The 244,961-nt window shown below is 35.2% G+C and overlaps 20 protein-coding genes across 28 annotated transcripts; 8 read left to right on the top strand and 12 right to left on the bottom strand.

The window, feature by feature from the left end:
- Positions 1-975: 975 nt before the first annotated feature.
- LOC135138218 (larval cuticle protein F1-like) lies at positions 976-1,498 on the bottom strand. The gene is made up of 2 exons (XM_064068177.1): positions 1,438-1,498; positions 976-1,384 (listed from the first exon to the last, which is right to left on the bottom strand). Exons 1-2 carry the CDS (start codon positions 1,447-1,449, stop codon positions 1,025-1,027), a joined length of 372 nt encoding a protein of 123 aa, XP_063924247.1. The 5' UTR covers positions 1,450-1,498; the 3' UTR covers positions 976-1,024.
- A 1,097-nt stretch (positions 1,499-2,595) lies between these two features.
- LOC135138141 (larval cuticle protein F1-like) lies at positions 2,596-3,210 on the top strand. Its single transcript, XM_064068062.1, has 2 exons — positions 2,596-2,667; positions 2,724-3,210. Exons 1-2 carry the CDS (start codon positions 2,656-2,658, stop codon positions 3,138-3,140), a joined length of 429 nt encoding a protein of 142 aa, XP_063924132.1. The 5' UTR covers positions 2,596-2,655; the 3' UTR covers positions 3,141-3,210.
- Positions 3,211-8,884: 5,674 nt separating this feature from the next.
- On the bottom strand, positions 8,885-9,503 carry LOC135138063 (larval cuticle protein F1-like). Its single transcript, XM_064067947.1, has 2 exons — positions 9,427-9,503; positions 8,885-9,374 (listed from the first exon to the last, which is right to left on the bottom strand). The coding sequence occupies exons 1-2, from the start codon at positions 9,433-9,435 to the stop codon at positions 8,934-8,936; spliced, it is 450 nt and encodes a 149-aa protein (XP_063924017.1). The 5' UTR covers positions 9,436-9,503; the 3' UTR covers positions 8,885-8,933.
- Positions 9,504-12,364: 2,861 nt separating this feature from the next.
- Positions 12,365-12,779, top strand: LOC135141550 (WAS/WASL-interacting protein family member 3-like). The gene has a single exon (XM_064073182.1). The coding sequence runs from the start codon at positions 12,507-12,509 to the stop codon at positions 12,777-12,779; it is 273 nt and encodes a 90-aa protein (XP_063929252.1). The 5' UTR covers positions 12,365-12,506.
- Positions 12,780-17,605: 4,826 nt separating this feature from the next.
- LOC135140825 (uncharacterized) lies at positions 17,606-18,690 on the bottom strand. The gene is made up of 2 exons (XM_064071927.1): positions 18,435-18,690; positions 17,606-17,815 (listed from the first exon to the last, which is right to left on the bottom strand). Exons 1-2 carry the CDS (start codon positions 18,558-18,560, stop codon positions 17,606-17,608), a joined length of 336 nt encoding a protein of 111 aa, XP_063927997.1. The 5' UTR covers positions 18,561-18,690.
- A 10,549-nt stretch (positions 18,691-29,239) lies between these two features.
- Positions 29,240-30,987, bottom strand: LOC135125505 (probable cytochrome P450 6a23). The gene is made up of 3 exons (XM_064051169.1): positions 29,759-30,987; positions 29,458-29,709; positions 29,240-29,410 (listed from the first exon to the last, which is right to left on the bottom strand). Exons 1-3 carry the CDS (start codon positions 30,864-30,866, stop codon positions 29,247-29,249), a joined length of 1,524 nt encoding a protein of 507 aa, XP_063907239.1. The 5' UTR covers positions 30,867-30,987; the 3' UTR covers positions 29,240-29,246.
- A 296-nt stretch (positions 30,988-31,283) lies between these two features.
- On the top strand, positions 31,284-33,972 carry LOC135125466 (WD repeat-containing protein 48 homolog). The gene is made up of 9 exons (XM_064051114.1): positions 31,284-31,481; positions 31,539-31,743; positions 31,798-32,010; positions 32,058-32,401; positions 32,460-32,564; positions 32,640-32,840; positions 32,896-33,221; positions 33,272-33,479; positions 33,526-33,972. Exons 1-9 carry the CDS (start codon positions 31,434-31,436, stop codon positions 33,796-33,798), a joined length of 1,923 nt encoding a protein of 640 aa, XP_063907184.1. The 5' UTR covers positions 31,284-31,433; the 3' UTR covers positions 33,799-33,972.
- Positions 33,973-34,000: 28 nt separating this feature from the next.
- On the top strand, positions 34,001-49,715 carry LOC135125446 (cytoplasmic dynein 2 heavy chain 1). 2 transcript variants are annotated; one of them, XM_064051090.1, is made up of 35 exons: positions 34,001-34,288; positions 34,343-34,847; positions 34,899-35,224; positions 35,283-35,400; positions 35,450-35,576; positions 35,623-35,756; positions 35,804-36,036; positions 36,082-36,181; positions 36,230-36,957; positions 37,003-37,230; positions 37,287-37,861; positions 37,909-38,155; positions 38,201-38,833; positions 38,883-39,050; positions 39,098-39,256; positions 39,306-39,445; positions 39,493-39,709; positions 39,757-41,662; positions 41,707-42,442; positions 42,486-42,729; positions 43,336-43,472; positions 43,519-43,651; positions 43,699-44,304; positions 44,352-44,465; positions 44,517-44,625; positions 44,675-44,840; positions 44,887-45,720; positions 45,767-46,229; positions 46,285-46,830; positions 46,881-47,120; positions 47,178-48,431; positions 48,483-48,914; positions 49,033-49,229; positions 49,277-49,469; positions 49,518-49,715. In XM_064051090.1, the coding sequence occupies exons 2-35, from the start codon at positions 34,808-34,810 to the stop codon at positions 49,668-49,670; spliced, it is 12,636 nt and encodes a 4,211-aa protein (XP_063907160.1). In that variant the 5' UTR covers positions 34,001-34,288; positions 34,343-34,807; the 3' UTR covers positions 49,671-49,715. The 2 variants fall into 2 exon arrangements, with proteins under 2 accessions (XP_063907160.1, XP_063907152.1); XM_064051082.1 differs by having other exon boundaries at positions 34,001-34,350; positions 34,421-34,847.
- On the bottom strand, positions 42,626-43,350 carry LOC135125564 (transforming acidic coiled-coil-containing protein 2-like). The gene is made up of 2 exons (XM_064051219.1): positions 43,264-43,350; positions 42,626-43,214 (listed from the first exon to the last, which is right to left on the bottom strand). The coding sequence occupies exons 1-2, from the start codon at positions 43,328-43,330 to the stop codon at positions 42,736-42,738; spliced, it is 546 nt and encodes a 181-aa protein (XP_063907289.1). The 5' UTR covers positions 43,331-43,350; the 3' UTR covers positions 42,626-42,735.
- Positions 49,380-51,676, bottom strand: LOC135125489 (DNA repair protein XRCC1-like). Of its 2 annotated transcripts, XM_064051160.1 has the most exons (6): positions 51,550-51,676; positions 50,482-51,494; positions 50,199-50,429; positions 49,918-50,148; positions 49,706-49,870; positions 49,380-49,456 (listed from the first exon to the last, which is right to left on the bottom strand). In XM_064051160.1, exons 1-6 carry the CDS (start codon positions 51,598-51,600, stop codon positions 49,453-49,455), a joined length of 1,695 nt encoding a protein of 564 aa, XP_063907230.1. In that variant the 5' UTR covers positions 51,601-51,676; the 3' UTR covers positions 49,380-49,452. The 2 variants fall into 2 exon arrangements, with proteins under 2 accessions (XP_063907230.1, XP_063907222.1); XM_064051152.1 differs by lacking the exon at positions 49,380-49,456 and having other exon boundaries at positions 49,667-49,870.
- Positions 51,677-51,804: 128 nt separating this feature from the next.
- On the top strand, positions 51,805-54,067 carry LOC135125516 (parathyroid hormone/parathyroid hormone-related peptide receptor-like). 2 transcript variants are annotated; one of them, XM_064051186.1, is made up of 5 exons: positions 51,805-52,262; positions 52,306-52,469; positions 52,592-52,757; positions 52,994-53,278; positions 53,326-54,067. In XM_064051186.1, exons 1-5 carry the CDS (start codon positions 52,071-52,073, stop codon positions 53,773-53,775), a joined length of 1,257 nt encoding a protein of 418 aa, XP_063907256.1. In that variant the 5' UTR covers positions 51,805-52,070; the 3' UTR covers positions 53,776-54,067. The 2 variants fall into 2 exon arrangements, with proteins under 2 accessions (XP_063907256.1, XP_063907250.1); XM_064051180.1 differs by having other exon boundaries at positions 52,306-52,544.
- Positions 53,767-57,320, bottom strand: LOC135125473 (calnexin-like). Of its 3 annotated transcripts, none has more exons than XM_064051127.1 (6): positions 57,129-57,320; positions 55,592-56,845; positions 54,907-55,047; positions 54,517-54,657; positions 54,281-54,466; positions 53,767-54,236 (listed from the first exon to the last, which is right to left on the bottom strand). In XM_064051127.1, exons 2-6 carry the CDS (start codon positions 56,813-56,815, stop codon positions 54,174-54,176), a joined length of 1,755 nt encoding a protein of 584 aa, XP_063907197.1. In that variant the 5' UTR covers positions 56,816-56,845; positions 57,129-57,320; the 3' UTR covers positions 53,767-54,173. The 3 variants fall into 3 exon arrangements, with proteins under 3 accessions (XP_063907197.1, XP_063907214.1, XP_063907207.1); XM_064051144.1 differs by having other exon boundaries at positions 53,767-54,233; XM_064051137.1 differs by having other exon boundaries at positions 57,134-57,320.
- An 87-nt stretch (positions 57,321-57,407) lies between these two features.
- On the bottom strand, positions 57,408-59,163 carry LOC135125550 (putative neutral sphingomyelinase). The gene is made up of 4 exons (XM_064051216.1): positions 59,006-59,163; positions 58,781-58,954; positions 58,549-58,732; positions 57,408-58,500 (listed from the first exon to the last, which is right to left on the bottom strand). The coding sequence occupies exons 1-4, from the start codon at positions 59,035-59,037 to the stop codon at positions 57,715-57,717; spliced, it is 1,176 nt and encodes a 391-aa protein (XP_063907286.1). The 5' UTR covers positions 59,038-59,163; the 3' UTR covers positions 57,408-57,714.
- Positions 59,164-59,277: 114 nt separating this feature from the next.
- On the top strand, positions 59,278-63,756 carry Rig (rigor mortis). The gene is made up of 13 exons (XM_064051104.1): positions 59,278-59,625; positions 59,674-59,806; positions 59,911-60,142; positions 60,190-61,033; positions 61,080-61,322; positions 61,370-61,541; positions 61,609-61,780; positions 61,834-62,243; positions 62,292-62,457; positions 62,503-62,793; positions 62,851-62,998; positions 63,044-63,307; positions 63,356-63,756. The coding sequence occupies exons 1-13, from the start codon at positions 59,453-59,455 to the stop codon at positions 63,621-63,623; spliced, it is 3,516 nt and encodes a 1,171-aa protein (XP_063907174.1). The 5' UTR covers positions 59,278-59,452; the 3' UTR covers positions 63,624-63,756.
- Positions 63,753-69,793, bottom strand: LOC135125532 (mannose-6-phosphate isomerase-like). Of its 2 annotated transcripts, none has more exons than XM_064051197.1 (6): positions 69,408-69,792; positions 69,219-69,360; positions 69,013-69,171; positions 68,735-68,902; positions 68,485-68,687; positions 63,753-63,994 (listed from the first exon to the last, which is right to left on the bottom strand). In XM_064051197.1, exons 1-6 carry the CDS (start codon positions 69,726-69,728, stop codon positions 63,797-63,799), a joined length of 1,191 nt encoding a protein of 396 aa, XP_063907267.1. In that variant the 5' UTR covers positions 69,729-69,792; the 3' UTR covers positions 63,753-63,796. The 2 variants fall into 2 exon arrangements, with proteins under 2 accessions (XP_063907267.1, XP_063907275.1); XM_064051205.1 differs by lacking the exon at positions 63,753-63,994 and adding an exon at positions 68,306-68,387 and having other exon boundaries at positions 68,463-68,687; positions 69,408-69,793.
- A 122-nt stretch (positions 69,794-69,915) lies between these two features.
- LOC135125430 (uncharacterized) lies at positions 69,916-86,994 on the bottom strand. Of its 3 annotated transcripts, none has more exons than XM_064051054.1 (6): positions 86,683-86,994; positions 77,463-77,599; positions 71,507-71,905; positions 70,494-70,721; positions 70,280-70,447; positions 69,916-70,232 (listed from the first exon to the last, which is right to left on the bottom strand). In XM_064051054.1, the coding sequence occupies exons 1-6, from the start codon at positions 86,977-86,979 to the stop codon at positions 69,959-69,961; spliced, it is 1,503 nt and encodes a 500-aa protein (XP_063907124.1). In that variant the 5' UTR covers positions 86,980-86,994; the 3' UTR covers positions 69,916-69,958. The 3 variants fall into 3 exon arrangements, with proteins under 3 accessions (XP_063907124.1, XP_063907132.1, XP_063907141.1); XM_064051062.1 differs by lacking the exon at positions 86,683-86,994 and adding an exon at positions 78,660-78,763; XM_064051071.1 differs by lacking the exon at positions 86,683-86,994 and adding an exon at positions 77,654-77,745.
- On the top strand, positions 78,778-181,209 carry LOC135125424 (nose resistant to fluoxetine protein 6-like). The gene is made up of 11 exons (XM_064051043.1): positions 78,778-78,918; positions 178,865-178,983; positions 179,034-179,460; positions 179,510-179,580; positions 179,627-179,823; positions 179,868-180,025; positions 180,074-180,239; positions 180,285-180,469; positions 180,515-180,816; positions 180,863-181,005; positions 181,050-181,209. The coding sequence occupies exons 2-11, from the start codon at positions 178,968-178,970 to the stop codon at positions 181,176-181,178; spliced, it is 1,794 nt and encodes a 597-aa protein (XP_063907113.1). The 5' UTR covers positions 78,778-78,918; positions 178,865-178,967; the 3' UTR covers positions 181,179-181,209.
- LOC135137981 (7-methylguanosine phosphate-specific 5'-nucleotidase) lies at positions 92,748-93,951 on the bottom strand. Its single transcript, XM_064067824.1, has 5 exons — positions 93,725-93,951; positions 93,513-93,672; positions 93,266-93,458; positions 92,976-93,209; positions 92,748-92,923 (listed from the first exon to the last, which is right to left on the bottom strand). Exons 1-5 carry the CDS (start codon positions 93,915-93,917, stop codon positions 92,816-92,818), a joined length of 888 nt encoding a protein of 295 aa, XP_063923894.1. The 5' UTR covers positions 93,918-93,951; the 3' UTR covers positions 92,748-92,815.
- Positions 157,369-160,588, bottom strand: LOC135139981 (cytoplasmic dynein 2 heavy chain 1-like). Its single transcript, XM_064070738.1, is given in 9 exon segments — positions 157,369-157,376; positions 157,452-157,769; positions 157,841-158,460; positions 158,462-158,531; positions 158,534-159,716; positions 159,765-159,981; positions 160,029-160,171; positions 160,221-160,379; positions 160,424-160,588. Coding segments are annotated over 9 exon segments (2,883 nt in total).
- Positions 181,210-181,411: 202 nt separating the features above from the next.
- LOC135139127 (nose resistant to fluoxetine protein 6-like) lies at positions 181,412-183,841 on the top strand. Its single transcript, XM_064069615.1, has 11 exons — positions 181,412-181,607; positions 181,651-181,844; positions 181,890-182,122; positions 182,170-182,240; positions 182,286-182,476; positions 182,525-182,682; positions 182,732-182,897; positions 182,947-183,131; positions 183,181-183,479; positions 183,525-183,667; positions 183,716-183,841. The coding sequence occupies exons 1-11, from the start codon at positions 181,412-181,414 to the stop codon at positions 183,839-183,841; spliced, it is 1,962 nt and encodes a 653-aa protein (XP_063925685.1).
- The last annotated feature ends 61,120 nt before the right edge of the window (positions 183,842-244,961 follow it).

The following is a 244,961-nucleotide window of genomic DNA, read 5'->3' as shown; positions in this document are numbered from 1 at the left end:
ATCGCCCAGATTTTTTTTAAAATGGTATTAAATGAGCGTGTGAAGGATGTTGCGAGCGATGAAGACTGTCAGTGCAGGAAAATTATGACTCATAAATTTACACTTAAGGCTGTTAGTCCTGTTAGAGTCAAAAGTGATGTTTACTAGAACTTCGTTTTATGCAGAATAGGCGATTATGCATTTAATAATGCTCCAGATGTAATCGATTCCATAACTTTGCATTAATTAACATAACATTAAAGTTAAATTGTCGGATTTGTGTACTTCCAGATTGATGAGGCGTGTTGAAATGAGTCGAGGCTATAAAATCGCTCGAGGTTTCATAATCTGTACAAAATCGGATTTTTAAACATTTTTAGCCATATCAGTCAAAACTAGTACGATTGCGATTAATTAAAAAAGTTTACAGTTCTAATTTTCAGGGGTTTAATGTGGCGAAAAATGGACTGATTGGAATGACAAAACAAACAATAGATTATGATTTTGTCGTGAAAGTGTTCAAAGCGTGGTACCAGAATTAATATCTTTGAATCAATTTCTGTCAAGGTAATTTAAAGTTTAAACGATTTCCGTTTCATTTAAAGCCGTCTTACAATAATTGGCCAAGTTGTCAAGTTCTGTATTGCAATATTTTAATTGTTTTCATACATAAAATGACTCAGTCATTTTTACTTTTGACTTAAGTATTTTTATTACCTCTCTGTATTATGTAACGTTTTTGTACTTTCTTTCAGCTGATTTTATTCATAGATGGTGTTTATTGTGGAAAAAGTTGTTGGTTTCGCAAGGTTAACTTATTTTAGATTCGTTTTCTAGATTTGGCAGCTTTAGACTTTGTCCACTCGCGACAGTTCAAGAACGCCGAGTGAATAATGTCGGGCAATTTTTTTATAATTATGCAAAGAAAAACCTCCATTTTCGTATTCTTCTAGCTGATCGAGTCAAAAAATTACTAGAAACTGAAACTACGTCTGATTACTTCAATAAATAATGATTTATTTCCTTAGAAGAAATTTCCAGCCCTTTACCAGGCGGTAGCCAAGGGGGCGGCAGAAAGGGTAGAAATGGCAGGAGCGCCAATAATCGAGCGAGCGCCGATCAAGCCGGTGGCCAAAGGAGCGGCAATAGCGGGGGCGGCGATGGCGGGAGCGGCGATTACGCTAGTGGCCAAAGGAGCAGCCAATGGGGCGTGGATAGCGGGAGCGGCGATAGTGCGAGCAGAGATGATGCTAGTGGCCAGAGGCGCGGCTAAGGGGGCAGCCAGAGGAGCGGCTAAGGGGGCGGCCAGAGGGGCAGCTAAGGGGGCGGCCAAAGGAGCGGCGGCTAAGGGGGCCCCAATGAGTCCGGCGTTGGCGGCGGCGACGGCGGCGGCGACGAAAACAATCTGTGCAAATTATGTACAGTAAAAATTAGGAGACATGAGAGGGTTTGGGTTACCAAAGTGTTCATGGTGAATTGGTCTGTGGACGTTTGGCGTTGTGATGCACTAAAAAGTGCAAGGTGGGTTTATATAGAACAATGTGTCCTCTATTAAGGTGGTTCCATTAAAAAACTTGTTTGTATGACTTTAATGTAATTTATTTGACTGTTGGGTGATAATGGGGATTAAGAAATTGGAGTGAATAAGAGCAGTCTAAGGATATCCTGTGACGCTTCACAAGACATTGATTTTTGTATTGTTTCCAAAATAATTTTTGTGTTCAAATTTTGTTAAGTTTTTGTTTCACCAAAATAGATTATTAAAAAATTAACGATGTCTTCTCAAAAAATGTATTCGTTGTTATAGGTACATTAAATGCTTGTTATGAACCAATTATGAAACGATCAATTTTATCAATAATCGCATTAAGTTGTCGTTTTAATGATGACTTAATCATTAATGTAAAACAAAATTTGTTAGAATTTCTTTTTATTACAAAAATTATGGGCTTGTAATAATTAGATTAAAGCTTATATAATTTTTTTCATGGATAGATAGAAGGAAATTTGCATATTGTACAGCAGTACTTACTCTTAATTATACAGGAAATAAAAGAGATTAATTTATTATTAATATATGTATAGACAGCATGTTTAACCAATAAATTAGGAAGCGAAAAATCAACTTAAATGCCTTATGCATAAAATATTAATTAGGAAAAAGACAATAGCAAGGTCGGAGAACTTGCTGAATAATAATCAATTTCTCCGATGAACGAAGCTCCTTATTGTACCTAAACCCAAGATTCAAACATCTGTAAAACCGTTTTAGCACCGCATTACTAAATCATCTTCATCTGTCCAAATTTCGATAACCTCATCATAAAAATCTTTTTTAATGATGCAAACTAGGAACATTTTACACACAAATCTGACTCACACGTTTCTAGATCAACCTAAATAAATCCACAACTGTGTCAATACCTCTACAACTCCGTAAAATGCAATTTTTTTCACTGTTTCATAAGCCTCATCACCGCTTCAATCGACCATACAAATCTGACATTTCGTAGTGGGCCTTAATCCTACAATGAAACAGGTTTTTTCCTAAATGGAACCACCTTAAAATTTTGGTGGAGGACAAATCTCCACTATAAAAACCCTGTCTGACTTTTTGTCAAGCATCACACTCTCAAAGCACGTTGTAACAGCAGCTTACAAAACAAACACATCACCATGAACTCCTTCGTAAGAAATATTATTTTATAGTTGGTCTTGAATAATTACAATTTTTTGTTTTTCAGGTTGTATTCGTCGCCCTCGCCGTCGCTGGCGCCAACGCCGGACTCATCGGCGCCCCTCTTGCCGCCCCCTTGGCTACCAGCGTGGTCTCCACCCGCACCATCGCCGCCCCCTTGGCCACCACTGGTTTGATCGGCGCTCCTGGTTTGATCGGCGCCCCTGGTTTGATCGGCGCCCGCTCTGTGATCGGAGCCCCCGCCATCTCCACCGTCGCCGCCGCTCCCTTGGCCACCGGTTTGATCGGCGCTCGCTCTGTGATTGGAGCCCCCGCCATCTCCACCCTCGCCGCCGCTCCTTTGACCACCGGTGTGATCGGCGGCCACGGTTTGATCGGCGCCCCCGGTTTGATCGGCGCTCGCTCTGTCATTGGTGCCCCCGCCATCTCCACCCTCTCTGCCGCTCCCTTGGCCGCTTGGTAAAAACCGTGGTGCTTAGTTTGTTGATTATGTCCCCAAAGACATCGCTAAATAAACTTATTTATTGAAGTTATTTTAGATTTTTATTTACTTTTATTCTTGTAATAAGTCCTAGGGGTGAGTTGGGAAAGGTGTGAATGTGGTGGATCTTTGAAAGATAAACAAAAGCAAGTAAAATTGTGGAAAATGAAAGAAAAACGCATTGGAACAAAGATTTCAAAAGCTAAAAAAAATAAGCACCTAATTTTCTGTTCCCAAGGAAAACTCTGTACTAAACAGTGAAGATCATGAAGAAAAATAGGTAATGTAAGTATCTTCATGTAATTATTACATCACTGTGCCTGTATATTTTTTCTGCAATTTCTATAAAATATTTACTATTAATTAATAATTTTCTGTGATGACATCATCAACTGTTTGGAGGGGATGAAAATTAGTAAAAAAATTTGGAAAAAATCTACTTTCTGGAAATTTTGTATGTTAAAAATATTATGTAGATGGTAAAACGCTAACTAAAATTTGTCTGCTAATCCCCACCATAAATGGAATGACGTCATCTATAAATTTTACCATAGTGAATATTATTTCAATTTTATAAAATAAGGTACTCCTGAGTTTGGGGTTTCTGAATCCGGGTTGAGTTTTTATTTTAGACTTCCAGATTTTTGGAAAAAAAAACAAAATTGTATAAAAAAGTTTTACAATAATTTAATTTTGAAATTGCAGAATCGAATGCTTGAAACGTTTTAAGGTTATCGGAAGCGTGGTAAACCGTTAAATAAAATTTGTCCGTTGAAGTCTCCCCGTGAATAGTCCGAAATTGATTGTTTATGAATCCGTGTTGAATTTTTATCCTAGATATCAAGAAAAAAAAAGTCAAAATTGTAGATATAGCAAATTTTAGATTTCTCAATTTTTCGACTTTTCGATTGTTCAGTTTTTCAGTTTTCAACTATCGATTTATCAGTATCTGGATATTTCAGTTCTGAGATTTTTCAGATTTTTCAATCTCTCGATTTTTTAATTTTTCAGTTTCTTGGTTTTCAATTTTTCGATTCTTCAATTTTTCAAGACTAAATTTCAGATTCCTCAATTTTTTTATTTTTCGATTTCTCAATTTTCTGATATTTCAGTGTTACGATTTTCAATTTTTTGATCCTTCAATCTTTCGATTAGATTTTTCTGGTTTTCAAATTTTCAATTTTTGTCGTTTGTAAGATTTAGATTTGTCGATTTTTCGAATTCGCGATTTCCAGGTTTTTCGACTTTTCGATTTCAAAATTTTTCGATTACGATTTTTCGAATTTTTAATTTTCCCATTTCTCGATTTTTCTAATTTTTCAATTTTTTTATTTTTCGATTTCTCAATTTTCCGTATTTATTATTTTCAGTATTACGATTTTTCAATTTTTTAATTTTTCCATTTTTCGATTTTTACATTTTTCCAGTTTTCAAATTTTCAGTTTTTGGCATTTAAGTTTTCGATTTATCGATTTTTTGGATTCGCGATTTCCAGCTTTTGTGCGACTAGGATTTTTCGACTAATCAAAAGATTTTTCCATTTCTCGATTTCTCGACTTCTGATTGTTTCGAGATCGTTTGATTTTTGATTTTATAAATTTTGGATTTTTTGACTTTTCCATTTTTCGACTTTTCGATTTCCCAATTTTTCAATTTTTCGATCTCTTTTATGTTTCTATTTCTCGATTTTCACATTTTTAACTTTTGAGTTTCTCAATATTTTAATCTTTAGCCTTTTCAATTTAAAATTTCTCAATATCTCAATGGTTGAGTTTTCGGTTTTCCCGTTTTTTAATTTTTCAATTTTTGGTGTTTAAATTTCTCGATTTTTCAATTTCTTCGTTTTCAATTTTTCGATTATTGAACTTTTCAATATTTCAGTTTAGGGATTTTTCAATTCCCTACTTTCTCGATTTTTCAAATTTTAGATTTCTCAATTTTTCTATTTTCAATATTTCAATTTTCGGATATTTCACTATTCCGATTTTTTTATTTTTTGATTCTTCAATTTCCCGATTTTTGAATTTTTCCATGTTTCAAATTTTCAATTTTTCGCGTTTATAAGTTTTCGACTATAATTTTTCAAATTTTTTGATTTTCTATTTCTCGATTTCTCGACTTTTCATTTTTCCGATATTTTAGTTTTTTTATTTTGTAAATTTTCGATTTTTCCATTTTTCGACCTTTCGATTTTTTGCCTATTCGACTTTTGCATTTATCGATTTTTCGATTTTTTTGATGATTCTATTTCTTCATTTTCAATTTTTTGACTCTTCAATTTCTTGATATCTCAATTTTTAGCTTTTTAAAATTAAAATTTTTCAATATCCCAATGGTTTAGTCTCGGTTTTCCCGTTTTTTCGATTTTTCAATTTTCCGATAATTCAGTATTACGATTTTTCAATTTTTTGATTCTTCAATTTTTGCCGTTTGTAAGTTTTCGATTTATCGATTTTTCGAATTGGCAATTTTTAGATTTTTCGAATTTTCGATTTCAAAATTTTTCGACTACGGTTTTCCAAGTTTTTTATTTTTCCATTTCTCGATATTTCAAATTTCAGATTTCTATTTTTTTCGATTTCTCAATTTTCGGATATTTCAGTATTCCGATTTTTCAATTTTTTGATTCTTCAATTTTTCGATTTTTTCATTTTTGAATTTTTCCAATTTTCAAATTTTCAATTTTTGGCGTTTGTAAGTTTTCGATTTGTCGATTTTTCGAATTCTCGACTTCCAGATTTTTCGAATTTTGAACTTTTCGATTTCAAAATTTTTCGATTACAATTTTTCGATTTTTGGATTTTCCCATTTCTCGATTTCTTGGCGAATGTTTCGAAATCTTTTTTTTTCGATTTTTCAGTTTTTCAATTCTTCAGTTTTTCAATTTTTCAATTTTTCGATATTTTAGGTTGTTGATATTTCAATTTTTCGATTTTTTTAATGTTTCTATTTCTCGATTTTCAATTTTTTGATTCTTCAGTTTCTCGATATTTTAATTTTTAGGTTTTTAAATTTAATTTTTTTAATATTTTCGATGGTTCAGTTTTTCGGTTTTTCTATTTTTTAATTTTCAATTTTTTAATGTTAAGTTTTTCGATTTTTCAATTTTTTGATTCTTCAATTTTTCGATTTTTCAATTTTTCCAGTTTTGAATTTTTCAATTTTTCAAATTTTCAATTTTTGGCGTTTGTAAGTTTTCGATTTGTCGATTTTTCGAATTCTCGATTTCCAGATTTTTAGATTTTTCGACTTTTTTGATTTTTCTATTTCTCGACTTTTGAATGTTCCGAGATCTAGAATTTTCGATTTTCACTTTTATGTCATCGATATTTCAATTTTTCAGTTTTTCAATATTTTGGGCTTTTGATTTTTCAATTTTTTGATTTTTTACATTTTCGATTTTTCGACATTTCGATTTTTTCACTTTTCGACTTTTAAATTTCTTGATTATTCAATTTTCAGGTTTTTTATGATTCTATTTCTCAATTTTCAATTTTTTGACTCTTCAATTTCTTGATATTTTAATTTTTAGCTTTTAAAATTTAAAATTTTTCAATTCTTTAATGTTTAAATTTTTCGATTTTTCAATTTTTTGATTTTTCAAATTTTCGATTTTTGAATTTTCAATTTTTGACGTTTGTAAGTTTTCGATTTGTCGATTTTTCGAATTCTCGATTTCCAGATTTTTAGATTTTTCGACTTTTCGATATCGAAATTTTTCCGACTACGATTTTCCGCTTTTTCGATTTTCCTATTTCTCGACCTTTGAATGTTCCGAGATCTAGAAGTTTCGATTTTCAGTTTTTATGTCATCGATATTTCAATTTTTCAGTTTTTCAATATTTTGGGTTTTTGATTTTTTGATTTTTTACATTTTTGATTTTTCGACATTTCGATTTTTAGACTTTTCGACTTTTCGACTTTTAGATTTCTTGATTTTTCAATTTTTAGGTTTTTTTATTATTCTATTTCTCAATTTTCAATTTTTTGACTCTTCTATTTCTTGATATTTTAATTTTTAGCTTTTGAAATTTAAAATTTTTCAATTTTTGGATAGTTGAGATTTTCGGTTTTCCCGTTTTTGATTTTTCAATTTTTTGATTTTTTGCATTTTCGATTTTTCGACATTTCGATTTTTAGACTTTTCGACTTTTCGATTTCTTGATTTTTCAATTTTCAGGTTTTTTATGGTTCTATTTCTCGATTTTCAATTTTTTGACTCTTCAAGTTTTTGATATTTTAATTTTTAGCTTTTAAAATTTAAAATTTTTCAATTCTTTAATGTCTAAATTTTTCGATTTTTCAATTTTTTGATTCTTCAAATTTTCGATTTTTGAATTTTCAATTTTTGACGTTTGTAAGTTCTCGATTTGTCGATTTTTCGAATTCTCGATTTCCAGATTTTTAGATTTTTCGACTTTTCGATTTCGAAATTTTTCCGACTACGATTTTCCGCTTTTTTGTTTTTCCTATTTCTCGACTTTTGAATGTTCCGAGAGAATTTTCGATTTTCAGTTTTTATGTCATCGATATTTCAATTTTTCAGTTTTTCAATATTTTGGGTTTTTGATTTTTTGATTTTTTACATTTTTGATTTTTCGACATTTCGATTTTTAGACTTTTCGACTTTTCGACTTTTAGATTTCTTGATTTTTCAATTTTTAGGTTTTTTTATTATTCTATTTCTCAATTTTCAATTTTTTGACTCTTCTATTTCTTGATATTTTAATTTTTAGCTTTTGAAATTTAAAATTTTTCAATTTTTGGATAGTTGAGTTTTTCGGTTTTCCCGTTTTTGATTTTTCAAATTTTTGATTTTTTACATTTTCGATTTTTCGACATTTCGATTTTTAGACTTTTCGACTTTTCGATTTCTTGATTTTTCAATTTTCAGGTTTTTTATGATTCTATTTCTCAATTTTTAATTTTTTGACTCTTCAATTTTTTGATATTTTAATTTTTAGCTTTTAAAATTTAAAATTTTTCAATTCTTTAATGTTTAAATTTTTCGATTTTTCAATTTTTTGATTCTTCAAATTTTCGATTTTTGAATTTTCAATTTTTGACGTTTGTAAGTTTTTGATTTGTCGATTTTTCGAATTCTCGATTTCCAGATTTTTAGATTTTTCGACTTTTCGATATCGAAATTTTTCCGACTACGATTTTCCGCTTTTTCGATTTTCCTATTTCTCGACTTTTGAATGTTCCGAGAGCTAGAATTTTCGATTTTCAGTTTTTATGTCATCGATATTTCAATTTTTCAGTTTTTCAATATTTTGGGTTTTTGATTTTTTACATTTTTGATTTTTCGACATTTCGATTTTTAGACTTTTTGACTTTTCGACTTTTCGATTTCTTGATTTTTCAATTTTTAGGTTTTTTTATTATTCTGTTTCTCAATTTTCAATTTTTTGGCTCTTCTATTTCTTGATATTTTAATTTTTAGCTTTTAAAATTTAAAATTTTTCAATTTTTGGATAGTTGAGTCTTTCGGTTTCCCGTTTTTTAATTTTTCAATTTTTTGATGGTTAAATTTGTCGATTTTTCAATTTTTCGTTTTATCAGTTTTTCGATTTTTGTATTTTTCAATTTTTGGAATGTTTTTAATTTAATTTACATTTTGATGTTTAAGCAATTTTTTTTGTTCGGTTTTAAGTTATATACTTGTTACTTTCACACTTTGTGCCTATTCATTTTTTAGTAAAATTAGGAAAATCAACACCAGATTTTAATCGAATAAATTAAATTTTATTCCCAACAGATTATACAAAGTATTTAGAGAATATGAGCTCCTCCAATGAGTCCATGTCCTCCGATGAGTCCGGATCCCAAACCGTATCCGTAAGCACCTCCGTAACCGTAGGCTCCTCCGTAGGCGCCTCCGTAGACGGTGCGGGCGATGGCTGGGCCGGCTACGACGGGACCGGCGTGAGCGACGGCGAGAGGAGCGGCATGGGCTACAGCGACTGGGGCGGCATGGGCCACAGCGACTGGAGCGGCGTGGGCGACGGCGACGGGGGCGGCGTGAGCCACAGCGACTGGGGCGCCGTGGATGGTGCGGGTGGAGACGACGCTAGTGGCCAGGGGGGCGGCGTGGGCCACGGCCACGGGAGCGTGGGCTACGGCCAAGGGGGCGGCGTAGGAGGTGGCCAAGGGGGCTCCGATGAGGCCTGCGTTGGCTGTGGCAACGGCGAAGGCGACGAAGACGGCGACGAACTGCAACAAATGGTTTGAATGTGCACATTGACACAGCGGTGTTGGTACTTACGGAGTTCATTTTTGATGTTGGGTTTTTGAGTTGCGTTTGTTAGAAACGTCGAGTGGTAATGATGTCTGTGGACACGAATTTTGGGTTTTTATAGTTCGACAATGGCCTCAACCTCAACGAGATATTGGTGGCCACCCTAAATAAAACTGGTTTGACACGCAATGGTACAAGTGTTAAAGCCCAACTATAATGTCAAATATGTAGGTATTAGTATCACCCATTATATTGATGGTACAGATTTAGTGTGTTGCGAAATTGTTTAGTTTATGGTGACCATTGGTTCGTTTTATTAATTAAGGCGACCTTCGATTTTATTGCATCTTTTGGCTGAATAAGTGCATTTCGTGCCTAATAATCATCCATCTTGTGCGCCCTAATTGACAATTTATCTAACGTTTCACAACTGTTTTTACTGTAGGCGGTGACAATGGAAACAATAACTTATTATTTTGTCGAAGAAATGTTTCAGAAGCTGTTGGCATAAAATTTGCATATTTATAGCACTGGATTTATTTTTTAGAGACTATGATTAATCCGCACGTGGGTTTTTATTAATATATTGTGTTGTAGTGTATCAAAAAATCGCTATATTTTATTTTTTCGCAACATAAATGTTGCAAGTGACAAATCAATCAGGAAACTTTTCTATCTATGGCGAAAAATGTTACATGGGAGCAGAACTCGTTTCGGTTTTCATCAACTCGGAAAACTAGACCAAAAACTGGGTCTCCTACAATAGTAAAAAGTTGCGTGTGATAGGATTTAAATTAGACTGATATGGAGGACTCATTTTTTTTTATAATAATAAACTGTTGTTAATGTGTCAGTAAATTTATCTTAATTGTTTAAATTTATCGTCGATAATAAATTTAAGTTTCGATGAATATTGCTGCAGGGGTTTGTGAACTATTGATTTTAAATATCAATTAAAAGAATTGTTTCGAAAGGAACTTGTTTTATGTTTTTTGTTGACTTAGACACCATTTTTTTAACGTAGATATTTATGTGCATTAGCGTTATAAACTCTTTCCTACCGTATTAAACGAATTATTATTTTTTCGATTTTTTTCCAAATCTTAATAGCTGAAAAAATTGCTCATCATAGTTGAAACAAATTTAACGAGTTTTGCTAAAAATTACTATTAAAGCTTAAATTTGACGAAATTTTATTTTAACAGGTACTAGCCCCGCCCACCCATCCTGTCTTTTCTTAAAGGATATGTCATTTGCCAAAATCAGTCTTATCTTAGCAGGTACTAGCCCCGCCCACCCACCCTCTGTTTTCTAGAGGGTATGTCATTTGCCAAATTCAGTGTTATCTTAGCAAGTATTATGTTTTGCCTTTTTTTTCTTCTTAATATACAGTCTTCTCTTCCCAACAAGACACTCACATTTCTCTACAAATTTACTAGAAAAGATAACTACAGTAACTACGTGCATATATTAAGAAAAAAACGCAAAAAACAAACCCCGCCCACCCACACTCATCTCTATTGTGACGACTTGTTTTATTCGTCGTTAGCTGAGGGGCGGAGCTTATTTGTAAAATTCTTATTTCTCTACAAGAATCTACCATGTGAAACATGTTTTTATGTTTTTAAAAGAAAACTATATATGTCAAGAAAAAATAAGCCCCACCCGCCCGCCCCAACCTCAAATGTAATAAATTTTTCATTCGTTGTCGGGCCAAGGGGCGGAGCTTAAGTGTAAAATCCATGTTTCCAGACAAAGATTTACCATTTTAAACGTTTTAAATATCTTGACGGGAAAAGAAGATTACGTATATTCGCAAAAAACGGCAAAATTTAAGGCCCGCCCACCACATTTTTTTTTATTCGTTGTAAACCCGAGGGCGGAGTTTAATTGCAAAATTCTGATTTCTCAACAAGAACTTACCACCTGAAACATGTTTTTAAGTATGCTGTTGTTGTTGTAAGAAATCTGTATATATTAAGAAAAAAAAAAAGCAAGGATAAAGCACTTTATACAGTATGTTTTTTAAATAGCAATATTAGCATGCACTTCAATTATTTTCAACTATACAATTTTTTGAGAATTTTTAGACGATTTTTTCAAAATTGAAATTTTCCATTATGTACTTATGCAAATTTTGACCCACTTTCGACGATGTTCGAAATTTATTTAAATACATTTTCTTATAAATTTCAATTAATTCCGAATTTTTTTAACATTTTTTGTTAATATACGTAGTCTTCTTTTCACAAACAAAAAACTTAAAACATGTTCAAAATAGTAAATTTTTGTAGGGAAATATGGATTTTGCAATTAGGCTCCGCCTCTTGGTCTGACAACCAATGAAAAATTCATCACAATTAAGATCAGGGCGGGTGGGTGGGGTTTAATTTTTGCTTTAATTTTTACTTAATACATAATATATAGTTTTCTTTGAACAACACGATTACTTAATAAATATTTTGCAATAAAGCTTTGCCCCCCCCCGCATGGATTTTTTTTGTACATAATTTTTTATTTATTATTAAATATTTTTTGTTTATTCATGAAAAATAACAGCTTATTTGATAAAATGACTTTTTTTCAAAATCTACATAATAAAGAATTTTTTTATTATTTTTTTGGCACTCCCGAAATCCCAGTACATAACGTAATGAAGAGTTAATCCGCCGTTTTCCAGACACCCGGTATATTACTAGATACGAAAGTCACAGGTTCCAATGTAAGGAACCAGTTTGTGTTCATTAATCGTCAAAATTATAAATTTTGTGCACAAAAACACTTTTTTAGTTTTAATGTCAATATTAATGGCCTCATTATACCGTGGTAACAACTGCTGACATTTTACGAAACACTGGTTGGCAAAAAATTGGAAAACTTCAAAAATTGGATCATTTAACGAAATCAAACACAACATAAACTAAGTATCGAATTTATTTGTTTTTTAGGAACAATCGAATGCCCATTTTACATATCTAAAACATACTTAGGTGCTTTGGTAACCATAAATACTGACCACGTTACAATAAATAAAATTTCAACAATCTGTTTAGGTACAATTTAAAAATAACGTCTAGGAAATTTTCTATCCAACACGAGACATCATCATGGTTTTCGCTTTCATGGCACCCATTCCTCCCATTCCCCCCATTCCTCCCATGCCCATCATGCCTGCGCCCATGCCTCCCATGCCGATCATGCCTCCTCCCATTCCGCCTCCCATGCCTCCCATGCCCATCAAGGGCATCATCATGGCCCCGCCGCCCATCATGCGCCCGGCGCCGATCATGCCCGCTCCCATTCCAGCGCCTCCCATCATGGGCATCATCATCTGGGCGCCGATTATGACAGCGTTGATGGCAAGGACGACGACAGTCTGAAAATAATTATCACAATTAATAATCAAAAATGGTAATAAGTGTACGTACCAGAGTGTTCATTGTGTGATAATTTCTTGGAGAGTTGTTCTTCGACTATGCTAATTACAGTCAGCTGATTATCTTATATAATCAAAGTGTTGTCCTCCAACTAAAAATTGATTCGGCGTAGATAATTTGATTGATAAGAGTACGTAGAGTTCTTTGACTTAGAGGAGATTCAAACCATGCGTAAGTGTGTCAATCGGATTTTACGAATTACGTGTGAATTAAATCAATTTATAAACAATAATAAATTAGTTAACAGGTATAATTTAAATTTCGACATTCCTAATTGGATCTACTTTAGGTGTGGAGCGTGTAACCACATTGGAGACATGTTTACGATGCCTAAGTTATGCCACTGGGTGGTGTTTAATTAGTAACGTCAAACCTATAATTATTATGATTTTTGAATGGGTGTAATCATCACTGGCATTTAAACAGTTAAACACATGTTTTTCAAAAACTATTGGTTCAGATTAAGAAATCTGTTCAGCTGGAACCTAGCCATCCTCACATATTTATAGGACTGGTTTTTGACAACTTTGTTACAAATTCTTTTTTTGTCTTACGTAATTTTGGCAACAATTGCTTCACACTTTTTGTGAACTTTGCGAAGTTCAGGTCAATAAATTTCCACAACAATGAATCACCTACTAAATACTTTTACGCTAAGATGAGTAAAGGAGCCGATTTTTCCATCAATTCGTCCAATTTGTTTACGATTTCACGCACGCGTAGTCAAAATTTTTCTGTTGAAATAGTACAAAAGATTACACGAAAACCAGTTCGGTGCGAAAAAAAGCCCATTGTCAAGGTTAGTGTGTCCTATATAAAGCTTGCGAATGTTAGTCCCGACATAGTTTCAAACAACTAAAACCATCACCATGAAGTACATTGTAAGTGGTCAAAATTTTCGCTGGGTGAGTTTTTTTGAAATTTTTGTTCCAGGTTTTCGCTGTTGTCTTAGTTTTGGCCGTTGCTGCAGCCTACGGCCAGATTATCACCACTGGAACTACCTCCTTGACCAATGGGGTGGTTGCTCCCGTCGTTGCTACTCCCTGGGCTGGAGGTCTGATTGCTTCTCCATGGGCTGGTGGTGCCGTTGTTGGTACAGTCTGGTGAAAAGCTACTACGCTGTGTTTATAAAATGAGGCTAGTTATGATTAATAAACCTATATTTTTGTACATGTTATTTTTATTTGAACAATAAGATTAAAGACTTGCTCTGAAAATGAGTTTTAAAACCCTATTAAATTTTCATAATGTGTTGAAGAACGTCTAAACAGTGCCCTGTATTTGGCGCAATCAAGTGTTGTGGAACAAGACTTGTTAGTTTAGACATGATATTTATTCTAGTCACTTGTGATACAATAATTAATTAAAAAACAGGTGTTTACTTATATTTTTCTAAGATTGTTATCTCTGTAAACCGGAATACCAATTTATATAAGCAAAATCAGAAAATATCCTTACATAACTAAAATTTCCAGTAAAATTTAAAACTGTTAGCAGAGTTTATTCATATACAGCATTTCGATATTCTGTGAAACTGAATAGGGAACACATTAATCAACTACAAGGCAGTAATTTACAACAGACAAGTAGTTAAGATAATTCTGGCAACTATAACAATCAATTATCGCTTGTGAACTCACTTTTGAGCATTGGTTTAGAAGTAGAGCTCCATAAAATTTTATTGCACCATAAGATATTTGCATCGATAATGGCTGCTTAACAACCACAGAAAAAACCGGGTTTACTATATTACTCAGCCACTAAATGTCTTTATTAACGAATCGATTGTTTTACTTGATTCAAATCTCATTCTTATTTTTTTATTGGATTTTAGTGGATTTATTCAATTTGTTTCAGTGCTAAGTAACGTAAGAAATTTTCAATGCTATTAAACCGGACTTCCCTCGACTTTCAAGTTAATGAAAAATGTATATCGGGAAGTATTTTTCATTACAAAAACTGAGCACGAACTGAAAAAAAAAACAGTGAAACGTTAAAAATAGACTTTAATATCAAAATTTTATAATGTCTTAGTACCCTAATTCAATAATAAATTTACTGTGACACCCAGCGAATTGAGTCTCATTTCATTGAGAACAACTATTTGCCAATAACTTTCTGTCGCTTGTCATAAATCAATATGTTAATTAAAAACACTAATCTACATTTTTGCAAAATAAATGAAACTGTGACCCGATAACAAACATCTGTTGTTTAAATATTACCAACTAAAGCACCGTTGCATACATTAATTCCTACTTTGTTTAATTTTTGTATTGTTTACAAATTTTACATACTCAAATTGGTAATTTAATAATACGACATGATCGCCTTGGAGATGAATCTATTATTGGATCCAATTTAATTTTCAAATTTAGCGCGACAAATTATCAGTATTTTCGCCATTTATAATACAGCGTAAAAAAAGCTATAAAAATCCAGTTATTGTGTTTGTTTTACAAATTTATGCCAATCGTATAAAGTTTGACGTCCGCCTAGGTACAACATTCTGGTGAAATATTTTTAAAACTTACGGGAGACTTATCTGCATAAGCAAAAACTTACCACCAAGGACTTAGTGTCCTATATAAGCTTTGCACATCCTTATCCCGACATACTCAGTTTCAACAACTATTCAACAATCACCTACAAGACTTCAATAATCTACCATCATGAAATACATGGTAAATTTTATTTATTTATTTTTTCTTTGTTATAGACTTTTTCATATTTTTGTTCATAGATCGTTGCTGTTTTCTTCGTTCTGGCCATCGCCGCCTCCTACGCCCAAATTCTTACGTCTGATCTGAACGGCGGCTTGATTTCCCCATTGGGGGTGGGTGTAGCTCCTTTGGGTGGAGGACTGGTCGCTTCTCCATGGGCCGCTGGACCTCTTGTTGGTGGCATATTGTAGAAGATTATCAACCTACAGTGTGACATCACTGCCTGGGTTCCATTTATAATAATTAAAATTATTGTAAAAAAATAGGAACCAATTGTATTATGTGTATATAATAAAGAGGCTATTTTTCTATATTTTCGTATTTTTATTAAGGAAATACCACCGGGTGACTAAACTATAATAAGAAGAAAAAGCAAAATATAAGCCCCGCCCGCCCCATCTTAATTGTGATGATACTTTTTTATTCGTTGTGAGCCGGGAGGCGGAGTTTAATTGCAAAATCTTAATCTTAATGTCAATATTAATAGTTTCATTATACCGTGGTAAAAACTGCTGACATTTTACGAAACCTTGCTAAAAAAATGTACAACTCTCTCAAAAAGTAGACGATTTAACGAAATCCAACACCAGACATTATCATGGTTTTCGCTGCCACGGCACCCAGTCCTCCCATGCCCATCATCCCCATCGAGGACATCATCATACTACATGATTGCCGCCCATCATGGGGCCCGGCGGCAAGCATGCCTGGTCACATTCCATACTCTTTAATCATGGATAACATCATCATTGAAACAACTACCGGGTGACTATAATATAACAAGAAGAAAAAAGCACAATATATGCCCCGTCCACCCGCTCCATCTCAATTGTAATGAATTTTTCAGTCGTCAGACCATGGGGCGGACCCTAACTGCAAAATTCGTATTTGTCTACAAAAATTAATTTTAAACATGTTTCCAGTTTCTTGTTGGAATAAGAGATTACGCATATTAAGAAAAAGAAATCCCAAAATGTAAGCCCCACCCACCCGCCCCCATCTCAATTGTGATAATTTTTTTTATATGCCGCGAACCAGGGGACGGGCTTATATGCAAAATCTTTATTTTTCTACAAGAAATTACCATTTGAAACATGTTCTTCAGTAATCGTATTCAACGAAAACTATACCTATGTATTGAGTGAGAAAGAATGCCAAAGATTAAACCCCACCTATACCTGTCCCGATCTAAATTATGATAAATCTTTCATTAGCTGTTAGACCGAGGGGCGGAGCTTAATGACAAAATCCATATTTCTCTGCAAGAAATTACCATTTTAACCATGTTTTCAGTTGCTTTTGGTAATGTATAACAAGAAGAAAAAAACAAAATATTATATGATCTAAGCAAAATATATAATATATGTGAATATTACTGATTGAAGCACATTTTTCTTTGGCAATTCTGAATCGTTGGCAACAATGCTTGAATGTCAGTTCATAGTTGTCATTTTGACATGAGTAGATGCCAGCTGGCAGTAACAGTGCTTAGTGTTATAAATTTCAAATTGACAAGACGGTGTGCCCTTTGATCATATAATAATTATATTATTATATGATCTAAGGGTGTGCCATCATAAAATTTTAAATATGTTACCAACCTGCGAAAAAAATAATTAATTAATAAATTAATAAACACGCTCGCTTGGGAGACGAACGTAAATTATTAGATCCAAATGAATCTTCATATTTAGTGCGGCAAATTTATCAATATTTTCGCCAGCACAAAAAAAGCCATGAAAATCCAGTTACTGTGTTTGTTTTACAAATTTATGCTAATCGCATCAAGTTTGATGTCCGCCTGGTAAAACTTTCTGGTGAAATATTTCACAAACTTACGGGAGACTTATTTCCATAAACAAAAACTTACCACCAAGGACTTAGTGTTCTATATAAGCTTTACACATCCTTATCCCGACATACACAATTTCAACAACTAGTCAACAACCACCTGCAACACTTTAATAATAACAATTAAACATCATGAAATACTTGGTAAATTTTATATATTTATTTTTTTTTGTTACAGATTTTTCATATTTTTGTTTATAGATCGTTGCTGTTTTCTTCGTTTTGGCCATCGCCGCCTCCTACGCCCAAATCCTGACGTCTGATTTGAACGGCGGCTTGATTTCCCCATTGGGGGTGGGTGTAGCTCCTTTGGGTGGAGGACTGGTCGCTTCTCCATGGGCTGCTGGACCTCTTGTTGGTGGCATATTGTAGAAGATTACTTAGCCTACAATACGACATCATTGCCTGCGTTCCAGTCATAAGTTTTTAAATTATTGTAAAAAAACAGGAAAGCAGTTGTACTGTATGTAATATAATAAAGAGGCAATTTTTGTATATTTTCGTATTTTTATTAAGGTAATACACAAACTTCAAATCAACACAAAATGTCAAAACACGAAATTAAACTTTTCGCTGTTATAAGAACAAATTGAAATAGTTTAAGAAAAAGATGTGCTTGAATTTGTCGTTTTTGACAAAAATATTAAAAATGCATGTTTCATATTACTCGTAAAAAATCCCTGAATACACCTAATTTTTTTTTATAAGTTTAGCAACAATACTGAAATTTGACGAATGATTGGATTTAATTGTCAAAAATTTCGATTTCTTGCAAAATAGGTCGAAAATTCACAGGTTCCTAATAAACTAGTTTGTGTTCATTAATATTTAAAAACATAAAATTCACTCGCTAATAGTCGAAATTATTAAATTTTGTGCACAAAAACACTTAAAAAAATATAATTTTCGCAAAAAGTAGACGATTTAACGGAATCAAACATACAACATAAAATAACTACCGAATTTATTAGGATTTAACTGATTATAATTTGAAAATAACCTTTACGAATTTGTTCTACGCAACACCAGATATTAGCATGGATTTTGCTTCCACGGCACCCATTCGTCCCATTCCTCCCATGCCCATCATGCCTGCTCCCATGCCTCTCATCCCCATCGAGGATATCATCATAGTTCCGCCAACCATCATGGTACCCGGTCGCGATCATGCCCGGTCCCATTCCAGCATCTTCAATCATAGATATCATCATTGAGAACAACTACCGGGTGACTATTAATGTCTGAAGCACATTTTTGTATTGATAATTCTGAATCGATACTTGTATAGTGACCCAAGACCTATAAGGTTATATGGCCATCATAAAAGTAGTTGACCGCAAATAAATACCCCCTTTGTGTGGTTCGCACTAAGCTTACCGGTTGGCAATAAATCATCTTCTAAGCATTTCTTGCTCATATTTAACAGGGCCGGCTTTCAAAGCGAGTGGTTATTTCGGAACCCTCAGCGGCTGCAGGTAGTAAAGAAATAGTGGAGTGGTGGATTTTCATATTTAGTGAAAGCCGCCCCTGAACGAAACCACAAGAGCCGGTCGAGCTGCAGTGGACACGTTATTTACGACCCTAAAACCTTTTCTATTGTAAACAACTTAACTTCGACACAATGGGATGATTTTATGATGGCCATATAACCTTATAACTCTTGGTTCACTATATGTCAGTTCATAGTTGTCATTTTGACATAGAAGTGGACAACTGGCAGTAACAGTACTTACTGTCATAAATTTCGAACTGACAAGGTATGCCACCATAAAATTTTAGATATGTTACCAACCTGCTAAAAATATCATTCGATACTTACCAATAACTTTGTCGCTCGTTATAAATCAGTGTATTAATTAAAAATATTAATTTACATTTCTGTTTAAGAAAAGAATTTGTGACCTTATATTATAACAAACATCTGTTGTTTAAGTATTATAGGCACTACTAAAACACCGTTACACTCATTAATCGTCAAAATTATTAAATTTTGTGCGCAAAAGCGCTTTATTTAGGTTTAATGTCAATATTAATTGTTTCATTATACCTCGGTAATAACTGTGGACATTCTACGAAACCCAACTAAAAAAATTTAAACTCTCAAAAAATAGACGATTTAATGAAATCCAACACGAGACATTATCATGGAATTCGATTCCGTGGCATCCATTCCTCTCATTCCGCCCATGTCCATCATCCCCATCAAGGGCATCATCATAGCTCCGCCGCCCAGGGTCATGGGGCCCGGCGGCGATCATGCCTGGTCCCATTCCAGCGTCTGTAACCATAGATAACATCATCATTGAAACAACTACCGGGCGACTATATTACAATAAGAAGAAAAAAGCAAAATATAAGCCCCGCCCACCCGCCCCATCTTAATTGTAATGATTCTTTTTTATTTGTCGTCAGCCGGGGGACGGAGCGTAATTGCAAAATCTTCATTTCTCTACAAGAAATTATCGTGTTGTTTAAAGAAAACTATTTATAAATATTTAGAAAAAAAGTCAAAAATTGTGTCCTATCCATCCGCCCCAATCTCAAATTGTGATCAATTTTTCAGTCGTTGTCAGACCGTGGGGCAGACCCTAACTGCAAAATTCATTTTTCTCTAAAAAAATTTATTTTAAACATGTTTCCAGTTTCTTGTTGGGAAAAGAGACTACGCATATTAAGAAAAAGAAATGCCAAAATCTAAGCCCCACCCACCCGCCCCCGTCTCAATTGTGATGATTTTTTTATATGCCGCGAACCAGGGGGCGGACTTAATTGCAAAATCTTTATTTTTTTACAAGAAATTACCATCTGAAACATGTTCTTAAGTAATCGTTTTCAAAGAAAAATGTATGTATTGAGTGAAAAAGCAAGCCAAAGATTAAACCCCACCTATACCTGTCCCGATCTAAATTATGATAAATTTTTCATTAGCTGTTAGACCGAGGGGCGGAGCTTAATTACAAATCCATATTTCTCTACGAGAAATTACCATTTTAAACATGTTTTTAGTTGCTTTTCGTAAGGTACAACAAGAAGAAAAAAACAAAATATAATATACAATATATGTGAATATTACTGATTTAACATCTTTGTTTTGGCAATTCTGAATCGTTGGCAACAGTGCTTGTATGTCAGTTCGTAGTTGTCATTTTGACATGAGCACGCTTAACAAAGGTCATGAATAGGTGGCAGTTAGCAGTAGCAGAGCTTAGTGTTATAAATTTCAAATTGACAAGACGGTGTGCCAGTGATAAAATTTTACATATGTTACCAACCTGCGAAAAAAATAACTCGCTATCTGCCAATAACTTTGTCGCTTGTCGTAAATCATTGTATATATTTCTCTACTAAGGCACTATTACATACATTAATTCCTTCTTTGTTATTTTTTTTTATAAACACGTTCGCTTGGGAGATAAATGTATATTATTAGATCCAAATGAATCTTCAACTTTAATGTTGCAAATTTATCAATATTTTCGCCAGCGCAAAAAAGCCATGAAAATCCAGTTATTTTGTTTGTCTTACAAATTTATGCTAATCGCATCAAGTTTGATGTCCGCCTAGGTAAAACTTTCTGGTGAAATGTTTCACAAACTTACGGGAGACTTATCAGCATAAACAAAAACTTACCACCAAGGACTTAGCGTCCTATATAAGCTTTACACATCCTTATCCCGACATACAAAGTTTCAACAGCTAGTCAACAACCACTTGCAATAATTCAATAATAATTTAACATCATGAAATATTTGGTAAATTTTATTTATTTTTTTTGTTATAGACTTTTTCATTTTTTGTTTATAGATCGTTGCTGTTTTCTTCGTTTTGGCCATCGCCACCTCCTACGCTCAAATCCTTACGTCTGATCTGAACGGAGGCTTGATTTCCCCATTGGGGGTGGGTGTCGCTCCTTTGGGTGGAGGACTGGTCGCTTCTCCATGGGCTGCTGGACCTCTTGTTGGTGGCATATTGTAGAAGATTATTAACCTACAGTGTGACATCACTGTCTGCGTTCCAGTTACAACAATTAAAATTATTGTAAAAAAATAGGAACCAGTTGTATTATGTGTATATAATAAAGAGACTATTTTTCTATATTTTCGTATTTTTATTAAGGCAATATATAAATTTCAAATTAAAACAAAATGTCAAAACACAAAATTACACTATTCGCTGTTATAAGAACGGATTAAAATTGGTTAAAAAAAGATGTGCTTGAATTTGTCTTTTTTGACATAAAAATTAAATATACTATTAAAAATGCATGTTTCATATTACTCGTAAAAAACTTCTAAATACATCTAATTTTTTGATAACTTTAGGTCATTCTTACCAATACTAAAATTTGACGAATGATTGGATTTAATTCTCAAAAATTTCGATTTCTTGCAAGATAGGTCGAAAATTTACAGATTCATGCCCATTTTCCACTTCTAAAACATATTTAGGTGCTTTGGTAACATAAAAAGTGACCACGCTACAATTAATAAATGAAATTTTAGCAAACCGATTATAATTTGAAAATAACCTTTACGAATTTGTTCTACCCAACACCAGATATTAGCACGGATTTTGCTTACACGGCACCCATTCGTCCCATTCCTCCCATGCCCATCATGCCTGCTCCCATGCCTGTCATCACCATCGAGGATATCATCATAGTTCCGCCGCCCATCATGGTACCCGGTGGCGATCATGCTCGGTCCCATTCCGGCGTTTTCAATCGTAGATATCATCATTGAGAACAACTATCGGGTGACTATTAATGTCTGAAGCACAATTTTGTGTTGGTAATTCTGAATCGATACTTGTATGTCAGTTCATAGTTGTCATTTTGACATAGAAGTTGACAACAGTACTTAATGTCATAAATTTCGAACTGACAAGGTGTGCCACCATAAAATTTTAGATATGTTACCAACCTGCTAAAAATATCATTCGATATTTGCCAATAATTTTGTCGCTTGTCATAACTCAGTGTATTAATTAAAAATATTAATTTACATTTCTGTTTAATAAAAGAATTTGTGACCTTATATTATAACAAACATCTGTTGTTTAAGTATTATAGGTACTACTAAAACACCGTTACATACATTAATTCCCACTTAGTTCAATTTTTGTATTATTTACATAATATTCCAATTAATAAGTTAATAAACAAAAATCCAAATCTTCAACTTAAGCGTGGTAAATTTATTAATATTTTCTCCATTTATAATTCACCACAAAAAAATGATAAAAATCCAGTTATTTTGTTTGTTTTACAAATTTATGCTAATCGCATCAAGTTTGATGTCCGCCTAGGTAAAACTTTCTGGTGAAATATTTCACAAACTTACGGGAGACTTATCTGCATAAACAAAAACTTAGCACCAAGGACTTAGTGTCCTATATAAGCTTTACACATCCTTATCCCGACATACACAGTTTCAACAACTAGTCAACAACCTCCTGCAAGACTTTAATAATAATAATCAAGCATCATGAAATATTTGGTAAATTTTATTTATTTTTTTTTTGTTACAGATTTTTTCATATTTTTGCTTATAGATCGTTGCTGTTTTCTTCGTTTTGGCCATCGCTGCCTCCCACGCCCAAATCCTGACGTCTGATTTGAACGGCGGCTTGATTTCCCCATTGGGGGTGGGTGTAGCTCCTTTGGGTGGAGGAGTGGTCGCTTCTCCATGGGCTGCTGGACCTCTTGTTGGTGGCATATTGTAAAACATTATCAACCCATCATTGCCTGGGTTCCAGTTACAACAATTAAAATTATTGTAAAAAAAATAGGAACCAGTTGCATTATGTGTATATAATAAAGAGACTATTTTTCTATATTTTCGTATTTTTATTAAGCCAATATATAAATTTCAAATTAAAACAAAATCTCAAAACACAAAATTAAACTATTCGCTGTTATAAGAACGGATTAGATTTGTTTAAAAAAAGGTGTGCTTGAATTTGTCTTTTTTTGACAAAAAATTAAATACCTATACTATTAAAAAGACATTATTCATACTACTCGTAAAAAATCTCTGAATACACCTTTTTTTTATAAATTTAGGGCATTCTTAACAAAACTGAAATTTGATGAATGATTTGATTTAATTTCCGAAAATTTAAATCTCTTGGAAGATAGGTGAAAAATTCACAGGTTCCTATTTAATGAACCAGTTTCTGTTCATTAATATTTAAAAACATAAAGTTCACTCACTAATCGTCAAAAATTTAAATTTTGTGCACAAAACACTTTCTTTTAGCTTTAATGTAAATATTAATGGTCTCATTATAGTGCTGAAATTTTATGAAACGCAAATAAAAAAAATTGAAAACGCTCCCAAAAGTTGAATTATTCAACGAAATCAAACACGCAACATAAAATATGTAAGTTAGGTACTGCATTTAATTACTTTTTGATAACAATAGAATGCCCATTTTCCACATCTAGAACATATTTAGACTTTTTGTAATCATAAACACTGCCCACGTTACAATAAATAAAGTTTCAACAAACTACCTATTTATAATTAAAAAACAACCTCTGGGAATTCGTTCTATTCCACACGGGGTATTATAACGGATTTTGATTTTATGGTACTCATTTCTTCTATTCCTCCCATGCCCATCATGCCTCCTCCTATGCCTCCCATCGCCATCGACGGGATCAACATTGCTCCGCCGCCCATCATGGGCCAGGCGGCGATCGTATAAGATCGCATTTCATTGCCTCCAATCATAGGCATCATCATTATTATCTATTGACCCTTTTCCTGTAAGCAAAGTGAGTAGACATTATATAAATTCCAATGATACAGAGTGAGACAACATCGCGCAGGCGAAGTCAGATTTTTGGAGCGCCAAGTTAAAATTAACCAATGAGCGATAGATTACGCATGTGTAGCTGGTTGCATTCTGTCAAAGCGGTTTGTTGTCACCAGAGATTTCTTAGTAACCTAGATACGGTGATCCTATGCAAAAGCGAACATACGTTCTTGGCCAACATGTACACTATGCGTTTTGCTTTCCATCTTCTTTTACAGCATGGGAACGCAGGGGTATGATTTTGTAGGTCTTTGTTTAAACCTAGCAATTTACGATTTTGCGCAGTAAACCCTTAAATTCTGCTAGCGCAAGTCGGTTCTTAATTCATACAATCGCCGGTGTTTGTGTTTGTTAGTTTGTTCTAAGAGATTTCTTAGGTTATAAGATTTATATCACGGTTATAAGTTTAAATTGCCTAGAATTTCTAAAAATGGGTTACAGAGTGTATGTTGTATGCAAAGAAAGATCTAATAATTCTTTTGTTTCGCAAAAATATTACAAAGATTTTTAATAATCCCGACATGAACAATCAGTGCATTTCTCAGGGATTACTAGATAATCGCAAAATACAATTGATGAAGGCAATAGCGCAAATTTAAAATTATTAATTTAAAAGTCCGCTTGCAACACGAAGCAAAACTGGTAAATTTTGCTTCAAAACAGGCGAAAATAAGAAGTAAATTAGTAAAATACATTTTATTTAATAATGAGTAACTAAGATTACATTAAATCACCAATATTTACTAATAATGTTAATAAATTTATACCACAGCTGTACGTCTTTTTTCTTTTTCATTTTAAGCTCTCAACATTGTGCATGCAAATAAATACAATACGATTCTCTATTTATGTTAGAAACGTTCGTGGCAACAAAAACTTTTGACTATAAGAAAATTGTATTATGTCATTTTTCAAGAGTTTCGCCGGTGTGAATGATAAAGAAAAAGTACGAAAAAAGGGAAGTCGACAGTCAAATTTATTCCAACGATCTTGTCCGTGTAATATTTTAATCTTAACATTACAAATCATTTTGGAGATTGCTTAGAAACTTTTCGTTTGCCACTTGTTAAAAAACTCGAGTTATGATTCTCTTTTATACCATTTTAAATCAGTGCACCAAATTATCAACCAATGTTAACAGTCGCTAGAATTAGACGAAGATAACACTAGTATGTGGTGCACATTACAACGAGTAGGAGAAAGAACTGAAAGTATGTCGACACTATTTTCATACATGTTGTTCCACACTCTGCTGCCCATAGCCGTATCTAGGTACTAAGAAATCTCTGGTTGTCACAGGCCTTTGCTCTGCTGCCGGAGTGCCGGATACGTGGTTTTGAACATGCGTGCGCACGGTAAGTCACTATGGAAGTTTTACGGTCTTACAGGAAAAGGGTCAATTGAAAACAGCTACTACTATTTTATTATTAACGTTTGAACCAAATTTTTGTGTTGGCAATTCTGAATTATTGGCAACAATGCTGACATGTTAACTTGGTGTTATAAATTTCAAATTGACAGTCAGGTGTGCCATCATAAAATTTTAGATGTCACCAACCTCACAAAAAATTAAAATTTTCTGTCACTTGTTATAGATCAATATATTAATTAATTGTAACCGTGCATCAATTGCTATTTTGTTTTATTTCTGGGGCGTTTACATATTCAAATTAATAATGTAGTAATTTCAGACAACTTGAGAACACACTCTTCTGGGAAATGATTGACTTAAAATGAAAAAAATTAATCACATAATTATCTTTCCACTTTAACAGGACCAATTTTTATCAGTAATATCCCCAATTATAATACAGCGCATAAAAGCTATAAAAATCCAGTTATTATATTTGTTTTACAAATTTATTTATGTTAATTATATTAAGTTTGATGTCCGCCTAGATACAACTTTCTGGTGAAATATTTTGCAAACTTACGGGAGACATATCTGCATAAACAAAAACTTACCACCAAGGACCTAGTGTCCTATATAAGCTTTACACATCCTTATCCTGACATACACAATTTCAACAACTATTCAACAATCACCTACAAGACTTCAATAATCTACCATCATGAAATACATGGTAAATTTATTTATTTATTTTTTCTTTTGTTATAGATTTTTCATTTTTTGTTTATAGATCGTTGCTGTTTTCTTCGTTTTGGCCATCGCTGCCTCCTACGCCCAAATCCTTACGTCTGATTTGAATGGCGGCTTGGTTTCCCCATTGGGGGTGGGAGTAGCTCCTTTGGGTGGAGGACTGGTCGCTTCTCCATGGGCTGCTGGACCTCTTGTTGGGGGCATTTTATAGAAGATTACTCAGCCTACAATACGACATCATTGCCTGCGTTCCAGTTATAATTTTTTAAATTATTGTAAAAAAGGGGGGAACGAGTTGTACAATATGTATATAATAAAGAGGCTATTTTTCTAAATTTTCGTATTTTTATTAAGACTACACTATTCAAACCAAAACAAAATATCGCAATACAAAATTAAATTACCCGCTTTTATAAAGACGGACGAAAATTTTTAATGATTTCATTTTGAACTTTGACAAGTTTTTTTTTTCGTATTTCTAATAAACCATATTACAAGCAAAAAAAATTAAAAAATTAACTTCTATAATAACTAAAAATAAAATAATAAGGGCATTTTGTAGTCAGGTCCAAGTTAGTGCTAAACAGAAATCGAATATATTGATAATAAAATTCAATAAACAATAATAATATGATGATTTAAATCCACTCAAAATATTTCTCCAGCACACTCTAGTCGGAAAATTTTTTCTACAAAAATCCAAAACATCAATTTTAATAAAAAATATAAATTACCGTTTTCGTATAAGGATATTTACACTAAACCCATGTATTACACACACGTCACGAGTTGGATATGTAGGTATTGTTTTTCCAAACGTGGCACAAAGACATCAGCTGATAAATTAATCAGGAAACGAAAATTACTTATTTTATTATTATTAATGAGAAGCATTGACATTCTACATTAAATGTTTATTTATACCTGATCAAAACAATCTGGTGTAATCATTCGTAAAGTTGCAAGATTTTTACAGTAGTAGGTCACACTGAGAACTTCAGCAAACTAGCTTACCACAAAAAAAAATATATTGCTGCGTGCGGTATTTTATGTGCTTCGGAAACGACGAAAATACTTTGTAAATAATGTTACAATTTTTTTCTCCGCGTCATCTTAATGTATACTGGATGTATACTAACGTGTAAAAAAAATGCATTATTCTTTGGTATGGTTTATTTACAAAAACACATATATCGAAGAGAGAGAGAGCGAGAGAGAGAGAGAGAGAGAGAAAGAGACTATATATTTTTGAGTATACTTAATACTGATTTATGTAAAAGTAGGTAGCTTTTTTTCTCGATTCTGGTCTCAATATATTTTTTTTTAACAATTTAGTTAATTTTAGCCCACATTGCTATTTTTTAATATTATGGAAGCTATGGTACGTACTTCCGCATATTCAAATGTCTTATGTTAATTACATTGTTTGTTTTATTAAATTTAACTGCCAATTTATGCAATTGTAACAAGTTGATGTCCACTTGACGCAACACTGTTGAAACAATTCAAAAAATTGCGCTAGAAACTTCACCCAAAAATGCCAAAAACACCCATTTTCAAGGATACTGTGTCCTATATAAACTACAACTGATGTCCATACCATCAGAGAAAAACACAAGCAGCCTTACCAATCGTACCAAGAAGTGTCTACCTAAATACTTCAAAATGAAAACTATCGTAAGTACTTTTACTAACAAAATATCCTCGTACCATCTTTGACTGTTCTTAGATCCTCGCTTTCTTCTTCGCCATGGTGGTCGCTATGGCCTACGGAGGAGTCATCGCCACCCCATGGGCCGCGCCCTTGAGCGCCGGATGGGCTGGCGCTCCCATCGCTACTTCCTGGAGTGGCGGCGTCGTCGCCTCCCCATGGAGTGCCGCCGTCTGGTAAAAACCCCCAAAACCACAACTATGTACAAAACCCAATAAACTATATTTTTGTAAAAAAACGACTTTCGCTACTCATCACACCTTTATTTACTAATGATGACAGAAATATACACAGTGAACTCCAGATTTATAATAGATGAACTAACCTAAAAAGTTGACCGTATCACCACAACTCAACCCTGGTAACCGCCGCCGTGTCCACCGTAGTTTCCGAAACCTGATCCTCCACCTCCAGCCGAAAATCCGGCGTAGTTTCCATAATTACCATAACCGCCGCCAAATCCACCCCCGCTGCCTCCGCTACCACCGCTGCCCCCTCGGCTACCTCCACTGCCCCCAGAGTTCGAACCCCCGGCACCGGAGTAACTGGTAACGGGGTAAACCCCGTTACCCTGAGCTACAGGTACGGTGTGGTAGGTCCTGGCTGAGTAAATGGTGGAAGCTGCTACGGTACCACTGGGAGAACCACCTGAGGCGTGGAGAAAACCACCATCGACGGAGTTTATGGTAACGAAGACGAACAAGAACACACACTGGAATTTAATTAATTTAGTTAACAATGTTTAAATTAGTTGTAAGAACTTACCACTGCTAAGGCCTTCATGGTTAATATTATTGTGACGACTTGTACTTCAAGTGATGGTGTTTGGGTCGCGATTTTCATTTATATACTAGTTTGTGGAAATGTGATATTCTTCAAGTACTTGTTTCAATGCAATACCGTGGCATGGATCAGTTACGAGTTTTACCAACATTGTGCACAATTTAGGGGTCATGTAAAAGTGACCTATTTGTGATGGTACCATTTCAGAACAAATAATAATTTAAATTCTTTAGTATTCAGTGTATGAAATGTGAGTCGATGTTACGTCACTTTATTTATCAAAGTCCAAAATTTGGTTTTAGACAAGGTTATAACACGCACGAGGAAAAAAACTCGTAGTACTTAAACTCAAATTTTATTGACATAACATTTAAAACACAAAATATGGTTAAAATAATACCCACAACCACTCTCTAAGATTACACTTTTTCAAAATCCAGCCAAACTCCTCCTTCAACGTAAGAAAAAAATTTTTTGACATCCAGCTGAATGGGAACTTTGGTCTTCGTGTTTAATGTAATTTTGTAATTTTCCAAAAGAACGCACAGAGCCAGTTTACCCAAAACCATGGCAAATCGAAGTCCTACATCATGTCTTTATTAAAAAACTCAAAAATAAAACTAAACGTACCTAAACACATCCTTTGTCCTTTCCCAAACCCTAGCCACGCAATATCCGGTCTTCCTTCTTTATTTTTGTTGGAAAAACGTTCAGGATCAAATTTTTCCGGGTTTGGGTAGTACTCAGGGTCATAGTGCACACCCACGATGGAAATTTTAACAGAAACCCCTTTCTTTAAACGAATAGAAGTATTAGGAATAGTATAGTCACTATTGCACTTTCTTTGCAATATTCTTCCAACTGGATGCTTTCTTACAGTTTCTGGAACACAAATTTAGTGTAAATTTTGGGCTACTCCAACCTATTTTACCTTGTAGTACTTTATCCAAGTACTTCATTTCAGCAATAGTTTTATAAGTGAGCTGTCCTCCATGTTTGGACAACACTGAGTTTATTTCCTCTTTGACTTTTTCTTGTATCTTGAAATTGTTTGCCAGTTCATACAAAGCAAAAGTTATCATTGAAGAAGGTGCTTCAAAGACAGCAAGAAAGAAAGCAAAAACTTGCGCCGTAACTTGATTCAAGTTTAATGGTTTTTCGTGCACGGAACTGTTATTCTTCATTTGAAGAAGCAACTGAAGAAAATCTTCTCTGCGTGTGTTGTTTTTCTCTCTATAGTTTATTACACGATCGATTAGTTTTATGAAGAACTGCTCCAAATCGGTTCCAGCTAATTTAAACTTTATAGCGCATAGTAAAGATTTAGGTAGTATTTCCGCTAGCATGATCTTCATCATACGAAAACCATTACTGTCAAAAAAGTTCTTGCAATAATTGTTGATATCTGATTGTGGATTTTTCAAAACCTCCCACTGTAACCCTAGTGCTGTTTCTCCAAAAACATCAACACAAAATCGTCCTAGCACTTCTTTAACATCCACTGGTACTCGTTTAATAGCTGCTTCATCCACAACGGTTTTTAGGTCTTCAGCGCAGTCAAGCAAAGACGGAAACATAAGATTCAACTTATTTGGAGAAAAATTTCGTGTTAATTTCGTTCTAAGATTCTTCCACTTATCATCGTGCATACGAAACATGTTTTCAGATAGAGGATCGCCTTCTTCATTTAAGTAAGTAGTACGGTTAGTAAAATGTTCAAAATCATTTTTTAGTATATGTTTGATTATTTTTAAGTCAGTTGGGACGTACACTGGGTGTAGAAACATATACACTCCACCGTGTTTAAATCCATTTGACTTGAATTTCTTGTAACATTCGTAGTAAAAGTCACCTTCGGAGCAGCGCCCCAGTAGGATGTCTTTCATGTTACCAAAAAAGAACGTGGGGTGCAGCATTGGGAGACCTACTCTAACCCAGTAGAGAAATTTCCATTTCGTATATAAAACTATTATTGCGATGCAGATGGTTATAGAAGTAGCTACAAAGATAAAAGCGACAGATGAAGTGGACAAAGCCATGCTGGATTTAGCTTGCACAACTGAGTAAAACAAGACTTCTTTGTTCTGTACTGACACGCACAAGCGTTTTATTAGTTTCTACCGTATAATTTTCGTGCGATAAGTCGTAAAATAATGCTTTAAAATTCGGAGCACACGCTTGTTTTATCTTTATCAAAGTAAAAATTATTTCTTTGTTTGGTCGTAGCTAAATGTAGGCTTTTATGACATCTTATCAAACTAAAAATGTTATCATTATCATGTGCCAGTTGTTGAATACCTAATTAGAAGTAGTTTCCACCTGAATATTACGCTATCCATCATTTACGCTTATTTTTTATCCTTAATCAGTCGTCAGTCGTTTTTTATCGACTTTTTTCACTTTTATGTAAATTTTTTGCCCCTTTTGGGCGCGGCTTCGTGCCGCCACTGGCATCGAACCCACTAGTCTCAAATGTCAAAAACGTCCGCTCCTCCTAACCTCAAATTCGCTTTGAAATTCGTCAAAACCCATTTCTTCGCGGCGACTCCCATTCCAAAGGCCCCATGTAGTTGCAGAGGGAATGTGTAGCCACTAGACCCATCAAAATGGCGAACTTGAAGCCCGGCGGTCAAAATCCGCGAAAAAAAGTGCAGGCAAGTTGTTTACATCCCATTATTTACATAACACCCATTTCCGACCAACATGTGCAGGTTTCGATGGTAATATGCGAAGCGGAAGAGAAGAGACACAGATCTGGAGTGAACGCTTTACAGATAGATCCAGCATTGGACCGGTTGTACTCTGCTGGAAGGGATTCAATCATACGGGTGTATGAGCATGAACGTTACCTCCATGGTATGGAGCACCATACCGACTGGGTTAACGACATAGTATTATGCTGCGGAGGCCGTCATTGTAATAATACTACAAAATTTGAGAACTAGTTTTACTTGATTTGGTTTGTTTTAGTAATCTCAGCTAGTTCAGACACCACAGTTAAAGTGTGGAACGCCCACAAGGGTTTTTGTATGTCAACTCTGCGAACACATAAAGACTATGTGAAAGCTTTAGCTTACGCGAAAGATAGAGAGCAGGTGGCTTCAGCAGGTTTAGACAAGTCTATTTATTTGTGGGATATCAACACACTGACAGCTTTAACTGCTAGCAATAATACAGTCACAAGTAGATAATTTTGTAGTGGTTTTGTGTGATCTAATTTGGGGTTTTAGCTTCTAGTTTAATGGGGAGCAAAGAATCCATTTATAGTTTAGCAATGAATCCTCCTGGAACTGTTATAGTTAGTGGATCCACAGAAAAAGCGTTACGGTTGTGGGATCCCAGAAATTGTGTTAAGTTGTTTAAGTTGAAGGGACATGCAGATAACGTGAAAGCGTTAGTTGTGTCAAAGGATGGTAGTCACTGTATCTCTGGAAGCAGTGATGGGTCCATCAAAGTTTGGAGTTTGGGAGGACAGAGGTGTATCCAGACAATTAGAGTCCATGGAGACTCTGTCTGGGCACTACTCGCCACTGACTCTTTTAGCCATGTTATTTCTGGCGGGCGGGACAAGAAGGTATTTTTTTCAATGACACTAGAATGGTGTAGAATTTATTGCTTAATTATTGCTTCAGGTGATAATGACTGACCTCAAAAACCCTCAAAATAGTGTAGTAGTGTGTGTGGAGGAGGCCCCAGTGTTGAAAATGTGCTTCACAGCTGACCAACAAGCAGTTTGGGTGAGTTTCCACCTCATACAAAAAAATACTATCTTTAGGGATTTTCTTGTTGCAACTAAAACAATACCATTTCAGGTCTCCACCTCAAACTCAAGTATTCGCTGTTGGAAATTGCCAACTGAAAAACATTTCAAAGAAGAGGCGAAGATGCCGACGTCACCGATCTCATTGATACCAGGTGGCGCTGCAATCCGTCAAGCGGTGGTCCTCAATGACAAAAGACACATTCTAACCAAAGATGCCAACGAAAATGTCGCACTCTATGACGTTTTAAGGGTTTGTACTATAAAAAAACGTACGTCTTAGTAACGTAAATCGTACTATTACGCAGGCGCGCAAAGTCGAAGACTTAGGGCAAGTCAATTTCCAAGAAGAAATAAAAAACCGGTTCAAAGTGGTTCACGTCCCGAATTGGTTTAACGTAGATCTCAAAACGGGGATGCTGACGATACACTTGGGTCAAGACGAGGTTGACTGTTTTTCTGCGTGGGTCTCGGCTCGGGACGCCGGAATTCGGGATTGTCCGGAGCCCGACCAGAAGGTAAACTACGGGAAATTGTTACTGCAGGCGCTGTTTGAGCACTGGAGAGGCGTGGAGAAGGATCCTGAAAATAAGTTGTATTTTACGGTCCCGAAACATATTCCTTTGATACTGAGGTAAGCGTTTTTTTTTTTAATGAGTGACTATACTAAATTTGAAATTTTAGTGAGGTTGGTGGGCGTACGCTGTATAGAGTGTTAGTCGGGGACACGGTAGGTGATACTGAGAATGCTCTCCTAAACGAAACTGTACCCAACTGGGTTATTTCAAATATCGAGGAAAATTGCACAGGGAAGTTCATAAAAGTGCAGTTTTATCTTCAACCGCACGCGTCGGTTCCTTCCCACTTGCTGAAACAAGATAGACTGAAGAAGGTGAGTCTTTGGAGTGACTAGCGTGTTGGTGATTTTTGTGTTTCAGCCGGATCGGTTGGTAGCTAATGATTTTATCCAGTGTCGGAAAGTAGCGGAACACATTTTGGAGAAGCTGCTAGGTGATGGTAACGCAAGTTCTCCGGGGGGTGACGCAGACTCCACCACGCCTACTAACAACGGTTACAACGTTGACCAAATCGAACTCACTTGTAACGACCAGATCCTCGACCCCGCTATGGATTTACGAACTGTTAAACACTTTATTTGGAAGTCTTCGGCCGATTTGACACTACATTACAGGATTGTTAACGCTAAATAAATTTCATTCCATTTTTAAAGTTTTCATCGTTTGGTGGAAATGCGTTGTGACGCTACTGGAGCTCCATCAGAACGACAGTTTTTACGAGTAGATATTTTTATTAGTCTCCACTGGTCTATATTATATATTTGTTATTTACAACAGTGTAAGTTTTATATTAAAAATGAAAATTTCCTTGTTTTTTCATTTCGCTTAGACACGCCCGACGAGCGCACTTCAAAATTCCTGTCAAGCATGAGTTTCCGGAAAAAAGTCAGGTCATTAGTCAATTCCATCAGAAAAATATTCTCGTTTACAGCAGTCACTAACACAGATCAACTTTGGCAAGAATTTCAATCACAAAACGTGGTGATGCTGTGGATAGTAGGTCCACTATTTTCCGGCAAGAAATCACTGGCCTCTTATTTGACAGAGAACAGTACTCTTCGACTTCTCCGCACAGAATCCACACAAACAACGAATCATGAGCCAAGAAAACACATCATCAAAAGTACGATCTATCAGCTAAAGCAAGAAATAAAAAATAACTTCAAATTTTGTTCAGGATTCATTGTAAGTGACTTTCCTGTAAAGATGAGCGAAATACTAGAATTCGAGAATAGCATTTGTAAGCCCTCTGTAGTTATTTGTATAGAGTCTACTCTTGACGCGACTCTGGGACGAGCTTTGGTTTACGATCCTGCTGCGGATTTAAACGAAATTAGGGTGCAGTACGTGGTGGAGAACAAGTTTATGGAAAAAATATTGCGTAAATACTCAAAAGAAAACAAAGCCCGCAGAATTTTTTCGCGCTATCCGATACACGAAATGCACGCGAAGGTCGTAGAAATTTTAGAAACGGAGTTTTCTTGCAAGTTCAAATAGATTTTTGAAATAAGTGTCAAATAAAAATTCAAACTCGAGCACTGTGTGTGTTGTCATTCACGGTCTCCAAGACGACTCGTTGTCATGGAGGAGGTCACCCTTAACCAAGTAAACAAGTAAACAATCACCAGGTGAGAGCCACGCAATGACGGATTTTAACAAAAAATTTATAATAAAAGCCGCAGGTAAATCTAATTGTTGCTAGAAAATCGAACTTATTTTTGGTTTTGTGTTAGAGTGTCATTTGGGGGCTTCGTTGTCGGAGGAAACATGGGATAAAGACATACGCGGCCTAGATGACGTGGACGGGTTCCTCGGGGACCCTAACAAGCTGATTTTATATGCTTTCATTGAAGAACTAAACGACAGAAAGAAAATTAAATTTGTCGATCAGATTGAACATGCCCGTGATAACAAGATCGTGGTTTTTAGCAAAAATAAACCCTCTGTTTTGACCGATGATAACATATTTGGGTCGCTGCAAATTACGTCTGTGTCTGGGCCACCAACTCTGGCGTTGTATCACACCTTAAATAATGTTTTCACGCCACTTTTGATGCAGGTATGCAGGTTTTGTTACCTCAGCTACGCTTCCAATTTGTGATATATATTCGATTTAGACAAGCTCACCGGAAATTCAACGACACGTGGCTAATTTACAAGCGGACTTAAGATCAACATTGCTATCTTCTACAAATGAAGACGACATCAACTACTCAAATCTTATTTCTACGAATGGTAACGTCCCAAACATATTTTAAGCACTGAAATTACCAAAAATCTACAGTTGTAGAGTCACTAGAAAACGAAGTTGAATACTGGGACAACATCTCCCGTTCTTCGAAAAATAGGCTCAGTCGCAGCAACGCCGCCTCATTTAGTGACATACTGAGACCTATATCAAAAGACTTCAGGTAATTTGAACCCATTTAACAGCAAATTTTCTAAAAAAAGTATTAGTATTATTGAAGCTTTGCCGCTAAATGAAGTCGAAGAGCTTCTAGAAAACGCTCACGGAAAATTAGATGATCTATGGCGCCACGAACCGCAACCCTACCCAGCCGAACGTATGACACACCTAATGGACTTGATAGGTTTTAGCCCATCACAGTGTTGGAAATTATTACGTTTAAATTTTTAGCCAAGGACGTGAAGCGTTCCATTTCCAAACAATTATCCGACTGTGACATTTGGACTGATAATTACACCACAGTAGCGGAAATTTTGACGCAATGTATCGCAATTGGTGAACGCTGGTTGAAGAGTTGTAAGCAACTAACTCAGATATTTTGGCCTAACTATTCTTCCAATATGTGGAAAGAAGAAATGTACGAACCTCCAGACTTAGTCAAACTTGTGGACAGACTTCGAGAAGTAAGTTTTTACCTTTTGAGGATGGTAACTCACTTGGGTTCGTAGATACTCAACATCCAAACACTTCTGAGACAGTTAACGCGGTTGTTGACTCCACAAGAACAAGAAGAGTTGAAAACGAACGACATGTTTAAAGATTTCAAAAGTAATACTTGTAGTTTTATTTTCTTACATCTATATAAGTTTTTTGTAGATCTTAACATTTTTGAGTTTGGTCAGTACTCGACTAACCTGTGGTTGAAAGTTTGCAAACAATTCGAATATTTACTCCAACCAGCCGAAGAAAAAGTCGCTATTAAACTAAAAAAACAACTATCAAGCATCGACGCCAACACTCGACAGCTTCTTCACGAATTCACCCGATATTCTGCTCTTATTAGTAGACCTATTCTAAAGCAAACCCTTCTAGCGGAGCGTCAACACTTGCTAAATTCTCTGTACGACTACGTACGACATCTCCAATCTCAAAGCACTTCTGAAAACACACTGTACACCAGATATGACACACCTCAAGTTGTCGCCGATGTGATTATCGCAAAACAGTTAGAAGCTAAAGCCAACGAGGTGTTACAAACGTCACAAAAACTATTAGAAGATCTCAAAGGTTTTGAAAGTTTGCAACAAATGGTGACTGAATTGTTGAAAGATCTGAAACAACAACACGCCGAGCTTTTTGACTCATGGACCAGCGAAATTTCGTCTTTGATTAAACAAGGGGTTTTGACTTTGAAAGAATCTGATCCGGTTGTGCAGTTTTCTAAAGATAATAAATTAATGAGGGTCAATTATTCCGACCGTTTGGTGACTTTGATTTCAGAAGTTCGTCAGTTTAAGGCTTTGGGTTATCACATTCCGAGTCACATTGACCAAACTAGTGAGCACGCGAAGGAGTTTATGAAATTGGCAAGGGTTCTAGAACAGGTATTTGAAACATATTTCTAGAAAGTTTCTATGTTTGGGTTGCAGATCGCCAATTTTCATAACACTATCGGTAGTAGGATGATCAAGAGTCAGAGACCGATGATGCTGGCTAGTGCGCTTGAACTTTCACGTCTGGTTCAAGAGGAAAAAGTTGTCTCTTGGGAAGACACAAAGTCGGTTGAAAAGTACGTGGATACGTTGAAAAGTGCAGTTGAAAAGTTGTCAAAAGAGAATAATTTATTGGCTTCGTACTACTACCAAATTATGGACAAAGTATTAAGATCTTTAAATTTCATTGTTTTGCTAACTTAATTTCACACTAATTGTAGATCAAGTCTCTTGAAGATGTTGACTTAATCAAAGACTACAGTAAATGGAAAGACGCTACTAAATACATGAGAAACATCATGTCCCAAGTCGAAGAAAAGGGTTTCAAAAACATGCAAACGTGGAAAGTCGATGTTGACACAAATCTGTGCACAGTACTAGAGAAACAATACATTAGAAGCTTAGACACTCTTCATTTATATCTGCCGGAAATCTACACCGATATAATCTATCGAAAGTCTGAGTTACAGTTTTCTCCAGACCAAACTGTCCTAATGGAAAAATATCAACACCAACTAAAAAAGTTCTTAGACATTCCGAAATCGTTTCGCGGGGTTTCGGAAAATTCTGACCACAATATGTTCGCTGATATTGTCGGTAGGAGCCAGAAAGATCTAGAAAAAGTGAATAAGCACACGGAGGATCTGTTTGAACAACTGGGAAACGTTTTAAAACACTGGCAGTCGTGGCTTCAGTTAGATTCCCTTGATGTTAGTAAACTGACAAGTTGGCAGCACTGGGATCTACATTTCAGAGCTTCTAAAACCTTTGGACAAGAAATAGCTAAATTGCCAAGGTATGCGATTTATTTGACACTATAGCAATTTTGATACACAATTTTAGCACGGAAGAAAGAGTAGGATGCTTCTTAATCGGTCTATCTAGACTGCGTTCAGACCTAGAATCCCACAACAGAAGCTACTGGGATCAACTAGTCCTTTCCCTTAAGGACTCCATCGCACAAGACGTCGTCAAACTCCAGAATTACGTCGATCCTTCAACAGCCATTCTCACAAAACAACCAGTAACTCTAGAAGAAGTCGGAGAATCTGGTGCTGCGCATGCCAACATTTTAAAGCAAAGATCAGAGGTAGAAATTCTAGAATGTTGACAACTTCTACTTCTGGTGTTTCAGATGGAAGAATGCTACAACCAGATGATTCAGAAATCCCAGACTTTGTCCAGCTGGACACGAGAACAGGTTGATTCCGTCAACCGTTTGAAAGGGGCGTGGGAAAGACTTCAAAGTCTTCTAGAAAACCATCAACACATCATTGCCAAACAAATGGCGACTATTAAGACAACCCTAAACATTGAAAGCGAAAATCTGGACAAAGAAATAGAACGGTTTAGTGCAAAGTGGGAGCAAATTAAACCCAAACCACACACTGGTCAAATCGCCGATCAAAATATCGACGAGTTGCATAAACAGTTGACTGGTATTAAAGAGAAGAAGGAGCAGTGGCACGAACTGATGCTAAAGAAAGAGAAGCTTTTCGCTGACTATGATAAATTCGATATTGAGAAACCTGAGATTATGTTGGTCGAAGAGCTAGAAGCCGACTTGAACAGAGAAGAAAAGTCGTGGACGCTTTTCGAGGAGTTTTATAACGAATTGGAAGCTTTGACCAACGAGGACTGGATAGTCTTCAGGAAGAAGATCTACCGGTTTGACGACTTTCTGTCAACCTGGCAAACAAAACTGAAGAATGCGTCTCAAGGGAGTGACTTAGAAATGAGGATCTTGCAAGAAATACACAAATTTGAAGTAAACCATTTTAACAAAAGACGACAATACACTTTTTTACGTGTTTAAGGGTATGGTTGGTTGTTTGAAATATGTAAAAGGTGAAGATTTTACCGACAAACATTGGATGGACGTGTTCAGTCTCCTTCAAATGCCACTGAAGCCTTTAGATGACTTGAAATTCAAAAACTTTTTAGACGTTTCAGACAAATTAACTTCTTCGGTCAAAGAACTACAAGTAAGTACGGTTTGTCGGGTTCACGTAACTCGAGTGGACTATTCTAGGCAATCTGTAAAAAAGCTGCAAGCGAAATTGTGGTTCGACAAGCTCTAGCAGAACTCGATCAGTGGGACGTTCAAGCCAGATTTATTCTAACAGTCCACACAGACTCTAGAAGCAAAAACGTCAAGCTGGTGAAAGACTTCAAGGAGATTTTAAGCAAAGTAAGTACTAAGAACATTTCCCCAAATTTACACAACAAAATCAATTTAGATCGGAGACAACCAAAGTCTGCTCCAATCTGTCAAAAATTCCGCCGATTATGAAAGCTTCTCAGAACGTGCAAGCTTATGGGAGAACAAACTCGCAGTCCTTGACCAAAATTTGTCTCTATTGGCTCAAATCCAGCGCAAGTAATCATCTACTAACACTTTAGACCACAATTTACCTTGTTTCGTAGATGGGTTTACTTGGAACCCATTTTCGGAAGCGGGACTTTAATCCAAGAAAAGTCCAGGTTCGATAAAATCGACAAAGACTTCCACCACGTGCTCATCTTCATTGAAAAAGATCCTCGAGTTTCTTCTTTATGTAGATACCCAAACCTGAGCGCAATTTTGAAGAACCTTCAAGACCAGCTGAACCGTTGCCAAAAGAGCTTGGATAATTTTCTTATGGTTGTCAATCGAGAATCACTGAGAACCAACTCATTTTTTTCTTTTAGGAAAAACGTAACAAGTTTCCGCGGTTTCTCTTTCTAGGCGATGACGATCTTCTAGAAGTCGTTGGCCAGTCGTCTAAAGAACAAGTCATTCAAGCGCACCTCAAAAAATTGTTTGCTGGAATTAACACGATCCAGTTGAATGATGACGGTAGCAAGATCATCGCGATGTGTTCGCTACAAGATGAAGTCGTACCTTTAGCCAACCCGATCAATATAAATAGACCCGTGGAAGACTGGCTCAACTCTTTAGTAAAAGAAATGCAATCCACACTGAAGGAGCTTTTGGTTGAGTGTCTCAGCGAAGGCCAAAACGCGGATCCTCTTAAATACCCTTCCCAAATTTTGTGTCTTGCTGATAACATTACGTTCACACTTAAAGTCGAACAGGCGATAGCTAACATGACTCTACCGCCGCTCCTGGCGTACTACAAAGCCCAACTAACTCACTACAGCTCTTTGGAATTAAGTGCCGGCGAAGAAACGTCTTTTGCTTCAATGAACCTGAGCAAGAATGACGACAACAATACTTTAGAACTTAAACTGAAAGCTCTTCTTCTGGATACCATACACCACATTGACGTTCTTGGTGAACTCCTCGACGTCAACGTAACCAAAGTTACTGACTGGGTTTGGCAAAAACAACTACGGTTCTATTCCAACTCAACTGGTGAAGTCACCGTCAAAATGGCGAACGCCCGAATGGACTACGCGTACGAGTACCTTGGTAACTCGCCAAAACTAGTTCGCACTCCTCTTACCGACCGCTGCTTTTTGACTTTAACCCAAGGAATGCACTTGGGTATGGGTGGTAACCCGTATGGTCCAGCGGGTACTGGCAAAACCGAATCAGTGAAAGCTCTGGGTGGTCTTCTAGGAAGACAAGTTCTAGTGTTTAATTGCGACGAAGGCATAGATGCTGCTTCTATGGGTAGAATTTTATCCGGATTGGTCCGAAGTGGCGCTTGGGGCTGCTTCGACGAGTTTAATCGACTAGACGAAGCCACTTTATCTGCTGTATCCATGCAAATACAACCCATACAAATCGCTTTGAGAACGAACCAAGCGAAACTAATTCTTCTAGACCAAGAAATTGTCGTCAACAAGCACTGTGGCATTTTTGTCACTTTGAACCCTGCTGGTGGAAGTTACGGCGGTCGAAACAAGCTGCCTGATAATCTAAAACAGTTGTTTAGGCCAGTGGTGATGACCCATCCGGACCATGAACAAATTGCACGAACTTTGCTACACTGTGATGGTTACGCGAACGCCGACATCATTGGGAAAAAACTGATCGAAATTTTTGATTCGTCGAGTAAGTTGTTAAGTAAGCAACAACACTATGACTGGGGTCTTAGGGCTATAAGAACCATTCTGACTGGCTGCGGCAGGGCTTTAAAGTTACACAGAAAGAAAACTGAAGAAGCGGAAGGTAACCAGTTGTTTGTTGAACTTACTTTGGTTGTTAAAGTGCTAAGAATGGACACTTTATCAAAACTGACGTTCTCTGATAGCGTCAAGTTTGACGGATTAATCAAAGACGTGTTCAAAGATGTGGTTGTTGAAGACATGGGAAACGAAATCCTTGTCAAAGCTTTGGAAGAAAGCTGTCAAGATTTGGCACTTGCGGTTAACCAAAGACAAATTGACAAGTGTTTAGAATTGTACGAACAACTGAAACAACGAATGGGAGTGGCTATTGTCGGACCACCCAGTTCTGGCAAAACTTCAGTACGAAATTTGCTCTTCCAGGCTTTACACAAAATGGGGAAAACGCTCAAGCAACACGTCTTTAACCCGAAAAGTATGCAAAAAACTGAGCTTCTGGGTCAAATCGACTTAGATACCAGACAATGGTGCGACGGAGTTTTAACTCTTTACAGTCTTCAAGTAACCTCGGAACCTTCAGGTAAATGTTTGTTTACATGTAACCAACATTGACAGTTGTTATAGATACGTGGTCATGGATTGTCTGCGATGGTAACATCGACCCGGAATGGGTGGAAGCTCTAAATTCGGTCCTTGACGACAACCGCCTCCTATCTCTACCGTCCGGTTGGAGAGTCCAATTTGGTCCCAATGTCAACTTCATATTTGAAACACATGACTTAAGTAACGCTTCACCTGCCACGATCTCAAGAATGGGTATAGTTCTACTTAGTGAAGAAGATCTAGATTTGGACTCGTACATCAACAACTATGTTAAAACACAGCCTGAAGAGTTTGAAACTTTGTTAGGATCATACATTAACGACTATTTTCTCAAGAGTGTCCAGTGGGTTTGTAATGAGGGTGAAATTGGTATTCCGTGCTCGAAAATCGCCGTTGCTAAAACAGGACTTTCGCAGTTGTTTGAAGTTGGAAGCAAAAGTCAATTCGCTGTTGCTCTTATCAATGGTTTAGGGCAACAACTTCAGTGCGACTTTAGAGAACTCTTTGCCCAACAGATTTACGACTGGATGGGGGAAGTCCCACCACCTATGCTACTAAAGTCGCGCTATAACAACGACCGAGATATGATAGACACCTATTATACCAATCCCAACATGAGTATAGACGTTGCCACCCGAAAAATCCCGTTAGTTTTAACAGGAGACATATCAAAGGCGTTAGACGCCCTTCGAACGTGGCTGCTACCAGAAAACGAACAAAATTTCTTACTAGTCGGACCACACGGATCAGCAAAATCGTAAGTATATTTACATTTACTTCAACTACTAAACTTGTTCTAGTTTGATTCTCGAGTATCTGGTTAAGGAAAGATCCGACATGGAACTAGCTACTGTTCACTGCAGCGCCAACTTGCTTCCTTCCTACGTCATCAACAAAATCTCGCAACTGTGCATCGTCGTCAACACAAACAAAGGAAAAGTTTATAAACCGAAAAAAGGAAACCTTCTACTATATTTCAAAAATCTGCACTTGCTCAAGCCGGACAAGTGGGGCACGAATATTTTGATAGAGTTCCTGCATCAGGTGAGATCAGAAGGACGTAAGCAAACGTTTCCGTTTCCCCTTGCAGTCGTCACAGCCTTTTTTGTGGTTGACGCAGTTCAGCGAGTCATCAGACAGCGATTTGTACGTCGCGAACTTCACCCTCAAACTTTCTAAAATCTCCTCATAGTCGGTAACTTGTTTCTTCAGAAGGGTTTCGTTCTGCTGGAACCCTTGGACGACGACTTTCGCCTTTTCGTACTTCTGTAACAACTCGTTGAACGCCGACTCGAGGTTCGCTAGATGTACTATCGTTTGCTCGTGGTCACACACCACGTTCTTTTCCATAATAACTTTCTTTAGAAAGTTGTCATAGTTGCAAAGAACTTTCTGCAAAGCTGCCTCTTTATTGCGGTTGTAGTCAACTTGTCTTTGCAGTTCTTTGTTTTGTTCTTCGAGTTGACTGATTTTGTTTTCCATCGCTGTGATTTTGTTGTCCATGTCGTCCGCTCCTGGTCTTTCAATTTCTAAAAGAGAGTCAAAATGGGTGGAGGGAGTGCCAATGGACTTACTCACCGTCGCGAGATTTGCTGAACAAAAATCGATACAACTGACTTAACATTTGTATCACAATCTGACACATTTCAGATGATCAACTATAGAGCCTTCTTCGATCAAAATCTCGAACTTGTGGGTTACGAAAATATCACGATTGTGGGGTCTTTGTCGGTGGTTGCCACCTTGTCGACCCGCTTTACATCAATTGTGCACAATTACAACGTCAGGTAAATTAAAGACTTTTTGTAGCACGAAAATGAACTAAATTCGTAGCTTACCTGATCAAGAGGACTTGTCGGTGATTCTAGTGGCGTATCTAACCGTTCTTGTTAAAGAGTCTCTAGGTGGTTGGCCCAAAGCGAAGATCGTCAAACTAGCAGCTACGATAATCTCGATTTACGACAAGGTTTAACTAATAGTTAATTTAGCTTGAACTAATACATAGTGTTGTAGATAAGAGGGGTATTCCTCGCTACTAACTACAAACACTACGATTTTAGCCCTCACGACCTCACCAACTGGTGTTCTAGTATCCTCCGTTACAAAGATACCCTTCAAAGTGAATCCGAACACCCTCTTTTGGAAATAATGTGTTATGAAGCAACCATACAATTCGGGGATAAACTAGTCGGTGAAGAAGATCGCCACAAGCTAACCAACATCATAAATGAGGTCTTCAAAGTTCAGTGGGGGGTGATCACCATCACCAAAGACGTTCAAACCCAGTTTTACGTACCTTCGCCTCAGTACTCATCCCATAGTGATACCATCCCTCTTCAAAAACTAAACGAAGAGGAGTGGAGCGCCACTGTTAGAAAAGGCATGGTTCAGTATGGCCGCGAAGGACAGGATTTGGATATCTTGGTCAACCAAGAGCTTCTACATTTGAGTGCCAGTGTTTCAAAAATTTTGAGCGCTCCTGAAGGAAACGTGGTGATGATTGGGAGAGCGGGAATTGGAAGAAAGTCTGCAGTCAAGATTGTGTCAGCTTTGCAGTCTGCCAGACTTATAGTCCCTATAAGTGGTTTGCAACCACAGTTCAACGCCGACTTGAAATCTGTAAGTCTGTAGCGAAAATCACAAACAGCGATAAATTAGTTTTGTAGGCTATCCAAATGGCGGGACTGGAAGGGGAGCAAGTTTATCTTCTTTTGGAAGACCACATTTTCAACCGGAAGAATATTTTGAGCATGATCAACATACTAATATCAGCAGGAGAGGTACTGTTTTTGAGGGAAAACCTAAAATGTGGCTAATAACGTTATTATTAGGTACCCAGTTTGTACAACGCGGCCGAACTTGACTCTCTAATCGCGGGTTTGAAAGACGAAGCCAACCGAGAAAACTTCGAAGGGAACTTGATGGAGTTCTTCAACGAACGTACGTACTCACAACGGTGTTTCAAACTCAATTTAAAATAACATTCCAGGGATAAAAAGACGGCTGCACGTAGTGGCCTGCATCGACGTGGACAACGACAACATCTGGACGATTTTCGAAAACTGTCCCGCTTTCCTCTACAAAAGCACCATAATCTGGAAAACCGAGTGGAGCATCGAGACCATTCGATCAATTCCTGTTCTACTAATCAACAGGTATTTGAAAACATAGCTGTGACGAAAACTTTCTCATACTTTTTAGAGCTAACGAAAGCGACAACAACGAAATCCAGCACTGTAGCAACTTCCCCAAAATTTTTGCCGTGATTAGCGACAAAATGGCCGCTCCGTCTCGCTTCATCGCCATGATCAAACTCTACGTAGAAATCTACGTCGACAAAAGAAACACTATAACCTCCAAACAAAACAAACTGAAAGCTGGAGTTGCTAGACTTAACGAAGCCGCGAACTTAGTGGCTCGACTTAAGCAAAAAGCGGCAGAACAACAAAACAAACTCGCCGAGAAGCAAGCAAAAGCTAATACCGCTCTAGACATGATTAGTAACACGATGAGGAACGCCAATACCCACAAAGAAGAAATGGAGGTCTTGAAACAGCAAACCGAAGACGAGAATCGACAGCTCATAGTCCGAAAACAAGAAATCGAGCTAGAGCTGGCGGAAGTCGAACCCTTGATACAGGAAGCTCGGGCCGCTGTTGGAAACATCAAGTCTGAGTCTTTATCAGAAATCCGGTCTTTGCGGGCACCACCAGACGTGATTAGGGACATTCTAGAGGGTGTTTTGAGGTTAATGGGGATCCAGGATACTTCGTGGAACAGCATGAAGACTTTTTTAGCCAAACGAGGGGTGAAAGAAGAAATACGGTCGTTCGACGCTAGTAGAATCACGAGCGAGAATCGCCAGGCTGTCGAACGACTGATGGCTACTAAAGGCGATTCGTTTGACCCGAAGGCGGCGAAAAGGGCGTCGGTGGCGGCGGCGCCGTTGGCGGCTTGGGTGGGCGCGAACGTCAAGTATTCGCACGTTGCCGACAAGATTAAACCTTTGGAACGGGAACAAAACAAGCTGAAGGAGTAAGAACGTTGTTTGACGGTTCCTAGATCTGTTAGTTTTTTTTAGGAATTTGGCCAGTGCTGAAGCTCAGTTGGGTGAACTGAGTGCTGGACTGTCAGACGTGGACGCTGCAGTTGCCAAACTCAAAGTACAGTTGTCCGCTTACACGAAAGAGGCAGCCGAAATCGAAATTGACTTAAATAAGGCACAAGAAACTCTATCTGCTGCGGAAGGTTTGGTGTCCAAGTTGGATGATGAGTATCAGAGGTGGCAAGAGCAACTCAGAGACCTGTCGCAACAGATTGAAAAGTTGCCCGAGAATTGCTCCCTAGCGGCTGCTTTCATCACGTATTTGTCTGACGAGTCTGAAGAAGGAAGGAAGTTGTTTTTGGACAAATGGATCAAGGAACTTGGAGTTGAGTTTAACTTTGAAGAGTTCTTGTCGACGGAACGGGAGCACTTGCAGTGGCAGAGCGAAGGTCTCTCTTACGACAAGCTCTCTTTACAAAACGCCGTCATAATTTTGAAGGTTAGTTACTTTTCGGAAGTCAGTAGGTACCACAAAGCGTCTGCGTTTGTTTTAGGCCAAAATTACTCCACTCCTTATTGATCCCACTTCCAACGCAATCAAGTGGTTTAGAAACCACTTCAAACACAAACAGATAGAAACTGTAACACAAGACACCCCAAAGTTCCACACCAACTTAGAACTGTCAGTCCGATTTGGGAAAGTTTTAGTCATAGAGGAAATCGACAAGGTTTCTTCCGTTCTTTTCCCAATTCTGAGACGCGAATTCGTCTACCAAGGGGAACGAAAACTCATAAATCTCAACGGAAAATTAATTGACTACCACAACGAGTTCACGATGATTCTAAGTAGCAGAAATGAGCAGCTGAAAGTGGCTGCAGACGTCAATGCAATCGTATCTACCATGAACTTCACGGTAACTCATGCAGGTCTGACCGAACAACTACTATCGTGCACAATTCGGCAAGAAAATCCGGAACTAGAAGATAGAAGGAAGCAGCTTCTGAGGCAACGAGAGGAGTTGCAAGAGAAGCAGTATCAGTTACAAAATCAGCTCCTGGAAGATCTTGCTAACTCGTCTGGAGACATTTTGCAGAATGCCGTAAGACCGTTTCGACTAATCTAGAAAAAGCGCTATAGTTTGTATTGTAGAATTTGTTGGCTTCGTTAAACGAAACTAAAGCCAGCTCTACCGCAATCACCAAAGCTTTAGAAGAGTCATCCCAAGTCCAGAAGAAACTCCAGTCGGAATACGAGGTGTATCAAGAGATTTCGCTCTTCGGGAGCTATTTATACTTCGCGTGTAACGAATTTTCCAAGTTCAATGTGTTGTACGCGCTATCAGTACCAGCTTTCATCAAACTATTCCTGACTTCGCTCCAAACCTTCCAGGTACACCTAATTTGTTGTCACCTTTTTCTCAATACTGTTGTTGTTTTTTTTGGTTAGGGAATGGAAAGCACCACCGAATCCCAGAAGAAACACCTCTTCTACACCGTCTACACGTACGTTACTAGAGGGATTATGAAAATGGATCGCCTTACCTTCGCTATGCACCTAATCCAGAAGCTCTTTTCTATACAGTTGAGTGAATGGAGTCACTTTTTGGGTAACTCGGTTACCACTAGAAACGATCCAGAAAACATCCCACCGTGGATTCCCAAACACTGCGTTCACAACATACAAAACCTCCAAATCGCATTCCCCGAACTCTATAGACTATTGCAACTAGAAGAACAAACCTTGTGGACTAAATTCATGAGTTCTGATCACTGCGAAAGGGAGTTTCCGCAGCACTGTAAGGTCACTGAGTTTCAAAAACTCCTCACCATTCAAGCCCTCCGTCCTGATCGTACATACTCCGCTATGTCTCAGTGTGTCGTTCACATGACAAGCCTGCGCAGTATCGACCCACCAGTACTAGATCTAGCCCACATTTACAAAGAATCGTCGTCGTCCGAACCCATCCTCATTCTAACAGTGTCAGGTACCGACCCTTCGTCCGAAATCCGGGATTTGGCCCCTAGTGAGTTCGTAGAAGTGGCAATGGGGGAGGGCCAAGAAAGCAAAGCGCTAACAGCTTTGGAGAAAACATCAAAAGAGGGTCACTGGTTGATCTTGAAAAATCTCCACTTGGTTACAGGATGGTTGTCAATTTTGTGTCAAAACCTACAAACCTTGCGACCGCACGACAACTTCCGACTGTGGCTAATAACCGAACCTAACCCCTCATTCAACTTCGTTCTAGCCCAAAATAGCCTCAAAGTGGTGTACGAGGCACCACAAGGCATACGGAACAACCTCCAGAGAACCTATAATACCTGGGGGAGCAAATACATAGAGAAATTGCATCCCACCGCTGCACGAATATTTTTTATTCTGTCGTGCATTCACGCCATTTTGCAGGAAAGAAGGACCTATATTCCGCAAGGGTGGTCCAAATGGTACGAATTCAGCGACACGGATTTGGCCACTTGTGTCAGACTCGTGGAGGATTTGTGGCAGATGCATTCGCCTCAAGTGCAGTGGAAATTTATTTCTGGGTTGTGCTGCGATGCGGTTTATGGGGGCAGGATTGAGAATATCGACGATATGGATATTTTGAAGACGTATCTGAGGCAGTACTTAGTGGATGAGGTTTTGAGCCACAGGTGGAGTCCGTTCGGGAGTAAAGTCAGTTTGCCGAGTTCGTCCAAGTTCAACGTGTGTGCTCCAAAAATAGAGTCGTTTAGGAATTATCTTTGTATTTTTCAGGATTATGTCAATACTTTGAAACTACTGCCTGAACGAGACCTACCGGCGTACTTCGGACTGCCCGAGAACATCGGTCGGGCTTGGGAAAAACAAACCTCGAGTGAGATCCTCACCAAATTGAAAACTATCCTGTTGACGAAAGAAGTTTCTTTGAAGTTCGACCGGGAGTACTGGCAGAAGAGTTTGCCGCCTTTTATGATTGTGTGGAAGAAATTGAATCAAGGCCACGATTTTGTTCGGATGAATTTACCTGGTGCTGCGAGTAACTCGAATTCGTCGGTCGAAAATTTTGTTAGTGAGGAGTTTCAAAACGGCGTTCGGTTGATACAAAAAATACACAAGTGTTTTGCTACTTTGAACAAAATTTGTAAGGGAAATGCGATTCCGGACGATCAAGATTTAATCGTTGGGGTTTCTTTGATAAAGTATGAGGTGAGTAATGTTTTTGTACAAAATAATCGTTTTCAAGCTATTTTGTTGGTTAAGTCGTGGGAACAAAACCTAGAAATGTCATACCATACTGAACCCACTGTATCTTTCGTTTCTTTAGGTACCCAAGTCATGGGAGACGTTATGGCAAGGACCCAAAGAACCAAACAAATATCTAAGGAGTGTGGTCACCAAAACCGCAAATATTTCAAAATGGGCAGATGCAAAATCTGCCACGATTTTACAAAATCCGCTTAATTTGTCGCACTTTTTACATCCTGGTGCATTTTTAGCGTCGTACAAACAAGAATATTCGAGGTATTTACATCAATAAAGTTTCTAGTTGTTGTAATTTAATTTTGTAGGTTAAGCAACATATCTATGGATCAGCTGCAACTAGAATCAAGCTGGAAAGCTCCTACTCACAAAAACTACATAGTTTTGACTGATTTATTAGTAGAGGGTGGTTTATTTGAAGGAAACATGCTAAAACCGTGCTTGTCCTACTCGGAAAATATTAACCTTCCGCCCAACTGCTACATCACCTGGAAGGAAAAAGTGAAACTTACCTTGACATAATGACACTTAATAATGATCTATTTTTAGAAAATGTTGGTAAAAGATGATAAATATCTTGACGTTCCTTTATACTACAGCTCCAACAGAGAGAAGCAGCTAACTTCGCTACAAGTACTGTGTGATGTGCGAGAGAAGGATAGATGGATACAGGCCGGTCTCGCCTTTTACTTAGAATATTAGAAAAAAATCCGTTTATTTAAAAAATAAGTACTTACAATACATACTCGGCAGTAGAAACTAATTTTTGTGAATTGTGACAATCCCATAACCAGTCAGGTCTCAAACACACCGCATTTGAGTTATAATTTTTCAAGTTGGCAGCGTTGTCTTCTGACGTAATAAAAAAATCGACATCAGTGGAGGGATTTTCAGCAACAACTCTGAAACACAAAGCTCAAATTAAATTCCAAAACACGTAACAATATACCCTTTATACGCTATGACGTATCTTTCCAACATTTTCGTAATATCTTCATCAAAAACTTCGTCAATGAAGAAAGTTTTGAAGTCTAAGAAATCTGGTAATTTTTTGGAAATTTCGTCATCGTCGCTTATTGCGATTGTTTCTTCATCTGTGTCCTGAGAAAATGTATCAAGTTTTTTCGTTTTTTCTTTGTCTTTTTGTTTGGCTTGAATTTCTTCAATTCTTTTTTGCATTCTGAAAAACGACAACAGTTAAAGTGTCAATGTCACCAAACTAGTGTCTACTTAGTGTCATCATAGCCCTCTTCATCAGTACTATCATCTTTCTTTTCTTCAGCTATTTCCTCCCAAATTTCATCTTCACTCTCCGCTTTTTTAGAATCACTTTTATCTAAACAAAACCTTCTCCAGGGTAGACGCTTCCGTTGCGAGTGACACTCTTCAATCCAGCTTTTTTTAACAATCTTACCCTTACCCTTGACCTGGTTAAATTTAGGGGTGTTAGTAAAAGCGCAACTGTGAAAATAAAATAGTTACAAACGGTCACGACATTACTATTTTTTGTTACATTAAGTGTGTACAAGTGTTGTCCCAGTCTGATTTATACTTAGCTCCCATTTCAAGAGCCAGAGTCCTTAAATTCGCGCGATCGGGATTCTGGATACCGCTGATAACAAGTGTGACGCCTCTCAACAACTCAGTGAACGGTTTTCTCTTCTCTTTTGGTTTTTCCACCACTTTGATTTTTTTCTTAGGGCTGCTGCTCTCACCACCGTCGTTTTTCCTCTTACTAGACTCTCCCGTTTTCTTTTGAGCTTTCACTTCCTTATTTTTCTTTTCTTTCACTTCATTCTGTTTTTTCTCTATAATTTTATCAATTTTCTCATTTGGCTCTTCCTCATCTTTGCTATACAGGAGCTCATTTCTGTTTCTTGGTTGAGGTTTTTTAGTTTCACTGTCACTATCACTGTTGTGCGAGTTATTGTTAATTTTTAATTTTGGTTTAGCTACCGGTGATGCCGAAGTAGACGCTTCACGGATTGCAGCGGCCGCCGACAACGGTTCTTTTTTTAATTCAGCTCTCCTAGCAAACAAGCTCCCGGCTGATAAGCTATCTGGAGACTCAGGCCGCACTGCAAACTTGCCTATAGTAGTTTGAACGGGGGCTCCGTTGGGTTTATCGCCCGAAGTGTGCAACGTAATGAACGATAAACCATACTGTACGTGTCTATTAAATGGCTGAGTGCACACAATTTTCACCCTGTCCCATTTCTGCTCACACTCCGGTTTTGATAGTTGATCTTGCACAAACATGCGAACTTTGTTGATATTCGTGCTTTGTCGAGCCTCCAGAGGGGTCATAAACGACGACATCACTAACAAGACTTTAAAATCATCAGAGGTGCCGGACCGCGTCACTAATACTTCAATGTAGGCCGAATTTTCATTGCCGATGTCGATTCCCGAAATGACCGACGCTTTCTCGAGTTGGAGAACAACCGTGGCCGATCTTTCGCCGGCTTCTTTGCATTTCCATTTTTTAGCGGGATCGCTGCTCAAAACGTTGTTGGCGACATGCACCTGAAAATCCGCGTTTTTCAAGACAAAAGTGTCGTTTTTGGGACGACGCACTTACTGGGTCCTCGCTGCTGAAGCTGACGATGTGATCAACTTTTATTTTGGGCATTTTTGGAATTTCGGGGCACGAATTTAAAAAACGTCAACATAACCTCAAAAACGTGACAAGTGTTCGTCGTTTGACTTTTGGTATGTCAATCCAGCGCGCGGGATTTAAACCCGGGACGGAGATCAAACGCAATCAATCAGATTGAAAGCGGGAATAAATATTTACCTAAACTATCTACGATTAGTTTGAAAAAAGTTGCTTGCGTTAATGATGAAGTAATTAATTAAGTTTATAAATGGTTGATGATCGCGCTCGGTAACAAATTGTTTTCATTTAGCGGGAATTATGTAAGAATTATCTTCAAAATTTCGATTATTATAAATAGAAATGGCGAACTTCACTGATTTAATAAAATAAAAATAGTCGATTCATCTATGTCAAGTGGAGTCGTTTCGTAAACAAGTAGAAATATTGCCATTCCGCCCAATATCACCTTACACGACGCAAGAAAACTGTGACTGGAAGACGCAATGATTGACCCGTCCGAACTCGACGATATTTTGGAAAGGGCTAACTTTAGCTGCGGGTCCAGTGGGAGTAAGTTGTCCAATGGGAAATTTTGTCAATTGGTGTTTGATGGGATTATGTGCTGGCGGGAGACTCCCGCCGGGGTTTTGGCCAAACAATCATGTTCCAACGAGTTTATCAAATCCATCAAAAAAGTAAGTTTTTTTTTACTTTTTCCGGAATAATTTTAGATTATAGGGTTTGGCCACGAAACAATGCGACGAAAATGGGGATTGGCTGACAATTAACTCGTCACCTTGGACAAATTACAGCCAATGCGGCGGATTTTACATTGAAAAAATCATAGGGAACGAGACTTCAACTAATCACACTATATATGACACTTGGATACCTATAATCGAGTATGTTACCCAAGTGGGGTACGTTTTATCCACTGTGTCCCTTCTCATCGCTTTATTTATTTTCATACGTATCAAGTAAGTCTCACACGAATTAAATAAAATAATCAAAGATGGGGTTCCAGGAGGCTTCATTGTGCCAGAAATAAGCTCCACATGCACTTTTTCGGCTCCTTTGTAATGCGGGCTTTCATGTCTTTAATCAAAATTGGACTATTCGTTAAAGGAACGGCGCTACCGCATGAGACGATTTATGTGGATGGAGAACCGGTCTTTAATAAAACAAATTACGTAAGTGATGATACAATAAATTGCTGGTCAAAACTGAAAAAAATAACTTCGCTATGGTAACGATAATTTTTTTTAATGGAGCCACTCAATAAATATTTTATCGTTTAGTATGTAAATACGCACATTTATTATTTTTACGACCCACTGTTCATACTTCACGTAGTAATTTCTTTATTTTCGCTCATAATTCAACTTAAACAAAAACACTTGTTTTAACTAAAGTAGTGATTTTGCAGTCATGGGTGTGCAAAGCCATCGTGAGCCTCTGGCACTACTTCATCATATCCAACTACACCTTCCTCCTGATGGAGGGTGCCTACTTGCACAACTTATTGTTTTTGAAGCTTCTATCAGAAAACGGGGTGGCGATTTACTACTGCGTCGGTTGGGGCTTTCCCTTGTTTTTTATCCTCCCTTGGATAATCCTGAAGGCCTTGAACGAAAACAAGTACTGCTGGACAACCCAATCCAGTAAATACATCGCGCTCCTGATTGACGTTCCCATAGGACTCACCGTCCTCGTAAGACACCCAATACATCACCGCAATCACCTAACGATTTTTTCCAGATCAACTTCATTCTGTTTGTACTCATCATCCGGATTTTGTTTGTTAAGCTGACGTCTATGTACATGCAGAGGTGGACTCAGTATCAGAAGCTCGTCCGCGCTATTTTAATCCTGGTCCCGCTATTCGGGATCCCTTACGCAGTTTCCTTTGTGCTGTCGTTTTATGTGACGCAAAACCGAACGTTCGAGATTTTGTGGATATTTTTCGACCAGAGTTTTACCGCGTTTCAAGGGCTTTTTGCCAGCTTGGTGTACTGTCTGATGAACAGCGACGTCCAAGTGGAGGTGGTGCGGAAATACCGGTTGTTTAAAGATAGAAACAATAGGGAGTTCAAGCGGAGGAGTCGCACCATTTCGCACACCACCCAGATCGCTCTCGCCGAAGAACTGCAAGAGCTGCCGCAGGGGTTCGGAGACGAGGTCATTAACAAGACGAGCGACTATTTTTAAGTTTATTTATTGTAGCTTAGGTCCACACAGTAAACTTAAGTATTTATTTTCCTCTGAACTATTACATAATCACAGGACATTATATAAATATATAGAAAATCGCTGATGGAAAATCATATCATGCAATTTATCCCAAGTAACAATACTAGTACGGGCTATTCCTTGGTCTGGTATTGTATTTATAAATCCAACTAGCTCGCTCAGTAAAATGAATTATGGTCAAAAATTTTATTCAAAAACGTAACAACTACAACTAGACTTTCATAAAAAGTACAAATTTCCTAATCAAAAATGGAACGATCATTTACAGCAAAAAAATAAAACGATCATAAATAAATACAACTGCAGACTTGCAAGATGAAAACAGTGCTGGTGCTAGCTATATTAAAAAAAAACTATCACTCCTTACGTACTTTCCTTTTTCTTGCGCCCTCACCGCCGCCTTTCGGCGAATTTTCCTGCTGATTTTCGATTAGTCACCGGGCGAATCAAACCTCAAACTCACCTCTACTTTCTCGTCAGACTCGTCTTCGTCTTCAGTATCAGGTCCCGAATTCTTCTCCCTATCGTCATCCTCTTCAGGATTTTCAACCTCCGCTTCCTCCACCTCTTTCGCTTCTTCTTCCACTACGTCTTCAGTCGGTTCATCAGTCTTTTTCTTCTGTGCTGCTTGTCGCAGTTCCTCTTTCTCCTAACGCAAATTATTAGTTACACGGTCGATCAGTCCGCGAGACTAAATACCTGACTTTGACTAGCAGAGGATCCAGGCTTGCAGCACAAATATAATACAAAAACGACAGGTATTCCTAGTACAATAATGTACACGCCCCAAAGCCAAGGATATTCGTTGGTCAGGGTGGCTAATTTCTGAACTACGCTTTCCTAGATAGAAAAATGTGGATATGTAGCAACTACCAAAAATACTCAGTTAGCTTAGTACGAAATACCTCCTGGACGCAAAAGTAGAGGTACCAAATGTAAATGGCGACCGGAATGGCGCAATAAATGAAATATAGTAACCACGGAATTGGTTTGTAATTGAGTTTTCTCATGATGCGCCCCCATAATGAATTCTATGCGTCATAAGTGACTTTAGTTTGAGCATCGTGACAGATTATGGCACACACTTACCGAATCTTTAGCGATCTTTTGTCTCTTCTTGTCATAGGTAGCAGCCGCCCAGTGATTGGCCACTTCAATGTCGTCGGTAATAATAATGTTATCGAAGAAAATATCCTTGGACATTGACCACAGTTCAAAACCAACGGCGGACTGAAACGAAAGTGTTGTCAAGTCACCGTGCATGAATTTGCAGTTTCCTTTTATGAAAAAACATCACGACCGAGGCATCACCCGAAAACTTTTGATCACAAAAGTTAAATATAAATTTATTGAATTACCCAAGAATTATAAGTGACGTGTTTATAATACAAATATTCGCATATTTAACTTTTCATGGACATCAGTGATAAAACAACGCATTAAATTCACGAATTTTTTATGACTCGAGATTAAAAAAGTAGGTAACAGGACGAATTAAAAGCTTCACTTTTTACTAGCCTGACTATTCAAACGCATTGTTGTACGTAAAAATAAAAAAATAAATTTTCATTTTACTTAAAAGAAACACCTGTTAACTGTCCAAGTAAGAACTAAGTATCACAATTGATTTTTACGCAATGGTGTACAAGGTTGAATGAATCATGGCCTTTTATGGTGACAGGTTCATACAATTTCCAATCAATTGACGTTTAAAATAAATATACAAGTTTTATTAAACCGCAACAAATGATCACCTGTTCACCCACCCACTTACCACTGGCTGCATTTTGAAGGGCTGCTTATCCTCAAAGAACTCGGGATTGGGGATCCTCCTCGGCCTCCACTTCCCCTTGTAATTCGGGTTATCAATCAAAGGCGCCCTCCACTTCCCCTTGAAATCTGGGTTGTTGATCAATGGTGGCTCCCACGGTCCGCACCCAACCGCGTCCTTACAGCCCGGGTTATCAATAAGGGGAGGCTCCCACTCCCCGTCCATGTCGCTATCCCAGTCGTCCGGTTTCTTAGCGTCCGGATCGGGAACATGCGTTGGTTCGTTCTCTAGCCACCCCTCCGGCATCACCGCCGACTCGTCCACGATCTGAGCAGGGGCATCTTCGTCCCAATCGTCGGGTTTAACGGCATTGGGGTCGGGAATCTTCTCCCTCTCGTCCCAATCCTCCGGTTTCTTGTCGTCGGGGTCGTCGATTTCCTTTGGAGGGTTGACCGCGGGGGTGAAATCATCCAGTAAACTCCCCGAATTCACGACTTTCTTGTCCACCGAGATCTCGAAGGTGTTGTCGGGGTGGAGCACAAGAGTAAACAAGTGTGGGAGTTTATCGGAAAAGACCTCTTCAATGCGGTCTTTGGGCTTCTTGCAGTGTTTTTCTTCCAACGTCCCGTTGCGGGGGTTGCGGTGCTTGAAAATGAAGTGCAGCTTGTGGTCGTTGCCGCACTTGTCGGGCCCGAACATGATCGAGTAGGGAGTTTTATCGTGGAAGTTGTTGAGGTTTTTGGTCTCAGGACCTTGGGTTAGTAGTTTGAGGTAGGCGCCTCCGCATTCTTGCCCGTCTTGGAACATCACTTCGTATTGGACTACTAGGGGCTTGGCGTCGAAAACGAAAGCTCGCGATAGGGATGACGCGATAGCGGCGTGTTTGGCTTTGGACTTTAGGACTAAACCCTTGTCGCCGGTAAGACCGTCTTTGAGCGCGCTTTCCACCTGCCACTGTCCGTCGTATTTGGCGATGTCTTCAGAGATTCCTTCTTTTTTGGCCTGAGATTTCACCCAGTGTTTGGAGAATAGGTCTAAATCGTCGAAGTGTTCCGCCAAATACGTGCTTTTCGAGTCGAGGGATTTGGGGCTTTCGTACGGGACGTCTATCGCATCTTCGGGGATCGTTTCTACCGTCGCTTCTTCCGAGTCATCCACATCGTCGCATTTGGCGTGTGAAAAAATTAGTGCTAAGCTAATTACGGCGGCGATAATTTTTAGGTGCATTCTGTGTTCAATATAACCTCATATATTGTCCTGAAAATTACGGGGAATGAAAGTTACGGATTTTACAAGCGTGGCTTTAGGAAGTGACAATGTTGACTAATGACTAATCGCGTACTAATTTAATTTGAAAAAATTACGGCGAGGTTACTGAACCACACTTCCTAATCGATTTAGGGACAGTAATTGCTCCAAACGGTGAAAAACTATCAGAAACACTAAATTATTGTTGATTAAGCGTTGTGGGTCACGGGAAAATCGCTATTTCGATCGAAAACGAGAAAGTTTCACTAGCCGACAAAATTAAGTGTCATACCTAACCTCAAAATCCGGAAGAAAATAAAATGCACAGCACACTATTTCTTAATTTAGAACACAAAGCAGCGGCTTAAATCGCTTCGGAATTAAAAAAATACTGCTTCACTTCGGCTACAGATTAACTACAATGTGATTTTTAAACACCACGTATAACATGGCATTTGTATGGAGGAGAATAAACACAAAACTGTCAACCAATCAGCGTGAAACAGATGGCAAAATAGGAAATGGTTCAAAAAGTGGCGCCACAACCACTCACTGGAATGAAAGCCGTAAAGCGTGTATAAATATTTTATTTATGAACTATTACAATAAAGAAAATTATTATTTTTATCACAGATGTTATGATATGAACAATAAAGCAAGTCGGCAAATAAATTTGTATAAAGCTGTCTTCAGCGAAGCATCAATAAAGCGTCAGTATAAAAATAGTTACAATGGAAATAAAATCATGAGCAAATATTGATTGGTCTTGTGTCGTTAATAATAAATAAGTACAAATATAGTTAACATTGAGCATAAATTTAGATATTGTTTTTTGGCCCTTACACTATTAATACTTTTAAATGGAATGAATAGCCCGTTTACGAATCTTTGGTTTTCAGTTTCCTTAAAGCAGTGCTCATTGCTAACTTTCCAGCAATCACAGCGTGTTTTTCGATTTTGTTCCAAATAGTTGCCATTATCAGTGTATAGAACATAAAAACGGTAATTACAACTTTCAAAATGTGGTATACAAAGTTCAACCCAAACGGCGAGTTGGTAGCCAACGTGGTGACCAATAAAACCAACAAAACAAAAGTAAAAAACCAATACAAATATTTGTTGTGGCCCAAACTCTTGAGTGCTTCATCACAAATCTGGATGCTCTCCTCCAACACAGTTTTCTTCATCTGGAGATCTTCCTTAGCCGCCAAAACGTCGTTTTTGCTTATAACTAACGTGGCAGCGACTGCTTCATGGTCTGAGTAGCTATAATCACACCCTGGAACTCTATCTGGTAAAGGCAAACTGTAACTCTTCAAATCAATTTGTAAATTTGAGCCTGGATGATACATAATGTAGTCAATCCTCTTCCCCGGAATATTTTTTTTTACTAAAGAAGGCGGCGTATAAGAATTAGTCAAACTTTCATTGGTGGCTACAATATCAAGCGCTGTTTCACCAGCTTCATTAAACGCATCCACCAACCCAGGCACTGATAGCATAAGCCGGTATGCTAAATCCCCAGGCTCTGTGTTCAAATCCCCTGCTAAAACAACCAAATCCGCCCCTCCCGACGTCATTTGAATAAATTGAGCAGTGTCAAATGATTGAAGCACTCGATGAGCTTGATATTCATCACATTTGCGGTCATACTCTGCATGCAACTACAACAACAAATTAGCGATTTTTTTGTGAATGAAACTACCACTCACGTGCGCTGAGTAGACGTTTACGCAATAATTGTTGACTTTCAACCGGCACAACCCCACACCTTTTCCGCCAAACCAGTCGCCGTGGTGGATTTTATGAATGTACCCATTGACTGGCCACTGGTGAAAGAACACTTCTTCCATTGGATAGCGCGATAGTATGCAGACGCCGGAACCCGTGACTCCGCTGAAGAGCAACGGTTTCATTTAGGGTTTCGTGAAATGCACAGTTTACCTGTAGAAGTAGTGGGAATAAGGCAAGACTCCTGAGACTTTGTGCTTGATTAGTTCGTAGTCAGAATTGAGCCAAATTTCTTGCAGACACACCACGTCATAGTGGCTAGTTGCTAACATCTCTGCGATTGCTTGCATGCGCTGGCTGCGGTTGCGGGAGACAACGGCGAGCCCCCTAGAGAAAAACATTACACAAACACAAGGTTTGGGTGCACGTTCAACGTACCAGCAGTTTAGAGTCAGAATTTTAAATTCCATGTTCACCGTCACGTTCACCCACTCCGACTGCCGCTTTGTTGGATTTTAAATCAAATTTCATACATATTTTAGAAAACACTCGTGACGTGTGACATTTTGGTGACACCTGTCAACAACGCGGCGCGGTGTTATCGGTTTGAATTTTCGCGCCTTCCCGTGTCATTTTAACACATAACTCAACTTCTAGGTGTGAAACACACGACTTCGACCTACAATTGATAAAAAGTTGTTCTAGTTTTTAATTGCTTTTTTATATTATGTTTACAATGTGATTATTAATAAGTTTGTTTTGTACAGTGCTCGCTTTTACCGACCCCCCACCCCATTTTCAAATTTGTTTCATGATGGCCGCATGTGCCCCCTTTTGAATAACTTGGTTAGTTGAAAATTTGTTATTTGTTATCACTTATTGAAAATGAACGAGTTGGTGGTGCCCCCGGCGCCCCATTGGTATAAAAGTTCGATTGTGGCTTGTGCCCCCGATAACACTTTGGTGTACGGATCAAAAAACGATCTTGTAGTGGTTACAGAAAAAGTGGACAAAAAACCTGCTGATGTTCGCATAATTCACGGCGCACATTCCAAACAGTGAGTTTATGTGTTTTTTCATCACGGTGCTCATTGTAATCGTTTCAGTGTTACCTCAGTTGATTTGAACCGAAAGTGGAAGGATCCACACTCATACGCGGTTTCCCTGGGTGAGGATAGTGTCATCAGGGTGTGGAATTTGGACACGTTTGAGAAGAAGACGTCGAATAAAGACCATGTGGTAAGTTATGGATGAATTTTGTTTCTATAAAGTATGACAATACAAAAAGACAAGATACTCATTTTGGGAAATATTTCCTGTTTTTGTTTTAATGGGGCGTGCAGGGACACAAAGAGGCAGTGATTGGGGCTGTCTTTGCGGGCGACGACCGAGTCGTCTCAGCGACCTCTAGCGGTGTCGTTTCCGTATGGAACATCAACACCAACGAGTCCAAATTCTTGAAAGACTTATTCAAAAACAAAGTCACTTTAACGTGTCTGTCGTCCTGTCCGCATGCTGGTTGGCTGTTGGCTTTTGGCTTAAGTAATGGAGGGGTTGTGGTTGCCGACTTGCGCAGTAAGTGACAAAATAAGTAAATTTTTATATTGTTTTGAGCGATTTAGGGAATGGACAAGTTTTATATAAATTACGAGGGCATTATCAATCTGTAGTGTCGCTATCGTGGTGTCCCGCACCCGTTAATGTGTTCCCACAAAGTACTAACAATACAGTTAAAAATAAATCGACGGAAGATGTACCAGAAACAACTAGCGTTGAAAATAACACGAAAGAGAAAAAAATTAATCCGTGGGTTAATTTGGTTCATGCTGATGACGACGCGCCCGTTGTCGAGGGTCAAAAAGAGGTTCCAGATTTTTTGAAAGAGTGTGACAACTTGAGGAACAAAATTCTGGGTGTGGAAACTCAAAAAAACGATGACGAAAAAGTGACGGTGGCGCAAGACGACAGGAGCGACAAAGCAGCCACACGTGCAGAAAAACCCCGACAACGACAAGAAGTCGTTCAGAATAGACCCCTGCCGGTAATCTTCGACGGGGATTTCTTAGACGACTCCGGTCTTGATTCTGTCGCTCTCCCTGAAGAGAAACAAAAAATCGAGCAAGAAAAGAGCGACCTTCAAGAGAAAACCGAAGAACCGGAAATTGAAACCAGCGGCGAAGACAGCGGGATAATGCGCGACGCGTATTTAAAACCCGAGGAACCCATTGAAGAGGAGCCACGTACCGAGTACCTATTGGCCTCCGCCGGGAGAGACAAAAGCGTTTATATCTGGCGTGCCGGCACTGACGGTCGCATGCAGACTTTCTTCTTCGCTTCCAGGAAGTCCAATCGCCGCGAAAAGCACTCAATGACGTGGATTGCGCTATGCTGGGTGACCCCGGACACGATTTTGACGTCGTCGGCCACCGGCGAGATTCTCGCTTGGTCCATGCCCAAACCCAAAGAGTAAGTAAGTTTTGGTGGTCGTCGAAAACTAAAAGTCGAATTGTAGTGCGAAAAAACACTTTACTGTGGTGCATTACGAGCACTCTTGTCTCGTTTTTAATATTGTGACGCCGCCGAACTACCGCACGGCGTACAACTGGCGCGATAAAGTCGCTATGAATGCGTGGACGTGGGGTCAAGAAGGCAAATTGGTCAACTATGACTTGAGTAAGGAGAAAATTCGATGTTCGTTTACGACGGTGACTGCTTTAGTCACGTGTTTTTCGTCGTCAGTACTGGACCCAAACCGGTTGGTTGTTTATTTTTGTAATTTTTTTTATTGGTGGGTTTTCGTAGTTTGGCGATTGGTTTGAGAGATGGGGGTATCCGGGTTTGGGACTTGAGTATACCGCACTCGAATGTCGTCAACATGCAACGGTACCACCCCAAGTACACCCAAAGAGTGTCCGCCATCGCCTGGCATCCAGTCAGAGAGACTATCGTGGCTTTCGGGACGGAAGAAGGACGAGTAATTATTTTGTTATATGTGGGGTGTATTTTTACAAACTATTTTTTTTTCGTTCGGTGCTACGTAGGTCGGCTTCATCGACCTCACATCGAAAAAGCACACCCTTTTCCCCCACTATTTCCGCAACCAAGTGTATAAAGTGGAGTGGGGTCCGGTACGAGGCGACGTGGACAATTTAGGCCTCTACGTAGTCGCCGAAGGCAAAATGGCAATTTATAACATCGACAAACCCACTGAAAGTAAGCCCTCCTGGATTATTTTTCCTTTTCTGATTTCCTTTATTTTTGTTAAGATCCGACTCACATGGAGCTTCCGGAAAACCTTAACGTTTATAGATTCGCGTGGAAGCCCGACCACACCCTACTACTATTAAACGGAAAAGACGGTTCTTTGGTGGTGCTAAAAACCGACTTAACCGCAATCACTACGATTTACCCCAACGACAAGGGGCTGAATGGTATAGTGTGGCACCCCGACGCGTTTACCAATAAGACCGAAATTTCGCCGCGTTGCAACTGGTTTGCGGCCGCCACCACCAAAGGAGTGATCGTTTTTGACTGCCACGCGCTCGACAAGAACGATAATTTCGCCGATAAACTCGTGGTGTCGTTCGAGGGGCATCTGAAGCCCCCTCTAGCCCTGGCATGGTGTCCGTTCGAAGGGAATAAAATCATCTCGACGGCAGGCGACGGTCTATCTCATGTAATTACCCCAAGAAGTACTATTATTTGTGATTTAGTTTGTATTTAGGTGTGGGACGTAACCACCAAAACTATCATCGCGACTTTCGTGGATTCGTATCTGTCGCATAATTACGCAGCGGCGTGGAGTCCGGTTGATCCAGATTTAGTGATAATAGGGGATAAAACTTTGAGGATCTGGAGCATTTCTGGGAATCCACCGAGAAGCGACGAAGGTAACTAGTTTTTCGTGAGTTGTTAAAAACTAATCAATTTTGTAGAGTTCATAGCCGAACGAAAACGCATGTTGGCCAAGTCGGCTAAAAACGACCCCGAGAAAACCGAAAAGAACAAAATCAAAGTCGAAATTCCAGTAAAAGTGAAAAGTGCTCCCAAAAACTACATCGTTCCGTCGATTTACGTGTCAAACGACGACAATATCAGTCAACAAGTTGACAGGATGAGGAAATTGATGGACGGAGGTGGCGACATTTCAAGCGAGAAAACGAAACTGGATCCTTTTGATTTATTTGGAAATAAAGAGCAAGTGTCGACTTTATTGGACGCCAATTGTAACAAATTCGTTATAGTTAGTAAAAAAAAATAATAAGAATATTGTTATTTATTAGACCAACAACACCAAAAGGAGGGTAAGTTTAAATCGTGCGAGTTGATCTCGTTGTGGAAAGGAAACGTGGCTGAACACATCCAAAACGCTATTAATGAAAATCGCGTCACTCCGTCGGTGATAGCTCTAGCCCCCATGGTTTCAATAAAGTGAGTTGACAATTTTTGAAATTTTCCCTAAGTTGTTTTTAACAGGTTGTGGCAGGACGCGTGTGTGATTTACGCCAAAAAACTGTCAGAAGAAGCGAATTCAGACCCTTTAGAAACCGCAATGTATTTCTTAGCTTGTCATAAAGTAGAAGACGCCATTCACTCGCTTTGTTTGAACCTAATGTTCAGGGAAGCTCTCGCTTTGGCTAAACACCGACTGTCCGAAAATAGCGACATCACGACGAACGTGGTGGAAAAATGGGCACAACATTGCACCGACACTGGAAATTTTGAAAACGCAGCTTATTGGTAATCGTCGCATTTATTAAAATTTGTACCTAAACAAGTCGATTTTAGCTATATTTCTATCAACGATTATGAAAAAGCGGCCAAAGTTTTGGCGCGTCGTACTCACAAAGAGTTTTTGGAGTTCGCGCTAGAGCTGGCTGAGAAAGCGGGAAATAAAGGACTTTGCGATTCCATAAAGTATAAGTGTTCTGAAGCTCAAAGTGCTCAAATTGCAGAACCCAGTGTTCCTTCCAGAGGTGACGCTATATTAAAAAATATGGCAGAAAATGAGTCTCAAATTGAAGAAGACACAACAAAGATTGAGAAAGAAGAATAATTTGTAAGACTGACAAATTTAGTTAAGTTTGACCGAATTCCGTTGTTTTTCTTTCAAAGTAGTGGTTTTTATGTTGTTATTTTTCCAGTCGAGAAGTTTCGTTTCGTTTCGTTAATAAAAAACGGAAACAACAGTTTTGCCACTTTATATTTGTTACCCAAAAAATAAAAAAATCAGATATTTGCGAGACCTTGGTACATGAGTAGGTCTTCTGCTATTTCAGTTATGATGAATTCGTCATTAGCTGGTACGAAAAGGGCGGTTCCGGCTACAAGGGGCATGTCTCTGGATTTAGCCTCTCCGGAAATCACAAGCAAAGTGCTGCCTGTAGTTCTTTTCTTGGTGGAATACGTTTTCAACGACTTGGGAACCTGAAACGAGACGTGTGTAGTTAATTGTAGTTGTCGTGACGGTGGCAACCTTGTTGCAAGTTGGCGCTGGATAAGTAAGCTGTTTCTCAGCTACTGTCACCTTAAAGGTCGATTTATAAACTTGTCGCGACGCAGCGAAGGTATGCGTCGTTTATATCATCCGTTGAAAGTTGACACTTAAAACATGTTTAAAATGGTAAATTTGTATAGGGAAATATCGATTTTGCAATTAAGCTTCGCCCCTCGGTCTGACAACGAATGAAAAATTCATCACGATTGAGATAGAGGCGAATGGGTGGGGCTTCTCTTTTGGTTTTCTTTTTTAATTAATACATTTTATGGTAATGATGATGGGAAGAATTTTCGAAAAAAAATAAAGACCCAAATAACTTCTGGAGGTTGAAATCTACGAAAAAAGTTCCTAAATAATTTTCAAAAGCAGTCGAAAAATGGTCAAAACATAAGGGGAAAGTATTGAAGTATTGAACTTTTTGGAAAATTTGCCCAAAAATATTAGAAACAATTCTGGGTATAGATCTCCACGTGCCGTTTCGAAAAATATAGCATGAATTGTGAAGATTTGAAAATTTCACGTATCAATATTTTGAATATTTTTTTGATAAACTAAATGGACGAATTTAAAGAAATTCCAAAAAGGCGGATTTTCTGCGTGATTACTGAACGTAGATCAAAAATAAACACATATTCGTAACCCTAAGAAAATTTCCAATAATATAGACTCGCCTGACCAATATAGAATCTAGAAGACTAAAGAATGATATGGGTGGATATATACAGATATGAATAGATATAGACGTATATGCAAAGATATAGAAAATATATAGACGGATATTAGATACAGAAGGACATAGACAGATTTTGAAATTGAAATGATAAAATTGAAATTTTGAAACTTGAAATTTGAAGGTTTCGCGTATAAATTTTTTTCAACATTTTTTATGAACTGTTCAAAACCACAAATATAAGAATATGTTATTTTATAAAATTTAAACGGTGTTTACACAAATCTAAAATTTGACAATTGACGATTTTTTTGTATTTTATAATGCATATTTTCGAACTTATTTCTCTTTATATAGCTTTTTTTTTAATTTATGAAAATCGGTTTTTTGGGAATTATTCTTTGGATGAACTCCCAACAAATCCAGTATCAAAAACAAACTCATTCTGAGACGATTTCGAAAATGTTAAAATATACCGGGTGTCTGGAAAATGGCGGATTAACTCTCCGCTACGCTCTTAATTAATACATTTAAGTCAACCGATGAGTGTGGGAAGAATGGTAAAAAAAATCTTTCTCACATTTTGGTGGAGTTATAATCATTTTATATGTCATTTGACAAAGTAAGTCTTATCTTAGCAGGTAGTAGCCCCGCCCACCCACCCTCTCTTTTCTTAGAGGATATCTCATTTGCCAAAATAAGTCTTATCTTAGCAGGTAGTAGCCCCGCCCACCCACCCTCTCTTTTCTTGAAAGGTATGTCATTTGCCAAAATCAGTCTTATCTTATCAAGTACATATTTTCTTTGTATAACATGATTACTTAAAGAACATATATCACATGGTAATTTCTCCTAGCAAAATAAAGATTTTACAATTAAGCTCCGCCTCTCGACTTACGACGAATACAAAAAATCATTCGAATCGAGATAGGGTGGGTGGGCGGGGCTTATATTTTGCCTTTTTTTTTCTTAATATACCGCCATCTATTGACAACGAAAAACGTTGAATATGGTTAAAATGGTACATATATGGATTTTACAATTATGGGGCGGAGCCTAATTGAAAAATCGATATTTCCTTATATAAATTTTCCATTTTAAACATGTTTTAAGTTTCATGTTGTGAAAAGAAGTCTACACATATTAAAACAAAAAGACAAAATGTAAGCCCGCCCACCCGCCCTATCTTCATTGTGATGATTTTTTTTTATTCGCCATGAACCATGGGAACGGAGCTTAACTGCAAAATACTTATTTCTTGAAACACGTTTAAAATGGTAAATTTTTGTAAGGAAATAAGGATTTTGCAATTCAATTCCGCTCCTTTGGATCTCGACGATTAAAAAAAATCATCACAATTGAGATCGGGTGGGTGGGTGGGGCTTATATTTTGACTTTTTTTTTCTTAATATACATAGCCATCTTTTCAGAACAAGAAACTTAAAACGTGTTTAAAATGGTAAATTCTTGTAGACAAATCTTGCAATTAAGTCCCGCCCCTCGATCTGACAATGAATGAAAAATTCATCACAATTAAGAATTGAGATCGGGGCGGGTATGGGTGGGGCCTAGTTTTTGGCTTTATTTTTTTCTTAATATACATGGTATTTTTTGAACAACACGATACTCAAAAACATGTTTTTAATTTCTCGTAGAGAAATAAGGATTTTGCAGTTAAGCTCCGCCTTATTGGCTCACAACGAATAAAAAAAATCATCACAATTGAGATAGAGGCGAATGGGTGGGGCTTCTCTTTTGGTTTTCTTTTTTAATTAATACATTTTATGGTAATGATGATGGTAAGAATTTTCGAAAAAAATAAAGGCGAAAATAACTTCTGGAGGTCGAAATCTACGAAAAAAGTTCCTAAATAATTTTCAAAAGCAGTCGAAAAATGGTCAAAACATAAGGGGAGAGTATTGAAGTATTGAACTTTTTGGAAAAATTGCCCAAAAATATTAGAAACAATTCTGGGTATAGATCTCCACGTGCCGTTTCGAAAAATATAGCGTGAATTTTGAAAATTTTACGTATCAATGTTTTGCAATATTTTTTTGACAAACTAAATGGACGAATTTAAAAAAATTCAAAAAAGACGGATTTTCTGCGTGATTACTGAACGTAGAAAATTTCCAATAATATAGACTCGCTTGGCCAATATAGAATATAGGAGACTAAAAATGATATGGGTGGATATAGACAGATATGAATAGAATAGAATAGAATATAAACTGACACGGAAGGATATAGAATGATATAGAGAAATATAGACGTATATGCAAAGATATAGAAAATATATAGACGGATATTACATATAGAAGGACATAGACAGATTTTGAAATTGAAATGGTCAAATTGAAATTTTGAAACTTGAGATTTGAAGGTTGGGCGTATAAATTTTTTTCAACATTTTTTAGGAACTGTTTAAAACCACAAATAAGGAATATGTTATTTTATAAAATTTAAACGGTGTTTACGCAAATCTAAAATTTGACAATCGACGATTTTTTTATATTTTATAATGCATATTTTCGAACTTATCTCTCTTTATATGTATAGCATTTTTTTTTTAATTTATCAAAATAGGTTTTTTGAGCAGTATTCTTTGGATGAACTCCAACAAATTCAGTATCAAAACAAACTCATTCTGAGACGTTTTCGAAAATGTTAAAATATACCGGGTGTCTGGAAAATGGCGGATTAACTCTCCGCTACGCTCTTAACAGTCAACCGATGAGTCTAGGAAAAATAGTAAAAAAAATCTTTCTCACATTTTGGTGGAGTTATAATCATTTTATATGTCATTTGCCAAAATCCGTCTTGATAGGTACTAGCTCCACCCATCCGCCCTCTCTTTTCTTAGAGGGTGTCTCATTTGCCAAAACCACTTTTATCTTAGCAGGTAGTAGCCCCGCCCACCCACCCTCTCTTTTCTTGGAAGGTATGCCATTTGCCAAAATCACTTTTATCTTAGCAGGTAGTAGCCCCGCCCACCCACCCTCACTTTTCTTGGAAGGTATGTCATTTGCCAAAATCAGTCTTATCAAGTAAATGTTTTCTTTGTATAACATGATTACTTAAAGAACATATATCACATGGTAATTTCTCGTAGCAAAATAAGGATTTTACAATTAAGCTCCGCCTTCGGCTTACGACGAATACAAAAAATCATCAGAATCGAGATAGGGTGGGTGGGTGGGGCTTATATTTTGACTTTTTTTTTCTTAATATACATAGCCATCTTTTCAGAACAAGAAACTTAAAACATGTTTAAAATGGTAAATTCTTGTAGACAAATCGTGCAATTAAGCCCCGCCCCTCGATCTGACAATGAATGAAAAATTCATCACAATTAAGTACTGAGATCGGGGCGGGTATGGGTGGGGCCTAATCTTTGGCTTTATTTTTTTTCTTAATATACATGGTATTCTTTGAACAACACGATACTCAAAAACATGTTTTTAATGTCTCGTAAAGAAATAAGGATTTTGCCGTTAAGCTCCACCCCTCTTGGCTCACAACGAATAAAAAGAAATCATTACAATTGAGTTAGGGTGGGTGGGCGGGGTTTATATTTTGCCTTTTTTCTTAATATGTGTAGACCTATTTCGATAACAAGAAACTTAAAACAACGTCAGTGGAAACAGCAACTGCAACGGGAATTTCAACGTCAACAATAAGTTTATAAATCCAGCTAAGACAGTAAAAATCCAGCGCCAACTTACGATTTTTGTCGGTTGCGCTCACTTTGATCTGAACTATTGCAAAGTCAGGTACTGGCGGCTTAAATATCTGGCATTCTTTGTCTTCCTCTTCTGGTTTAAAAATCATATTTTCTGCTTTGTCACCGTGGTAGTTGACCATGGAGCAAAGTGTTTTAACGTCGATGTATTTTGGGGTCAAACCAGCGCGAACGACGTTGTCAGAGCAAGCCATACACTCGACGCAATCTGTAACATAAAAATAATCACACTGGAATGACTTTGATTTTTTTTACCTCCATATAGATAAGCGTGAGGCAAGTTGGCCCCTAAATAAATCGCCTCAAAGGGTTTTAGTTTAATATAATTCAAAAAATACACCATAAAGCAGCCTACATCGTTCGGGTATTGTGAATAAAGAGCCCGAATTACGTCCGCGTACTGAAATTCTCGTTCTTTCTTGTCTGAAAAAAAAAGAGTGACTAATGGATAAAAATTAAATTGCAATGTCAAAAATCCAAATTATTGAAATTATTATTGAGGCAACTCTAATCCAAAAACTTTTTGTTATTACCCAAAGTTTTAAATCTGCGTAGTAATAATACTAGTTGTTCCTCTATAACATTTTTAGGAGCTTCAAGTACAGCCTTGAATGCATCTTTCACCATCTGGATACCATTTGTTTTGTGTTTCTCTGCGATATTTCCCGTGACAGCCCTCAACTCAGGAATATCTAAAATCCGACCATAAAACACCCAATCAGAAAAACGCAGTCATTACGTTTTAGATAATACACAACATCTGGCAAAGGTCTAAAACCACACAAAGCCTCAAAGGGTGTTAACGCAATCGCCAATTCAGGCTTATGATTAGGGTCCTTATAAATATCAGGTTGTTTTTTGTGCAGTTCTTCTGCGTGTTTCTAAACATCGACAAATTAAATAAAGTCACTCTTTGCAAAAAACTCACCTTGGAGGGATGCACTTGGACCGACAAGGCTTTATCAATAGATAGAACTTTGAACAAAAATGGTAACTCTGTGCCAAACATTTTCCTTACGTGAGTGCTGCCTATACATTCCGGGTGTTTGTTCAAAAAGTCGGACAACAATTCGTCACTACCCTTGATCACAGAGGGTCCATTGACGTGGGTACCTAACCATAGTTCAGCGTAGGATTCATTGTTTTCGATCTTAAATTTCTTGTTGACATTTGCGTGAAGAGTGGCCACTAGACTGTCAGCCCCCTTTTTGCCCCAAGCGTACGTCTGTATTTTATAATCAAGTTCCATTGTAGGGGCGACACTTTTAGGTTATGGTTACGTCATTGAAATGTCAGATGAAGGTCACTGCGTGATTTGCTGATTGAGGTGGAGGCTGCGTTCGGATTGGTGGAGTACGTTCCGAAACGTGTGCAAGGTGTGAGGTTATGTCACAGCGGGTTATAGGTTATAGGGTTAAAAATAAATAAAATGTCTCTCCATATTTATGCTTTTTATTAAATTAAGTTTCAAGCAATAAATTAAGTCGTAGTGATCGCTCCGTGGTATATTCGTTTGGGCGCTTGCGTGTTCCCATGGTGGCCACCCCAGTGCCAAAAAAAACTCGACGGTGCCAACCCGCGCTTCGCAAATTCAACCTCTAGCAGTACATTCGCCAATATTATCACACTAATCGAGAAGCACATAAGGGCGCAGAAGCAACAAATCTCGTGAATCGTGCCGTCATTCGTCCACTCATCGTATCGCTCTTCCACGTTCTTCCGCAACCTCTTAAACCTCCGCACGAGTCTCTGCCTGCAACAACACAGTGAACTTTGGCGACGATTTCACCCAACCTTCACCTTAAAGTGAGCGGTCCGAGGTTAGCGTCAACCGAAACCATACTGTCTTCCGGACTAGAATTATCTTCGTTTTGATTAGACTCATTATCACTATTTTGTTCCGGTTCGTGCAACACTGGCTCACTTTCCACCATGCCTTCTTTGATCTTGACTAGATCTACACCAAGTCTGAAATTGGGACTGATTAGAAATTCGTTAAGTTCCACCAACTTACTCTAGCCGATTAGGTCTAGAATTGCGCGCCAAGGAGCTAGCCCGCAACGACAAATCCGAAGTTCTCCTCGTTATTTTACGAGCGTCGGGATTTTTAGAGAGTTCGATAGGTCGAGAAATTGTTGCAATGCTTGCCCGTCTTTTTGTAATCACCCGACCGTTGGGGGTGGCGGCTATTTGTTTCTGGGCTGGAGCCGTCTCTGGAGAATTCGTATTCTGCAGGACCCGCCTAAAATTAGCTCATACAATCATTTCGCAATTGGCAGATGTAATCTATTTATGAATGTTTGTGTGTTATGATTTTTTATTATCGGAAATGATCCCATATTTTATGGCTTGTCAATGAACCGATAAAGCGATGGACCCGAGCTATGCGATAACGGGGCATTTTGGGAACCAGGATACAGATTAGCGGCTTAATGAGGTGATTTATTTTTTTCGGTTCTGAGTCTGATATGAGGCTTGAATTTTTGTCGCGCATTTATTATGTTCATGTTTGTACACTTCAGAAAAATAAGCGATAGCCTAAACAAGCGTCTGGTTTCGTAACAATGATTACGAATGAAAAATAGTCGCAAATCTCTAAACAGTATTCTTGTCCTCCTGTGACAAAACTTAAAGTAGTTGAGGTTTTTTCTGAAAAAAAATAGTTGAACTGCAAGTATGGAGAGTCTATGAATAATTGTCACCGTTAAAATTTGCCGCTCACCCTTACACAAATCCGACTATTACTCTGCGACGTCACTTTGACGTTTCTTTTATAATTCCTGTTTCGACAAGGCGGCAAACGTCAACGCCTGCTTTGACACGACAATAATTTATAGAAACTCTGTATAATGCTATTGTTTGTAGTTTTTTGTGTAAGCAATAAAATTTCAGCCCCCCTTCGTGCACTGATAAGCTAGAAAATACATAAAAGCGCTCTAACGACTGCCAAGCGATAAACCACCAGGTGCTACTTTACTGCCCATTAAACCCAACTTTACAACCAGTTAAAAATTCCCCAAAACTTACTTCGTGTACTGTAGCTGGCGCCTCGCCGAGTCCCTTTGTTGCTTAAGAAGATTCACATGATTGATCATCACATGCACCGACTCCGATATCCGATTTTCGTGCTGGACCGCTCCGTAGCGCTCCGAGGAGATGGTGGCGTGTGCGGACGCCTTCATCACTATGTCGATCTGGCCCAGGAGGGCCGAAAGCAGCTCGGTGGTTTCGGCATCTATGCACAGAGACTGCATCCTGTTGGCCTTCTGGATGAGCTTTTCGATTTCTGCGTCCAGGTTGTTTTCGGTTTGGTCCCTGTATCGTCGTTGTCGTTCGCATCTGTCTTTGATGGTAGCTGCGTCTATGGTGAAAGCCAGAGATAGGGCGACGAATTTCTGCTCGAGTTCTTCTTCGTTGAGGCGTTCCCTGCAGGAAGGTCGGAGTTTGGTCAAGGCTGTTTGCGAATATGTCGGTTTTGAGATAATTATGACATTTGCATGAGATTTTGTCAAGGTTGAGTTAGTATTAGATGGCGGAGCAACCTTTTGTTATCGCTGGGAACGGGTTTTTTGTGGTTTCAAATCTAAACTGTGCTGTGATATTGTAGTTGGTAATATGGGATGGCTTGGTGGACGAATTTTACATAAATTGATGTTAATTGATGGTTAATTAAGATCTATGGGTTCGGGCTCTCTGGGTAATTATTGTTGTTGTATAGAGTAGTAGGGGAGAGAGTGGGGGAAGTCTACAAATTAAACACAACAAATATAAATACTGGTGAAAGGATAACAACCTTATGTAACACATTTCTATATTTATGTATATATAATACAGTTTTTATTTAATTATTAACGGCGAGAGCGCTCTGGAACTGGTGAACTTATACGAGTTCTGGTGATGCTTCGCTCGAGAAACGGAAGCATTCCAGGTATTACGGACAAAAAGTGGCCTTATTTTAGAGTGTCAGTTGGTTTTGAAAAAGCAACAAGAAAAAAAAAGAGATTTCAGAAGAATTCAGTTTCGAAAATTTAAAGTTTAGGGGAATTTGGGGTTGAAGAGAGAAGTTGAGAGAGATTCTAGAACAGGAGAGTGAAAAAGGAGATGAGCATTCAACGTTTTAGGAAGGTTTTTCAAGGCTTCTGTATTTGGAAACGAGAAAAATTTTGACTGTTGTACATGATTGAAGAAAGGAGAGACTTAGAAGATTGTCCGCGAAACCCATAGAGGCTTCTAGAATAATCCAGTGGTGAAATTTTAAACATTTGAGAAATTGAAGATGACGATTTAGAAATTTCGATTGAAAACGAAGACTAACAGAAATATCCAGTTATAGAAGAATGAATTGCGTGAAAATTTCTAGAAGGAAGTATGAAAACAAAAATTGACGTTTGAGAAGAATTCCAGTTGAAAATAGGAAGAGATAATAAAATGTGAACATCAAGGTTTTCGTATCAGAAGCGAAAACGGTAGAAAAATGTTCTAGTACTGAATTAAAGTTAAAAAAGAAGATTGACACAGTTCCAAGGATGTTTCAGAATATTCTGTTGGTGAATTGAGATACCATAGAGCAGAAAGGCATGAAAAAGGGTCGAAAATGTGAATCTTCCATGAAATTTTAAGAAAACTATAGAATTGAAGCTCACAGTCTAGAAGAATTTTGTTTTAGAACAAACAGAGATAGAACTAGACGAAAGTTCTAGAAGATTTAGCCTAAAAGGAGATTATTTTGGATTATTGTGAAGGGCGAATTCGAAAGAAATTCTAAAAGATTAGAAAATCGGAAGTGAAATTCATGACGAAATCCAACTGAAGATAGGAAAAGATAACAACATCTGGGCTTCAAAATCTAAAGAATATGGAAATAATGACGGAATTTTTCTGAAAGACATAGAGCCGTAAATGAGACACAAAATTTTACAATAGGAAAAGCTAGGAAAGTTCGTCAAGGTTTTTCTGTTCATAAACTAGAAAACTGTTGAACAGAATTGATGAAAGAAGCTTACTGCTGAAGTCTCGGCAAAGTTTTAGACCATTTTAATTTAAGTTTATTTTTGGATTTAAACTAAAGAAAGAGGTAGTTGACCACGTTTTAGGCAGGTTCTTCACAGTTTTCATATATAAAGTAGTGAGAAGAGTAGAATAGAATCGTTCTAGTACAGGATTAAAGTTAAAAAAAAACAAAAGAAATTGACAGAGTTCCAACGAGTTTCTAGAATATTCTGTTGGTGAATTGAGATACTATAGAGCAGAAAGGCATGAAAAAAGAGTCGAAAATGTGAATCTTCCTTGAAATTTTAGAAAAACTATAGAATTGTATCTCATAGTCTAGAAGAATTCTGTTTTAGAACGAACAAAGATAAAACTAGCGAAAGTTCTAGAAGATTTTAGTTGAAAGGTAGGTTATTTTGGATTATTGTGAAGGGTGAATTCGAAAAAAATTCTAGAAGATTAGAAAATCGGAAGTGAAACTTGAGACGAAATTCAACTGAAGATAGGAAAAGATCACATCTGGGCTTCAGAATCTAAAGAATATGGAAACGACGGAATTTTTCTGAAGGATATAGAGTTGAGGCACAAAATTTTAGAATAGGAAAAGCTAGGAAAAAAATAACGTTTCAGAAAGTTCTTCAAGGTTTTTCTATTCAGAAACTAAAAAGTCTGTTGAACACAATTGAAGAAAGAAAATTACTGATGAAGTCTCGGCAAAGTTCTAGAACATTTTAATTTAAGTTTAATTTTTGATTTAAACTGAAGAAAGAGGTAGTTGACCACGTTTTGGACAGGTTCTTCACAGTTTTCATATATGAAGTAGTGAGAAAAGTAGAATAGAATCGTTCTAGTACAGGATTAAAGTTAAAAAAAAAAACAAAAAAGAAATAGACAGAGTTCCAACGAGTTTCTAGAATATTCTGTTGATGAGTTGAGATACTATAGAGCAGAAAGGGATGAAAAAAGAGTCGAAAATGTGAATCTTCCTTGAAATTTTAGAAAAACTATAGAATTGTATCTCACAGTCTAGAAGAATTCTGTTTTAGAACGAACAAAGATAAAACTAGCGAAAGTTCTAGAAGATTTTAGTTGAAAGGTAGGTTATTCTGGATTATTGTGAAGGGTGAATTCGAAAAAAATTCTAGAAGATTAGAAAATCGGAAGTGAAACTTGAGACGAAATTCAACTGAAGATAGGAAAAGATAACAACATCTGGGCTTCAGAATCTAAAGAATATGGAAACAGTGACGGAATTTTTTTGAAAGATATAGAGTTGTAATTGAGGCACATAATTTTAGAATAGAAAAAGCTAGGAAAAAAATAACGCTTCAGAAAGTTCTTCAAGGTTTTTCTGTTCAGAAACTAGAAAACTGTTGAACAGAACTGAAGAAAAAAGATTTGTGGCGAAATCTCTGGAAAGTTCTAGAACATTTTAATCCAAGTTTATTTCTGGATTTAAACTGAAGAAATTTTAGGCAGGTTCTTCACAGTTTTCGTATATGAAATAGTGAGAAAGAATAGAAATGTCCTATTACAGGATTAAAGTTAAAAAAATATAAATTGACAGTTCCAAGGAGTTTCTAGAATATTCTATTGGTGAATTGAGATACCGTAGAGCAGAAAGGCATGAAAAAAAGGGTCGAAAATGTGAATCTTCCTTAAAATTTTAGAAAAACTATAGAATTGAATCCCACAGTCTAGAACAATTCTGTTTTAGAACGAACAGAAATAGAATTAGACGAAAGTCCTAGCCTAGAAGAATTTAGTTGAAAAAGAGATTATTTTGGATTATTGTGAAGGGTGAATTCGAAAGAAATTCTAGAAGATTAGAAAATCGGATGTGAAATTAGAATCCAACTGGAGATAGGAAAAGATAACAACATCTGGCCTTCAGAATCTAAAGAATGTGGAAACAATGACTGAATTTTTCTGAAAGAAATAGAGCTGTAATTGAGACACAAGATTTTACAATAGGAAAAACTAAGAAAAAAATAACGTTTCAGAAAATTCTTCAAGGTTTTTCTGTTCAGAAACTAGAAAACTGTTGAACAGAACTGAAGAAAGAAGATTTGTGGCGAAATCTCTGGAAAGTTCTAGAACATTTTAATTTAAGTTTATTTCTGGATTTAAACTGAAGAAATAGGTATTTAACCACATTTTAAGCAGGTTGTTCACAGTTTTCGTATAAGAAGTCAGTAGAGTAGAAATGTTATAGTACAGGATTAAAGTTTAAAAAAAAAATATATACTGATACAGTTCCAAGGAGTTTTTGGAATATTCTGTTGGTGAATTGGATACTATAGAGCAGAAAGGCATGAAAAAAGTGTCGAAAATGTGAATCTTTCATGAAATTTTAGAAAGACTATGCAGTTGAAGCCCACAGTCTACAAGAATTCTGTGAAGAACCTGTTTTACAACGACTAAACTTTCAAGAAGAATCTGCAAATCAGTTTATTGAATAATTGTGGACGTGGTTTTTTTCTTAGAAATTGTAAAAGGAAAATCTCTTTTTGAGTAAAATTTCAGAAATTAAAAAAATTAAATTCTAAATATCTGAAGAAAATTCGAAATTTCACACATTTTACATACTTTGTTGAGACACTTCCGCGAAACTTTACTGAGATTGTTCTCCACGTGCAATCATTTCGGCAATATAACTTTGCTCTATGATGGGTTATGAAACCGAGTGCCATCTATAAACCATACCTGTAGTTTATAAAGTTTTATATGGCGTAAAACAGCGTCTTCATTCAGTTGAATCAGTGTTAAAGCAACATCTAGACACAGCGTAGTTGCACAAGTTCGTGTCTTAAATGACAGATCCACATTTAGATTATAGTCACGCTCATATAACAACACATTTAACGAATGCCCACGTCTGCGAATATTTGTAAAATTGAAATTACGAATAATAAACAGAACAATTCGATTAGTGTTCGAAAATCCCCAGTAAAAAATAATAAATTCACGTTCTCGGCCTGGAACATTTAGCAGATCTCGGCCAGGAAACCAAAGTCGCTAATTTAAATCATCCAATCTTAACTACCCATCGCGGAACATCATTTATTCTGTAATAGTCTCTTTATAAGTCGAGTAGTACCTGACCTCACTACGTAACATAATAAAGGCAATTATTTCAGTGTTGTGACACAAAATGGAAAGTTATATGCATATAGTCCAATTCTTAAGTGGGAAGTGTGTCGCCGCAAGTTTTCAGGCAATGAACATTGACTTATCTATTATTAATGTAGCAATTTGGTACACTTTTAGCAGGTAGTTATTAAGACCAAAAATAACGTGTCTACAAAATTACAGGCTATCAAATTTCTACCATTACCCGATTATCCTACACACTTAAAAAATACCTTGGGCGCAAGAACGGTAAATATAGCTTTCCCCGATATCTCGCACAGATTTATATAAAGAAAATCGGCGGAAATTCATCGTTTATTCAAGCCGAAAATATTTTCTTTGTTCTTGTACCTCCAACCCACGCGCTATTAGGAATGCCTTACAATAACATCGCAAATCAGCCGGCAATTTCCTCAATGCTGTCACACCATCAAACGCCTTAGCTCCACCAAACAAACGAAATTTGGTCATCGCTAACGACAGATTAAGGCCAACTCTGTACAAGGAGATACGTAAACTCGTGGAGGTGGCGAAAGCATCCAAAATTCGCCAGCGAGGACTTTAACGCCCACATAAAATTTTATTGCTGGTAACGAGAGATGGCCTGCCATTTTTCGAATATGTTAAACGTTTTTATGTTATGAATGAATATAGTGGTACGTTAGACAGTGGCGTGCCTGATTTAACGCAGGGGGCGATTAAAATATGACGGTGATGATTAGTGGCAACAGAAGCTCGTGACCGATTTTCTTCACAGCGTTAAATAGATTAAATAATGGTCAGTCTCACACTAACTTGTAAGGTGTTATTTTCCGCACTCGTTCCGAAAATGGCGATTACACGAAGACGCGTTTGTGGTTACCTGGGGCCGTTCCCTAGGAGTCCCATTTTTTCCAAAACGGAGTCAGGGAGGCTCGGGAAGACCTCGAAGGGCTCCTGGTTGGGGAGGCGTTGGGTAGCCCCATCGGACATCGATCGGAGCCTCTTGAAGTCCGCATTCTGCAACAATGAAATTATTAAGCGAGTTCGCAGCTCGAATCGACCACAGCAAACCTCGTTCCTGTTCATTTGCCAGGAACAAATCCATTAATAATTTCTCCTAAATGTTTTAATCAGGCTCTGGGCTGTTTATTTATGCTGAGGTTTGGCGTGGAAAGGGGCAATAAGTTATAGAAAAGTGATGGGTGGCGGAAAAGGCCGGAATTTCCCCGAACTGGGACATCGATTTATCGCAGAGAATTCATCTTGGTGTTGGATGAGATTTTGTGATGGATCGTTGCATAGACACATTTTTTACGGTATTATAATGGATCTGTTTTGCTTATCTTTAAACAAAAACAGTCGAGATGTAATGTGAAGGTTTGTTTGCGTTATGGTTTCTTATATGAAATTATTTAAACAGATCTTTTTACATAAATAAGCAAGACGGCTTCCAGATTACAGGATTCTTGATTATTTTCTAAATATTCTCAAGCCAACGCGTGTTAAAAATATGAAAATTCCTGGCCGAGCTATCACAGGCGATCTACGTCGAAGGAAACGTGGACACCTGAAATATGGATTGTTGGGCGTGTAAGCAGTGCTTACTTTTATTTATTGCGCGTTATTGCGAACCGTACTTTATTTTTTATCAAAGTTGCAGTTTAAAGCGCCGTAAAATTCATATAATAATAAAACGAAGTCGGGAAAAGCGTAATTCCGCGATAAAATTCCGCATAATTATGTCAAAATAGGTTTCAAACAATCGCTTGGTAACAAAAAAAGTCTAAACAATACCCGTTGCGAATTCCTGGTCGGATCATTCAAATCGTATTAAGTTCTTAATCGAGCCGCTTTCCAACCAAACCTCATAAAGCCGCCTGTAATAGAAATATAATGTTGTAATTAGCCAAAGTATTTGCAAGAAAAGTAGTAAACAGTGTTAATAGGTCTCATAATATCTCCATCGCACAAGTCAAATTATTGTTAATTAAACTTGACCTCCCTCTGTTATTGAAAAATTTTTCATACAAACAAATACGGTCGTTTATTTTTATGTACATTTTTATTCGAAACTTACCAATACTATAACCCTGATCCGACAATAAAATCCTATCATTGCACATTAACGAAGAACTAGTTAAGCCACGTGTCGTCTCTTATCAGCAGAGGTCGGAATTACTAATCTGAGAGAAAACACGAACCGTTCATTGTTTATAATTATTGCATGAGAAACTGTCTCAAGACGTTTGTTCCTCGCGATTGTGACCTTTATTACACCGCATTCTCTGCTAGCACCCATGCAATTTTTCCGAAGCTACTTTTGGAAACCCACTAAAGTAAGCGTTTTGTATTTTAAGAAGCAATTTCCGAATTCCGTTTGCGCAATACAAACAATGCCCAAATTTGATTCTAGGAAATACCGAAATGTCGCTTAACCACAACGCAAATGAATTGAAATTAACGAGCAATGAACTCGTGCACGCTAAAGACTGCCGTCTAATCAGGCCGCTGACATAAAACGCGAATTTCTGACTTTTGGGTTTTTCAGGAGTTTCCGTGAAAAACACAAAGGAGTGTACTTGTGCGGATCAAAGGTGGTGTGGACGATGAGGAAATTTCGTTTGGAAATATCTCGGCTCAAATCGCATTCATAAAGTCGAGGAAGATAAATGTGCGAATTTTTATTGGAGTCAGTGGTCAAAAGTGTCGGTTTTCTTGGAGTGGGTATCGGTTTCGTCGGAGAGAGATGGGTTTCTGGTCTTGGCGTTAATCAGGAGAGATGTGTTAATGTTGTTAAATTAAATTGGTGATGATTTAGCATGTTTGTCAATAGGAGGTAATTTAGTTGAGTTGAAAGTTCAGGTTTTGTTGTTTGTTTACTTTGTTTTTAAAGTTTTACGCATGTAATGTTTTGTACTTTGTTTAAAACATGTCAGGTTTTATTTTGAAAAATACAGCTCTCGAGCAGTATTTGTTTTCTATTCGTAGAAACCTGCACCTATTTTAATCACGGGACTCAGGCTATAAAAAGTTCAGAAATGCGACAATTTTTCGAAAGTGATTCAATGATTTTTTTACATAAAAAAGCTTTTAATTAATATAATAGGATTTTTTTCGAAATTCAATTTCTGTATTGATAGAACTAGAATATGCATCGATGGCACCAGCACAACTAAATCAATATTCCAGATTTTTTTCGGAATTTTTCTTAATTTTTTCACAAGCAAAATTTTTACATAACTTTTCAGTGAAAATTTCAGCGAATTTTTGACAATTTTCGAAATTTATCTGAATACTTTTGTTTTATTAAGTTAGTTTCGGCCTCATCTCTTCGTATTACAAATTTTTGATAAAAAAGATGTATATTTTCATACCGAATAACTTTCAATCTTGTAGAATCAGAAGGACGAAATCTATATCACAGAATTTCTTGAAATTTTTTGGCAACTTTTTTGAAAGCGAAATTTTTCAGTATGAAAATTTCGGTCGGCCAATTTTCGACAATTTTCGAAGTCATTTTCGTGTAGATTTCGACATCCAGAAGTTAGTTGCGGTCTCATTTCTTCCATAGTTCCAAACAATTTTCCCGAATCGTCCACCGAAGTATTGTAATTTTTCGATAAAATAAAAAAAAATTAAATTGAATATTTTTAAAACTTGCACCGGGAGCATCATAGACGACAATACAAATTTTTTGGCAACTTTTTCGAAAACAAAATTTAAAAAAATGAAAATTTCGGACAATTTTTGACAATTTTAAAAACTTAACAAACGATATTTTCTGGTACATTTCAATCTCCAGAAGTTAGTTTTGGCCTCATTTTTTCCATAGCCCAAAACATCTTTCCAGAATCGTCCACTGAAGTATTGCAATTTTTTGGATTAAAAAAATATATATTTTCAAACCGAATATTTTACATTGGGAGCATAAAAACGCATATTTTGGGAATCAGGACGACAAAACTCTACCCCAGAAGTTTTTGGGATTTTTTTGGGCAACTTTTTCGAAAGCAAAATTTTTCAAAAATGAAAATTTCGAACAATTTCGGAAAGTTTTTCACAATTTACAAAATTTAACTGAAGACATTTTATTATAGATTTCGACCTCCAGAAGTTAGTTTCAGCTTCATTTCTTCGATAGCTTCAAACATCTTTCCAGAATCGCCTACTGACGTATTGCAATTTTTTGGATTTAAAAAAAATATCTTTTCAAACCGAATATTTTTAAATCATGCACCGGTAGCATAAAAATGCAGTATTTTAGGAATCAGGACAAGATTTGTACCCCCAGATTTTTTTGGTAATTCTTTGTCAACTTTTTCAGAAGCAACATTTTTCAAAAATGAAAATTTCGAACAATTTTCAAAATTTAACCAAGAGTATTTTCTTATAGATTTCAACGTCCAGAAGTTAGTTTTAGTCTCATTTTTGCGATATCTTCAAATACATTTCTAGAATCGCCGAATGAAGTACTGCCATTTTTTGGATTAAAAAAAAATTAAAACCGAATATTTGTAAATCTTGAACTTCAAAAATGAAAACTTTTGACAATTTTCAAAATTTAACTAAAGACATTTTCTTATAGATTTCGACCTACAAAAGTTGGTTTCAGCTTTATGTTTTCGATAGCTCCTAGCATTTTTCCAAAATCGGGCACTGAAGTACTGCAATTTTTTGGATTAAAAAAAATGAAACCGGCCATTTTTAAATCTTCTATCAGGAGAATAAAAACGTTTTTGAATCAGTATGACAATATTTAAATCCCAAAATTTTAGAATCTTTGGCAACTTTTTCCAAAGTAAAATGAAAATTTCGGATAATTTTTAACAATTTTCAAATTTAATTAAGGATTTTTTTATATTTCGACCTCCAGAAGTTAGTTTCGGTTTCATTTCTTCTATAGCTCCTAATTTTTCTAGAATCCCCCCACTGAAGTATTGCAATTTTTTGGATTAAAAAAAATATGTATGTATTTTTAAACCGAATATTTGTACATCTCGCACATAAAAATATTATATTTTTAGAATTAGAACGACAAAATATATATCCTAGATTTTTTTGGCAATTTTTTCAGAAGTAAAATTTTGCAAAATTAAAATTTCCTACAATTTTTGACAATTTTTTAAATATAATCAAAGACATTTTCTTATAGATTTCGACCTCCAGAAGTTAGTTTTTGCCTCATTTTTTCGATAGCTCGAAACATCTTTCGCCCACTGAAATATTGTAATTTTTTGGATTAAAAAAGTATATTTTAAAACTGAATGTTTTTAAACCTTGCACCGGGCGCATAAAACACAATATTTTATGAATCAGGACAACAAAATCTATATCCCAGATTTTTTTGGAATTTTTTTGGCAACTTTTTCGATTTTCAAAATTTTCCAAATTTTTCCAAAGACATTTTTGTGTAGATTTCGATCTCCAGAGTTGGTTTCGGCTTCATTTCTTCGATGGCTCCAGCATTTTTCCAGAATCGCACACTGAAGTATTGCAATTTTTGAATAAAAAAAAAATCAAGCCGATTATTTTTAAAACTTGCACCGGGAACGTAAAAACGCAATATTTTGGGAATCAGGATAAATTTTTCAAAAATGAAAATTTCGGACAATTTTTGACAATTTTCACAATTTAACCAAAGACATTTTGTTATAGATTTCGACCTCCAGCAGTTGGTTTCGGCGTCATTTTTTCCGTCGCTCTTACCATTTTTCCAAAATCGCCCACCAAAGTATTGCAAATTTTTGGATCAAAAAAAAAATTTAAACCGACTATCTATTTTTAAATCTTGTACCAACAGAATAAAAATGTTTTTTAAATCAGTACGACAAAATTTAAATCCCAGGTTTTTTTGAGAATCTTTGGCAACTTTTTCTTAAGCAAAATGAAAATTTCGGATAATTTTTGACAATTTTCAAATTTAACTAACGACATTTTTTTAATAGATTTCGACCTTAAGAACTTTGTTTTGGTTTCATTTCTTCGAAAGTTCCTAATTTTTCTACAATCGCCCAATGAAGTATTGCAATTTTTTGGATTTAAAAAAAATATATATTTTCAAACAGAATATTTTTAAACCTAGCACCGGGAGCATAAAAACGCAATATTTTAGAAATCAGGATGACAAATAAGTCTGTACCCCAGAATTTTTGCGGATTATTTTGACAACTTTTTCGAAAGCAAAATTTTTCAAAATTGAAAATTTCTTACAATTTTTGACAAATTTCAAATTTTAATCGAAGACATTCTCCTATAGATTTCGGCCCTCAGAAGTTAATTTCGGCCTCATGTTTTCAATAGCTCCAAACCTCTTTCCAAAATTGCTCACTAAAGTATTGCAATTTTTTTGGATTTAAAAAAAATATATTTCTTCAAACCGAATATTTCTAATCTCGCATCGGAAGCATAAAAACGCAATATTTTAGGAATCAGGATGACAATGTTTGTACCCCAGAATTTTTGGGGATATTTTTGACAACTTTTTCAAAAGCAAAATTTTTCAAAAATGAAAATTTCTGACAAATTTCAAAATTTAACTGAACACATTTTCTTATAGATTTCAAACTCCAGAAGATCGCCCACTGAAGTATTCCAATTTAAAAAAAATAAACCGACTACTTTTAAATCTTGTACCGGCACCAGAAAAACGTTTTTTGAATCAGTACACCAAAATTTAGATCCTAGAATTTTTTGAGAACTTTTTCTGAAGCAAAATTTTTCAAAAATGAAAATTTAGGACAACTTTTGACAATTTTCAAATTTAACTGAAGACATTTTCCTATAGCTTTCGACCTCTAGAAGTGAATTTCCGTCTCATTTCTTCGATAGTTCTTAATTTTTTCACAATTTTTTGGATTTACAAAAATATATACATACATATTTTCAAACCGAAAATTTTTAAATCTCGCACAAAAAGTACATCATAAAAATAGAATGAGGACGACAAAATCTATATTCTAGATTTTTTTGGCAATTTTTTCGCAAGTAAAATTTTTCAAAAATTAAAATTTCCTACAATTTTTGACAATTTTCAAAATTTAACTGAAGACATTTTCTTATAGATTTCGACCTGCAGAAGTTGGTTTCGGCCTCATGTTTTCGGTAGGTCCAAACATCTTTCCAAAATCGCCCACTGAAGTATTCCAATTAAAAAAAAATAAACCGACTATTTTTAAATCTTGTACCGGCACCAGAAAAACGTTTTTTGAATCAGTACACCAAAATTTAGATCCTAGAATTTTTTGAGAACTTTTGAGAACGTTTTCTGAAGCAAAATTTTTCAAAAATGAAAATTTCGGACAACTTTTGACAATTTTCAAATTTAACTGAAGACATTTTCCTACAGCTTTCGACCTCTAGAAGTTAATTTCGGTCTCATTTCTTCGATAGCTCTTAATTTTTTCACAATTTTTTGGATTTACAAAAATATATACATACATATTTTCAAACCGAAAATTTTTAAATCTCGCACCGAAAATACGTCACAAAAATAGAATGAGGACGACAAAATCTATGTCCTAGATTTTTTTGGCAATTTTGTCGCAAGTAAAATTTTTCAAAAATGAAAATTTCTTACAATTTTTGACAATTTTCAAAATTTAATTGAAGACATTTTCTTATAGATTTAGACCTCCAGAATTTGGTTTCGGCCTCATGTTTTCGGTAGGTCCAAACATCTTTCCAAAATTGCTCACTGAAGTATTGCAATTTTTTGGATTTAAAAAAAAAATATATTTTGTTAAAACCGAATATTTCTAATCTCGCATAGGAAACGTAAAAACGCAATATTTTAGGAATCAGGACGACAAAGTCTGTACCCCAGAATTTTTGGGAATTTTTTTGACAACTTTTTCGAAAGCAAATTTTTCAAAAGTGAAAATTTCCCACAATTTTTGACAAATTTCAAAATTTAACTGAAGACATTTTCTTATAGATTTCGACCTCCAGAAGTTGGTTTCGGTCTCATTTGTTCGATAGCTCCTAGTATTTTTCCAAAATCGCCCACTGCAGTATTCCAATGTTTTGGATTAAAAAAAAATTAAACCGAATATTTTTAAATCTTGTACCGGCAGCAGAAAAACGTTTTTTAATCAACGCGACAAAATTATATCTTAGAGTTTTTTTCAGAATTTTTGGCAACTTTTTCTAAAGCAAAACTTTTCAAAAATGAAAATTTCGGACAGCTTTTGACTGAAAACATTTTCCAATAGCTTTCGACCTCTAGAAGCTAATGTCGGTCTCATTTCTTTGATAGCTCCTAATTTTTTCACAATTTTTTGGGTTTAAAAAAATACATATGTTCAAACCGAATATTTTTTCGCAAGTAAAATTTTTCAAAAATGAAAATTTCCTACATTTTTGACAATTTTCACCAGATATTTTCTTGTAGATTTCGACCCTCAAAAGTTGGCTTCGATCTCATTTCTTCGATATACATTTTTTCCAGAAAAGTAGTACATTTTTTTAATAGAAAAAACAAACCGAAAATTTTTAAATCCTCGAACTGTTCAGTGCTGCGTTTTGTACAAATGTAATTTTCAGATGAAAAAAAAAAAACCAAAACAGTGTTCTTAAAACTCCTAACAAAATTAGCTCTTAAAAAAATATGCATACTTACAGTTGGCTCTTTCATCCAACTTTTATATCACTAAAATCAGTTTTAACACCAACTATCCGAAATGTATCGATTCCTCCAACACCTTTTCTGTTTTTATCAAAACCGTGTCTGTTCAAATCTCACCTATTCGGTGCAAAACGGACTAAATTCGACTCATTTAAATACAGTTTTACCACAAATTTTCAGAGTGCGCGCACGCCGACGTTATACTTTGGAACCGTCTTTAACACTAGCTGATTGCTTTTGGGAAAATTTGGTAAACATCATTGTAGGAAATTTACGACGACGAGTATGACTTTTCGATAAACATTTTTTAATTATTGGACTAAATTTGGGTTACTATTAGTTGCCAAACGTAAACAAAAATGAAACATTTAAATCACGAGGGAAAGCCACTGTGAATGACGAAAGAAACAATGTTCTAGTGACCGGGCAATAAAATTCAGAAATATTGTATAACGCTCTCTAAAATAATTAACGACCGGATATATTTTCAAACACTTCACTTATTTATGGTTTGATAGTATGAATTTTCTAGAGACACTTTTTTGGTGCCAATTAAATATATCGCTAATATGATTGTGAGTCACACCGATTTTAGAATTTTTTGAGATGACGTCATCAGTTATTTGCAGAGGATACCTACGCACTTTAGGTCTATACGATAATCTTAAAAAAAAAAATGGAATAAAACGACAGAAAAAATAGAAGCTTAATTCAAATTCTGGTAACACAATTGTTTAATTAATGCTACAGTATACACTTTAAAATTAAATTGTTTACCCACATTAAAATTGTGTTTTGTCCGACAATAATCGGATATGGTTTGTTATATGTTTAATTTAATCAGTGGTGCACAATTTAGCGTTTGTGGTAATATAATCAAAACTAGTTAAAACATTTGTCACCGCAAAAATTAATCTGTGTGCCGCAAATATAAAATCAATTATTACATAACTGGTGTGTTATGATTTAAAAAAAATAATTTCCGAAAGTTGAAAGTCACTGACAAACAATAAAAATAATGATGCACCTAGAACGGACCCTTGCGCACTTTCATATATATATCCTTGAGCTTCAAAAATTGGTGTTTTTAATTTAAACATGCAGTAGTTTATCTTCCCGCAATTACAGATCAAAACTTCCTGGTTTTCGTTCTCAGTTCCTGTGAGCGCGGTCGGTATCGACTAGTTTTGACCAACTTTCCAAGTATTCTCCAACCGAACAGATAACATTAATAATAGTCGAATAATTAGTGAATTAATCATGACTTTGGTCAATCAAAGCACATACTAGCAGCATTCCCAATGCAAAACAGCCGGTTCACATCGCTTGACCCTTTTCATTAAACACAATGGCTAAGCAATAACGCAAAGTTATTGTTGAAGCAGCTCAACATCGCCCATCCCCCGCAATTCCGCCGAACAAAAGCCGAAAAAATGCCCGACAATGGGCTGACCCTTCGAAGATGTAATCTCCTCACCTCGACCGCATTATCCTTTTGTGTTAATTCTTGCGCCGTGGATGACTTTCGCGATAAGCCCTCGACGTCTTCGCTCGAGTCCGAATGGCAACTGGAGGCACTCGACACGGACACTACGGACTCGTTCCGGTTGCGCTTGAAGGAGGCCTGAAAAAGTTCCGGGGAGTTGTTGTTCACTTCGAAGGGCATTTTCGACATTCGCGCCACGGACATGGTGTGGGATTTTCGAGCGGAGTGCTGCTCGTCGCCACGAATCGACTGAGTCGGGCTTAAGAAGAGTCGCAAGTCCCCACTCATAATTTACTCACATTTCGCGGGATGGTTATTTTACCAGTAAAAAATCATCGCTGCGACACGAATTTCGCGCTATTTTTAGCGAGGAGCGGGAAGGCTGGATGGGGAAACTAGGATTTTTGCATTGTGGGTGAAAAAGATTTTATTTTTTTAGGTGGGGTTTTCTGGCGCGTGTTTTGGGTTCTTTGATGTTTAAATTTACGTTTTTTGCGGTTTAAATTATATCGGGTTTATTCTCCCAAAGATATTTGAAAGATTTATTACTTTTCAATTTCAAAGTGACATTTTTGCTTTGCGAGCGACGTTTCTAAGCTTCTATGGTACGGAAAAGTCGGCCCCTTTTGTCAGTCATTTGTGTATTGGGGATTTTTTGAAAGATAATCTGGATTCTGAATTCGTCCCATCAATAATTTAAAAAATATATATTTTAATTTTAAACACCTATGTTACCTTACTTATTTAATATTTAAGTTTTTTGTACCGTACTTTAGTGATGTTCTTTATCTTTCTCAGTCCGTTTAATATACGGGTTTTAGACCCTTTAATTTTATGTAGTACTCTTTTACTTTTACTATTTACATAAATGATATTGTGGACTCTTTCAATGTGCACTAATTATTTTTATTAATTATAGTTAGAAGAATTTGTAGATATGACCCTTCATGTGCGAACCATCTAAAATTATTTCATATTCAGGATACATGTTCAGGATAAGTTGATATTTATCCATTTTTTCACTTTTGCTTGGTTTTAAAGACTTAATACTGTGAAAACTGTTAAAACAAAGGGAATGAACCTGAATGAATAAAAATTTTACTACGTGTATTGTTGGTTGCGAGCCATTAACACATACCAATTTTTGTGATCTAAATTATTATTGATTTTACGATTTTAGAAAAGAGATAATGTAAAGACAGCTTTTCGAAAAAATCGACATGAAATGCGAATTTATGAAAATCTCTAAATTTTCGATTTTTCGATGGTCGATTCTGGAAAAACGGGTGCTGCTATCAGAGAAACAAGGCCGGAAGTGAGTTTTAGAGTTTCAAATCTACAAGAAAATGTATTCAGTTCAGTTTCGAAAATGTCAAATTTTGGCCGAAATTTGAAGAAGGGGGGACCATTGAACAAATTTCACTTTTAAAAAAGTCGTCTAAAAATTCTGAAAAAATTCGGGAACGTAGATCTCGACACGCTGATTCCAAAAATATAGCGTGTTAATGGTCACGGAGCAACAGTTTTGAAAAAATCGACATGAAATGCGAATTTGTGAAAATTTCTAAATTTTCGATTTTTCGATGGTCGATTCTGAAAAAACGGTTGCAGTGATCAATGAAACGAGGCCGGAAGTGAGTTTTAGAGTTCGAAATCCACAAGAAAGTGTGTTTAGTTAAGTTTCGAAAATGTCAAATTTTGGGAGAAATTTGAAGAAGGGGGGACCACTGGAAAAATTTCACTTTTAAAAAAGTCGTCTAAAAATTCTGAAAAAATTCAGGAACGTAGAGCTCAACACGCTGATTTCAAAAATATAACGTGTTAATGGTCACGGAGCAATAGTTTCGAAAAAATCGACATTAAATGCGAATTTGTTAAAATTTCTAAATTTTCGATTTTTCGATGGTCGATTCCGGAAAAACGGTTGCTGCTATCAGAGAAACGAGGTCGGAAGTGAGTTTTAGAGTTTGAAATCTACAAGAAAATGTATTTAGTTAAGTTTCGAAAATGTCAAATTTTGGCCGAAATTTGAAGAAGGGGGGACCATTGAAAAAATTTCGCTTTTAAAAAAGTCGTCTAAAAATTCTGAAAAAATTCAGGAAGTAGATCTTGACACGCTGATTCCAAAAATATAGCGCGCTAATGGTCACGGAGCAACGGTTTCGACAAAATCGATATTAAATGCGAATTTGTGAAAATTTCTAAATTTTCAATTTTTCGATGGTCGATTCTGGAAAAACGGTTGCTGCTATCAGAGAAACAAGGCCGGAAGTGAGTTTTAGAGTTCGAAATCCACAAGAAAATCTATTTAGTTAAGTTTCGAAAATGTCAAATTTTGGCCGAAATTTGAAGAAGGGGGGACCATTGGAAAAATTTCACTTTTAAAAAAAGCGTCTGAAAATTCTGAAAAAATTCGGGAACGTAGATCTCGACACGCTGATTCCAAAAACATAGCGTGTTAAGGGTCACGAAGCAACAGTTTCGAAAAAATCGACATGAAATGCGAATTTGAGAAAATTTCTAAATTTTCGATTTTTCGATGGTCGATTCTGAAAAAACGGTTGCAGTGATCAATGAAACGAGGCCGGAAGTGAGTTTTAGAGTTCGAAATCTACAAGAAAAGGTATTTAGTTCAGTTTCGAAAATGTCAAATTTTGGCCGAAATTTGAAGAAGGGGGGACCATTGAAAAAATTTCACTTTTAAAATGTTGTCTAAAAATTGTGAAAAAATTCGGGAACGTAGATCTCGACACGCTGACTCCAAAAATATAGCGTGTTAATGGTCACGGAGCAACGGTTTCGAAAAAATCGACATTAAATGCGAATTTATGAAAATTTCTAAATTTTCGATTTTTCGATGGTCGATTCTGAAAAAACGGTTGCAGTGATCAATGAAACGAGGCCGGAAGTGAGTTTTAGAGTTCGAAATCCACAAGAAAGTGTGTTTAGTTAAGTTTCGAAAATGTCAAATTTTGGGAGAAATTTGAAGAAGGGGGGACCACTGGAAAAATTTCACTTTTAAAAAAGTCGTCTAAAAATTCTGAAAAAATTCAGGAACGTAGAGCTCAACACGCTGATTTCAAAAATATAACGTGTTAATGGTCACGGAGCAATAGTTTCGAAAAAATCGACATTAAATGCGAATTTGTTAAAATTTCTAAATTTTCGATTTTTCGATGGTCGATTCCGGAAAAACGGTTGCTGCTATCAGAGAAACGAGGTCGGAAGTGAGTTTTAGAGTTTGAAATCTACAAGAAAATGTATTTAGTTAAGTTTCGAAAATGTCAAATTTTGGCCGAAATTTGAAGAAGGGGGGACCATTGAAAAAATTTCGCTTTTAAAAAAGTCGTCTAAAAATTCTGAAAAAATTCAGGAAGTAGATCTTGACACGCTGATTCCAAAAATATAGCGCGCTAATGGTCACGGAGCAACGGTTTCGACAAAATCGATATTAAATGCGAATTTGTGAAAATTTCTAAATTTTCAATTTTTCGATGGTCGATTCTGGAAAAACGGTTGCTGCTATCAGAGAAACAAGGCCGGAAGTGAGTTTTAGAGTTCGAAATCCACAAGAAAATCTATTTAGTTAAGTTTCGAAAATGTCAAATTTTGGCCGAAATTTGAAGAAGGGGGGACCATTGGAAAAATTTCACTTTTAAAAAAAGCGTCTGAAAATTCTGAAAAAATTCGGGAACGTAGATCTCGACACGCTGATTCCAAAAACATAGCGTGTTAAGGGTCACGAAGCAACAGTTTCGAAAAAATCGACATGAAATGCGAATTTGAGAAAATTTCTAAATTTTCGATTTTTCGATGGTCGATTCTGAAAAAACGGTTGCAGTGATCAATGAAACGAGGCCGGAAGTGAGTTTTAGAGTTCGAAATCTACAAGAAAAGGTATTTAGTTCAGTTTCGAAAATGTCAAATTTTGGCCGAAATTTGAAGAAGGGGGGACCATTGAAAAAATTTCACTTTTAAAATGTTGTCTAAAAATTGTGAAAAAATTCGGGAACGTAGATCTCGACACGCTGACTCCAAAAATATAGCGTGTTAATGGTCACGGAGCAACGGTTTCGAAAAAATCGACATTAAATGCGAATTTATGAAAATTTCTAAATTTTCGATTTTTCGATGGTCGATTCTGGAAAAACGGTTGCAGTTATCAAAGTATCGATACCGGAAGTGAGTTCTGGAGCTCGAAATCTACAAGAAAATGTATTTAGTTAAGTTTCGAAAATGTCAAATTTTGGCCGAAATTTGAAGAATATTGGACAAATTTCACTTTTAAAAATGTCGTCTAAAAATTGTGAAAAAAATCAGAAACGTAGATTTCGGCATGCTGATTCCAAAAATATAGCGTGTTAAACGTCACGGAGCAACGGTTTCGATAAAATCGACATTAAATGCGAATTTGTGAAAATTTCTAAATTTTCGATTTTTCTATGGTCGATTCTGGAAAAACGGTTGCTGCTATCAGAGAAACGAGGCCGGAAGTGCGTTTTAGAGTTCGAGATCTACAAGAAAATGTATTTAGTTAAGTTTCGAAAATGTCAAATTTTGGCCGAAATTTGAAGAAGGGGGGACCATTGGAAAAATTTCACTTTTAAAAAAATTGTCTAAAAATTCTGAAAAAAAATCAGGAACGTAGATCTCGACACGCTGATTCCAAAAATATAGCGTGTTAATGGTCACGGAGCAACAGTTTCGAAAAAATCGACATGAAATGCGAATATGTGAAAATTTCTAAATTTACGATTTTTCGATGGTCGATTCTGAAAAAACGGTTGCTGCTATCAGAGAAACGAGGCCGGAAGTGAGTTTTACAGTTCAAAATCTACAAGAAAATGAATTTAGTTAAATTTCGAATAGTAATAGTATTTTTTTATCATCTTTAGGAGATTGATGACATCACACAAGTAGTTGAAAAATGGTGCTGACGTCATTGAATGGCTCTGATTGGTAGCTGCACCTGCGCCCAATTTCAAAGTTTGCAGACGAACTGCCGAAACTCACGTACTATATATATAACACCGTTCTTTCTCAAACAACAATTTTTAACTTATTTATTGACTAAAATATATGTATTTATCCTATTAGAAAGTAGATGACATGCAAATATATTATGGTCAAAATCTGACACATTGTGCTGACTCAACACGTCCTTCCCACAGTTTTTCCACTTTACGACGTGTAACAAATCACGTGTGTTTAAAATAAAAAAAATTCCTTCAAAAATATTAAGCGGGTATAACTTGTATCGAAATTATTTACCTGAAACAAAAAAAAGTAAAATAATTTGATTGTTGGAGGAGTTCTGCGTAAATAAATCCCTACATCTTTCTACGCCGAAATAAGTGCAGAACTTCACTGAAAACAAATAAACGAACAGGAAACGCTGCCTGTATTTATTGTTTTAAAGGATTTGTTTGATTTATAGCCAAACATGTTTTAAATGCGGCTGCCTTGCTAATTCATAGAATAACGACAACATGAAATTTATTTTTTCTAACAACATAATTCTGCCTGCAATAAAGCGAAGTAATGTATTTACACGTGCACAAGTAAAAAAGCTGGCAAGGATGAAAAAAAACTCGTTTTTGTGCATGAGTAATTAATTCACCTCGCATGTTTTCTCGGAAATTTTGTATTAATAAAGGTTGTTCATAATAGTGCGATAAACTATAAAGTAAATGTATTATTATTGTAATTACATTGTCATAGGAAAGCAGATATTTACTTTAGTGTTTGATAACGAGTTAATTATCAGTTGCATTTCCTGCACACACTTCCTATGAAGGAAATTTACTATTAATTACGCGTGAAATAAAACCCAATAATTCCACAGTAGTTTTAATAAAATGCTTAAAATCAACAACAGCAAAAAAATGTATAGAAATCACGTCACTCGATGTAAAGTACACTGTAAATTTCCACTTAAAATTTAAATATCTTTAAGTACTGAGAGCTCTAATATTGTTCATGTACAAACAATGCATCAAAAAGAGAATTTCCTTAGAATTTAAACCCTGCTAAAAATAGATCAAACATGACCTCAATTTTACTGCACTCTGAAAGATGTATTTCATCTTAATTAAGTAAACAACAATATTTTATGTGTCAATAATTAAGTCAGTTTGATCCGGCTAATTATGGCTCTTATGACATCCATAGTCTGGTCATCTTCCAAAACTATATCAAACGTGTCCATGTAAGCAGGTAAATTTCCTTCCACCTACAAACAAAAATAAACATTGGAAGTAAACACTTTTTTTTCAAATAACAACCTTTTCAAAAATAAACCCAATTTTAAGTATGTGATTGGCGTGCTCTATCCCGTCCGCCATCCTAGCGTCACCTAACGAATCTCCTAACAAAATTACGTTATTGCGATTTTTTACTATGTCATAATATTCAGAGTTTTTAATAGCATATTCGTTTTTATTAAGAACGTGAATTAGGGGACCTTTGAAGCCTGTAATAATACCACTGTCATCGTATTTTAGGAAGTTTGATATCACCTACAAACGAGATAATTTTAATTGGTGTTTTTTTTTAAGGTAAATATAATTATTGCCTTCACATTTGGTAAGTACACATCATAGTGTTTTAAAACTGAGACCACCGTATTGCCTAGACCTGCTGAAAAAATTAGCACTGGCACGTCGTGCTCAGACAAGGTTTGGAAGAGCTCCTTAGTGCCATCTCTTAAGGAAGTTGCTAGGTTTGCCACAGCCTCATCGATTTCTTTGGCGCTTACCATCAACCCACTACAAACAACATTCACATGTTTAAATTAATTCCATAAAGTTGATATACATTACTGTAAAGCCTTCTCCGACTGCGACCACCACTCCTGCATTAATTCGCGCTTCTCGTTTTCCGGAATGGTAGGATCATACTCCATCGGGTGATATTTTGAGTATATTTGGTGCGACTTTTCCTTGTACTCGTCCGTGAGCGACGGACAGTACCCAAACATCCCTAAAAAACCCTCCGTTACCCCCATCAACTCCACCCATCACCCCCAACTTACTAAAACTACTCAAGTGTCTTTTCCCATTCTCGTGCTGCTTGGTGATTGTCAAGTCGAAATCCGACACAATTTGCAACTGTTCGAAACTGCCATTAATAATCCCGTTCAGTTTAACATTGAGCTTCTCTGGGTCTTTGATGTGCACGTGCGGTTTATTCAGCTCGTTAATTTCATTTACGAAATTTCGTGCCATTTCTTCTAACCTAAAAATAGAGCACGTCAGTTTGACAGACCTCGGTTAAATCCCCAGGTTCGCGCGGGAGATTCAAACGAAGGCTCACGCTTGCACGCTGCCGCTCCGGGTGATTTTTTCCAGCCATTTTTGCACGAGAATTTTGAACAGGCCTTTCAGCATTCGAGCCGGAGTATTTTTCAATTAATTTCGGGCGTTACCTAACAATTTGCTGTTTGCGTCGCAGGTATTCGGGCCATTGTTGGATTCGTTCTATTGTCCTTTAATCAAAAAGCTGGTATTTCTGCAATTATTTTCGTTTAATTACTAACAAAATAGCGAAAGAATGCGGGGTTATTATTGTCGGGAATAGTGTGTCTGCTGAATCCGGGTCAAAGTTGTGGGTGGATTTCCGGGCGAAATGGGTTATTTGTGGGAAAAGTGGGGCATAATTTGATTATTATTTTTTTAATTTGGGTTTTGGTTGCTATTTTGAAATGTTGGTGTTTATGTGGTAGTTCCGGATACATGGCACTGTTTAATATTTAAAGTGTGATTATTGATTTAATTTTGTATTTTTAGTCAAACTATAAACAACTTTTTCGCTGAGGAAGATAATCAGTTATAAAAAAAGTGTGGGTTGGGTTTTATCAAATATTTTAAGATGACGTCATCAGTTCTTTGGAAGGGATAGACGGACGTATTTGATTGGTTTTTTGCTATATACGTGCGTGAAATATGTTAAATTTATTCTGTAGTTATTAAAATATCATCGTGTGTTGGAACGAAATTAGTTTTTTCTCCAAAAAGTTAAAAACGTGAAAAATTATGTTTAGGATAAAATTTATTTTTTATATTGCGTCAATTAATCATCGAGTTTCCATGTTTGCATATTTCAGTCATAGTTTATTCACGATGGTAATAAATCTGAAGTCGTGAAAAATAGCAGACACTGAACTTGAAGTTTGTTATAAAAATGATGTATAATGTGCAAATGGGTTATTTTCCGTCATGGTAAACAATGTTTGTACAAGTTATTTTCTTAGTGAAACGAACAGACATATTATAAACATATGAAGTAAAAAAAATAAAATAAAATAAAGGTTACAAGTCAGGAGAAAAATTGAATAATTACTCTTTTTGAAAGTAATATAATTTTTTTGACCGAAATCGCATTTTTCTTCATTATATGAAATATGAATTCCTTAGAAATATATATCTATGTGAAGTTCAGTGTCCAAAATTTTTCCATATGGATTCCGTTTTTTGGATCGGTTTAGGTAATTTTAATTTTTGACAAAAATGGTGGAGGTGCCGGGATAACAAATAATTTAAAAGTTATTTGTTTCGAGAATTTCTTACAAAGTCTATTTGAAGTTCAGGATAAAATAAACAAGGAGGAGAAAAATCGAGCACTACAAATAACTCTTTTCCAAAATAGTATTAATTTTTTGTCTAAAGTCGCACTTTTGTCCGTTATATGAAGAGATCCGGCGGAAAAAGGCACAATTTCATGATCCTGTGAAAATTAGCTAGAAGAATACGTCTTCTTTGGACCGATTTACGTAATTTTAAATTTTGATAAGAATGGTGGAGGCGCCGGGATAACAAATAATTTAACAGTTGCTTATTTCGAGAATATCTTAGAAATGTCCAAGTGAACTTCAATATAAAATAAGAAAAAGGAGAATAATTGAGTAAAACAAAGTATTGTTTTTGAAAGTAAAATTAATTAATTTTTTGACTGGGAGCACATTTTTCTTCATTATACGAAGAAATTCGGCGGTAATAAGTGTGATTTCATATCTTCGCGATTCTGAGAAAATTTGCGATTATAATGATTCTTTTTGAACTGATTTAGGTAACTTTAGTTTTTGACAAAAATGGCACTGGTCGCTGGGATAACAATATAAAAGTTATCTTTTTCTAGAAGTTCTTAGAAATATCTACGTGAACTTCAGTATCAAATAAGAAAAGAAGAGAAAAACTGGCCAAGATAAAGTTCTTTTTCTCAAAACGAGTGAAATTTTTTCACTAAAACATATTTATCTTCATTGTATGAGGAAATTTGGTGAAAATAAGCACAATTTCGTGATCTTGAGAAAATTTTCCATAAGAATGATTTTTTCTAGATCGATTTGGGTAATTTTAGTTTTTGACAAAAATGGTGGAGGTGCCGGGATAACAAATAATTTACAATTTATTTGTTTCTAGAATTTCTTGCTATGTCTACGTGAAGTTCAGGATAAAATAAAGAAAGAGGCATTTTTTGTCTAAAGTCGTATTATTCTTCGTCATATGAAGAGACACAGCTCTTGTTTTGGACCAATTTAGGTAATTTTTGAAAAAGTGGGGGAGGAGCTTAGATAACAAATAATTCAACAGTTGCTTATTTCGCGACTATCTTAGAAATGTCCAGGTGAACTTCAATATAAAATAAGGAAAAGGAGAATAATTGAGTAAAACAAAGTATTGTTTTTGAAAGTAACATTAATTAATTTTTTGACTGGGAGCACATTTTTCTTCATTATACGCAGAAATTCGGCGGGAATAAGTGTGATTTCATATTTTTGTGATTCTGAGAAAATTTGCGATTAGAATGATTCTTTTTGAACTGATTTAGGTAACTTTAATTTTTGACAAAAATAGCGCGGTTCGCTAGGACAACGATATATAAGTTATTTTTTTCTAGAAGTTCTTAGAAATATCTACGTGAACTTCAGTATCAAATAAGAAAAGAAGAGAAAAACTGACCAAGATAAAGTATTTTTTCTCAAAATGAGTGAAATTTTTTCTACTGAAAACATTTTTCTTAATTATATGAGGAGATTTGTTGAAAATAAGCACAATTTTGTTATCCTGAGAAAAGTTTCCACAAGAATGACCATTTCTAGATCGATTTGGGTAATTGAAGTTTTTGACAAAAATGGGGGAGGCGCCGGGATAACAAATAATTTAAAAGTTATTTGTTTCGAGAATTTCTTAGAGATGTCTACGTGAAGTTCAGGATAAAATAAGGAAGGGAGAGGGAAATTGGGGCCGACGAAGTACTCTTTTTAGACCAATATTAATTTTTTGTCTAAAATCGCATTTTTCGTCGTTACATGAATAAATTCGGCGGAAACAAGCTCAATTTTATAATCCTGAGAAAATTTGCTGTAAGAATGATCCTTTTGGACCAATTTAGGTAACTTTAATATTTGGCATAAATTACACTGGTCAACAGCTAAGCTCTAACTTTTATTATAGCAGTCAATTATTATTTAATTAGCAATTTTAAATGATATTATAAAGGGCTAAACCAAAACTTAGCTCTCATTTAAAAGTAATCTTAAAATATTATCCTTTGAAAAATACAAAAATCGTACTATTAAGTAATAGGAAACTTTCTATCAGGTGTATTTTTTTGTAATCAAATTGCTACAAACTTCTTGGGAAACAATAAGAAAACTACGTTTAATAAGTAGAAGACATGTTATCATCATATAAAAAATTTAAAATTAGCATATTCTTAAAAGTGCATTTTATACACTCGCACCTTGATTTTTTCCCCAAAAATTGTGACGACGTGAGTGACCATCATAGAGAACGCATCCATCTGGGCATTTTGTCGATAGAAAAACGTTACCAAGATCGATGGAACACCTAAATGCTCGCAGAATACTGCGGGACCATCAAGCGAGAGATCTCCAATAAAATCTATAGGAGGCAACCGAAAAAACGTCGGTCTTCGCTGTTTCTTTTGTTTTTTTCGTTTTTTAAACTACATTCGTTGTTTTTTTTCTTATTTATGGTTGTTCTTTTGTTAATACTACACTTTTTGCCGTTAAAGATACAAAAATTAAATTGTTTTACCTGATTTTGTGTTTCTAACATCAAATATGCATATTTTTTTAATTGAGCTAAGTTTTAAGATTTATGCTCTTTGTTACAAACACAGAGACAAATTAAACGAAAACATTACAATTATGTCAAAGTTAGAGAGAAAAAATTAAATTTTGTTGACCAGTGTTATTGGTTCAGCCACTGGGAAAACAAACCAGTCTAAAAGCGCATTTTTCTATTAAACGAAGAGATACGCCAGAAATAAGCACAATTTCGTGGTCCTGAGAAAATTCGGTATAACAATGATCCTTTTTATATCGGTTTAGGTAACTTTAGTTTTTGAGAAAAATGGTGGAGGCGCCGGGATAACAAATAATACTTACAAGTTATTTGTTTCCAGATTTCCTTAGAAATATCTACTTGAAATTCAAAACAAACTAAGAAAAGAAAAAGAAAGGAGCTAGATAAAGCACTCCTTTTTTAAAACAATATTCACTTTTTGTCTTTAAGCGCATTTTCCTTCGTTATCTGAAGAAATACGACGGAAATTAGCCCAATTTCGTGATGTTGAAAAAAATTTGCTATAAAAATGATCGTCTGTGATCTGACTTAGCCTGAGATGACTGATTTAGATAAGTTTAGCTTTTGGCATAAAAATGGTGGAGCTGCCGGGATAATAAATAATTTAAAAGTAATATATTTCGGATATTTATAAGAAATGTTTTCCTTTAAATATTTTGCCGTCTGAACAAATTACCAAAGCAAACACAAAACTGGTTTGAATTTAGAACCGATCTGAACAATTCGATTTTTTTCATTAAAATGGAAAGACGCTAGGCAAATCAACATTTATTATTATAAACATAATTATTTCAGGAAGCTTCTTCATGAGAGAACATTTTGTTCAATTAAGCACAGTAAGGGCGTAAAGAAACAAGTCAGAAACAGAAACTCTATATATTTAAATATGATGATTTGAATAAACAATTGTTTTGTTACGAAGAGAAATGTACTTTGGTTAGATAAAAAACTACTCTGCGTTACAATAACGAATGTGTTTATCTTATAATTTGGATCTGCTTTCACACAAAGCCCAGATGAGTTTATTTTGTGGTGGACATAAGATACATAACTAATAGTCAAAATTGCTGTTTCCCCACCGACCCTTGTACCTATTAGTTTCAGGTCGTATTTTGCGGCGGATGTACGATACGGGATTTTAAATAACACAAGCTTTCGCCTGTTTTGGGGTTGTGACACCTATGAGGTATAAGCGGATATTGCGTCCCCTTCGGTTCCCGCAAAAAGCGGCATTAAAAAATCCCTCTTAAGCGAAACGCGCTGACCAAGATTTCGTCGTAGCTAACGGGTTTAAACGCGGCCGCGGAATTTATTCGATTTCCTCGCGAGTCACAAGCCCGACTCAGCTCTTTGTATTAATTTAATCAATTTCATTGCGGAACTGTGGGCTTAAAAAATTATATTACACGTTTTATTTTTTCGCGCGTCCGCTATGCGGAGTTTTCTGTGTTGTAGATCGCGATAAGTCGTTTGCGGCGAATGGGGTTGAGATAGGCGACGCTTTTTAACCCGGTAATTGAAGAAATGATAACCTAAGACTGCTTTTTGTCGTTATCAGATCACTATTAGTCTGTTTGCGCCGAGGGCAGAACGCTGCGCTATAATATGTATGTATAAACTTAGCGAATGTAATTACGGGAGTTTGTGATTAATGAATCTCTGGAGAGGTAATTAGACTCTGAACCTTTCGCCTTCAGTTCAGAAGTCCTTAGTTGCTCGCCTATATCCTTCCTCCCCGGCGTCTTTGTGCTAGTTCCGTCGGATCCGGCCTTTTCTTCGGCGCGATTAGGGAAACGCACTTCGCACCTGAAAAATTTGTTTAAACTGATTAGGTGTGTGAGAATGGGACATCGAAAGGGCTTAACACTGAGAAATGGCAAGTGCCTTTCGGGGTCGAAGGCGGATTACATTCGATTGAGAGTGCAAGTTCATGGATTCCATCCGATCTTATCTTCTTGCGTCTTGTATACACGTGGTTAATACTTTACACTCCCACGAAGGATTGGGGACTTGACATTCCCGCTATCGGTGCGACTGTTCCGCTTATTTATGGGGCAATTAATGCTATTCGCTCTTTCTTTCCCTATAGGAACGAACAGAAATTGAAAACTAGACGGATTTACCTATTTACCGGATTTAACTCTAATCGCGAATCACCATCTTACTAATTTAATTTTTAAAACCACTAAAAAACATTACAAAGTGCACAAAAAATGAGAATCTCATGATAATTGCTGTCTAGACATCCACACGCTTCGCCAACTATGTTATGATTGCGCCGAGTGACGCATTTCTTTCCGTGAAGAGCGAATTGCGCGGGGAGCCGCACTTCCACGCAACTCGTGACGAGAAGACCAACAAGTCTTAAGTAATCCTCAATGGTCACTGACGTAGTTGCCGTTAGTGATGCAATTCTTTCCATGGAAAGCGAATTACGTGAAGAGCCTCAGTTTAGTAGTCTCATCTTCAAAATCTTTAAATTAATTCCATTTTGAAAAAATTGACCCTGGAAAATTTAAAGCTACACATTCGTTTGAAAAATTAAGCACATATTTGGGATCCTGAGACAATTTTCTCTAAGAATTGCCCCCTTTTGACCCATCTGGAAACAAAACAAGGTAATTTTGATTCAAAATACCCACTATTACAGCGAAAATATGTAGTTCCGTTTATCTGAAAAAAATTGCGATCAAAATGATCCATTTTTGCAACGATTTTAGAAGCTTTAATAAAAAATGGTGGAGGCGCCGGGGTAATACATAATTTAAATTTTTTTTAGAAGTTCTAAGAAATTTCCGCAGGAAATAATATGCTTTACAAGAAGTTAGGTATTTCTTTTAAACATTTCGAAATCTGAATAAAATTAGCAAGCAACCGCAAATCTGAACCATGTTAAACCACCTATTTTCCAAAAAAATGGAGCAATTTTGGGTTGTGGTCACAAAATTCATTTTTCTCTGTTATTTGAAGAGATACGACGAAAATAGGTAGCTTGGTGGTTCTGAAAAAAAATTGTGATGAGAATGATCCATTTTTGAACCGATTTCAACAACTTCAATTTTTTGGATAATTTAATTTAATTTTTAATTTAATGTTCAGGCAACTCTTCAACACATAAAGTGAAAAAGTGAAGTGATCTTTATTTTCTTAGAGGGTATGTAATTTTCCACAGTTAGTCTTGTCAAATTTTATTTTGGTTATTTTCCAAGGTGCTCGAAAAAAGTCAAAAGTTTGTTTTTCGATGGGGTTATCGAAAAATTAATATTTTTGCGATGTTGCGTAAAAACGCACTAAGTTTTGGGATATAGAAGATCTCCACAAACTTAATTGAAAAAACTGCTAAAATAAGATTGATTTTGGTAAATAATATACCTTCTAAGGAAAGAGCGGGTGGGTGGGCGGGGCTAGTACCTGCTAAGATAAGAGTGATTTTGGCAAATCACATACCTCTAAGAAAATAACGGGCGGGTGGGCGGGGCTACTACTTGCTAAGGCAAGACTGATTTTAGTAAATGACCTTCTAAGAAAATAGGAGAGATCTTTTGTAAAGTGAGAATGGGAACTAATGAACTGTAGGTTGTTAAAAAAAGGCGTTAACGTAATTTTTTGTTGTACTAAGTATTTGCTATTAGATTTATTTCTTATTTCAGAAGAAAACAATTAGAGAAGGGGTGGGTGGGCGGGGCTAAGTTTAACTTTTTCCTACAGTCTTCTATAAGCAAGCAAGAGCCCCGCCCACTCACCGCCTCTTCATTCCAATGATTACTCTTAATATTGTTCAGTCATTTACCAAAATCAGCCTTATCTTAAAAAATACTTACTAGCCCTGCCCACCCGGCCTCTATTTTCTTAGAGGGTATGTAATTTTCCACAGTCAGTCTTATTTTAGCAAATACTAGTTCCGCCCACCTACCACTTGTCTTCTTAGAGGGTAAGCCATTTATCAAAGTTAGTCCTGTCTTAGCAGGTACTAGCCCCACCCACCCGTCCTCTCTTTTCGTCGATTATTACCTTAACAAGTACTAGCCCCTCCCACCCACTCTTTTTCTTAGAGGGTATGTAATCAACCAAAGTCAGGCTTATCTTAGAAAGTACTAGCCCCGCCCACCCACCCTTTATTTTCTAAGAAGTTAAGTCATTTACCAAAGTCAGTTCTATCTTAGCAGGTGCTAGCCCCGCCCACCTCCGCTGTTCTCATTCTAACGATTTTATTTCTGTTCAGTATGAGATCCATTTTTCATTCGGACTAGCTAAAATGAGTCACTGAAATGAAGGCGGGGTGGGTGGGCGGGGTTAATCATTTGTTCTTTTGTAGAGTGAGTATGGGAATTAATAAACTGTGGGTTGTTAATCGTAATTTTTTGTTATACTATTATGCATTAGATTTATTTCTTATTTCAAAAGAAAAAAATGAGAGAACGGGAGGGTGGGCGGGGCTAAGTTTAACTTTTTCCTACAGCCTTTTATAAGCAAACAGGAGCTCCGCCCACCCACCGCCTCTTCATTCCAATGATTATTCTTAATATTGTTTAGTCATTTACCGAAATCAACCTTATCTTAAAAAATACTTACTAGCTCTTCCCAGGGTGAGTCATTTACCAAAGTCAGTCCTATCTTAGGAGGTACGAGCCCCGCCCACCCGCGCTGTTCTTATTCTAACGATTTTATTTCTTTTCAGTATGAGATCCACCTTTCAATCGGACTAGATAAAATGAATCACTGAAATGAAGGCGGGGTGGGTGGGCGGGCTTTTTCCTACACAGTTATTCATAAGCAAGCAAGAAATTAAGCAATTTTTTAAATGTCTTCATAACAAAACAATTATAAATTTGAATCTCATAAACCGTTTTGTTTTCCGAAGAATTCGATACGTATTTCTTGGTTATTTATGGAGATAAATCGAAAATGAGTACAAATTTGTGACTCTCAGCAAATTTCTTATAAGGTGTGAATAATTTCAACAATTTTAAATTTTTCGTGAAGAAATGGTGGAGGCGCCGGGATAACAACTAATTTAAAATTGTTGATTTTAAAATTTTCTTAGAAATTTCTAATATAATAATATTTCTTATAAGAAATTATGCATTAATTTAAATGTCTCGACATTTAAAAAAACAACCACAAAATTTTGAATAGTTTTCATTCAACTGATTTTCCCTGATATTTGAAGGTATACGGCAAAACTGAAGATAAACATAAAAAATGGAGTAAATTGAACGTATCACTAACAGTAGTTAATATATTTGAAAATAATTTTAATTTGACGTATAATTTTTCACATAAAAATTGTTCTTCGTTATTTTTGCACCAATACTAGTGAAGAGCGAATTGTTCGGAGAGCCGCAATTCTCCCGATCCGTGACAAGAGAAAGCTGAGAATTGCGTGAAGTAGTTGAATTGCACTATACCAAGTACAAACCCTACAATGTTAATTTTCAAATATGTCGAAAAAATATATTTGTTAGGTTTTTCTTACAAATTCTTTAAATTAATTCCATTTTGAAAAAATAATTGGCGTTTGAATTGAAAAATCTGTGGTATGATGACTTCTCGTCCCTGTTTAACAGCAGCGGTGCTTCGTGAATGATTAAGACCCATTTTTTAACTGATTTTTAGTAGCTTAAATTTTTGAATAAAAATGGTGGAGGCGCCAGGATAATATCTACCCATTGTATATTTTGATTTTGACTTCGACAAATGAAGGTATCTTAGAAAAATATATGCAGTTTTTAAATGTCTTCATAACAAAGTAAGGATAATTTGGATTTCAACAACCGATTCATTTTCCGAAGAATTAATGATCATGGATTTTTTTCCCAGAAACATGTTTTTCTGGGTTATTCGAGGCGATAATTCTGAAATGATAACAGATTTGTGATTCTAAGAAAATTTCTCGTAAAAGATAAGGAGAAAATCTAAATAACTTTTAAATTTTTAGTAAAAAAATGGCGGAGGCGCCAGGATAACAAAATAGAGTTGTTAATTTTAAAATTTTCTCAAAAATTTCCGCATAAAATAATGTTTGTTAGAAGAAATCATGCATATATTTAGATATTTTCACATTTAAAAAACAAACACATAATTGTAAGATAAACTATACATCACTAGTGTTAGTTAATGGAACTACATATTTGAAAATACTTTTAATTTGGCTTATAATTTTTTTCATAAAATTTGTGCACAAATATTAATCAAGAGTTATCTTCTTTGTAAATTTTGAGGTTATGTCGCGATGCGCCAATTGACACAATACCTTCCGCAAAGAGTGAGTTGCGCGGAGAGTCGCAATTCAAGTTAATCCGTGACCAGGGGAACGTGCGATTCTCGTGAAGAAGCACAATCTAAAACTCTACAATGTTAACTTTCAAAGTTGTCTAAAACAAAATGATATTAATAGATTCTTATAATTTTTTTAAATTAATTCTATTTTGAAAAATTGGCGTTTGAATTGAGAAATTTTCAAATACAAGCTCCACCCACCCTCTATTTTCTTAAAGGATGTATCATTTGCCAAAATCAGTCTTATCTTTACAAGTACTAACCCCACCCACCCGCCCTCTCTTTTCTTAGAGAGTATCTCATTTGCCAAAATCAGTCTTATCTTAGGAAGTAGAAGCCCCGCCCACCCGCCCTCTGTTTTCTTAAAGGATATATGATTTGCCAAAATCAGTTTTATCTTTACAAGTACTAGCCCCACATACCCGCCCTCTCTTTTCTTAGAGAGTATCTCACTTGCCAGAATCAGTCTTATTTTAGTAAATACAGGTTTATAGAAGAGACAATATTTGAACGAATTTTGGGTCTATATACTTCATTTTTTCCTTTTCTCCCGTATGAAACAAGATAAATTTAAGTCAAAATATCCGATTTATTTACGGAAAAATTCGAATATCATGAACTTTTGGCGTAAAACACATTTTTTTCGGTTAGTAGAAGAGATGCGGCGAAAATAAGTAGTGTCGTTGTTATGAAAAAATTTGCGATGAGAATTTTTTGAATCGATTTCAGCTTCATTAATTTTTGAAAAAAAAAATGGTGGAGGCGCCGGGATAATAACTAATATATTTTTTTATAAATGTTTAGATAACATCTCAACATATGAAGTGATCTTAGAAAAAACTATGCAGTTTATATGTTCATAACAAAATAAGGACAAATTGGAAGCAGTTTATTTTCCGAAAAATTCGATGAACATGAATTTTTTTTTTCAAAAACATATTTTTCTTTGTTGTTTGGGGAGATAAATAGAAAATGAGCACACATTTGTGATTGTAAATAAATTTCTTATAAGGCATGAGTAATGTGAACAATTTAATTTTTTGACAAAAATGGTGGATGCGCCGGGATAACAACTATTTGAAATTGTTGATTTTAAAATTTTCTCACAAATTTCATAAAATAATGTCACAAAATTCTACTAAGGTAAACGACATTTTCACACAATTTTGAACAATTTGCATCGAAAATGAAAATAAGCATAAACAAAATAGAGTAATTTGTTGTAACACATCACTGGCATTAGTTAACGGAACTACAATTTTGAAAATAATTTTAATTTGACTAAATTTTCACATAAATGTTGTTTTTAGTTATTTTTGCGCAAACATTAATCACGAATTATCTTCTTTGTAAATTTTGGGGTTATTGTTCTTTGGGGGTTTTATGGTTTTTCCATGCAAATGAGTCGAAACATGTCAGGGGTTTATTTTCTTTCCGGTGTTGACCTTCATCACGAATTTGGAACGCCCATGTTTAATTTATCGAAATAAGAAACGGATAAATCAACAAACAGAACAAAGAGTAAACGAATGCAAACAACCTGCCTGGGAATAAATAATTTTAGAAACATTTGACAGAAATAATTAAAAACTAAATAATAACGGTAAAACTGAAGGCCATAATATGGACTGAAAATAATCGCTTGCTATAGATTGACGGAGTAGATCATCCGCCGAAAGCGATCGCCTAATTATGAGTTATCGCAGTTATCAATTATCATAATTCATCCAATCAAATTTTCCCAGCCACTCTGGCTTTATTTACGAACCAATTAATATCCTCCTCGGTTTCGTCCGTCTTCCGGCGCAAAGAACTTTTAATTAAATCGGCGAGTTTTGCAAACTCGAGGTAAATTTCGAAAAATTTGCATTGACCCTTCCCGATATCACCGATGGGAAAGAAATAAAGATAACAAAAAAATTCATCTCGTCGCCTAAGTTTTAAATTTTAAATTCTGTCTGCGAGTTTCACGGTTTCAACCCTCTCTTTTTCATTTGAATGCGGTCTTCAAAAGTGAAAATAACTCATAAAAATTAATAATGGATTCCAATAGCCCATCTCTTCCCCTCCGCCTTGCATTATTAATTTACGCTGTTTGATAAAGTTTTGATTTGATGGCTGTCGCTCCATATGCATGTATTTCATTTGGAATATTAAAGCAGGAAGGACATCTTCGACTGTTCGTGGAGTAGACAGTTAAATAAAGGGTTGACTTTAGCCATCGCCGAGTGGCAGGATATAAATCGGCAAAGTAAACAGTCCTTTGTGACTGTTTGAGTTGAACGAATACGAATAAGAATGAGCTCTAAAACTGAGTTAAATTGAAATCACAGTTCTGTTTCAAACACTCGGGTCGCTTCCTCGTCAGGCGTTCGACAACGCTCTGAAGCTGCGATCGGGGAGACAGATTGTGAGGTATTAGTTATTAAAAGAGAAAGAAAACACGACAGGGCGGGAATGCGCCGAGGGGTGCAACCCTTTGCTCCCAAGACTCCAGTTTCACGTGCCAGATTGAGCTCCGCTCCTTAACACAATCACGCCAACAAAGAAAACCAAAAACCGCTTTATTTTAATATCGTTTCGTATCGAGCGGGATTATTAACTAAATAATCAATTTTACAACAGTAAAGTACACATCCATTAGTCAGTCCTAAACGAGTATTTAGTATTTTTGAATATTTCTATCAACGCTGTTTATTTTGTTGTTTATTTTCAATTAAAAACGTAAAGTGTAGCTTTTTGTTTCATTATAAAAATAAAGCTTATAATTGTTGGGCGAACGTCAACATGTCGGTAATAAAAAATTCGCTTCGCTCAAAAATTGTAACTATTGTCTGTCTTCCGTCAAGATAATAAACCCTCATTAGCCGCCCCTCGTGCGTATCCTTGAAAAATTGCCGCCCCCGCTCACTTTACTTCTGATTTTTTATTCAAATGCAATTTCGGTAACTCATTTGTGGTCAAACTTTGTGTGCCGTGAAGCTATACCGGAAACAACACAGGAAGCATAAAATACATCTTCTTCTTCCTGCCGCCGCCGCCGATTCGACGACGCACCCTCGCCCTGCCGCCTTTTCATTTGAATAATAATTTAATTCAAAAGTTGTCGGCGCGGCTGGCATTATTTTCCTTCGTTTGAGTTTTCATTTTAAATATTTTAATACAAATGTATTCGCGCATAATGCGCTACCGAAAACGGTTATTTTATCGGGATATGAGAAGCCGTTTTAAATATCAAATGACTCGGAGCAACTCTCCGGGAAGTAATTTCTCCCAAACATACACCTGAACGCAGCGCCGAAAAAATTATTTATGTATATTAGAGGACGATTTTTGAGCAGACAGAGAGTCGTGATGAGGTTTGGGCCGAGTCACCGCTGGGTAATTGAAAAGGCGGCCCCGAGAGTAGAGCATTTTTTATTTCAATTAAATTTAATTGAAAGTCAATTTATTGAAGCATTCCTTGAATTAAATTCGGATTCAACGACACTGTCAAACCATTTTTGCGTTTCTTTGCTTTAATTATTCGAATAAAGGCACAATTTCAGGTTCGTTGGGAAAAACTAACCCTCCGGAGTATTTCTCATTTAATAACGATACGTCTGGAGCTATTTTATATATTGTTAGTGGAGTTTTAGCTAATAAATAAGTATTAGTGATGATGATGAGTTCGTGAAGTGGTGAAACGTCGCCGAGAAAATTTCCCCGAAGTGCTTATATCAGCTTTGTTTCGCTTCCCTCAATCATACTTGTTATTAGACATTAAATAGTTGGAGAAAGTTTCTCGGCACGGTATAAATTCCGCCTAATTTATTACATCCACGTCACGTGCCTTGAACTTGTGTGTTCGAAAATTTATGGGTGACAACAACGATAAACCCCCATTCTTAAAAGAAACTAGAAACTATTCAGTCCCGTTATTACTCATCTAAAAACCCAGTCAATCCGAGAAAGCCAAATTCCTCGTTGCGCCAGCTCGTTCGTGTCTTCCACCGCGACAAACATATTTTACAGCGACACATTCAAATCTTTAAAAGCGATCTGAAAACTTCCGAAAGTGTTATTTTATTGTCGACGCAGATTTCAAAACAAAACTCGTTAAAAAGTGCGATATTTTTTATACGTTCTGATGTAAGTGAGAGTTTCTTGACTGGCTGGAAATTGATACATTTGTTTTCGATTCTAGTTATAAAACCTTCAGACTGTGAATTTTCGCGGCCGTCAAGCCATCTCTCACACTTCATTTGTTCGCAAGTCATTTGAGCGTCGGAGGGACGGCCGTGTGACACCCCCGACGTAGTTTTCGAGACCAACGGAGCACAAAATATGACTGGCTCCACCGAATTTTGCAGCGATCTCTTATTCGGGATCATAATTCAGTGATCTATCGGCGATTATCGGGGAATGATGAAACTAAAACCACCCGGGGGAGGGCGAGCGATGATTTGCAAACCGGATCGTGGGGTGCAGTGCGAAAATATAGTGTCTTGTCGCGATATTAAAAAACGGCGGAATGTGTTGTCAGACGCATTAGCAAAATAACACTTTTTGGAGTCTAACAGAAAAAATATTTTTTTTTTCGTTTAAAATAGTGAAACTTGTCAACAACCGGTGGCAAAAACGCACTCAGCCGGGAAAAATTGGTCTAGAAACTTAATTTCAGGTATATTGAAACAAGTTTACGTTTTGGTCAAATTTTCCGGAGATATTTAGGCCATATCAAATTGGTTCCAAAAGCGAAATGTGAACGAGACTGCCAAGATTCTTTTATACTCTGAAAAAAACAGCAAAGACCCCCAAAAAGTTTCAAACTCTGTCAAAACTAACGTCAGGAGTCTTTCAAACTCTGTCAAACACAAAACATCAGGTCAAGATTTTTTCAAATTGTTTCCAAAAGTGAAAGTCAAGAGACCCCTAAAAGTTTTTTAAGTTCTTGAAAAAACATCAGAGACCTCCAAACATTTTCTACCTCTTTCAAAAACAAAACATCAGGAGCCTTGAAGATCTTCTCAAAATGTTTCCAAAAGTGAAACACGAAAGACCGGAAGATTCTTTTATGTTATTGAAAAAAAGACCATAGACCTTCACGAATTTTTCAAACTCTTTCAAAAGCAAAACATCTATGCTCTTCATGATCTTTTCAAATTGTTTCCAAAACCAAAACTCGAGAGATGGCTAGATTCTTTTATATTCCTGAAAAAGCACCAGACACCCCAAGAATCGCTGATATTCTTGAAATAAAAGACACTGGCAGCCCAAAATTTCTCTTTTGTATTTAAGAAAAAAAAAAAAAAACACCAAGAGCCTCCAAAAGTCTTTCACATTCTTAAAAAGAAAACGCTAGGACCTCCGAAGACTCTTTCAAAATGTTTCCAAGCCTCCAAGATCTTTTCAAATTGTTTCTAAACGAGAAACTCGGAAGACCCTCAAGATTCTTTTATATTCTTCAAAAAAGACATCATAGACCCCAAGAATCTTTCAAACTGTTTTAAAAAGAAAGCATTAGGGGATTTCAAGATCTTTTTGTTTCCAAATGCACATTGCAAGAAATCCCCAAGATTATTTTATATTCTTGAAATAAAAGACGCCAGAAAACCAAAATTCTCCAAAACTCTTAAAAAAACACCCCGAAGAATGTTCAAACTTTTTCAAAAACAAAACACCAGGAGTCTTCAAGATCTTCTCAAAATGTTTCCAAAAGTGAGACACGAGAGATACCCAAGATTCTTTTATGTTCTTGAAAAAAACACTAGGAACCTTCAAGATTTCCTTCAAAAACAAGACATTAGGAGCCTTCAAGATCGAAAACAAAACATCAAGAGCTTTTCAATTTTTTTCCAAAAGCTAAACACGAAAGACCCCTAAATTCTTTTATGTTCTTGAAAAAAACACCAGAAACCTCCAAGAATCTTTGAAACTCTTTCAAAAACAAAACATTAGGAGCCTTCAAGATTTCCTCAAAATGTTTCCAAAAGCGACAAGCGCGCGACACCTCCAAGGTTCTTTCATGTTGTTGAAAAACACCAGAAACCCCGAAGAATCTTTCAAACGCTTTCGAAAGCAAAACATCAGGAGCTTTCAAGATCTTTTCAAATTCTTTCCAAGAGGGAAACATGAGAGACCCCAAGATTCTTTTATATTCCTGAAAAAACACCAGGGACCCCCAAGAATCTTTGATATTCTTAAAATAAAAGACACTAGAAGCCTAAATTTTCTCATTTTTTTAAAGAAAAAAAAAAGAACCTCCAAGATTTTTATATACTTGAAACAAGACACCATAGACCCCAAGAACCTTTCAAACGCTTTTGAAAGCAAAACATCAGGAGCTTTCAAGATCTTTTCAAATTCTTTCCAAAAGCGAAACAGGAAAGACCCCAAGATTTTTAATGTTCGTGGAAAAAACACCAGACACTTTCAATAATTTTTCCAACCCTTTCAAAAGCAAAAAATCAAGAGTCTTCAAGATCTTTTCAATTTTTTTCCAAAATCGAAACTTGAAAGAACCTCAAGATTCTTTTATATTTCTGAAAAAAGATACTATAGACACCAAAAATCTTTCAAACTCTTTCAAAAACAAAACATCAGGAGTCTTCAAGATCTTTTCAAACTGTTTCCAAAATCGAAACTTGCGGGACCGCCGAAATTATTTAATATTCTTGAAAAAGCATCAGGGACCCCCAAGAATGTCTGATTTCTTGAAATAAAAGAGGAGCCCAAAATTTCTCCTTTTTTAAGATAAAATGTACCAAGAGTCTCTAAGATTTTTTCAAATTCTTAAAAAGAAGACACTAGGAGTTCCTAAGACTATTCTAAAGTGTTTCAAATCCAAAACATCAGGAACCTCCAAGATCTTTTCAAATTGTTTCCAAAATTGAAAAAAAGATACCATAGACACCAAGAATCTTTCAAACGCTTTCGAAAGCAAAACATCTGGAGCTTTCAAAATCTTTTCAAATTATTTCCAAAAGCGAAGGATGAGAGACCCCAAGATTTGTCTATGTTCTTGAAAAAAACACCTGAAACTTTCAAGAATTTTTCAAACTCTTTCAAAAACAAAACATCAGGAGTCTTCAAGATCTTTTCAAATTGTTTCCAAAATCGAAACTCGCGGGATCGCCGAGATTATTTAATATTCTTGAAAAAGCACCAGAGACACCCAAGAATGTCTGATGTCTTGAAATAAAAGACACTAGGAGCCCAAAATTTCTCTTTTTTTTTTAAGAAAAAATGTACCAAAAGCCTCTAAGATTCTTTCACATTCTTAAAAAGAAGACACTAGGAGTTCCTAAGACTTTTTCAAAATGTTTCCAATCCAAAACATCAGGAACCTCCAAGATCTTTCAAATTGTTTCCAAAAGAGAAACTCGAAATACCCTCAAGATACTTTTATACTCTTGGACACCATAGACTCCAAGAATTTTTCAAACGCTTTCGAAAGTAAAATATCAGGAGCTTTCAAGATTTTTTCAAATTATTTCCAAAAGCGAAAGACGAAAGACCCCGAGATTCGTTAATGTTCTTGATAAAAACACCTTAAACTTCGAAGAATTTTTCAAATTCCTTCAAAAACAAAACATCAGGAGTCTTCAAGATCTTTTCAAATTGTTTCCAAAATCGAAACTCGAGAGACCGCCGAGATTATTTAATATTCTTGAAAAAGCACCAGAGACCCCCAAGAATGTCTGATTTCTTGAAATAAAAGACACTAGGAGCCCAAAATTTCTCTTTTTTTTAAGAAAAAATGTACCAAGAGCCTCTAAGTTTCTTTCACATTCTTAAAAAGAAGACGGTAGGAGTTCCTAAGACTTTTTCAAAATGTTTCAAATCCAAAACATCAGGAACCTCCAAGATCTTTCAAATTGTTTCCAAAAGAGAAACTCGAAATACCCTCAAGATACTTTTATATTCTTGAAAAAAAAGATACCATAGACAGCAACAATCTTTCAAACGATTTCGAAAGCAAAACATCAGGAGCTTTCAAGATATTTTCAAATTCTTTCCAAAAGCGGAAGACGAAAGACCCCAAGATTTGTTTATGTTCTTGAAAAAAACCACCCGAAACTTCCAAGAATTTTTTAAAATCTTCAAAAAAAAACATCAGGAGTCTTCAAGATCTTTTCAAATTGTTTCCAAAATCGAAACTCGCAGGATCGCCGAGATTATTTAATATTTTTGAAAAAGCACCAGAGACCCCCAAGAATGTCTGATTTCTTGAAATAAAAGACACTAGGAGTCCAAAATTTCTCTTTTTTTTAAGAAAAAATGACCAAAAGCCTCTAAGATTCTTTCACATTCATAAAAAGAAGACATTAGGAGTTCCTAAGACTTTTTCAAAATGTTTCAAATCCAAAACATCAGGATCCTCCAAGATCTTTTCAAATTGTTTCCAAAAGAGAAACCCGAAAGAAGATCCTCAAGATTTTTTTATATTCTTGAAAAAAGACACGATAGACCCCAAAAATCTTCCAAACGCTTAAGAAAGCAAAACGTCAGGATCTTTCAAGATCTTTTCAAATTCTTTCCAAAAGCGAAACACGAAAGACTCCACGATTCGTTTATGTTCTTGAAAAAACACCAGAAACTTCCAAGAATTTTTCAAACTCTTTCAAAAGCAAAACATCAAGAGTCTTCAAGATCTTTTCAAATTGTTTCCAAAATTCAAACTCGAGAGACCGTCAAGATTCTTCTATATTCCTGAAAAAAATCCCAAGAATTTGATATTCTTTAAATAAAATACACTAGGAGCCCAAAATTTCTCATTTTTTTTAAGAATAAAAGAAAAGGGACTAAGGGCCTCAAATATTTTCTCACATTCTTAAAAAGAAGACACTAGGAAATTCTAAGATTCTTTCAAAATGTTTCAAATCCAAAACATTAGGAGTCTTCAAGATTTTTTCAAATTGTTTCCAAAATCCAAACACGAGAGACTGCTAGGATTCTTTTATATTCTTGAAAAAATAGCAGAGATCTCCAAGAGTCTCTGATATTCTTGAAATAAAAGACACTAGAAACCCAAAAAAATACCAAGAGCCTCTAAGATTCTTTCACATTCTTAAAAGGAAGACACTAGGAGCTCCCAAGACTATTTCAAAATGCTTCAATTCCAAAACATCAGGAGTATCCAAGATCTTTTCAAATTGTTTTCAAAAGAGAAATTCCAAAGACCCTCAAGATTCTTTTATATTCTTGAAAAAGACACCATAGACTCCAAGAATTTTTCAAACGGTTTCGAAAGCAAAACATCAGGAGCTTTCAAGATCTTTTCAAATTCTTTCCAAAAGCTATACACGAAAGACCCCAAGATTCAAGTATGTTCTTGAAAAAAAACACCAGAAACTTCTAATAATTTTTCAAACTCTTTCAAGAGCAAAACATCAAGAGTCTTCAAAATCTTTTCAAACAGTCCAAAAACTAAAGCATATATAGGAAATGCATCCAATTTTTGGTGGAGATGAATATAGACAAATTGTAGTGAACGTTACATCAACAATGTCAAAACAAATCAAACTTTAGTCTGTCCAATAGTATTGGAATTACTTTCTAATAAAATCGTCACAGACCACAGAGAGATGAAAACGGGAGGCCTACTTATTCACACTCTACGAGCTATGAAACGTCGAAAAAACATAAAATTGCTATGAAACGTTCAAAGTAGTAAAAAAATAAGACCCCAGGGAAGAAATAAGAAACTGAATCTGAAAAATGCACTTGTTTGTTTGAAATTTGTCGATTTTTTGATATAAATTGACATAGGTTTTGCGTAGTGAATAATAGACCGATTATACGAAAACTGACAGCTGAGGACTGCTGGTTGCGTAATAGTTGGCTAATTAATTTGCGGGGGCGGCGCAAGATGCGTCTGGAATTCGGCCGGCGAAGGTGTACAATAAACACACAGACATCTAATTAAGTGCGCGGCATTAAGTCGCTTTATGAAGTAATTACAAAGCTTACATAAACAGGTTGTAAATAATAATTCATAGGGAAATTTAAGGGAGAGTGGTGGTGGAAATGCGCGACCATCCACGCATAATTTATCACAGCGGTTTTGGAAACAACTCAGACAACTTTACAATTACTCCGCTGTCACTTGAAAGTTTGCCGGAAAACTTAATTTACAGACTTTAAATTGTTCCAGCGAACCTCCCGAATACACAATAATCAATGCATTCAGCCGGAGATTTTCCGGTTTTCGTCGGGAAGTCGTCGCAAAATACCGCGGAAACTTGCCCCCGGCGCACCGAAAAACTAAACAAAATCCCCGAAACGACTTTAAAGCAGACGCAAATCTATAACTGATTCCGAAGCTATTGCCTCATGAGATCTCCACGCCCTGCAGCCAAAATTTCATTTTCTCGATTGCAATCACACGCGGGGTAAAACTGCTCCAAAGTAGTTGTAAATATTTCAGGATTTTGGTCTCAATCGCTAAGCAAAAAATACCCCCGGGACCTAAGTGCTGGATGAAGGCTGAATATAGAGCTCGGCATTCATTTGGCATTATTAAGAAAAAGAAAACGTTGCTGCTACGCTCAAGTGCACTTGCTGCGCTCTTACCTGGACGGAATTTTTAAAACTAGGGGGATTCACGCGATGGCACCGAGAGGTGCAGTTGATCTTGCTACCACCAGAAATTGTAACTGAAACTTCCAACAAGATAACGCTACTGCTCATACAGAAAAATTTACAACGGGGGAGAAGTTTCAGGTGTGAGCAGTGACTTTTAATTTGATATTCTGGAAAAGAAAAAAACGAATTGGAGTTTTTTCAGTTGTGAGAGGCGTCGATTTTGTGCTGTGTGGACGTCCATTGTGTACGTTTGTGTGGGTTTCGCTACACCAGAGAAAAAAAAGTCTCCCGGAGTAGGATTTAATTACAGCTGTGAGTCGAAAGCGTAGGCTTACGAAAATTTGGTTTCCGGATTAATTAAGAAAATAAACGTAAAGACGTAAGTTCAGGATGTTATTGGTTGGCGGATATATTATACTCTCGGTTCAACACTAATTAATACAGCAAACCCTCCCGCCGATTATAGTGGTAACAATTTAATTCACAGATTAATTAATAATTAAAGCTTCGCCGGCAAGTGGTTTCGATGACCTTCAAGACGCTCCAGGAATTCAGATAATGAAATTTCAACTAATATGCAACTTCGACTAACTCATCAAGTTTCACTGGAAAATTGCTAGGTAGAGTGCAGCGATGGTATTTGTTTTGGCAAGTTCACGAGGACCCGGACAGTCTGAAGAGGTCCTCCTCATGGAAATGCGGAGCTTTCTACCTGTAACAACATTTCAAAGCAAATTATTTTCAATTGCAATATCGGAGTGCGTTTTACATTATTACTCCGCAAATTCAATAACGAGCTCAAAGATGCTCGATCCGGAAACCGGAAGCTTGATTAACTTTTTCCGGAAAATCGTTGTATCAGCCTGACATCGGCGCTTTTTCCTTTTAATTAATTTAAATCGAGCACTTTGATATTAAATACAAGTTGTTACGCTTAATTACCGACTTCATCCGTAATGTGATTATTGCAAGTAGAAAATTCGACGAATTAATTACGTTAAAATCCGAACCGGTAGAGTCACTCCTGCCGTCTCAAATGAAGACGGAAAATTAATATTCAAAACAAGAAAAATAATAGAAGATTATAACGAACCCTTTTTCCCGACGATAAGATAAATAGACCAGCATCTGCGTCAAGAACACTATTATTCAATATGTCGTTAAATTTGGCTTTCGCCGCATGTCGACACTTCTCTCAAACGAAAATAAAATTTTCCCCCACTTTGATATAAAATTCAAGTTCTTCCGCTTAATTACCGATGTCGTCCACAAAGTGATTATCGCAAGCACGAAATTCGGAATTAACGACGTTAAAATCCGAACCGGTGGGCTTTTAGCAAGTGCAGCGAAGACGGGAGTATTTGTGCGTGGATTTTTAATACGAGCTCCCTGTGGAGCTCGCCGGAGATGGGGAGTTTAGTGTATTAAAATTTGTAACGGGGTGGACATCGAGGGAAATGGCTGGGAGAGGGTGCTGCATGATAGCGGGCACCATAATGCACATAAAGCTGTCATAATTATATTCATAAGGTACATAAAAAGTATTTTATACTTAGGGCTTACGGAGAAAATTGTCGTTGAGGGAAAATTACATTTCCAATTCATGAAACGGTAAAAGGTAAAGGCGCGTAAGTTGCGGAAACTTTCCGTACATATAGGTGAAAATTGCCGAGTTTTCATCATGTTACGGGATGAATTATGCCCGTTTTTGAATAATATATGGCCACGGTTAGTTAGAGAAATTTATACATACGGCATACTTAACTGCATACGCTTTGGAATAATCTACTTTGTGTGCACATTTCTGTCATCGCACTACACACAGGAAAGCAATTTTGGTCTTTCATGAGAAACACTTAAGGCTACAGGTAGCAGCCGACGGTAAATGTTTCCGTTTTTACAAAGAAGAGTTTTTTCTTAATTCTTTAATTGGTTGCCTGAAAGGATTAATTTTCAGACAAATCGAGATACTGATTGCATATAAAAAACTCTCTAGGAAAAAAATAAACTTAGCCCCGCCCACCCACCCGTTCTCTCAGTGTTTTTCTAAAATAAGAAATAAATCTTATAACAAATAGTACAACAACTTTTTTTCAGCCTAATTTCTATCAGTTAACACTTTCTAGAAGAACATATAATAAACCCCGCCCACCCATCCGCCACAATTTCGGTGATAAATTTTATATAAAAAAAGTTCTACAGCAACTGAAGATAACAATAGGAGGAAACTTAAAACATGTTTAATATAGCAAATTTTTGTAGAAAAATGTGGATTTTGCAATTAAACTCCGCCCCGCTATCTGACAACGAAAAAAAAAATTATCACAACTGAAATAGGGGCGGATGGGTGGTCCTTAATTACACTCGAATTTTGAAAAATTTAAAAAAGAAGAATTTCTCTATGATTCTTATTCGGGGGGTTCAAATTAGGGAAAAGAGTAATTTTGAAGCAAATCGAGGTACGTTTAACAGAGATATCTTGATATATCCTAAATTCAAAAATTTTGACCGGAATATCTCCAGAAAAATTGCCCAAATTGCTATTACTACCTGTCGCATGGCTGTTATAACTAGCCCCAACCACGGGGCAAGTTGTAACAATGCACTTTTTTTAAGAAAATGCCTGGTGTGAAGTGAAGATGAACAGTTTTGACCTTTTGCCTGTTCAGTCCAATAGGGGAATAGTTAGACTACCGATAGATACTTTTATAATGGTCAGACAGCTAATAGATACCAAATTATATTCGTTTTCCTAAAAACTGTTACAACAAGCCCCTCGTTCCCCTACGTCTCAAAAAACAAAATTCTGAGTTTGAAGATACATAACTTTCGAGGCGACAAAGAGAAGATATAGAGGTTTTTTTCACAGTTCGACTCACTGTAGTTTTCTGATTAGAAGACCATATTTTGAGGTAGATATCTATGCCCGTTTGGAATTTACGTACACATTTTTAGGACAGTGTCATTTTCGATAGATTCGAGTATTTAAAAAATTAAAAAAAAATCAAGAGCTTTTCTACAATTTTCTTGGCCCCAGATTCAAGAAATTCGAATTATAAACACAAGTAATTTTCCGACAAATCGAGATACGTTTAACCGAGATAGCTTGATATGGTCGAATTCAAAAATTTTGACAGGAATATCTCCGGAAAAATTAGTTGATAAATAAACATGTTTCAATTTGCATAAAATTAAGTTTCTAGACTAATTTTGCCCAGCTGAGTGCGTTTTTGGCATCGGTTGCTGAAAAATTTTCACTGTTTTGAACGAAATTCTTCTTTAACTAAAACTAAGAAACCAAATTATGAGCTTAACGATCGATAACTATTGAACGAACAAAGACAGGATATTGGGGTTTTTATCATATGATTCACTATAGTTTTCTAGGTACAGCACCATATTTTCAGCTAGATATCTATATCCGTTTAGAATATACGTACAGATTTATCGATCGGTCTCATTTTCGATAGACTCGAATATTAAAAAATTTAAAAAATAATCAAGAGCTCGTCCGCAATTTTTTGATTCCAGATTCTTATTTAAGACATTCTAATTACAGAGACAAGAAATTTTAGGACAAATCAAGATACGTTTAACTGAGATAGCTTGGTAGGTTTGAATTTAAAAATTTTGACCGGAATATTCTCCGGAAAAATTAACCAAAAAATAAACATGTTTCCATCTGCGTGAAATTAAGCTACTAGACTCATTTTGCCCAGTTTAATGCGTTTTTGGTATCGGTTGCTCAAAATTTTCACTATTTTAAACGAAATCCATCTTGAACTAAACTCAAGAAACCAAATTGTGAACTTAACGATCCATAATTTTTGAAAGGACAAAGAGAGCATATTGTAGTTTTTATCATACGATTCATTATAGTTTTCTACGCACAGGACCATATTTTAAACTAGATATCTATATCCGTTTAGATTCTACATACAGATTTATTGGACGATGTCATTTTCGGGACACTCGACTTTTGAAAAATTAAAAAAAATGAATAATTTTTCTACGATTCTTATTCGTGGGGTTCAAATTAGGGGAAAAAGTATTTTTGAAGCAAATCGAGGTACGTTTAACAGAAATATCTTGATATATCCTAAATTCAAAAATTTTGACCGGAATATCTCCAGAAAAATTGTCCAAAATATAAACATGCTTGGATTTGCCTGAAATTCAGTTCCTGAACTAATTTTGAGCAGCTGAATGCATTTTTGGCATCGGTTGTTGAAAATTTACACTATTTTCAACGAAATCCTTCTTCAACTGCGTCTTAAAAAACAAAATTGTGAGTTTGAAGATACATAACTTTCGAGGCGACAAAGAGAGGATATTGAGGTTTTTACAGTTCGATTCACTGTAGTTTTTTGATCACAAGACCATATTTTAAGCTAGGTATCTATACCGGTTTGGAAATTAGGTACACATTTTTAGGACGGTGTCCTTTTCGATAGATTCGAATATTTAAAAAATAAAAAAAAAATCAAGACCTTTTCTACAATTTTTCTCGCCCCAGATTCAAGAAATTCGAATTACAGACGCAAGTAATTTTCGGATAAATCGAGATACGTTTAACCGAGATAGTTTAATATGGCCAAATTAAAAATTTTTTACCGGAATATCTTTGGAAAAAGTAGTCGAAAAATAAACATGTTTCAATTTGCATAAAATTAAGGTTCTAGACTAATTTTGCCCAGCTGAGTGCGTTTTTGGCATCAGTTGCTGAAAAATTTTCACTGTCTGAAACGAAATCCATCTTTAACTAAACTCAAGAAATCAAATTGTGAATTTAACGATCCATAACTTTTGAAAGGACAAAGAGAGCATATTGTAGTTTTTATCATATGATTCACTATAGTTTTCTACATACATATTTTCAGCTAGATATCTATATCCGATTATATTCTACATACAGATTTATTGGACTATGTCATTTTCGGGACACTTGAGTTTTGAAAAATTAAAAAAATGAAGAATTCTTCTAGGATTCTTATTCTGGGGGTTCAAATTAGGGGAAAGAGTAATTTGGAAGCAAATCGAGGTACGTTTTACAAAGATATATTGATATATCCTAAATTCAAAAATTTTGACCAGAATATCTCCAGACAAATTGCCCAAAATATAAACATATCTCGATCTGCCTCAAATTAAGTTCCTGAACTAATTTTGAGCAGCTGAGTGCATTTTTGGCATCGGTTGTTGAAAATTTACGCTATTTTCAATGAAATCCTTCTTTAAGTACGTCTCAAAAAACAAAATTGTGAGTTTGAAGATACATAACTTTCGAAATGACAAAGAGAGGATATTGAGGTTTCTACAGTTCGATTCACTGCAGTTTTCTGATCAGAAGACCATATTTTGAGATTGGTATCTATGCTCGTTTGGAATTTACGTACACATTTTTAGGACGGTGTCATTTTCGATAGATTCGAATATTTAAAAAATTTAAAAAAAATCAAGAGCTTTTCTACAATTTTCTTGGCCCAGATTCAAGAGATTCGAATTACAGACACAAGTAATTTTCGGACAAATCGAGATACGTTTAACCGAGATAGCTTGATATGGTCGAATTCAAAAATTTATACCGGAATATCTCCGGAAAAATTAACCAAAAAATACATATTTTTCAATTTGCCTGAAATTAAGTTGCTAGACTCATTTTGCCCAATTGAATGCGTTTTTGGTATCGGTTGCTCAAAATTTTCACTATTTTAAACGAAATCCATCTTTAACTAAACTCAAGAAATCAAATTCTGAACTTAACGATCCATAGCTTTTGAAAGGACAAAGAGAGCATATTGTGGTTTTTACTATATGATTCACTATAGTTTTCTACGCACAGGACCATATTTTCAGCTAGATATCTGTATCCGTTTAGACTGTACATACAGATTTATCGGACGATGTCATTTTCGGGACACTCGAAATTTGAAAAATTTAAAATAATGAAGAATTTTTCTACGATTCTTATTCGGGGGGTTCAGATTATGGAAAAGAGTAATTTTGAAGCAAATCGAGGTACGTTTTACAGAGATATCTTAATATATCCTAAATTCGAAAATTTTAACCGGAATATCTCCAGAAAAATTGTCCAAAATATAAACATGCTTCGATTTGCCTGAAATTAAGTTCCTGAACTAATTTTGAGCAGCTGAGTGCATTTTTGGCATCGGTTGTTGAAACTTTTCACTATTTTCAACGAAATCCTTCTTTAACCTACGTCTCAAAAAACAAAATTGTGAGTTTGAAGATACATAACTTTCGAGGCGACAAAGAGAGGATATTGGGGTTTTTACAGTTCGATTCACTGTAGTTTTTTAATCACAAGACCATATTTTAAGCTAGGTATCTATGCCCGTTTGGAATTTACGTACACATTTTTAGGACGGTGTCATTTTCGATAGATTCGAATATTTAAAAAATTAAAAAAAAAATCAAGAGCTTTTCTACAATTTTCTTGGCCCCACATTCAAGAAATTCGAATTCCAGACACAAGTAATTTTTTAATCGAGATACGTTTAACCGAGATAGCTTGATATGGTCGAATTCAAAAATTTTGACCGGAATATCTACGGAAAAATTAGCCGGAAAATAAACATGTTTCAGTTTGCGTAAAATTAAGTTTCTAGACTAATTTTGCTCAGCTGAGTGCGTTTTTGGCATCGATTGCTGAAAAATTTTCACTGTCTTAAACGACATCCTTATTTAACTAAAACTAGGAAACCAAATTGTTAGCGTAACGATCGATAACTTTTGAACGGACAAAAGCAGGATATTGCTGTTTTTATCGTATGATTCACTATAGTTTTCTAGGCACAGCACCATATTTTCAGCTAGATATCTATATCCGTTTAGAATCTACGTACAGATTTATCGATCGGTCTCATTTTCGATAGACTCGAATATTTAAAAAATTAAAAAAAGAATCAAAAGCTCGCTCGCAATTTTTTCATTCTAGATTCTTATTCAAGACATTCGAATTACAGACACAAGAAGTTTTCGGACAAATCAAGATACGTTTAACTGAGATAGCTTGGTAGGCTTGAATTCAAAAATTTAGACCGGAATATCTCCGGAAAAATTAACCAAAAAATAAACATATGTCAATCTGCGTGAAATTAAGTTACTAGACTCATTTTGTCCAGCTGAATGCGTTTTTGGGATCGGTTGTTCATAATTTTTACTCTCTTAAACGAAATCCATCTTTAACTAAACTCAAGAAACCAAATTGTGAACTTAACGATCCATAACTTTTGAAAGGACAAAGAGAGCATATTGTGGTTAAAAGCAGGATATTGCTGTTTTTATCATACGATTCACTATAGTTTTCTACGCACAGGACCGTATTTTCAGCTAGATATCTATATCCGTTTGGACTCTACATGCAGATTTATCGGACAATGTCATTTTCGGGACACTCGAATTTTGAAAAATTAAAAAGAGTAAAATTTTTCTACGATTCATATTCGGGGGGTTCAAATTAGAGAAAAGAGAAATTTTGAAGCAAATCGAGGTACGTTTTACAGATATATCTTGATATATCGTAAATTCAAAAATTTTGACCGGAATATCTCCAGAAAAATTGCCCAAAATATAAACATGCTTCGATTTGCCTGAAATTAAGTTCCTGAACTAATTTTGAGCAGCTGAATGCATTTTTGGCATCAGTTGTTGAAAATTTACACTATTTTCAACGAAATCCTTCTTTAACTACGCCTCAAAAAACAAAATTGTGACTTTGAAGAAACATAACTTTCGAGGCGACAAGGAGAGGATATTGAGGTTTTTACAGTTCGATTCACTGTAATTTTCTTGGTCCCAGATTCTTATTCAAGAGATTCAAATTAGAGACAGATGTAATTTTCAGACAAATATAAGAAAGATTTGATAGCGTGTTAGGAGCCCCTTGCTAAATCCGATATGGAAATTTCAACGGATTTCCACAACATTGTGATGATTTACATTGTAAAAAAAATGTGAAAGTAAATTATTTAAAACAGAATATATTGATATACAAAATTATGTTTTGTTTCCAGTTTATGGAATTGAAGCTTTTAATATGTAGGGACTTTTTTGCAACTCAATAACAAGAATCCGATTTCAGTTTTTTTTTGTTAAGGACTAAAAAACGATTCTCTTATTGTTTCAAAGACCATTATTTTAACTAAACATACTGAATTTATATGAACGCATGGTCTTTAACATTTTGGAAAAAAATTGTTAAGGATATTGGAACAAACTGCAAAAAATTAAATTCAATCTCAGTTCTGTATCCGAGATGTAGATTTAATTGACCCGGTTTATTTCTAATTAAAAAACCATCCTCAAGTTAAAAATTGGCCTTTTTTTTGTTAAATGCGGATTATGAGTATTCTGGTAATTTTTGGTAACACTGGAGACCTTGAAACTTCACAAATCCTGAATCATTTCTTCCGCCAAAGAAATAATCGTGCGTGTGAAAATTAACAAGTTAATGATCTTGAACCGTTTTTTACGAATTTAGTGAGCACAGCTGCAATGTTGCGACACCATTTTCTATTAAACCCATAAGACACGTGTATCTCGGAAAGTTATCTTTAAAAGTTCCTGCTTCTAATGACCCTTTTCCACTTACCAAGCCCGAAAACTAATAAATTACCGTCTCTGTTGAAATAGTTGAGTTGTCGTGACACGACCTAATCGATACGTTTTAAAATATTTAATCGAATCCACCAAACGAAAATAATATCTACATTACAAGCTATTTCCTTGTACCCATTACTGTCTAATAAACCATAATAAACAACTCTAATTAAGATAAAGCTTTTACAAAAAATCCCGTTCATTAATATTAGTGAAGCTATGATCCGAACTCATTTCAGGCTTTAATTCAGCGGAACTCAGATAACAGCAAATACAATGAGAGCGTCGATAAAGCTTTTTCACTTTGAATAATAAAGAAAAACAGGCGCGTTCAAATACGAACCGCGTGTATAGTGTGAATAAAATTTAATTAAGTGCCAAGTACGGCACACGGCGTTGGAATTTCTGTCGAACTTTTCATATGAATGTGATAAATCGCCGCCATAAGTCACGTTTAAATTTTTTGTTTCCGACTTGGCTACTGGTCTATATCTTTGATCTGAGAAAATACATTTGTTTTTTTACACTCGGTAGTCAATCCTATATCCAATTTATTTTTTCTGCTTTAACGTCTTTATCGTTCGCACGGATCTAAGCCTGGGCTCCTAAACAATAACTCACATTATGTTGTTCTCCTGACCCAAAAAAGGATTATAATCCCATTTAAATGTTATTGTGTTAGGGCTGTGATATGTTAATATCGCGATAACACAATGGCAGCCGTTTCGGGTTATTGACTAAACGAAAGGAACGATTTGATTGTCATTGACATCTTTGTTTTCGTCGTCGAACGATTCGTACAACACAGAAACATGATGAAACTTTTTTTTAGTTTATATATTTATTTACAGGGGTGGATGGGTAATGAGATCGCGATTTTCGATTTGGCTTAATACGGTGAAGGTGGAAATATAGAGGCCTCGGGCTCCGCGTTCGAGTCCGCCCCTGGCCACCGAGATAGATGAAAAAACCATTTGTGTAATGAAGTGAGGGAGTGAACTGTTGAACTTGTTTCGTTTCCTGACGTCTCATTCCGGGCAAATCTGTAAAAACGAGAGCCGTAAATTTTTATTTCTTCTTATAATTAAAATCTTAATCAGAACGAGGCGATAATAAATAAGGGATTAGTGTCAAAGCGTGAGAAACCACGTCGGAGCGAAGAATTAAAATCTGGCTGATAAGAAATAAAAATTTATATCCTTTTTCCATTAAAAACGTGCGCATTAAAATAATCTTCGTTGCCGCCCTCATCTTTAATAACATAGTTACACTTAAAAGTTTCCAGGGGAAATATGCCGAAACAGAGATTAATCATAGTAGGAGTATTATGAATTATTAATTTATTCAAATCAGAAAATAACATTTCGTCATTTTCGCAATTTTACAACGTGGTGAGCTCAAAAGATAAACACGCCGGTTGTTCCCCGAATAATTTGTTTGTCTTATTTTGATGACGGCGCAGCTTTGCCGAAGAAGCTCCGTTTTAAATGTAGATGATACTCTTTCTATCACGCAGCCAAAACCCGTCAAAGAAACTCATTTAACCTCCTGAATAGCTGCAAGGAAGTCAATCTTGCCGTGATTTAGATAAGGAACCGAAGGGAATAAGAAGATATGCCACCACCTAACATTCTATTATATGCTCCAGAATACCGAATACGGCTACGTCTATTACAATAAAATATGAAACGATATCCCATCGCGAACGGAAATAAGATGTAGACAAGCAACCCTTTAAAAGGGGTCACCAACAAAGTCGCTTTATGACGAGCTCTGCCTAATGACGCTATTAACGGAGGCATAAAAATTTACCGACTCTGTGAAAAAACGGACGCCGACTAATCGATTCCGAAGACTTTTAACCCCATCGCGTTCTATTGAAATTTATGGCTGGCGGAACGTATTCAATCAGGAGATAATGATCTTGGCAAATTTAAGGATAAAACCTTTGTGCTGCTAAAAACGAAAACATCGTTTGTCAAAAGGTTAGCAAAGAGCGACCGAAGTAGCCGGAAATAACAGCACTTTTCACCGAAATGTTTTAACAGTTTTGTGGAGGGGGTAAATGTATGGAATACGTGGATACAATGTGTCACACATCACAGGGAAGATTTAGTCAACCTTTCCTACTTCTCGCCAGGCTGTTGCTCTCTGTAGTTTGTTCCCTTCCACCAGCTGTAAAATTAAAAAAAAAACCGGACGGAAAAACATAAAAGAAAAGAACGGTCAAGGTCGTCCGAGGTGGTCTCCTTCTTGTCGGTTTTTCTCTAGACGGTGCTATTTGGGTTCCTGGGGAGGCGGTGATGCTGAAACGGGGGTGAAGGTTAGGTTTGATCATTCTCAGCAAAAATTTGCATGTTAAATGTTATTTAAATTTTATAAAATGACATATTCCTGTACTTGTGATTTATAAATCCGCCTTGATTTTTTATTCTTGGCATTCAGATTTTAACATAAAAAAAACAAATTTTGTATAAATATAATATAAGAGGAACTCATTTGGTTTGAGCGGCATGCATAACCGTAAAGGTTGTGGGTTCGATCTGCTTGTGGGACAATTTTGTTCTTCAACTGTGGTTGGTATTATCTAAATATTTTTAACTTGAGAGTTTATAATAAAAAAAAAGTATATTCTTCTGTCGAGTGGGAGTGGAAAGTAATAGAACCTATAGGATGTGAAAAATGTAAAAAAGCGCTAATCTTAACTGCTTTTTATATAAGAAAGTAAAAAAGTAATTTCTTGTATCAAAAATTTATTTCTTGTTTCAGAAGAAAAAAAAGAGAGCGCACGGGTGGGTGGGCGGGGTTAAGTTTAACTTTTCCTAACTGAGTCTTTTGTAAACAGGCAATAGACCCACCCACCCACCCCCTCTCCGCTCTGGTGGCTACTCTTAATGCTGTTAATTAATGACAACAACATTATTTTATTAGAATCTTAGGCAAATCCATTAAACCGTTGGGGAGTAAATAGATAAGTTGTAAAACAAAGTATCTAAAAAAATATTAAGCCGGTGTTAAATAAGCATAACATATTTACAAAGCAATATTTCTGATGCTCCTCCCACTCGCACAAACTCCCCCTTAATAAATCATTTCATTGGCCTGGAGACGAGAGGCTGTTTACAATTACACTTTATCGTGTCTACATGATTTTTTATTATTTAAGTGTAAACGGTGACGACAAAGTCGTTAAAAAATTAAAATTTAGTAAAATATATATTTTATTTAGAGAAAAATTGCAATCTTAGATTTTATTTATCTCAGAACCAATAAAATGTGTGATCAAAATGGAGTAGGATTGGGTGGGCTGGGTCACTTTTTGCTTTGTTTTAAATCTCGGATTCTCCCCTTTGTCAAAACGGAATTAATTTCCATTTTACAATACATAAAATAAGTAAGTGAAATGGAAAAAGGAGGTGGGCGGGGCTAAGTTTAGCTTTTTTCTGCAGAGTTTTTTATAAGCAAACAATAGCCCTGCCCACCCCCTTTCCACTCTAGTGACTGCACTTAATATAGTTCAGTCGTATCTTAGTAAGTACTAACCCCACCCACCCGCCCTCTATTTTCTTAGAGGGTGTTATTTGTCCAAGTCGGTCTTATCTTGGTAGGTACTAGAAAACACCCACCCACCCTTTATTTTTTTTAGAGGATCTGTCATTTGTCTAAATCAGTTTTATCTTAGCAAGTACTAGCCCTGCTTACTCGCGCTGTTTTCATTTTAACAATTTTATTTCTGTTCACTATAAGATCCACCTTTCATTCCGACCAGATAAAGTAAATCACTAAAACACAAGGCGGGGTGGGTGGGCGGGGCTAAGCATATTCTTCTCTCTAATTGGAGTGGAAATGTAGACAAAGCGCTAGTCGTAACTTCTTTTTCTATAAAAAAGTAAATAAGTAATTTCCTGTATAAAAAATTTATTTCTTGTTTAAGAAAAAAAAAAGAGAACGGACGGGTGGGTGGGGGGGCTAAGTTTAACTTTTCCCTACTGAGTCTTTTACAAGCAAGTAATAGCCCCGCCCACCAAAGTATCTAGAAAATATTAAGCTAGTGTTAAATAAGCATACCAGACAATCATATTTACAGAGCAATATTGCTGATGCTCCTCCCACTCACACAAGCTCCACCTTAATAAATCATTTCATTGACCTGGAGATGAGAAGCTGTTTGCGTTTAAACTTTATCGTGTCTACATGATTTTTTTATAATTTAAGTGTAAAACGCTGACGACACAGTCGTTAAAAAATAATATTTAGTAAAAATATATTTTATTAAGAGAACCAATAAAATGAGTGATCAAAACGGAGTAGGGGTGGGTGAGCTATTGATAGCAGAAACAAAGGCGGCAGAAAAAGTTACTTTTTCTGACGCCGTCAGTAAAAATATTTTTATAGACATGGAATTGAAATGCGTCTTTTACTATGTGTATGGTGCTATACAAAAGAAAAAAAAGCCGAACTGTGTAACAACGTTTCATAATAATGTAAGATCTTTGTAGAAATACTTACCAAAAAAGAAATTTCACACTCGTAGATAACAATTTTTTATCCATCCTACCTGCGGCATAAATGACTCTTAGAATGTCTTAGTTTTCTATCAATTTTGTAGTAATAACTAACTCCTTTTGAATTTTTGAATGGGTCATACATTGATTAATTTTTAAAATCAAAAACCCCAAAGTAACAGTATCATTGTAAAACGAAAACGAGGGCAACAGGTAAAATAAATTCGTAACATGATGAGTGTATTTAGAAACATATACCTATTCTTAAAACACATTACAAAGCAAATCTCGGGTTTCCTGAAACTTGAGCTTTTGGTTATTAAAAAAAGGGGGTTAAATTCCAATCTACATTTTTTTTTGTGGGAGCAACACATTATTGAACGAAAATCCTTTTGGAACAAACTAACCGTTTTTGCGACAATCGGGAATTGGCTAATTCATCGATGTTATGGCCAATGCAGCAACAATTTTTTTGTTTGGTACAACTTGGCGACACGGTAGCAGTTTCGGCCCAAGTGTACATTTTTTACATTTAGTTTGGTCGAGTCCATGCGTGAATGTTATAAATGGCCGGTCGTCATGGTAAAAAATGGCTCCGATAATTTATGACCCGAACTGCAACATCCTATAAAATAGACGAATGGCGACACACAAGTTAACTCCATCGCGATTGGCTAGTCAATTACGCGGCGCATATTGTACTGACAAATACGAAAAACATACTAATTCCGCGGAGCTTTGATTTACGGTCCTTCCGGATTCGACAGCGCTTTATTGAGATACCTTGCTCGGTCGCGATGGTTCCAATAAACTCCGAAAAAATACGAAATAGAACTTCGGATCCTTTGCAGCATCAGATAATGCAAATCGGGCGTAAAAATATTCATTTCGTTTCGTCTCGGCTCACATTATTGAAACATCAAATAAGTTGGGCCCAATTTGGCGGATGCTCCTCGAGTGGAATCGCGAATTCGACGATTCGTCATCTAACCGGAAGAGTCCGGAACAAAGGCCGTCCATAACTTATGAAGCTTACATTGTCCGGAGTCTCGCAGTTATCCACGTACAGAGCGGCTCGAAACAATCTCGATGGCTCTATCAAGAACCGATCCAGCCTGAAACAATATCCGCGCAATAAGTCCACAATTTATTTCAGATGGAACCGTTTCTTTGATAGAATCCCATCCAGCCAGATATTTGTGTACTAAAGAGATTCTTATTACCGACTCGCCCCTCTGATCCGTACAGATAAAAACCTCATCTGAGTTAAAATGTTTGTTGTTCCCCAAATCAAATCTTCTTGTTCATTTCCGGGGTCCAACTCCGGACGACGCATAAATAAGGCCTTTCGGAAAATTAAAAGCTTCGATTGATACTAATTCGGCGCAGCTCGGAACACCGATCGGCACTAAACTAAAACTTTACGGGGTCGCAAGTTTTTATTCCAGGTTTCGATGAGGAAGTTTAGAGAGTGAAATCGAAAGTTCGGGAAAATTCACGTTTTTAGGACCTTCGAGTAACTTTATGCCGAAATATATCTTGTCACGTCCATCGACGTGATTAAAAAAATTAAAGAATAATCAGCCAAATCAGGCCGTGCTTAAGAGTAAAATCACCAGCAGATACCTGGACAGTGAGCAGATTCTCAGGCAATAAAATAAATTTCGCAAAAGTTTTCGGCCTCTACGAGCAAATTTTCAGACCAAGTGGAACAAAAATGACCTACTTCTACTTTTTTCTTCCGTATAGGTTCAGTTCTAAAAATTTTTGTAAAGTATTTTTCTATTTAGTGCTGTTTTCTTTTCTAACAGAGATTATGTTTTATGGGAAAATTTTTGGATATTATTTTTCTAATTTTCTCGGGTATTTGTTGAGAGAGAGTGAAAATTTACTTCAGATTCGTAATTCAGAGGACATTTTCTCGCGGCCCAGTACTTTTTTTTTCAGATAGGTTATATGCACTACTTTTTGTTTTTTGGGAATATTTTTCACAATTTTTAAGCTATTTCAAGAGGTAGAACAAAAAGGGCCATAGATTATTAATCTACGAAGAACTCTGTAGATATAAATCAGTATTTTATGCTCTGGTATAGGTGCCATTTTAACTATTTTTAAATATTTTTTGGAAAATTTTAGAAAAAATGTTGCCACTTTTCTCGGTTGTTGGAATAGGTAACGTCAAACTGACGTGAGGTTATTATTAATCTACAAAGAATTGTGTATAAACTAATGCTTCTTTTTCGTATGGGGATCGTTTTAGGATCATTTTTGGAAAATTTTTGAAAGTTATTTTTCCAATTTTTTTGGGTATTTGCGGAAATAGAGTGAAAACTTACTTGAGATTCGTAGTTCAGAAGATATTTTTCAGGGGCCCAGTAATTTTTTTCTTTTCGGATATGTCGTATGCACTTATTTTTGGAAATTTTTTGAAAATATTTTTCACATTTTTTACGTAATTTCAAGGAGTGGCGCAAAAGGAACCGCAGATTATAATCTACGAAGAACTTTGCACGGATAAAACAGTATTTTTTCTGGCGTTTTAACAATTTTTGAACATTTTTTGGAAAATTTTAGAAACACATTTTGCCACTTTTCTCGGTTCTTGGAACGCGTAATCTAAAACTGAGGTCGGTTATTAGTCTACAAAGAATTCTGTATAAACTTTGCTGCTTTAATGCTTTTTTTCGTATGGGGACCGTTTTAAGATATTTTTTGGAAAATTTTTGGAAATTCTTTTTTTAATTTTTTTGGGTATTTGCAGAGCTAGAGTGAAAACTTACTTGGGATTCGTAGTTTAGAAGATATTTTCCAGCGGTCTAGTGAATTTTTTCTTTTTGGATAGGTAGTATGTCCTTATTTTGGAAATTTTTGGAAAATATCTTCCACAGTCTCTAAGTTATTTCAAGGAGTACAACAAAAATGACCACAGATTATTAATCTGTGAAAAACGCTGTATAAATCAGTATTTTTCCTTACTCGTGACGTTTTAACAATTTTTGAACATTTTTTGGAAAATTTTGAAAAATATTTGGCCACTTCTCGGTTGGAATGGGCAGCGTTAAAATGACATAAAACTGTGAATTTACAAAGAATTCTCTATAAATTTGGGCTTTTTTCTTCTAACCGAGACCATTTTAACGTTGTTTCTTTGGAAAATTTTGGAAATTATTTTTCCAATTTTCTCGGGTATTTTCAGAGATAGCATGGAAATTTACTTCAGATTTGTAATTTAGAAGCCATTTTCTAGCGGTCTATAGTATTTGATTTTTTCTTTAAGTCAGGTTGTATGCACTTATTTTTCGAAATTTTTGGAAAATATCTTCCACATTTTCGAAGTTATTTCAAGTGGTAGACCAAAAAAAGCGCAGAGTATTCACTTACGAAGAATTCTGTTCAAACAAGTATTTTTTTCTCTCGCGAAGTTTCTGTTTTACTAATTTTTGAGATTTTTTTAGATACTATTTGGAAAAATATTTTTCCACTCTTCTCAGTTGTTTGAATGGGCAGATTCAAAATAACGTCAAATTATTAATCTATAGAGAAATCTCTATACATTACTAGTTTTTTCCTTTTTTTCGGAGACCATTTTAAGATGTTTATTGGAAAATTTTTGGACATTCTTTTTACAGTTTTCTCGGTTTGCCGTTTTAACAATTTTTGAACATTTTTTGGAAAATTTGTTTGCCACTTTTCGTGGTTGTTGGAATACACAAAACCAATATGGCGTCAATATATTAATCTACAAAGAACTCTCTAGTGCTTTTTTTGTTCTAACGGAGACCATTTTAACAATTTTTTTTATTGAAAATTTTTGGATATTATTTTTACAATTTTTCTCAGGTATTTGCAGAGATAAAGTGGAAATTTACTTCAGTTTCTTCAGTTTAGAAGATATTTTCTAACGGCCTAGTACGCTTTCTTTCGGATAGTGTGTAGGCATTTATTTTTGGATTTTTTTTGAAAATAGGTTCCAAATTTTCTGACTTATTTCAAGGAATAAAACAAAAATGACCACAGATCATTAGTCTACTAAGAACTCAACATTTTTTTCCTTCCCTTAGCTGCGGTTTTAAACATTTTTCAACATTTTTTGGAAAATTTTGGAAACATATGTTGCCACCTTTTTCTGTTATTATTGGAAAGGCAGCATCAAATTGTGAATTTACAAAGAATTCTCTATAAATTAGTGCTTTTTTCCCTTCTAACGGAAACCATTATAACACGTTTTTTGAAAATTTTTGGTTACTATGTTTTCCAATTTTGTGGAGTATTCGCAAAGATAGACTGAAAATTTACTTCAGCTTCTTAGTTTAGAAGACATTTTCTAGCGGCCAGTCGTTGTTTCCATTTGGATAGGTCGTATGCACTTATTTTTGGAAATTTTTTGAAAATATTTTTCAAGGAGTAGAACAAAAGAAACCGCAGATTATTAATCTACGAAGAACTTTGCAGGGATAAATCAGTATTTTTTTCTTTGGTATAGCTGGTGTTCTAACAATTTTTAAAAAAACATGGACCGTTAAACATGTTTTTTTATAAAATTTTTAGAAATCATTTGACCCATTTTCTTGGGTATTTGCAGAGATAGAGTGAAAACTTACTTGAGATTCGTACTTTTACAAGACATTTTCCAGCGGCTCAGTAATTTTCCTTTCGGATATGTTGCATGTACTTATTTTGGAATTATTTCGAAAATATCTTCCACATTTTCTAAGTTATTTCAAGGAGTACAACAAAAATGACCACAGATTATTAATCTGCGAAGAACTCTGTATAAATGAGTATTTTTCCTTACGCATAGGTGACGTTTTAACAATTTTTGAACATTTTTTGGAAAATTTTGAAAAATATTTGGCCACTTCTCGGTTGGAATGGGCAGCGTTAAAATGGCATAACACTGTGAATTTACAAATAATTCTCTATAAATTAGGGCTTTTTTTCTTCTAACCGAGACCATTTTAACGTTGTTTCTTTGGAAAATTTTGGAAATTATTTTTCCAATTTTCTCGGGTATTTTCAGAGATAGCATGAAAATTTACTTCAGATTTGTAGTTTAGAAGACATTTTCTAGCGGTCTATATAGTATTTGATGTTTTCTTTAAGTTAGGTTGTATGCACATTTTTTTAGAAATTTTTGGAAAATATCTTCCACATTTTCTAAGTTATTTCAAGTGGTAGACCAAAAATAGCGCAGAGTATTCACTTACGAAGAATTCTGTTCAAATAAGTATTTTTTTCTTTCGCGAAGTTTCTGTTTTACTAATTTTTGAAATTTTTTTAGATACTATTTGGAAAAATATTTTTCAACTTTTCCCAGTTGTCTGAATGGGCAGATTCAAAATAACGTCAAATTATTAATCTATAGAAAAATCTCTATACATTAGTGGTTTTTTCCTTTTTGTCGGATACCATTTTAAATGTTTTTCTGGAAAATTTTTGGACATTCTTTTTACAATTTTCCCGCTTTGCCGTTTTAACAATTTTTGAACATTTTTTGGAAAATTTGTTTGCCACTTTCCTTGGTTGGTGGAGTGCACAAAGTCAAAATGGTGTCAATTTCTTAATTCACAAAGAACTCTCTAGTGCTTTTTCTGTTCTAACGGAGACCATTTTAACAATTGTTTTCATGGAAAATTTTTGGATATTATTTTTACAATTTTTCTGAGGTATTTGCAGAGATAGAGTGGAAATTTACTTCAGTTTCTTCAGTTTAGAAGATATTTTCTAACGGCCTAGTACACTTTCTTTCGGATAGTGTGTAGACATTTATTTTTGGATTTTTTTTGAAAATATCTTCCAAATTTTCTGACGTATTTCAAGGAATAAAACAAAAATGACCACAGATCATTAATCTACTAAGAACTCAACATTTTTTTCCTTCCCTTAGCTGCCGTTTTAAACATTTTTCAACATTTTTTGGAAAATTTTGGAAACATATGTTGCCACCTTTTTCTGTTATTATTGAAAAGGCAGCATCAAATTGTGAATTTACAAAGAATTCTCTATAAATTAATGCTTTTTTCCCTTCTAACGGAGAGCATTATAACACGTTTTTTGAATATTTTTGGAAATTAGTTTTCCACTTTTCTCGGGGATTTGCAGAGATAGAATGAAAATTTACCTCAGATTCGTAGTTTAGAAGACATTTTCTATCGGTCTATAGTATTTGATGTTTTTTTTAAGAAATTCGATTGTGTGCACTTATTTCTAAAATTTTTTGGAAAATAAATTCCAAAAATACCACATATTAATCCTCTACGAAAAATTTTGTACAAATAAGTTTTTTTTTTCGTTCGCGAAGTTTCTGGTGTAAAATTTTTGAAAATTTTCTAGAGAATTTGGAGAAACATTTTTCCACTTTTCTCAGTTATTTGAATGTGCAAATTCAAAATGACGTTAAATTATTAATCTATATAAGGAATGTTCTATACATCAGTGCTTTTTTCCCCTTTTAACGGAAATCTTTTTAAGATGTTTTTTGGAAAATTTTTGGATATTCTTTGTACAGTTTCCTCTGTACTTGCAGAGACAGAGTGAAAATTTGCTTTCCTTTAGGATAGGTTGTATGTAGTTATTTTTGGAAATCTTTGGAAAATATCTTCCACATTTTCTGTCTTATGTCAAGGAATAAGACAAAAATGAGCACTGATTATTATTAATCTACGGAGAACTCTGTATAAATCCGCATTTTTTTCTTCCGCATAGTTGCCGATTTAGTAATTTTTGAACATTTTTTGGAAAATTTATTGCCCACTTTTCTCGGCTTTGGAATGGATAGCGCCAAAATGACGTCAAATTATTAATCTACAAAAAATTCTCTATAAACAAATCCTTTTTTTTCCATTCTAACGGAAACTTTTTTAACACGTTTTTTTTTGAAAATTTTTTGAAATTATTTTCAAATTTTTTTCCGCTGTTTGCAGAGATACAGTAGAAATACACTTGAGATTCTTAATTTAGAAGATATTTTCTACTGGTCCAGTACATTTTTCTTTCGCATAGTTTGTATGTATTCATTTTTGGAACTGTTTTGAAAATATCTTCCACGTTTTCTGACTTATTTCAAGGAACAGAACAAAAATGACCACTGGTTATTAATCTACGGAGAACTCTGTGTAAATCGACATTTTTCTTTTCGTTTAGCTGCCGTTTTAAAAATTTTTTGGACCATTTTGGAAAAACATTTTGCCATTTTTTTTTCGGTTATTGGGATAGGGGGCGTCAAACTGACGTCAAATTATTAACTTTTTTGAAGAATTTTTAGGTACTCTGTTTCCAATTTTGTCGGGTATTGGCCAGAGACAATTTTTGAACATTTTCTGGAAAATTTTAGAAAAATACTCCTATTTATCTTTTTGGTTGCTTTTCGGATGTTTTTTTTCCTATTGAGATCGTTTTAACATATTATTTGTAAAATTTTTCGAAAATATGTTTCCAATTTCCTCTATTATTTGCAGAGTCAAATTCTTAGTTTAAAAGAAATTCTCCAATTTCGGAGACAGAGAGGCAAACAGACAGAACAAAGAAAACGGGCGACCTATTTTTTCATACTCTAGGAGCCATGAAATGTCGAGAAAGCATAAAACCAACCATGCCCCGGTTGGAGTTATATTTAAGATGCCAAATTCGTTCCTTTGATTGAAAGATCATGAAAAAAGCGTAAGATGGACAAAAGTTGTGTAAGCTTTGTAAAAACGGTCAATAATTATTGTAAATTTTCAAATATTTTAAAAAATTAGAGATAGTTAGAAAAATAAAGAAACGGCGTTTAACTTCGACGCTTGCATGGTAGGGGGAGCCGCAGGTAGAGCGTAAATCCGAAATAACCCAGTTACGCTTGCACTAAATTTAGATATTGGCAAATGGTTAATGTGATTATCGCTCGTGTAAAATTATATTATCGCATCCCTGTTAATTTGACGTAAATTTTGCTTTCGTAAATTTGGCTTAATATAACAGATGGAATAGAATAATATTTACAGTGCCGGTGGCAATTTGGAATTTCGAACACGTCCTGATGAAAAAACAGCAGCATTCGAAACACTAAACAAGTTAAACACTTTGAACTTCGTACTCGTACGATTTTTATTTATTTCTGTGGCCACTCAAAGACTGGTTAACCGTTACCGAACCCTTCGTTGACAGTGTAACCGATAATTCGGTAACCAGGCGTCAAAGTGGTAACGCGCTGAAAGGGAATACCCAGCGTTACATAATTCGCTTTAAAAAGCTGACTGCATTAAATTACGAATAAAACCATGTCGGAATATAAACATGTTGATGAGTGAATTATTAACAATTATTTAATATTAAATGCGCTGCATTAGCCGTGCAGGCGATGCTCCATAAATAATAAATAGAATTTAATTTCCAGCGAAAAGCGGCCGTATAAATTTAGACTCCCAAAGTTAAAAATGCACGGACACCCCCTACACACTACAAGTCCGTAAATGATTTTTTCGGGCATCAGAAGTGGCGTTCCATTTGTTGGTAAATCATTGGTGTCAGGAATAATTTAGTGAGCAACAGAGGCGTTCGGCCGCATCAACAGCAGAATGTTTATGTGGGTCGGACGTGCCCATCTTCAGATCTGTCCATCCAGACGTATATTTATCTATCCAGGGCCATTCCTGGCAACATGAAATTGTAATTAAGAGATTCCGTCTGGATTTGACTGTCGAACTTGGGTTAATTTCTCCAGAGGGCCGTATTCGGAGAATTACTGGTTGTAGTGTTTATTTTGGCGGTAAATGCGTTTATTATTGGCGATTATAAAGTTACAGCAGCCACCGAAAACGCCGCTTAAATCGTTTATCAAGCGGGCGCGCTGGGGGCGTAGGGGAGAGGCGCACTCCGAAAAATCGCAACAGAAGTAATTAAAACCCGAATGTGGGGATGCGTTGTTGTCTAGGTTTTAACAAAAGTCGGGAAATGTGGGAAGGTCGTTGCGCCCGAGGCGCACAACGTGTCCATTTTTTGCGCCTCTCCCGTGCGTAGGGGCTCGGATTTCTCGATGCCAAAATATAAATTTAATTTTGAGGAATTAATTGCTGCCTCTCAGGGTAAGTAAAGTATGTAATATAATTTTACGAGGGTTAATTTCTCGGAAGGGTTCACGAAAGTTTCGGAAGAGCGGAGAATATTTCACTTGCTTTTTCCGAGCTGACAAAATCGCAATGAAAATATTTCTTTAAAGTTTTTTAGGCGGCCGCAGAGCCGAAAAGGGGGTAAATGAGTGTGTGGTTGGGAGATTACACCACGGCAAATAAAAGGGAATCTTTGTTGAATTAACAAAGTTTATGCGACCGTTAAAACAACCAGAGCAAATAAATGTCAATTTTCTGGCGGGATGATATACGAAATAACAGTTGTTCAATTGGTAAACGGTACTAAATTAACACAAACATAGGAATTCGAGAAAACTTTGAAATGGACCAGAATACAAAAAAGCATTTTTTATTTTCGCCCTTATTCCGTCTGTCATATTTCGTCATGAGCTTTTTTTGTTTTTGGACGTGTCCTGGACGTTTTATGACCTTTAGAGTACGAAACAATAGGTCCTCCATTTCCGTCTGCGTCTCTGTCTGTCGTCTGTGTCGATTTGTATTAGACAGATAATCTCAAAAACTACCGGACCAAGCATCATTTTAGTGACGTCTTAAACTCATTTTCACTTCTCGAACGTAATCTAGGCAGCCATTGTAACAAACAATTTTATGTTTTATCGACACTTTATAACTTCTAGAAAATGAAAAAGTAGGTCTCCGTTTCCGGCTGTCGGTTGTCTGTTGGCAATTATTTACTAGAAAAATAATCTGTGAAATTACTTAACTGATTGTGATGAAATTTTAGCTGTATTTTAGGAATATCATGATTACAAACCTTGTCTAATGATCCCCACCAAAGATCTGATGACGTCATCTCTTGGGGTGTATTAATCCGCACTTATTTTTTTTTAAACATCTAAACTTCGGAAACAAATTCAGAATTGAAGGAAACTACAAAACCGACTGCTCTCAAGTCTCTCTTACAAACGTATTAAGACTGTCGTAAACGCGGTAAATCGCTATTTAAAATTTATCTGTTTATGTCCTCCTAAAACTTAATCGTCGCTTGGGAACTCGTTTGATCCACAGACCGGAGCGCGTTCAGGCCAATGTCGACTCTAAGCGTTCAGAATTTCTGCGAGAAATAGTTATTATTTAGATGCTTTTTTTCGTGAAAGTGTAGTTATTTTTATGTTTTAGAAGCATTCTGTTCTATTTTGTATTAATTTTTACCTATTTTTGGTCACAATTTTGGTATTTATTTTTTACTTTTACTTTTAGCCATAACGCGACAACAAAAAGCTTTCAATGACCGGAAAACTGAAAAATTGGAAAAATTGAATTATCGAAGAATCAAAAACCTTAAAAATCGAAAAATTAAAATATCGAAAAATTAAAAAAACTAGAAATTAAAAAGTTACCAAAACTGATAATGTTGAAAAAAAAATTGTGAAATCGAAAACTTGAAAAATCGGGAAATCTAAAAATCGAAGTCCAAAAATTTTAAAAATCGAAAAATCAAGCTGGCGAAATTAAAAAATCGAAAAATTAAAAAATTGAAATATTGAACTGAAAAATCGAGAAATCGAAAAATCTGATATTTTAAAAACTGAAGTTAAAATACCGAAAAGTTGAAAAATTGAGAAATCGAAGTATAAAACAGTCGAAAAATTGAAAAATCTAAAGTTTAAAAAACGAAAAATTTTAAATCCAAAAGGTAAAACGTCGAGAAATCAAAAGATTCAGAACTCGAAAATTTGAAAAATAGGAGAAAATTGAAGAATCGAAAAGCTGAAAAGTCACAAAATTGAACGAAATATCCAAAAATTGGGAAATTAAAAAATTGAAAAATTGAGACATCGAAAAGTCAAAACAACAAAGTCGAAAAATCGTTAAATTAAAAATTGGAAAATTTGAAAAACCAAAAACCGGAAAAATTGAAAAATTGAAGAATTGAAGAACTGAAAAACCGAGACTTTGGGAAGTCGAGAAATGGGAAAATCAAAAAATAGATTAATTGAGAAATCGGAAAACTGAAAATTCAGAAACGTCAAAATTTGAAAAATTAAAAAATATTGAAGAACTGAAACGTCGACAAATCGAAAATTTTAAATATTGAAAAACTAAAATATCGTAAAATCGAAAAATATAGAAATCTAAACGTCAAAAAATCAAAAAAATAAAAATTCGAAAATCTGAAATTTAAAAATCGAAAAACTGAAAAATCAACAAATCGAGAAATCGAAACTTCAAAATTAAAAAATTGGAAAATCGGATAACTCAAAAATCGAAACGTCGAAAAATTCAAAAACTGAGACATCGAGACATTAAAAAAATCAAAAGATCACGAAATCGAGGAGTCGAAAAGTCGAAAAAATGAGAAACCGAAATAAGTCAAAATCGAAAAATCGAAAAGTTAAAAATGGAAAAATTGATAAATCCACAGATTGAACAATCAAAACATCAAAACATCCGAACCTCAAAAAATTGAAAAATCGAAAATTTATAAATTCGGAAAGTTGAAACTTAAAATATAGAATAATTGAAAACTCGAGAAATCGACAAATCTAGAATTTTAAAAGTGAATAATTAAAATATCGAAATGTCGAAAAATTGAGAAATTGATACATAAAACGGTCGAAAAATTGAAAAATCTAAAGTTTAAAAACCGAAAAACTGAAAATCCAAAAATAAAAATCGAAAAATTGAACAATTTAAACATCGAAACATCTGAATCCGAAAAATGGAGAAATCAAAAAATTGAAAAATGGAAAAATTTTAAATGAAAAATTAGAAAGTCGAAAATTTAAAAATTCAGAAAATTGAAAAATTGAGATAGAGTTGAAAACTCGAGAAATCAAAAACCTAGAATTTTAAAAGCTGAAAAATTAAAACATTGAAAAGTTGTAAAATTGAAAATCCAAAAAGAAAAAAATCGAGAAATCAAAAAAACCAAGACTCCAAAAATCAAAAACTCGAAAAATCGGAATATCTAAAAATTGGAGAATCGAGAAATCCAATAATCAAAAAATCAAAAAACTGAAAAATCAAGAATTCATAATTTAAAAAATCGCAAAAATTGGAACATCGGAAAATTCAAGGGTCAAAAACTGAAAAATCGGGAAACTGGAAAATCGAAAAATTGAAACATCGTAATATCGGTAAATAGAGAAATTGAGAAATGAATACATTTTAAAACTCGAAATATTTTTAAAAAAGCAAAAAATTGAAATCCGAAAATTGGAAAAATCGAAGGATCAAGCAATCAAAACATCAAAAAATCGAGAAATTAAAGTAACCAAAAATTGAAAACTTAAAAAAATTGAGAAATCTAAAAATCGAAAAATGGAAAATTTTTTTAAATCGTATAATCGTTTAATTGAAATTCAAACATCAAAATATCGTAAAATCAAAAATTAAAAAATCTGAAAATTGAAGAATCAAAAAACTGAAAAATCGGGAAATTGAAAAATTTCAAAACTGAAATTACAAAAAATTAGGAAATTCAAAAATTGAGAAATCGAACCATCGAAAAATTAGAAAATCGAAAATCGGAAGTCGAAAGAACATAAAGGACTCGAAACATCAAAGATCGAGAAATTGAGAAGTGGGGAAGTCGAAGAATCGATAACTTGATTGGAATAGGTCAAAATAGAAAAATCTAAAAGAAAAAAATTGAAAAATAAAAATTAAAAAATCGATAAATCGAAAATTAAAAAAATTGAGCATTTGAACAGTCGAAACATCGGAATCTCGAAAAATCGAGCAATTGAAAAACCGAAAAATCTAAAACCGAGAAGTCAAAAAATCGAAACATCAACTTAGCGATAAATCGTTTTTTTAATTTTTCCATTTCTCGATTTCTCGACTTTTCAATGTTTCGATTTTTTATTTCTTCGATTGCAGAATCGAAACTGAAAAATCTAAAATTTTAAAATTTGAAAACCTGAAATATCGAAGGACTGAAAAAGCGAGATATCGAGATATGAAAAAAATCGGGAAATCGAAAAATTGAGGAATCGAAATACTGAAAAATCCTAAAACTGGAAAATCGAAAATGGAAGAAAAAGCCAAAATCGAAAAATGTGAAATTTAAAAAATCGAAAAATAAAAGTATGTAAAAATTAAAGAATCGAGAAATCAAAACATTAAATAATCGTAAAACTCAAAAATCTAAAATTTAAAAGTCGAAACATCAAAAAACTGAAAAATCAAAAATTCAAAATTTAAAAAATCGCAAAAATTGAAGCATCGGAAAATTTAAGGATCAAAAACTGAAAAATCGAGAAATCGAAACTTCAAAAACTCGAAAATTCGAAAATTTAAAAATTCGAAAACCTGAAATATCGAAGAACTGAAAAATCGATAAATCAAGAAACCGAAATATCAATCAATCGAGAAATCGAATGACTGAAAAATCAAAAACCTGAAAAATAAGAGTCGAAAAATTAAAAAATTGGAATATTGAGAAATTGAAAAATGAAGAAATGGAAAAATAAAAAATTGAACAATTGGAAAATTAAACAATCGAAAAACTGAACAATTCCAAACCTGAATCATCGGAAAATCGAGAAATCAAAAAATTGAAAAATCGGGAAATCTAAAAGTTGAAAAATTGGAAACTTGAAGAATTGAAAAACTGAAAAATCGAAACTTTGAGAAGTCGGGAAAATGAGAAATGTAAAAATAAAAAAAACGATTCAATTGGGAAATTGAGAAATCGAAAAATTTTAAATTTTAAAACGTCAAAATGTGTAAAATTAAAAATTTAAAAATTAAAGACTCGAAAAACTGACGACTCGAAAAATAAAGAAATCGAGAAATGGAAAATTTGAAGAATCGAGAAAATGAAAAAACGGAAAATTGAAACATCCGAACACTGAAATATGGAAAAATTGAAAATCGAGAAATCGAAAAACCAAAAATTTTAAAAATCGAAAAATTGAAAAATCCGAAAATCTAAAACCGACAACTCCAAAAATCGAAACATTGAAAAATCTAACATTTAAAAATTGAAAAAGTGAAAAATCGAGTAAACGAAAAGTCGAAAAAACGAAAAATTGAAGAATCCAAATATTGAAAAACCTAAAAATTGAAATGTGGAAAAGGCGACGAACTAAAAAATTCTTAAACTAAAACATCCAAAAACTGAAAAACTGAAAAGTTGAGAAATCGAGAAATGAGAAACTAAAAAAATTGGAAATTTAGGAACCACAAAAACTGAAAAATTCTTCAATATCTCGAATCTTCAATTTTTCGTAAGTACGCTAGGTTATGAAACGTCGAGAAAACATGAAAGTAGCCAGTCGTTCGATGGACTCGATTATAATACTTCCTTCTCTTGCAGTCGGGAAGTGAAAAGGCTCATGAGACAAGTAAGTTTCGTATACAACTTGGATTTGTTTTTAAAATCTGAATATCTAAGATAAAAAATTAAGGCGGATTCATAACCCATAAATACTGGAGTAAGTGATTTTGTAAATAATTCCTGTTAAACAGGGTTTACCATGAAAAAATTTCAGTTGACGTCATCAACTTGCGGAAAACCTTCTCCGTATTGAAAACATTTACAGGTATACGGTTGCTAGGTAAAAAATTGGTCTAAAATGATTTAGACAGGAGTTCTCTCACCCTGAAATACAGGGAATTTTGCGAATTATATTTTTTATGATAATCCGTATTAGTTAAAATAAAGATATGTGTGAATTGCTAAAGTATAGGTAGGTAAGCATGCTATGCGTATGTTTCAAGTGAGTTTTGCCATGACAAAATTTTGACATGACGTCGTCAACATTTTACCAAGAACACGTGTACCAATTTGAGTATCTGCATAATAATAATAATAATAATGACAGTATTGGAAAACGGTGTGATTTGTTGTTGATGTGATCAATAAAATAGATCGTCTCATCAAATATTTTTTGTGAGTCACCCTGTATAAATAATTTGGAAAACTCTTAATGTGTTGATAAACCACAAGTGTAGAGTCATCAATGTTTTGGGAGGGGGTAAACGAATAAATTTCGCTTAACGTTTTAAGCAATTTTGATGAATGTGGATGCGTTATTTTATAAAATATAAATTCTTCTTCCGAAATCTTCATTTCTTTAAATTCCCTACTTTTTCCCAAAATAGTCTATTTTCAATAAAACAATAATATCTCAAATAAGTCTCACTTGCTAATTTTTTGTACAGAGATATGAACTTTGAAATAAGTTCCGCCCTCTGGTCTTACAATGAAGAAAACCTTTGTCACAATTGGGATTGGGGTGGGTGGGCGGGGCATAATATTCGGCTTCTTTTTCTTAATACATATGGTTCTTTTTAGCACGATACCAAAACATGTTTCACGTGGTAATTTCTTGTAGAGAAATGTGAACTTTGCAATTAAGCTCCGCCTCTCGTTTTACGACGAATAAAAAAATTAATCGCGATTCAGACGGGGGCGGGTGGGTGGGGCTTAAGTTTTCACTTTCTTTTCGTAAGATGCGTAGTCTTCTTTCAACAATAAAATAGTTAAAATATCAAATGGTCAATTTGAGGTTGGAATTATGTCCAGCTGCGTCACCAGAGTTGCCAGATGTACCAATTTACGCTACGAATTTCCAGAAACGTCAAGTTGTGTATACTAAATGTGCTATTTTTGGATGATTTTTTTGTTCATTTTTAATAATACCTCAAACATGAGATTATCTGTCTAGCAAAAATAGACACAGATGTCGGACAGACAGACAGACAGACACACGGACCTACTCTAGGGGTCATGAGTGTCATCACAAATGGAGAAAACATGAAAGTAGCAACAAATTTTTTGATAAGCTTGTTGTTTGACGAGAGCACATGAGAGTGGAACGTGTGTTATAGAAAAGATTTATTAAAGTAGTACTAACGTAGTAAAATCCATTTATTAACGTTTGCGTTGGTGGTATATATATATCGTTGCGTCTCCTTTCAGTATGACCCCGATTCGACGTGAAAGTGCTTTATGGGTGGTAAAATCAGTTAATATTCCTTTTTCCTCGGAGCTTAATTTCCAGGACCGCGCTTGATTAAAATTAAGCCGTTGATCCCGGGGAAAACAAATTAAGAAAGTTCTCATGTAGAGAAGGGGAAAGATGGTAAGTGGGTGCACTACATGGCATATTACTTTGATAAAGTTGAATGCGATGAAATTTAATGCTTCTTTCTCCAATTCCGGTAGCTACTTTTCGGTTAGGATTTTCTTAATCGGTTTAAAATTGGGAGTAACGGGAATTAACGCTGCAATATACCTTCTTCTTACCTCCCGACGAGCGCGGCTAAAGTTTAATTAAATTTTAGCTCTGATTATATGCGAAAATGGCGCATTTAAAGCGATTGCGAACAAATATTGCTTGATTAAATCCAATCTGCTTTATTTTTCGATTCGTTGTCTAGCCTAGACGGCGTTTAATTCCGGAACCGTTTGGGACTCCAATTGAAATGCTTGACTAATACGGGAACTCGGCCAAAGGGAAAATTTCATAAGGTGCAATTAACTTGGACGGGTTTTTCTCCTGGATCGCTCCGGAATTGAATAAAAATTGATGGGCGGAAAATCTAGACCCTCGACAAACAAGCCCTTCGTCAACCCTTTCATTATTATTTAGCCCGAAATAATCCGGATAGTCATTCGGATAAATTTTTTATTTCTATTGACGGAGTCATTTATTTTTTAATTGCGGATTTTCCGGGCGTGCCTCAGCGAAATATTTCCTTAATTTGTCGATGCAGCAAGATATTATTTCCTTATCGGTTCAGATGTATTCAATAAATCGAACTCGGAAGGAATCACTTGCATTAAGAATTGATGAAGTTGCTCGCTTTTAATAATCCGCAGAATTTGCAAAATAATGAATTCGCCAAGATTGACTTGACTGGAAGCGGATACGAGACGATCCGAACCAACACTAATAACAATAATAACAAAAATAAATATTAATCGAAATACTGGCGATAGTGGCATAGCATGACTCGCTCTCATACAACGCTTGACCTTCATATCAAAATATTACCGTGGATATTAAAAAACCGGTCGCAGGAGCAGGTATAAAGTGAATAATACGATATAAATGTCCGTACATCCGCCTTTTAATTGTTTTATGTCGCACTTCATGCGCCCATAACTCCACTTTATTGACAAACAAAATCCCATTAATTTCCGCGAATATTAATCCAAAGTCCAGACGGTGCGCAAATAACCCGGCTTTCCCGAAAACTGAAATACTCACCAATTAACTTAATTAAAGCGAAGTTTAAGTTCGGAGTGGGCCATAAACAGACTATATTATGCCACAAGTATCTTTCACCCCGCACGTAACCTCTTTATTCCAATGTTGATTATAAATTTGTCGTTATTCCAGAGGGGTTCGTGAATTATATAGGGACGTTACTACAACACAGGAAGTAAATTTAACACTTATGTTGAAACGGTGTTTATATGCAGCCCGGTTTAATTTCGATATAACCGAGCACTTCATCTCGCACTATACAGAGCATAGTGGAAGAAAAGGCAATTTCGCCGACGATCTTCTCCATGATCGACGTGCCGCTCTTACGACTTCAAGTAGCCAATTTTAAAGTGCGAAGCGATACGCGTCGAGGAAAAGTAAACTGTGCCGACAAGCCAGCGATCGTAAAATTTACATGTTGTGTTTGGCAAAAAGGGGAGGTGGGGCGCGAGACGCGTGAAGGAGTGAGAATAGGGTCGTAGATTAAGATATTACGAAGTCATTAGGATCGTGCTGTGACCGCACGAAGTTGATCTTCTGGATTAGAAAAGATTAGACGAAGAGCGAGTTTGAAGGGTCTTACACTGGGATAGGGTCCCACCGACATTTTCTTGAGTCTGATTGCATATAAATCCAGTTTCATTGTTTTACACGATGTGGGGCTAAATGTTTATGCAATTTCTAGCTCGGGCGACAACTGGGTAGGTGTCTGTTTGAGTTTTTATGTGGAGAAGTGTTCCCTTTTATTTTCTGATCTGACGTTAGGCAAGAATTGTAATTTTTCGAATCACGAAATTTTTAGTTATTATCCCGGCGCCTCCACCATTTTTTATAGTAAAAAATTTAAATCTATTTTAGGAGAGATCCAGTTTGTTGGAAATTTGTCTGAAGATCACGAATCTGTGCTCATTTTTGCTGCATATTTCTCAATACCGGAGCAAAATGCATTTGAAAGCAAAAATTTCAAATTGCTGAAAGACTTTCAAAAATTTGTAGTTCATTTTGGAATAATATTAATTATGTATAAAAATTATTTAATTATATCGTGAAAATTTACTCCCCAAAATTTAAACATTGTCGAGTAAACGAATCACGGAACCCAATAAATTAAAACTGAAATCGTTCTTACCATGATTTCCGGCTTTTTTGGAAAAATATCCATTTTCGTTCATGGTCACAGTACTAACACAACACATTTTCACTAATATTTATTAATAATAAATTAGAAATTGGCGAAAAGAGCCCTACTTTTAAGCCAAAACGGATATCAGATGTTGCTGCCACTAGACCGGAATCTAAACTGAATACAAGAGGCTGAAAAGTGTGATCTTTGTTCAAGTAGGTCACGTGACAGCGACGTCATCGACCGTCACGATGAGATTGCAAAAATTATTTTTCATATTTTGGCCCCGAAATTGCACATTTTCGATGTTAATTTAACAATCTTTAAACGCACTGATTTGTTTTAATAACTTCGTGTTTCAAGGAAAATTGTTTTCGGTTGAAGTATAATATATTAATATTTACCATGTTTAAATATTATAAATAATATTAGTTATGTTTAAATATTGTACAATAATGTCACGATGATTTATGAGAAATTGAAAATTTGAAGAATCAAAAAACTGGAAATCGAGAAATTAAGAATTGAAAAATCAATAACCTGGACAATTGAAAAATTGAAAAAACGAAAAACTAGAGCATTGAAACAGTGAAAAATTGAAAAATTGAAAAGTCCAGAAATCGAGAAATGAAAAAATAAAAAAATTGAAAATTTAGGAACCACAAAAATTGAAAAATTCTTCAATATCTCGATTCTTCAATTTTTCGTAGGTACGCTAGAGGTTATGAAACGTGGAGAAAACATGAAAGTAGCCAGTCGTCCGATGGACTCGATTATAATACTTCCTTATCTTACGGTGGAGAAATGAGAAGTCTCATGAGAGAAATAAGATTCGTATTTTCGTGTTCACAGTATTAACGCAACACATTTTCACTAAGATTATTACTAATAAATTAGAAATTAGAGAAAATAGTCCTACTTTTAAACCAAAACAGAGCTCAGATGTTGCTGCCACCAGACCGTAATCTAAACTAAACGCAAGGGCCGAAAAATGTGACCTTTGCGGTAGCTCACGTGACAGTGACGTCATTGTACGTCACGATGAGATTGCAAAAATTATTTTTCATATTTTGGCATCGAAATTGCACATTTTCGATTTAACTTAACAATGTTTAAACAAATTGATTTGTTTTTAAAAACTTCGTGATTCTAGGAAAACGGTTTTCGGTTGAAATATATTATATTAATATTTATCATATTTAAATATTATAAATAATATTAATTATGTTTAAATATTGTATAATAATGTCACGATGATTTATAAAAAGTGATTGCACTAATTGATTCCACTAATAAAATTAAAAATCGGCGAAAAGTTACAACACGAGTGTATTTTATACATATATCAAGATCAATGTAGTACAAAATTGGCAAGAAATTGTAACTTGATTTGTTTTTAATAACTTCGCGAAAATCGAAAATCCCAAAATCAAATTTTATATTATAAAGAAGCAAAAAAACGTTTTCATCAATTGAAATAAGTTCAAGATAATCTTTTATCGATGAATTTATGAAAGTTTATTATTTTTTATTTTGTGGAGAGGGGTATGGGTGGAACTTATTCTTTGGCTTTATTTTTTACTTAATATACATGGTATTCTTTGAATAACACGATACGCAAAATCATGTTTTACTTGATAATTTTTTGTAGAGAAAGAAGGATTTTAAGCTCCACCCTCTTGGCTCACGATGAATAAAGAAAGGCATCACAATTGAGATAGGGTGGGTGGGCGGGGCTTATATTTTGTCTTTTTATCTTAAAGTTCGTAGTCTTCTTTTCGGAACAGGAAACTTATATTAAGAAAAAAAAAAGGCAAAATACAAAACCAGCCCACGTTTTAAATATATGTATTGTCGTGAAAATATTGTTACATATATCCAGAAAAAAGCAAAATTTAAGTTTCGCCTTCCCACCGCCATCTCAATTGTAATGATGTTATTCGTTGTGAATACTGAAATTCTAAAAAATTGGTAGATTTCATATTGTAAATTGTGGAAAAATGGTGGCAATTTTCCAGAAAATGAAGACGAAAATAACTTCTGGAAATCAAAATGTATAAAAAAAACTCTTTCGTTAATTCGAATAACACGTGAATATTGAAATTATAAAAAATCGTTATATTTCATATTGTAAAAATTTCGACCAATTTTTTATATTTACTTTGATTCAAACCTGCTCTGCTATTTTGCTCGGATATCAAGCTATTAAAAACAACGTAATTCTTTCGAAAATATTATTAAAAAATATACAAAGACTCATCAAAGCATCCTAAAAAAAACTGAGTTAAAATTTTCGTATTATCCCGGCGCATCCACCATTTTTGATCGAAAAAATGTAGACATCGACCCGAGATAGAATCTATCCTAAAGGAAATTGTCGTTATTTTCACTGTGTCTTCTGAAATAATCCAGAAAAATTGGGCCTTATGTGAAAATTTCAAGTTGCTTAAAAATTTACGAAAATTGTTTCTTTACCGTGATTCAAACCTGTGTCTTTTCTTTCTTTTGTAAATGTGTCATTTTAGTTAAACATCTCTAAAACTTTTTCGAAAAAATGAAATTCAAAGCTGTTTGTGTTCGCGCAATTTTCGAAAAATTGAAGCTGTTTACATCAAATCGAAAAAAGGTCTGTTTTATCGGAAATTTTCTCAGGATTACGAATCTGTGTTGATACTTATTTTTCAATTTCCATTTTACACTAAATAAAATAAGTCAGCGAAATGGAGAGAAATCGAGAAATCAAAAAATTCTAAAAATCGAAAGATTGGGAAATTAAAAAATTTAAAAAGCGTAAGATTTAAAAATGGAAAAAACAAAAATTTTCAAAATCGAAACATTGGAAAACCGAAAAGTTGCAAAATTGAAACATCGTCCAATAGAAGCATAAAAAAATTGGAAAATTGGAAAATTCAGGAAGTGAAAACAAATCCCAAATTTTAAGGATCGAAAAAATGTGACGTCCAGAAATTGAAAAGTTGCAAAATCGAAAAATTGAAAATTAAAAAAAAGGGAAATAGTGAAATTAAAAATTTGAAAAATCGGAAAATTGAAAAATTGAAAAATTACAAAACTGTAATGTCGAAAAATTGAAAAATAGAATCATTGAAAATTTGGAAAAACGGAAAATCGAAAAGCCGAAGAGTCGAAAAAACGAAACTGAAACTTGAAAAGATCGAGGATTCGAAAAGTCGATAGTCTAAAAATTGTAAAATCGGTGAATGAAGAATTGAAAAATCGAAAAAACGAAAAGTAAAAAAATCGACATATCGAAAAATCAAAATGCTGAAAAATTTAAACATGAAACAATCGAGAAATAGAAAAGTCAAGAAATCGAAAAATTAAAACATATAGAGAAATCGAAACACACCAAATTAATTTAGCCCAGATGCGATGAATCAAATATGGAAAAATTGAAAAATCGAAATATTGAAAAATTGAAAAAGTGGGGCTAAATTTAGTTTTTTTCTAGTTTTATGAGCAAGCAGTAGCGCCGCCCGCCCACCCGTTCTTCGTTTCAGTGACTACTCTTGATATTGTTCAGTCCTAGCTTAGTAAGTTTTAGCCCCGCCCACCCACCCTTAGAAAATATGTCATTTGCCAAAATCAATTTTATTTTAACAAGTACTAGCCCCGCTCCCCGCCCTCCGTTTACTTAGGGGATATGTCATTTGCCACAATCAGTCTTATCTTAGCAATTACTAGCGCCCCCAGCCTCCCTTTATTTTCTTAGAGGGTATGTCATTTAGCAGAATCAATCTTATCTTAGAAGATGGTAGCAGATTTTATTTCTTTTCAATAGAGAACCACCTTTCATTCGGAGTAGACAAAATGAAGGCTGGGTGGGTGGGCGGGGTAAATTATATGTACTATTGTATAGTGAGAATGGAAACTAATAGAAGGTACGCTTTAAAAAAAAAAGGGTTAATCGCATTTTTTTTCATTATACTATTTATTTCTTATTTAGGAAGAAAGAAATTAGAAAACGGGTGGGTGGGCGGGGCTAAGTTTTTACTTTAATCTGTCTGTTTTTTTGCCAAGATATCAAGTTATTGAAAAGAACGTAATTCTTTCGAAAATATAAATAAAAATATATAAACACTTTTAAGCATCCTTGAAAAATTTGAGTTAAAATTTTTTTAATATCACGGCGCATCTACCAAAGGATTTCTGATGGTCTCTGTATCTTGATATAATCAAGAAAATTTGTTTCTTATGAGAAAATCAAGTTGCTGGAACATTTCCGAAAATTGTTCTTTTACTGTGATTCAAATTTTTCTTTTTTTTCTATTTCCAAAAAATGTGTCATTTGCCATAGGTTTTTTGAACATTTTTGAAATCATGAAATTCAAAACTGTTTGTGATAGCATAATTTTCGAAGAATTGAAGCTGTTTAATTCAACTCAAAAGAGATCTTATCGAAAATTTTCTCAGGATATCGAATCTGTGTTGATTTTCTCCAAGGCTTCTCAAGTAACAGAGAAAAACTGATTTTTATGTAAAATTTCAGAGTTCTGAAATTCTTTCCAATTCTTTTATTTACTTTGATTCAAGTCTGGTCTGATCTGTTGCTGAAGTATTTTTGATAATTGTTCCTTTATAGTGATTCAAATGTGTCATTTGAGATAAGTCTTTTAAACGTTTTTGAAGAAATTAAATTAAAATCTATGATCTCACAATTTTCAAAAAATTGAAGATGTCTTATCGGAAATTTTCTCAGGATAATGAATTTGTGTTTATTTTCGCTAAAGTCTCTCGAGTAACAGAGAAAAACTCATTTTATGCGAAAATTTTGAAATTCTTTCGAAATTTTTTTATTTATTTTCATTAAAATTTGGATTGTTATTTCGTTCGGGTATCAGCTTATAAAAAAAACATAATTCTGTGCAAGGATAAACACAAGAATAGAATAATATATAAAGAGACTTATGTGTCCTTGGTAAAATGTAATTTTTTTATTATCCTAAAGGAATTTGTCGTTATTTTCACTGCGTCTTCTGAAATAATCCAGAAAAATTGGACCTTATGTGAAAATCTCAAGTTGCTTAAAAATTTCCGAAAATTGTTTCTTTACCGTGATTCAAACCTGTGTCTTTTCTTTCTTTTGTAAATGTGTCATTTTAGTTAAAAATCTCTAGAACGTTTTCGAAAAAATGAAATTCAAAGCTGTTTGTGTTCGCGCAATTATCGAAAAATTGAAGCTGTTTACATCAACTCAAAAAAGGTCTGTTTTATCGGAAGTTTTTTCAGGATTACGAATCTGTGTTTATACTTATTTTTCAATTTCCATTTTACACTAAATAAAATAAGTCAGCGAAATGGAGAGAAATCGAGAAATCAAAAAATTATAAAAATCGAAAAATTGGAAATCCGAAAAGTTGAAAAATTGAAATATCGCCCAATAGAAACATAAAAAATTGAAAAATTGAAAAATTCAGAAAGTGAAAACAAATTCCAAATTTTAACGATCGAAAAAATGTGATGTCCAGAAAATCAAAATTTGAAAAATCGAAAAATTGATTTAAAAAAAAATTAAAATTGAAAAATAGAAATATCAAAAGTTGTAAAATCGAAAAACTGAAAAAAAAGAAATAGTGAAATTAAAAATTTGAAGAAATCGGAAAATTAAAAAATTAAAAAATTACAAAACTGTAATGTCGAAAAATTGGAAAATTGAAAAATAGAAACATCGAAAATTTGGAAAAACGGAAAATCGAAAAGCCGAAAAGTCGAAAAAACGAAACTGAAACATGAAAAGATCGAGGAATCTAAAAGTCGAATAGTCTAAAAATAGTCTAAAAATTGTAAAGTCGTGAAAATGAAGAAATGAAAAATCGAAAAGACGAAAAGTAAAAAAATCGACAATCGAAAAATCGAAATGCTGAAAAATTTAAACATGAAACAATCGAGAAATAGAAAAGTCAAGAAGTCGAAAAATTAAAACATATAGAGAAATCGAAACAGACCAAATTCATTAAATCGACATAGCCCAAATTCGATTAATCGAGAAATCGAAAAATTGAAAAATCGGAAAATTGAAAAAGTGGGGCTAAATTTAGCTTTTTTCTAGTTTTACGAGCAAGCAGTAGCCCCGCCCACCCACCCTTTTTTCTTAGAAAATATGTCATTTGCCAAAATCAATGTTATCTTAACAAGTACTAGCCTCGCCCACCCCCCCTTTATTTTCTTAGAGGGTATGTCATTTACCAAAATCAATCTCATCTTAGCTGATACTAGCAGATTTTATTTATTTTCAATTGAGAGCCACCTTTCATTCGGAGTGGACAAAATGAAGGCTGGGTGAGTGGGCGGGGTAAATTAAATGTTCTTTCTTATAGTGAGAATCGAAACTAATAGAAGGCACGCTTTAATCGCATTTTTTTTTTTGGTTATACAACTTATTTGCTATAACATTTATTTCTTATTTCTGAAGAAAAAAATTAGAAAACGGGTGGGTGGGCGGGGCTCAATTTTTACTTTCCTTCAAATCTGGTCTGGTTTTTTGCCAAGATATCATGTTATTGAAAAGAACGTAATTCTTTCGAAAATATAAATAAAAATAATCATATAAACACTTTTAAGCATCCTTGAAAAATTTGAGTTAAAATTTTCGTAATATCCCGGCGCATCCACCAAAGGATTTCTGCTATTCGCTGTATCTGCTCATATAATCAAGAAAATTTGCTTGTTATGAGAAAATCAAGTTGTTGGAAAATTTCCGAAAATTGTTCTTTTAATGCGATTCAAATTCTTCTTTTTCTTTTCTTTTTCTATAAAATGTGTCATTTTCCATAGGTTTCTTAAACGTTTTTGAAAAAATGAAAATTCAAAACTGTTTGTAATCTCACAATTTTCGAAAAATTGAAGATGTTTAATTCAACTCAAAAAGAGATCCGTCTTATAACTGATTTTTATGTGAAATTTCAGAGTTCTGAAATTCTTTCGAATTTTTTTATTTACTTTGATTCAAGTCTGGTCTGCTTTTTGCTGAAATATTATCGAAAATTGTTCTTTTGTAGTGCTTCAGATGACTTACATGACACTTTTTCTTAAAAGTAATAAAAAAATAAAAGTCTCTTAAACGGTTTTGAAGAAATTAAATTAAAATCTATGATCTCACAGAATTTGTTTAAATTAACTTAAAAAGATGTCTTACCGAAAATTTTTTCAAGATAATGAATTTGTGTTTATTTTCGCTAAAGTCTCTCAAATAACAAAGAAAAATTCATTTTATGCGAAAATTTTGTAATCGAAATAGAATTTTTTTATTTATTTTTATTCAAATTTGGATTATTTCGTTCGGGTATCAGGTTATAAAAAAAAAAACACAATTCTGGGCAAGTATAAACACAAGAATAAAATAATATATAAAGAGTTAAGCGTCCTTGGTAAAATGTAACTAAAATTTTTATTATCCCGGCGCATCCACCATTTTTAACGCAAACAAAAATTCTTAACATCGACCTGAGAAAATCTGACTCCGCGAAAGTATTTCTTTTAACTAAAATTTTCCTTGGATCATGAATCTATGCTTATTTTCACTGTATTTTCTCAAGTAACCAAGAAAAATGGATACTTGTGCAAAAATTTCAAGGTGCCGAAATATTTTAGAAAATTGTTTTTTTATTGTGATTCAAATTTGTCACGAGTCATGAAATCTTTTCGATTTTTTTTTATTTACTTTCATTCAAATCTCGTTTATTATTTTGGTCACATATCAGGTTATAAAAAACATAATTCTTTAGAAAAAAAAAATATATATATATTAAAAGAAGAAGAAAGAAGAAAAATATATTTTTGTTTAGTTTAGTTTAATAGACATATAGAAAAAAATCGGTGAAACCTTCAATGTCCACATTTTTCCAGCAACTTTTCGCACATCCCGTAAACAAAAAATCGTGTGTTGTTCCCCCACCTAAAATACCACTTTTCATTTTCGAACCATGTACATAGCCATCGATTTCCTTAAACCCTCTCCCAGTAAATCAAAGTTAGTAACGGTCATACCGGACCGCACGCACCCTAACGAAGATGATTATCTCGTTCGCTTGCAAACTGTCAAGTTGGGTGGCAATCAGTCGTCTTGGCGCTCCCATCACTCAAGCCTTCGAGCGTCGTGTGCGAGTTTTAATCCTCCATTCATATGCAAATCGGTTTTATTGCTAGTTCCGAGTTTATTAGCAACGGAGGGACTCTGCGCTATGTGTATGCTAATCTTTCACCCCGTCTCGGTCACGGTTGGTTACACGGGATCCTCCGTAAGTGTTTCGTTACCTTAGAAATCCCACGGCATCCGTTAAGACTGATGCATAAACAGAGGCGCGCGTTACGCCGCCACCGGGGGCGGCACAAATTGAAAATATTCATTTGGGAAGGGCCGGCCCTCAGCGAGCACTATCCCGCCGCCAAATGACGCCGCCACAAAGAACATCACAATTAATATCGGGGCTAGAATAGACATTTTTGCAAATGGGATGCGATGAGACGGCGATAGGGGGGACGGCGGTTTGGCGTAGGAGTGCAGACGCGAATTTACATAAATTGAGATGGTCAGTTATTAATGAGTTGGTGGGAATTTTAATGTAACCGTTGAGAGGGAAGTTCGCAGGGGTTGTTTGTTTGTCTATTGAGAGGAGGCATTTGTTAAATGGATAATATGAGCGCTGACGGCTTTGCAAAATAGTCGACAGGAACGGTTTTCCCTCAGTTATTATTTATTACTCAGTCGTGTTATGGTGAAAAAATAAACCGATTGTGGAAACTTGAATTTCCCATAATTTCCCGTCGTGGCCTCAACCCGCGTAATTAATCGCGCTCGAACTATTCTGTCACAAGCTCTGTAATTTTTCCGTTGTGCGGTGTTTTAATTTGATTGTCGAGGTTCTCCGAATTTATTGTTATGTGCTTTTTGTAACTGTGTTGGCACACTTGGGATGCGAGAAACGGCGACTTTAACAACGTTTGGTGTTTGGTCAATTCGTTTAAGCGTTTGTCATTGGGGGCGCTTCGCGGCCGCTTCGTTGGGCCTAATCAAGCGTCCCGGCGCTGTCTGAATGCAGATTCTTTGCTTGATTTTCGAGGATGTCGCCGACAGACCGTTGTGCATAGTTTGCCAACAAGATAAACTAGGCGATCATTAACAAACCAAGCCAGACAAGCGCTGAATTAATAAAGATTTGCCGGATTTTCTCGTGAGACTAGACCAGATTTTTACAAGTGTGTGGAAGTGGGCCATGCGGGTAGGAATGTTTCGAAGATTGACTAAGAAAAACTTGGATCCGCTTAGAGATGTTCAGTTGAGTGTGAGCGTGTTACATAATTGTAATTAGCAAAGTTGTAGTTGTGCAGCGAGTTGAAACAAGTTATTTAACAATGGTTTATGCTTCGAGACTTGAAGTAATTTGTTGTAACAATGGCTCTAAAGTTATTTTATCTGTTAGTTTGTGCCGGTGTTCCTATTAAGAAAATGTTCACTCGAGTAGACCACTTCCAGCTAATGTTTTAACTCAAAGGACAAAAATAGCGAAAACGGAATGAAAAATGAAAATTAGTGTCAAAAAGTTGTTTAGATGTTTCGTCCACAGGGGTGTCTTCAGGAAATTAAGAAGAGAACGATGGCAAGGGTAAATCCCTTCTAGCCCAACAGCGGAAATGCAGAGAATTTATACATGGCGATAGATCGATGAGAGATTAAAGAAAGGAAGTTGGGGGTGAAGCGCATTATATGGGATGCGTTGACTGAACTGGTCTTGAGAATGGGAATTTTGAGCTTTGTTGAGTTGTTATAACGTCGTTATGAATTCCCATGGTATCAAAAATTTTCCCTTTGAAGTGATGGGGGGTTTTCGACGACTTTAAAACTTAGAGAACTGACGATTTTGAAACAAAATTTGACGACTGAGTACAGATCTTCTTTTTCCGAAATTCTGCTTTGTTGAAATGAAAGCTCTGTGTCGCAACAGCAAAACATAAAAACATGAATGAAGTCTGTTCAGCAGCGAGTTTAATAATTTCGCATTAGTTTAGACATTTGCTAAAAATGGTGGATGCACCGGTTTCAGCGAACGTTCGTTCCACCAGATTAAATTACATAGTTGTGTGAGATGTGTCACTTTTAGCTTACACGCTGCTAGTTTTAGTTGTCTAACTTTCGCATTATTGAATTTAAATACAATATCCACAACTTTAATCCTCAACGTTTAATGCCCCGGATTAATATAATCCGGCACAATTAAAGTCAATTTCAACAAATTTAATCCATAACGCTTTCAGTTTCGGTTGGGTACGTGTCGACGACAGCACTAAACGAACTAATCTAACTTTTGTCCCTCAAAAAATGGCCGCTTTGTTTAGCCTTGAATTGCGCGACGAAAATAAACCGTTTAAAAGTGGATAAAATCAGGCGTGATACATACATATTCTAAATTTAAATCAAACAATTGCGAAACAAAAGGGGCTTTCTGATAAATTGCAAGGGCGTTTATAAATTAATTATCTGATTAATTTTACACACGCACCACGAGAGTTATTTGTTTTTATTAGGTCGGTGACGTTAAATGCCAGTTTTGATTTATTCATGCCGCTTTTGAAAAGCTATTAATATGTTATGATGATATGGAAGAGGAGCTTTAAGCGCTTTACGTACATGACTTTCGCATCTTTTAATGCACCAAGCGATTTGGAAAATATAAATTTTAAACCGAACCGAGATGTCGGGAGATTTTATCCGCTTTAAATAAAATTTTTAAAGTGTGGATTTCTTTGGGTTGCGGTTGGGTGTATTTGTTTGTTTTGGATAATGGTTTGTTTTTAATGTGTGTGGGTGGTTCGCGTCATTTTTAAAGGAGAAGTACTCTGATTTAGTGAATGTACGTTTAGCTGAATTTTTTTCTTCAGTTAAATTGAGAGTGTTCGTATATGGACAGTAATGGTGTTTTTTTAAGTATGAGTGGTAAAAGGCTAGTAAAAAGTAAAGTTTTTAATTCGTAATATCGGACTGTTTCCGCTTTTTTTTATCTGGAGCCGTAAACAATTTATGAATTTTATGAGTTGTTTTATCAGTGATGCCAATGAAATGTTAAATATGCAGGTATTTGTTACGCACAAGTGTGTCGTAAAAACGTCACTAATAATTCAGTTGTAGAAGTTAGATTCCGCCACCAGTTAGAATGGTTCTTATAGCTCTAAGACCCCAGTCGTAGCGTTGTTGCTTACCCAACAACTTACTCGATGAATAAAAAATTTAGATCAGTTTTTACCAATGATGTCGGCGTTCGCGTAACAATCACAGTGTAGCAAAATTTCAAAGTCTTCAGACTGTGTTTTAACATAGTTGTTGATGTACGAGTTCAAATCTAGATCTTCTTCACTAAGTAGAACTATACCCATTCTTGAGATCGTGGCAGGTGAAGCGTGACTTAAGTCATGTGTTTCAAATATGAAGTTGACATTGGGACCAAATTGGACTCTCCAACCGGACGGTAGAGATAGGAGTCGGTTGTCGTCAAGGACCGAATCTAGAGCTTCCACCCATTCCGGGTCGATGTTACCATCGCAGACAATCCATGACCACGTATCTATAACAACTGTCAATGTTGGTTACATGTAAGCAAACATTTATCTGAGGGTTCCGAGGTTACTTGAAGACTGTAAAGAGTTAAAACTCCGTCGCACCATTGTCTGGTATCTAAGTCGATTTGACCCAGAAGCTCGGTTTTTTGCATACTTTTCGGGTTGAAGACGTGTTGCTTGAGAGTTTTCCCCATTTTGTGTAAAGCCCGGAAGAGCAAATTTCGTACTGAAGTTTTGCCAGAACTGGGTGGTCCGACAATAGCCACTCCCATTCGTTGTTTCAGTTGTTCGTACAATTCTAAACACTTGTCAATTTGTCTTTGGTTAACCGCAAGTGCCAAATCTTGACAGCTTTCTTCCAAAGCTTTGACAAGGATTTCGTTTCCCATGTCTTCAACAACCACATATTTGAACACGTCTTTGATTAATCTTTCAAACTTGACGCTATCAGAGAACGTCAGTTTTGATAAAGTGTCCATTCTTAGCACTTTGACAACCAAAGTAGGTTCAACAAACAACTGGTTACCTTCCGCTTCTTCAGTTTTCTTTCTGTGTAACTTTAAAGCCCTGCCGCAGCCAGTTAGAATGGTTCTTATAGCTCTAAGACCCCAGTCGTAGTGTTGTTGCTTACTTAACAACTTACTCGACGAATCAAAAATTTCGATCAGTTTTTTCCCAATGATGTCGGCGTTCGCAACCATCACAATGTAGCAAAGTTCGTGCAATTTGTTCATGGTCCGGATGGGTCATCACCACGGGTCTGAAAACTGCTTTAGATAATCAGGTAGCTTGTTTCGACCGCCGTAACTCCCACCAGCGGGGTTCAAAGTGACGAAAATGCCACAGTGCTTGTTGACGACAATTTCCTGGTCTAGAAGAACCAGTTTCGCTTGGTTTGTTCTCAAAGCGATTTGTATGGGTTGTATTCGCATGGATACAGCAGATAAAATGGCATCGTCTAGTCGATTGAACTCGTCGAAGCAGCCCCAAGCGCCACTTCGGACCAATCCGGATAAAATTCTCCCTATAGAAGCAACATCTAAGCCTTCATCACAATTAAACACTAGAACTTGTCTTCCTAGAAGACCCCCCAGAGCTTTCACTGATTCGGTTTTGCCAGTACCTGCTGGACCATACGGGTTACCACTCATACTCAAGTGCATTCCTTGGGTTAAAGTTAAAAAGTAGCGGTCGGTAAGAGGAGTGCGTACTAGTTTTGGCGAGTTTCCAAGGTATTCGTACGCGTAGTCCATTCGAGCGTTCGCCATTTTGACGGTGACTTCACCAGTTGAGTTGGAATAGAACCGTAGTTGTTTTTGCCAAACCCAGTCAGTAACTTTGGTTACGTTGACGTCGAGGAGTTCACCAAGAACGTCAATGTGGTGTATGGTATCCAGAAGAAGAGCCTTCAGTTTAACTTCTAGAGTATTGTTGTCGTTATTCTTGCTGAGGTTCATTGACGCAAAAGACGTTTCTTCGCCGGCACTTAATTCCAAAGAGCTGTAGTGAGGTAGTTGGGCTTTGTAGTACGCGAGGAGAGGCGGTAGAGTCATGTTAGCTATTGCCTGTTCGACTTTAAGTGTGAACGTGATGTTATCAGCAAGACACAAAATTTGGGAAGGGTATTTAAGAGGATCCGCGTTTTGGCCTTCGCTGAGACACTCAACCAAAAGCTCTTTCAGTGTGGATTGCTTTTCTTTTACTAAGGAGTTGAGGTAGTCTTCCACGGGTCTATTTATATTGATCGGGTTGGTTAAAGGTACGACTTCATCTTGTAGCGAACACATCGCGATGATCTTGCTACCGTCGTCATTCAACTGGATCGTGTTAATTCCAGCAAACAATTTTTTGAGGTGCGCTTGAATGACTTGTTCTTCAGACGACTGACCAACGACTTCTAGAAGATCGTCATCACCTAGAAAGAGAAACTGCGGAAACTTGTTACGTTTTTCCTAAAAGAAAAAAAATCAGTTGGTTCTCAGTGCTTGTCGATTGACAACCATGAGAAAATTATCCAAGCTCTTTTGGCAACGGTTCAGCTGGTCTTGGAGGTTTTTCAAAATTGCGCTCAGGTTTGGGTATCTACACAAAGAAGAAACTCGAGGATGTTTTTCAATGAAGATGAGAACGTGGTGGAAGTCTTTGTCGATTTTATCAAACCTGGACTTTTCTTGGATTAGAGTTCCGCTTGCGAAAATGGGTTCCAAGTAAACCCATCTACGAAAAAAGGTAAGTTGTGGTCTAAGGTGTTGGTAGATGATTACTTGCGCTGGATTTGGGCCAACAGAGACAAGTTTTGGTCAAGGACTGCGAGTTTGTTCTCCCATAAGCTTGCACGTTCTGAGAAGCTTTCATAATAATCGGCGGAATTTTTGACAAATTGGAGCAGACTTTGGTTGTCTCCGATCTAAATCGATTTTGGTGTGTAAATTTGGGGAAATGTTCTTGGTACTTACGTTGCTTAAAATCTCCTTGAAATCTTTCCCCAGCTTGACGTTTTTGCCTCTAGAGTTTGTGTGAACTGTTAGAATAAATCTGGCTTGAACGTCCCACTGATCGAGTTCTGCTAGAACTTGTCGAACCACAATTTCGCTTGCAGCTTTTTTACAGATTGCCTATAGTCTATTCGAGTTACGTGAACCTGAAAAACCCAACTTACTTGTAGTTCTTTGACTGAAGAAGTTAATTTGTCTGAAACGTCTAAAATGTTTTTGAATTTCAAGTCGTCTAAAGGCTTTAGTGGCATTTGGAGAAGACTGAACACGCCCATGCAAAGTTTGTCGGTAAAATCTTCACCTTTCACGTATTTCAAACAACCTACCATACTCTTAAACACGTAAAAAAATGTATTGCCGTCTTTTGTTAAAATGGTTTACTTGGAATTTGTCTATTTCTTGCAAAATTCTCATTTCTAGGTCACCCCCTTGAGACGCATTATTCAGTTTTGTTTGCCAGGTTGACAAAAAGTCGTCAAACTAGTAGATCTTCTTCCTGAAGACTATCCAGTCTTCGTTGGTCAAAGCTTCCAATTCGTTATAAAATTCCTCGAAAAGCGTCCACGACTTTTCTTCTCTGTTCAAGTCGGCTTCTAGCTCTTCGACCAACCTAAGCTCAGGTTTCTCAATATCGAATTTATCATGGTCAGCGAAACCTTCTCTTTCTTTAGCATCAGTTCGTGCCAGTGCTCCTTCTTCTCTTTAATACCAGTCAACTGTTTATGCAACTCGTCGATATTTTGATCGGCGATTTGACCAATGTGTGATTTGGGTTTAATTTGCCCCCACTTTGCACTAAACCGTTCTATTTCTTTATCCAGATTTTCGCTTTCAATGTTTAGGGTTGTCTTAATAGTCGCCATTTGTTGGGCAATGATGTGTTGATGGTTTTCTAGAAAGCTTTGAAGTTTTTCCCACGCCCCTTTCAAACGGTTGACTGAATCAACTTGTTCTCGTGTCCAGCTGGACAAAGTCTGGGATTTCTGAATCATTTGGTTGTAGCATTCTTCCATCTGAAACACCAAAAGTAAAAGTTGTCAGAATTCTGGAATTTCTACTGGTGATCTTTCCTTTAAAATGTTGGCATGCGCAGCACCAGATTCTCCTACTTCTTCTAGAGTTACTGGTTGTTTTGTGAGAATGGCGGTTGAAGGATCGACGTAATTCTGGAGTTTGACGACGTCCTGTGCTATGGATTTCTTAAGAGAAAGAACTAGTTGATCCCAGTAGCTTCCGTTGTGGGATTCTAGGTCTGAACGCAGTCTAGACAGACCGATTAAGAAGCATTCTACTCTTTCTTGAGTGCTAGAATTGTGTATCAAAATTGCTACAATGTCAAGTAGAACGCATACCTTGGTAATTTAGCTATTTCTTGTCCAAAGGTTTTAGAAGCTTTGAAATGTAGATCCCAGTGCTGCCAACTTGTCAGTTACTAACATCAAGGGAATCTAACTGAAGCCACGACTGCCAGTGTTTTAAAACGTTTCCCAGTTGCTCAAATAGATCCTCCGTGTGCTTATTGACTTTTTCTAGATCTTTCTGGCTCCTACCGACAATATCAGCAAACATATTGTGGTCAGAATTTTCCGAAACCCCGCGAAAGGATTTCGGAATATCTAAGAACTTTTTTAGTTGGTGTTGATATTTTTCCATTAGGACAGTTGGTCTGGAGAAAACTGTAACTCAGACTTTCGATAGATTATATCGGTGTAGATTTCCGACAGATATAGATGAAGAATGTCTAAACTTCTAATGTATTGTTTCTCTAGTACTGTGCACAGATTTGTGCCAACATCGGTTTTCCACGTTTGCATGTTTTTGAAACCCTTTTCTTCGACTTGGGACATGATGTTTCTCATGTATTTAGTGGCATCTTTCCATTTGCTGTAGTCTTTGATTAAGTCAACATCTTCAAGAGATTTGATGTACAATTGGTGTGAAATTAAGTTAGCAAAATAATGAAATTTAAAGATCTTAATACTTTGACCATAATTTGGTAGTAGTACGAAGCCAATAAATAATTCGCTTTTGATAACTTTTCAACTGCATTTTTCAACGTATCGACGTTCTTTTCAACCGACTTTGTGTCCTCCCAAGAGACAACTTTTTCCTCTTGAACCAGACGTGAAAGATCTAGCGCACTAGCCAACATCATCGGTCTCTGACTCTTGATCATCCTACTACCGTTAGTGTTATGAAAATTGGCGATCTGCAACCCAAATATAGAAACTTTCTAGAAATATTTTTCAAATACCTGTTCTAGAACTCTTGCCAATTTCATAAACTCCTTCGCGTGCTCACTAGTTTGGTCAATATGACTCGGAATATGATAACCCAAAGCTTTAAACTGTCGAACTTCTGAAATCAAAGTCACCAAACGGTCGAATTATTGACCCTCATTAATTTATTATTATCTTTAGAAAACTGCACAACCGGCTCAGATTCTTTCAAAGTCAAAACCCCTTCTTTAATCAAAGACGAAATTTCGCTGGTCCATGAGTCAAAAAGCTCGGCGTGTTGTTGTTTCAGATCTTTCAACAATTCAGTCACCATTTGTTGCAAACTTTCAAAACCTTTGAGATCTTCTAACAGTTTTTGTGACGTTTGTAACACCTTGTTGGCTTTAGCTTCTAATTGTTTTGCGATTATCACATCAGCGACAACTTGAGGTGTGTCATATCTGGTGTACAGTGTGTTTTCAGAAGTGCTTTGAGATTGAAGATGTCGTCCGTAGTCTTAAAGAGAATTTAGCAAGTGTTGACGCTCCGCTAGAAGGGTTTGCTTTAAAATAGGTCTACTAATAAGAGCAGAATATCGGGTGAATTCGTGAAGAAGCTGTCGAGTGTTGGCGTCGATGCTTGATAGTTGTTTTTTTTAGTTTACTAGCGACTTTTTCTTCGGCTCGTTGGAGTAAATATTCGAATTGTTTGCAAACTTTCAACCACAGGTTAGTCGAGTATTGACCAAACTCAAAAATGTTAAGATCTACAAAAGAACTTATATAGATGTAAGAAAATAGAACTACAAGTGTTACTTTTGAAATCTTTAAACATGTCGTTCGTTTTCAAATCTTCTTGTTCTTGTGGAGTCAACAACCGCGTTAACTGTCTCAGAAGTGTTTGGATGTTGAGTATCTACGAACCGAAGTTAGTTACAATCCCCAAAACGTAAAAACTTACCTCTCGAAGTCTGTCCACAAGTTTGCCTAAGTTTGGAGGTTCGTACATTTCTTCTTTCCACATATTGGAGGAATAGTTAAGCCAAAATATCTGAGTTAGTTGCTTACAACTTTGCAACCACCGTTCACCAATTGCGATACATTGCGTCAAAATTTCCGCTACTGTGGTGTAATTATCAGTCCAGATGTCACAGTCGGATAATTGTTTGGAAATTGGGCGCTTCACGTCCTTAGCTAAAAATTTAAACGTAATAATTTCCAACCCTGCGATGGTCTAAAACCTATTAAGTCCATCATTTTATGTACACTAAGATGGCTGACGGTTTTAGTCTTTTTTGAATATCCCTCGTATTACCACATTTATCCCCTGACAATTTTCCTGCGGTATCGGCGACGTTTCCGCTATGATCTGCCGAATTCTTTCGGTACGTGAGAGCGAGAGCCCGCGTCCCTCCCCATTATAATTGCGATTGAGACAGTCTCGTTGACATCTGCATAAAGCTGTGGGGAGCGAGCGAGTCCGGGCGAAGTCCGGGAAAGCCCCGGAACATGTAAAGTGCATCGTTCGCGATCGGCATAAAAGCACAAATATTTGAGCGGTAAACATCGGCGCAGCCCCGCCAATAGCAATTTATATTTAGATTTGAACTTTGCGGCCACATCAGCATGAGATCGGCGCGCGGATACGCACGACTGCCTCATCGGCCGTCCTATAACAAGAATCGCTTGATGGGCACCCGGAACCCGGACTTCTCGCCATCGACGGCCGCTGCGGCCGCGGAATACCAATGGGTAATGGCGCCGATCGGTAACCAAATAGTTGCACCGCGAAGAGCAAATACCGCGAAGAAAGCCAATAAAATACAACAAGGACGTTGAATCAACAACGTGGGACGTGAAACCCATACGACCTCGTCGCGTTGCCTTTGAACTCCCTCGGCTGATCCACAAATGTTTGTAAATTTTGATGATGGCCAAGCTATGGTTACACAAACTCGATGCGGATTTGCATAATTTCGATGGGGTGAACTGACTACACCCCGATGATAAGAGACGGTCAAGGTACAATTACCATTTCCATACATAACGACCAATTTCGGACCAAACTTGCCTCATGCAACTTTAATGCCGAAACCCGTTCGAGGCATTTTTCGAGCTTATTTTATTATTTCATTCACTGACCCGGCCAATATGGCCCGGTTACCACTTTTATTCGACAAGTTTTATTAAGGCGGCTACTTGCGGGGGAGCCGTACATGGCGCATTCAAAATAAGGGAGGTTCCGACGGAGTGGGTATTTTATCGACTGTACGAGCGGCTGCTTTTAATAAATTTATCGGACAAAAATTTTACCAAACACATGGGACGGGATAGGTTTGCGGAATTAAAAATGAGACCTTATCTGCATTGATAAGTTCTTAAACTTGGAAAACACGGAATGCCCCGACATAAATTATCGCGTGATAAAAGAACTTTATCATCGAGATGCACAGTTTTTTTTTACTTCCTGAGCTTAAGTGTTCACTCTTTCATGTTTTTTCGACGATTCATGACCTCTAGAGTAACAAAAAGTGGTCTCCCGGTGCCACCTGTCTGTCTATCTGTATCAATTTTTATTGGACACATAAGACTGACTAATTTGACTAATATCCCTACCACCAATGGTATGACGTTATATCCAAAATTTACAATAATATATTTGTTTTAATTTTATTAAACAAGATACTCATGTGATAGTCGATGAATCAACATTGTATAATTATAATACATATAAATAACATTATACAATTTTAAGGTTATCATAATCGTATTAAATAGTTAATAAAAATTTATTCATTTATCCCCTATCAAAAAATTGATGACGTCATCTCAAAATTTTGCCTAATAAATTCTCTCTTAGATATGTAAAATATTTCGCCTCTATACTTGTGATATATCAGTGCGGTCATAGTTTTTATAATTTTTCGAAAAATCTGGATTTACTCGTATTTAGCTTCGATCAATTTTTTGATACCCCATTTTTCCTTTTTCTTTTTCTTTCATTTTTCCATTTTTCTATCTTTGAATGTTTTCGTTCCATAAATTTTCGTTTATTCAACTTTAATTTTTTTATTTCTCGACTTAAAATTTTTTCATTTTTTCGTTTCTTTATTTCTCGATTTGCTGTTTTTCAATTTTACAGTTTTTCGATGTTACAATTTTTCTTTTCACGATTTTTCTTTTCCTCAATTATTAATTACCGACTTTTCAATTTTTTTGTTTCGTCAATTTTTCATGTTCTTGATTTTTATTTTTCATTTTCTCATTTCCTTTATTTTTTCAATGTTTCTTTCGATATAATTTTTTGTTTATTCAGTTTTTCAGTTTTGCGATTTTTAGTTTTCCAATTGCCCGATTTTTCAATTTCTTTAATTTTCAATATTTCGATTTTATGATATTTCGTTTTTGCACTTTTCGATTTTAATGACCCAACTATCGATATTTGTAGTTTTAGATTCTTCAATTTTTCAAGTTCTTGATTTCCAATTGTCAGATTTTTGCAAAATTTTTCAATTTTACAATTTTGCAATGTTTCCCTTTTTTTTGATTTGAAAACAAAAAACATTTAAAAATCGCAAAATTAAAATCGAATAAATAAAAAAGCTTTAAAACCCAATAATCGAAAAATGAAAAAAGTCATAAAATTGAAAAAGTGAAAATTTTTAAAGATTATGAAACTATAAACATTTCACATCAAAAATTGAAGAAACAAAAAATTACTGAAAAATCAAGAAACTGAAAATCTAAAACTGAAAAATGAAAAATTGGAAACCGAAAAATTGCAAATCGAAAAACTAAAAAATCTAAAACTTGGAACAATTTGCGTTAAAAAAGAAAAAACACAAAATCGGATCATTGAAAAACCGATAATTTGAAAAAATAATGAAAATAAAAAACTGAAACGAAAAATTGCAAATCGAAAGACTGAAATCATGAAAAATTGAATAGTCGAAAAACTGAAAAAACGGAAAATTGCAAAATTGCAAAAGTGGAAAACCCAAAATTGTAAAATCGAAAAAATATAGAATCTCAAAATTGTAAAGTCGAAAAACTGTAACACTGAAAGATCGAAATATTGAAAAATTAAAAACCGAAAAACTAAAAAATCGAATAAATGAATAAGTTTTAAAATCCAATAATTGAAAAATGGAAAAATTCTAAAATCGTAAAACTGAAAAAGCGAAAATCTTAAAAAATTGCAACTATAATGACATATTTAAAATGGGAACTAGATAAATTTCAGTTCAAAAATTGAAGAAACGAAAAATTATTGAAAAATCGTGAAATTGAAAAATATAAAAATGAAAAGTCGAAAATTAGAAAACCGAAAAATTGCAATTCCAAAAACCAAAAAATTCGAAAATTGAAAAATTCTACATTAAAAAAAGGAAAAATATAAAATCGGAACATTAAAAAACCGAAAATTTGAAAAACAAATGAAAACAAAAAACCGAAACGAAAAATTGCAAATCAGAAAATTAAAGACCTGAAAAATTGAAAAATCCAAAAATCGCAAAATCTAAAAATTGAAGAAACATCCAAAAGTTGGAAAATCGAAAAACTAAAGAATTTTGAAATGAAAACTCGATGAGTGGCAGAGCGTAAAATTGAAGAAACAAAAATAAATGAAAAATTGAAAAATAACTCATCGCCAAATTGAAGAAACTGAATTTCAAAATGCGATAAATTCTAAAATCGGAACCTTGAACAATCGAGAATTTGTAAAAGTAAAGAAAACAAAATACTGAAACGAAAAATTGCAGATGGAAAATTTGAAGAAATCGAATATCGAAGAATCGAAAAATAAAAAAATTGCCAAACGGAAAAATTCTAAAATCGCAAAATTGAAGAATGAAATGTTTTAAAAATTATTCTTGTTATTATTACATATTTAAAACGGAAACTAGAAAAATTGCTAATCAAAAATTGAAGAAACAAAAAATTGAAAAATTATGAAATTAAAAAAACTAAACAGAAAATTCCAAATCGAAAAATTCCGAATAAAAAAAATTGGAAAATTGAAAAATTAAAATTGAAAACTCATGAAATTGCAAATCGAAAAATTGCAAAATCCAAAATTTCGAACACTCAAAGGATGGAAAATCAAAAAACTGAAAAATTCAAAAATGAAATTTCGAAGAGTGGCTTATGGAAAAATTGAGGAAATTAAAATCAATAAGTAATCGCAAATCGATAAATTGAAGAAATGGCACAGAAAAATTATGAAATTAAAAAAACGAAACAGAAAATTCCAAATCGAAAAGTTCAAAATAAAAAAAATTGAAAAATTAAAATTCAAAACTCGTGAAATTTCAAATCGAAAAATTGCAAAGTCCAAAATTTCGGACATTCAAAAGACGGAAAATCAAAAAACTGAAGAATTCAAAAATTAAATTTCAAAGAGTGGCATATAGAAAAATTGAGGAAATTAAAATCGATAAGAAATTACAAATCGATAAATTGAAGAAATAAAAAATTGAAAAATTATGAAATTAAAAAAACGAAACAGAAAATTCCAAATCGAAAAGTTCAAAATAAAAAAAATTGAAAAATTAAAATTCAAAACTCGTGAAATTTCAAATCGAAAAATTGCAAAGTCCAAAATTTCGGACATTCAAAAGACGGAAAATCAAAAAACTGAAGAATTCAAAAATGAAATTTCAAAGAGTGGCATATAGAAAAATTGAGGAAATTAAAATCGATAAGAAATTGCAAATCGATAAATTGAAGAAATGAAAAATTGAAAAATTATGAAATTAAAAAAACGAAACAGAAAATTCCAAATAGAAAAGTTCAAAATAAAAAAAATTGAAAAATTAAAATTGAAAACTCGTGAAACTGCAAATCGAAAAATTGCAAAATCCAAAATTTCGAACATTCAAAATATGGAAAATCAAAAAACTGAAAAATTCAAAAATGAAATTTCGAAGAGTGGCATATAGAAAAATTGAAGAAATTAAAATCGATAAGAAATTGCAAATCGATAAATTGAAGAAATGAAAAATTCAAAAATTATGAAATTAAAAAAACGAAACAGAAAATTCCAAATCGAAAAGTTCAAAATAAAAAAAATTGAAAAATTAAAATTGAAAACTCGTGAAATTGCAAATCGAAAAATTGCAAAATCCAAAATTTCGGACATTCAAAAGATGGAAAATCAAAAAACTGAAAAATTCAAAAATGAAATTTCGAAGAGGGGCATATAGAAAAATTGAGGAAATTAAAATCAATAAGAAATTGCAAATCGATAAATTGAAAAAATGAAAAATTGAAAAATTATAAAATTAAAAACGAAACAGAAAATTCCAAATCGAAAAGTTCAAAATAAAAAAATTGAAAAATTAAAATTGAAAACTCGTGAAATTGCAAATCGAAAAATTGCAAAATTCAAAATTTCGAACATTCAAAAGATGGAAAATCAAAAAACTGAAAAATTCAAAAATGAAATTTCGAAGAGGGGCATATAGAAAAATTGAGGAAATTTAAATCAATAAGAAATTGCAAATCGATAAATTGAAAAAATGAAAAATTGAAAAATTATGAAATAAAAAAATGAAACAGAAAATTCCAAATCGAAAAGTTCAAAATAAAAAAATTGAAAAATTAAAATTGAAAACTCGTGAAATTGCAAATCGAAAAATTGCAAAAGCCAAAATTTCGAACATTCAAAAGACGGAAAATCAAAAAACTGAAAAATTCAATAATGAAATTTCGAAGAGTGGCATATAGAAAAATTGAGGAAATTAAAATCGATAAGAAATTGCAAATCGATAAATTGAAGAAATGAAAAATTCAAAAATTATGAAATTAAAAAAACGAAACAGAAAATTCCAAATCGCAAAGTTCAAAATAAAAAAAAATTGGTCTAAAGAGTTTAGACAGTACTTCCCTCGCTGTCGGAAACTTGACGACTGCATGCCTATTATGTTTTTTTTTCTCATTACATTTTTGTAGTGGGAATTTAAAAAAAAATTGTGATGACGTCATCAACATTTTTGCAAGGACACGTACATCAGTTGGGATAGATGTAGTGTAATACTAAGAATAAAATTATTGTGTTCCCAAATTTTCGGGAAAATGAATTGGGTCGTTTTGAATATTGATTTCTTATAATCAATAAAATAACGAAACAATTTACTTACGTATACGGCGCCGGTGTGTAATATCTAGAGAGCGGATTTCTGTCGGGCTAGGCAAGGCCAAACTCGGTACGGCTCGCACGGGATGCGAATTCATTGCCGTTGCAGACTGCACTTCGTTTATTTGAGATTAGAATAACGTTGTTTCGTTGCACTCTGCTGTTAATTCCCGTTCTCATTTACTTAGCCGTTTGATTAATAAATCGTTAATTATATTTATGCAATCCAGCACGTCCCCCCCTATAATCGTGACGTAGCCCGACAGAAATCCGCTGTCTAGTAATATGAGGGGCAACTGAAAATCGTTTATGTATAAACATTCTTAATTTAAGATGACAAGCGTAACAGCATACGTGAGAGTCAAACAGAGAAACTGTAAACAAAACGACCATCGGTTTTATTGCTTCGACTTCCGCTTATTATATAAAACATTGCGTTTTATTTTAATTCTTGACGGTGAAATTGGTTGATTGTAAACATGTCTATTTCGCATTCGCGGAACCAAGTGACCGCATAAAACAAATGCAGGTCTGTAATGTTAAAGTCGATGTAAATAAGCATGCTACCCTTATGTTTCAAGCGAGTTTTTCCTTTAACAAATTTCGTGTCTACCAAATTGGGTTGGTTGGGGTGTAATACTAATAATAAGTGTTGCCTTTAATTTAATCAATAAAATAAATTGACTTCATTAATTTTTTTGAACCACCTCTTAAGAAAATCTAAAAAATATGAATGGAATGATAAATCACAAGTACAAACTCATCATATTTTTTGCATTTTAGATAGGATTTATTCAGCAAAATTTAAGGGTGACGTCATCAATTTTTTTAGGAGGGATGAACAAATACATTTTGAACAAAAGTTTACCATGCTTATAATAACTTTAAAATATTCCCAAGATTTCAAAGCATTCGGTTTTGTAATTCCTGATTAAATCGATAAAATAAATTCACGCCTTCATTAATTTTTTTGAGTCACCCTGCATATGCAAATCCAAAAATATGAATGGAATGATAAATCACAAGTACAGACTGATCATATTTTGTACATTTTAGATATGATTTATTCGGCAAATTTTCGAGCTGACGTCATCAAGTTTTTGGAGGGGATAAGCAAATATATTTTGACTAAACATTTATTATGCTCTTTATAACCTTAAAGCATCTGCAAGATGTCAGAGCATTCCGTTTTGTAGTTCCTGATTAAATCAATAAAATATATTTACGCATTCATTAATTTTTTTGAGTCACTCTGTATATGCAAATCCAAAAAATATGAATGGAGTGATAAATGACAAGTACAGGCTCATCATATTTTGTACATTTTAGATATGATTTATTCGGCAAACTTTCGAGCTGACGTCATCAAGTTTTTGGAGGGGATAAGCAAATATATTTTGACTAAACATTTATTATGCTCTTTATGACCTTAAAACATCTGCAAGATTTCAGAGCATTCGGTTTTGTAGTTCCTGATTAAATCAATAAAATATAGTTACGCATTCATTAATTTTTTTGAGTCACCCTGTATATGCAAATCCAAAAAATATGAATGGAGTGATAGATCACAAGTACAGACTCATCATATTTTGTACATTTTAGATATGATTTATTCCACAAACTTTTGAGCTGACGTCATCAAGTTTTTGGAGGGGATAAGCAAATATTTTTTGACTAAAGATTTATGATGCTCTTTATAGCCTTAAAACATCTGCAAGATTTCAGAGCATTCGGTTTTGTAGTTCCTGATTAAATCAATAAAATATATTTACGCATTCATTAATTTTTTTGAGTCACCCTGTATATGCAAATCCAAAAAATATGAATGGAGTGATAGATCACAAGTACAGACTCATCATATTTTGTACATTTTAGATATGATTTATTCCACAAACTTTTGAGCTGACGTCATCGAGTGTTTGGAGGGGATAAGCAAATATTTTTTGACTAAAGATTTATGATGCTCTTTATAGCCTTAAAACATCTGCAACATTTCAAAGCATTCTGGTTAGCAGATTAAAAATTAAATTTCAAAATATTGTTTTATAATTTTGATTTTTTTTCCAAAAATCTGGACGTTTCGGGTGAAAAGTCGATTCAAAGTTGTAAACTACATGTGTAGGACTATGTTATTTTATACAATTGAAAACCCATTTACTATGTACAATTTTGAAGTGACGTCATCGCATTAGTGGTGGGGATGATTAGACAAATTTTGGTTAGCGTTTTACCATCTACATGATATTCTTAATATAAGTACAAAATTTCACAACAATCGGTCGAGTACTTTCGGAGATTATCTGTCTAATAAAAATCCGGGACGGCAGACGGACAGACGGACGGACAGACGGACGGACAGACGGACGGACAGACGGACGGACAGACGGACGGACAGACGGACAGACGGACAGACGGACAGACGGACAGACGGACAGACAGACGGAAATGGGAGACCTATTTCTTCGTCTTCTAGGGGTCATGAAAGATCGAGAAAACGTAAAAGTAGAGAGTCGGCCGACGGACTCGATTACAATACTTCCTTTGCTTACGCTCGGGAAGTAAAAAATGAAAAATTAAAATTGAAAACTCGTGAAATTGCAAATCGAAAAATTGCAAAATCCAAAATTTCGAACATTCATAATATGGAAAATCAAAAAACTGAAAAATTCAAAAATGAAATTTCAAACAGTGGCAAAAAGTCCAAAACGTGAAAAATCGAAAAACTGAAAAATTTAAAAATGAGAACACGAAGAATTGCGTATCGTAAAATTGAAGAAACAAATATCAATGAAAAATCGAAAAACTGTAAATCGATAAATTGAGGAAATGAAAAATTGAAAAAAATATATAAAATTGCAAATTTTAAAAATCGAAAATTTGTAAAAACAAACAAAATAAAATACCGAAACGGAAAATTGCAAATCGAAAATTAGAAGAAATGAAAAATTAAAGAAACGAAACATTGAAAAATTAAAAATTGTAAACTCCAGAAATTTTAAATCGACAAATTCCAAAATGTAAAAATTGAAGAAAGAAAAATATGAAAAGTAGAAAAATTCCAATTCGAAAAATTGAAGAAGCGAATATCTGGAAAACAAAAAATTATAAAATCTTAACATTGAAAAAATAACGAAACGAAAAATTGCAATTGGAAATTTAAAAACTGGAAACTCGAAAACTCAAATCTAAAAACTACAAAATTTAAAAACTGATGTAAAAAATTCAAGTCAAAAAAGTTGCAGAAGTATCTTTATCGCCATTGGATTTTTTTTTATAGAGATTACCCGAAAACAAAAATCGCAAAAACTTGTTTCTATTAGTAAGTAGGTACATCATCAAAACTAAAAAACAGACAATCAATTTTGCGAACTAGTGAATCGCCTGCTTTGTTCACCAGTCCTTCGCATGTGATAAACGGTCGAAAACAATACCGCTTTTTCCGCTCTACGCTATCACGAATCGGTGTTTCTGATAGATACATTAAACGCGAATCTGTTGTGGAGAAGTTTTACATTATGCAAATGTATCTCCCGCAGTTCTCTCAACTAAAACACGCACTTCGATCGGTAGCATTTTCCAGTGTTCCACTTCCTTTCCGCTACATTACTTCTGGAGCTGTTTAATTATGATTGTTCTCAACGGGACTCAAACGAGGCATTCGTTACTTCCACAAACCTAAATTATACATCACATAGCGGGAACTTGCTCGAAATTAAATGGATACCCATCTCCCATTTTTACCGCCCGCACTAGCGAACTTTTCGACAATAATGGCTGCATTAAGCTCGATGTTAAATTGTATCGATAAGGGCGCTTCACTGGGCTCAATGCACGCCGAGACGTCACACACATTCACCAGATTCCTATTAGATATATGGACATCGGTCGCCGGCTTTTACTACTCCACAATGGGAGATTGTCTGGATGGTCGTCTTAGAAGCGGGGATTTATTCGGAGGAGGGATGCGGCGATATTAAAGTTCGATTAAAAATGTAAACAGAGAGGATAGAGCCGGGTCGGGGGTGGAGGTTGCGAGAATGATGACTTGAAAGCAAATCGTAAACTAACACCGCGGTCACATAAATAAGATTAAATGCTCTAAAACCTGTGACGATAAATTTAACGAGATAAGCTACCCCACGTATTTGATGTGTTACGAAGATTATAAATTGCTAAAGCCTCCACCTAGACTTTTAGGAGGATTGGGGTGGTGTTGATAGCAATTTTCGAAGAAATAGGGCAAGTTTATAATTATTATTGGCGTTAAAATTGTGATAATACCGCGTGGTCAGAAATGACTGAGCCTGTTGGCAATCCTGGATTTTTACTTAGTTGAAATTGCTCATTAAGTTTTGTATATATAATTTCCGGTTTCAGCTGTCAACATCGACATATTGATGACATTTTCAATTTGCAAAATGTATTCAGAACATAACCTAAATTTATCGCATGCCACGATTGACATATCTGTCACACAATTACTTCCGTTATGCCAACATAAACCCAAGAAAAGTCCACATTTGTGTTTAAAAATACATAACTTTAAAAAAGCGTTTTATCTTAGCTAAACTTAACTTTTCCGAAAAATAATCGTAAAATTGAAGAAACGAAAAATCTAAAAACCAAAAATTCAGACGTTGGAAAGTCGAAAAATTAAAAAATTTAAAACTGAAAACTAAAGAAATTATAAATCGACAAATTGAAGAAATAAAAAACTGCAAAAATCGAAAGGTGGCAAAATAAAAATCGAAACACGAAAAAAATGGAATATTTATTGAAAAATTTTAAATTAGAAACTAGAAAAATTCGGCCGTAAAACTGAAAAATCAGGCACAAAAAAATGAAAAAGTTTAATATACACATATTTGAAAAAATCGAAGAACTCAAAAATTAAAAAATGTAATAATGGAAAAATAACAAAATTAAAAATCGAAAAAGCAAAAATCACTCTTATCTTTTAGCAGGTACTAGCCCCGCTCACCTGCCCTATATTTTCTTAGAGGGATCTCATTAGCAAAAATCAGTCTTATCTTAGCAGTTACTAGCCCCGCCCACCCACCCTCACGTTTCTTAGAGAGTATGTCATTTGCCACAATCAGTTTTATCTTAGTAGGTACTAGCCCCGCCCACCCGCCCTCACTTTTCTTAGAAAGTATGTCTTTGCCAAAATCAGTTATATCTTAGCTAAGCTTAACTTTTCCGAAAAATAATCGTAAAATTGAAGAAACGAAAAATCTAAAAACGAAAAATTCGGAAGTTGGAAAGTCGAAAAATTGAAAAATTTAAAACTGCAAAATTGAAGAAATCAAAAATTGCAGAAATCGAAAGGTTGAAAATTAAAAATCAAAACCCTAAAAAAAATGAATATTTGAAAAAAATCGGAAAAATTAAAAAATTCTGAACAAGTAAGATCGAAAGATTTTAGATTAGAAACTAAAAAAATTCAGGAATAAAACTGAAAAATCAGGAACAAAGAAATGAAAAAACTTAATATATACATATTTGAAAATATCGAAGACCTCAAGAATTAAAAAAAAATCTAATAATGGAAAATTAGCAAAATTAAAAATCGAAAAAGCGAAAATTATGAAAGTGTAATTGATACAGCGTGAAACTGAAGAAACGAAAAATTCAAAAGTTAAAACTCGAAAAATCGAACAAACAAAAATATTAAATGTGACCTTCTTAAGAAACATGTACTTGGGGGTACGGAAAATTCAGATTTTAGAACAAAAACAGTAAAATAGGCAATCTTAGCAGCTACTAGCCCCTCCCACCCACCCACCCTCTCTTTTCTTGGAAGGTATGTCATTTGCCAAAATCGAAACATCAAAAAAGTGGAATATTTGAAAATTTCGGAAAAATTGAAAAATTCAGAAGAAGTAAAATCGAAAAATTTTAGAATAGAAAGTAGAAAAATTCGGCCATAAAACTGAAAAATCAGGAACAAAAAAATGAGAAAATTTAATATAACATACATTTTTGAAAAAATCGGGGAGCTCAAAAATTAAAAAAATTAGTAATGGAAAAATAACAAAAATAAAAATCGAAAAAGCGAAAATTATGAAAGTGTAATTGATACACCGAAACACTGAAGAAACGAAAAATTCAAAAATTAAAAATATAAAAATTGATCAAACACAAATATTAATTGTGACCTTCTCGAGAAACATGTGCTTGGGGATACGAAAAATTCAGATTTTAGAACAAAAACAGTAAAATAGGCAATCTTAGCCCCGCCCTCCCGCCCTCTATTTATTTTCTTAGAGGGTATGTCGTTTGCCAAAATCACTCTTATTTTTAGCAACTGCTAGCCCCGCCTACCCGCCCCCTCTTTTCTTAGAGAATCTGTCATTGCCAAAATCAATTTATCTTAGCTAAGCTTAACTTTTCTGAAAAATAATCGTAAAATTGATGAAACGAAAAATCTAAAAACCAAGAATTCAGAAGTTGAAAAGTCGAAAAATTGCAAAATTTTAAACTAAAAACTAAAGAAATTGTAAATCGAAAAATTGAAGAAATAAAAAACTGCAAAAATCGAAATATTGCAAGATAAAAATCGAAACACTAAAAAAATGGAATATTTGAAAAATCGGAAAAATACAAAAATTCAGAAGAAGTAAAATTGAAACATTTTAGATTAGAAACTAGAAAAATTAAGGCTTAAAACTGAAAAATCTGGAACAAAAAAATGAAAAGATTAAATATATACATATCTGAAAAAATCGAAGGACTCAGAAATTAAAAAATCTAATTATGGAAAAATAACAAAACTAAAAATCAAAAAAGCAAAAATTACTCTTATTTTTCAGCAGGAACTAGCCCCGCCCATCCGTCCTCTATTTTCTTAGAAAGATCTCATTAGCCAAAATCAGTCTTATCTTAGCAGCTACTATGCCCGCCCACCCAGCCTGTTTTTTCTTAGACAGTATGTCATTTGCCAAAATCAGTTTTATCTTAGAAGCCTATAGCCCCACCCACCTGCACTCTCTTTTCTTCAAGGGTATCTTATTTGCCAAAATCAGTCTTATCTTAGCAGATACTAGCCCCGCCCACCCACCCTGTAGTTTCTTAGAAAGTATGTCACTGCCAAAATCAGTTTTATTTTAGCTTAACTTTTCTGAAAAATAATCGTAAAATTGAAGAAACGAAAAATCTAAGAACCAAAAATTCAGAAGTTAGAAAGTCGAAAAATTGAAAAATTGAAAACTGATAACTGAAGAAATTGTAAATCAAAAAATTGAGGAAATAAAAAACGGTTGCAAAATTAAAACACTAAAAAATGGAATATTTGAGAAAAATCGGAAAAATTGAAAAATTCAGAAGAAGTAAGATCGAAAATTTTTAGTTTAGAAACTAGAAAAATTCTGGCATAGAACTGAAAAATCAGGAACAAAAAAAATAAAAAAAATTATTATATACATATCTGGAAATATCGAAGAACTCAAAAATGAAAAAAATCTAATAATGGAAAAATAACAAAATTAAAAATTGATAAAGCCAAAATTATGAAAGTACAAATGTATGAAGAAACGAAAAATTCAAAAATTAGGACTCGAAAAATTGAAAAAACAAAAATATTAAATGTGACTTTCTGAAGAAACTTGTGCTTGGGGGTATAGAAAATTAAGATTTTGGAACAAAATGGCCAGAAAAAAGTAAAATAGCCAAAACAAGTAGCGCTGAAATAAAAGGAGAGATACACAAAATGAAAAGACATTTGTCCAAGAATCCGGCCTTTGAAATGAGTTAGTGTTGCAAAATTGAAGTTTTTTACTTTTCGCGGTTAATTTTAGGTCCCCTGGTGTTTCATTTTCGGATAAATTTTTACGAATTTGAAAAACTCTTGTTTTTTTCTCTTAATTCGGAAAACTCTTGAGTTCCCTTGGTGCATTATTTTGGGAGTCCATGGAGATTTTTTTGTAAATTATTTAAAGCAATTTTGGGGGATTTTGTTGTTCTATTTTTGGAGAATTCTGACCTGACCTGTTTTTGAGTTAATTTTGTCGTTTGCCAAAATCACTCTTATCTTTTAGCAAGTACTAGCCCCGCCCACCCACCCTCTCTTTTCTTAGAAAGTATGTCATTTGCCAAAATCGGTTTTATCTTAGCAGGTAATTAATTTTTTGTCAATTTTCTAGCTATTTTTTATAGGAGTTTATTTTTACTTTATTTGGTGGTTTCTGTAATTGTGTTTCTTTCTGTTGAAATCAATAAATGTTATTATTATTATTATTATTGTTATTATTATTATAAAATAAATATTTTGTTCAATTGAAACTTGAGTAATTTTATTCACCTGTTTTGAGGCGATAAACTCATTCAAATCAAAGAAATGTCTACGTGACATTCTTCCGATGTATAAACATCAACATTTTAAACACTACACATTTTGCTCAGATATCTCTATTCCCGTAAATAATCTGCAGTAAGTGTATTTTACAATGTCCGTACTTGTGCAGAGACGGTTTATACGGATATGAGGCCCCCGAAGTTCTGGCCTAAATGTAATAACGGAAAATAAAATTTTGTTTTTAATTTGGTTATTAAAAAATACGATTTCGTGTTTGACACATATGATCTCGAGATTGTGCAAAATTCAAAATTGGCCACTTCCGGTCATTCCACTAATTTATGACTTGCAGCTAGGCAGCCACCTGCACAAAGAGCTGCTGCCTGAGTTTTGTTTGCAGCAGCTTATTTTGCTTTTTTATCGTTCAATAAAGTACCGCACACTTTCGAAATGGTTATTGCATTTGCATTTATATTTTTTCGATTTGCTTATACAGGGTGATGCAAAGAGAAATTGCTTTGGCATTACATATTTAAAAATGTTTATTTTAACTTATAGGGATTCTGGATATGTCTCATTGTACTTCAGGAGCTAGGGAAGTTCTGTCGAAACAACTTTCCACCAATTTTATCATTAATTTCAGTTTTGCAAATACGAAATTTGTTGTCAACCAAATTACTAGATTTACGATCTAAAAAAATACTGAACGGTATTTAACTGTGTCCATGTCCGCGTCAACTGACGACGGAATAATAAACACATTTAAAATTCAAAACCACCTGATAAACGTTAATGCTAAGCCGCCTTGGCATTAAACCAGTAATTAACTTTTATATGACTCACCGTCACACTTTCACACTAGTGTTTTAGTTCCTCACAATGAAGTTAACAAAAATTGTTACATTTTTCTCTCTAATCGTGTACTCTCACTCATCCTTGTACAACGTACCCCTTAGAATTCTAAACCAAACCGCGCTGAAGTACGTCAAAAACAGTGACCTGGATGCTGACTGTGCCGCCGACTTATCCAATTTGTTGTCAGATGTTTTTGAAACCAAAATGTGGGCTTTCAAGAGTACGTATTTTTTCTAATAAAGGTGTGTCTACTTTTGAATTAATTTCCAGTGCTGGACGCAAGCGGCAAAATTTATCCCGGATTTTTTAACGGCAATTTCCATTTGTTTGGAGACTACGACGAGTGTCTGGATATAGAACAAGCCGTTACTGAGAGAAATATTAAGGGCCAGTATTGCACTTTACGAGTGTCAACTCATTATAAACCTCTGGGTTTCACCAAGTCAGTTATTAAAAGCAAAGAACTAGAAGAGTATCTATCAAAACTGGAGTTCAGAGAAGTGTCGACTGAAAAAGAACACTCTGTATTACTGTGGGGGGTGTGTGTCCCAAAATCCTGTTCTCTAGAAAGCGTACAAAACTTTGCTAGACACTTCATGGACACACTTGGAGTAAGCGGAGACGTAAGTGTGGAAGAAGACTTGTGTTTTTATCAAGGCAAACCCTTAAAAACCACCCACCTGGAGAATTTTTCTTAGTAAGTTTGATACTTTTTTTGTTTTCTTACATAAATCTCTATATTTTAGTTACTTTTTCGTAGTAACTATATCTCTGACAATTGCAAGTACCACCTACGACGCCTATTTACGTTTAACTGGTACGCACTTCTTCCACTTAGTACCGTTTCAAGTTGTCTATTTTAGGTCAAACCCCGAATGTTTTTGTTGTGTTTTCCGCCTACACTAACTTCGAAAGACTTTTGTCGCAGCGTCCCAACAACCACAATACTCTCACTTGCTTGAACGGAATCAAAGTGATAAGTAGTACCTGGGTTGTATTAGGGCATACAGTACTCTTTTATAGGTTTATTGCAAAAAACGTCCACTACATCTACGATGAGGTAAAATTCAATTATTTTGACTTTTTCTAACCAACGAGTTTTAGTGGAACCACCAAGCGTTTCACACTTTCATGTGGTCAGGTCACTACTCGTTTGACACATTTTTGACAATCAGCGGATTTCTAACGAGTTATATTTATTTAAAACACACTGAGGTGTTTTCTGTCGATTTGGTCACTTTTTATTTGATTAGATACATCAGGTTGGTGTAGATTTAGTACGACAGAGATTATATATTTGTTGGTTTTAGACTAACACCGGCTTTAGTGGCAGCGGTACTAGTACACACCACTATGCTAAAATTTTTAGCCAACGGACCATATGGACTCTTTATAGCTAATTATGTAGCAAACCATTGTGGTACCACCTGGTGGTCACCTTTCTTTTTCGTTTTGAAAATTATGGACTTCAAAAGAGTAAGTTCTAGAGACAGTTTTATTTAATAATAAAAACGATTGTAGTGTGCTTTACACCTCGGGTACTTAGCAATCGATAACCAGCTCTACATCTTCGCCCCTTTAATTTTGTTCAATATCAAGAAATCCACCACAAAAGTAATGAAAGGAATGGTGTTTGCTTTTATTATAAGCGTCACTTATAGTGTGATTGTAACTCAGACTAAGGGAGTCGGTTTTACTGTATTTGAGTAAGTAAGTCGTCGGTATTTAAGGTGTTTGAACATTTTTCGTAGGTGGAGTGACGACTTCCAAAATTATTTGTACTTTTCGACTCTCCATCGTATGCCTTGTTGGCTACTAGGGCTGATTTTTGGTTATCTGTTCTACTACAAAAAATTCAAACCGTCGAGGAAATTGAACCTTCTCTTGTGGGTTATCTCGCTGGGGGTTATGCTAAAACTGGTCACAGGTCAGACTGTTTTCATAAGTACAGAATACAGTCTTCATCGTTCGGTTTTATGGAACGCATTAGCACGACCTTTGTGGTCTTTATGTATTTGTTTTATAATTTACAGCTGTGGAGTCGGCAACGGCGGTAAGACGTTTCGTGTGTCAATTTCAACAATCATCAGGTTTTGTAGGTGTCGTCAATACTTTTCTGTCACATGCCGTGTTTCGAGTTTTAAGCAAACTTACCTATAGTGTGTACCTGGTGCATTTTACCGTCCTTTTGTACTACTTCGGCAACCAAAAGGAGGCGCTACAGTTCGGTACCATCGAAATTGTAAGAATTCAAAGTTTGAAGACACATTTTACGTTTTGTTTTAGTTGTTTAAATTTATTGGATTGTTTGTTTTGGTGCTGGCGACTTCGGTGATTTTGTACTTGGGGTTTGAAGCCCCTATAGTGTCTCTGAAGGACCAACAAGAAGAAAAATCTGCAACGAAAAATATTTAATTGTTTTGTATTGTGTGGTGTGATAAATGCGAGCGGATTGCGCAGAGAGCCGCAATTCCGTATCAATAAATGCTTCCACCACGCTTACAGTGTTCTTTATTTCATAGTCTTGATAAGATGACGTGCTTTGACTTATTTATTCCGACAATAAATCTTATCTGAAATGACGTTTATTTAACATAAACTTACCGAGTGCATACTTTTCCTACATTACAATTTAACGTGGCACAGCAATGCAGTTCCTACCACTGATTTTGACTTTTCCTGTGGTTGTATTTTCACAATCATTCTCACCCAAAATCCCGCTTCAAATTTTCAATTCTCTCGCACGCAAAGCAATCAAAAACAGTCACTTGCATGAAAATTGCGCCGCCGATTTGAAACTTCTGATCACCAACGAGTCTGACCAGAAGTTATGGATTGCAAAAAGTAAGTACGTAAGTTGCGCAACGTTTGATTAAAATTGATCTAGTGTTCGATGCTTCCGGAAAAATATCTCCCGGACTCTTCAAGGGTAATTTTCACTTCATGGGTGACTATGACGAATGTTTAGAAATAGACGAAAATGTGGGTAACCGGACCGTAGCTGGTCAATACTGCACTTTGTTCGTGACGGTGTTTGACGAAGTTCTGGGTTCTTTTAGGTCGAGTGTGAAAGAAAACGAGGTAGTGAGATTTTCTCGTCATGAATCAACTGAAATTCGGTTTCAGATATTTAAAACAAACGCAAATATTGACTTCGAAGGGGTGCTAAATGTGATGAAGGATCCAACCCTGATGTGGGGTGTGTGTATTCCAAAATCGTGTTCAAGTGAAAATGTAGCAAAACTTTCAAGTTACTTGGAAAATTATTTCAATATTAAAGTACGCATAACTGTAGTAGAAGATATGTGTCAGTATAAAGATAAATCTGTGAAAAGAACACCAGTAGACTATTTTGCTTTGTAAGCGCGACATAATTTTTTATAAAATAACGACAAAAGTGTTTTAGTATTTTCTTCGCAGTTATTTTATTTCTGATTGTTGTGAGTACTTCGTACGACTTTTACTTACAAATGAGAGGTAAGTACTAAGTTTGTGTTACAATTTATAACTTATGTTTTGTAGGAGACGAATTAAATATTTTTGTTGCGTTTTCAATATACACAAACATAAAAAAACTTGTAGCGTCAAGCTCAAACACGCCTTTAGACTGTTTAAACGGAATTAAAGTCCTGAGCTGTTGTTGGATCGTGCTGGGTCACGTGTTTGTTCTTCAGCTGTTTAGTGTCAAGAATTTGCTTTACGTTTTCACCGAAGTAGGTTGAAGTTATGCATCGCAAACTACTAACATTCAAAAATTTTAGTGGAGACACGAAACACTGAGTATATTTTTGTGGTCACCTATGTATACAGTCAATACATTTTTTGCCGTTAGTGGATTTCTGAGAAGCTACATTTATTTGAAACGTACAGAGACGTTTAGAGTGGGTTTGGGTGCTTTCTATTTGATTAGATACGTGAGGTATTCAAAGTATATACCGAGTGTTGCGAAAATTACTATTAATTTTTAGGATGACGCCAGCCCTTTTGGCTATAATTTTGATACACACGTCGTTGGTAAAGTTTGCATCAACCGGACCATACGGTTTTTTCACTAACAACTATTTAGCAATTCATTGTCGCAAGACTTGGTGGTCTGCTTTCTTTTTTTTCACTAAAATTATGAATTTCAAGATGGTAGATACAACGTGGGTGTGGTTTGTAGATATTCATGATTCAGTTGTAGTGTGGCATGCATCTTTGGTACTTAGCAGTCGATAACCAGCTATATCTTTGTGCACCCTTGATTTTATTTTTTATCAGAAAATACCCCAGACGCGTCATTGGGGCAATGGCTGCCGCTTTTGTGGCGAGTACCATCTACAGCATCACCGTAACCATATACAAAAGAATAGGATTCACGCCTTTTGAGTACGAAACTAAAAAATTGTTAGATTGTAATGAAAATGTTGTTATTCAGGTGGAACGAGGATTACGCAAGTTTTATTTACTTTTCCACCATTCACCACGCGCCAAGTTGGCTCATAGGGATTTTTTTCGGTTATTTGTTCCATTTTCGAAAATTCAGACTTTCCAAAAATCTACATTTTGCTCTTTTGGTTTTATCTCTTTACGTTATGATAAATCTAATTCTGAAACAAACGGTTTTTTTTGGAGAATACGATGTCTATCGTGCGGCTTTATGGAATGGTTTGGCGAAACCGCTGTGGGCTTTAGCGGTTTCTTTTATTATTTTTAGCTGTGTCAGTGGAAATGGAGGTAACTTTTTCTGTGTTGATAATAATGAGTGTAACAAGTTTGTAGGTTTTGTTGCCACATTTCTCTCATTACCCGTGTTTAGAATTTTTGGTAGACTTACTTATTGCATCTACTTGGTCCATTTTAGCGTGATTTCTAGTTACTTGTTTAACCAGAAGGAAGTGGTGTATTTTAGTACCTCTATCACTGTAAGTAAGTACTGAATTCAACTGTGGGTTTTAATGGGTCTATTTCAGCTATTTAGGGCTTTGGGACTTTCAGTTTTGGTAGTGTTGGGTTCAGTAGTTCTACACTTGGGATTCGAGGCTCCTATTATAGCTCTCTTGCATTATAAAAATAAGTACAATGAGAAAAGACAATAGTAGGTGTTAGCGGTAGTTGTCAACCTACTATATATATACCTTATGTACTAATTAAATACTGAAAATTTTATTTTGAGTTTTTTTTTGAATTACCGATGACATTTCGAGTTCGTAATTAAAGGAATTTATGGGAACGAAATGTCGAACGAACTCCGTCGTAAAAATTATCATAGACACAGTCAAACGAAATCTCTACGTATAATACTCTACACGAGGTCAATATTTAAATTGACCCGACGAGCTGCGAACGAGACTGGTTTCCTTATACAGCAATGTGTTGATCGTAACTTAAAGTTTAACAGTGAAGCTCACAGTTTTTATTAGATTTCGTGTTTTTGTGTCTTCTCATTCATTATTTTTAGGGGCTAAGTTTTTCTTGAAAAGCATACACTTTATATTTTAACAACCAAGACATGTTATTTTGAGGGTATTTAAAACTTGAAGTATCAAAAGCGAATGATAAGCACTATGATAAGGTGGCGTTTTAGTAATTATAATTTTGCTACTAGTTTACAGGAAATACTGATACCACAACCATTTTAGAGCAATGTAATGGTTGCATTCTTTCAAGGTAAGGCTAAATTGTTTATGTAAGCGTAAACACGTTAGTACCAAGGCGCCCACTAGTGGCTTTTCGAGGACTCTGTCGCGATTACGCCAACTGACGCAATTTCTTCTACGACGAGCGAATCACGTAGAGAGCCGCAATTACCTTCTCCGCAAACGGAAAATGAAGAAGAAAAGATAGGAGAGAAAATAGAGACTTAGTTTTTCATATCCTAGGAAATTCTTTCAAAAATAAAAGCAAGCGACCCTAAAGATTCTTTTACATTCACCACAACTGTGTAATTTTATCGATTCAGACGTTAATAAACGCACAAATCGCCACTTTTCGACACTCTAATTTTATTTCAAACAAATCATTGTTTAATAAGCCGTATTCGTCGCAATCTCATAAACTTATTTACGAAAAATCCATATTAGGTGTTTACATTTAGTTTGGCACACCGTGTATTTTACACACATATCATTAACAATAAATTTTAAAAAATCACAGGAAATTGAAATCTTTACACTGCCATGACGAGTGGAAGAAACTATAATCATAGCAAAAATGAGAAATTGCACATTGTTGGAGTTAATTTAACAGTATTTAAACAAATTGAACTGTTTATAATAACCTCATGTTTGTAGGAAAACGGTTTTCGGTTTAATTTTCACATATTAATACTTATTATACTTAAACAATATAAATGCTTCAGTTACATAAGTCCCACGTTGGCCTCCAACCAACGAATTTCATGGATTTTGTGCAAATTTGCTGACTCTAAATATTTGAAATTTTTGAGAATCACGGGAGGTTGCCAAAATTATTTTTCACATTTTGGTCTTAAAACTGCACATTTTCGGGGTTAATTAAACATTGTTTAAACAAATTGATTTGTTTTTAATAACTTCGTGTTAGTAGGAAAACGCTTTGGGTTTAAGTATTGATATATTTAAACATTCATCTTAATTCAATGACAATCTCAACCATGACAAATGGACTCGATTATAATAGTTCCTTAGCTTAGGCTCAAGAAGTAATACATACAATTAATTTTTCTTTAAATGATTTTAAAATAAAATGATGTTTACTTATGTATCTTCACATTAAAATGACAAAAGCACGCCTCAGGTTGAAAATTATTATGGACGAAGTTCGGCCAAGCTGAGAAAATTAGAAACAAGCCTCAAGCAAAGTACAAAATACATTTTTGATACGTTTTTGTAAGTTATTTTCGAATCAAGTAGACCATTTTTTAGATTGTCTTTTCTCCTTAATGACGCCAAAATACAGAAATCGGCACTATCTGATATCCTGCAGTCTAAAATCCTGATTTATACTAATGTTTTTGTTGAAATTGATAAAAATGATAAAAAAGATAACATCGGGAGTCCGATAAGATGAAATTCAAATCGTACTTACCGTGTTTTCGGGTCTTTTTGGAAAAATATCCACTTTCCTTTGTGTTCACAGCACTAATACAGCACATTTTTGCAAATATTTATCAGAAATAAATTAGAATTTTGCGAAAACCCGCTACTTTTACGCCAAAACGATATGCCGATGTTGTTGCCACCAAACCGAAATCAAAACTGAGCGCAAAGGGCCCAAAAACGTGACCTCTACTCACGCCACAATAACACGTACAATACGACGACATTGCCAAAATTGTTGTTCATATATTGGCCGGGAAATTACACATTTTTGGGATTAATTTAACAGTGTTTAAATAAATTGAATTGTTTCTAATAACTTAAGGTTTGTAAGAAAACGGTTTTTGGTTTAATTTTGACATATTAATGCTTATTAAATTTAAACAGAGGAAATGCGTCGGTTACACAAGTCCTACGTTGGCCACCAACCAACGAATTTTATGAATTTTGTGAAAATTTGCGGGCCCTAAATATTTGAATTCTTTGGTCTCCATCGTTGATATTCAGCAAGAACCACCGGAGATTGTGAAAATTATTTTTCATATTTTGGTTGGAAAATTGCAAGTATCCGGGTTTAATTAAACATTGTTTGAACAAACTGATTTGTTTTTAATAACTTCGTGTTAGTAGGAAAACGCTTTTCGGTTTAAGTATGATATATTTAAACACTGTATATAAAATTAATTATTTTGAATATGATTTAATTATATCACGATAATTTATAAGCGGCGTTTGGATGAACTGACTTTACTAATAACACAGGACTTTAAAAAAATATATTTTCAATTTAATAGCGTATTCTTGTGTATTTTGGGGTACTGAATCTAAATATGAACTTGTCTTTTAAATACTTCTGATTAGTGTAGATTGGTGAACATTTGGATAGAATTAGACCCTGAAATTTGATGGTACCTAGACATTTTGTAAATATAAATATATATTGTTCTATAATTTAGATTATAGTTGAAAATAACAAATTACATTAACACTGGTTCATTTTCAAATTTAATTTTAACAATTTGAAAACTAATGTGCAATATAAGATTTTGTTTGTTCAACATCGGCAAAACTAAACTCAATTTATATGCATTAAAAATTTTAATTCAATGACAGTCTCAACCAGCTCAAATGGACTCGATTACAATACTTCCTTAGCTTAAGCTCAGGAAGTAATACATACAATTAATTTTGCTTTAAATGATTTTAACATAAAATGATGTTTACTTATGTATCTCCACACTAAAATGTCAGAAGCTCACCTAAGGTTACAAATCATTATGGACGAAGTTCAGCCAAGTTGAAAAAAATAGACACAAGCCTCAAGCAAAGTACAAAATAAATTTTTGATACGTTTTTGTAAGTTATTTTTAAATCAAGCAGACCATTTTTTTAGATGGTCTTTTCTCCTTCATGACGCCAAAATACAGAAATCGACACTATCTGATATCCTGCAGTCTAAAATCCTGATTTATACTAATGCTTTTGTTGAAATTGAAAATACGACAAGAAAGATAAGATCGGGGGTCTGATAAGATGAAACTCAAATCGTACTTACCGTGTTTTCGGGCTTTTTTGGAAAAATATCCACTTTCCTTTGTGTTCACAGCACTAATACAGCACATTTTCACAAATATTTATCAGTAATAAATTATAATTTTGCGAAAACCCGCTACTTTTACGCCAAAAACGATACGCCGATGTTGTCGCCACCAGACCGAATTCAAAACTGAGCGCAAAGGGCCCAAAAACGTTACCTCCACTCACGCCACAATAACACGTACATTACGACGACATTGCCATATTGTTGTTCATATATTGGCCAGGAAATTGCACATTTTTGGGATTGGGATAACAGTGTTTAAACAAATTGAATTGTTTCTAATAACTTCATGTTTGTAGGAAAACAGTTTTCGGTTTAATTTTGACATATTAATACTCATTATATTTAAACAGCATAAATGCGTTAGTTACACAAGTCCTACGTTGGCCACCAACCAACGAATTTGATGTATTTTGTGAAAATTTGCCGGCCCTAAATATTTGAGTTCTTTGGTCTCCATCGTCGATATTCAGCAAGAACCACCGGAGATTGTTGAAATTATTTTTCATATTTTGGTCGGAAAACTACAAATTTCTGGGATTTATTAACCATTGTTTGAACAAATTGATTTGTTTTTAATAACTTCGCTAGTTGGAAAACACTTTTCGGTTTAAGTATGATATATTTAAATTAATTATGTTTAAATATGATTTAGTTATATCATGATAATTTGTAAGCGGCATTTGGATGAACTGACTTTACTAATAACACAGGGCTTTTTAAAAATTATTTTCAATTTAATAGCGGATTTTTGTGTAATTTGGGGTACTGAATCCAAATACGAACGTGCTTTTTAAATACTTCTGATTAGTGCAGTTTGGTGAAAAGTTGGATAGAATTAGACCCTGAAATTTTATAGTACCTAAACACTTTGTAAATATAAATAAATATTGTTCTATAATTTGGATACGTACAATTATTTTTTCTTTAAATGATTTTAACATAAAATGATGTTTACTTATGTATCTCCATATTAAAATGTCAGAAGCAAGCTTCAGGTTGAAAATCATTATGGCAGAAGTTCAGCCAATTTGAGAAAATCATAAACAAGCCTCAAGCAAAGTACAAAAATAAATTTTTGATACGTTTTTTTTTAAGTTATTTTTTAATCAAGCAGACGATTTTTTTAGAATGTGTTTAGTCCTTCATAACGTCAAAATACAGAAACCAGCTCTTTGTGATGTCCTGCAGTCTAAAAAAACGATTTATACTAATGGTTTTTGTTGAAAATCGCCATAATTTTTGTTGATTTTGTAATTTTTAACGATGATAAATACGAAAAGAAAGATAACATCGGGAATCCGATAAATCGGAACTTCAATTGTACTTGCCCTGTTTTCGGGCCTTTTTGGGAAAATATCCACTTCTCTTGGTGTCCACAGCACTAATACAATACATCTTCACTAATATTTGTTAAAAATAAATTAGAATTTTGTCCCCGCTGCTTTTGCGCCAAAACGATATGCAGATGTTGTCGCCACCAGACCGAATTCAAAATTGAGCGCAAGGGGGCCAAAAACATGACTTCCACTCACGCCACAGTAACACGTACGTTACGACGAGATTGCCAAAATTGTTGTTCATATATTGGCCGGGAAATTGCACATTGTTGGGATTAATTTAACAGTGTTTAAACAATTGAATTGTTTTGAATAACTTCATGTTTGTAAGAAAACGGTTTTTGGTTTAATGTTGACGAGCCGCAATTCCATCCCCCGAAAACAGCATTTATATGAAAATGAACCAGAAGAAAAGGTAGGAGAGAAAATGGTTATAGATAGACAGACGGGTGAGAGCCAGACGGAAATAGCGGACATACTTTTTCACATCCTAGGATTTTCTTTCAGAAATAAACGGAAGTGGTCCTAAAGCTCCTTTTACATTCACCACAACTGTGCAATTGTATCGAGTCAGACGTTAATATCCCACAAATCGCCACTTTTCGGCCGCGCAATTTTATTTCAAACAAATCATTTTTTAATAAAAACGGAATACGGCAAAACCCACTTTAATCCGGCTCCAAACATAAGCCGTATCCGTCGCAATCTCATAAACTTATTCCCGAAAAATCCATATTAGGTGTTTACACTTAGTTTGGCACAGGTTTAAAGAAACGTCATTGATTTGATATCAGAAGTCATCCGCTCGTCATCCCGCCAATTCAATATTGGCAGCCATGAATTATACATAGCGTGAGGAATTGGAAAGTGCTGATTTTATTCTTATATTTCCACCGCCTCGACGTAGTCGTGTGCAGCCTCTTTGGCAAAATCGCGAAACTTTACAATATTATTTCCTCTGCCGCTAACTCTTCTCGAAATCAATAACTCCTCGCAGGATCACATTTACGACGGTTCGCCAGTTTTTTGTTGGACTCTCGGACTTTAAATACTTTTGCGGCTTGGAGTAGGTCATTTTGTCTTTTCGCGTCGAAAGTTGGAATTGGAAAACATCGATACTATTCGGAAGTCGGGCACGGTTTGTTTGTCAATCAGAAACAGCGAGCGGAGCATTCGATTTTTGACGCTGTTAGTGTTAATTTAGCAGACTCACAAATGCGGAAAGACCCTTCGTACTATTTTTTTTTTTGGGTAAAAATCGGTGGCGTTCGCCTTGCATAAAGCCCCAAATTCGTTCAGCCGCCGCCATGTGTGTTAATCCATCGGCCTCGCCCAATTAGTAGCTGGCAGAATTGCCACTAACAAGTTAGTTACGGCGTGTTTGCGCCGTTTACTTTTGTCACCGGCAACTGTGCTGTAAAATTGTCGCTGAATTTGCATGGCAGACGCCTTGTAACTGCAGTTACTTATAATTCAATTCCGATATTGCGCCGTCTCCGTGTTTAATTTAGCTTATTATGTCGTCATGTTTGTTTTACACTCGAGTCTCTGCCATTCACTGATGAGATTTGCGACTCTCCGGTAGACAAACAGTGGCGGGGCGGCGGCAGGCGGCGGCAGAAACTCAAACTTGAAGACGTCCATCTCCCCGGGGACGGCGATCCGTAACTCGGAGCGTACATCCGAAATTTGCCAAGTTTTCGCGCCCGACTGGGCCCCCATTGTGCCGCCGCTTTTACCTTGATTGTAGCTCATTGTTATGTTGTTAGTTTATTGCCTCCCGCATTTTTTTGCCGCTCCCGATTCGGAACACAATGATGCTTAACTGACTCGAGCTAATCCGTTTAATTATCCGGAATTTACCTTTCAGGATGAAGTTTTTCGGCGAAACTACGCATCGACACAGACCCGGAATCAACGAAACACAGCTTTTCGACTTTTTTCGCGACTTTTCTTGACGTCTACGACTTCAGGGGGTGCGAATTGTCACGACTTATGATTGCAAAAGTCACAAGGTGGCTGCAAGTGGCGGATTTTAGACGCGTTTATCGGTGTGTGTTTTCGTGTAGGTCCGGGCCTGTTCCAGCAGCGAGAAAAAAGTTTCTCGCTGAATTACCGACGGATTGCTTGAGCTCTTTTGTTTCAGAACTCATTACAGGGGCTGCAGTTTACAAGTTTAAAAAGCCTCGCAAATAAAAATTATAATTTCGCTCTAAGAGTTTTACGCTATGCCGATTTCATTACTTCGCGAATAAAAAAAGCGAAGAAAGAGTTAAAAGCGGCGGAATCTTTACGTAAACAGAGATCGTGTATGATGAGCAGAACGGGGGCTTTCATGCATGCAAATGCGAATATTTTTCCCTCCGAAACAACGCCGCTAAATAAAACAACCCATTTGAACATCCAGCACGCGAATAAATTATAATAATTAACCAATAAAATAGTGTCGTTGCGGCTTTGTCGCCACATAAAGCACGATTAAGCTTTAATTTTTGGTGGTAAATAATAATTGTTGTTATTACCAGAAATAACGCGTGCATTAAATCGTGAGATAAGCTCCGGCATGACGAGTTTAATAGAGATAGTGATAATTCTCCGGGCGCTTTCATGTGATGGTTTGGTATTGCTCCAAATGAACGAATACATTACAGTTGTGCACTATTACTATGCGGCTATGAAGCTATAACGATATTTTTAATCGATTTACAGCTCGCATGCTAGATGGCGGATCTCTTTCGCCCTCCTTTTTACATAATTCTTTGTAAAAGCAGTCGAATAGAACGGAATCTTTATTTCCCTTTGAAATATCCTACATGGTTTCATTTTAAAGTTTTTTCTGTCTCTCGAATCGGTCGTTTTATTTGCAGGTGTAGTTCCACTGTGCGAGATATTTGCGCACTCAGGGAAACCAACATAGTTTTTATTGACGAATTAAAATGATTTCTTAACACAAAATTGCACATTTTTGGGGTCAATTAACAAGACTTAAACAAATTGAACTGTTTTTAATAACTTCATGTTTGAAGGAAAACGGTTTTCGGTTTAATTTTAACATATTAATTCTTATTATATTTAAACAGTATAAATGCTCCAATTACACAAGTTCCCCTTTCATGAATTTTGTGCAAAAATTGCTGGCTCTAAATATTTGAATTCTTCTTCTTTTTTCACGGGAGATTGCCAACATTATTTTCGGGGTTAATTTAACATTGTTTAAACAAATTGATTTGTTTTTTATAACTTTGTATTTGACCCTTGAAATTTTATGATACCTAAATATTTTATAAATATAAATAAATATTGTTCTATAATTTGGATTATATCTGAAAATATCAAATTACACTGACCTTTCCAAATGTGATGTCTTACAATCTAAAGTCCTGATTTATACTAATGGTTTTTGTTGAAATTGGCCATAATTTTTGTTGATTTTGTAAGTTTTAACGACGATAATTATGAAAAGAAAGATAAGATCGGGGGCCCGATAAAATAAAACGCAAATCGTACTTACCCTGTTTTCGGGCCACTTTCCTTAGTGTTCACAGCACTAATACAGCACATCCTCAGCAATATTTATCAGCAATAAATTAGAATTTTGCGAAAACCCGCTACTTTTCCGCCAACACGATACGCCGATGTTGTCGCCACCATACCGAAACCAAAACTGACTACAAAGGGGCGAAAAACGTGACCTCCAGTCATGCCACAATAACACGTACGTTATTTTCATTAATATTTGTCAGAAATGAATTAGAATTTTGTGAAAACCCGCTGCTTTTGCGCCTAAGCGTTACGCCGATGTTGTCGTCACCAGACCGAATTTAAAACTGAGCGCAAAGGACCCAAAAACGTGACCTCCACTCACGCCACTCACGACTCTGGTCGTAACACGTACGTTACGACCAGATTGCCAAAATTATTGTTCAGATGTTGGCCGCGAAATTGCACATTTTTGGGGTTAATTTAATAGTATTTAAAGAAACTGGATTGTTTTTAATAACTTCTTGTTTGTGAGAAAACAGTTTTTGGTTTAATTTTGACATATTAATACTTATCATATTGAAACAGAATAAATGTTTCAGCTACACAAGTCTCCCTTGCCCCACGTGGCCAGCAATGAGCGAATTTCTTGAATTTTGTGCAAATTTGCGGACCCTAAATACATGAATTCTTTGGCTTCGATCGTTGATGTTCAGCAACGTTTACGGGAGATTGCCAAAATTACATTACATATTTTGATCCGAAAACTGCGCACTCTCGGGGTAAATTTAACATTATTTAAACAAATTGATTTGTTTTTAATAACTTCGTGTTAGTAGGAAAACGCTTTTTGATTTAAGTATAAATATTTAAACATTATAAATAATATTAATTGTTTGAAATACGAGAGTTTGGATGAACTGAATTCACTAATAACATAGGCCCGCATTTTTCAGCTTTTGAAAAATTGTTTTCAATTTAATAGCTGATTCTTGTGTATTTTGGGGTGCTGAATCCAAATATGAACTTTCTTTTTAAATACTTTTTTGATACTGTAGTTTGGTGAAAAGTTGGATAGAATTTGACCCAGAAATTTTATAATACCTAAATATTTTGTAAATATAAATAAATATTGTTCGATAATTTGGATTATAATTCATTTTTAACAATTTGTGAACTAATGTGTAATATAAAATTTTAATTCAATGACAGTCTCACCTATGTCAAATGGACTCGATTACAATACTTCCTTAGCTTAGGCTCGGGAAGTAATACAAACAATTAGTTTTTTTTTTTTAAGGATTTTAACATAAAGTGGTGTTTTCTTATATATTCTCATATTCAAGTATCAGAAGTAGTTTTTTTTAAAGTTATTTTCGAGTCGAGCAGACGATTTTTTTAGATTGTGTTTGTGATCCTGATTTTGGTTGAAACTGGCCTAATTTTTGTTGATTTTGTAATTTTAAACGACAATAATTATGAAAAGAAAGAAAACATCGGGTGCCCCATAATTTAATACTTAAATTGTGCTTACCCTGTTTTCGGGGCTTTTTGGAAAAAATGCAATTTCCTTGTGTTCACAGCACTAATACAGTACATTTTCACTAGTATTTATCAGCAATAAACCAGAATTTTACGAAAACCCGATACGCCGATGTTGTCGCCACCAGACTAAAATCAAAACTAAGCACAAACGGTCGAAAAACGTGACCTCCACTCACGCCACAGTAAGACGTGTGTTACGATGAGATTGCCAAAATTATTGTTGATATGCTGGCCGAGAAATTGCACATTTTTGGGGTTAACTTAACAGTATTTAAACAAATTGAACTGTTTTTAAAAACCTCATGTTTGTAGGTTTTGCGTTTAATTTTAATATATTAACACTTATTATATTTAAACAGTCACACAAGTCCCTCTTGCTCCTCGTTGGCTACCAACGAGCGAATTTCATAAATTTTGTGAAAAATTTGCTGGCTCGAAATATTTGAACCATTTGGCCTCGATCCTTGATCTTGATCTGCAAGAACTAGGGGAGATTAGCAAAATTATTTTTCAGATTTTGTTGGGAAAACTGCACATTTTCGGGGTTAATTTAACATTGATTAAACAAATTGATTTGTTTTTAATAACTTCGTGTTAGTAGGAAAACGCCCTTCGGTTTAAGTATGATATAGTCAAACATTATATAAAATATTAATTGTGTTTAAATACAATTTAATTATATCATGATAATTTATAAGCAGACTTTGGATAAACTGACTTCACTAATAAACATAGGCCGGCATTTTTCAACTTTCGAAAAATTGTTTTCAATTTAGTAGTTGATTCTTGTGTTTTTTTTGGGGTGCTGAATTCAAATATGAACTTTCTTTTTAAATACTTGTTGATAGTGTAGTTTGGCGAAAAGTTGGATAAATTTTGACCCAGAAATTTTATAATACCTAAATATTTTGTAAATATAAATAAATATTGTTCTATAGTTTGGATTATAGTTAAAAATGTCAAATTACACTAACACTGGTTCATTTCCAAATTTGATGTTAACAATTTGTGAACTAATGTGTAATATAAAATTTTACTTCAATGACAGTCTCAACTATGTCAAATGGACCCGATTACAATACAGTACTTAGCTTAGGCATGGGACGTAGTACGTACAATTAGTTTTTCTTTAAATGAGTTTAACATAAAATGGTGTTTTCTTATATATTTTCATATTCAAATGTCAGAAACACGCTTCAGGTTGAAAATCATTATGGACAAAGTTCAGCCATATTGAGAAAATTAGAAACAAGCCCCAAGCGAAGTATAAAAATAAATTTTTTTGTTGCGGTTTTTTTAAAGTTATTTTCGAATCAAGCAGACGATTTTTTTAGATTGTGTTTATTCTTCATAACGCTAAAATACAGAAACCAGAACTACTTGATATCCTACAGTCTAAAGTCGTGTTTTTGGTTGAAACTGGCCTAATTTTTGTTGATTTTGTAATTTTTAACGATGTTAATTATGAAAAGAAAGAAAACTTAATTTGTACTTACCCTGTTTTCGGGAATTTTTGGAAAAAATCCAAGTTCGTTGGTGTTCACAAGGGCTGTGATTAATATTTATCAGAAATAAATCAGAATTTTACCGAAACTCGATACTTTTACAATACGCCGATGTTGTCGCCACCAGACCGAAATCAAAACTGAGCACAAACGGTCGAAAAACGTGACCTCCACTCACGCTACAATAAGACGTGTGTTACGAGATTGCCAAAATTATTGTTCATATGTTGTCGAGAAATTGCACATTTTTGGAGTTAATTTAACAGTATTTAAACTTGTTAATAGAACTGTTTTTAAAAACCTTATGTTTATAGGTTTTCGGTTTAATTTTAATATATTTAAACCGTATGAATGCTTCAGTCACACAAGTCTATGGTATTTGGTAAGATAAGACCGATTTTGGTCAATGACATACTCTCTCAGAAAACAGAGGGTGGGTGGGCGGGGCTAGTACTTGATAAGATAAGACTGACTTTGCCACTTTTGACATTTTCGACCATTTTTGAACTATTTCCGAAATTAGTTGAAGACATTTTCTTGTAGATTTCAATATCCATTATTAGTTTCAGCTCCAACTCGGCAGAAGAAGATAATTAGCCCCGCCCACCCACCCTGTCTCTTTTTAATGAAATAAATATTCTTATACTGAACAGAAATAAAATTAGTCGTTAGAATGAGAAGGGGAGGGGTGGGCGGGGCTAGTATTTGCTAAGATATGACTGATTTTGGCAAATGACATACCATCTAATAAAATAGAAGGCGGGTGGGCGGGGCTAGAATTTGATAAGACAAGTCTGATTTTGGCACTTTTGATATTTTCTCTAGGAAATGGGTTAATTAAAACACAATTGTCCTTAAAGTGCGTGTATTAAAAATGCGATCCGTTCGTTTTAAAAGCTTATTACGAACTAACTTTTAAGATCACAAATAGGCATATATAAAATATAAACTGAAGTACTCAGCGTTTCTCGGGCGCCTTACATTTATCGCCCTTTATAAACAAATACTTAACAGTAAGCTAAACAGAGAATGTATGGGATATAGTCGTAATAATTTTTGCCTTAATTAATATATTGAATTACAACACTCCCACTCAAAAATTGAAACGACGAAGTAAATACAGGTATCTTGATTTTGTTACCAAGTATATAGCTGAAGATAATTATTCTTAACTACAAAAGCGTCCCTATTGTAAGCCAATGTTATTTCTCATTGCTTTTAATTTTGCAACAGGTACCGCTTTGGTGAAGATGTCAGCTTGTTGTTCACCTGTGGAGACATATTTAATGGTTATGTTGCCTTTTTCAAGTTGCTCTCTCGTAAAATGATATTTAATATTTATATGTTTTGACCTTTTGTGATTTGTGGGGTTATTTGCAATGTTTATGCACCCGATGTTGTCTTCAAAAATGACAACTGGATTTAGAGCCCTTATACCGATACTAGTTAACAAAGACTTAAGCCACATAGCTTCTTTTACACTTTCAAATAATGCTATGTATTCAGCTTCAGTTGATGAAACTGCAACTGTTTGTTGTTTTCTAGTATTCCAGGTTATAGTACAAGTAGTGAATAATTTGTAAAGATAGCCACTTGTACTTTTCCGGTCAATGTCATTGCTTCCCCAATCTGAATCCACATAGCCAATTAAAATATTATTAATGTCACCTTTTGTATATATTAATTCTAAATCAAGAGTTCCTTTGACATATCGTAATACCCTCTTTAAATATTGCCATAAAGTTTGATTATTTTGTTTGATATCGACTTAAGATGTTTACTACATATGACAAATCAGGACGTGTGCAAACCATTGCGTACATTAAACACCCAATCAGATTTTACAAGGTGCATTGTAACCTTCCTCTGAATTTAAGCCCACATAATCAATTTTTTCCGGCAAGGGCGTTTTAGTAGACTTGCAGTCACTCATATTAAATTTTTGTAACACAGCGTTCAAGTAGGACTTTTGGTTTAAAGACATTCTAGTGTTTTCCCTTTTAATTTCTATTCCTTAAAAAGAATCGAACCTCATTTAGATCTCTCATTTCAAAACATGTCATGAGATATTTTTTACAGGCGAACATTGTGTATTTATCCTGTGTGGCAATTATTAAATCATCTACATATAATACAATATAAATATTTTTACTAACGTGTCCTTTATTTAAGTAGTAAAGGCAATGATCGACTGCTGAATTTTGAAAACCTTTTGCTTTAATTATGGAGTCAAAATGTTCAAACCACCGTCTTGACGCCTGTTTTAGACCATATAACGCTTTATTTAATTTGCACACCTGATTGTTTGCAGTTTTAACACCGTCCGGAACTTGCATATAAATTTCTTCATTTAATGTTCCGTTTAAGAAAGCCGTTTTTACGTCCATGTGATGGACTAACAAATTAAACTGATTGGCAATTGCTAACAGTAGCCTGAAAGTGGAAATCCTTGCGACTGGTGCAAGAGTCTCTGTATAATCAGGTGGATAAGCTTGACCGAAACCCCGTGCTACCAGTCGCGCTTTGTACCTTTGTGGATTTCCCTGAACATCTGTTTTAATAGTAAAAATCCTTTTACAGCTAACTATGTTTTTATTTAGAGGTTTAGATACGATTGTCCAGGTATTATTTGCTCGAAGTGAACCCAATTCGTCTTTAATAGCAAGCTCCCACTGCTTCTTATCTTGCCTTGTTTTAATGTCGTCATATGTTAAGGGTAACGACCCTACTTCAGCTTGAGCTGATGCAGCGTAATTTAGGAGTTCATTATGATGACTTTCATCATATGATAGTGGTGGACAAATTTTTTAACCGTTCACTTCTGCGTATTGAAATCTCTTGTTTTGGTTCCTCAGTTGATTTTATGACTTTTGGTGACTCACCTTGATTGATGGGAAGTTCATTGTGATTAGGAGATTTAAAACTTTCAAGATCTCCTTCTAGTTCTCTTGGTCTTAAGACTTTAAAATTTATTTCGTGCGCGACCACATCGCGAGCAATTATAAATTTTTTACCATGAACATCCCATATTTATTTTATGGTTCATAGCCTACAAGAATTCCTTTTATTGATTTATTATCAAATTTATGTTTTCTTGTTTTTAAATGATTATTTGCTGTTGAACCAAACACCTTTAAATGATTTAATTGTGGCTTTCGATTGTGCCACATTTCATATGGCGTTTTATTTGTGTTGAGCGCTTTTGTCGGGGTTCTGTTGATAAGATATGTAGCAGTTTGAACTGCTTCACCCCAAAATGACTTATCAAGATCTGCAGAACTTAACATTGATCGTACTTTTTCGGTTATTGTACGATTCATACGTTCTGCTACGCCATTTTGTTGTGGTGTATGAGGAACCGTTAAATGGAATGCTATTTCTTTTTCTAAACAAAATTCCTTTACTTCATTTGGTAAATATTCACCTCCATTGTCACAGTAGAGGTTTTCTAATTTGAGAGAGAAATGTGTCTCACTTTTAGCTACAAAGTCTTTAAAAACTTTACATAATTCTGATTTGTACGTTAATAAATATGTAACTGTATAGTGAGTGTAATCATCAATAAAGGAAGCAAAATAATTTTGACAACTTAATGTTGATGGTGTAATTGGGCCGCATATATCCGAATGGACAATATATAGGGGCCTTTTCACATGACTTTTATTTTTATTTTTGTTAAATGGAAGTCTTGCTTGTTTTCCATATAGACAAGCTTCACAAAGGTCATTAGTGGGCATGATTTTATTTAAATCAGACATATTACCAGCCATTTGACAACGTTTTAATTGTTGAAATTTGCCGTTGCTAATATGGCCTAAACGTTCATGCCTTAAACGAAAATTGTCGCTATTTCTGACCATTAATGTACTTCCACTCTCAGTCATGTTTTTACTAATTCTAAACTTCACACCAAATAAACCATTATATGTCTTACCTTTTAATATTGTTTTACCCGTCTTATCCTGTACTTGAACACCCTGATCAAATACCACTTTCATACCACTCTCTTGAATTCGACGAATGGATAGTAAGTTGGTTGTAGCCTGGGGTGTAAATAACACGTCTTGCAAGGTTCCAGTAAAACCTAACGTGGTGGTAACCTGGATTAGACCACGCTTTGTCGCCGTTATGAACTCGCCGGTTTTCTCAACAGCAACCTGTAGTGGCGGTGACAAAACAGACCAGGAGGTAAAAACGTCATCTCTGTTGACCATATGGTCCGTGGCTCCCGAATCGAGAATGAAAACGACGCTGGTAGGAGTGTCGTTTTGTAGATTTTCATCACAGTCAGTCATCATGAAGGCAAAGTGGTCGGTGTTCGCAAGCTTTGATTGTGGTGGTTGTTTATCACCTGGATTTTGTTCTTGCTTTGTCACCACCTGTTTATAATAATAACAGTCACCCTTTTGATGATTGCGTCGGCCACAGTGTTCACATTTCATATGTGATAATTTATAGTAAGATTTCGAAGAGGATGTTTGTCAAAATTTTTGTGCCCTTCTTTTGAAAAATTTCTTCGTATTTCGTACGCTTTTGAAGTTATTTTGACTCCCACTGGGTCTCTGCGATGAATAAGAACTGCTCGTTCTTAAGGCCAGGCTTAAATTGTTCGCTCCCAGGGTTTCTAATGCAGTTATTACTCCGTCGTAAGAGGACGGTAACGTCAAGAGTAGATAGGGCACTTTGTCCATCTCTTCTAACACGGCTCCGACTGCAACTAAATCTGCAATGATGACATCGAAGCAGGTGAAGTGTTGGAATAAGGTGTTATCGCCTTGGAGTTTCAGGCTTAATAGTTGTTTTCTTAACGCCAACTGAGTTGCCAAACTTCTTCTTGCGTAGATATTGTCTAGTTTGGATAGTATCTCTCGTGCTTGTTCATTCTCTTTCGCAAAATCAAGAAACGAGTCGTGGAGATATTCTACGATGACATTTTTCGCTGTTAAATCTTGTTTCTTCCACTCATTTGCAATCACTGGTGGTACGGCACTGTCTATGACATGTAGCACTTCCAACTCAGCCAACAATGCCCGAATTCTAAATTTCCACACACTATACTTTTCACCCTTAAACGATTGTTTATTTCGCTTTACACGTGTGTTATCCATTTTCAGTTTATTTCGTTTGTCGCGCCGGCACGTAACACGATATACACACACTTTACGCGTAGACTGGGCCCATAACCTCTAGGAAATGGGTTAATTAAAACACAATTGTCCTTAAAGTGCGTGTATTAAAAATGCGATCCGTTCGTTTTAAAAGCTTATTACGAACTAACTTTTAAGATCACAAATAGGCATATATAAAATATAAACTGAAGTACTCAGCGTTTCTCGGGCGCCTTACATTTATCGCCCTTTATAAACAAATACTTAACAGTAAGCTAAACAGAGAATGTATGGGATATAGTCGTAATAATTTTTGCCTTAATTAATATATTGAATTACAACATTTTCAAGCATTTTTCAACTATTTCCGAATATAATTGAAGATAAAACTGACATTTCCAGATGGAATACCCTCGAAGAAAATAAAGGGCAAGTGGGCGTAGCCAGTACTTGCCCAGATAAGAGTGACTTTGGCCAATGACATACCCTCTAAGAAAATAGGAAACGGGTGGGCGGGGCTAGAATTTGACAAGATAAGTCTGATTTGGGCACTTTTGACATTTTTGACCATTTTTCAACTATTTCTGAAAATAGTTGAAGATAAAATTGATATTTCCAAATGGAATACCCTCGAAGAAAATAAAGGGCGAGTGGGCGTAGCAAGTACTTACCAAGATAAGAGTGACTTTGGCCGATGACATATCCTCTAAGAAAAGAGAGGGTGGGTGGGCGGGGCTAGTTCTTGATAAGATAAGACTAATTTTGGCACTTTTGACATTTTCGACCATTTTCAACTATTTCCGAAAATTAGTTGAAGACATTTTCTTGTAGATTTCGATGTCTAGAAGTCATTGTCGGCTTCTATTATTAGTTTCCACTCCCACTCGGAAGAAGAAAATAATTATCCCCGCCCAACCACCGTGTCCTTTTTTTAATGATTGATTTTCTCCGATCTGAATGAAATAAATGTTCTTATACTGAACAGAAATAAAATTAGTCGTTAAAATGAGAAGAGGGCGGGTGGGTGGGGCTAGAATTTGATAAGATGACTCTGATTTTGGCACGATACTTTTACGATACGCCGATGTTGTCACCACCAGCCCGAAATCAAAACTGAGCACAAACGGTCGAAAAACGTGACCTCCATTCACGCTACAATAAGACGTGTGTTACGATGAGATTGCCAAAATTATTTTTCATATGTTGGTCGAGAAATTGCACATTTTTGAGGTTAATTTAACAGTATTTAAACAAATTGAACTGTTTTTAAAAACCTTATGTTTGTAGGTTTTCGGTTTAATTTTAATATATTTAAACAGTATGAATGCTTCAGTCACACAAGTCCCTTTTGCTCCTCGTTGGCCACCAACGAGCGAATTTTGTGCAAATTTGCTGGCTCGATATATTAGAACTATTTGGCCTCGATCCTTGATGTTCTGTAAGAACCACGGGAGATTGCCAAAATTATTGTTCAGATTTTGGTCGGAAAACTGGACATTTTCGGCGTTAATTTAACATTGTTTAAACAAATTGATTTGTTGTTAACAACTTCGTGTTAGTAGGAAAACGCTTTTCGGTTTAAGTATGATATAATTTATACTAATGGTTTCTGCTGGAATTGGCCATAATTTTTGTGACTTAGCACTTATCAGAAATGAAAGGGGTGTGGTATCAACAAAATAGGAAAAAGCTGTGTCAGTAAGAAACGCATCTTAAACTAATAACTTATTTTCTGGAATTTAGTTAATATTGGACATTTTAGAAATAAAATCAAACAAATTCTCTAAACTGAAAGTTATGTACCTAGATGTAATATTTTCCAATGTATTATTGTACTAAAACGCCCAAATAAAAATTAAGGAGATGTTATTAGCCCAAAATTTCAAATGTTTCCACCAATAGTACAGACAATATTTTTGCGAGGCGGCACAGCCAATCCGATTCTTGTTTCGACTAGGCGGCATTTTTCGTTAGAAGCCATTAACAACTTGAATTTTAAAAACTTTTAAGCTGTTTTTTGCATATTTAGGTACAGAATGAAGAATCAATGTATATCATAAAATTTTCGATTGAAAAAATTTGAAGATATTTAGGGTGGGAAAGTGTAGAAGAGGATGATTAAAGCCGGAGCCTAGTTCTTGCTGCGCAGCAACAGCGTAAGGGATTTGCCGGCGCAAATGTTGCAATAAAACCGGAATAATACAAAAAAGCGTTAGAGGCGAATTGGCGATAGTAGATTACCATGCAACTCGACGCCGGGTCAATTTATATGCCCGGGGTGCTTTATACAACGGACATAAAAGAATAATCGCTTTTAAAATGTAACGCTTTGCGCCGGTGAAAATAAAAAGATGGCAAGATAGAGCTTTAGATTGGGTTCCTCAAATAAATGGCAGGAATAACTGTCGGAGTGTTGAAAAACGCGCCGTGAAACCTGCAGAGAATTATATAAAAGTGAGGCCCATTGACGGCTACTCTTTGGTCCATTAGTTTCTTTGGCGCTGATGAGCTCAGGCCTGATTGGATGTCACCGTTCCGATCTCGAGGAAGCAGAAAAAAGGCGGTTTGCCCAACGCAAATAAGGGCGCCAGCGCCTCAGACAAATGATCTCTCCGAAATCCATTCCCATCAAAGCTCGCTCCGATAACCCCGGCGCTTTTTTCGAAATTATATTTGTTTAATCTGAATTGTAGATATCATTTTCGGATAAAACGGGCCTCGATGGAAATAGCTCCGTCGTCAGCGCTTCATCACTCTAATAGGCTTAAACGCAATCTAGGTGCCGCCAAAATGCGAATTCCGTGTTCGCAGGTGGCCCTAAATCAACAGCTATTGTTGACTGCGCTTTTATCGCCGCTTTAGCGCCGGATAAATATTTAATTTGTTGCATACTGCACTTGCAAATTGGCTCGGGCTATTCTTACAAAGCTGAGGAGTATCTACACTGTAAGCCTCTTTCCTCCAATATTTCCGGCTTTAGGCAACATATATGTGATAAGGGGAAAATTAAATTTGAATATCCTTTTATATTGTTCCTTGGCTCTTTTTGCAACATAAATATCCTTTCAAGCACGAAACTACCCTCTCAGACTGCGGAAAGGAAAAACGCACAAACAACCTCTACGACGGAAAATCCTCAGAAAGGTGTGCGCGCAAATTGCAATATCGCCGGTCTTCTATGTACTAAATGTCCACATTAGTTTTACTAGTTTTCAATTTTCGGTTCAAGAAAATCGATACAGTTTTTCAAAATGTACAATCAGAGCAGTTTCATCTCATAAATATTCACATTTATTGGTTAGTTAATTTCTTTCGCTAAAATAAAAACGTGTGGACACGATGCTGAAATCTGGTTACTCGAAATCGTCTTACTGAAAGTAATACAAAAAATGATGTCCGTCTGTTTATCGGTTGCCGTCTGTCTGTTATAAATAATTACTTTAATAAGTGACATAGATGAATGAAGTTAATCCAATTTGCTTTTCTGGGGGAACTTAAGCAGCTTCAATTTTTCAAATATGGGAGCTTTTGAGGGAATTCGGTGAAACGTGGTATAGATTACTAGTTTTAAGAAAATTTTCCTTCAGATAAAGATAGAAAATCGAAATTTTCTAATAAAATGGTGCAGGTACGGAAACAATAATAATTTTGAAATTAATTATTTCAAGAAACAATTTTCAGAAGGATTTTAGAAATTTCGATTTTTTACATTTATATTTATATTTTCGAATGCACTGTTGCAAAGCTGGCGTGTGCGACCATGTTTCTGATTATCTTAAAACGTTTGTAAGATTCCAGAGCATTCGGTTTTTCAAATTCAAAGGTAAATCGTAGAATGTAATAGTTTTGATTTTTTTTTCCAAAAATCTTATCATTTTATAAAATAAGATTGACTTTTAACATTTTCGACCATTTTTCAACCAGAAGTCATTTTCGGCTTCGTTTCATCGCAAATTCCCACCGTTTTTCGAAAATCGCCAATTGAAATAAAGCTATTTTTAAAGTTCTGTCAAAATCGCCGGTATACATTTTTTGTATGACATATTTTCTAAGAAAATAGAGGGTGGGTGGGCGGGGATACTATTTGATAAGGTAGGACTGATTATGGCACTTCTGACATTTTCCACCAATTTTCGATATTTTACTTTTTACACATCCTAGATTCTGTTATTAGTTTCCACTCCCATTCGACAAAAGAACATAATTAACCCCACCCACCCACCCTGCCTCCTATTCAGTGCTTGATTTTATCCGATCTGAATGAAATGAATGATCTTATACTGAACAGAAATAAATTAGTCGTTAGAATGTGAAGAGGAGGGGTGGGCGGAGCTAGTATTTGCTAAGGTAAGAGTGATTTTGGCAAATGACATACCCTCTAAGAAAATAGAGGGCGGGTGGGCGGGGATAGAATTTGGTAAGATAAGTCTGATGTGGGCACTTTTGACATTTTCGACCATTTTTCAACTATTTCTGAAAATAGTTGAAGATAAAATTGATATTTCCAAATGGAATACCCTAGAAGGAAATAAAGGGCGAGTGGGCGTAGCCAGTACTTGCCAAGATAAGAGTGACTTTGGCCGATGACATACCCTCTAAGAAAATAGAGGGTGGGTGGGCGGGGCTAGTCCTTGATAAGATTAGACTGATTTTGGCACTTTTGACATTTTCGACCATTTTTCAACTATTTCCGGAATTAGTTGAAGACATTTTCTTGTAGATTTCGATGTCCAGACGTCATTTTCGGCTTCTATTATTAGTTTCCACTCCCATTCGGCAGAAGAAGATAATTAGCCCCGCCCACCCACTCTGTCTCTTTTTAATGAAATCAATACTCTTATACTGAACAGAAATAAAATTAGTCGCTGAGATAAGACTGATTTTGGCAAATGACATACCTTCTAAGAAAATAGAGGGCGGGTGTTCGGGGCTAAAATTTGGTAAGATGGGACTGATTTTGGCACTTTTGACATTTTCGACCATTTTTCAATTATTTCCGAAAATAGTTGAACATAAAACTAATATTTACAAATGGAATACCCTCGAAGAAAATAAAGGGCGGGTGGGCGGGTCCAGTACTTGCCAAGATTAGGCTAGTACTTACTAAGATAACACAGACTTTGGCCAATGACATACCCTTTAAGAAAATAGAGGGTGGGTGGGCGGGGATATTATTTGATAACATAAGACTGATTTTAGCACTTTTGACATTTTCCATCATTTTTACCGATTTGTTTTTCTTTTTCTCACATCCTAGATTCTATTATTATTTTCCAATTCCACTCGACAGAAGAACATAATTATCCCCGCCCACCCACCCTGCCTCCTATTCAGTGACTTATTTTATTCGATCTGAAGGAATGAATGTTCTTATACTGAACATAAATAAAATTAGTCCTTAGAATGAAAAGAGGGAACGTGAGCGGGGCTAAGATAAGGCTGATTTTGGCCAATGACGACAAACTCTCTAAGAAAATAGAGGGTGGGTGGGCGGGGCTAGTCCTTGATAAGTGAAGACTGATTTTGGCACTTTTTGACATTTTCGACCATTTTGCAACTATTTTCGACAATTAGTTGAAGACATTTTCTTGTAGATTTCGATATCCAGAAGTACATTTTCGGCTTCTATTATTAGTTTCAACTCCCACTCGGCAGAAGAAGATAATTTACTCCGCCCACCAGACCTGTCTTCTTTTTAATGAATGATTTTTATCCTATTTGAATGAAATAAATGTTCTTATACTGAACAGAAATAAAATTAGTCGTTAGAATGAGAAGAGGAGGGGTGGGCGTTGCTAATATTTGCTAAGATAAGACTGATTTTGGCAAATGACACACCCTCTAAAAAAATAGAGGGCGGGTCGGAGGGGCTAGAATTTGATAAGATGAGTCCGATTTTGCCACTTTTGACATTTTCCATCATTTTTCAACTATTTCCGAAAATTAGTTGAAGACATTTTCTTGTAGATTTCGATGTCTAGAAGTCATTTTCGGGGTCTATTATTAGTTTCCACTCCCACTGGGCAGAAGAGAATAATTATCCCCGCCCACCCACCCTGTCTCCTTTTTAATGATTGATTTTATCCGATCTGAATTAAATAAATATTCTTATACTGAATAGAAATAAAATTAGTCGTTAGAATGAGAAGAGAAGAGGTAGGCGGGGCTAGTATTTGGTAGGATAAGACTGATTTTGGCAAATGACATACCCTCTAAAAAAAGAGAGGGCGGGAGGGCGGGGTTAGAATTTGATATCATAAGTCTGATTTTGGCACTTTTGACATTTTCAACCGTCTTTCAACTATTTCCGAAAATAGTTGGGAATAAAACTGATATTTTCAAATGGAGTACCCTCGAAGAAAATAAAGGACGGGTGGGCGGGGCCAGTAGTTGCGAAGATAAGGCTTATTTTGCCAAATGGCATATCCTCCAAGAAAATAAAGGGTGGGTGGGCGGAGCTAAAACTTGCTAAGATAGAACTGAACAATATTAAGAATAATTACTGGATTGATGAAGGGGTGGGTGGGCGGGCCTCCTGTTTGCTCCTAAAATTAGAAAAAACTAAACTTTTATAAAAAATGACCAAATTTGGAGCTCACTTATATGCTTGTTTATATATGGTCGTCTATTTTTTTTATTATTTCAAATTCCCATATCTCATTATTGTTTACTGTAAAGTTATTGTCCTTCTAATTGTTTCAACTTTTTTTTTGTTTCAGTAAAATATTGGCATCACGTATTTTAAAAATCAGGACTGAACAACATTAAGATTAGTCACTGGAATGAAGAAGGGGTGGGTGGGTGGGGCTAATGCTTGCTCATAAAATTAGAGAAAAGCTACATTTAGCCCTGCCCACCTCATTTGTCCATTTCACTGGCTTATTTTATTTAGTGTCAAATAGAAATTGAAAAATAACAGTATTATAAGTATTTAATATTTATACGTATGAAAAAAAATTGCTTTCCAAGATAATTATTCTGGTTAATTGAAGAGACACAGTGGAAACAACTGTAGATTTATGATCCTGAGAGAATTTATGGTAAGATAAGTCTCCTTCCAAGCCGATTTAAAAATTAAAAAAAAAATGGTGGAGGCGCCGGGATAACAAATAATTTAGAATTTTATTATTCAATGCATTTTTAAGAAACTTCTCTAAAAATTAATATATTTTAGAAGACATTGTGCCTCTTTCTTAAACATTTCGATATTTGAGCAAAATATCAAGGCAAATACAGATTTGAATAAAAATGAACAAAACATTTTCAAAATTTTAGCAATTTGTTTTGTATGCAAAAAACGCAATTTTCTTTGTTATTCGAAGAGGTACATACAAAATGACCATACATTCGCAATTCTGAGAACATTTCCGATACGATGGACCGATTTGAGTCAGTCACTTTTTTTTTTGGAAAAACTTAAAGAAACAAATTGTCAATAATTTTCAAGAAACTTTTACATGAGGTAATATATTGGAAAAGAAATTATCCTTATTTTTAAATATCCTAAAATTTGTACTAAATAAAAAAACAGAAATTTATTTTAGCCAAATTCTTTCTTTTCGGACCTTTTTGAGCAATTTCGAATTTTTGCAATTGTATGCGCAAAATGTGCATTTAAGGGAAATTGAAGAGGTGCAGTAAAAACAAGTAATGATTCATGATCCTGAGAAAACTTCTGATAAGACAGGTCTCTTTTCGGGTCGATTTGGAAGATTTAAAAATTTTGTAATAAAATTGGTAGAGGTGCCGGGATAATAAATAATTTTGAAATTAATTATTTTATGTATGCTTAAAAAAATCTGTGAAAATTAATATATTTGATATGAAATTGTGCTTTTTTTAATATTTTAATATTTGGGCAAAATATCAACACAAGCACAGATTTGAATAAAAATAAATGACAAATTTTCAAAATTTCAACAACTAGTGTTGTTCATATAAATACTCGAAAAATTCGAATACGAATGACCGATTTTAGTTTACTTTATTTTTTTTTTTTTGATAAAAATGATAAAGATTCGTTGATAAAATCTACTTAAAGAAAAATTGTCAATTATTTTTAAGAAACTTTCAGATGATATTGGAACAGAAGGTATGCTTATTTTTCAATACCTTGATATTTACACAAAATAAAAAAAAGCACGAAATTAGTTTAGCCGACCTAAATGGCTTTTCTTTGGAGTAGTTTGAGCAATTTCGCAATTATGTGACCAAAATGAAAGCAATTATTTTGGGTATTTGAAGAAAGACAGTGAAAACAAGCATAGATTCGTGATTCTGAGAAAATTTCTGATAAGTCAGATCTACTTTAGAATCGATTTGGAATATTTAAAATTTTTTAATAAAAATGGTGGAGGCGCCGGGATAACAAATAATTTTGAATTGAAGTATGTTATACATTTTTTAAGAAACTTGTAAAATGTAATACATTTTCAAAGAAATTGTGTTGCTCTTTTTTAAATATTTCGATAGTTGAGCATAATAACAAGCCAAATACTGATTTGAATATTAAAAATTGTCAGAGCTTGAGCAACCTATACAATTCCGAGAAAATTTCCGATATTATGGACCGATTTGAGTAATTTAATATTTTTGGCAAAAATTATAAAAAATCGTGGAGAAAAGTTACTTAAGGAAAAAAATTGGCATTACTTTTTAGGGACCTATTTAATGAAGAAATTATCCTTAGTTTTAAATATCCTGATATTTGCATAAAATAAAAAAGCACGAGTTAATTTTAGCGGATTAAATAGGTAAACACCTTCTCTTCAAACGAGTTTAAGCAATTTCGAATTTTCTCAATTATACACGCAAAATTTGCTTTCGAAAGCTTACCTGAAGAGATAAAGTGAAAACAAGTATCGATTCGTGATTTTAAGAAGTTTTCTGGTAAGACAGGTCTCCTTTCGAAACGTTTTAGAAAATAAAAAAAATAATAAAAATGGTGGAGGCGCCGGGATAACAAATAAATATTAATATTTTACGCATTCTTAAGAAACCTGTAAAACTATATAGATCAACTGGACCTCGATTTGGGTAAATTAGAAAATTTTGACTAAAACAAAAGAGCCCACGTTTTTTTTATCGTCACTTATGTCTAATGATAGTTGACAGTATAACGTAAATATTGCAATTAATCCCCAGTTAAAAATTAGAATTGAAACAACAGATCTCTAGGGTTTTATTTTAATTAGTTATTTTAGTGTAACCTCTATCTAATATATTCAGAAACTTATATTTGCATAACTGCGATAAATTTTCATAAAAAAAAACTTTTAATTAAAGTAACTCAAGTCGCCAGCGAACTGTTGTACAACAGATGCTTATCAGCACAAATTCAGTTCAGTGACGGCGTTAAAATAAAAACATAAAATTATAATTAAACATTCGAATGCATTTGTGTGTTTTTTCACACCCTTAGAAGTGATTAATGAGGTTGTATATATAATTTTCCGATGAGTTTTCGCGATAATTAAAATGTTCAACATTTTTTGTAAAAGCTCGCTTATCGAATTCTCGCACCTATTCGATCCTTGCGTCGTCCGCATGTTTACAGAGTCCTCTTTTTCTAAAAATTCATTTCGCCAATGGACTACTAATTAGTTTAAAAAGTAATTATACTTTCCGCGGTTTAATTAGGCAGTTGCGCAAATTCAATATAAAAACGATTCAACTCTTATAAGCCGCATTTGGTGTTTGTTGGCGGTTTCAAATTTTAAATTAGAATTCGTGAAATTGTCTTCGTAAATGAGCTCGAGGCGCGTATGCAATTGAGTTTTGTTGGCCAATGCAGCGGAAAAAGCAAGTCTCCGCGACGAGCAAATAAACTTCAAAGGCTTTTTTCACAAACTAGTTCGCCCTTAGAGCTATTAAAATATTTATCATTAGTGGCGGTGTCGGCTTGTGGCGCAGATACATTTACTAATTCAGCTCGTTTTTCCGACTTTATTACCAGGTATTTAATGTGTGAGAAATTACACTAATTTTCGCTCACGAGAAAAGCTCATCATAAAACAAGCGAGATTTTTTCTCGCGCCGAATAAGACAGAAATGTTTTCGTTTTTTGATGAAATATATACAGAGCGCGAGACAATAACACACATGTGTGGAAATTATGGACGATAAAGTAACGACAAAAAAATCGTCATAAACGTTAAACGCTCGTAACAGTAAAACAAACAACTGTGGAAGATGTATGCCTTGAATGCAGAGAGTTGAATGAGACTATTGACCATATAAATCTTACATTTGAGTTTAATAAAGCTCTGTAACATGGAGATACATAGTAATAGTAAATCATTCTGCATCACGCGTTATTGAACCTAGATGTAGACTGTTATGGGGCGAAGGAATGATGTGTGAGTCAGGGAAATGCGCATTCTTTCGACAATTTGATAGCAACTCCGTCTGAGCGATATTGTTAACTTAATTTAGATGTAAAAATATTCACGCACGAACGCACAAAGGCGTCCATGTTTCCGGACGATTGCCGGTTGACTGTGAAAATACCAATATTTTACATAATTTAATTATTAGAAAATACTTTTAAAGAGGTCAGACAAACTAGTGCACGTTGCCAATCAGTGATTCTAAAGAACTCTTTAATAAGGTATTGTTATGAAACAAGAGCTTTTCTCGGTAAAAAACTTTATTTATCTTGGCGCTCGTTTTTCCATAGCTGGTTAATTTTAATTAAAGGTTAGTTGCTCTGAAAACCAACTGTTGCACTAATGATTTAGGTTTTTTGTTAACAAAGTTGAGAATACCGCTACGATTAAAAGTGCGGGATTTTAATAATCCAAATTGTTTAAAGTTTGTTTTACTAAGTATATTGAATTAGTGTAGAAGAATATACACTTCGCTGAAATTCAACCACATATTTTTCGGTTGTGGCTGAATGAATTTTTGAAGCGTGGACCAGAGTTCATAGATACTAGAAAAGGACGCTCATTAACACACCCAGTAGAATTTCTATCTTTCAAACAGACGATCAGACACATCCATGGATTTTTGGAGTTTTGTCTTTGATAGAATTTTCGTCTTATCATATTACTGGTCAATTTGAAAGTTTGTGGTTTTTCTCTCTTCTGTTTTCAGTTTCTTCTGTTCTTTTTATATATTATTTCCTTTCTGTGTTTTACCCTTCTTTCACTCTTCTTTTGTTTCTGTACTTTCTGCCTTTTTTGTATTTTGTGTTCTGTCACCCCTTTCTGACTCTTCCGTCCTCTATTTTCTATCTTTTGCTGCCCTTTCAGTTGTTTCTATGTCTCCGGTTCTTTCTTTCTCCCTTGTGTTCTGGGTTTATTTTATGATTTTTTTTATATCTCTTTTCGGTCTTTTTTCTGTCTTTGTTGTCTGTCATAACCCTTGTGTCCTTCTGCCCCTTTTGTTCCTTCCGTCCCCTGTTTCTTTTCTCTGCATTATGTCCTTTATGTTTCTTTATTTTCTCGTTCTTTCATTTTTTCTGTTCTTGATATCCTTTCTATTTTTTCTGCAATTTTTGTCCTTACCGTATTTGGTATCCCTTTTCTCCTTCCTACCTTTTCTGTTCATTTTGTCCTTTCTTAACCTCTTTTCTGTGTTTTTGTCAATTCTATCATATTGTTTCGTCTTTTCTAGCCATTCTGTCTTTTCCTTTTACGTTGTTTCCGTTTTTCCGGTCTTTCCGTTCTAGACATTCTTTCTGTTTTTTCCGTTATTTCAGCCTTTTTCGTTCTTCCAATTTTTACCTTTTTTCCGTTCTTTCACCCTTCTTTTGTTTCTGTATTTTCTACCTTTCGTGTATCGTGTGTTCTTTTCCCCCTTTCTGTCTTTCCTATCTATTCAGCACCTTCTGTCCCCTCTATTCCTCCTTCCTTTTCCAACTCTTCCGTCCTATTTTTTTCTGTCCATTCTCTTCGTTGTGTTTTCTGTTTCCTCTGTCCCTTCTATCCTTTCAGCATTTTTCTTTTCTATCTTTTGTTTCCATGCAGTCTTTCTATTCTCTCTATCCTTCCCGCCCCTTCCGTTCTTGTCATGTCTTTTGTTCTTTCTGTCTCTCTTGTGTTCTTGGTCCATTCTATGATTTTTGTTTATATTCCTCTTCTGCTTCATTTTGTCTTTGCTATCTGTCATAACCCTGTGTCCTTTCTATTACTCGTGCCCCTTTTGTTCCTTCCGTCCTCACTTTCTCTTCTGTCCATTATGTCCTTTATGTTTCTTTATTTTTCCTTTTTTTATGTTTCTTCTCTTCGTTCTATTTTTTCTATTCTTTCTGTAAAATTGCCCTTAACATATTTTGTATCCTCATTCTACTACCTACCTTTTCTATCCCTTTTGTCCTTCCTGTCCTTTCTAACCATTCTGTCCTTTGTCTTTACGTTTTTTCCTTTTTTTCGGCTTATCCATTCTTTCCGTTATTTCCGTCTTTTTTCCGTTCTTTGACCCTTCTTTTGTTGTTGTACTTTCTGCTCTTTCTGTATTTTCTGTTCTTTTTTCCCTTTCTGTCTTTCTTATACATTCAACACTTTGGGTACTTTCTATCTTTCCTGTCCCTTCCGAGTTTTCGTCTCCTTTCTTTTTTATCCATTCTCATCGTTATGTGTTTTGTTTTTTCCGTTCGTCTTGTTTCTTCTGTTCGTTCTGTCCTCGGTATGTTTTTTTCAATTTTTTATTCCCATGCAGTCTTTCTGTCCTTTGTATTCTTTCTGTCTTTTCTATCTTTCACACCCTTTCTGTTCTTTCTATGCCTTCTGTTCCGTCTTTCTCTCCCATGTATTTGGTCCATTCTATGATTTTTAATTATATCTTTCTTCTGGTTTTTCTGTATCTGTTGCCTGTTATAACCCCTGTGTCCTCGTGCCCCTTTTGTTCCTTCCGTCCTCTCTTTCTTTTCTCTCCAATACGTCCTTTATGTTTTATTTTCGCGTTCTTTGTGTTTCTTCTGTTCTTTCTATCCTTTTTTCCGGTCTATCCGTTCTTGCCGTTCTATTCATTCTTTCCAATTTTTACGTTATTTCAGTCTTTTTCCGTTCTTTCCATTTTTACCCTTTCTTTTGTTGCTGTACTTTCTGCTCTTTCTGTATTTTCTGTTCTTTTTCCCCTTTCTGTCTTTCCTAGTCATTCAAAACCTACTGTCATTTCCGACTCTTTCATCCTCTTTCTTTTCTGTCCATCCTCTTAGTTATGTGTTCTATTCTTTCCGTTCGTGATATTTCTTTTGTTCTTTCTGTCCTTTCTGTATTTTTGTTTTCTACCTTTTGTTTCCATACACTCTTTCTGTCCTTTTTATTCTTGCTGAATTTTCTATCCTTCACGCCTTTTCTGCTTTTTCTATGTCTTCTGTTTCGCCTTTCTTTCCTATGTTCTGGGTCCATTCTATTATTTTCGTTTGTATCCTTTTTCTGCTCTTTATGTCTTTGTTGTCTGTTTTAACCCCTATCCCTTTCTTTTCTGTCCATTATATCCTTTAAGTTTCTTTCTATCTTTTGTATACTTTCTGTATTTCTTGTTCTTACCGTATTTTGCATCCTTATTCTCCTTGCTACCTTTTCTCTAGATTTTGTCCTTCCTGCCGTTTCTGTGTTTTTGTCGATTATATCATTTGTGTTTTTTGTTTTTTCTAGCCATTCTGTCCTTTGTCTTCATGTTCTTTTCGTTTGTTCCGCTCTATCCGTTCTAGGCGTTCTTTCCATTCTTTCCGTTCTTGTCGTTATTTCCGTCTTTTTCCGTTCCATCCATTTTTACCTTTTTTTTTCCGTTCTTTCACCCTCCTTTTGTTTGTGTACTTTCTACCCTTTCTGTATTTTCTGTATTTTCATTCAACGCCTTCTGTCCTTGTTATACCTCTTGCCCTTTGCGACCCTTTTCTTTTCTGTCCATTCTCTTTCTTATGTTTTCTGTTCTAGCTTCTCTTTCATGGCTCCCTCTTCTGTTCTTTATGTCTTTCCTGTTTTTGTGTTCCTGCTGTTCATTTAGGTCCTGTCTGCCTTTTGTGATATTTATTTACTACTTTGAGCCTTTTTTGTCCCTTCTTTGATTTTCTTCTGGTCCTTTATATCTTTACTCGTCTATCTCGCCATTCTAACCTTCCTGTTCTTTCGTTCCCATCTCTTCTATTTCTCCTTTCTCCCCTCCGTGCCATTTCTGTGCTTTCTGTCCTTCTTGTGTGTTGTCTTCTTTTTATCTTTCCGTTTATTTTTTCTTTGTATTTTTTTATCAGTTCTGTTCTTCCTGTCTTTTGCACACTTTCTGTAAATTCAATCTCTTCTATTCTTCCTAGTCTTTCTGCCTTTAGTATTTTTTGTCATTTTTCTCCTTCTTCTCTTCCTTTCCGTTCCTTCTGTTCTCTGTTTCTTTTCTTTCTATTCTATCTTTCATGTCTTTCCTATTCTTGATGTCCTATCATTTCTGTCTTTCCGTGTTTTTTTATCATTTCTATTCATACTGCCCTTTCTGTCCTTTCTCTGTATGCTGTGATATATATCCATTCTATCCTTATCAATTTGTTTAGTGATTCGGACCATCTGTCGTTCGTTTTCCCATTTCCGCTGTTTCTTCTGTATTGCTTTCTGCCTTGTCTTTTAAATTTTTAATTCTTCTTTCTGTATACAGTTAACATTCTTTTTTTCCATTTTCTATATTTTTGAAGATTTCTCTTTCATTTTATTTTGGTTGGGTTAACATAATTCTTTCTTTAAATTTTTTTATTTTTGATGGCTTTATAGTATTTTCAATGAAACACTTAAAACGTGCTGCAATTTATTTTTCCTTGTATTATTTAGAAATTTTGCGAGATGACGTAGTCAATTTTCCAAAATGGGTAAATAAATGCCCAGTATTGTTCAAACTCAGGAGTTCATTTAATAAATGCCAAAAGTGGAGTCTGACATAAGCGCATAGTAAACTTGGATTTCAGACAGTTAAAAATGAAATTTTACTATGTTTTTGTGTAGAATTTCTGAAGAGTGAAAACATATGCCGATTATTGTCAGGAAATATATAATACAACCAGGAAAATTATGGAAACAAAGAAAGAAATAAATACGGAAGCAGTAACAATCAGTGTCAGAACAACGTCAAAAATTTACAATAGACAGACCACGACCACACCACCGGAAATGAGGCACTTTGAGCGGCATTTTCGCTTAGATAATAAAAAGACGTTGATAGTTTCAAGAATACGGAAAAACCGGCCATTATCATCCCGCTTATTTGCTTTAACGACGAATAAATCGAATTCAAGAAAAAGTGCTTAATTCAACGACGATGGCTCGCAGCCAAGCACCTTTTTGTCAGCGGCATCAGAAATTGCAAACTGTTGTCCAAAGCTCTATCTTTGTGCAAATAATTCAAGTACCACGACACTCGACTCAAAGCGCTCGGATTCTATTAATTCAATTACGCCGATGGGTTCTGGATGGTTATGCTGATTAGCAATCCCATAATTCCAAACGAAAAACCGTCGGAAACGCTTTGATGTCTGCAATTTCCATATCAGATGAAACTAAGCTTGATTTTTCGTGCACGCCAAATGAAATTTTCATTAAAACGTCAATATTCCGGGCGTTTAATAAAATTAGCGTTTTATAGAAAAAGCGTTATTGCATTAGTCCGACCTGTTGGTTTCATTCAGGACTGGTAATTATATTTCGACGGACGGTAAACGCTGCTGAGGACGCGTGCATCCCTTTCCCTTGCCCTTCCACGGCCTCCTTCGTGCATTCGTGCCTGCGTCACGTCCGAACGGAATGTCCTGCAATCATTGCGGTATTATTTTACATCTGCAATAACCGGATATCGGGTTGGTCGGGAGATTAGATCCCGTATAAGGTGCACAGATGTGGGTCCGATTAGCGATCCCGGAGGACTGTTAGGTCCTATTTTAGAAAAGTGTAATCGGACAATTATCAGTTCGTCCTGATCGGACTGCAAAGGGCCGCTTTTGTGCGGGATACAGGAAACAATACTAGTGGATAATTATACAAAAGCAGGTTTGTGAATTGTTCATCTGGATGGTAAAAGGACAGGTAAGTTGAAATTGGCACTGTGGAACAACAAGCTTCGAGCGGAATGCAGGCAAAACACGACCAAAATGTAATGCGGTAATCTGGTGCATTTTGAGTTTCTGTTACAACCTCATTTTAGATACATAAATGTGCCTCAAACGTTTCGTAAGTCCTCAGGAATTCACAAGCTTCGCTTAAAGGAAAATGTTTATTTGTAATATTGCTAACATCATCCTAAACAATTCGTTTTCCAGAAAACGTTTTTCAATACCCAGTAAAAATTGCTTTTTTGGCCTTTAACACTGTAAAATTGTATGTTTTCTGGAATTTTCATAACCCCTAGAGTACAAAATAGTAGGTCCCCCGTTTCCGTCTATCCAAATTTCATCTCCTTTTAACCGCAGATGCCTGAAATGAATGTGTTAATAGTCGATTTTTTCCGTAGTATAAACATAAACAAAAAGAAAATAAAATTTTATAATTCTTCAAAGAAGCAAGATTTGTTGGATTATACTTCAGGAGCTAGGGAAGTTCTGTCGAAATTACTTTCGACCAATTTTTTTAGTTGGTACAGCTCTATGTGGTGAGGACCTTAATCAAGTTAGTTTCATGACGCATAGATAAGGTTAGATCAAGTGAAGTCAGGTCAGGTCACTTGAGGTCAGGTCTGATCAGGCTAAATAAGGTCAGAACAGGTCAAGTCAGACCAGGTCAGGTAATATCAAAGTGACTGTGGTCTTTCTGAGCTTTCTGTCTTTTCTGTGTTTTCTGTCCACTCTAACTTTTCTGTTTTTGTCCTTTCTGCTATTTCTGACTTTTCTGTTTTTTTCGACCCGTTTTGTCCCTTTGTTCCCCTTTTCCTCCTGTCCATTCTCTTCTTTATGTTTTTCCGTACCTGCCGTTGTTTTTGTTATATCTGTGCTTTCGGTCCTTTTAATGAAGAAAAACAGAATAGAAAGGAGAGGAAAGTTTGAATGGACACAAAAGGCGGAAAAGAGAAAACGACACAAAATACAGGAAAGATACAAATTATGGGAAGTATAGAAAAGACAGAAACAGAAAAATTGGAAAAGCATAAGATCGGAAAGAACGGGAAGACATAACGGACAGAATAGACAGAAAAGGAAAAAGGGACATAAGTGGTAGGAACGATAGAAAGGACATAATGAACAAAAACAACAAGAAAAACGGAAAAAAAGAGGAAGAACAGAAACGTCAGGAAGGATAGAACGGAAAGCAAAAATATAAAGGACTGAAAAGTTTGAATAGGCACAAAAGGCCCAAACGAGAGAACGACACGAAATACAGAAAGGACAGAAATTATAGAAAGTATAGAATAGATAGAAACAGAAAAACTGAAAAAGCAAAATATCGGAAAGAACGCAAAAACATAACGGACAGAATAGACAGAAAGAGCAGAAAGAACAAAAAAACAATAGAATGTACAGAAAAGGCAGACAGAGGAGAAGATATACAAAATACAGAAAAGACGGAAAGAATACAAAGAATCGAAGGAATAGAAAGAAAAGAAGTTACAGAAAAACTGGAGAGACATAAAGAACAGAGTGTATAGAAACGAAAGGACGGAATGGATAGAAAGCAGAAAATCGAAAAAAGAACAGCAAAATACAGAACGAATATGAGCGACATCAAAACAGAAATGTTAAAATGGACAAAATCATAGAGAAAAGAGAAAAAACAGAAAGGCCAGAAAGATTAGAAAGCCAAACAAGAGTAAAACTGAGAGAAAAGTTTGAATAGACACAAAAGGCAGAAAAAAGAAAACGATGCAGAATACAGAAAAGACAGAAATTATAGAAAGTATAGAAAAGATAGAAACAGAAAAACTGAGAAAGCAAAAGATCGTAAAGAACGGAAAGACATAACGGAGAGAATAGACAGAAAATGAAGAAGGAACAGAAGGGGAAGAAATAATAGAAAAGACATAATGAACAGAAACAATAAAAAAACACAGAAACAGCAGAAAGGACAAAAAAGCAAAAACAATAGAATAGACAGAAAAGGCAGAAAGAGGAGAAGGTAGACGAAATACAGAAAGGAAGGAAATTATAAAAAATATGGAAAAGATATAAACAGAAAAACTGAAAAAGCAACAGATTGGAAAGAACGGAAAGGCATAACGGACAGAATTGAGAGAAGAGGAAGAAGGGACCGAAGGGGTAGGAAAAATAGAAATGAACAGAAATAACAGAAAACACAGAAAGAGCAAAAAGGACAAAAAACAATAGAATGAACAGAAAAGGTAGAAAGACGAGAAGGTACACAAAACACAGAAAGTACTGAAAAAATAGAAAGCATACAATGGAAAAAAAAGAACAGCAAAGACAGAAAGAACAAAAAACAAAAATGTTACATGGACAAAAAACACCGAAAAACGAAGAAGGATAGAAAGGCCAGGAAGGATAGAAAGGAAAGCAAGAATTGAAAGAGAGAAAAGTTTAAATGTATACAAAAGGCGGAAAAGAGAGAACGACAGAAAATAGAGAAAGGATAAAAATTATAGAAAGTATAGAAAACATAGAAACAGAAAAACTGAAAAAACAAACGATTGGAAAGTACGAAAAGAAATAACGGATAGAATAGATAAGAAGAAGAAGGGACAGATGGGGTAGGAGGGATAGAAAGGACATAAAATCAACAAAAAAGACAGAAAGTAGAGAAAGGAAAAAACAATAGAATAAACAGAAAAGGCAGAAAGGCGAGAGGGTACACAAAATACAGAAAGGACGGAAAGCATAGAAAGAATAGAAAGGATAGAAAGAAAAAAACATTATAGAAAAACGGGAGACACATAATGAACAGTGTATAGAAAAGAAAGCACGGAATGGACAAAAAGCATACCATGGACAAAATGAACAGCAAAGACAGGAAGAACATGAGAGATATGAAAACAGGAATGTTACAATGGACAAAATACACAGAGAAAAGTTGAAGAATAGAAAGGGGTGGAAAGTTTGAATGGACACAAAAGGCGGAAAAGAGAGAACGACATAAAATACAAAAAGGACAGAAATTATGGAAAGTATAGACAAGATAGAAACAGATTAAAAAAACTATAGAATGAACAGAAAAGGCAGAAAGAGTCGGAGGTACACAAAATACAGAAAGGACGGAAAATATAGAAAGAATAGAAAGGATTGAAAGAAAAAATCATTACAGAAAAATGGGAGATACATAATGAACAGAGTGTATAAAAAAGAAAAGACGGAATGGATATATAGCAAACAATGGACAAAAAAAAATAGCAAAGACAGAAAGAATGTGAGATATATAAAAACAGAAATGTTATAATGGACAAAAACAGAGAAGACAGAAGAAAAACAGAAATGCTAGGAAAGATAAAAGGAAAGTAAGTATAGAAGGAAGAGAAAAGTTTGAATGAACACAAAAGGCGGAAAAGAGAGAACGACACAAAATACAGAAAATACAGAAATTATGGATAGTATAGAAGATAGAAATAGAAAAATTGAAAAAGCAAAAAATTGGAAAGAACGGAAAGACATAACGGGGAGAAAGGACAAAAAAACATAGAATGAACAGAAAAGGCAGAAAAAGGAGAAGGTACACAAAATACAGAAAGAATAGAAAGGATAGAAAAAAAAAACATTACAGAAAAATGGGAGACACATAATGAACAGAGTGTATAGAAAAGAGAGGAAGGAATGGATAGAAAGCATACCATGGACAAATTGAACAGCAAAGACAGAAAGAACATGAGAGATATCAGAACAGGAATGTTACAATGGACAAAATAAACAAAGAAAAGAATAGAAACGCCAGGAAGGATAGAAGGGAAAGCAAAAATAGAAAGGAGAGAAAAGTTTGAATGGATACAAAAGGTGGAAAAGACAAAACGACACAAAATACAAAGAGGACAGAAATTATAGGAAGTATAGATAAGGTACATACAGAAAAATTGAAAAAGCAAAATGTCGGAAACAACGGATAAATATAACAGACAGAATAGACAGAAAAGAAAGAAGAAACATAAGGGATAGGAAGGATATAAAGTACATAATGAACAGAAACAACGAAAAGGACAGGAAGAGCAGAACAGACAAAAAAACAATAGAATGAACATAAAAAGCAGAAAGCAAAAAGTTACAGAAAAAGCGGAGAGACATAAAGGACAAAGTGAATAGAAAAGAGAGGACGGAATGGATTGAAAGCATACAATGGACAAAAAATGCAGAAAAGAGGAAGAACAGAAACTCCAGGAATTATAGAAAGGAAAGCAAGAATATAAAGGAGAGAAACGTTTGAATGGACACAAAAGGCGGAAAAGAGAGACGCAAAGTACAGAAAGGACAGAAATTATAGAAAGAATAGAAAAGATAGAAACAGAAAAACAGAAAAAGCAAAAGATTGAAAAGAACGGAAAGAGATAACGGACAGAATAGACAGAAATGGAAGAAGGGACAAAAGCAGTAGGAAGCATAGAAAGGACATAATGAACAGAAAAAGCAGCAAAATCAAAAGGAACAACGGAATGAACAGAAAAGGCAGAGAGAGGAGAAAGTACACAAAATACAGAAAGAACGGAAAGTATAGAGAGAATAAAGAGGATATAAAGAAAAAAAAAAGTAAAATATAAAAACAGAACTATTACAATGGACAAAAAACACAGAAAAAAAAGAAAGGATGGGAACGACAGAAAGAACAGAAAAGAGGGAAAGAGTAGAAAGTTCAGAGAGAACAGATAGGGCAAAAAGAATAAAAGATAGAAAAGATAAAAAGGGTTGAATGTACAGAAACAACAGGTACTACAGAAAAGACAAAAATGTCAGTAAAAAGACAGGAATGACAAGAAAAGCAAAAAAAAACGAAAATACTGAAAGAATAGAGAAGAGAGAAGGACACATACAAAAAATAATGAAAGGGGAAGAAAGTACTGGAAACACAAGAGCAAATTAACAAAAATGACAGAAAGGCCAGAGAGAACAGACAGGAGAGAAAAAGGTGAAAGAAAAGGAAGACAGGATGAACATAATGTAATATTTAAGGGTGCTCTGCAAGGTGCACAAAGTCCGAGTAAGTAACAAGAGTATCTCGTGTTTGACATAAATTATTTTGGACTATTAGAAGCGAAGAAACAAGAAAGCAAGAGAAAAACTGTAACTTAGAAAAAGACAGGGGAGTTAAAATATTTGGAATGAACCTTCACCACTTCGTGTATAACCCAGAGAAATAAAAATAAAAATTAAGAAAGTGATGAACGAGATAAGGAAAGTTTTCTCTCATTCATTACGTTCGACAATAGTGTGTTTAAAATTGGAGCGAAGGGTGAAGAACATTATATGAAAATGTCTGTCTAAAAACGAAGGAAATGAGAATAGATTACGTGGTAACAGAAGAAGGATAATCTCATTTGGAAAAATGCTCTAAAATATATGCAGTATCGATTATACTTCAGACCCGAGAAAGATTGAGTGTAAATAAGTTTGAAATCTAATTATAAATTATCTGCATGGATTACTGTGCATATTACAGTATTAAAATTGTAATTTAGTACAAGACTAAAACCCTTTTTTTGTCATCACTTACAGTGACCCAGAAACGACACTGCCTCCGACTCATAAATAGCAGCTTGACAAAATTTGTTTTATTATAAATACGAAAACCGCCTCACCTGACAGTCCTTATTTAGTGGAGCCGTCAGTATCAATTAAAACAATTGAAATAAAATCTCTTTTGAATATTTCAGGGCATCAACATCGAGAATAACATCCTGAAAAATGCAAACGTTCCGTGAGGACGCAAATTGACAGTTCTGATTAAAGTTTTGCGCACATTATTCCACTTGTTAGAGATAAGTTCGGTAAGAGAATCGTAACAAATCAGGCCATTAATTTTTGATCCTGCGTTTTCCCCTTGAGCTATGTTTTACGCTTGTGTCTCAGTGTACCCCATTTTTCCTTTGGCTTCACAACCGTGATTGTAATCATGCGATCTATTGAGCCCTGCACGAAACGGCGTGGTATTCGATACGGGAATCCTGGCGGAATTTCTCCACGTTTTCTGCAGCGGCGTCCGTCGGAAATCGACTAGGAAAAAAAGGGTGACTGAAAACTGCAAATGATGGCACGGAGTCGACAAGCTGACACAGGAATTTGGACAAAACAACGCTATGAGAAGCAGTAGACAGGTTTTAGCAACGTTAAAGACGAGAAAATGTTCCATAGAAGCTTAAAAAGTGTGTAATGTGTGTTTTCCCCCATAAATCCGGTGTCGCAGTCCGGTTATAAGACCAATTTGCCCCTCCCTGGAACTTTACAGGGATGTTTCGATGTCGCAATCAAAACGTCCACCCTCTCGGTGCTGGTCTTGTCTTTGATTGATTGGGATCGAGTCATTAGCGGCCGTGACGGGACCCGGAACACTCCGGAAACTGTCACGTCATGTAAGGTCATGTCGGCCAGCACAATGGTGCTAATGTGCTCTGGGCGTCGCTCTAGCACAATAGCGAATAATTGCATCGAATTGGCGCCGGACGGCCCTCTCTGACAAATGAACGACTGAAAATTAGGGCTCTATAAAGTACGGCAAACGAGCCATGGTGCGCCTTCGCTAAACTAGACCGAATTGTTCGACACTGGTTTCAACACTGGATTTACATTCGAACAAAAAGCACAATCGGTGGACGGAAAACGGGCGGCGTGCGGCAATTGTTGGCTTTTAAACGAGAAGTCTGCAAAAATTATCGCTTCGGTCATGAATCCTAAACGTATAACGAACGTCCAGTAAATTTATTACATATTTCCAAGCTTGCTTGACACACCTTCGACTGTGTAAGTGATACTTAACACCAGAAAAATGTGAAACCAGTTAATATTGTCGTTCTATCCCTATTTATACGAGTAATTAATTTTCACAGGTACATAAACAAACGCTTTGTGAATAACTCGCAGGTAGTGTAAATTTTTTACCGAATTTTACACTACTATTTTATTTATCAAGTGGGCTTTCAATATTGAAAGCTCTATCGCGCACATTAAATTCGTAACTGATACTCAATATTTAGCAGCTAACATCGTATTTTCCGGCGCGTTTTTTATCGCAAAAACAAATTTTTAATTGTATTGCCTGCAAATGTGTTTCAATATTTATTTTTAATTTTGAATATTTTACCGGTGCTACATTTCAAACGAATAAACGCGAATTCCGCACAAGATGCGAAATTGTGAGCAAGTGTTCGTCTAAAGTGAGAGAAAATACTAAGAAGGAGATTTATTATCAACTTTAATAACTTTCGTAATAGAAGAGTATCTGGATGAAATTTACTCGAAGGTTAAAAGTCGTCAGGTGATTATAAGTATTGTGAAGTTACCTCAGGCAACATCGGTCTCAACGAGAAAACTTGCTTGCAAGCTTGTGTAAAAGTTCGAAATCGGGAGAACGAAAATGCATTTACTCGTACTAGGTTTTTAAGCCGTTTTATTTTATTATTGTCAGATACATAGCTTGCGCTTCGAGAAAGACTCTGGAAGACGTATTCCGGTTTTTCTTGAAAATAATAAGTAACGATATGGGATAAGTTTTACGAGCTGTTTCTCTTTGTAGCTGGAACAACTGAGCGAAATTGTTTCTCAGGTGCGGTGCTAGGTATTGTTTTACAATTGGAAATTTTTATTTTGTATTGTGAAAAAAAATTAGGATCTATTTTAATCAATTGAAAATTTTTATCTAAAAATCGTATATTTTGGATGAAATTAGAAATTTTTTTGAATAAGATAATTGTATAAGAATAGATTTGAGTTCTAGATAAGTGGACCTGGTTCAAAGTGATTTGGGAAATTGCATAATTTTTTTTTTTGTGAAAATTGTGAATACATCTTAAATATTTTCAATTATGGTGGGGCGACGCAGAAAAATTAATTTGAAAAATTATTTAGAAACTTTTACATCAAATTGCGTATTTTGGATGAAATTATAGACTGCTTTAAGTATCTCCTTATTTGAAGAACACAAGAGAACAGCAGCAGAATTGACTCTGGCTAAATTATAGCTTTTCAAACTAATTTGAGAAACTTAAATTTGTTCGTCTAAAAATTCGTTTATGAACCACTTGAACAATTTTTGTTTTTGAACCAAAATGGTGGAGGCGCCGGGAAAATAAGTAGGTAATTTAAAATTTATTTAGTTCAAAAATTTCTAAGAAACTGTTACATGGAATGGCATATTTGGGAAAGTATCTTGCTATTTGAGTAACTCAACAAAACATCAGGAACAAATCTGAGTTTAGCCAAATTAGGGCTTTTCAAATTAATTTGAGAAACTTTAATTTTTTCACTCAACAAATAGTTTCTCTTCGTTATTTTTAAAAATTGAACGAATCTACACACAAATTCATCATCCTGAAAAAAATTCTTGTGAAAATGACATCCTTTAAGATCGATTTGAACAAAATTCCTATTTGAACAAAAATGGTGGAGGCGCCGGGAAAATAAGTATGTTAAAAATTATATATTTCAAAAATTTCCAAGAAACTTTTAGATGAAACTATATATTTTGGATGAAGTTATACATTCCTTTAAGTGTTTTGTTGTTTGAACAGCATAACAGAATACGAACAGATTTGAGTCGAGCTAAATTAAGGCTTTTTAAATTAATTTGACAAACTTTTGTTTATTCGTCTAAAAGTTCGTTTTTCTTCGTTATTTTTAAAAATGTGATGAATGTACACACAAATTCATAGTCCTGAAAAAAATTCCTGTTAGGATGACTTCTTTTACGAACGATTTGAACAATTTTCGTTTTTGAATAAAAATGGTGGAGGCGCCGGGGAACTGAGTAATTTAAAAATTATTTAATTAAAAAATTTCTAACAAACTTTTAGATGGAACTGCACATTTTGGATGAAATTATGCATTTATTTAAGTATCTTGATATCTGAACAATTCAACAGAACCTGAGAAATAAATTTGAGTCTAGCTAAATTATAATTTTTCAAATTAATTTCAGAAACTTTAATTTTTTGTCCAAAAATTCGTTTTCTTCGTTATTTTTGAAGATTACACATTACATACATATTCGTCATCCTGAAGAAAAATCTTGTGACAAAGACATGCTTTAAGATCGGCTGGAGCAATTTTTTTTAATAAAAATAAGTTAAAAATTATATATTTAAAAAAATTTCAAGAAACTTTTTGAAATTCTATATTTTGGAAGAAGTTGTTCATTTTTTAAGTATTATGTTGGTTGAACAACATAAGAGAACAGGAACAAATTTGAGTCCAGATAAATTCTGTCTTCTCAAATTAATTTGAGAAACTTTAATTTTTTTCGTCTAAAAATTCGTTATTTTTAAAAATGCGACGAATGTGCACACAAATTCATATTCCTGAAAAAATTTCATGTTAGAATAACCTCCTTTTACATGTAATTGCATAATTTGGATGAAGTTTTGCATTTATTTAAGTATCTTGATATCTGAACAACTCAACAGAACCTCAGGAAGAAATTTGAGGCTAGCTAAATTATGATTTTGAAATGAATTTGAGAAACTTCAATTTTTTACAACAAACTTAAACCAAATACAAATTTGTGATCCTGAAAAAATTTGGGAAAGAATCTTCTGATTTGGAACCGATTTGAGCAATTTTAAGTTTTGTGTAAAAATGGTAGAGGAGCCGAGAAAATAATTAATTTGAAAAATTATTTATTTCAAAAATTTTAAAGAAAATTTTAAACGAAATTGTGTATTTTGGACGAAAACACGGATTTTTCAAAAATATTTTCGTTATTTGAAAAAAATAACAATATTGAAAAAATTTTATCTTTGATAACCTACTTAATTCAAAAATCTAAAACTACATACAAATTCATCTTATTTAAAAAATCTCTCTCTGAAAGTGACCTCATTTAGACTCGATTTGAATAAATTTAACTCTTCTATGAAAATGGTGGAGACGCCAGGAAAATAGTCAATTTAAAAATTATCAACAAACTTTTAATGAAATTGTATGTTTTCGACGAAATTATGCATTTCTTTAAGTACCTTGTTCTTTAAAGAACGCACAAGAACAGGATTAATGTAACTTTTCGAGTTGATTTGATGAGAACTTTTAACTTATTTTTTTGTTGAAGAATTCTTTTTTCTTCGTTATTTTCGATTTGAGCGATTTTAAGTTTTGTGTAAAAATTGTGGAGGAGCTGGGAAAACAATTAATTTGAAAAATTATTTATTTTAAAAATTTTAAAGAAACAATTTTAAACTAAATTGTGTATTTTGGATGAAAACACGGATTTTTCAAAAATCTTTTCGTTATTTGAAAAAAATAACAATATTGAAAAAATTTTATCCGTGATAACCGAGTCTTTTACCACATCCTTAATTCAAAAATCTAAAACTACAGACAAATTCATGTTATTTAAAAAAATTTCTTTGAAATTTACCTCACACACGATTCAAGACTAGTTCAAAATTTCCAAGAAACTTTAAATGAAATTGTATATTTTAGACTAAATTATGCATTACTTTTGAAGTACCTTGTTCTTTAAACAGCACAAGAACAAATTTGGGCATAGATTAATGTACCTCTTTCGAGTCGATTTCAGAACTTCTATTTTATTTTTTGTTAAACAATTAATTTTTCTTCGTTCTTTTTAGAGATAAACTTAAACCAAATACAAATTTATTACCCTGAGAAAAATTCAGGACAGAAACTTCTAATTCGGAATCGATTTGAACGAAACCAAAAACAGATTCGAAATCCTGAAAAATTTTAATAAAGAAAATTCCGAGTTGGGATCTATTTGGATGTTTTTAAATTTTGTGTAAAAATGGTGGAGGAGCCGGGAAAATAATTTATTTGAAAAATTGTACTTATTTTGAAAATTTCCAAGAAACTTTTATATGAAATTGTGTATTTTAGTTCAGATCACATATTTCTCAAAAATATTTTCGATAAAACTGATTTTGGCAAATCACATACCTTCCAAGAAAAGAGAGGGCGGGTGGGCGGGCCTAATACCTGCTAAGATAAGAGTGATTTTGGTAAATGTGATACCCTCCAAGAAAACAGAGGGATTTCATTTGCCAAAATCGTTCTTATTTTAGCAAAGATAGGCCCCGCCCACCCACCCTCTTTTCTTATAGGGTATATCTCATCTGCCAAAATAACTCTTATCTTAGAAGGTACTAGCGGACGGGTGGGACTAATACCTGCTAAGATAAGGCTGATTTTGGCAAATGAAATACCCCTTACGAAAAGAGAGGGTGGGTGGGCGGGGCTAGTACCTCTTTCGATAAAACTGATTTTGGCAAATCATATACCTTCCAAGAAAAGAGAGGGTGGGTGGGCGGGGCTAATACCTGCTAAGATATGAGTGATTTTGGCAAATGAGATACCCTCCAAGAAAAGAGGGATTTAATTTGTCAAAATCGCTCTTATCTTAGCAGGGATAAGCCCCGCCCACCCACCCTCTTTTCTTAAAGGGTATATCTCATCTGCCAAAATAACTTTTATCTTAGATGGTACTAGCGGACGGGTGGGACTAATACCTGCTAAGATAAAACTGATTTTGGCAAATCACATACCTTTCAAGAAAAGAGAGGGTGGGTGGGCGGGGCTAATACCTGCTAAGATAAGAGTGATTTTGGCAAATGAGATACCCTGCAAGAAAAGAGGGATTTCATTTGCTAAAATCTCTCTTATCCTAGCAGGGATAAGCCCCGCCCACCCACCCTCTTTTCTTAGAGGGTATATCTCATCTGCCAAAATAACTCTTATCTTAGAAGGTACTAGCGGACGGGTGGGATTAATACCTGCTAAGATAAGGCTGAATTTGGCAAATGAAATACCCCTTACGAAAAGAGAGGGTGGATGGGCGGGGCTAGTACCTCTTTCGATAAAACTGATTTTGGCAAATCACATACCTTCCAAGAAAAGAGAGGGTGGGTGGGCGGGGCTAATACCTGCTAAGATAAGAGTGATTTTGGCAAATGAGATACCCTCCAAGAAAAGAGGGATTTCATTTGCCAAAATCGCTCTTATCTTAGAAGGGATAAGCCCCACCCACCCACCCTCTTTCCTTGGAGGGTATATCTCATCTGCCAAAATAACTCTTATCTTAGAAGGTACTAGCGGACGGGTGGGACTAATACCTGCTAAGATAAGGCTGATTTTGGCAAATGAAATACCCTTTACGAAAAGAGAGGGTGGATGGGCGGGGCTAGTACCTCTTTCGATAAAACTGATTTTGGCAAATCACATACCTTCCAAGAAAAGAGTGGGTGGGTGGGCGGGGCTAATACCTGCTAAGATAAGAGTGATTTTGGCAAATGAGATATCCTCCAAGAAAAGAGAAAAATTTCATTTGCCAAAATCGATCTTATCTCAGCAGGTAATAGCGGACGGGTGAGGCTAGTACCTGCTAAGATAACGCTGATTTTGGCAAATGAGATACACTTTACGAAAGAATAGGGCAGAGACTTGATTTGAGCAATTTTAGCTATTATGTAAAAGTGGTGAAGATGACGGGAAAATAGTTAATTTAAAAATTATCTAATTCAAAAATTTCTAAGAAACTTTTGATAAAACGATCTTGTTCTTTAAGCAACATAACAGCTTAGGAACAGCTTTTTTAAGGTGATTTGAGAATTTACATATTTATTTTTTTGTTAATTAATTTTTAGAGACAAGTTTAAACTAAGTACAGATTCGTGATCCTGAGAAAATTTGAGAAAGAGCATTCCCGTTTGGAATCGATTTTAATGATTTTAAATTGTGTGCAAAATGGTGGAGACGCCGGGTAAATAATTAATTTTAAAAATTGTATATTTATTTTGAAAATTTCCAAGAAACTTTTATATGAAATTATAATACATTGTAAATGAGCTTTCCACGAACTCCAATTTGAAAAATTTATTTAATACAAAAGGTTTGCCTTTGTTATTTTTAGAAATGCAGCGACTCATGCTTCTGAGAATATTTCCGATAAAAATAACCTTCTCCGAAATACATTTTAACAACGTTAAGTATTCCATCTAAAGAATCGTTATTTCAAGAACGTCCAAGAAACTTCTACTTGTCGTAATTTTCGCTTAAGGATATGTTTATTTTCATTCAGTTAAGTGTCTCATAATAGCCTTAGCCACCATGATGCACTAACTGTGGACGTGCTTATTACTCATAGTTCTCGGAGATGTTTTGATATTAAATTTTTGCACCCTTGGAACGACGTGCTATTTCTGGTTTTCAGCATGACTAAAACTTCATGATTACATAAATCAAAAAATGGTAAACACGATATGTTAGTTTTGACCGATGATAACATTGATTCTGTGTATGGATCTCGTTTACCTGTTCTGCATATCGAAACGTGCCGATTTTTCATGTTTGGCATCCACGTGCACGCCGAAGAACAATTTATGCGCCAAGTTGTACATAAAGGCGCTGTCAAAGATGCTATATGAAGCTATTTTAAGGAGACGGGCTCACAAAAGGGCCTCCGCGAAATGAAATGTGAAAATCGGCAAGTAGGCAACGTCGAACAATGGGAGCTTTCACCTTTAGATAGCAATCATCCATTTCGTGGATCACACGGTGCGAATTAACCAGACAGGAGCAGATGCCATCGCCGAGGACGAAGATAAATGGGCAGAGGTCGGGATGACGTGTAAATAAGAAACTGGCCTTAACTAAGCCCCTGATCCAGTGGCGTTCATTACGCAGCTAGCGCAAAAAATTGCAAATTCGACGCGATGCGCGGTTAAATTAAAGGTGAGGCAGGGCGATAATTCAAAGTCGAGAAGAGCCAGAAGGAAAGAAGGAACAATAAGAAAAGCGATCGCGCGATGTCGAAGACTAACTCGCTTTTAATTTAACAGCAGCGAGCAATGTAATTTAGCGGATCGACCTGGAAGCTATCGACCATTTATCTATCGGGTGGCCTCCTATAATCGGCTTGTGCAGGGCCCATTTGTTAGGGCGGCGAAGGGGCGACAGGTGGGCGAGGGAGAGCGTTTTCCCTTTAATTATTTATTACGTGTGAGCCGGGCGTAGCGGTCGGATTTTGCAGGAATTGTTATTGGATTCTGCGACGTCAACGCCACCCTCCAGACACTAATTTAACTTTGAAGAAGGTCGTCGCGACCAGCGGTGCAACTTCAATCGGATGTTGTTGTTTCGCAAGAGGCGCAATCAAAACGTCCGCCCCCGGGGACCGAATCGGGCCTTGATTGATTGTGATCGCTAAGATTGCGCATTTTATAAAGGACGGCTAATCAATGCTAGCCATAACCACTTCTTCTAAAAATAGTCAATCCGTGGCTATTTTTATATTTCCGTTTCTTTTTTTCGAATTTTTTGTTTCAATCGTGTAGCTACGACTGTTCTATCACCAAAAATAGATCTCATGTTTCAACATTCCCGTGTTCATTAATTAACTCCTTCATACTACACAAAAAGACAATTTTGCTCTGTAATTGATTAACCAAATATTGAAACATTTGTCGCTTAAATCAAGTTTATGTTCCTTTACATTTAAGCTAAAATTACTAACAAGCAGTATTAATTATAGATTAGAATCAGATCTCCAGAGATTCCCTCTCTTTTTGACTGCAGCTCCCCTGATTTATACGACATTAACTAGTGGGAGTTTATTTACATCTTGTCCACAGTTTCCACTTTCGGACAAACGATAAATAGAACATTTAACCTTCGGATTTACGCTTTCCCCGAAAAAAGGGAACTGCCGAGAGTTTGTTTTTAGTGATTGTCCATTTTTTTCCACTGAAAGAAAAATTAGTTTCTCATTGAAGACTTAACTGTAGCAAAATTTAAAGGGCCTACTTAAATAAAAAATGCGTAGCCAAAATCAAGACGATTCATCTATTTATTAATTTCAGTTTTCAGGAAAGTAGTATATGATGGGGGTTCTGGCTCACTTTGACCTCAGTTAACCTCGTACTTCTGCCGAAGACACGCCTTCTACTGAGGCGGTTGCTCGTACTCGACAGAAAACATGATTAGCCCCGCCCACCCACCCTGTCTTCTTTTCAATAATTGATTTTATCCGATCTGAACGAAATGAATGATCTTATACTGAAACTTATTCTTAACTGAAAGAATTTTTCTTGTGGTCACCAAGCTCCTGATGATGTTCCAACAAAGTGGACGAAACGTCGAAATGGCTACTCTCGTGTTTTTCCGACGTTCCATGACCATTAAAGTGTGTAATAATAGGTGTACCATCTCTGTCTATTTGTTTGTCGTCTGTGAATCCTTAAATTGATCTTAATATCTGACCAAGATTCCGTATCAGAAAAACATTCTTTGAAAATGGATTTGTGAATTTTAGGAAAAGTTTACACGTTTTGTGTAGGACATCTTCAGTAATTTAAGAACGAGAAGAATGAAAAGTTCGATAAGTATTTTCTAAGATAAGACAAATTTTGGCATATGACATACACTCTAAGAAAATAGAGGGTGGGTGGGCGGGGCTAGTTTTTGATAAGATAAGACGGATTTTGGCACATTTGACATTTTAGACCATTTTTCAACTATTATATATACCTATAAATTCCTAGATTCTATTATTAGTTTCCAGTAGCACTAGACAGAACAATATAATTAGTCCCGCCCACCCACCCTGCCTTCTTTTCAGTGATTGATTTTGTCCGATCTGAATGAAATGAATGCTATTGTATTGAACAGAAATAAAATTTGCCATTAGAATAAGAATGGGTGCTGTGGGAGGGGTTAGTACTTGCTACGATAAGACTGATTTTGTCAAATGATATACCTTCCAAGAAAATAGAGGGCGGGTGGGCGGCGCTAGTACTTTCTAAGATAAGACAAAGTTTGGCATATGACATACACTCTAAGAAAAGGGAGGGCGGGTGGGCGTGGCTAATATTTGATAAGATAGAACTGAACAATATTAAGAGTAATCACTGGAATGATGAAGGGGTGGGTGGGCGGGGCTACTGTTTGCTTATAAAACTAGAAAAAACTAAACTTAGCTTATTTTTCCAAAAAATGAACAAATTTGGAAACAATACGAGCTTACTTATATTCTCGTTTATATATGGTCATCTATTTTTTTTATTGTTCCAAATTTCGATATCTCATTTTTGTGTACTGTAAAGTTATAAGTCCTTCTAATTTTATCACCTTTTTTTTGTTTCAGTAAAATCTTGGCATCACGTATTGTAAAAATCAGTAGCTCAATTATTTATTGAAATTTCGGAACGCGGTTTTTAACACTCTTCTCTTCAAAATTCTAGAAATCGTATTAAATACATTGTCAACTGTTTCCCCGGAAATGAAATACAGTGAAAATCAGCTTGTATCGTAGAAGCTGCTAGAAGCTCCTTTTTACTGTATATGATTTAAAACAAAAAAAATCGATAAATCCTGTAAGTTGAAAACAGTAGTAGAAAAGGCGTTCCGAAATTTCCTCAAATAATTGAGATATTATTTTTTATAAATATGAGTAACAAAATTTTCAATGAAATAAAAAAAAATTAGAGCCAAAAGTAGAAACCTTCTAAGTCTCTTACTTAAGCTAAAAAAAGTAAGTTTTATTAATTTTATTAGACAGATAAGCATGAAAGTATTCATTGTTGTGAAATTTTAGAATCATCTTAAATGGTAAAAATCTAAACAAATTTGTATCCTCCAAATTTTTTGACGATTTTTCAAAATTTTGCAAAGTAAACCCTATTTAAAACGTTGCCATTGAGAATGTACAACAAAATTTTTCAGTAATACAAGTGCAGAAATATTATCATGAAAAATTTTGAGGTGATGTCATCAAATTATTGGTGGGGACGATTCCACAAAATTTGATACCTGTTTTACCATTTACACGACATTCCTAACATGTACATAAAACTTAACAACAATCGGTCCTGTAGTTTTGGAGATTATCTGCCCAATAAAAACCGACACAAACGACAAATTCACAGACAAACTGTAACGGGAGACCTATTTTTCCATCCTTTAGATGTCATGAAACGTCTAGAAAACACGGAAGTAGCCGTTTGTTAAAAATACAAACACCATCTTGGTGGATTATTTTGTTAAAATTATTAAATGTTTATAACAACCAAAAAATATCCGAAAACAAAAAAAATCGTCTTTTTTAAATTAAAAAAAAAAACGACCCCTAATCGTAACTGTCTTGTATAAAAAATCTTATTTCAGAAGAGAAAAAGAAAGAACGGACGGGTGGGTGGGCGGGGCTAAGTTTAATTTATTCCTAGAGTCTTTTATAGGCAAAAATTAGCCCCGCCCACCCGCCCCTTCTTCATTCTAACGACTACTCTTAATACTGTTAATTAATGATAATATTATTATTTTATTAGAATCTTAGGGGACTACATTAAACCGTTAGTGTGAAAATAGATCAGATGTTAAACAAAGTATCTAGAAAATATTCAGCCGGTGTTAAATATGCATACTAGAGGTGGGAATCATATTTAAAAAGCAATATTGCTGATGCCCCTCCAACTCGCACAAGCTCCGCCTTAAAAAATCTTTTAATTGGCCTGGAGATGAGAGGCTGTTTGCAGTTGTACCTCATTGTGTCTACATGATGTTTTATTATTTAAGTGTAGGGTCTGACGACAAAGTTGTTAAAAAAATAAAATTTGGTAAAAAATACATTTTATTAAGAGAAAAATTGCGATCTTAGATTCTATTTATCTCAGAACCAATAAAATGAGTGATCAAAACAGAATAGGAGTGGATGAGGGTGGCCACTTTTTACTTTGTTTTAAATCTCAGATTGTACCGTTTGTCAAAACAAAATCCAATTTTCATTTTACAATAAATTAAACAACACTAAGCTATTTTATAGTGGTGCTAAGTTGATGACGTCATCTGAAAATTTTGTTGAGTAAAATCCCTTCAGATTTATAGTGCTGATTTGCATATGGTTTAATAACTCATCTATAATATATAAATCATCCAGTAACATGTAGAACAGAATAAAGTTGATAATGTTACATTGTATCAATTAAAATTCGTATGTTGATCTCTACCAAATATTACTACATAATTCTGTCGAAGCGTCTTGTTACTAAAGAAACCCATACGCCACCCCTGTACGACGCCTATGGATTCTAGTATGTACGGCGATCACGACTCATCAGCCAGGCGGCGCGGCGTTCGCTAAAGAAAAGCCTGGAAGCGGATGTCGCGGCGGGCCCAGAAAATCCTCGAAGCGTCGTTCTCGATCCATCGAGAAGATCGCCAATAGAGGCCACCGTCGGGAACGATTAATATTCAGTCAGCATGTCGAGTCCAGTGAGCGAATCCAGACAAGTTGGGCCGGAATTATTTTATAATAAATAAACTGTTGAGTTTTACGCACGCCGATTTTAATCAACCATTCAACGTAACAGTAATGTCATCGTAATGATGTCATTTTCGAGAGGTTAAACAACGGATGGTTTATTTAACATGAAACAAAATGTACACAATCGTGTTCCTGAGCCGCAGAAAAATCATGTCCTTGATTCTTCTGTACTCATTATTAGCTAAGATTTAGTTTAGTGTGTTTGTCGAAACAAGAAAAGAGTTTTAGTGAAGCCTGCCAACTGTGTAAGAAATACATGACATAATAAAGAATCTACAGGTAGACAAGTGTGTTTGGATTGTAATCAAATACTATAATAAACGAGAAAGAGGAAGCTCTTTGTGCGTCTTTTGTCAGTATGAAGTGATTTCAGTATTACAGAGGTTAGTAAACGCCCTGTATTAATAATATCCCGCCAATCCCGTCGAATTAGCCTCCCGCAGCGTCCGTTATGACATAGTTGCTGCAGGTGGTTATTGTCATCCGCATTATTTCTGTAATTGCAGCCCGTCCATTAGAATTTCGGAATTAATTTGGGAAGCGTGTCGGAATCGTCGAGGACAATAAATCAAAGGGTGGCAATTTTTTTGCGACACGACTTGACTCTCTATATAATTATAAGGATTTTAATTAACTGTAGGATTGAAGACATTAATCACGGGGGTGTTACTGATGAGTAATCAGCATATATACTACATAGTTCCCACCCTCGACGGCAATGAATTGCGGTGCGCTGCTAACATTAATTTTATGCAATTGCTGAGTTCGCAACTCGCAAACGATCGGCCACTGGAATTAGTTTAAACGACATCACGCACACGTTGTACCACTGACAATCCGGCAATTTGGCGGGTTATTAGCCGCCCCCGCCGCCGCATTTTTTCCCCGTTCGCTCATCGGATTGATTTTTGGCGCGGATCGGCACGGATTTCGGCCGTATACAAGGAAACGGGAATTAGGGTGTAGCAGGGTTGTATTTCTCGATTTACGTTGGGCTTAAGTCACCCTTATCGCGATTTAATGCTAATCCACCGTTGCATTGTTAGCTACGGGAATTATAGAATTGGTCTAAATCAGGTAGCCTCGCCCACGGCATTCACTCGGTTGTAACTTGCCTTGCCAATTTAAACTGATTGAAATTTAGATAAATTACAATTGCGAGATTACGCGGGATTACTTGATTAACTTAGAATTTGTAACGTAGACGCGAGATACAATTATTTACGTCCGATTCTCTTGCTCCGGAGTCGCTGTTCGCGAGGTGTCGTGTGTTAATTAACGAACGGAAGAATTAATGACTGAAAAAAATTTCGTGAAAAATTGCTTGTACTATAGTGTGAAAATATGATTAGTTTTATTTTTCAAACAAAACTATTTTAAGTGATAGATGATATCTGCATGACACCACGATATTTGAGATCTTTTACCGATAGTCGAAAGCACTTATTATTAAAGTAAGAGAAGATTTTTTTCTACATGCATGCTGTTTAAAGGCTTTCATGCTTCATTTGTTAGTTTTAGTAGCGTGAAAGGTCATCAGATTCATATGCAAGTACACATACACGATACGTATATTAGTTAGTTACAACAAAAAGGTATGAATAAAATAACACAACTAATTATTATTTGCAATGACAATAAATCATATGGGTGCTAATTTTCATGAATAATAATTTAGGAGCTAGTAGTAGTTCAAGTTGTGATTAAAATGTATCCCTACAATTAACGTTTATGTAGAGCATTCAATTTCAACCGAACCACCATTTGTTGTTACTTTAACTACACTAAAATAGGCTAATTTTTCAACATCGTTTGATTTATAACGTGATTATACTCAGAGCGTTATTTTTGTATCCATTAAAACTTTATTGTCCTATGAAAATAAAACTAGTAAATGTTACACTACTAATAACAAAGTGTGGTGATATTTCGTTAATTTGGAAAGGATTTGTTGACATTTTTTCCAGTGGTCATTTTACAGCCGTCATAAATTTTACTGTTGTGTCGTACGACTAAAGACATACCTATAATTTTTTTTAATATAAAATAATGTATTAAGATCCTGTTTCAGCGTAGCCGCCTCCCCAGAATCCGAAGCAGCCCCGACAAGCTTGATCGGATTTCTTTTCTTTTTATTTACCGAAAATTATTTTGTAAATCATTATTTAGTTTTTCCATATTTAGATTTGTAACTGGTGACAGGAAATAAAAACCGAATATTTTCGCCAATTTTAACCCTAGTATTATTTCTGGCAGGTCACGTGATCTACTAGAAGATGTTATTGAAACTGGCTTTACGAAAATTTATTTTTTGTGACAACCTACATAACTACTACATCATCGCTCCTTATTAGGCGGTGCGCTTACATTAGAACAAAGGTTGTTATAATTTGTATGTTTCTGCAGTACAGGAATATGTTATTTTGTCAAATTTAAATAGTATTTATCGTCAAAAATTTTGAGGTGACGTTATCAAATTGTTGCTGAGGCTGATTACACAAATTTTGGATCCCGTTTTACCATATACACAGTATTCCTAACATGTACATCAATTTTGACAACAATCGGTCCTGTAGTTTAGGAGATTATTTGTTTAATAAAAATCAATACGACGACAAAAAGGAGCAATTCTGTAAAAACGTTTTCAATTTAAAGGGTGTTAAACTGCAGATTTCCATGTAACGATTTAAATTCGGACATCTAATTACCTGTTTATTTTAACAACCTTTAAATTTTAAAAGGTGTGATTTGGAATTGGCCCTACAGACAGATAAACGGAAACGTTTATACTCTACGGTTATGAAACGGCAAAAAAATATAGTAGCCGTTAGCCAGATGGACCCGAAAAATTAAATTTTAATCATGACGTGGAATTAAAACTTTTTACAACCAGAGTTAACAACTGAAACATCATTTTAGTTGAACTGTATTAATTTCGAAAAGAGTTTTGACGTTTCGTCCACTTACATTTGAACATCATCAGAAATTTAGTGACCAGAAGAACGAAACATTCTTTCAGAAAAGAATCAGTTTCAGCAGCGCTCTCTTCCTTATCGAACTTTTCATTCCTTTTGTCTTTGAATTTCTGAAGATGTTCTACACAAAACGTTTAAACTTTTCCTAAAATCAACAAGTCGAAATTCAAAAAACGTTTTTCTTTTACGGAATTTTAAGGTCAATTTAAGGATTTACCCATAACAAACAAAGAGACAGAAATGGGAGACCTATTGTTTCATGCTTTAGGAGTCATTGAGTCATTGTTCCACTTTATTGGAACAGCATCAGGAACTTAGTCACTAGAAAAAAACTCTTTCAGCTATAAGATCATTCATTTCATTCAAAACAGAGTGCGACTGGAAACTAATAATAGAATCTAGGAATTTATAGGTATATATAATATTACTTTCAGCAGCGCTCTCTTCTTCATCGAACTCTTCATTTTTCTTGTCCTTGATTTCCTGAAGATACCCTACACAAAACGTCTAAACTTTTCCTATAATTCACAAATCCAAATTCACAAAACGTTTTTCTGTTACGGAATTTTGGTTAAATTTTAAGATCAATTTAAAGATTTACAAATGAGAAACAAACAGACAGAAATGGGAGATCTATTGTTTCATACTTTAGGGATCATGAAACGGCGAAAAAACACGAAAGTAGCCGTTTTGGCGTTTCGTGCACTTTGTTGGAACATTATCAGGAACCTAGTGACCAGAAGAAACATTCTTTCAACTATGAATAAGTGTCAGTATAAGATCCTTCATTTCGTTCAGATCGGATACAATCAATCACTGAGAAGAGGACAGGGCTGGACTAATCATATTTTCTGTTTAGTGCGACTGGAAACTAATAATAGAATCTAGAAATTTATAGGTACATATATATATATAATAGTTGAAAAAAAATCTAAAATGTCAAAACTGTCAAAATCAGTCTTATCTTATCAAATACTAGCCACCCTCTATTTTCTTAGAGTGTATTCAGTTGAAACAATTCATTTTTCTTTGTTTGTTTATTTGTCATTTATAAATTCTTAAATTGATCTTAATAACTAGCTAAGATTCCGTAAGAGAAAAACGTTTTGTGAATTTGGACTTGTGAATTTTGACATCTTATTTTATATTAAATGAACTATCCGTTTTTTAACCTCTCGAAAATGACTTCATTTTGGAACAACATTAGGACTTTCATACGTTTCGACAGAACTATGTAGTAAATTTGGTAGGAATAAACATATGAATTTTAAGGTCAGGTCAGGTCAGGTGAAGTCAGGTCAGTAGTAGTACTTGCTAAGATACAACTAAATTATATTAAATGCAGTCACTAGAATGAAGAAAGGGTGGGTGGGCGGGGCTATTGCTTGCTTATGAAATACTCTGTAAGGAAAAGTTAAAATTATAAGACTGTAGAAAAAAAGCTAAACTTAGCCCCGCCCACTTTCTATTTCCATTTCAATGACTTATTTTATTTACTGTAAAATGAGAATGGCATTCTGGTTTGACAAACGGTAGAATATAAGGTAAACAATGGCCCCGCCCATCCATCCATACTCCGGTTTGATGTCTCATTTTATTGGTTCTGAGATAAACAGACTCAAAGATTGCATTTTTTCTCTTAATAAAAATATATTTTTTTACTAAATTTTATTTGTTAACAACTTTTCGTCAACGTTTACAGTTAAGTAATAAAAATTCATGTAGGCACAATCAGGTATGACTGCACACAGCCTCTCATCTCCAGGCCAATTAAATGATTTATTAGGGCGGAGCTCGTGCGAGTGGGAGGAGCATCAGAAATATTGCTTTGTAAATATGGATCTCGACTCTGGTATACTTATTTAACACTGGCTTAATATTTTGGACATACTTTGTTTAACAACTAATCTATTTTCTCACCAACGGTTTAATGGTTTTGCCTAAGATTCTAATAAAATAATAATGTTGTCATTAATTAACAGTATTAAAAGTACTCACTAGAATGAAGAGGGGGTGGCTGGGCGGGGCTACTGCTTGCTTATAAAAGACTCAATAAGGAAAAATTAAACTTGGCCCCGCCCATCCACCCGTCCGTTCTCTTTTCCTCTTTTGAAATTAGAAATACATTTTTTATACAAGAAATTACATTTTTAATTCTTTATATAAAAAAGTTACGATTAGCACTTTTTTTACGTTTTTCACATCCACTCCCATTCGAAAGAAGAATATACTTAGCCCCGCCCACCCACCCCGCCTCGTGTTTTAGTGATTTATTTTATCTGGTCGGAATGAAAGGTGGATCTTATAACAAAAACTTATAACTTATACGTTGTCGAACATGATCAACAATTACTGTTTCAGTTAGTATGAAATTTTCCATCACCCCACCTGACCTCCTGTTGTCAAAATTGACATGGTTGCAGGGATGTTATTAAACCGTTTTTATTAAATGGGGTCTTTTTTTGTTTTAAAATGTTTTTTTTTGTTTTTTTTGTTTTTTTTGTGTTTTTTGGTTGTTATAAACATTTAACAATTTTAACAAAATAATCCACGGGTGTGGTGTTTGTGTTATTAACAAACGGCTACTTCCATGTTTTCTAGGCGTTTTATGACACCTAAAGGGTGGAAAAATAGGTCTCCCGTTACAATTTGTCTGTCAATTTGTCGTCTGTGTTGATTTTTATTGGACAGATAATCACCAAAACTACAGGACCGATTGTTGTCAAATTTTCATGTTGGGAATATCGTGAGATGCTGAAACGGCAACCAAAATTTGTGTAATCATCCCCACCAACGATTTGATAACGTCACCTCAAAATTTTTCATGATATTATTTCTGCGCTTATATCATTGAAAAATTTTGTTGTAGTTTCTCAGTGTAGAGGCAACATTTTATCTAGGGTTTATTTTGCAAAATTTAAAAAAATTGTCATAAAATTTGACAATATTTTTCAGATAATTCTAAAATTTCACAATAATCACAATTTTCATGATTATCTGTCTAATAAAAATGCCGATAGACGACAGACAAACGTAAATTAAACTTAAACTTAGTCCCTAACTTAAACTTTTTATAGTTTGGCTCTAATTTTTTTTTATTTCGTTGAAAATTTTGCTACTCATATTTATAAAAAATAATATCTCAATTATTTATGGAAATTTCGGAACGCCATTTCCACCACTGTTTTCAGCTTACAACATTAATCGACTTTTTATTGTAAATCATACACAATAATAAGATAGATAATAAAAAAAATAGATGAGCATATATAAATGAGCATATAAGTAAGCTCGTAATGTTTACAAATTTGGTCATTTTTTGTCAAAATAAGCTAAGTTTAGCTTTTCTCTAGTTTTATGAGCAAACAGTAGCCCCGCCCACCCGCCCCTTTATCATTCCAGTAATTACTCTTAATATTGTTCAGTTCTACCTCAGTAAATTTTAGCCCCGCCCACCCACCCTTTATTTTCTTAGAGGATATGTCATTTACCAAAATCAGGCTTATCTTATCAAATACCAGGCCCGCCCACCCGCCCTCTATTTTCTTAGAAGGTATATCATTTTGTCAAATGAGATATGACTTAAATGACGTATCCTAAAAAATTTAACTAAAATATTGTAAGAAAAGATACTAGAGGCTCCAAAGCACTTTCAAATTCTTTCCAAACAAGAATATCTAGAACCTCAAGATTGTTTTAAATTTTTCAAAAAAAAACGAGGTCCCAGAATTAACTCAAAAACAGGTCAGCTCATAATTTTCCAAAAATAGAACACCAAAATCTCCCAAATTCTTTTAAACAATTTACAAACAAAATCCATGGGCTCCCAAAATAACACACCGTGGGTACCCAAACACCGCGGCACTCAAGACTTTTTCAAATTCGTAAAAAAGTAAACACTGAAAGCTCCAACAATTTTTTCAGGGGGTCTAAATTTAACTGCGAACATTTTAAACACAGGGTTTTGAAAACGTTTTTTTGACAATTTTTGATACGTCAAACATTTTTAACTGATTAGTCGATTTTCGCTGATTTGTACCTCCGCCATTTTCCAGCCACCCGATATAAAGCGAAGGCAGCTTTCTAAAAAACAGTTTATTGTCACATTTTTTTATAATTTGGTTGAAAATATTGCAACACGTATTTAAAAAAAAATATATAACTCGACAATGCATCTGAGGAGTTTTGTAAGTTAAAAACAGTGGTGAAAACCGCGTTCCGAAAATTCCATAAATAGTTAAGTTATTGATTTTTAATTAAAGTAAGTGATGCAAAAAAATCACTACAATAAAACAAACTATTTTTAACAAAATTGCTTTGCGTTAAATAGAGAAAGTTGTGAGCGAGTTGGATTTAAAATTTCACAACAATAAATCTTGTAATAATGGAGATATAAAAATTGATGAGTTTATAACCGTATACAAAGCTCTATAAACTTAAAGCGATTTAACCTATTAACCTTATTGTGAAATCTTGTTTCTCACATTTCAAATAGGATTTACTTGGCAAAATTTTGCATTATCGTCATGAAATTTCGAGGGGATGTCCAGAAAAATGTTGCTTATTAGATTATCTCTCTAATAAAATTGCCGACAGTTGACAGACAAACGAAAACGGAAGACCTACCTTTCCTAGCTTAGGTTAAGGATTAAGAAATTAAAAGAACTACAATTTTACAATATACAACAATATGACATGGAGAAACTACAATTTAAATGCTCTATAAAAACAACACATGTTCCAAGTGTTTATTTCCGAAAACGTTACAATAATGCTGAAATAATGTGGAAAAACAATACAATATATTTCCAATATGGGTGCTTGTGCAAGATCCAGCTCAACTACTTATAACCGAACAAATAAAATATGGTCGTATTTGAGGTTATGTCATGAATGAATATGGTGGATTAAGTTTTGGATCGATTCAGTCAGGATAGATGATAGTTTTAAATCGGGGAAGCGTATAGAAGGGGACTTTATGAGTATGTGAATACATCTAGTGAATCCGAAATACCAGACTGGCGCCATAGCTGCACATACTAAAAATATTTAGATACAATTTTTAAAAATTGTTGTGTTTATTTCCTCTAAAAAAGTGATGACGATTCGTATTATTCACGTCGTGAAACTTATGGCTTGTGATGGCCAAGCTGAAATTAGTGATGGCTGCGTGATTACAATGTTGATTATGATATTCATGCCCATATTTAGTCCATTTAGAGTCACGTCCATGCACTCGCTACCATTGTGTTAAGTTATAACCCTGATGCCGCTGTTTTAAAATTCATATTCCGTCACGTTTCCTCGCGTTATAAGAATGATTTTTTTTGGAATTTTGTACAAAATGAAACAGAAATATATTTCCAATTGAGAACAGACCCATTTAAAAATTATTCTGTGTTTCAGATCTGTTTCCTCTGCTGAATCAATTAAAGATAAGAGCCTGTGTTTTGCTACTAAATTGATAAAAAAAGCAAGAGAGACAGAGACAGGAACAGCTGTTTCGTCGCGCTTTCTCTGTCTTATATCTTTATCAAGGATCTCTATATTACCACCCCCTTCGCCACCCCCGCCGCTGGCCGAGCGTCGCGTTTCCGCCGTTTAAGCTCCTCTTGACAAATTACGGCAAATATTTGCTTTCCCGGTAAGTCGCAAAGTGCATTCATTGTAAATTCTTGCTGCTTAGCAGGACCAGCCAGACGGTGATTGTGGCTGAGTCTTGGAGGAGGTATATTGTTTATTTTCTCGTGCGACGGGGGCTTATCAGAACACGAGGTGCACGATTCGAGAGTGCAATGCGGCGCAAGTCTCTATATCCTGCAGCCGGCACTGCGGTACATTTGTCGAATCCTGCCGTCGCAGGAACTCTCGCCAGGATGCTATTCAATAACTTCTTCCACAATTACTCTTTACCACTAAATAAAAATCAATTTCCGACTTATTTCCACTTCACATTTTCTCCTGTCACGCTCATAAAAGGTGGTTTTGTCGCCTTCAAACACATTACGCGATCGGAATTCGCTCAAAACCCGCAATCACGTCGCGCGAAAAGCCCTCGGGCAAAGTGATTTTTTTAATGCGTCGATCCGCTTTATTGCTTATTACTTCTACGTACAAACATCCAGCGAATGCAAATTTCGCGGTGTGTAGCGAAGTAGCACGCCGCAGCCGAAAATTATCTCGCGGTAATTTCCGACGGCTGCTTGCAAGAAAAAAGCTCCATTATTACAGTTTCAGGCGAGCTTTTGAAGTAGTGTACGGCCACTTTGCGCCGAGCGATCTGCTTATTGCGCTTTTGCTATTACAGGCCGTGCATTTTGTCCGACAAGTGGGAGCTTTTGTAATAACTGATTGCATTAACCCACATGCAAAATGTTGGAAAGGCTTTTGCGGAGCGAGCTCAAATCGGTTTATGCTAAAATGGGCGAGGGAGAGCGGGACGCGATACAAAAAGATGCAGAAAACTTGTGACTTCGGGATATTTTATTTTCGGGGATTACGACACATATATTGCGTAATGCGCGACAAGAACACCGAAAGTTGCAGTAGCGAGCTTTTGCTTGTCGCGGAGAGCGATGGAAGCTCATTTGGCAAAACTAGAGTGCTTTGACGTATTATGTCGTTTTTAATAGCGTGGACAATATCAAAATAATTTCGGTTATAAAACTGGTTGTCAAAAACACGTGCAGGACATAGGTATTGTTAAATTTGTCATGAATGTTCGTTTCAATGGATTTTTGTATAATGTTTCGAAAAAAAACTCAAAGTTGAAAATATTTTTTTAAATGGCCTGCAATTTAATTAATTGTAATAATAACACAAACTTTTCTTTTTCTTATGTAAGAGGATTATTGCCCTTTGGAAAGAAATTTTAGGGCGTCCAAATTGGAAAATTGGTTCTACCTTCAAAATTTGTGAGGTACTTATTTGTGTAAAGTCCTTCTTTTGTATTTTTAAAATTAAATTTTAAAAGAAAGCTCAAGATTTTAAAGATAAAGCTTCATTTAAAATTCTCAATCCAGAAGAAACAATTAAGGAAAAAATATGAAAATTCAAAATTTATTACAACAGAAACAAGACAAAATTTATTGTTTAAAAGAAAAAATTAACAGTTTAAATTTGGATAATTTAAAAATTGATGACAAACTGGTGAATGTAGGTAAATTTGGGATAAACGAAGAAGTGATTACAAATGCACTTAAATCAAATAAACTGAGAAGATCGCGCCTCGAGACTGTAGAAAAAGCTCTGTTGATTAAATTTTCTTGCTG

Source organism: Zophobas morio, unplaced genomic scaffold (assembly GCF_036711695.1).
Source record: "Zophobas morio isolate AGI-343-1 ecotype UQ-CSIRO unplaced genomic scaffold, CSIRO_AGI_Zmor_V1 ptg000002l, whole genome shotgun sequence".
Classification (NCBI taxonomy): domain Eukaryota; kingdom Metazoa; phylum Arthropoda; class Insecta; order Coleoptera; family Tenebrionidae; genus Zophobas; species Zophobas morio.
This window is presented reverse-complemented; position numbering and strand designations above follow the sequence as displayed.

Coding starts and splice junctions, on each gene's coding strand:
- LOC135141550 (XM_064073182.1), top strand. CDS start 12,507: ATGGTTTTCGCTTTCATGGCACCCATTCCTCCCATTCCCCCCATTCCT.
- LOC135140825 (XM_064071927.1), bottom strand. CDS start 18,560: ATGATGGTTGGCGGAACTATGATGATATCCTCGATGGGGATGAGAGGC. Junction 17,816..18,434: donor AATCCATGCTAATATCTGGT/GTTGCGTAGAAC, acceptor ACTGGAACGCAG/GCAATGATGTCGTATTGTAG.
- LOC135125505 (XM_064051169.1), bottom strand. CDS start 30,866: ATGGCTTTGTCCACTTCATCTGTCGCTTTTATCTTTGTAGCTACTTCT. Junction 29,710..29,758: donor CTTGGATAAAGTACTACAAG/GTAAAATAGGTT, acceptor TTTGTGTTCCAG/AAACTGTAAGAAAGCATCCA. Junction 29,411..29,457: donor AGGACAAAGGATGTGTTTAG/GTACGTTTAGTT, acceptor GACATGATGTAG/GACTTCGATTTGCCATGGTT.
- LOC135125466 (XM_064051114.1), top strand. CDS start 31,434: ATGGCGAACTTGAAGCCCGGCGGTCAAAATCCGCGAAAAAAAGTGCAG. Junction 32,011..32,057: donor TAGCAATAATACAGTCACAA/GTAGATAATTTT, acceptor TTGGGGTTTTAG/CTTCTAGTTTAATGGGGAGC. Junction 32,565..32,639: donor CTGACCAACAAGCAGTTTGG/GTGAGTTTCCAC, acceptor ATACCATTTCAG/GTCTCCACCTCAAACTCAAG.
- LOC135125446 (XM_064051090.1), top strand. CDS start 34,808: ATGACGGATTTTAACAAAAAATTTATAATAAAAGCCGCAG. Junction 38,834..38,882: donor AAGAAATACACAAATTTGAA/GTAAACCATTTT, acceptor TACGTGTTTAAG/GGTATGGTTGGTTGTTTGAA. Junction 44,466..44,516: donor TACTAATATCAGCAGGAGAG/GTACTGTTTTTG, acceptor CGTTATTATTAG/GTACCCAGTTTGTACAACGC.
- LOC135125564 (XM_064051219.1), bottom strand. CDS start 43,330: ATGTGTCAGATTGTGATACAAATGTTAAGTCAGTTGTATCGATTTTTG. Junction 43,215..43,263: donor GTTCAGCAAATCTCGCGACG/GTGAGTAAGTCC, acceptor ACTCTCTTTTAG/AAATTGAAAGACCAGGAGCG.
- LOC135125489 (XM_064051160.1), bottom strand. CDS start 51,600: ATGCCCAAAATAAAAGTTGATCACATCGTCAGCTTCAGCAGCGAGGAC. Junction 50,149..50,198: donor GAGGGCTATGATGACACTAA/GTAGACACTAGT, acceptor GTCGTTTTTCAG/AATGCAAAAAAGAATTGAAG. Junction 49,871..49,917: donor TACGTCATAGCGTATAAAGG/GTATATTGTTAC, acceptor TTTGTGTTTCAG/AGTTGTTGCTGAAAATCCCT.
- LOC135125516 (XM_064051180.1), top strand. CDS start 52,071: ATGATTGACCCGTCCGAACTCGACGATATTTTGGAAAGGGCTAACTTT. Junction 52,263..52,305: donor TTATCAAATCCATCAAAAAA/GTAAGTTTTTTT, acceptor TTTAGATTATAG/GGTTTGGCCACGAAACAATG. Junction 53,279..53,325: donor CCATAGGACTCACCGTCCTC/GTAAGACACCCA, acceptor GATTTTTTCCAG/ATCAACTTCATTCTGTTTGT.
- LOC135125473 (XM_064051127.1), bottom strand. CDS start 56,815: ATGCACCTAAAAATTATCGCCGCCGTAATTAGCTTAGCACTAATTTTT. Junction 54,467..54,516: donor CCTCTGCTAGTCAAAGTCAG/GTATTTAGTCTC, acceptor AATTTGCGTTAG/GAGAAAGAGGAACTGCGACA. Junction 54,237..54,280: donor AGTCTGACGAGAAAGTAGAG/GTGAGTTTGAGG, acceptor ATCGAAAATCAG/CAGGAAAATTCGCCGAAAGG.
- LOC135125550 (XM_064051216.1), bottom strand. CDS start 59,037: ATGGAATTTAAAATTCTGACTCTAAACTGCTG. Junction 58,733..58,780: donor TATTCCCACTACTTCTACAG/GTAAACTGTGCA, acceptor GTTGCTCTTCAG/CGGAGTCACGGGTTCCGGCG. Junction 58,501..58,548: donor TAAACGTCTACTCAGCGCAC/GTGAGTGGTAGT, acceptor TTGTTGTTGTAG/TTGCATGCAGAGTATGACCG.
- Rig (XM_064051104.1), top strand. CDS start 59,453: ATGAACGAGTTGGTGGTGCCCCCGGCGCCCCATTGGTATAAAAGTTCG. Junction 61,542..61,608: donor TCGGGACGGAAGAAGGACGA/GTAATTATTTTG, acceptor GGTGCTACGTAG/GTCGGCTTCATCGACCTCAC. Junction 62,999..63,043: donor GCCCCCATGGTTTCAATAAA/GTGAGTTGACAA, acceptor TGTTTTTAACAG/GTTGTGGCAGGACGCGTGTG.
- LOC135125532 (XM_064051197.1), bottom strand. CDS start 69,728: ATGGAACTTGATTATAAAATACAGACGTACGCTTGGGGCAAAAAGGGG. Junction 69,361..69,407: donor TCCAAGTGCATCCCTCCAAG/GTGAGTTTTTTG, acceptor GTCGATGTTTAG/AAACACGCAGAAGAACTGCA. Junction 68,688..68,734: donor TCACGCTTATCTATATGGAG/GTAAAAAAAATC, acceptor TTTATGTTACAG/ATTGCGTCGAGTGTATGGCT.
- LOC135125430 (XM_064051054.1), bottom strand. CDS start 86,979: ATGAGTGGGGACTTGCGACTCTTCTTAAGCCCGACTCAGTCGATTCGT. Junction 70,722..71,506: donor CGCCAGCTACAGTACACGAA/GTAAGTTTTGGG, acceptor AGCTAATTTTAG/GCGGGTCCTGCAGAATACGA. Junction 70,448..70,493: donor TCTAGACCTAATCGGCTAGA/GTAAGTTGGTGG, acceptor TCCCAATTTCAG/ACTTGGTGTAGATCTAGTCA.
- LOC135137981 (XM_064067824.1), bottom strand. CDS start 93,917: ATGGCACGAAATTTCGTAAATGAAATTAACGAGCTGAATAAACCGCAC. Junction 93,459..93,512: donor CAGTCGGAGAAGGCTTTACA/GTAATGTATATC, acceptor TGTTGTTTGTAG/TGGGTTGATGGTAAGCGCCA. Junction 93,210..93,265: donor TGTACTTACCAAATGTGAAG/GCAATAATTATA, acceptor TCTCGTTTGTAG/GTGATATCAAACTTCCTAAA.
- LOC135125424 (XM_064051043.1), top strand. Junction 180,240..180,284: donor AAATTATGGACTTCAAAAGA/GTAAGTTCTAGA, acceptor AAACGATTGTAG/TGTGCTTTACACCTCGGGTA. Junction 180,470..180,514: donor GTCGGTTTTACTGTATTTGA/GTAAGTAAGTCG, acceptor CATTTTTCGTAG/GTGGAGTGACGACTTCCAAA.
- LOC135139127 (XM_064069615.1), top strand. CDS start 181,412: ATGCAGTTCCTACCACTGATTTTGACTTTTCCTGTGGTTGTATTTTCA. Junction 181,845..181,889: donor CGAGTGTGAAAGAAAACGAG/GTAGTGAGATTT, acceptor ATTCGGTTTCAG/ATATTTAAAACAAACGCAAA. Junction 182,123..182,169: donor CCAGTAGACTATTTTGCTTT/GTAAGCGCGACA, acceptor AAAGTGTTTTAG/TATTTTCTTCGCAGTTATTT.